We start from the raw sequence: 287,483 nt of genomic DNA on the forward strand, positions 1-287,483 counted from the left end.
TGCCTCAGTCTTATAGAAATATAGAAAGTCATCTTAGAGATAACTCTTATTTAGAGATCATTATATACTTAGATAATAACGAATTTTATTTTATTCTAGAATAGAATATCTGTAATATTCTAGAACATTCTACTCTATTATTCTATATTTCTATAACTTCTTATTCAGCAAGTACAAAATTTGATCACTCAGTTTTAACACCAATGTTGGAAAAAAATAAAAGTGGTTTTAAAAAACAAAAATTAAACTGTCTTTAAAAACCACTTAGCGTAAGAGTGGCTTTTAATATTCAAACAGTTTACAAACAAACAAACAAACAAAAAGTGCCTTGAGTTCCTTCTCCAAGTCCTTCCAAACTATTTTATTTTTCCTGTGTAGTTTATTATATGATGTATTCGGGTGGAGTCAGCCTTGAAATGACATCAGCTCACTCAACAACTGATGCTGAGATTTTGGGCTAGAAGTGAGGATCCAGCATGGCAGGATTCCCTTATGAAGCAGAAATTGTAAACTGACACACACCTCCAGTCTGGGATGGAAAGGCATTTATTTAAAAGGTCCCAGTGAGGTGGCCTCGTGAAAGAGACTAAAGGAGATGACATCTGATTTGATCTAGATAGAAATGTCCTAAAAATCATTCCAAATTAAAAAAAAAAAAAAAGCCAGCTTGAATACTAGATACTTTCCCTAAAACCATTCAGCTTCTTCCTCCAGGGTTACTGCTGCTTTCTACGCAGGGTAAATTGGGCTTTTTTTCTGCAGCCAAGTAAGAAAGAAAAAAAAGAGAAGTATTCACTAAAAGCTCCTTGGGTACCACGTATTGCAGCACACACAAAATGAACAGGACAACTCTGGTCCTCCAGGAAGCTCCCCTAGTCCCTGAAGCCTCATCCAGCCCATTCTGAAGGAGCGACCGGAAGTGGCATTTTCCCCAGGGGCCTCGACGTCCGGACGCTCTCAGTTCTCTGCAAGGTTTACGGCCCGCACTGTCGAAGGCGCAGCGACCCGTCCCCGCGTGAGAACGAACTAGCAGCGCCCACCACGGTCTGCCGCAGCCTCCACGCCGCCCGCGCGCTACAGCGCCTGCGCGAGGAGACTGCCCTCCCACGGTCACGTGATCACTCTCAAGCCCTCTCGAAGCGTAGGCGGCCATCTTTAGTCCTGGCAACGGAGTTGGGGGGCAGGCGTTCTCTCATCCTTCCCCATCGCGGAACATCCGTGACGGCGGGGGCTGTTTCCTTGTTTTACTATCCCTGTTTCGCTTATTTGGACCTCCGAGAGGGCGGGGTGGAGAGGATGATTTAGGCTAGCTGCGGATGGATGGAGGTGGAGGGGGGCGGTGCTTAGTAGCGACGCTCCGCCCTTCGTAGGCCACGCACGGCTCTTGCCCGTTTCCAACATGGCCGCCCGCCGCGCTTGACCCGGGCCCTCAGTGCGCTCGGACACTCGTTCGTAAGCGATGTGGAAGCCGAGCCGGTGACTGACACTGACGCGCACGGACCCAGACCGAGCGACACGCACACGGACACACGGCCGGAGCCCGAGCCCTGGATAACCCGGAAGTGCTTGGGAGCTTTCGGCGCCGCGGCCAAGAGCCCGGGAAGGAGACCACGGCTCCCGCGCCGCCGCCGCCGCCGCCGCCGCCTCCTCGCCGTGAAGGGCCGCGCTCCGGCTGGAGCTTGGCGGCCCTCAGCCGGCAGCGATGGAGGAGAAGAGGCCGGGAGGAGGAGGAGGAGGAGCAGCGGCTGGAGCCGGAGCAGAAGCCGGAGCTGCCGGCGCCGCTCTGGAGCCCGCGGCCGGCCTGCTGGGCACGCTCTACTTGCTGCTCTCGCTCGTCGTGGCCGCGGCGCGGGCCGAGAAGGAAGGTGGGTCGGGTGGCGCCCGGGCTCGCGCTGTCACCTCCCGGCGTGCCTGGGCCGCCCAGGTGCGGTCACGTCGGGAACTCGATTCGCTCTTGGGCTGTCCCCAAGACCGCCGGTCCCCGGGGTCCCTGCCCTGGGCGTCCTGTCAGTCGCGATCGTTTTGGGAAACTTGTTGGTTTCACCGACCACCTGGCCCTACGCCTTACAGGGCTGTATTTTTAGATCTAGTGCTCGCGGGGCATTGGCATCCTCTTTTGGGGGTGCTCCGCTCTCACCCCGACTCTCGGGCTCCCATCAGGGCCTTGGTTCAATGAGAGCTGGCGTGCACATTGTGCTTGCTGCTTTTTTTTTAAATGTCGTCGTGGAAACTCAGCGAGGCCTTTTGCAAAGGCTTTCCCGAGCACCGCTCGCATCACACAACACAACACAACACACGTTCCACTTGCAATTTTTATTTGTTTATTTATTTTTGTCACACACCGTTCTCAATTTGAGGAACCTGGTGTCTTGGGCTTGCTTGCCTTGAGTGTTAAAGTCATGCTTCATGGGAAGGTAGCGCTCGATGTTCGGTTATTTTCTTTTTTTTTTTGCCAGCCTGGGAAAAAGTCAGTTTTACAGGTGTTCTTGAGTGGAAGCTACATGATTATTGGGTGCTTGTTGTTCTAATGCGGCAGGGAGGCGAGGTAGCGGGAGGGAGGTCAGACTTCTTCCAGCCTGCAAACGTTTTAGCATGTTTAACTTAGTGACTTCCCACTATGTTAAAAAGCTCTCGTCGGGTCGTGTGTGGATGCAAACCTTCGTGCCTTTGGCAGGGCTGAATGTTACGTTGTCACCTTGAAGACCAAGATCTGTAATTCTGTCATCATGTCACTACTGTTACATACGTGTCATGGATTAAACTAGAGAATAAAATGAGCGATAACAGAGACATAATGAAGAAATCACTGGAAGTGCAGGCTTTTTCTTTTATTTTTCAAAGCTAGTAAGGCAGAATGCCTCAGTTTAGTTTCTTTTCACACTGAACTGCCGCTGCAAGAAAATAATTTGTTGCCACAGTAACTTTAGGGTTGTTGACCAGCGGCACTTGCCTTTTATTGTTGGTAGCTGGCAGCTGCAAATGCAAATCATACTAGTGTTAAATTGCAATTTGACCGTTTATTTTTTGTCCAAAACATTGCATTCCTTTATGTAGCTATCCGCATAACTACAGTCTGGTTTTACATAGGTAAAGATTATGCAAAAGATTGCCATCTATAGAAGTGGTTAATTGAAAGGCAAAAATAGTTCCAGAATAAAACGTTGCTGTGTTAGAACTCAGGAGATGGCCTGAAGTTGTTCGTTATTGTTTACAGATGTGAGTTTTGAGTGTTCTTATGTGACCTTGGTGGCCCGCACTGGCAACCTAAATTAGTAGGATACTAGGGATGGTTCTTTATGCTTAAGTAGACCTTGGTAGGTATTGTGTCCTTGCTCATCTGTTCCTATGCTTACTTTACTCAGTGCCAAGCCTACTGTTCACACTTAACACTTTTTTGAACAAATAATTTTTCATGGACCAGTAGCTGAGGGAAATGAGATAATGATTGAGTCTAATAAACACTAAGTTTATACTGTCTGCTTATTTTTCCAAAAGTCATTTAATATGCTAATTCTGTGTAAAGTAAGTAAACAAATCCCTTGTTTGAGAAATGGCTACCCAAGAAATATTTGCTAATTTCCCCTTTGTATAGTGCACAGCTTCTAGTGCGCTTCACTAATACTCATAAATTTTAGTGCCAGGTAAGGAGAAAAGCTGCCAGTGTGAATTGGAAAACGAAGTGGTTGAATCACCTACTGGTCAGGGCAGAATTAACGCCTTTTGTGACCCAGGTTACATTTGTATAAACAATTTGTTGGCACAAAACAGCTATTTAAGATTTTTATAGTATTATAAACCAGTGGTACATCAATTAAGGAAAAAAATAAAAGATGGGGCCAGAGAGATAGCATGAAGATAGGGTATTTGCCTTGAATGCAGGACCGTGATTCGAATCCCGGCATCCCATATGGTCCCCCCAGCCTGCCAGGAGCGATTTCTGAGTGTAAAGTCAGGAGTAACCCCTGAGTGATGCCGGTGCGACCTAAAATCCAAAAGAAAGAAAAAAGAAGATATTGATGGTTGTTACACTGGTACAGTGCATTAGACCTGGATACCAATCAAAGATTTTGTACTAATCAAATAATCTTTGATGATAGCTATGTAACTGGCCTATAGTTTGAGCCTTCTTGCTGGTCAAATTCTAGTATTTTTGCCTGAGTAATCAGGAGAATCAAGATTGGGGGGTGGGGCTGTAGCCATATAACAGCAGGTAAAGAAAGTTCTATCCTTGAATGTGGCCAACCATGGTTTAGTCCCCAGTAGCCCATATGGTCTCTTGAGAACCGCCAGATATAACCCCTGAGCACCACCAGGTGTGGACCCCCCCCCATAACCACCAGATGTGATCCCCCATAACAAAAACAAACAAAAGAAATAGATTTTCTTATATGATTTATAATGCCACAAATTTAGTATCTGTGGGGGGTGTCATAAAATATGTTTACCCTAGGTATTCTATTCTTCACTTCCTGCTGCCTCCCCTTCCCTCTCCCACCCCCACCCCCAAGCAAGTCTGGTCAGATTTCTGGTTAGATGAGTAGTTACTTTTGGCTGTTCAGACTCTTAAGAACTTTTTGTGTTTATTTTGGTGGTATAAGCTAGTTTAAATTTTCACATTATTTACCTGCAACTTTAATGATGATTCTCTGGGTGTTCTATATGTTTATATTTTCACTATTATAGCAGAATTTAACTAGAAAGCCTTAGAAAAACATCAAAATTCTTTGCTTCCTGAATAAAATCAATAGAAATAGCTAGATTACCTATACCATTTTCCTGTTCGGACTAGATGTTAATTTTCTTAAGTCAGAAGCGAGAGCTATTCTTTGTTTAAACATCCTCTCTGTACATATATGAATGTACAAGCATATCTACATTTGTGCATATGATTACTCATGTGTATGCACAAACATTTATAAAATCCTGAATGCTTTAACATGTAGTTTAACGTCTATCTCCTCTGTCTATGGTGTATGTTATTAGTAGTTTAGAGATCTACAAACTTTCGAGGATATTTTGTGCTAGTGTTATCAGGATTTCAAAGGAGTTGCCAGAACTAGATATTACTATTATTATTACAGGTAACTCGATTATTGTATATTGGTGTCAAGTGTTTCCTTGAGGCTGACTTAGACACTGAGAATAATAAAAGTAGGTGTATGTGCAGTGAAAGTATATTACAGTTGTAACTAATATATGTGTATATGTATGTTTCTAGAAGTAGTTGGATTTATAATAAGCACATCATGTGCAACAAATGGCTCTTTAAGGGGGTTGGGTGGGGAGCAGGGATACTTGGGACATTGGTGATGGGAATGTTGCACTGGTGATGGGTGGTGTTCTTTACATGACTGAAACCCAAACACAATCATGTATGTAATCAAGGTGTTTAAATAAAAAAATATATTAAAAAAAAAAGAAAAACACGACTTTTTGTTTGTTTTGGGGCCTTAACCAGTAGTGGTTAGAGCTTGCTGTTGATTCTAAGCTCAGGATTCTTGGCAGTTCTTGGGAGAACCATATGCAGTGCTTAGGATTTGGGATCGAAGCAGGGTGGGTCTTGTGCAGGGTAAGTGCTCCATCTCAACTCCGATCATGTATTTATGTAATTTCATCAGAAGCAATTTTTTAGAAAATGTATTTTTTCTTTCTTTATAAATAAAGAACTACATTTTATGTATCTAGTAAATATGTGTTAGATTTTTGGAGTAAGATTTAGTGTTGTCAGTTTAAATTTCAGGATCTCATTTATTAATTAGTTACTAATAGCAAGGCAAAGTTGGACAGTTTTAGGAATTTAAAACTTATTTTTATGCAAATATTTTTTGTTTTTACCTATTTTGTGAGAAGTACAAAAGGTGGCTATAAAATTATTTTATCTACAAAGCATCTGAGAAAAGCACTTAGGAATAAAGTCCAGATGAAAGCCATAAAAAATTAACTTGGTGCTGAGAGGCAGTAGAATGGTAAAATGCTTACCTTTCATACAGCCAGCCCCTGTTGGATCCTTGGCATTACATATAACCCCACATCACTGCTGGGAGTGATCCCCACGCACTGTCAGGTGTGGCTCAAAAGCAAAAATAATAATAAAAATAAATAAAAAACCTGTCTAATTATAGCATTTGTCTTAGGGTGTTAGAAGTGATTAGTATTGGTTTTTCCTAATGAATTTATTTTTAATGGAAAAGTACTTTTTAGAATATTTTCTTACAAACACCAATGCTTTACAAACATGATGCTTAATTCTTTGGGAGTAGAGTGTCTACCCTTTAGGGCCTAGAAAGTAGACAAGTATTACTTCATTAAGCCAATTTTACTACTGAATTTGTATTATTTGCTTTTAGTAGAAACTACTCTGCTGGGAACATTGGTATTTCATTGTTGGAAAAATTGTCTTCACTTTCTCTTGCTAATGACTCTTTTCCTCATGTCATACTCTTTGACATCTATTAAAAAGATCAAGTTGTCTGAATACAAGTAAGGACTTTTAATTTATTTTTGTCTGGAGTAGTAATATACCATATTACTCTTGAATGCTTGATATTTTAGAAATTCTGCCACCGCTAGTGAATTGAGGTTTCTAATTGGCATTGCAAGGCTAAGATGTCATTCTCTGGCCAAATTTTTTCTATCTGCTGTTAGCAGTATGAGGTACTGTTGGTCTTTACTTCTTGGAATATATCTTCCTATATAACTGTGACTCCTTGATTGGTTATCTTGTCCTAGCTGCCTGTCAGATCTCCTCATGATCTTACACATGCATCATATATGCTGTACCACTTGAGCCACATTGCTGACCCCTAGCATTTGATTTTTATTGTTGTTTGCTCTTGTTTTATGTTTGTTGTACTTTTTGTTTTTCAATCCAGGAACTTAAACTCTTACCATATGTAAACAAGGCAATTGCTCTACCACTGACCCACAACCCTGGGTCCACTATCCTTAAGATTATTTTGGTTTTAATTATTAAAAATAATTTTCAGGTATGGTTCATCACTAATATTTTTTTAAATATTGAGGTTTTTTGATTTGCAGGCATTCAGTTTTGATGAAAATTTGCCTAAAGTGGTCTTATCCAACCAACATTCATCAGTAATATTTTATTTTTTATTTTTATTTTTAAATTTTTTAATATTTTTGCTTTTGGGCCACACCCTGTGACGCTTGGGATACTCCTGGCTATGTGCTTAGAAATGGCTCCTGGCTTGGGGGACCATATGGGATGCCAGGGATTGAACTCAGGTCCATTCTGGATTGGCTGTGTGCAAGGCAAAATGCCCTGCTGTACTATTGCTCTGACCCCCAATATTTTCCTTTTTTTTTTTTTTTAAATTGAGGTATTGTGATTTGAAAACATTCAGTTTTGAATGAATATTTGCCTAAAATGATCTTATCCAACCTTTATACCTGAAAGAGTAAAACACTAAACAGGATACAGGGATACAGATATCTTGAAGAATTTTATTTTTATTTTTTTGGTTTTTGGTTTTTGGGCCACACCTGGTGACGCTCAGGGGTTACTCCTGACTATGCGCTCAGAAGTCGCTCCTGGCTTGGGGGACCATATGGGATACCGGGGGATCAAACTGCGGTCCGTCCAAGGCTAGCGCAGGCAAGGCAGGCACCCTACCTCTAGTGCCACCGCCCGGCCCCGGAGAATTCTTTAATAACAGGACATAGAAAGTCAAAACAAGACCACTTTCCCCTTCTTACCTTTGTTATCATGTTTCCTTATAACTTATATCTTATGTATATAAAATATGTACTATACAATCACTTTAAACCATCACTTTTAACTTTTCAGGTCTTAGACTTCATATACCTATAAAACCCCTATTTGTATAGATCATGAAACAGGAACAGAAATTAATATTCTCAAGACAATAATGGTGGTAGATTTTTGAGCTAGAATTCTCATTGAAGCCTCTTATCTCATAGCCATACATTATAATCCTGCATGAGTATTAGGCTATTAATTTTGTGATACTGTATTACTAATTGGAGAAAGAGCTGATCTCCTAGTTCATACAGTATTAGAATATTTACATATTGAAGTGGAATACTTTATTTTTTTTGGGGGGGGTTTGGGTTGCAGCCGGCAGTGTTCAGGGGTTACTCCTGGCACTACGCTCAGAAATTGTTCCTGGCAGGCTCAGGGGGACCATATGGGATGCTGGAAATTGAACCACCGGCCTTCTGCATGCAAGGCAAACGCCCTTCCTCTATGCTATCTCTCCGGTCCCAAATCTTTCGTTTTTCCCCCTGCTTATGCATGCAGTTCATAAAATTAAGTATATTCACTTTGTTAATGCATCTGATCTCCATAATATTTTCATGTTGCAAACCGAAACTCCTTTTTGACACTTCCAAAGAAGCAGCAGCAGGATTTATCTTTTTTTTTTTTTTTTTTTTTTTTGGTTTTTGGGCCACACCCAGCAGTGCTCAGGGGTTACTTCTGGCTGTCTGCTCAGAAATAGTTCCTGGCAGGCACGGGGGACCATATGGGACATCGGGATTCGAACCAACCACCTTTGGTCCTGGATCGGCTGCTTGCAAGGCAAAAGCCGCTGTGCTATCTCTCCGGACTCCAGGATTTATCTTGTTAAAATATTTTGTGGCTGATTTATTTTACTTAGTACAATGCCCTCAAAGTTCAGCATGATATAGAATGTGACAGGATTTCTTCCCTAAAGATTGGAAAATATTCTATGTATATATTGTTTATTTTGTTCATCCATTTATCCATTAATTAATTGATTTACTTCAACTTCTTTACCATTACAATAAAAGTACTCTGAGCATGGGTGTGAACATTTGGACTATGCTTAATTTTGGGGGGGAGAACACATATCCAGAATCAGGATTGCTAGATCATTATAGTAGTTTTTTATTCTCTCTCTCTCTCTCTCTCTCTCTCTCTCTCTCTCTCTCTCTCTCTCTCTCTCTCTCTCTCTCTCTCTCTCTCTCTCGCTCTGTCTCTCTCTTCCTTTCCCTCTCCCTCCCTCTCTTTCTCTTTCTCTTTTTCTCCCTGCCCCCCCCCCCTACATTTTTTTGGGCCATACCATCAGTGTTCAGGGATACTTCTGACTCTGCTCTTGGGTCATTCCTGGCAGTGCTCGGGGGACCATATGGGATGCCAGGGTTTGAATCTGAATTGGCCATATGTAAAGCAAATGCCTTACCCCTGTGCTCCAGTAGTTATATTTTATTTTGTTTGTTTATTTTGTTTTGGGGCCATACCCAGCAGTGCTCAGGGGTTACTCCTGGCTCTGCACTCAGAAATTATTCTTGGCAGGCTAGGAGGAAGCATATGGAATTCCGGGAATCAAACTCGTTTCAGCACTTGCAAGGAAAACACCCTACCCACAGTGCTATTGCTCTAGCCCCAGTAGTTCTATTTTTAATTGGAGCAACAATCACACCATGCAAAAGATTGTCTCTGCATCCTTGCAACATTTGTTATAGCATTTTTACCCCCTTCTTTTGGGCCACATCTAGTGGGGTTTAGGACTTACTCTTGACTATGTGCTCAGCATTACTCATAGTGGGAATTGAGAGACCATATACAGTACTGGAAATCTAATTCAGGTCTGTTGCTGTCCTTTAAAAAAAGGACATATTTAGGGGCTGGAGTGGTGGCACAAGTAGTAAGGCATCTGCCTTGTGCACGCTAGCCTAGGATGGACCAGGGTTCTATTCCCAAGCATCTCTTATGGTCCCCCAAGCCAGGAGTGATTTCTGAGCACATAGGCAGGAGTAACCCCTGAGTGTCAATGGGTGTGGCTGAAAAAAAAAATAAAGGACATATTTAATAGCCACATTTTGTAGTGGTTATTCTAATATTAGGTGATAGTTTGTTTTTGATTTGAATTCCTATAGTACTTATGATATCTAATCTTTGCATGTGATTATAGGATGTTTGTACATCTTTTATTGAAAATTTATAGAAAATATCCAAGGTCTCCTTCAGTAATTTAAAAATATAATGAGTGGTGGCGCAGCAGTAGGGCATATTTGCCTTGCATGTGGCTGACATAATATGGACTGCGGTTCCATCACCCAGGGTCACATATGGTCCCCCAAGCCAGGAGCGATTTCTAAGCGCATAGCCAGGAGTAACCCCTGAGCATCACTGGGTATGGCCCAAAAACAACAAAACAAGACAAGAAGTTATTATGAGCAACTATACTATTAAGCTAGAGAACCTAGGGGGAAAAAATGTATGGATTCTTAGAGTCATGTACTCTCTCAAAGCTGAATGACTAGGAAGTAAAAATCATAAATAGGCCAATCAAAAGTAAGGAAATTGAAGCAGTAATTACGAGTCTCCGTAAGAACAAAAGTCTTAGTCCAGATGGGTTAACTGTTGAATTCTCTCAAAAAAAACTTCAGTGAAGATTTACTGTCTTTACTCCGTAAGCTCTTCTAAAACATTGAAAACAAAGGAATCCTTTCTAATACCTTCTATGAAACTAACATTGCACTACTATTCAAAGCAGACAAAGACATTTCCAGAATACAACATTTCAGAACAAAATCCTCGATGAGCTTTAATAATCATTGACAAAATAAAATCTTAGCTAACTAAATCCAACAACATATTTCAAAAATTGTGCCCACAATTACATGTGGGCCCACAGTAACAGGGCTTTTTTCCCCAGGAGGCCCTGTAGCTGAGTATATGTTCTTAAAATTAGTAATATTTTAGCTTTGAATTTCTGGATAATTTTATTGTATTTGATGCTGTTCCTTAAGGAACATTCCAATTTAACAGACTGACTATATGACAATAAGAGCTTACTAAACCTTCCGCCATTGTATTAATGACTTCATTTGTGATGCAGTATTTTTCAGAAATGAGCTTACTACTGTTCTTTTTCTTTTTCTCTTCTCTTCCATTTTACTTTTTCTTTCAACTTTTTCAATAATTTTGTTTTCAGTTATCTGTAAACAAATGTATTATGATCAACTATGTCAACTATTTGATTCATTTTCTTTAAATAACTTTTAAAAAAACCATATAATTGTATCAGTTGTTGATTCAAAGAAAGCTTTTAACAAGAGACAACATTCATTCATGATAAAAACCCTTAAGAAAATAAAGATGGATAGAAATTTTCTCAAGATAGTAAGGGTCATCTATAACAAACCCACGGGCAGTATCATTCTTAATGGTGAAAAACTGAAACCATTTCCTCTGAGATCAGACACAAGTCAAGGATGTCCACTGTCTCCACTTTTATTCATAATACTATTCAAAGTCCTGACTACAACAATTAGGCAAGAAAAACTAATCAAAGGGATCCTAATTGAAAAAGAGGTCAAATAATCACAATTTGTAGATGACATGATTATATACATAGAAGAGCCTAAAGAGTCCACAAAAAATCTCCTAGAAACAACTGATATACAGCTAAGTAACTGCTGCAGAGCCAACTCACTAAAATGGTTGCATTCAATGTACCAGAAAATGAATCAGAAGAGAAAAAAATCAGTTAGTGTATCCTTTCAAAACACTATCAAAAGCATCATGTATCTAGAAATAAACTGAACAAAAGATGTGTGAGAGCTATGTCATGATAACTTTAAATCACTTAAGAGATGGAAGAAAACTTTAGAGAATGAAAAAATATTTCATATTCTTGGTTTGAAAAATCAATCTTGGTAAAATGACTACCTAAGCTATTATATAGATTCAATACAGTCTTCATTCAAATTCAGATGCTACTTTTCAAGGACCTAGAAAAGTTAGCAATAAATACAGATTGTATGGAATCAAACACAAATAGCAAATATATTGAAAAATAAGAAATGCAGAATTATTATCTAATTTGGAGCTGTATTACAAAACCCCAGTGTTCAAAACTGCATTATACATTGTACTGGAATAAAGATAGGATCTCCTCTGATCAGTGGATCAGAATTAAATATCCAAGGACAAAACCCAATATATATGGGTTGATTTTTGATAAAAGAGCTGAGAACTAGGCTGGAATTTGCCTTGCACGTGGCCAACACAGGATGGACCCAGGTTCAATGCCTGGCATCCCATATAGTCCTTGAACCTCCCAGGAGCGACTTCTGAGCTCAGAGCCAGCCAGGAGTAACCTCTGAGCGCTGGCTGTTGTGACCCCCAAAAACCCAAAAAACAAAAAATAAAAGAGCTGAGAACATAAAATGGAGTAAAGATAGCCCTTCAACAATTGTGCTGGGAAAATAATATGCGTAAGAAAGTACAGCTTGATCCATATTTCACACCTTATACAAAAGTCAATTCAAAGTAGATCGAAGACTTTTGAGTTCTGACCAGAAACTATAAAGTACACTGAGAAAAATATAGGTAGAACAGGCCAAAATTTGGACCTCAAATGCATCTTCAGAAATTTTATATCACTGGAAATAGTGACAAAATAAAAATAAACAAATGAGCCTACATCAAAAGAAACATGGGCTAAAACTAAAAGCTAACTGAATCTGAAAAGATATTTGCATTCAACATATCAGATAAGGCTCAGTATCCTGTAAATATAAAATAATAATGAAGCTTAAAATAAAAATTCAAAAACTTTATCAATAAATGGAGAGAGAAAATGAATGGATGCTTCTCAGAGGAAGAAAAATGGATTGCTAATAGGTGTATGTAAAAATGCTCAGCATCACTTATCAATAGGGAAATCCAAGATAGCAATGAGATACCTCACTCACACCAGTCAGAATGGCTTATCTAAAAAAACAAACAAACAAAAAAAAACAGTAGGAATGGGGCCCAAGGGATGGCATGGAGGTAGGGCGTTTGCCTTTCATGCAGAAGGACGGTGTTCGAATCCCAGCATCCCAAATGGTCCCCCGAGTCTGCTAGGAGCAATTTCTGAGCGTAGAGCCAGGAGTAACCCTGAGCGCTACCAGATGTGAACCCCCACTAAAACAAAACAAACAAACAAACAAAAAAAAACAACAGTAGGAACAGTTTGTACTGACAGGATTGTGATGGACAATATCCTATGGAACATGGTATGGAGAGTCCTCAGTAACCTTAAAACTTACCTGCCATATAACCCAGCAGTTCCATTTTCGGTATCTATCCATAGAACTTAACAATCATTCCAAATGATATATGCACAATTACTCATTGCTGCACTTAGCAGTAGCTAAGATATGGAAACAACTTAGGTGTCTCCCACCACTGATGAATGGATTATGAAGATGTGGTACTATACACAATTGAATATTATGCCACTACAATGAAATAGTGCCATTTACTGCAACCTGGTTGGAACTGAAAGATATGTAGAATGAGATAAATCAGAAGAAGAAAGACAAATATTGCATGATCTCATTTATCTGTTGTATATAGAATAACTGGATGACAAAATGTAGTAAAGGTAGGGGTGCTTAGATCACCCTTGACCCTAGAGTCTAGGTTAGGGAATGAAGGACAGAAGCAGAGAATTCAAGCGGGAAGGGAAAAGATGAGAAAGGGAAGTAATGGAAGAACAGGGATCACGACTTGTTATACTGTATTAGTGATTTGGGAGACTGGCGTATATATATATATATATATATATATATATATATATATATATATATATATATATATAAAATAAAGACTCAATACTGAAAACATGAGATCTAAGATAGAATCACCAAACTTCGTAATGTGCCTATCACGAGGGCAGGTAGGGCATAGTGGAAGGGGACAGTGTAGTACAGGAACTGGCAATGGAAGTTGATACTGGTGGTGGCCTTGGTGTTGAAATATGTGCCTAAAACATAACTCTCAATAATTTGTGAATCACGGTTCTTTGACAAAATAAAAATTAGAAGAAAAGATATCCAAGTCAGTTACCTAGTTTTCAGTTACTTTTGTGAACTGTAGAAATTCTTTATGTATTCAACATATTAGCCTCATATAAATGATTTGCTCATTTTTCTCCTTTTTTTAAACAAAACAAAACAAAACATCATTTGATTCTTTATCCTTTGAGGCACAGAGATTTTTTTAAGTCTTTTGTAGCTTCACTTGTCCATTTTTGTCTGTGCTTTTGTTGTCATATCTAAGAAAACATTGCCAGATCCAATGTTACAAAATGTTCAACCTTTGTTTTTTTTTTGTTTGTTTGTTTTTGTTTTTTGGGTCACATCCGGTGATGCTTCAGGATTACTCCTGGCTCTGTGCTCAGAAATCACTCCTGGCAGACACGGGGGACCATTTGGGATGCTGGGATTCAAACTACTTTCTTTCCTAGACCGACTGCATTCAAGGCAAATGCCCTATTTCTCTATTTCTGTTTCTCTTTATCCTAAAGAGAAACCTGTTGTTTCTCCTTATGCCATTTATACTGTTTTGATGACCACAACTTTATTAATATACTTTAAAATCATGAAGTGTGTTCAGAAGTGTGTTCAGAAAGTCTTTGCTCTTTTGTTTGTTTGTTTTTGGGTTACACCTGCCAGCGCTCAGGAGTTATTCCTGGTCTACGCTCAGAAGTCGCTCCTGGCAGGCTCGGGGGACCATATGGGATGCTGGGATTCGAACTATGTTGGCCGAGTGCAAGGCAAATGCCTTACTGCTGTGCCATTGCTCCAGCTCCCAGAAAGTCTTTGTTCTTTTAAGTTGTTTTGATTATTGGGGTTCTTTGTGATACTATGTAGAATTTAGAAAGAAAAATTGTTATGGATTTGATAGGAATTGTGTTGACCCCTTAGGGTGCTTTGGGTAGTGTTGATATATGAAGTTTCATCTTATTGTCATTGAACACAGAATGTCTTTCTGTTTATTTTTCTCTTAATTTCTATTAGTATTCAGTGGTCAAGTATTTTGCTGTCTTAATTACTAGATAATTAATATTTTGTAAAAAATAATATTCTATATTAATACAATAAAAGCTGATTGATATTTAATATTAATAATTAATATTTATTTTGTATATCAAACCTGCATTTAAAATAATTTTTTCTATATAATTCTGATAGTACATTTTGATCAAAGTATGTCCTCGTTAAAAAAAAAAGTCTCAGAAATGGGGGTCTACTTCAAGTACGACACACGCCTCACATTTCCAGTGCTTTGGATCCCTGCAGCATGCCCTCCAAACACTGCTGACCTAGCTCTGAGTTGTCAGATTTTGCACTTCCAGGAGTGACTCTCCATTCCTCAAGCTACATTGTTGCTGACCCCAGATTATATCACAAAAGATCTTAACAGTTAATTTTTGAGAGGTAGTCTAAGCCACTTTGATACAAATTAATTAGCAGTATTCATGATAGAGCAAAAGATCTTACTTGGATCTTCTTTTACAGGGAAAGATTAAATTGGAAGTAGATTTACTAATGATTTTTATATTTTTTAAATATGCCTTCTAAAACGTAACTATATTTATAAAGAAGTTTGGTATATAGTTAAATTATAATCCCTAAAGTTATTTGGTGGAATAACACCCCAGTGTTTCAGATTGGACCACTTTTTAAAATTGTCCTGTGGATGGGTCAAATGATCTCTGAAATAGTGCTTGATTAGCAAATGGAAAATGGAGTAGTGTTCAGCACTACCAAAAAATAATTTCTCTATGGGAGTCGGAGAGATAGCACAGTGGTAGGGCATTTGCTTTGCATGCAGCCGATCCAGAACCGATATTGGTTCAAATTCCAACATCCCATATGGGCCCCTATGCATGCCAGGAGCGATTTTTGAGCACAGAGCCACGAGTAAGCCCTGAGCTCTGCCGAGTGTGGCCTAAAAACCAAAAAAATGTTTTTTTTCTTCTCCCTTTTTTCTTCTCCCTTTTGGGAAGGGCACATACTAGGCTGTGCTCAGAGCTTACTTTTTGGTAGAACTCAGGGGACTACATAGGATATTGGGGATTGTGCCCAGGTTCTACTTATGTTCACTTATGTGCAAGGCCCTACCCATTGCACATTGCTCCCATTTTTTTCTATTTAAGGCTAGTTATGCTTCAGGATCTCAAAATTATTAATCTAATCACATCTACAAAAATTGTTTTTGTTATATAAGGTAATTTCTTAGATTCTCAGGGAATAAGGGTATGAGCTTCCTGGATATATCCAGACAACATAAGAATATATAAGAACATATGGTAAATTGGACATCATCATAATAAAGTTTTGTGCTTCAAAGAAGCTTTCAAATAGTAAAAGAAGGATTAGCGATTGTAGTACATATGCTTTGCATGTGGGATCTCTGGTTTTAACCCCAGCACATCATGGTCCTCTGAGTACTGTCAGGTATGAACCAAAATCAAATGAGTCTAGATAAAGAGCGCAAAGGTTAAGGGGCATGCCTTACATGTAGTTGACCTCTATTTGATCTCAAATACCACATGGTATTTCAAGTATTGCTAAATGTAGGTCTGGAGAATATAGTGTGCCTCCTGGTGTCTTTGGAGGCCCTTAAGAACTCTGAGCATAGTCTGGGAATTCTTGACACCTCAGAGCCTGAATAGCCCTTCTCCTTAGGCCCTCACATGAATCGCCAGCCAAGTTTTTCTAGCATCACCAGTGAGGCTCTGAGCACTAGTTGGGAGACCTCCAAACCAAATAAGTAAGAAGAACCCACAGAAAAGGAGAAACTGTATGCAAATAATCTATCTGATAAGGGACAGGTACACAGAATATACATAGAACTCTTAAAATACAATAAAAAGACAACTTGATTAAAAAGTGGACAAGGGAGCATCAGGGGTATAGCTTAATAGATCTAGTTCCTAGCCTGTACAAGGTCCTGAGTTCAATACCTGGTACTGTATGTCCCACCCAGCATTGTTGATATATCTTTGTTGGCCCTGAAGCACTCATATTTAAAGCAGTGGTGACCTGAGTGTCCAGGTATCCAGTACAACTGGATATGATCCTAAAAAATAAACAAAAATGGGCAAGGGATCTGATTAACCCTCTTAAAAAAAAAAGTACATGAAAAGTTGTTCAGTCACATCAGTTATCAAAAATACAAATTAAAACCAAATAAAATAACGATATCACACCTACAACTCTAACTGTATTAAAAATAACAAATGTTGGCAAGGATGTATAGAAGTTGAAATGTCATAGTTACTATTGGGAATGTGGGGTGATGAATTTGCTTCCGCAGTCCTCAGAATGCTGAATGCAAAAATAATTGAGCCATTTTTCTGGGCATATACTCTACAAGATGTGAAAATTTGAAACCAAAACCCGTAAGGCATATTCATAGAAAGTGCATTTTTATAATAGCCATAAGTCAATTCAAATATTTTACCAACTGATCATTGGATAAATACAATGCTGTATTATTCATCCACAAGAAAGAAAAAGCTATTGGTGTACCACTAATATAGATGAACCTTGGTGATATTATACTAAGTAAATGAAGTCATTCACAAAACCACATGTAATTACAAAAATACATTGAAGGGGCTGGGGAGATAGTACAGTGCAAATGGTGCTTGCCTTAGAAGCTTCCGGCCTGCCTTTGATTCTGGACACTGTATATGAACCCTAAAGCTACAGAGGACCCTGATTGTACCGCTGAGTAGTAGCCCTGAGTATTCTGGATGTGGCCCTAATACAAAAAAAAAAAAATAACATAACAAATCAGTTAAATGAAATGATTATAATAGTCAACTCCAGGGAGGGAGAGCTAAGATAGAAAAAAAGGAAAGTAAATTGAGAGTGCTTCTGACCCATAACAAATCTACAGGGGGTGAGAGTGGGGAGCAGAATCATAGACTTGTATGTTCAGGTCTTACTGAGAAAGTTCACCAAAAAAACCCCTCAAAGCTACAACAACGAGATTCTCTGCTGTGGAATAAGAGCAGTAGCCAAATTCAGAGCTAACTATTATGGTCCTAGGGTGGAGGAGGATAGAAACTGCTGTGGTGCAGAACACTGTCCTGGGAAAGGTGAGGGGAAGCCAGAAACAGGCACCACAACCTGAAATTATATTCTAAAACTTGAACTAAGAACTAAGTCATACACATTATCCATGGCTGACATTTATACAAATGTATTCTGATAATCCCCCTGGGTGTGCCCTCTCTTCCAGGCCAACAGGAACTCTGATCCCCTTTAGAATCAGAAAACAGCCCACAGGCAAAACTGCCTTTTGAAGCTAAGGGTGGAGCAGTAGTGGGCAGAGTAACTTGTGCTAAAGGCAAAGCAAAAATAGCCAGATCCAAAGCATCTGGCTGAGTGATGAACACTAGGAGTCAGAAAAAAAAGACTTTTGACAGACTAAGAAAATTTGGAACAATGGACCAGGCCTGCTGTGCATCCATCCAGCTCTCCTTTCAACAATTGAGCATTTGGTTAGAGCCTTCTTTGGTTAGAGCCATATACAGGCCTTGAAGTTATGGATTCTCCTGGAAGCTCCCATTTGTACTCCGATGAGTAACCATTTGCTGCCTGATCTTGTGAGACATTGGCACCACAGCCATAATCAGACACTGGCAACTCTAAACTCTGGAACACAATACTGTTCTGTTTATCTTTATCTTTAACTAATATAGTAAACTTATGAATAAAATTTCCAGCAGTGCTCAAAAAACACAGACTTAAAGTATATAGCCTTTGAGTATAATTTGTACACACAAACCATACAGTCCTACTGAGGTTTTTACAAAACTGGACTTATCCTGACTTTTCACATTGCACCGACATAATGAAGATCCTAAAGAACTCACCTGTATTAATAGATTAAAAACAAAAGCGCAGGAAGGATTCCAAATATACCAGAACACTCTAAACCACCTGATGAGGATGTCAGATTGATCATGAATGAAATTCATTGTATGCCAGGGCCCTGGCTTAATCACTTGCTGGAGGGAGTGACACCCCACTCTAGCAAAGATTCGAAAGTAGCCCTGAGCTTTACTGGTTATTGTCCCACCCCAACCCCCCAGTGAAAATGTTGAGAATGTTCATTGAATTGAGAAAAACAATAGAAGGCTCCAATAAAGATGATAAAATATGAGAAAGCCTCTAATCAGATTATTTTATTAATTAAAGAACAGAGCAATAAACATTTAAGAAGCAGAAGAGTCATGGCACTAAATTTAAAAAAACGAAAATGAAAGAAAAAAGAGATCATCAGTAGAATGAAATAAATGAATAAATTAGCGTATTTTAGTATAGGCTACTATCAGAAAAGAACAAAAGGAGAAGAAAAGAATTAAGAATAGAAAGAAATCTATCAGATAGCTCCAAGATTAATAACATTTATATAATAGGGTTCTAGAAGGAGAGAAAAGAAAAATGTGGTGGAATTGTTTAAGTTATAGCCAAGGAACCCTTTCCAGTCTGAGGATTGTATCTCATACTTATCTCCAAGAAGCTCAGAGAACTCCAAACAAAATTCAGTAGAACACCAAGACACATTGTAATTAAAAGTTTTGTCAAGAGCCAAAGATAGAGATACAATTCTAAGAAAAGAAAGAGCAAAGCAGAAGCTTACATATAAAGGAATACCCACAAGACTCACATCAAATGAAACTCCACAGACCAAAAGTAAATGCTGTGATATAGCCAATATGTTGATTGAAATGGGCAATCCAAATAAGCTAGATTATCTATCACTCAAAATTGAAGACTGACACAAAGCCAATATAGAAAAAGCAGCAGCTAAAGAAGTTTATATATATAAAGAAGTATATATATAAAATATATATTATATATATAAAGAAGTTTATATATAACTACCAGCTATGCAGGAAGCATTGAATAGACTTGTATAAAAGGCAAAGAAGCCCTAGTAGTAGAAGCCAAAGAAGCCCTTTTATAAGAAAAATATAAAATGTAGGGAAGTAGAAAAGTAATCTTGGGATTATTATGTAATGAATTTGAAGTTTACTTGTTTTGAAGAGGACATATAAACTTAGAACTTTAAAGGCAACTTCATAGTAATATCAGACAGATATACTTAGAAGTCAAAATTAAGAGACAAATGGAATGAATCTACTATATCAGAGCAGAAGGAAAATAGTAGGCCAAAGAAGAAAGGCAATTGCACAAATATCTAGAATTCCTATAAAAAGAGGCAATACATTTCTCTTCAAGAATTTCACTTAACCAGGTACCAGAGAGATAGCACAGTGTTAGGGCATTTGCCTTGCATGGAGCGGATCCAGTGCAGATGTTAGTTCAAATCCCAGCATCCCATATGGTACCTTGTGCCGGTCTGGAGTGATTTATGATCGCAGAGCCAGGAGTAACCCCTGAGCACCGCCGGGTGTGACCCAAAAAACAAAACCAAAAACAAACAATAATTTCACTTAACTATAATAATGGTCTAAATTCACTAATCGAAAGACACAGATTGGCTAGAAGGATCAGAAAAGTAAATTCTAGCTTTCTGCAACTTCCGTGGGAGTCCCCCGACCCGCGGGGGTGTGGAAATGAAAGTTGCTAGTTATTAGTGGGTTCACTCGAGCAGAACCGACCTGTAAAGAAGAACTAGAGAAATTAGTAAAAGAAGCCTTCAAGACAACACATGCTGTTCAAAAAAGGGAAGTTTATTGTTGGGGGATCAGCTTTTAAGGGCTGAAACACGTCAGGGGTGTTACAAATTTTACACCAATCACAGTTACAAGCATTCATTAGCATAAACTGGGGCAGGTAGTAGGGAGGGGCAAAGAGGTAGACCTGAGCACGTTTTACTAAAAGGCATAAGATTCAAACAGAGTTCTTAATAATGTTTGCTAACACAAAGGCAAACTCTATATTTTTCTTTCTGGCTGGATATATTGGGCTGCTCTGAATTACTTTATTTTTGTCTATTTCCTTTGTTCTCAAGGCATGGGCCTTTTGGTCACGTGGGTGACCAGATTAGGAATTACTGAGGTGTCCTATGTCCCAGGTTTCATCAGCTAGGCTCCCCACAGCTTTCTGTGCTTGAATCATTATAAACACAGGTTCAAGAATAAATGAGTAAATAAACACAGGATCAATGCTTGGCTGGCAAGCACTCATATGAACAAATAGCAGCCTAGAAAAGCCTGGGATAGCCAAACTCATTTTAGACAATATAGGTGTCAAACCAAAGCTAATAATGATGAGACAGAGATGGACTTTATATTATGGCCAAGGACTGATATATCAAGAAGACTTGACACTCAATATAAGCACCAACATATATAAAGCAGTTACTAACAGATTTTAAGATATTGACTGCAATACAGTAATAGTAGATCTTAATACCCCATTCTCACTATTATATTGGTCAGCGAAACAAAAAAGGTCAATTAGTAAAATCTTGAAGAAATGGAAGCACTATACTTAAAGACATGTTATAGGGTTCTCCACACCTCCCCCAACCCCCATAAACTGAGTACACATTTGTCTCCAGTCACATAGAATATTCTCCATAATAGGACACATTCTGGAACACAAAATGTGTGCCCTTAAAATCATACAGATATAAGTGATATCAAATTTTTATAACACTGGGTCAGAGAAAACAAAGAAGAAACTAAGATCCTGGAAGCTAATGAGAATGAAGATACAAGCTACCAGAACATAAATGATGATAGTAAAAGATACAAGAGGAAAGTACTAGCAATTTAGTCTTTTATCAGGAAACAAGAAAAGCTGAAATAAAATAACCTAACCTTTCTATCCTTAGAAATAGGGAAAAGAACAACTAATGGAGCCCAGAGTAAATAGAGGGAGAAAGATAATGAAAATATAAAAAAGTCAGAATGAGAAAAAATATACTGAAGATCAGTGGAATTTAGAATTATTTGCAAAATAAGTCTAAAGCTTAACAAGCCCCTAGCCAAACTCATGAAGGAAAAGAGTGGAAAAAGAAACGGGTGAATTTTCAGGGTATTATATAATAGAATTATATATTTTTTATTTTATTTTATTTATTTTATTTTGGGGGAGCCACTCTTAGTGGTGCTCAGGTCTTACTCCTGGCTTTGTACTCAGGGATAATGCCTGACTGGTTTGAGGGGAACATATAGGGTTCTGGGCTCAAAGCCAAGTTGGTTATGTGCAAGACAAGCTCCATACTTGTAGTACTATTTTTCCAGCGTCATCCTACAATATCTTTTTTTTTTTTTTTTTTTGGTTTTTGGGTCACACCCTGTGACGCTCAGGGGTTACTCCTGGCTATGCGCTCAGAAGTTGCTCCTGGCTTCTTGGGGGACCATATGGGACGCCGGGGGATCGAACCGCGGTCCGTCCTAGGCTAGCGCAGGCAAGGCAGGCACCTTACCTCCAGCGCCACTGCCCGGCCCCTACAATATCTTTTTGAGAGCAGTATTTAGTTGATTAAATTCAGTTTATTGGTATTCTCTTTAGATCAGAATTTTGCTGCCTGATCTTTTTCTAATTCATCATATAAAATACTTTAAAATCTATTTTATAGTTCTTAGTTCTTTTAGTTAGATCTATGATCTACTTTGAATTAATTTTAAATGTATCATAAATATGAATTCCAAGGTCATGTTTTTACATCTGCACATCTAGTTCTTTTGTAAACCCCCCAGATGTTCCAAAATAATCTTGTTATTTTAAAGTCAGCTGATTACAACCTTAATTTCACATGCAATCTTCATACCTTTTGTCTCCTGACCTAACCTAATCACAGGTTCCTGAGATTAGGTCATGAACTTAGGCTGAGTGGGAACATTATCTTAAGTGTCACACATAGATGACTTTCAGTATCTTCCTCCTCTACCATAGAAATTTTTCTTTTTACAGTGATGAAAATTGTCTCTTAAGGATTAGCTTCTTAACCTACACAGACTAAAAAATGCAATGTAATTCTGTATACCAACACTCTTAAAAGCATTAGGTATAGCCTGTTATACATAATATTTATAGGTAGTGTATTTTCATTTCAGATGCATTAAGATACTAATTATTTTTATATTACTTAAAATTGAACATTTTTCAGCCTTTTATATTTGGTAGTCTTTAGAAAATTCTTGAGTTAGTGTGTTGATTTAGTGCCACAAATAAAACTTTAGGCAGGTATCAATCAACCTTATTTTTCTCTCCTTACACTATAAGATTGTGCTTCACCCACTTTATCACAGTTTACTTCTTGTGTTGTAGCTTTTATCACATAGAGCAGCTGGTCACAGTAGTGTGTTCTTTTCCACTTAAGCCTTTAGCAGTGTCATCTCCCACGTCAACAGTTTTAGTGTTCTTTGATAGGCGTCTGTTTTGTACATTCATGATTTTCTCCCTGCCCTTTACTCATGCTTCTTTGTGAAGGGTTATATGGACTTAATTTTGACAAAATAATTTGTGTTGGAGCTCTGAGTAACTGGGTTTCACTCCCCAACCCCGCCACACACCAGGAATTTCATATTCTTTGTATGTATTATTGATGGAAGTCAGCAAGCATCATTTCCTTATAATGCAGATGAACAAAAATAGCCCTAGTTGACGTAGAATGAAAAAGTAGTCCTGGTTGGCATTGACATTAAAGTCCTGGTTATTTGAGGACCCAGAGAGAAAACTCAGTTATCTGGCATGTCTAGCACCTTTGCGAGTCTAGCATGACATTGTGCCCCCAGCATTGCTGGGACTGAGAAGTCTATATTCTTAAGTCTTTGAGTTGAATAATCTGGCTCAGTTAATTGAGTTTCACTAGTTACCTTCCTGAAGTCTTTCAGGAGTTCCATCCCTCTCCCTCCACCCACGTTCCCAAATGTGTTTGGAGCTGCTTATCATGAATGTTGTTGACAAGGTTTCATCTGATGCTGCATATGGTTCCCCTAAGTATAGCCAGGATTGATCCCTGAGCACAGAGACAAGAATAAGTCTTGAGCACAACCCAAGTGTGTCGCCCTCCCAAAAACCTAGTTTTCATCCTTTTCTGTTAATATCTTTGACCTGGTCTCAACAGTTTTCTCCTCTTTCACCCATCAAATTAAACTTCCTGGAAATTCTGTTTCTAGGATCACACCCTGGCACACTCATATTCTTTACTAAGCAGTTTAGTGACAAGAGCCTTAGGACATAATTCAAAGGAATAGCTCCCTTTTTAAAAAGGAGTTATTTATCAGGTCCCGAGAGTTAGCACAGTGGTAGGGCATTTGCCTTGCATGCAACCGATCCAGGACGGATGGTGGTTCAAATCTTGGCATTCTATATGGTCCCCTGTGCCTGCCAGGAGTAACCCCTGAGTGCTGCCCAGTGTGACCCAAAACAACAACAACAAAAAAGGAGTCATTTGGGCCGGAGAGATAGCATGGAGGTAAAGCATTTAACTTTCATGCAGAAGGTCATTGGTTCGAATCCCGGTGTCCCATATGGTCCCCCATGCCTGCCAGGAGCGATTTCTGAGCACGGAGCCAGGAAAAAACCCTGAGCACTGCCGGGTGTGACCCAAAAACCAAAAAAAAAAAAAAAAAAAAAAAAAAAAAAAGGAGTCATTTATCTATTGTACTATCTCTCCAGCCCCAGAAGGAGGTATTTTAATAATACTCAAATTTGACATTTTATTCTATGCTCATTTCATTATAAAAACTTTTTCCACTCATAAATACTCCTGGAAGTTGTCATGATTTATACTTATATTTCATTGTAACATGTTCCTAGAAATATATATATATTTTTTTTTTGGGGGGGGGCACATCTATTTGATGCTCAGGGGTTACTCCTGGCTAAGTGCTCAGAAATTGCCCCTGGCTTGGGGGGACCATATGGGGGCGCCGGGGATCGAACCGCAGTCCTTCCTTGGCTAGCGCTTGCAAGGCAGACACCTTACCTCTAGCGCCATCTCTCCGGCCCCATGTTCCTAGAAATATTTTATACTAGCTATAGCATCACCATTTCTGTAATTCCAAGTCAGTAAGAGAATGGAAGGGAATGTTGCAAGTTCTTAATTTGCATAGATTAACCTGGATCCTGCCTTGAGCAACTAACTACTCAGCATCATCCAAGGTGCTGAGATAAACAGTTTGGCATTAGTTATGGACCAGTAGGCAAACCTGTATTGTATGAGAGACTGCTTTGGAAAAGATATATAAATAAACCAATTTTTGTGTAATGTGTTCGATGTCATTGTAGACTCAGACTATCAGCTCTATTTTTATTTCAACATATTGGAAAGATGATTAAGATGTGTGGATAATGTTGACCAAATGGGTGTGTACCTAATGTCCTATCATTGCAGAATGCATCCTTGAAAGTCTTGTAATAGCAACCTAAATAGAAGAGTGCCAGTGTAGAAAGATACATTCATAGATATCAAAGAAGGCCAGAAACTATCATCAGTTAGATTCTGAAAAGAAAATGGTTTCCAGAATGTGTGAGGTAGAATGTGCATTTGGTTGTCTGTGGACAGAATTATATGAAGAAAGAGCAAACAAGCTGGCAGTAAATAAAGAGTGTATGTGGGGAAGGAGTTAGTAAATTAAATGTGACAAAGCAGCAGTTGATTGACTTCCCCCAACACATACTGCCCACCTCTAGGGGTTGCTATTTAGGTACGGATACACTATGTAAAATAAAAGGATGGCTTCTCTTAGTCTTTGTAGATTTGAAAATAAAAATCTTAAAGGGACTGTAACTCACTACTTTGGATGTGTGAGGCCCTGGGTTTGATTTGCAGAGTGGGCATGGGAGATGAAGGGTGTTGGTGTCTTATATCTACTTGGAAGTCATGATTTATATACATCAAAATCTTCTTTTTAGTGAGCTAAAGTCAGTATATATATCTGTATATATAAAATTTATTCATATCTTTATTCTTTTAGGAAAGCTTAGAAAATTGGTTTGAGTGCTGAGTTGAAGGATATGATGCCTTGATGGCATCCTAGAAGTTTGCTACTGTCAGGTTTCTGTCTTCACCACATGAAAAAAGACAAGTGGAAGCTCTGAGGAGTCACTGTTGTTTATGCAGGCTCCCCTCAGGCACATGCCAACACTGCTTGGCATACTTGCTGCAGATTTATGTTTGTGTCTAGGTATCTTCCTTCCAGAGGTGGGAACTCATTCTTAGAGCTCTGATTATATAGATAGGATTGCCCACTGTTTACTACCTGTGTATGATACTTGACAAGAGGCTCAAGAAATCTTGACTGTTGAAAATTTAAACACAAGTACACAGGCTAGTTTATGTTCATTTCCACCTCTACCTCAGACATCCATTTTAGTTTCTTAAAATAGTAATACTTTAAATATATATTAATATCTAAAACAATAAAGCACCATTATTAAAAACATAAAACACAGACTTTTGGAGATCTTTAGTGATAATTACACTGTTTGGTCCTCAGGCAAGAGGCAATACTAGCAGATTCATTTAATTTTTATTTAGTGGATGCCATTTCTGAGGCTAAATCTAAAATGTTAGATCATTTTGGCCCGTTGAGTGTGGTATGGTGGGCCCGGAGAGATAGCACAGCGGTGTTTGCCTTACAAGCAGCCAATCCAGGACCAAAGGTGGTTGGTTCGAATCTCGGTGTCCCATATGGTCCCCCGTGCCTGCCAGGAGCTATTTCTGAGCAGACAGCCAGGAGTAACCCCTGAGCACCGCTAGATGTGACCCCCCCAAAAAAAATACCCCCCCCCAAAAAAAAGAGTGTGGTATGGTACAGTGAACAGATTTGAAGATACTTCAGTTACAGGTTACAAGTGTTTTCCAGGCAGGACACATCAGTTGCTACGGGCAGGAACATCAAAGTGGAGAAATAATGTTTATGTGATCCAGTTTCTGTCTCTTAGAATCAGTTCTCCATATAAGCAAAATCTTAGCTTTGAAAACAACTTACTCATTGGATCTGTAAGTAAGCAAACACGTTTTGAACTGATGTCACTTAAAATAAGTAACCCCATTTTGGTTCTTAGGTTGGACACAATAGCTTTGTTAAGATGTGTCTTTGTTTTGGAGCCAGAACAATAGTAACAGTGGGTAGGGCATTTGCCTAGCATGTAACCAACCCAGACTTAGTCCCTGCAACCCCTAGTGGTCTCCAAGCCTGTTAGGAGTATTCCCTAAACACAGATCTAAAAGTAAGTCCTAAATCAAAACAAACTAAAAAAAGATGTGTCTGTGTCTCATAGAAGGATTATTTTTTTCTCCCTACCATAATACAACCACTACTACTTAAAATATGGTGTAACACGGGAGCATGATGTTTTGTGTGGGAAGAAAACTTTGTATTGATATACAGAAAAGCACTGAGACCATAGTACTTTCTTGCTCTGTCACCTGCACATTGTGTTTTTTGTTTTTTTTTAATTTTAATTTTTTTTTTTTGGTTTTTGGGCCACACCCGGCAGTGCTCAGGGGTTACTCCTGGCTGTCTGCTCAGAAATAGCTCCTGGCAGGCACGGGGGACCATATGGGACACCGGGATTCGAACCAACCACCTTTGGTTCTGGATCGGCTGCTTGCAAGGCAAACGCCGCTGTGTTATCTCTCCGGGCCCTAATTTTAATATTTTTAAACTTGATTGATTGATTGGTTGGTTGGTTGGTTTTTGGGCCATACCTGGCAGCGCTCAGAGGTCACTCCTTGCTCTGCACTCAGAAATCACCCCTGGCAGGCTGGGGGAACATATGGGATGTCAGGAATCAAACCAGATCAGCCGCATGCAAGGCCAATGCCCTACTGCTGTGCCATCTCTCTGACCCCTAATAGGTACATTGTCAATGGATGTGGTTGGTGTTGGCATTTTGTGCGCAAGAAACTATTTTAATTGTATTGTGTACCATAGAATCTCAATTTTAATATTAAATAAATCTGACTACTGTTATCTTCTCTCAATTACATACATTTTGAAAAGTAACTTGGTGTCAATTTTGGGCTAGTGAGATTTCAACTTTTAATTATGAGTATAATTTATTAATTATAAACCTTTAAAATTCTTCATTTCTATATTCCTTCATACATTATTTTCTTCTTTGTCTCATTTGTCTTTACCCAGGAAATTGAAATAAATGTAACCTTCTTAATTCTTTTATCTGTAGCTATATATGAATAAAGAAAAATTTCAGTATTCTAAGCATGTTTCTTATTAACAGTCAATGCCTATATCCTTTTAAAAATATCTTGATTTAAGCACCATGATTACAAGGCTATTTGTATTTGGGTTTTAGTTATATATATATAAAAAAAAAAAAGAACACCCCCTCCCCTGCACCAGTGCAGTGTTTCCATCACCAATGCTTTCCATCTCCCTCCCCACCCCTTGCCTGTATTCAAGGCAGGCATTCTATTTCTCTCAGTTACTATCACTGTCATGGTAGTTGTCATTGTAGTTATTTCTCTAACTGCACTCACCATTCTTTGTGATAAGCTTCATATCATGGGCCAGTCCTAGCCCTCATCTTTATTGTCTGTGTGTTATTACAATAATGTCTTTTATTTTTCTTAAAACCCATAGATGAGGGGCCCGAGCAGTGGCACAGTCGGTAGGGCGTCTGTCTTGCACACACTAACCTAGGATGGACCACGGTTCAATCCTCCAGCATCACGTATGGTCCTCTAAGCCAGGAGCAATTTCTGAGCGCATAGTCAGGAGTAACCCCTGAACATCACCGGATGTGGCCCCAAAACAAACAAACAAACAAACAAACAAAACCCATAGATGAGTGAGACTGTTCTGGGTCTATCTGCCTCTGATTTATTTCACTCAACATAATAGTTTCCATGTCCGTCCATGTATAAAAAAAGGTCATGACTTCATTTTTTTCTGACAACTGTATAGTATTCCATTGTGTATATGTACCACAGTTTTTTTAGACACTCATCTGTTGTTGGGCAGATTCTAGCTATTGTAAATAGCACTGCAGTGAATAAAGGTTAGCAGAAGGCCTTTTTGTGTTCCTAGGGTATATTCCTAGAAGTGATATAGGTGGATCATATGGGAGCTCAATGGTCAGTTTTTTAGGAATCTCCATATTGTTTTCCATAAAGGCTGAACAGGTGGCATTCCACCAGCAGTGAATGCAAGTTCCTTTCTCCTCACATCCCCGCCAGCACTGATTGTTCTTATTCTTTGTGATGAGTGCCAGTTTCTGTCAATGCCTATATCCTTACTAGTTTCTGGGAACATATTAGTAAATCATGGTCATTATCTTCAATAATTTGTTAGAGAAGTAGGCATACACAAATAATTATGGTTTAGGATTAAAAATATGTATCAAGGTTATATGTGTGACAGAAGGAATTTATATGCATAAAGTTTATGTGCCACAGTAAGTTGATTACATAAACACTACTGGACAGGTTTTTTATTTAAAGAAAAGAACAATAGTCATGAAGGTTTTAGATCTGGTCACCATTTTATGATGAGTCAAACACTGCTCTATAGTTTAATCTGACATCCCTACCACCTCTCTAATAAGAGTACCTTCTTTCTTGCTTGAAGCCGTGAGCAGGTGTGGCTGAATTTGAACTGTGAATAGTTCTGGAAAATAGCTTGGTCAGAAGCTTATGTCTTTCTGATAAGTTAATCACTTTTATGAGGATCCTGACTGGAGACTCTGTGGGTTTGGAGTCCCATCTTTTATTTTATTTTAAATTTTATCTTATTTTTTTATATAGTCACCATGAAATTATAACATTTTCATGATTGTATTTCAGACATACAATGTTTCCACAACAATCTCTTGATCAGTGTCCACTTTGGAGTCCTATCTTAACTCTGTCTTTGAGCAGGCTGTCAAGGCTATCTTTGAGCAGCCCTCCTCATAGGTTAGAGTGAGGACTTTAAAATTTCATTTTTTGCCTACAAGTGCTGGTGTGAGGACTAAATTTGCTCATCTGTAATCACTTTTGGCTTACAGCAAGTCCTGGCTTAGTGCTAGCTTTTGTTTTTATGTATTTATTCAGGTGGAAGAAATGGTTGGTTTTTTTTGTTTTTTTGTTTTGTTTGGTTTGGTTTGGTTTTGGTTTTGGTTTTTGAATCACCCTGGCGGCACTCAGGTTCTTGGCTTTATGCTCAAAAATCGCTCCTGGCAGGTTCGGGGGACCATACGGGATGCCGGGATTTGAACCACTGTCCTTCTGCATGCAAGGCAAATGTCTTACCTCCATGCTATCTCTCCGGCCCCTGAAGAAATGTTTTAAGAAGAGTCTCTTGCAAGTAATTTTGCCCTTTTACATCCTATTATATGACTCCAGAAGAATATCATCTAAGATATCATTAAACTCTTTGTAGGTAGTCTGGGTCAGACTGTAGGTAGTTGTGTCATCTGAGTTAAGCTGTAGGGAACGAGAAGTCAACTCATTCTCTGAGAGTTTGTGTTCTATGTCATGACATAATGTGTTCATTCTATTAGCCCTAGTAATCAGTTTAATATGCCAGGTACTCATGACTAAATGTGTTTCATGGTGATATTTTAAATTATGAATTGGATTTGAAGTCTCACTTATAAAGTTGTAGACCTAGGTTAAATAGCTATAATTGAAAATTGGGGTCAGAGAGATAGCACAGCGGTAGGTCGTTTGCCTTGCACACAGCCCATCTAGGACAGATGGTGATTCGAATCCCTGTATCCCATATGGTCCCTTGTCCCTGCCAGGAGCGATTTCTGAGCACAGAGCCAGGAGTAACCCCTGAGTGCCACCGGGTGTGACTCCCTCCCCCCCCAAAAAAAAGAAATAAAGAAAACAGTAACATTCAATTGTGTCCTCTTTTGGATTTTAGAATTCTATTTAGATCATTCCTCTATGGGCAGACTAAAATTTTTGAATCAGTATGAGATATGAAATATAATGAATTGGTACTCAGTCATATTACTTGTTATGCTGTACACACTCATCATTCCTGATTTCCACAAGATAGTGGCTGATACTAGGTAGTAAGTGGAGGATATTTGGGGATCAAGTATTCTAACCATTATCTTTTATTAAAAGTAAAATGTGTAAGTATTTTATAGACAGGCATTTGGAGCTTAAATGCTATGAGTCAATGCTTTCCCTAACTTTCCCAGTAGTAGTTAATTGTATCTAGGTTGTAATTTTGCCATTGATATTGTCTATTTTAGAGATTAATATCTTCCATTACAAGACTTATTTTAATTAAGCAATAATGGCACATGTAGATTGCCTAGATTAGTGCTCAGTCTGTAGAAACATTTTATTCTGGTTATTTATTTATTTACTTATTTATTTAGGTTTTTGGGTCACACCCGGCAGCGCTCAGGGGTTACTCCTGGCTCTATGCTCAAAAATAGCTCCTGGCAGGCTCGGGGGACCATATAGGATGCTGGAATTCGAACCACCGACCTTCTGCATGAAAGGCAAACGCCTTAACTCCATGCTGTCTCTCCAGCCCCTGGTTATTTTTATTTTAATAATGTTTTTTTGTCTGAAAATTCAAGTGAGTTATTCAGGTAAACAATCTGAGATAAAATTGATATAGTAAGGCATATCTTAATATCTAGTTTTTGTTTTCTTCAGCAAATTATTTGATGTTTTAAAGGGAATTATGTGAAAATTTAGATGTATTTCCCAGCTTTATATCTGTGATTTGGTTTTGGTAGGTATAAATGTACTCTGAGAGGTGTGTCATTTGCATTTGTTTCAATAATAGGAAATCTTGTGAACAAACTTGCAAGGAAATAAAGGTAAAAGATCAGCTCTGAACAAATCCACAGTGAAAATAGAATGCCAAAATACTTCCAATTATCTCTAAGGTCAGTAACTTTTAGAGAAGGAGATAATAGAGTTGTTGGATACATGCCTAGAATGTGCCCAAATGGGGTTTGATTCTATGCACAACATAGTCCCCTGAACAGTATCAAGTGCTGGTCTAGCAGTCCTTTCCTCACTGGGTTGGCCTGGGTGTCCAAGGGCACCCTATATAGGGCCTAAACAGCATCATCACATCCTCATGCCCTTTCATTGAACTCACCATCCATTTGGCAGTATTTTCTTAACTGGAGCCACATGACCTCTTGTGGGCACCCAGTATTTTTCAAGGGCACCACAAGTAAAAATCACAAATGGCAGAATCACAGCATAAGAGCAGGGACAAAATAGTAGAATGGAGGTGGGGAGGGTGCACAGCAAGCAAACAAGTTAAGGTTGAAAATATTTCTGAAGATGGTAGCTCTGTATTTTTTATCTGGAGACTAGGAATTCTATTTGCAGACTATAGTGGTCATTGGTGCCTTGGGATTGCTACCATTTTATTGCCAGATATTTAGGAATGTGCTCTCTTAGTTGCCTTGGAAATGGTTCGAGACCATTACTCTCTCCATTGAACATTACTGTTATTTTTATGTAAGCTGGTGAGTCAGAAAACTGGATTGAGGAAAAATGTTTATATTAAAAAAAGAACTTATTTCTTTAAATTAGTATCTGAACTTCAGTATTATGTCCAGTATTTTAACATAAATTTATCATGATATATTTGCATTTTAGTATAATGTATATTTACTATATAATATATAATTCATATATTTTAATTTTATATATTTGCACCTTTTAATATGTGATGTATCACCAATACTGGCTCTTCAGAGTGAAAATCAAATTATGCTAGGAATCTTAAACTTTTTTAATACATAAATTCTTTAATTGAATCTCCATGAGATGCAAAGTTTCAAAGTGCTTATGATTTTCAGTCATACAATGTACAACACTCTTCAACAGCCACATTTCCCTCCACCAGTGTCCCTGATTTCCCTCATTCTAGTACCATAGTCTTCTGAACATCACCTGCTTGCCATTGTGTGGCAGGCCTTTGTGTGCCTTTTTCCTTTTAGACACTTTGGGTTGCAATATTTTTACTGAAGGGGTATCATGCCTATTCATCTTATTTGAGCACCCAGTTCTTTTCCAGTGATCTTTTCCAACTGTCATTATCATAGTGGTCCCTTATCTGCCCTAACTGCTATTTGTGGTAAGCTTCCAACCATGGACTGATCCTCCTAGCTCTCATCTCTATTGTCTCGGATATTATTACTCTCCATATTCATCTATGTATAAGTAAATTTCACTACTTCGGGGCCAGAGAGATAGCATGGAGGTAAGGTGTTTGCCTTTCATGCAGGAGGTCATCGGTTCGAATCCTGGCGTCCCATATGGTCCCCCGTGCCTGCCAGGAGCAATTTCTGAGCCTGGAGCCAGGAATAACCCCTGAGCACTGCCGGGTGTGACCCAAAAACCACAAAAAAAAAAAAAAATTTCACTACTTCATTTTTCCTAACAGTGGGGTAGTATTCATTGTGTAATATGTACCACAGTTTCTGTAGCCACTCATCTATTCTTGGATACTGGGGTTGTTTCAAGAGTCTGGCTATGTGAATAGTGCTGCAACAAACATAGGAGAGCAGAGGTCTTTTCTATATTTTTTTGGGTTGAGAGTTGGGGCTATGATGTATTTCTAGGAGTGGTATTGCTGAGTTATATGAAAGATCAATTTCTAGTTTGGGGAGGATATCCATATTGTTTTCAAAAAAGGCTGGATCAATCAACATTTCATCATCTCACGTCACAGAGACTGGTACATATCACAAAGAACAAGAACAACCAGTGCTGGCACAGATGTGGGGAGAAAAGGACTCATTCACTACTGGCACCACTCCCATTAAAATGCAGCCAACCTGGCTGGGCACTTAAATGTCACCAACAGTGTGGAGGGCCCCTTTAGCCAAACCCACGGTGCTCCAAGGAGGACTGGTACAGGAACTTAAGCATGTATGGGAGGCATATATCAAGACCCTTTGAACTATTTCCTATGAATATTTTATTACACTTTATGCACTAAGGTAAACTTAAATACTTAGATTAGTTTTATTTGGGTGTTATATAATACTCATTAAAATATATTGCTTGGGGCCGGAGAGATAGCATGGAGGTAAGGCATTTGCCTTGCATGCAAAAGGACAATGGTTTGAATTCTGATATCCCATATGGTCCCCCAGCCTGCCAGGTGCGATTTCTGAGTGCAGAGCCAGGAGTAACCCCTGAGAGCTGCCGGGTGTGACCCCCTCCAAAATATATATATATATTGCTTGTAGAATGCCTATCTAATACAGGTGGGGATGGGGGAGATTGGGGACATTGGTGATGGGAATGTTACACTGGTGAATGGGGTGTTCTTTTTTTATGACTGAAGCTCAACTATAATCATGTTTGTAATCAAGGTGCTTAAATAAAGATAATAGTTAAAAAGAAAAAAACACCCTCAAAAATATATTACTAAATTAAAATAAACATATCTAATGATTGAAAGATAATGCTTTTAGTTTGCTTTTCTTGATGTTTTTGTCTGTTTCTAATACCAGAATAATATTGGCCCTATAAAGTTGAGGTTTTCTTTCTCTAACATTAGGACAAGCTTATCACAGTGTTTCCACCTCAATGTTAAGTGGTATTTCTTCTTCATTTTTTCTTTTAAAAGGAGTTAACGCCTTATTCTACAAATATAATACTGAATAAAGCGTTTATTTTTTTATAAACCCTGTAATAATTTCTGGAGATGCCATTTCTGATTTTTGGAAATGAGTATAAAATCAAGAAGTGAGATCCCATAAGAAGAGAAATATGGACAGCTGAGTGGCTTCATATGTGTTGCTTTGCCTTTAAACAGAAAACCACAACACGTTATCAAGATATATGTGACTTCTCTCAACAGAAAGATAACATTTTTCTAATTAAAAAGAAAGGCATGCGACTACATCTATATAAATATACTATGAATATTATATTTTAGACCAACCAAAATTAATTTTTTGGGGGGCCACACCCATTTGATGCTCAGGGTTTACTCCTGGCTTAGTGCTCAGAAATCGCCCCTGGCTTGGGGGGACCATATGGGATGCCGGGGATCGAACCGTGGTCCTTCCTTGGCTAGCGATTGCAAGGCAGACACCTTACCTCTAGCGCCACCTCTCTGGCCCCCCAAATTAATTTTTATCAGCTTTTATCCTTAGTTTCTAATAATTAGATGTAGTATAACATGATGGTGAAAACTTAGGTATTTATTTTTATATTATAACCGATAGCAGCTACCAAATATGGCATCTTGGCAGTATTTTCCTCATGGTTTACTTTGTTAACTAGAAAGAATTCCTTTTTATTTGTTTATGTATAGGTTTTGTGCGACACATGACAGTACTTATAGACTACTTCTGGTTCTTTCTTGAGTACCATGTGATATTTTCTCCTGCATGCAAGCCATGTGTTCAGCCCATTCTTCTAACTCTAGGAAGCAGCTTCCTCTATATCAGGTGATCTGACAGCTTGTCTAAATTTCACACTAACAGCACAGTAGGAGCACAGCAAACCCAATGGGGAAGACAGATAGACGTTCACTAAGTTCAATGAGCAGAGACCACAGAAGGATCAACCAACATCATCCAGTTCAGTAAATCCATAGACATTGACTTTAATGTGAGAATTATGAGAATGTTTAATGAGTATAAATAAACAATAGCACAGGAATTTAGCAATGCCCACTGGATAAGAAAAATTAGTACATGACTCATGTGTAATATAAGAAAAGATAGTATGGTAATAATATTCAAATATAATAGAGACTAGGGCCAGGAAAACCAGTTCATGGTTGGAAACTTGCCACAAATAGTGGTGGAGTACAGTTAGGGCAGAGAGGAACCCTGTGACAGTGATAGTTGGAAATGATCACTCTGAACATGAATCGGGTGCTGAAAGGAGATAAAGTGATATGTATAATAACTCTTCAATGACTATTACAGATTACAATGTCTAGAAGGAAAGAAGAAAGAAAAATGTCTGCCATAGGGACAAGCATATGGGGGGTGACCCTGTGACAATGTTAGTTGGAAATGATCACTCTGGACAGGAATTGGTGCTAAATGAGATAAAGTGATAATTACAGTGTCTAAAAGGAAAGAAGAAAGAGAAGAAAAATGTCTGCCATAGAGGAGGCAGGGGAGTGGGTGAGGAGAGGGCAAGAGGGAAGTTGGAGACTTTAGGAGTGAGTGAGGTGCACTGGTGAAGGGATGGGTGTTGGACATTGTATGATTTAAAGCTCAATCATGAACAACTTTGTAACTGTATTTCACGGTGACTTGAATTATTTATTTAAAAAAAGAAAATGAGTACAGAACTGAGAAAACTACAAGTAGAAATGAAGAGTGTGTTGGGTGATATGAAAAGCTCAATGGGGGGGGGCTGGCGAGGTGGCGCTAGAGGTAAGGTGTCTGCCTTGCAAGCGCTAGCCAAGGAAGGACTGCGGTTCGATCCCCTGGCATCCCATATGGTCCTTCCAAGCCAGGGGCAATTTCTGAGCGCTTAGCCAGGAATAACCCATGAGCATCAAAACAGGTGTGGCCTGAAAAAAAAAAAAAACAAGAAGAAGCTCATTAGGGGGCCTGGAGCTGTGGTGAAGTGGTAGGGTATTTGCCTTGCATGTGGCTGACTGGACTGCAGTTTGATCTCCTGGCGTCCCATATGATCCCCCAAGCCAAGAGCTATTTCTGAGCACATAGCCAGGAGTAACCCCTGGAGTTACCGAGTGTGGCTCAAAAACCAAACCAAACCAAACAAACAAACAAAAAAACACCAAAAAGCTCATTATATGCCCTGAGCAGCAGATTAATAGCAGTGGAGAAAAAGATCACTGAGCACCAAGATGAGGAAGAGGAAACCACTTGAAACTACAGAAGGTAGAAATACTCTGAAAATAAATGACGGATAGTTCAAGAACAATGTAAGAATCACTGGAGGCCTGAAGAATAGGAAATCATATTTTATTAAAACACAATATTTTAAGAAAGCATAGATAGGAATTTCTTAGAATTGAGGATTACTTGTACCCAGATCCTGTCATGAACTGATTAGGCCTGACACTAAGGAATCTTCTGACGTCCCTTGAAAGGTGAGTGCACAGAGTTGGCTCTGGGAGATAGGTCATAGAGTCAAGTTCGGTTCAGATTCTGTTCTGTTTATTCAGAGCAAAAGATATAATATTTTCATTCAATTTCTTGGCAAGACATAATATGGTGTCTCCATAGGCATCTTCAATTTATGATAATGTCTCAGACTTTCTTTTGGGGTTTTGGGGTGGGGAAGCTCCAAAATGGAGTTTAGGGGACTTGAGGACCATTTGCTAAGACCTGATGATGTGATGTTGCTCAGGATCGGTAAGAAGGTTGTATATCGTGACAGAGTAGGATTTATTCCAGAGATAAAAATAGTGGTACTGGGGTTCTCCAGGCTACATCTTTGGTGCTCAGGGGCCATGCATTGCTTGAGGTCAGGGTATGTTCCTTTGAACCCTGATCTGTACCCTTTGCTCCACTTTTCTTGTTTGTTTCTTGATGACTTAGGAGTATTGGTCAGGTATTTTGTAGAAGATCCCTTGTTTGAGACTTGCCTGATACTTTTCTCATGATGGGAGTGGGGTTATATGAATTTGGGAGAAAAAAGATGGAAATAAGGTGCCATTTTGATTATATCAAGGAACTGTACTCAGCATGACTTTTTTTTGGTCTTTGGGCCACACCCGGTGATGCCCAGGGCTCTGGACTCAGAGATCACTTCTGGCAGTGCTAAGGAGACCATATTGAGTGTCAGGGATTGAAATCTGGTTGACTGAGTGCAAATATCTTACACATTGTATTGTCACTTCCTCCCCACGTCAAAATGACTTTTCAAAATAAATTAATTGTTTTTGGTTTCTGGGCCACACCTGAAAGGGCTTGTGGGTTACTCCTGCCTAAGCACTCATGAATCATTCTTGGCAGTGCTCAGGGGACTGACTGTATGGGATGCCAAGGAATGAAGCCCAGGCCAGCCTCATGCAAGGCAAGTGTCCTACCCACTGTACTATTTCTCTGGTCACTTTAAGTGACTTTTAACTCTGCTCTAGCTGTTGCTTTTGATCATCTGGCTGAAGTAGATTTTTTTTAGGCCCTCCACTATTGGGTCACTTACTTTCCCCCCCTCTTGTCCAAACTTCTTTGGGAGGAAGTGACTGTGTTACCCATGCTTAAAGGGAAAATAATGTTCTACCTTCTAGAAAATAGTTTCTATATAAATTGTTTAGAATTCTGTCTTTTTGTGTTTTGTTTCTTCGCTTCATCATAGATTCATGAATATCATTTTTTACATTGGTTTTTAATTCACAAACTTTATTATTCATGCTCCAGCTTTGGCCATTTGGGAACTCTTTCTGTTAATTTCTCTTTCACAAATTTTCATCCAGGTTTTAAAATGTTTGTTTGTTTTTAATAATTTCTTTTTGATACCAGAGGAAACTTGTTCGGTCTTATATGTTTCTTTGCCCATCCCTTGTTTCAGCTATTTCTCTAAGAAGCTTGGTTTCTTTTGCTGGAGAGTATCACACCTCAACTTCAGGTTGCTCATTCTTTTTACAGCTGGGTATAATTAGTTCTAGACCCTCCCGTCACAGCAAGAAAATATGTGCGCATGTGCATATTCTTTAATATTCTCTCTATAATCATCTGTATTTTTTTTATTTTTTTATTTTTTGGTTTTTGGCCCACACCCGGTATTGCTCAGGGGTTACTGCTGGCTGTCTGCTCAGAAATAGCTCCTGGCAGGCACGGGGGACCATATGGGACACCGGGATTTAAACCAGCCACCTTTGGTCCTGGATAGGCTGCTTGCAAGGCAAATGCCACTGTGCTATCTCTCCGGAATCATCTGTATTTGTAGTAAACTATGCAATATTGAAGTCACCAACTCCAAACTCCAATCCATCACCACATTGATTAGTCTAGCCTTGCTTATTTTTGTGTAAGCTCTTATTTTTAATAAGTTTAGTTTTCACCATCCATTGCATGTACATAATTATCTAGTTGTAGTATTGTGGCATCAGATTTATTATCTGGTTTATTAACTACCAAGGGAAAAAACCTTATCAACTAGAGCTTTATGTGTTGAGCTCTTTTTTTTGCCTTTAGTCTTAATGGATTACACTCATTTCCAATCTCTTAGTTCAGCACCTTTCTATACCCTAACAGGAAGTGGTTTTATATATCTGTAATATAGTTAAATAGTTTGAGTTTTTAATCACTGGGTTACATTGATATAACAGGGTTTATTCACCTAGTGAGGGATATCTTGATTGTGTTTTAGTTTTTGATGATGAGCAAAGCTGTCATGTGAAATTGTTTATAGATTTTTGTTCAATACAACTTCCAATCACTTAGATGAATACTTAAAGAGTACAGTTGTTGGGTTATGGTTAAACAACATTAGCTTTCAAAAACATCTTTTCTGTTCACAATACTCAGTTTCATGAAATGAAGTTAATCTTCTGTTAGCATTTTCCTTGCTCACTCCCCCACCTCTTTTAGACAATGATTCCAGATCATTTTATGGGGTGAAATAACCATCATGAACTTTTTTCTGTTCTTATTGAAAAAATCAGCTACGTTTTAATGAATTTTTCTGTTTTGTACTTTCTAACAATAAATGGCAAATTATTTATATAGACCAAGTTTATTAAAATTATATTCTAATTATGTTGTATTTAAAAGCATTTTGTAATTTTATTACTTGAAAACATTATTTAAAAATGAATTATATTGAGGTGGGAGTGATAGCATAGTGGGTAGGGCATTTTCCTTGCATGTAGCAGACCCTGGTTTGATTTCCAGCATCCCTCTGGTCCCCCTAGCCTGTCAGGACTAACTTCTGAGTGCAGCCAGGAGTAAACCCCTGAGTACCTCTGGGTATGGCCCCAAAACAAAAAATAAAAAAGAATTATATTTAAAGTAGTTTATGTGTAGTAATTTTGAATCATTAATATTTTCTTCTTTAACATTAACCATCTCTGTCACAATATTTTTAAGTATTTAATTGTATAGTTGCTTTAAATAAAAAGTATATTTAAGTCAGATTATATTCCTGACTATTAATGGTATGTGTTTTGTTTCTTTTGCAGCATTTATTCAGTCAGAGAGCATTATAGAAGTACTGCGTTTTGATGATGGAGGTCTGTTACAGGTACTATTATTTTAATTGGACAAATTTTTATTGTGTTTGTTTTAAAATCTAAAATAAAAGGCTTTATAACAGCCTTTAAAAGACATTTTTTTTAAATCTTTGGATTGAGTCACCATGAAATACAGTTACAAAGTTTTTCATCATTGAGTTTCATCCCTTCACCAGTGTACATTTCCCAAGACAATGTCCCCAATTTAACTTACACCCCACTCTTGCCCTCCACCCTGCCACTAGCAAACATTTTTGTTCTCTCTTTTGTTTCTTTCTCTTTCTCTCCCTCTCATCTCTCTCTTCTCTTTTCCCTCTCTCCCTCCTTTATTTCTCCTTCCCTCTTTCTTCCCTCTCCTTTTTAGTTGTGTGGTTTACAGTACATTTACTGAGGAAGTATCATACACATCACTTTACCATCTTTTAGGACTCAGTTCTTGTACAGAATGACCATTTTTAGTTATCATTGTCATAGTGGTCTCTTCTCTAATTGCACTCCCCTAATCTTTGTGGCAAGATTTTAACCATGGAAAAATCATCCTAGCTCTTGTCTCTGTTGTCTTTGGGGATTACTACCATGCTCTCTAAAAAATTTTTTTTAAATAAAGCATATTGGTTTCTATAAAATACTATATAGTTTCTGTGAAATATAGTATTGTGTAATGTTATATAGAAAGGTCAATATAATTCAGTAATAAACTCTTGAGATTTATTCAATTGTATTACTTTTTAAATTAAATATTTATGGAGATATTGGGGTATAGATGCAAGAGTCCAATCAGGAGCAATGGTGAGCCCTGTAAACAAGGTTACTGAAACTGAATTTGGATATTTCACTTTAAAATATTTATATGGAAGGGGACTTCACTACAGAGAGCTTTGTTTCTCAGGTTTGGCATTCTTGCACTAGCTCAGTGCTTCTCACATAATGGGGTGTGCCCCCCAGGGGGGGCTCGAGGCTCCTTAAAGGGGGTCGCATTTGATCTCAGCAAACACTGTTATAACAAGCTAAGCCCCATGTTTATATCTCTGTATGTCTATTTACAGTTGCTGGGAGGGGGCACGAAAACTTTTCTTCTTCCTAGGGGGGTATGACAGAAAATAATTGAGAAGCACTGCACTAGTTATACTAGGCTTTTATTAAAATAGAGGTATATGTAAAGTTTGTGAAATGTAATCTGATTTAAACACTGGTTAACACAGTCGACTTTTTTTCACATAATACATTTTTTTTTTGGTCACACCCAGTGATGCTCAAGGGTTACTCCTGGCTATGCACTCAGAAATCGCTCCTGGCTTAGGGGCCCATATGGGATGCTGGGGATAGAACTCAGGTCTGTCCTGGGTCAGCTGCGTGCAAGGCCTTACCACTGTGCTATCACACTGGCCCCTTCACATAATACATTTTTATAATAGTTTTTTATAATACTGTTGGGTCTTTTTCACAATTACATAGTTTATAATTGCTTCTCCAGGGAACATTTCCAGCCACCAGTGTCACCAGATTCCCTCAATGCCCTTTCCCCTGATTGCCTCTGGGGTAGACATATTTCTTCTCTTCCTTCCCCCCCCCCACATTTAGACATTATAGTTTGCAATATTATTACTGAAGGGGTATTAGGTTTATCTTTTTTTTTTTTTTTTTTTTTTTTTTTTGGTTTTTGGGCCACTCGGCGGTGCTCAGGGGTTACTTCTGGCTGTCTGCTCATAAATAGCTCCTGGCAGGCACGGGGGACCATATGGGACACCGGGATTCAAACCAACCACCTTTGGTCCTGGATCGGCTGCTTGCAAGGCAAACACCGCTGTGCTATCTTTCTAGGCCCAGGTTTATCATTTTATATCCAGTTATTTCCAGAGTGATCATTTTTAAGTTATATGTGTAGGTCCTTTCTTCCTTCATGGTGAATGTTTGCAAAGTTTAAAAATTTTCCATTTAGGGACCGGAGAGATAGCATAGTGATAGGTCATTTGCCTTGCAAGCAGCTGATTGAACAGATGGTGATTTAAATCCCAGCATCCCACATGGTCCCCACTGTCTGCCAGGAGCGACTTCTGAGAGCAGAGCCAGGAGAGCCTCAGAGTCACACCCGAAGAGCCGCAGGGTGTGACGCAAAAATTAAAAAAAAAAAAGTTCTTTTTTTTCATTTAGTAACACTTTTGCTGTGTCCACAAATTCTGATAATTTATATCTTTATTCTCATTTGTTTCCAGAAATCTTTTGATTTCCCCTTTGATTTCCTCTCTGACCCACTGGGGTTGTTCAGTAGTGAGTTGTTTAATTTCTAGATGTTAAACTTATTTCTCTATGTCTTGTTTATAATTCACTTATTTTTTTTCAGTGCATCATGGTCTAAGAAGCTAGTTGATATAATTTCTATCCTCTTGATTTTTATAGAGGTATGTTTTTTTTTATAGAGATATGTTTTATTGCCCAGGATGTATTCTGTTTTGGAGAGTAATGTCCCATGTGCATTGGAGAGTTATTCTCTTTCATCTCTTCTATCAAAGACAGTATATCCTTGTTGAATTTTAACCTGTTTGATCTATCAAGAGGTGACAGATTGGTGTTGACATCTCCCATTATTATTGTGTTGCTGTTGATGTCTTCAAGTCTATTGGCAGCTGTTTTAAGTATTTTGCTGGCCTCTCATTGTGTACCTAAATTTTTAGGAGTGTAATTTCTTTCTGGTGTACAGATCCTTTGATTATTAAGAAATGACCCTCTCAGTTTCTTATTTTTTAAGCAAGAAGTCTGTCATCTGATATTAGTATGGCCAACTCAGCCTTTTTAAGAGAGATGTTTGTTTGAAGGATTGTCATCTAACCTTTGACTTTTGAGTCTAGTCTTATTATACAAATATGTTTCTATTAGGCAGGAAAATGTTAGATTCTATTTTTTTATTTTTATTTTATTTTATTTTATTTTATTTTAGTGAAACCATTGTGATTTACAAAATTCTTTATAGTTGGGTTTCAGACATACAATGAATCAGGGCCAATCCCACCACTGATGTCGATCTCCTTCCACCAATGTGCCCAGAGTGCATCTTATACCACCTCCCCATGCCTCACAGCCTGCAGTGTAAAGACCCATTTTAATTTTATATTGTTAAAGTTTGGATCTCTTGATTTCATTGTTGTTGCCTTTGGTTTGGATATTTATTTTTTAACATCATCAATATATCTGAAACCACTTAGCCCCTGACACCCATCCTTTCATATTTGTGTTTCTTTTCTTGCAGTTCCTTCCTCCCTTCCCTCCCTCCTCCCTCCCACCCTTCCCCCTCCTTCCCTTCCCTTCCCTCTCTTCCTTCCTGCCATCTCTCCCTTCTCTTCTTCCCCCTCCCTCCTTCCCTTCCCTCCTTCCCTCCTCCCTTCCCTGCTTCTCCCCTCCCTCCCTCCTTCTCAACCTCCCTCCCTCCTTTTCAGCCTCCCTCCCTTTCTCCTACTTCCTTCTTGCTATACTTTGGAGCCAGCGGTGTTTGAGACAACTCCCATTTAGGCCTTATATTTCTTCATGCAGTTATTTTAAATATTACATGTCAGTGATATCATTCTGTATTTATCCTTCTTTCTGGCTTACTTCATTTAACATAATATCTTCCAGTTCCATCTGTGTTGCAGTAAACTGCATGATTGCGTCATTCCTTATAGCTATGTAGTATTTTCTTGTATATATGTACCACATCTTTATGATCTATTTGTCTGTTGTTGAACATCTAGGTTAATTCCAAGTCTTAGCTATTGTACTGAGTGCTACAGTGAATAGCAGTGTGCATACATCCTTTTGGATGAATGTTTTTCTGTTTTGGGGATAAATACCTCAAAGTGGAATTGCTGAGTAGTAAGACAGTTCAATTTTGAGTGACTGAGAATCCTCCATACTGTTTTTCATAAGGATTGGACCAGGCATCATTCTGACCAGCAGTGGATGAAAATTTCTTTCTCACCACATCCCTGCCAACAGAGATTATTCCCAGTATTTTTAATATATGCATCCTCACTGGTGTAAGATGGTATCTCATTATTATCTTGATTTGGATTTCCCTAATGATAAGTTATGATGAGCATTTTTTCATGTGTCTGTTGGCCATCTGTTTGTCTTCCTCATAGAAGTGTCTGGTCATTTATTCTCATTTTAATAGGTTTTAGGTTTTGTGAAGTTAACCTTTGTGAGTACTTTGTATATCCTAGACATCAAGCCTTTATCTACTGTGTTGAGTGCAAAAAATTTTCTTCTATTCAGTTAAGTGTCTTATAATTTTAGCCCATATTTCTTTTGCTATGCAGAATTTTTTAGTTTAATGTAGTGCCATTTATTCAGGTTTAAGTCTATAGTCCTTGCCATTGGCATCCTATCATCAAAGACTTCTTTGAGGTTTAAGTCTTGGAGTGTTCTGCCTCTGTTTTTTTCAATGAACTTTATGGGTTCAGGTCTAATCTCAAGGTCATTAAGCCCCTCTGATTTGATTTTTATTTTTTTGGTTTTGGTTTTTGGGCCTCACCCTGTGACACTCAGGGGTTACTCCTGCAGTCTGTCCTAGGTCAGCCACATGCAAGGCAAATACTCTACCACTGCGCCACAGTTCTGCCCCTCTGAATTGATTTTTGTATAAGGTTTGAGATACAAATCAATCTTTAATTCCTTACATGTGGTTATACAATTGTTCCAACACCATTAGTTGAAGAGACTATCTTTATTCCATTTTAAGTTCTTGAACTTGTTTTCAAAGATTAATTGACCATATATACTTGGGGGCTTGTCACTAGTTAGTCTATTCTGACCCATTGGTCTGAAAGTCTGTCTTTGTTCAATATGGTGCTGTTTTGATCACTATGGCTTTGTAGAGCTTCAAGTTAGGTAATAAGATGTTTCCCAGTTCTTGTTTTTCAATATAGATTTGGCTATCCTAGGTCTTTTATAGTTCTACATAAAATTTGTGATTGATTGTTCTAAGTCCTTGAAGAATGTTGTCTGAATTTGGATAGATATTGCATTGAATCTATAGAGTAGTTTAGATAAGATAGCCATTTTGATAATATTGATTCTTTCAATATATGAGCATGGAATGTTTTTCCATTTCTTTAGGTTTTCTTCAATTTCTTAAGTGTTTTGAATTTTTTGTGATATAATCTCTCACCTCTCTTGTTAGGTTGATCCATAGGTACTTGATAATTTTGAACTCTATTTAAAATGGGATAGATTCTTAGATCTTTTTCTCCTCTGTGTCATTATTTGTATAAAAAAATTCAACTGACTTTTTGTGTATTGACTTTGTAGCCAGCTACTTTACTGTATTGGTTTATTGTTTCTAGGAGCTTGTTTGTGAACTATTTAGGGTCCTCAATATCTATCATTAATGTCATCTGAGAATATAGTTTGACTTCCTCTTTTTTAATTTGGATTTCTTTGATTTCTTTGTCTGATTGTTAATGCAAGTATTTCTGATACTATGTTGAGTAAGAGTGGAGACAGTGGAATTCCTTGCCTAGTACCTGATTTTAGTGGAAATGCTTTCAGTTATTCGCCATTAAGAATAATGTTGGGGGCTGGCGAGATAGCACAGCAGTAGGGCATTTGCCTTTCATGCAGCAGATTTGAACAGACGATGGTTCAGATCCCAACATCCCATATGGTGCCGCAAGCCTGCCAAGACCAGCTTCTGAGCACAGGCCCAGGAGTAACTCCTGAGTGCCACTAGGTGTGACCTAAAAACCAAACTCCCCCCAAAAAGAATAATGTTGGCTGTGGGCTTTTTATAGATAGCCATTCCTATCTTGTGGAAAGTTCTTTCCACATCTATTTTGCTGATGGTTTTAATCATGAATGGTATTGGATATTTCAAATGCTTTCTCTGCATCAATTGACATATGATCATAATGATTTTATGATGTTGATTGATTTGTGTATATCGAACCGTCCTTGCAACCATGGGATGAAATCCACTAATCATGATGTATAATCTTTTTGATGCATTGCTGGATTCAGTTTGCTAAGATTTTGTTAAAGATTTTTGCATCAATGCACATCAGTGAGATTGGTCTGTGGTTTTCTTTCCTGACAGTATCTCTATCAGCTTTGGGAATGATTTGTTAGCTTATATTAGGGAGGATTCCCGTGTTTTCAGTATTTTAGATATATCAATGGTAGTAACTCTTCTCTGAATGTTTAGAACTTACCCATAAACTCATCTGATCCTGAACTTTTATTGTTGGAGAGATTCTTAATTACTGTTTCAATTTCCCTATTTGTGATTGGCCTATTTATATTTAGGCTTTCTACTTCCTTCTCATTCATAGATATATAGATTCATAGATTATATGTTTCCAGAAATCTGTCCATTTCTTTTAGGTTCTCTAGCTTAACAGAGTACAGTTGTTCATAATAAGCTTTTATGTTTTCTTGGATTTCTGGGTGTTCTGTAATTTGTAATTCCTCCTCTTTCATTTCTGAACCGATTTATTTGAGCATTTTCTTTTTTTTTCCTTGTGAGTCTTGCCAGTAGTTTGAATATCTTGTTTATTCTTTCAAAAATATAGCTCCTTGTTTCATCTATTCTTTTTATTGCTCTCCTATTTCTATATTTCTATATTCTGCTCTGGTTTTCATTATTTCTTGTGTTTGAGTTCCTTTGTTACTGGTTTTTGCAGATATTTAAGGTGTGCCTTTAGGTTGTTGATTGTCTTTTTCTTCTGTCCTTATGTAAGCCTGTATCACTATGAGTTTTCCCTTAATTACTACTCTTGCTGTGTCCCATAGATTTTGATTGTTTCTTCAATATCATTAGTTTCAAGGAATCTAATTATTCCTTGATTTCCTCTTTGATACAGCTATGGTTGAACAGCATATTGTTTAGTCTGCAGATTATAGAACTTTTCTCCACTTCTTTTTACAATCATTCTTGATCTCTGACATGGTCTGATAGGATGTTGGGTATAATGCTTATGTTTGTGAATTTTTGTAAGCTAGACTTTTGTCCCAAAATGTGATCTATCCTAGAGAATGTTCTGTGTGCACTTAAAAAGAATATATATTCAGCTTTTTTAATACGAAAGGTCCCATGTAGATCCATTAGTTCCAGCTCTTCTAGTTTCTTATTTAGGGCTCTTATGTCCTTGCTAATCTTCTGCCTAGTGGATCTATCCAGTGGCAAAAGTGTATTGAAATCTCCCACTACTATCACATTTCTGTTCATGTTTTTTTCTTTGTTAGTGAGCAAAAGACTTATATGCTTTACTGATGTTGACCAATTAGTACTTTTTGTTCTATTCTCTTGATTAATAAGAAGTGACCATTCTTGTCACTTAAGTATTTTCTTGAGGTTGAATGAAATTTTGTCTGATATACCATACTCTTCGTACCATAAGACACATTCCCCCACCACCAAAAAAAAAAAGATGGGGAGAAATGTCTCTGTGTCTTATGGAGCAAATGCATCCTGGAGATGAAGTCTGAGTGCAGGGAAGGAGAGCAAATACTAACCACTTGACATCTGCAGTGTTACGCCCCTTTATTGCGCAGACATACCACATAGTATGAGCAATCAGGTTAACACACTTTAACCATCACCTAAAGAGCTAAATAGTCTAAGACAATTTGATCACTGCTGTGGCTTTTATTTTTTTTATATTAATAAAAAAGTAAATTTTTTTCTGAACAAAATTTTTTCTGTAAAGAAGAGTTAGGTAAATGTGTTTAACCAGTTGTGTACTGGGATATTATAAATATACTTCAGCCTCACAGGTTGGTTGTTCCCAGCCACTGTCTCCTGACTGATGGTTCTCACATTGTGTTTATTTTCTGCCCTTTATTATACTCAGTTCTATCTCATTAAAAGGGCACTTTCTTGATTTCTGTTTCTAAACCATTAAGTGTTGGTTTTATGTTTTCATCGACAAGGCTTGGGCATTTTGGTGGTCTTGCCATTGTCCTCTGCAGTTTCCCCAATGTTCTTTGCATTTAGTGGGCTGGAGTGATGGAATTTCAGGTTCCCCATTATTTAAGAAAGTAATTGATTGAATTGATTATATGAAAGGTGGCTAGAAGTGTATATCTACCTTACAGATTATTTTTCTAAACATGTGTAGTTATCTAAGTATGATAAGACAAATTTCCAACTAGTTAATTGGTTTGGTCAGCTGGATTTTGAGGCTGTATATTTTGTAAGAGATAGTGTTAGGGCCAGTCTGCCTGGAAAAAATAGTGTCTGTGAGTTTGGCAAGAGGAGGGCAGACAGACTGGATGTCAGGATGGCAGCAGGCTGAGGGAACAGCTTGGGGCAGAGATCGGCAGTGTGTCTGGTTGCCTGTAGGGTCCTGGTTGACATAGTGACCAAAATGTCCTTCCCTCAGATGGGATGGCACACAGACCTGAAGTCTGGAAGGGCCTTGGGCTGAGGGAACAGTTTGGAGGAATAGGTTGGCAGTGGCACCCTGGATTTTGTTTTCTGATCTATTTTGCCACCTTGTGTCTCTTAACTGGTGGATCTAGTACATTGACATTGAGAGAGATAATTATCATGGGAATTTTTTTTTTGGTCATCTTTTTGTAGAATTTTGTTCTGTTTGTGGAATTTGTCTTGTCTTGAAATAAAACCCTTTCATTCTTTTAAGGTCGGTTTTGAGTCTCAAAAGTTCCTGAGCATTTGTTTATCCATGAAACTGTATCCTTCTTTCAAACCTGAATGGAAGTTCGAATGGGTGACGTATTCTTGACAGTGGTCTTTTCATTGATTATTTTCACTATCACTATTCAGACCTGATGGATTGCTTTGGATAAATCTGCTGTATATCTCAAGGATACTTTTTTGTATGTCATCTCCTTTTTTGATCTTGCTGTTGTATTCTATTGTTGAGTCCCGTTTACTCCTTGATTGGTTATTGATGGATCCTCAAAGAGCTCCCAGAATGAGAAATTGATTCCCATTCCCCTATCCCCTGGGAAGGGAAAGAGATCTGGGTAATATTTATCTGTAGCAGATAATCCACACAGACAGGAAGGTAAAAGGGTAAGAAGGTAGGATGCAGAGTCCTTTGTCAGCTTACCACCAGCTCCAATAAAACCTGGAGCCAGGTAGTAACCTGCCCCAAAAGGCCCTTGAACACTTCAATCCCAAACTATTTATTAGGCTCTCAATAGCATCCCCACCTGGAAGGTCGTAGGTGGGACAATAGGCAGAGATAATCTTACGGAAATGCTTCCATGTATAACATTCTATCTCTGGTTTTCATCATTGTGACTAGGATATGCTTTGGGTACTTTTATTTTGATCCCTTTTAGCTGGTACACTTTGGGCATCCAAGGATGTTAGTGTAAGTATTCTTCAGCTCTGAGAACTTCTCAGCAATGATGTTGATTCTTCATAGGGGCTGTCTTCCTGGTTCTCTGGGACCCCAATGATTCTTATGTTTTGTTTTGTTTTGTTTTCTGTTGATTTTAACCCACGGATCTATCTATTGTTTTTATTAACTTATTTTGAGGAATTTTTTCATTGTTTGTTTGTTTTTAGGTTTTCAAAAGGTTTATCTGTTGTTATCTGTTAACTTATTTTGAGGAATTTTTTAATTTTTTATTTGTTTTAAGGCTTTTTTCCAACTTCTTCTCTATGAAGATGTTATATAGCTCATTTTCTAGTTTACTGATTTTGTCCTCAGCTGGTGAGGTCTTCCAGTGAGTTTTTCAGTTGTCATTTCTGGTTGATGTTTTCTTATTTCAAATGTTATATCCTCTTGAGTCTTATTGTCTGTCCATTCTATGATATCTGAGTTTTTTGAACATCCTCAACAGTTTCTTTCTAAAATCCTTGTCAGAAAGGCTGATGTCAGTTGGTTAAACTGGTATAGATTGATTATTGGAAGCATCCAGTATTGAGTGTAGTTAGCCAAGTCTAATACACCTTCTGGGTTTATTCACAGGCTGGGAATTGCTTGGAAAGATATTGGACTTATTTTCAAAACTGTTGTTGATTCTGATTATAGTGGGAGTCTTAATATCCAACAGTATTTTTTAATATACCTTCTTTATTTAAGGGACACACATCACATTGGTGACATTGACATATAATAATAAAATGACATAATAATTTGTTTCCAGATAAGTGAGAGCAAAATTATTTTAAAAATAGAAAGAAAAAAATTAAAAAGAAAAATTAAAAAACAAAAAGCACAGTGACAAGCAAATTTGTGGAAATTATTGTATCTCCGAAGAGATCCTTGATGCATTAGTTGAAGGTTTAGTAAGCTCTTGTTGCTAGCTGACCTTTCTGTTATTTTTCATTTGTTTCTAAACATGAAGTGACCTCAGAAACACATTGGCATCTAAATTGGTATGTTCCTATGGGGATGACAGCATCAAACAAACAAAGTTGTCCAGGAATTCAAAGCTCTGTTACTGACACTATGACTTTTGTGGGGCATGTTTTCACTGCCAGATCATCCAGAAATAGTAGAAACAGGGGATGGGAGAATTCCCACACACTCTCCAAAAAAGCCCTTGGTGATATCAGCCCCAAAACTGGTATAGCTGCAGTTTGGTCAGATTGGTGTGTCTGCCAAGAATTGAAGATGAATGGTGAAGCAGGGCCATAGATAGAGTCGAATTATGTGTGATAGATGCAGCAGGCATGACTGGTAGGGCAAGTGCTTGGCCTGCCCTCTTCTTGTGAGATTGCCAGCTTTCAGCTGTGTGGCCAGTGTACCCAGGATTTTTCATGTCTTTAGAATAAAGAGTGAGTCTATGGAGCAGAACCAGTGTGAACATGGTGACTGTGATTGTGGGTATGGTTACAGCTGGCAAGATTCAGGAAATATTATGTGGGGCAGAGTGCCTGTACTCACTCAAAAAAAAAAATCTCTGGTGATATCAGCCCAAATAATTAGCATACCTGAAGTTTGGTCAGATTGGTGTCTCTGCAAAGAATCGTATAGGAGTGTGAAGTAGGGACATAGTCAAATTGGCAACTATGGGTGATGGATGCAGCAGGCCTGGGTTCAAAGGGTGGGTACTAGGCTCATCCTCTCTTCCTGAAATTGCCAGCTTTTAGCTGCATGACTCATGATCATGATTTTTCAAGACTTGGATTATAACTTTCAAGAAAAGAGTAAGTCTTTGGAGCTGACCCTATGTAAACATGTGACCATTTTTAAAAAATTAGGGGAGGGGGTGGAGTGGCCACACCAGGTGGTGCTCAGGGGTAACTCCCAGATCTTCACTCAGAAAATTACTTCTGGCAGGCTCGGAGGACCATATGAGGTGCTGAGGATCAAACCTGGGTTAGCAACTGCCAGGCAAACACTTTACTACTATAGCTCCAACCCTATATTAAAATATTTTTTAATTAAATCACAGTAAGATACAAAGTTAAAAAGTTATTGATTGGGGGCCTGAGTAATACCACAGTGGCTATGGCATTTGCTTTGCTTCCCACTGACCCTGGTTCAATCCCAGAATCCTGTATGTTCCTCTGAGCATGTCAGAAGTAATTTCTAAGCCAGGAGTAATGCCTGAGTGCCTGAATGCCAGACATTTAAAAAATGTTATTGGTAGTTGAGTTTCAATTGTACAATGATCTAACACTCCTCCCTTTACCAGTGTTCATTTTCTAACACCAAAAGCACTTTTTGTTTGTCTTTTGGGCCATGCTCGGCAGCACTCAGGTTACTTCTGGCTCTGCGTTCAGAAATCACTCTAGGTAGGTTTTGGAAACCATATGGGATACTGGGAATCAAACCTCAGTCAGCTGCATGCAAGGCAAATGCCCTACCCACTGTGCTATTGCTCCAGCCCAGCAATAGCTATTTTTATAGGTACCCAACAGAGTCTCTTAATTTCAGAATATCTGAAACTGCACAGTTAAACGGCTGAATTATCAAAGGCACAGAAGTTTAGTTAAACCATATCAAAGAGAAAATATACATATCAAATCTTTCCATCATTAGATTGTTTTTGTTTTGGAGCCACATCCAGTAGCACTCATGGGTTATTATTGATTCTGCCCTCAAAATCTGCCCTGATAACTCCTCAGAAATCGCCCCTGGCAGCTCTGGGACCATCTGAGATGCTGGGGATTGAAATCCAGGTCCCTGATGAATAGATACATTTCAAGTAAGAGTCCAGAGTTAATTTAAAAAAAAAAAAAAAGGTTAATTTTAACATTTTAAAGCAATTCCTGGTCGGCTAGTCTCTGATGTAAATTAGGGGATTTAGCAAGGAGCTGGGTTTCCCTGTCAAGCTTCCTGTTTCTGAGGTGAGAGGTTTTTGTTTAGGGACTAATAAAGGAAACAAACTATACCTAAAAGGGATGCAAATCTATACCTGGTAAAAACTCTCAACAGCTCAATGCTATATCTTGGCCAAACTTTTTGGATGTTAATTCTGAGTTAGGAAGTCCTCAAAGTTCTTTAGACATGTCCCCAAAGCAGAACATTCCTTTCTGTTAAAAACTGCAAGGGCATTTTAAAGACAAAGAGGAGTAGAAGTTGTTTTTTAAGTGTCTTTTGGAGCTGAGTTTTCGAGATAAAGAAAAATTTAATCAAGGCTATATTTGCCTGTAAAAATTCTTAACGTTTGGAAGTAAAAAGTTCAAATATATACACACTTACTACAGCAGAAGGGAGATTCATATTTAGGCCAAATAAACGTTTGTTATTAAGTATGAGAAATGTTACCTTTCGCTATCAAAAATCTTGTCAGCCAAGACTGAGGGAAGACTTTTCAGTGGGCTTTCTGACGAGATTCTCATTAGATAGTGGGAGGTGATACTCTATCTTAGCCCATTTTTTTTTTTTGTTTGTTGGTTGTTTCTGGGCCACACTTGGCAGTGCTCAATGATTATTCCTGGCTCTGATGGTGCTTGAGGGATTACATGCAATGCCAAAGATTAATGGGGTTACTGAGTGCAAGACAAACTTCCTAGTCTCTGTACTATCATCCAGTCCATTTTTATTTTACTTCAAGCATTTTTGCATCATTTTATTTTTATACTTAAGCTCTGGTTTTCTATGCAGTGTTTTTCTCTATTTTATATACATGAATTTATCTCATTGAACTATTTATGTTTTTCATTTATCCTGTATATTTTAGCTTTCTTTTCATTCTCATTGTTTTCTCCCTCTTAAATTATGGCTTTTATTTTCACATATACATATGTATATATACATATATGTGTTTTGTTTAAACCTTATTTCTATAATTATGTCAGAAATTAAATTTATGTCTTTCTTAATAATTAAGTTTTTTATCTTTATTTAAACACCATGATTACAAACATGACTGTAGTTGGGTTTTGGTCACAAAAAAGAACAACCCCCCCCTTCACCATTGCAACATTCCCACCACCAATTCACCCCATATCCCTCCACCCACACCCCCTGCATTTCTCTCACTTATTAACAATGTCATGGTAGTTGTTAGTGTTCTAATTGCACTCACCTCTCCTTGAGGTGAGCCTCATATCTTAAGCCAGTCTCTAGCCCTCATCTCTGGGCATTGTTACAATAATGTCTTTTATTTTTCAATAATTAAGTTGTTTTGTCATGTACTGAAGCTTTTATTCCTGTTTGTTTTAATTTAGTGGCTTTATTTTTGTTTGTTTTTGGTTTTTGGGCCACACCCAATGTTGTTCCAGTTATTCCTGGCTTTGTGCTCAGAAATTGCTCCTGGCTTGGGAGACCATATGGGACACAAGGGGATCAAACTGTAGTCTGTCCTAAGCTAGCATAGGCAAGGCAAATGCCTTACCCCTTGCACCACTGCTCCGGCCCCTTAATTTAGTGTTTTTTATATATTTCAAAAAAATGCATACTTTCTGTTTTTCTAATCATATTTTCACCTTTTGCTTTGAGTATCTATTTTATCTTTCATAAGACAGCTTCCTCATTTGTAATTCTTCATGAGTAAGCTTTGTTGGACTTACATGTCCTCAGGGATTTCCTCCCTGAAGAAATGATGATGGAATTTCTGAATCCCTTTGCTGTCAACTTCACTTGGTTTTGTGTGGAAGTGTGAATAAATCCTGATGTCCCAATCCCAGGGGAAAAGGGGAAGTGGGTCTGGGACCACTTCCAGATTCACACCAGGCTAGACAGAGAGATGAAACACTTGGTCCAGAGATCTTTCCACCAAGTGGAGAGAGAGGAGAGTGAAGAGGGAGAGGGAGAAGGAGAAGGAGAGGGACAGGGACAGGGACAGGGACAGGGAGAGGGAGAGGGAGAAGGAGAGGGAGAGGGAGAAGGAGAAGGAAAAGCGAGAGAGAAGCCTGCCAGGCCCACAGTTTTTATTGGGTAGAAAATGATTAGGGGAAAGCCTATCCAAAGGTCTTCTTGCCCAGGTGGAGTTCAATATGTAATAAAAGAAGAAGCCATAGTGATTAAGGGTAAAGTCTGATATACCATACTAATTTAGGGTAAAGAAGGATTTCTCCAACAGTTATGCATTTTCTTATACTAGATTATGTACTCAAGTTATGTCCTTTAAGGTGTAAGCGACAACAAAAACTATGCATGTTTACTATATCTAATTTGAAGAGTGACATATTTATACATCTGTGAAATTATCACTAAAGTCAAATATATTCATCGCCCAGATTTATTTAGACCCTTGATTAATCTCTAGACAATCATTTATATGCTTATTTATTTATTTATTTGTTTATTTATTTTTTGTTTGTTTTTTTGGGCCACACCTGTTTGATGCTCAGGGGTTACTCCTGGCTATGCGCTCAGAAGTCGCTCCTGGCTTGGGGGAACCATATGGGACGCCGGGGGATTGAACCGCGGTCCATCCTACGCTAGTGCTTACCTCTAGCGCCACCTTCCCGGCCCCCATTTATATGCTTTTATTCCACTATTAGTTTATATTTTAAATCAATGAGACATAGAGAATGACTTTTTGGGGGGCAGGTTGTTTGGTTTTTGGTTTGGGGGTCACACTCGGCATTGCTCAGGGTTACTCCTGGTTCTTTGTTCAGAAATTACTCCTGGCAGGCTGGGGATAGAACAAAGTCAGCCACATGCTAAGCAAGTGCCCTACCCACTATGTTATCACTCTAGTTCCAAGAATGACTTTTTAAGGGCTCCAGCTCATCCTAATTATTTGAGAATCATCTGTGTTATTACATTATTAATAATTATTCTGTTTTTTTCCTCAAAAGTTGGCTTTATGCTTCCTGAAGTAACATAAACAACATTTTAAACATTGGTACATTTAAAAACAGCATAGATATATTTAATGAACATATAAATATTCCTCCATCATTATTATTGCTGGGTAATCTATAGTCTAGATGTATCATGATTTGTGTATCTATTCACCTGTTAATGGAAAAGATGGTTTATTTATATATTGACCTATTATAAGTAAGGCAATTATAATATAAATATTTACACATTTTCAGGTATAGGTATTTGAATGGATATATATTTTTATTTTTCTTGTTTTTTTATACCTAGGAGTAAAGTGATAAGGTCATATTAACTGTATACTTCAAACACAGAGAAATGTTTGGATTTTGTTGTTGTTGTTTTGCCAATAATTTAATTAGAATGAACAACTAGGTAAGAGAAGCATTGGGTTATAAAATAATAGTTTAAAAAATGCAGACTAAAAGATCTTTAGAATGTTTATGGTCATTGTCTGGTATGAGAAAATATGAAGTATAGAGCTAGGATGCAAAATAGGTGATAAATAGAGTCAAATTCTGATGATACTTAGGCATTATTTTTTGTTTGTCTGGGGGCCACTCCTAGAGGTGTTCTGCTTAGTCCTGGATCTTTTCTCAGGGGTCACTCCTTGAAAGGATCAGGAGATCATCTGGAGTGCTAGAGATCAAACTCAGATCAAATTGGCCATGTTTAAGGTCAGTGCCTTAAGCGCTATCTTATGGCCCCTAGTTATTATTTTAAATTATGTATTAATTTTAATTTCCCTTTGTGCTAGTGGTGCTCTGGAACCGGTAGTGTCATGTCCAATGATACTGAGAGGCCATGAAGGAATTGAGCACAGGGCATTGCACATAAAAGACATTCTCAAAGATCCAAGGTAGTACAAAGGGAGTACTGATCCACACAGTTGATTTGTTGGGGGTAAGGGTTATAAAGGGAGGGCCTTTGGGATACTTGTGGGTGTATTCTTTATGGGTGTGATGTTTTGATTTTAAGTATGAGAAATCTTTAAATCATAGAACATATGTCAATTGAAAAATTAAAATTTATAAAAGGTATACTCTATCATATGCATGCCCCTGGCCTGGAATTTGTTTTTTAATTGAGAGGTTTTATTTATTTTTTTTAAATAAATATGTTTTTATTTTTCTCTCCACCGTTTAAGAAAACCAGACATTAAATTGGAGAACCATCTCCAAGTTTGGAAATGGGCTTTTAACTTCTCTGTTTTATAAAAGAAAACTCTAGGAAATGGAGAACCATTAAATTGGAGAACCATCTCCAAGTTTGGAAATAGGTTTTTAACTTCTCGGTTTTATAATAAAAAACTCTAGGCTGGCATTCCATGAAAAAGTTATCAAGTATTGTTAAACAGCATTATTCAGTAGGCATTTCAGGTATAAGAGCACCGGAGCTAAAATAAATCTGGGACCCAGTGGATCAGAATGAAGGATTTCTCCAGCATAGCTAAGAATACCATCCAACCTCATCACCTTCCTCAGAGTCTTGAAACTGAACAGGGTTTCCACAAACCTTATCCCAGTCACTTAGATCAAAAGACTTCAGGAGGCCAAATACTTAAATCACTTTGTAGTCACAAGGCTTCTTCTATATGTTCCACATTTAATTCTGGTCAACAATGGTTGGTTTCTTTGGAAAGTCAATGAAGAATCTTTAAAAATAACCGAAACAATGAAGAATCAATTCTACAATGAATATAGTGGATGGAGTTGACTAAATGGCCTTCATTCAAATTTGAGCTTTATTACAACTACATCATCTGGCAAACCTTGGATAGTGTTTCTCAAGCAAAGGGGAAAGGGAAGAAGTTTTTTTTTTTTTTTTTTCTGGGGTTTTGTTTTGTCTGCTCAGAAATAGCTCCTGGCAGGCACGGGGGACCATATGGGATACTAGGATTCGAATCAACCACCTTTGGTCCTGGATCGGCTGCTTGCAAGGCAAACACCGCTGTGCTATCTCTCCGGGCCCAAGGGAAGAAATTTTATCAAGAGGGAGCCCTTCTCTTCAAACAATCTCTTTGGCTGAGAAACTGCTACCAAAGGGAATTCACATGACTGGTGTCAACACCAGTGTTTTGAAAATTGCTACATTAAAAGATATTTTTCCCAGTAAGGTCTTCTATAGACCCATTGCCAACATTTTAGGCTTTCTGAGATGGTCTGGGCAAAGTCATTCCCACATTAGACTTAATATTTGATGACAATCTATTTGAATATATTCTCACTTGATATAAGAAACTTCCAGATTATTGTGAAGTATTGCAAACTGTTATAAAATTAGCATTTGTCCAAAACTATACAATGGAACTCGAGTTTATCAAACTTTTGAAAACATTATGAAACATTTGGCTTGGTCTTGGTATTTTAATATTTTCTCTTCCTCCTTTAATGCATGGGGTTAATGCTGGATAATCAAAGACTAAATAATCTAAAATTCTTCAAAATCTTTTAAGTCAATTCCATTTCCTTTCAATTACCTCTTTGAGAAACAAAAGACATATTCTCTATAAACAAGAGAATTTTAAAAACTTTGGCATTGCTGGCTTTGTTTTGGGGCCACACCAGGCAGTATTCAGGAGCTCTGTGCTTATTAGGGCTCTCTATGCTCCTCCTGGAGGGGTTTAATGTACCATTATGATACCTACGGGTTGCCAGGGATCTAACCATGGTTGGCTGTCTTACTTCCAGCCCTAGAATTTGGCATTTCTGGACTAGATTATTTAAAACTCTGTATTCTTTTTTTTTTTTTGGTTTTTGGGCCACACCCAGCGGTGCTCAGGAGTTACTCCTGGCTGTCTGCTCAGAAATAGCTCCTGGCAGGCACGGGGGACCATATGGGACACTGGGATTCAAACCAACCACCTTAGGTCCTGGATCAGCTGCTTGCAAGGCAAACACCACTGTGCTATCTCTCCAGGCCCAAAACTCTGTATTCTTGTTACTATTTTGTTTTTTGGTTTATAGTTTTTGGATCACACCCAGCAACATTCAGGGATTACTCCTGACACTGTGCTCAGAAATCACCCTGGCAGGCACGGGGGACCATATGAGATGCCATGGTTCAAACCACCCTGCACCCTGGGTAGCTGCGTGCAAGGCAAACACCCTACCGCTGTGCTATCTCTTGGCCCCTCTTGTCACTATTCTATGGAACTTACAGTGAAATAAAACTCACTGGCACATTGGAGTAGAATTCCACTAATGCTGTTAACTTGTTGCCCCCCAAAATTACAAAACTGGGGAAGGTTGAGAGACAGTACAGCAGGTAGAGCAGTTGCTTATAGAAGTCCACCAGAAGTAACTCTGAGTAACTTCTGAGCATGTTGGTGTGATCAAAAAAAAACCCAAAAAACCAACAATAATAAAAATGTCTTTGTCATATAGCTTATAATTAAAGTACAAACATTGACCCCACTCATAATTTTATCAGTCTTCCTACCTTTCCCGAGGAAGTAAACCAAGAGTAAAATTAACAAAATCCTACTTCTTGTCCATTCTATCCAATACAAATTGTTTCTTGGCCTCAGAATATTGGACAATGGACTATTTACAAGGCTGTTCAAGTATTATACTGCCAGTTAACAGGTTAACTGGTATTCTAAAGGAAGCCCTTTAAGTTATTTAACAAGTGCAATTTAGGGTTTGATAGCCTTTGTAGAAATTACTTGAGCATTTCTGTGTGCCCTGAAAACATAATGAAATAATGAACTGTGGGCCCGGAGAGATAGCACAGTGGCGAGATGCGGCGTTTGCCTTGCAAGCAACTGATCCAGGACCAAAGGTGGTTGGTTCGAATCCCGGTGTCCCATATGGTCCCCCATGCCTTCCAGGAGCTATTTCTGAGCAGACAGCCAGGAGTAACCCCTGAGCACCGCCGGGTGTCACCCAAAAACCAAAAAAAAAAAAAAAAAAAAGAAAGAAATAATGAACTGTAACTAGTAATGCAACTGATGAGAAAATGCCCACTGTTTCTGTGCTAGGCAGAGTAAAAAAAGGATGAAACTGGCTTAGGTAGTGAGTTGCTGAAAATCAGATCCATCAAAAGAAGGCAAATAGGGCCGGGAGACTGCTCAAAGTGTAGAAGTAAGGTCATCATATTGCATTAGCATTTCTTCAGAACAAAAATATAGGATACTAAGAAATGAAACACTGGCTTGAAATCACTGAATGATAAAGGAATGAGGGGCAGATGTAGGAAGGATGTTAAGTCTTAGAAGAACCAGTGGTACAGGGTGGACTTTCCACACCATAGTTTCTGGCTTGAGGAGAAGACAAATTTAACACTTAGATGAGTGAAACTCCAGTTGAAAATGTGCAATGAAAAACGTGACAGCTTCCTGACCTAGGGAGAAACAGTTAAAGAAAATGAAAATTTATGAGTTAGGTAGTAAGGGTGGTGAGAAGTTAATAACAATTTAATATATGTTACGCCTGACCTCTGAATTACACTAGCAAAGTTCAGAGTCATAGCATCCCACTGAGGTATTTTTTTTAATGACCAGAAATTTGAGAAGTTACCTAAGAGATAGACTTTTTGTCCAACTGAGTTAAAAATCTGTAAGAAATAGGAGTATAGGGCCCGGAGAGATAGCACAGCGGTGTTTACCTTGCAAGCTGCTGATCCAGGACCAAAGGTGGTTGGTTCGAATCCCGGTGTCCCATATGGTCCCCCGTGCCTGCCAGGAGCTATTTCTGAGCAGACAGCCAGGAGTAACCCCTGAGCATCGCCGGGTGTGGCCCAAAAACCAAAAAAAAAAAAAAAAAAAGAAATAGGAGTATAGCTTCAGAACAGGTGGTAGCAGGGAAAAACATATGGCCTAGAGGTGGAGCTGTGTGATATCCCTGATCAAATAGATTCTCACCCCGCACACAAAAGTCAGATTCTACACCCTATGGCATGGCCTCTCAAGCTGGCAGTTTTCTCCTACCCAGATAAAGCTCCCTGTGGCCACACTGGGAGTGGGGAAGACTCTGACAGTGACAGAGGAATGAAGCACCTTGAAAATACAAAAGGAACATGGTAAGGCAATGCAAAAAACCATTATGACTTCTAGGAAAAGATTGCAGTTCTGAGACCAGATCGATATTAACCCCCCTATATAATATGTCTCAAATGGACTTCAGATTGGGAATGCTTAGAATATTCAATGACTTCACAGAACCAATGGAACATACTGCCAGTAAAACACAAGATAATATGAGAGCCGAAATAAGAAAAATATAATCAAATGTCAAAACTGAAAAGCTTGGTAGCTGAAATAAAAAAAAAAAATTCATTAGAAGACCTCAAAAGCAGAATAATAGCTTCTGAAGATGCAGTTAATAAACTCAGAGATGACGTGCTAAGACCCTTCAGGTGAAAAAATAAACTAAAAATAATTGAAAAAGACAAGAACTTTGGGAAGAATGTAAGAGAAACAACATGAGTATCATTGGGGTCCTAGAGAGCCCAGAAGAAAACACCTATGAAGAAGCAACAGTCAAAAGATTATTGCTGAGAAATTCCCTTCCTGGAAATATCCTAAAGGCACCAAGAGCACCACCTTAAGAGACCCAATAGGAACACCCAAAGTGCATTCCAATCAGAATGATGAAAGCCAAGATATAGATAGAATTTAAAAGCAAAAGATTATAAAAGGAAATTATGTACAAATAAACACCATTAATACTGACAACTAGGGCCTAAGTGATAGCACAAACCTGGGTTTGATCCCCATGTCCCATATGGTCCCCCAAGCTAGGACTGATTTCTGAGCGGATAGCCAGGAGTAACCCAGGAGCATCACCGGGTGTGGCCCCAACCCTCCGCCCTCCCCACAAAGAGTTACAACTGAGTTAACAAAGGAAACTGTCCAGGCCTAACTACAGTGTTCTGATGTAGTGAAAAACTCATCAGGAATACTTTACCCAGCAGGAGACTCATCCAAATGTGAAAGAATGATAGACAACATCATGGATAAACAACAGCTCAGATACTTCATATGCTGTAACCACATGTATGAGAAGAACTGTAAGACAACAGGAATCCCACAAACACCACACTTCTATTGAAAGATCAGACAAAACTCCATGACAATAATCTTTCTTAATGTCAATGGACTAAACATACCAATTGTTCAACCAAACAAACTCCTCAAAAAAAATTTGGTGGGACTGGAGAGCAGTAGGGCACTTGCCTTGCACATGGCCCATATGGGTTGGACCCAGGTTTGATCCCCAGTATCCCATATGGTCCCCCGAGCCTGCCAGGAGTGATTTCTGAGTGCAGAACCAGGAGTAGCCCTTGAGCGCCACTGGGTCAGGCCCCCAAAACAAAACAAAAACAACAACAAAAAGATTGGGGTGGCCATATGATGATTAGATGACAGACTTGAACCTCAAAAAGGTTGTAACAGTCAAGAGAGTTATTTCTTAATGTTCAAGGAGCATATACACCACAGAGAACTCACACTCCTAATCATATGCATCTAATAAGGGACCAACAAAATACTGAAAACAATTGCTAATAAACTTGAAGTAAGTTATTAAAAATGCAATAATAGTAGACTTCAACATTGCTATGACACTCTTTTTTTTTTTTTTTTTTTTTTTTTGGTTTTTGTGTCACACCCATCAGCGCTCAGGAGTTATTCCTGGCTCTGTGCTCAGAAATCATCCTTGGCAGGCACAGGGGACCATATGGGATGCCGGGATTCGAACAACCGTCCTGCATGAAAGGCAAACGCCTTACCTCCGTGCTATCTCTTCGGCCCCACTATGACACTCTTAATAGATCAATTAAAGATCAGTAAGGAAATGCTTGTTTTGAAAGAATAAATGGAAACTGTACATGTATATAGGACTTTATATCTAACAGAAGCAAAATGTAATATTTTTCAAGTGCACGAGGGACATTGTCCAGAATAAAGACACAAAATACACTGCTATTCAAACAAAGGAGGATAGCATCTTCCTTCTGAGACCATAATGCAGTGAAAATTAGTTAATCTCAAACAGAAGTGGAGAAACAACATGAAAAACCTGAAAACTAAATTACTCGTTTCTAAATAACCAGTGACTCAGAGAGGAAATTAGAAGATTGCTGGAAGAAAATGAGAATGAGGATATAAACTAACAGAACTTGGGAGATACAGCAAGAGCATGTTAGAGGAAAGTTCATAGCTATGCAAGCATTCATCAGAAAGAAAGCAGGGCCAACACAAATAACTTTACTGCACAGATTAAGAAGCTGGAAAATGACCAACAAAAGCACCACAAAGCAGGAAATAGGAAGGAAATAATAAAACATAGAGCAGAAATTAATGAACTGGAAGCCCCAGAATCCAAAGGAGCAATAAAACTAAGACCTAGTTCTTTGAAAAAATAAACAAGATTATTAAAACACTAGCAAGATTCACAAAGAAAGATAGAGAATAAACTGAATGAGAAGAGACATTACAAAAAGTGAAAGGATCATAGATTATTTTGAGAACCAGTATGACATGAAATGAGAGAAAACTAGAACATATGGATAAATTCTTGAACTTCTGTAACCTCCCAAAACTGAACTAAGTTTATTTTTAATACCTGAACAGATCTATTAGTATTGAAGTAATTGACATGACAATCAAATGACTTCCAAGAATCTAAAGCTCAGCCTTAGATGGATTCACTAGTGAATTCTTTCAAACCCTTAAAGAGAGCCTATTGCTAATTCATTTCAGGTTCCTCCAGGAAATTAGAAAAACATAAAAACTCCCAGTTTCTATAAAGCTTACATCACCCTAATACCAAAAGCAGACAGAGATATCACAAAAAAAGAAAAAGAAAAGAAAAAGAACTATAGGCTGATCCTTGACACAGAATCATTGGAGCAATAGCATAATTTGTTAAGGCATTTGCTGACCTTGGTTCGGTCCCCAGCATCCCATTTGGTCTCTCAAGCACCACCAAGAATGACCCCTGAGCTCAGAGCCAGGTGTGACCCCTGAGCAATGCCAGGCGTGGCCTCCAAATAAATAAATACATGAATAAATATATTATATACCATGACCAAGGAGGATTTGAACACTCAGTTTCATAGCAGTGTGTATTAAGTGTCTGAAAATCTGTTTCACTTTCCCATCTGATTTGCAACTTGACTTGGTGTTCCTGATGAGAGCTTGCCCTCCTTCCATCCGTCCTTCCGTCTGTCTGTCCTCTCTCATCCCCTTCTTCCCTCCCTCCAGCTCTCGTTTCTTTCCTCCTACCTCCTCTCCCTCCCTTACTTCCTATCTTCTCCCTTCCTTTCTTTGTTTTGAGGCACCACCCTGTGTATTTTTTTTCATAGATCCTTTCCAATATTTTCATATTCCTTTATTTAATGTATAAATCCATAGTGTTTAAATCACCATCTTCCTTACCCAGTCAATATAACATGAATTTAATTTACTGTACTTGTCGTAAGCAGTGAACAGTGAGAGGCACAGAGAGCCTCACAAAATGATTGTACAGTAGACTCTTCTTATAGAACTCATTAGCTTGGCAAACTTGAAAAATTCAATCATGTTACTTTGTGTACACTTAAGTTTTAATTTTTTTTCTGTGTATATTTAATTTTTGAAATACAGTGAGTCTTACCTGAATTACGTAGTATGGCAAATGATTTTTATGTTTTGGGGATTAGGTTTAATCTGAAACTCTAAGGGAGTATAAAATCAAAATTGAAGCTACAGTATTCACAATGAATATTCCTTATGTTCATAGTATAAATATTTGCTTTCATTATTTTAACTATTGTTATCTTTTCACAGACTGAGACAACATTTGGACTCAGTTCATATCAACAGAAAAGGTAAAGGAATATCTATATTTTATATATTTGGTTGCTTTTAAGATTGTGGTCTCTGTTGAACACAATATCTGCTTGCTCTTTTCTTTGCTTATTTCCACTCTGGAGAATCTACAGAACACTTCCTTTCTATCTTTCCGTTCACTTCTTTCTAAGTAACTTTCATTCAGTAAAAATTACCTTGTTTCAGGAAGTATGTATACATATATACACATGTATATTTAATAAATATTAACGTACACCTTACTTCTTCTGGGTGGCCCCTGCACCCCTGCATTATTGGTGAAGCGAAAAAGCAGGTTTTTGTCACTTTTTTAATTTTTTTTTTTTGGTGGGGGCCTGCTTTTTGGGTCATACCCGGCAGCACCCAGGTGTTACTCCTGGGTCTGCACTCAGAAATCACACCTGGCAAGCTTGGGGGACCATATGGGACGCTGGTAATTGAACCCAGGTCTGTACTACATGCAAGGCAAACTCCCTACCACTGTGCTATCTTCCTGGCCCAGAAAAGCAGATTTTAAGTTGTATTTTATAATGTATTACAAATATTATGTATGAAATAATAGGTTTATAATATTTTATTTGTTACTTATTTGCCTGCTCTGTGACTCAAGTATTCAGAGGTTCTTCCTGTCAGTACTCAGAAGACCATGTGATGCTGTGGATTGAGCCACCCAAAGCCTTCCACATGCCAATCTTGTTCTCTAGCTTTGAGCAATATTCTGAAAAATTAGGTTTAAATTTGAAATAACATTGTGTGACATTGGGGCCAGAGAGATAGCATGGAGATAAGGCATTTGCCTTGCGTGCAGAAGGACGGTGTTTTGAATCCCAGCATCCCATATGGTCTCCTGAACTTGCCAGGAGCTATTTCTGAATGTAGAGCCAGAGTAACCCCTGAGCACTGCTGGGTGTGACCCAAAAACAAACAAACAAACAAACAAGCAGACATTGTGTGACATTCTAGTATCATACCAAAAGAAATTTTACTAATTAGCTGAAACTCCTGTCTTTGAAAAGGAATCAGCTTTGTAACTCCTTGTTGCTTATTACTGCCTTTTATCACCTGACCATTGCTACCTCACTTATCACTAGGAATCTGCCTTCAGGCCTCTAAAAGAGGACCTCAGAACATTGAATCTAACAAAAAGACCCTTTTGAACACCTGTTTTTTGTTGATATCAGGCTTTACTTCACATATTATGAAAATATGTACATGCACGTGAATTTGAGGATTCCTGTCCCGCATCCAACTACTTTCGTCTTTGATAACTGCAGGCCTCATTTCTTTCTATACCTCGCATCTAAAGAGGGAATAAAGGATATTTGATTTACTAATTGGGTATTCTTGATGCTTAAATTACATTTAGGTATGTCATTAGATTAATGAAATGTAGCTATCTCAATAACAACAATAAAATATTCAGGCTAAGAGTAAAACAATAGAGATCATTCAGGTGTTGAGGTGGGGTGCATTTCTTGCATGTACAAAGACCCAAGTTTAGTTTCCAGCACTAGCACAGCCCTTAAGTACCACTGGGTGACCCTCCCCAAGCAGCAGTGTCAAGTCCTAGCATTAAACCATTGGACCCTATTGTCCAGACATTTCTGGGAGTAGCCCCTAGATATCCTACTTGGAATCCTCCCAAAAGAAATATAAAATAATATTATTTTATTTTTTTTTATAAAATAATTTTAAAGCTTTCTTTAGTAAGCTTTTTTCAAATTCACTGGTTTTGCTTTTCTTTTCTTTTTTATGCTTTTCATTCTGTAAGAATGACCCCACTTCTTCGCCATTACTCTAACCTTCTCTCTCACTATGACCCCTACTGGGGCCTGCTTTTTCTGTAAACCTAACCCACAGAATTTGCCCAACAGCCTATAAAGAGGTGTTCATATCTGATTCCATGGTCATATTGCTTAATGCGTTTTGCATGATTCCATTCTTCCACCCTTTACCTGCAGTGTATTTTTCCAGACTTGTGTGAGTCTAATTTGATACATTAGTTGGACCATCTAACTAAAACTCTGACCAAAGTCAGGAAAAGAGCACATCTCTTACTTTGTTCTTTTTTCTTAGTCCTTTACTTTAGCAGTTTGGAAATTAATTATGGATTAAATATTAGGTTATGTTTACAAAAATTATATTGTTTAACCATGATCAAATTTGGGCTATGTTTATTTTTTATAAAATGAAGTCATCAGTGTATAAATATAGTTTGATCTCATTATCCACTTACCTATTACTTATATCCTTAATAAAATATATATGTAACAATTTCATTATTCTGTCAGGTTCTGTAGATCTAGAACCTAGATCCAGCAGAGACAGCTTGTCTGCTTCATGGTTACCAGGTTACTCATCTTAAGGAGAGTTGAGCTGATAATGAAGCGATCATAGGTGCTGGAAGCATGTTCTATATGTGTGCTGGTGTTAATTATTAGCTGATATATATATTAGGCTGTCACCTAAAAATTCTCCATTTGGATTCCTTTCTCTTTTCTTAAAGGCTTGTTTACTCACAACATGATGACTTGATTCCAAGCATGCTCTATTAACTTCATTAACCTAGACTCCAAAATTATAGTCTTAACTTCTCTCATTTACTTATGGTAAATTTATTTTTATTGAGGCAATACTGGTTTATAAGTGTATAGATATTTATAAGTTTCAGAGGTGCACTATTTTCATACCATACTCATCAAAGTGCCAATATTCCTCTATATGATTGTCCTTAAGACCCTTTCTTTGCATTCCCCTCAATCCCTAATCTTTGTTTTATCGTCAAAGTTATACTGCATGTGAAATCTAAAAAAATGTTAATTAAGTAGCCATGAATTACGGAAGTATTTGAGTGTTCCAACACCAGTCCCTTCATAGTTGTCCTCTTTCCTCTGCCAATGACTCCAATTTCCCTTCCACCGCTCTTTCTACTTCTTTGGCAGGCACTATTTTCTTTTTCTTTTAGACATTATGGTTTATAGTATTGTAACTGATAAGTTATAATGCATAACTCTTTACACCTTTTATCACCTCCTTTTCCTTCAGAATGAACACTTCCTCCACCAATATCTTAGTATTCCCTTCCTTGTCCTATTCCCTGCTCCCCTCCCTCCATCAGTGGCAAACATTCTACTGAAGACTAGTTCACTTTTTTTTTTTTTTTTTTTTGGGGGCCACACCCGGTAACGCTCAGGGGTTACTCCTGGCTATGCGCTCATAAGTCGCTCCTGGCTTGGGGGACCATATGGGACGCCGGGGGATCGAACCGCGGTCCGTTTCCTAGGCTAGCGCAGGTAAGGCAGGCACCTTACCTCCAGCGCCACCGCCCGGCCCCAGTTCACTTTTTTTTTTTTTTTTTTTTTTATTTCATTGCATTTGGGCATTTCTTATTCTCCAGTTATGTTTCTTTATATCTCATATAATATTCTTCAGATTTCATTCACCTAACAGCAAATTGCATTACTTCATCTTTTCTTACAGCTGAGTAGTATTCCATTATGGATATGTACCATAGTTTTTCCCACCCTCTTTTTATTATAACATTGTGATTTACCAGGTTATTTATAATGCAGTTGTTTCATGCATTGAGTGTTTCAAAATGAATCCTACAACGAGTGTCTCCAGTTTCCCACCCACCATCCAAGTCTGCTTCCTTTAAGGGGCACAGACTATTACTTCATAATAGCTTGTTACAACAAGATGGCAAATGGAATTATCAAAAATTAAATTAAAAAGTCAATTTGTGATTGTCATTATATCTCATAATGGTGTTACTAAAAATTTACTGTCTAAAAATTGTCTAGGCTTTTTGTTGCTAGTTGAACTTCTGTGTTACTGTATTTGCTTATGAGTTTGTTTGTACTTCAGTTTCTTTAACCAGTGTGTCTGCTCTTGGATGCTTGGCTTATTTCCAGATTTTCGCTATTGTGAATAGCGTACCAGTGAACATAGGGATGCAAATATTTTTTCTGTATGTTTTTGGGGCCTGGGGAATACACTCTAAGGATAAGAATTGATGGGTTGGGCCCGGAGAGATAGCACAGTGGCGTTTGCCTTGCAAGCAGCCGATCCAGGACCAAAGGTGGTTGGTTCGAATCCCGATGTTCCATATGGTCCCCCGTGCCTGCCAGGAGCTATTTCTGAGCAAACAGCCAGGAGTAACCCCTGAGCACCGCCGGGTGTGGCCCAAAAACCAAAAAAAAAAAAAAAAAAGAATTGATGGGTCATATGAACTACTCCTATCCCTAGTTTGTTGTTGTTTGGTTTTGGGGCCACACCCAGTGGCACTCGGTTACGCCTGGCTCTGTGCTTAGAAATCATTTCTGGCAGGCTTGGGAGACCATATGGGATGCTGGGGATCTAACTTGGGTCAGCTGTGTGCAAGGCAAATGACCTACACACTATGTTATCTTATTCCTACTTTTTTGAGGAGTGTTTTGTTTTCCTGAAAGACTAGATTCATTTGTCCTTTCCGCCGTGCCAATGCTGGTTGGTTTTGTTCTTTGTGATATGTGGCAGTCTTCTAGTGTAATGTTTTACATTTGCCTGACTAAATTAGGAATCACATATGTTGCTGGATTTATTTCCCAAAAGATAACCCTCATGAGAGGAAAAGGAGTAATAGGGAGAAAATACTCAAAGTACAGTTACTTAATAAAGTATCTCAACTATATAAGGAATATATAAAGAACTTACATCACAGGGAAACCAACATTTTACTTTAAAACACTTTGAGAGCCAAAGCAATAAATAGTTTTTTTGTTTTTGTTTTTGGGTCACACCCAGCAGAGCTCAGGGGTTACTCGTGGCTCTATGCTCAGAAGTTGCTCCTGGCAGGCTTGGAGGACCATATGGGATGCCGGGATTTGAACCACTGACCTCTGCATGCAAGCCGTACCTCCATGCTATCTCTCTGGCCCCGCAGTAAATAGTTTTTAATTTTGGTTGTGGCATTTTGTGTTGCTTTCGCATTGTGACCCTTGCAGTGTGGTGGTGTTTTATGTGTTGTGTTATATTCTACCTTACTAGAAAAAATGTGCTTATGTGGAGCAAAACAGGTGGATGTACTCTTCTCCAGGTGTAGTAACCTAGGGTGAAAATTGCTATTGAATAAAAGCAGCCTGCTGCCACCCGTCCTGTCTGTTTTCGTGGCCATAGTTTTTTCTGGGTGCACCTAGAAAGAATGTTAATGCTAAGCCACAACTCCAACTGCTGGTGCCATTTTGGTTTGTGTTGAGTTTTATGGAAGTGTGTGATATGGATCCAGCTTCAATTTCTTATATGTGGTTATCCAATTATTCCAACACTACTTGTTGAAGAAGCTGTCTTTAATTCATTTCCTGTTCTCAGCTTCGTTGTCAAAAACTAGTTGACCATATATTTGGGGGGTTGTCACTGGATATTCTATTCTGACCCATTAGTCTGAATATCTGCCTTTGTTTCAACAAGATGTTTTGATCATTCTGGCTTTGTAGTACAGTTTCAAGTTAGGTAATGAGATGCCAACCAGTTTCTTGTTTTTCAGTATGGTTTTGTCTATCCAGGGTCTTTTATGAAGGGTGAGAAAGACAAATATGAAATAATGGGGGATAGGAGCCAAGGAGATTCAGGTTCATTGGTGGTATTAAGAAAGTAGAAAACTAAATATCCAAGCCACATTTTTTCTCGTCAAGTAGAATATAACACAACACATAAAAATGCCAACACACTGAGAAATGAGTCACAATGAGAAAGCAACACAGAATGCCACAGCATTTAGTGATGTCAACCACCTATATAGCCTCTCTGATAATGTTGAGGATGTTCAAGAACTCAAAAAGACCATGGAATAGACAGCCAGTAAGACTCAAAGGGTATGATATTTGAAATGAGAAAACTTAACAGAAATAACAAATGAAAAACTTGTTTGGCGAAATGAAAAAGCTCACTGGAAGGCCTCACCAACAGAGTAACACCTGCTGAGGACAGAATCAGTGAGCCGAAAGATGAGTTGCATAACAACTCCCTAGAGCAGAAGTTGAAAAAAGCTTTAAATTAAGCAAACAAAAAAATGAGAAAATTCCTCAAAATTAGTTAACAGAAGATGCCTTTGGGATAAATTCAACAGAAAAACGTAAATCATTGGGGTCCCAGAGATCCAAGAAGAAAATCCCTATGAAGAAACAATGTCATTGCTGAGAAGTCCCAGAGCTAAAGAATGGTTGCACTTACATCCTGGATGCCCAAAGAGTACCAACTAAAAGGAATCAAAATAAAAGCACCTCAAGACATATCCTAGTCACAGTTATGAAAACCACAGATAGAGCAAGATCACAGTGGAATTATTACATATAAAGAAGCATCCTTAAGATTTACAGAGCTCCGGAAAGGAGTTTTATGGTTCATTTGGTATATTAACCTTACCTGACAGTTCACCTAGCAACAGAAATCATTACCCATAGGACTATTTTTCATATTGTATCTTCCTCAGTTTGTTTTCAACATTATACATTTGCAGATATAGGGGAATCAATAAACTATAAGAATTAAGTCACTAAAGTGACCATAAGATTTTATACAAAATGAATGACTTATATAAAACAGTAATCAAGCAAATCCTAGTGACATCTCCATCTATAACATCACAAATTTGAATGCCTAAAACAATACTCTTGAACATTTAGTCTTTCCCCATTTCAAGTCTATTCCTTCTTTGTTATGAGTTGTGTTCTATTTTTCTGGCCAGAAATCTTCAGAAATAAGTCATCTTTAATTCTTTTCGATCTCTCTCACACTTTAAAGCAAAGTATCTCCATCTTCCAAAACATTTGTAAAAGAAGCAGATGGAAGGCCAGAGAGATTCCAAAAGGATAAGCACATGCTTTGCATACTGGGGTTCCAGGTTGAATCCCCAGTACTGCATGGTCCCCTGAATACCAGTAGGAGTTATACTGAACACAGCCAGAAATAGCCCCAAATACTCTTTCTTTTTGCAAAGTCACTTCTACCACCCTTTATGTTATTATTCTACATCAGTGTTTCTTGGCCTTTCTCTGATTGTAACTCCCATGCTTATTTTCTTCCTGTGACCCCCATACATGATATTTACCTGTGTCCCATTGGGGTATCCTTATAGCCTCTCATGACTGTTGCAGGACTCCCCTTTCCTGCTTTTGGTCAGCCGCAGTGCAGCCAGAATGAAGTCTTTTAAATTTAGTAGATTTTGTTAATTCCTTGCTGAAAACACTGTCAAGGCTCTTTGTTACCCTTAAAAGTCTCCCATTAGGTAGGGACCAGAGCTAGCATAAGGTGTTTGTCTTGCATGCAGCCAATACAGGACAGACCCCTGTTTGAATCCCAGCATCCCATATGGTCCCCCAAGCCTGCCAGGAGCGACTTCTGAGCACAGAGGCAGGAGTAACTCCTGAGCAATGCCGGGTGTGACCCAAAACAAACAAACAAAAGACCAAGCCATTGGCTCTGATCTTGACTCATGATCTCCCATTGCTTCCTTCCCTGCATTGACTTTGTTTCCTGGTTCTGTAGAGATGTATATATCAACTATGTCCTTCTCTCTCCCTCTCTCCCCCCCTCTCCCTCTCTCCCTCTCTCTCTCTCTCTCTCTCTCTCTCTCTCTCTCTCTCTCTCTCTCTCTCTCTCTCTCTCTCTCTCTCTCTCTCTCTCTCTCCCCCCCTCTCTCTCCCCCCCCTCTCTCTCTCCCCCCCCTCTCCCTCTCTCCCCCCCTCTCCCTCTCTCCCTCTCTCCCTCCTTTCAGGTTTGTCTATTTCAGGGAATCCTTATCTGTTCCTGTCTTTATATATTACCTGTCATTACTGGATAAACCTTCTTTTGCCTCCACTACCAGGACAGAAAGCATCTTCTTTGTTTTGATCCAGGAGCCCCAACCCCACAGATCCCCTGGCATCCTGTCTGTTTAATGTTGAATGAATGAACTGTATACTCTTTACTCATTTTGCTTAGCACTTGAGAATTTTTGCAATTTGGAAAGTAGACTCTCAGGTTTGAGGGAAAAAAAATTTATTCAGTACTTATAGCACTTATAAGCAAAGATAAGTTGATTTAATACTTTATGCTTATGTTTTTTCTCCCTCTATCTGGATTGAGATTTTATTTAAATTTGTGTTTTGTGCTATAAAAATTGCTGAGCTGATGAGTATCTTGTTTTAAAAGGAGCCCAGAGTGTTCTTGTCACACTATACCTAAAAAGTAAAAAAAAAATCAAGAGGTGGTCTCTACCTTTTGCTGCCTGTGCAGAGCTCTTTCTTGTAAAGATGGGTGACTTCTTTGATGCAGTCTTTGGTTTTGTTGTTTAGAGAAATAAAAACAAGTTTGGTAGTTTTGGTTTTTGTTGATTTGAGGGCCACTCTGTCCCTGTTCTTGGATCTTTTCTTGGGTGCAGAGGGAACTAGGAGAACCAAAATAGGGCCCCCTGCAGTTTGGTATTTTCCTTTTTGTTTTTTGTTGTTTTTGTTGTTCAGCATATACGGAAATTATCAAATAGCTTGGAGCAAAACCCCTAATTGTCAGAGCTAAAAACACCTTTATATTTTACTGTTTTTAGCTTCCACTACTCACTCTTTACCCTTTATGAGATTGATTTAAAATTAAATTTCCTTACATATTTTGAATGTCTATCTGTTTATAATATATTTCCTGTAGTTCCTGAATGAAATTCCTGTATCATTTGAAATTATATAGTTACAGTGGTAAAGGACTTAAAAGGAAAATGGAAGAGAGAAAATAAGAAAAATGTCATGGAGGCAAGCAAGGAGGGGAGAGGGAACAAGATAGGAGGGAAACTGGGGATATTATGGGAAATGTACACTGATGAAGAGATGGGTATTGGAGCATTGTATGATGGAAACTCATCCAAAACAACTTTGTAAAACTAAAAAGGAATATAGTGGTGATAGAAGTAGTATTATAAGATGGGTTTTGTTCAATATCATATCTTTAAAAACAAAAAATATCTACTAAGACATGTTAGTTTCTCATTTTTAACTTTATAGTATAAGCAAATTACTTTACGTGTGTCAACACTTTCCTTACTCCCAGACATGCTAGTTAATCTTGTTTTACCCAATGAAATTTTAGTTCTTAGAATTTTTTTCTCCTTTTTTTGGTAAAAATTATTATATTTTACAATTGTCTGAACAGGTACTAAGCTGTTGGTTGCTGGTCGTCATTCTGTTACTGGTTTTGTTAAACTAAGGTGACTTCTATTCTACTTTGATTTTTGATTTGGTGTATTCCTGCTGAAGTGTTAGTGTTGAAAAATTAGAATTGTTGCATGGCTGTGTATGTGGTCAGCAGTCCAGGAATTCCAAGTTCTTTGGTTGACATGGTAGTGGTTGTGGGGTGTATCTGTCACTGTCAGTGCTTTGGAAGTGTGGAAGTATGGAGAGGGAGGGGGTAGCTGCCTGTATCCACTCCAAAGATACTCGAGATCTCAGCTCAAATACTGACATAGCTGGAGTTTTGGTCAGTTATTTGTTTCATCAGTGGGTGCTGAGGCTTAGGCAGAGACTTGAACTGCCTTCTTTCCAAGATTGCCTCCAGTTTTCAGCAGCAAGACCAGTGTACCAATTTTTCATGCTTGGTCTAGGTCTCTTTCAAGAAGAGTCTATGGACTGGTCAGTGATCAGACAGCATAGCAGCTATGGAGTATAATTGTTCTTAGAAATTTATATTTGAGGGGCTAGAGACATAGCCCAGCGAGTGGTAGAGCTTTTGCCTTGTATGCGGCCGACCTGGGAGGGACCCAGTTAATTCCAGCATCCCATATGGTCCTTCCAGGTGTGATTTTTGAGTGTAGAGCCAGGAGTAACCCTTGAGCACTGCTGGGTGTGGCCCAACAACCAATCAATAAATAATGTTTTTTTTAAAAAATTATATTTGAAAATTAATTTTAATTAGTTTCATTGCTACTCTTTAGATGTACTAGTTACAGTGTTTGTGGTTTTTATCGTAGTATGCCAAATATGTTAGCTGTAAATGATATATTTTTCTGTGCATATATAAAAACATTAAGTAAACATATCAAGGTATATTGTGATCAACTGTGTTCACTGGATATATTTCAGTAGTTCAAACATAATGTTTTCACAATTTTATTTTTATAGATAAATTCTTGAATTGAATCACCATGAGATATAGATTTACAAAATTATTCATGATTGAGTTTCAGTCATACAGTGTTCCAATACCCATCCATTCACCAATATACATTTTGCACCACTAGTGTCCTGTTTCCCTCTCACCCTTTCTTCTAACCCTGCTTGCTTCTGTGGCAGACTTTATCTTTTTTTTCTCTCTCCCCTTTTTATTAGACATGTGGTTTGCAATATTTTACTGAAAGGGTATCCTGCATATCACTTTATTTCCTTTTAGCACTTAGTTCTTGTCTAGAGTGAGTGATCATTTTCAAAATTTGGTCTCCTGGCCCCCATCTCTATTGCCTCGGGATAATTATACCAGACTATGTTTTTAATATTCCACAAGTGAGTGCAATTATTTTAAATATAACCCTCTCCCTCTATTTTTGCTGAGCATAATAATTTCCATATCCATCCATGTATAAATGAATTTTATGACTTCATTTTTTCTAATAGCTACTTATTATTTCATTGTGTAGATGTAACACAGTTTCTTTATCCACTCATCTGTTCTCGGGAACTTATTTACAGATTCTGGCTATTATGAGTAGTATGGCAGTGAACATAGGAATACAGATGCCTTTTCTGCATTGGACTTTTTTGTTCATAGTGTATATTCCCAGGAGTGGTATTTCTTGGTCATATGAAAGCTCAGTTTCTAGTTTTTTGAGGAATATCCATTTTTTCCAAAAAGGTTGGACCAGTTGACATTCCCACCAATAGTGAATGAGAGTCCCTTTCTCCCTGTATCAGCACCACCACTTGTTCTTTATGATGTGTGCCAGTCTCTGTTGTGTGATTTGATATATCACTACTGTTTTGATTTATATCTCCTATGATTAATGATGTGGATCATTCATCTATATTTCTCTTTGAAGAAAGTCTGTTCATATTTATTTTTTGGGTAAGATTAGTTTTTCTTTTTCTAGTTAAGCTTTACCAGTGCCTGTATATTTTTGGTATTAACCCCTTCTCAGCTGGGTATTGGGTGAATAGTTTCTTCCATTCTGGTTTTATATTTTTGAAAAGGAAGAATACTCCCATTTATTTCATTCATTTTTAAAAAATGTCTTTTTTAACTTCTAATAAATTTTTACAGTAGAACATAAGATTTATGTTCTTCTTAAAGATAATTGTCTCATGACAAAAATTAAATGATTTTTGTTTGAAAGTATATGTATTGAAGAATCACTTATGTTTTCTTTCTGACTTATAGTATATCTCTGTACCGCGGTAATTGCAGACCTATACGATTTGAACCACCAATGCTGGATTTCCATGAACAGTAAGTTACATTTTTAAACTTTCAAACTTTATTTTCTCATAAAACTGTTAAGTGTTCTTTTATATGAATGTGTCTCACCTTTGCTCCTGTTATCTATGGGAAAGTTAACATGAAGGGGGAAATGATGTTTGAAAGTGGGAAGTCAGTTTTTTAGTAGTCTAACATATTAACTGAAATTTGAAAAATACCCACATAATGGTGTTTGGTGTTGAGTTACTTTTGTTTTTAGAAGCAGGATTTTAGGAGAGCTGGATTGATAGCAGCAGGTAGGGCATTTGCCTTGCACAAAGCCTACCTGGGCTCATCCCCAGCATCTCTTATGGTCCCTCGAGCACTGCCAGGAATGACCCCTGAGCATAGGGCCAGGGCACAGATCACAGTAATCTCTGGTCACTGGTGGGTGTGACCCAAACCAAACCAAACCCCTTTTGAAACTAGAGCAAGAGTACAACATGTGGAGGGTTGATGCTTGACTTGCTCAAGGGCGACTCAGGTTTAATTCCTGACACTGAAATAGTCCTCTAAGCACAAATAGAAGTAAACTTTGAGTACCCTTAGGTGTGACCCAAAACAAACAAAAACAGGAAGCCATCTGATGAGTGAAAACAGTCCTATTTCATTTTCATTATTTTAATTTTTTTCTGTGGATTTAAGGTAAACTTTTTTTTGTTTTGGTTTTTTGGGCTACACCCGGTGACGCTCAGGGGTTACTCCTGGCTATGTGCTCAGAAATCTCTCCTGGCTCAGGGAACCATATAGGATACCAGGGATTGAATCCAGGTCCATCCTGGATCAGCCTCGTGCAAGGCAAATGCCCTACTGCTGTGCTATCACTCTGGCCCCAATTTAAGATAAACTTTGATGAGCTTTCTTTAAAGTACAATCTTTAACCTCTCACCAAATCCAGAAGATGCAGATAAATGCTTATTTATCTCTACAGAGACCCATAACTCAGATACAGAATTACTTCAGAATTACTTCTACTCTGGGTCTCAGGCATCATACATCTCAGATACATGTAAGAGAAAACAAGCTTCCCTCCTTTTTGTTTTCAACTCAATTTAACAGGTGGTAAAGAAGATCACTATTATTTTTAATTGCTTTATTTTAGCATCATGGTTACAAAATTGTTCATTGTTGGATTCAGTCATACAATATACATCATCCTTCACCAGTGCACCCTTCCTGTTCCTGATGTCTCCTGTTTCCCTCCCCATTATGCTGTAGGCCAAGCAAATTGCTCCCCCCTCTCTTTCTCTCTCCCCCTCCTCCTCCCAGTCCCACCCTTTGGACACTATAGAGGGGTGCCTTGCCTCTTAGTTTCTCCACTTTCAGTGCCGAGTTCTTGTCCAGGGTGATCAGTTCTAAGTATCATTATTCCAGTAGACCCTTCTCTACACTAACTGCTCTTTTTTTTTTGGGGGGGGGGGGTCATACCCAGCAGCGCTCAGGGGTTACTCCTGGCTTTACACTCAGAAATCGCTCCTAGCAGGCTCGGGGGACCATATAGGATGCTGAGATTTGAACCACTGTCCTTCTGCATGCAAGGCAAACACCCTACTTTCACACTATCTCTCCAGCCCCACTAACTGCTCTTTGTGACAAGTTTTCTACCCTGTGCTAGACCCCGAAGAGATTATGTTTGCTGTTGTCTTCTTGGCTGCCTCACACAGGAAAGCAGGAAAGCAGGCAGGGAATGATGCAGCAGCCTTTTAAAATGGCTCTCTTTTGCCCAAACACATTGCAGGAATCTGTATCCACCCTTATTGAGTGGAGACAGCTTACTCTGTGCTGGACTCTGAAGAGATTATGTTCACTGTTGTCTTCTTGGCTGCCTCATGCAGGAAAGCAGGCCAGCACTGGTTGTTCTTGTCTTTTTTTGTTTGTTTGTTTTGTTTTTTTGTGATGTGTGCTAGTCTTATGGTATGACATGGTTTTTTTTTTATTTTATTTTTATCTCCTTGATGAATAGTGATATGAAACATTTTTTTATATGCCTTTTGACCATCTATAATTCTTTGGGGGAAATGCCTGTTCATTTCATCTCCCTGTTTTTTTGATGGTATTAAATGTTTTTAAGATCATTTTAGGGAGAACTTACAGGGGAAAAATAAAAAAGATCATTTTAGGGCCAGAGCAATGGGTAGGGCATTTGCCTGCATGTGGCTGACCCATTTTGATCCCCAGCATCCTATATGATCCCTGAGCCTGCCAGGAGTGATTTCTGAGTACAGAGTCAGGAGTAATACCCGAGTGCCACCAGGTGTGCCCCCCCCAAGATCATTTTAAACAGCATAACTTACCACAGGCTGTGTTCTTTACACTGACTGTATAAAAAGAGGAGGTACAGTAAATGCACCCCATATACACCTCAACGAGGCTTTTTGCCTAGTCTGTATTGTGAATTGGGGGCAAAAAAACCCAAAAAAACAGCATAACTACTAAAATAATATTTGTCTGGTAAGTTTGAAGAAAATAAAAGGCAAGCTGAGAGACATGGCTAGTTGTATATAGATGTATTTTGATTTAACAAATTAACATTTTGATTGCATTAATGTCAGAATTGTAGTCCATTTAAAATATGATTAAACATATACTTACCTGGCAGGGGAGATACCATGATCATGAAGGTGGTTTCCCCAGGCCGAGGCTTATCCATTGCACTCCGGATGTGCTGACCCCTGCGATTTCCCCAAATGTGGGAAACTCGACTGCATTATTTGTGGTAGTGGGGGACTGCGTTCGCACTCTCCCTTGGTATTCTTTGTTTAAAAATACATCTTGGGGGCCGGAGAGATAGCATGGAGGTAAGGTGTTTGCCTTTCATACAGAAGGATGGTTGGTTCGAATCCCGGCATCCATATGGTCCCCTTGCCTGCCAAGGGGCGACTTCTGAGCATGGAGCCAGGAGTAACCCCTAAGCGCTGCCGGGTGTGACCCAAAAACCAAAAAAATAAAAAAGAAAAATAAATATGATTAAACATTTATGATCTCAAATATAGACTAAATGTATAAGTTATTTATATTTGTATAAAACCATGAAATAACAGTTAATATGAGATGTCTGATAGCCATTCCTTCTTTTCATATATGTGTTTACAAAGATCATGAATTTTGGGGCTGGGAGTACTGAAACTTGCAATCAGCTTTATATACTTTTAATTGGAATCATTACTTATGAATAGTTGCTATGTAAATAAAATTTATTTTCACCTTTTAGATTTAAGGATCATACTATTCTGACCTATAAAAAGGCTTTCAATGAAATGTTGATACAGATACATAGAGTTCATAATCCATTGACAACTCATCACCCATAGGCTCCTATCAAATGCAAGATAATTAATGAAACAGTGAGTTTTTGCTAATTCTTTTTGAGTATATTCTATGTAGAGTGGTTCAGAATAGAGACACTAGTGACTGAAGTGGTAGGATAGTGTGTAAGGAATTTGCTTTGCATGTAGCATTCACAGATTCAAAATCAGCTCCATGTAAGGTCTCTAAGCCCCCCCCATAAGAAGTGATCCCTGAGCACTGGTAACTGAGTAAAACCTGAACACTGAGGGGGATAGCCCCCAAACAAAACAAAAAACCCAGAATAAAGACTGATAAACTATTCTAAAATGATAGCATGAGAAATGCTTTAAGACAACACATTAAGGAGGAGAAAGAGATTAGGGCAATAAATCAAAACTTTTAGTTTAAAATAGTGTTCTTGGGGCCAAAGCAAAGAGGCAGGGTATTTGCTTTGCACATGGCTATCTGGAATGGACTCGGGTTTGGATACCAGCATCTCCTGAGCCAGGAGCAATGCAGGAGTTAACTCCTGAGTGCCACGTGTGTGGCCCCAAAACAACAAAAACATTCATTAAATTAAAAAATTAATTAAATTAAAAAATAAAATAGTATTCTTTTAATTGCTTGGCAGTAGCCATTCTAGAGTGATTGTGTCAGAAGTTGCATGCTGCTGTTTATTATTTCATTTGTTATTAAGAGATCTTTGACAGTTTTATGGATGGAATTTTTGTTATAAAAAATAACCCTTTTGTATGGAAATGGAAGTTAGGTTGTAAATTTTCTGTCATTCAACACTTTAAATAATGTTACTTCCCCAAATAAAAAAAGAGACAAGGTCAAACATTGTAGACTGGTAGTTTTTACTTGTTTTGGATCATGAATCTCTTTAAGAATGGATAAAAGACATAAATGGACTCTCGGCCTTCCTCTTTATATGTGGGCACACAGAGTTGCACATACATAAAAGTTTTTCATAATGACTGAAGGATGATATAGATGTCCCTCTTAAAGTTCAAATCTGGGTCCTAAAGAGTTAAAAAGAAAAATTCCACAAGAACTGGGATAGACCAAGGGTGGGGCCTCTGCAAGGCATGCATCTGTTCAGGGTTGATCCTCAGCACTACTCCTGAGCATCTCTGGGTATAGCTCTGGAGGCCCCAAGTACTTATATAACTCTCATCAAAATATGAGGAGAAGGGGCTGAGTGGTGGCGTTAGCGGTAAGGTGTCTGACTTGCAAGTGCTAACCTAGGACAGGCCACGGTTGATCCCCTGGCATCCCATATAGTCCCCCAAGCTAGGAGCAATTTCTGAGTGCATAGCCAGTAGTAAACCCTGAGCGTCACCATGCATGGAGAAGATCTGAACAGATAATTCCTCAAAGAAGAAAGACCAAACGACACATGAACAAATGTTCCACATCATTAATTATCAGGGAGATATAAATCAAAACAACAATGAGGTATGTCATACCACAGAGAATGACACACATCACAAAGAACACCAGTGCTGGCATGAATGTGGGGAGAAATGGACTCTCATTTATTGCTGACCAGTGAGAATGCAACCAGTCCAACCTTTATGGAATACAATATAGTCCTTTCTCAAAAGTCTAGAAATTGTGTTCCATATCTAGCGATATCATTCCTATGGATATACCCTAGGAACACAAAAATACAATACAAAAACACTTTATGCACTCCTATGCTCACCACAGAACTATTTACAATAGTTTGAATCTGAAACAACCAAGGTGCCTGAGAAGAAATGAGTGGGTAATGAAACGTGGTAAATCTACACAATGGAATACTATACAGCTGTTAGGAAAAAATGAAGTCGTGATCTTTGTTTATACAAGGATGGATATGGGGAGTATTATGCAGAGTGCAATGAGTAAAAGGAATAGACATAAAATAATCTCATTTGTGTGATATAAGAAAAATAAAAATATACTATGGGTAATAATATCCATTGACTGTAGAGATGTGGGTCAGGAAGACCAGTCCATGGTAGTAAGCTTGCCACAAAGATTAGTAAGTGCAGTTAGAGTAGAGAAGGGTCTGCTCTGACAATGATAGTTGGAACTGATCACTCTGGACAAGAACTGGTTGCTGAAAGAGGATAGAGTGCATGATACCATTTCATTAGCAATAGTGCAAACCACAGTTTCAGAAAAAGAGAGAAAGAACGAGGCAAAATGCCAGCCCCAGAGATAAGTGGGGGGGGTAAGTGGGAGGGACATGAAAAACATTTCTGATATTATTCAGGAAATATTCTGTGAATGAAACCCAACTATGAACAATTCTGTAACCTTGGAGCTTAAATAAAGCAATACAAAAAAAAAAAAAAAAGTTCAAGAAATAATAAAAATGAAAGTCACCATTTATTATTAAGAGGGAAATATATTTATTGAGGTCCTATGCTTTATAAAACTGCTAACGCTAGTTTCATACACACATCATTCCAACACCAGGCCTATCATCAGAGTCCCAAAGTCCCCTCCCATTCTAGGCCCAAGAACTCCAAATTAAATTCATGAACCAACACTCCAGTTTCGACTATCTGTTGTTATGTGTAAAATAACTTTAAAATGGGCTGGACAGTAGTGTTTCATTGTTGAAGATTCCTTTATCTCCAATGTCATGGAGTGTTCTGCCTATGTTTTTTCTTTATATGCATTATGGTTTCAGGTCTGATATCAAGGTCTTTAATTCATTTTCATTTCACTTTTGTGCATAGCATTAAAGAGAAATCTGAATTCTTTTTTTTTTTTTTTTGCATGCAGTTAACCCGTTTTCCCAGCATCACATGCTGAAGAAGCTTTATTTTCTTCATTTTATATTTTTTGCTCCTTCACCAAAAATTAATTGATGTAAACCTGTGGGTTCATATCTGAATATTCAAATCTATACCAATGATTTGAGGGTTTATCTTTATCCAATGCCATACTGCTTTAATGACTACTGCCTTACAGTACAGTTTAAATTTGGGGAAAGTGATGCCTCACACCTTCTTTTCCCCCAAGGATTGCTTTAGTTATTAGTGGGCATTTATTGCTCCATATGAATTTCAGAAGCGTCTGATCAACTTTGAAAAATATTATTGTTATTTTATAGGGATTGCATTAAATCTGTACAGTGCTTTAGGAAGTATTGACATTTTAATGATGTTAATCCTCCCAGTATATGAGCAGGGTACATTTTTCCTTTTCCTTGTATCTTTTTTTTATTTCTTGAAGCAGTGTTTTGTAGTTTTCTTTATGTAGGTCTTTCACCTCTTTAGTTAAATTGACTCCTAGGTACTTGGTTTTCTGAGGTACAATTGTAAATGGGTTTTTTTTTTTTAAGTATCTTTTTCTTCTCTTTCATTATTTCTTCTCTTTATTTTTTTCTTTCATTATTTTTGTATAGAAAAGCCACAGATTTTTGTGTATTAATTTTAACTAACTTTGTAGCCTGCCACTTTACTATACAAATACATTGTTTCTTGAAGCATTTTTTTGTCTTTGGGATTTTCTGGATACAATGTCATGTTGTCTGAAAATTGCGATTTCATGTCCTCCTTTTCTATGTAGATGCCCTTGACTTCTTTTTATTGCCTAATTGTTATGACAAGTACTTCCAGTACTGTAAAGCATAAAAGTGGTGAGAGAGGAAACCTTGCCTAGTGCTAGATCTTAGAGAAAAGATCTTTTAGTTAGCCTTAGAGACAAGGTTTTTAGTTTTTCCCCATTGAGTATAATATTTGCAATGGATTTGTGATAAATGGCTTTGACAATATTGAGGAAACTTCCTTCAGTTCCCATTTTGTTGAAAGTTTTTAACATGAACAGGTACTGGATCTGGTCCATTGCATTCTCAACATCAATTGATATGATTGCATAGATTTTGGGTTTATTTTCATTGATATTTTATTGTATTATGTTGATTTACATGTATATGTTAAACCACCCTTGCATCTCTGGAATAATCCTACTTAATCATGATGTATAATCATCATGGTGAGCTGTTAGATTCTACTTGCTAGTATTTTGTTGAGGATTTTTGTATCTGTGTTCATGAAGGATACCAACCTTTAATTCTCTATTTTTGGTGGTGTCTTTATCTGCTTTTGATATCAGAGTGATATTGGCTTCATAGATACTATTTGAGAGTTTTCCCATTTCTTCAATTTCCTGGAAGAGCTTGAAAAGAATTGGCAATAGATTCTCTTTAAATATTTGAAAAAATTCACTGTGAATTTATCTGGGCCTAGGCTTTTGTTTTGGGAAGCCTTTTGATTACCATTTCAGTTTCCTCAGTTGTGATAGGTCTGTTCATGTATTCCATATCATTTGATTTAACCATAAAGTTTATCGAAGTCTAAATATGTATCCATTTTACCTTGGTTATTCATTTTCCAATTTCTTAAGCCCTGCCACTAAGTTATTTCTGTATACCTTTTCTTCCTGATGAATGCTCATAAAACTATAAATTTCTTCTAAAGATCGCTTTTGCTGTATCCCACAAATTTTGATAATTCATGTCATCATTTTTATTTTTCCCAGGAATTTTTTGATTTTGTCTCTGAGCCACTGGTTGTTCAATAGTGAGCTGTTAAATGTCCAGGTGTTAAAGTTATTTTTTCTTGTCTGTTTATAATTCATTTCTGTTTTTAGTGCATTATGGTCTGAGATATTAGTAGAACCCATTTCTATCCTCTTGAATTTTATGGAGGTATTTTTTTTGGGGGGGGGGTTGGGTCACACCCGGCGGTACTAAGGGGTTACTCCTGGCTGTCTGCTCAGAAATAGCTCCTGGCAGGCACGGGGGACCATATGGGACACCGGGATTCCAACCACCTTTGGTCCTAGATTGGCTGCTTCCAAGGCAAATGCCGCTGTGCTATGTCTCTGGGCCCTGGAGGTATGTTTTATGGCCCAGCATGTGGTCTATCATGGAGAATGCCCCATGTGCATTAGAGAAGAATGTGTATCCCACTTTCTGGATATAATTAGCCATATATGTATTATAGATAGATAGATAGATAGATAGATAGATAGATAGATAGATAGATAGATTAGCCATATATCTATTATAGATAGATAGATAGATAGATGATAGAAGATTAAGCCACTCTTTTTTATTCTGCTTTCTGAACTAATATATCCTCTTTAACTTTTATCCTGATTGACCTATCAAGGGGTGACAGAGTAGTGTTGAAATCTCCCACTGTCGTTGTGTTGCTGGTGATAACTTTCTTCAAACCTACTAGCAATTTTTAAAAGTATTTTTCTGGCCCCTTATTGGGTGTGTATGTTTAGAAGTATAATTTCTTCTTGGTGTACACATGCCTTAAATTGCTCATCTCTTTCACTTTTAATCTTTTTAACCCTAAAGTCTGTCATCTGATATTAGAATGACCACCCCAGCCTTTTTAAGGGTATTGTGTGCTTGAAGGATTGTCCTCCAACCTTTGACTTTGAGTCTATGTTTGCTCTAACTATCCAGATGTGTTTCTTGCAGGCTGCAAAATATTGGGTTCAATTTTCTTGTTAATTTTGTCACTCTGTGCCCCTTAACTGGGCATTTAGTTCATTGATATTGAGAAAGATGATTGTCATATGATTTAGTATCTTTTTGTAAAAGTATGATATCTTTATTTGGTCTGTCTTTCCTTTAAATTCATCTTTTAAGGCTGGTTTTGAATCTGTTACGTTTCTCAGCTGGTGTTTACCCTTAAAGTTGTATCTCCTTCTTTCAAACATAAATGAAAGTCTAGCTGGGTTATGTATTCTTGGCAAAGCAGTTATTTCATTGAGTTTAACCACTATATCCCACCATTGCCTTGGATCTTTGAGGGTTGCTTGTGCTAAATCTATAAATCTTTAGGATGCTTCATTGTATGTAATTTCCTTTTTTGATATGCTGCTTTCAGTATTCTATCTTAATCTGTGGTTTCTTATCATTGTGACTAGGATGTGCCTTGGGTTGCTTTTCTTTGGAATGCTTTTAAATAGTACACTCCAATGGTTTCATGTGCTCTTGAGTTTTGGGAATGTCTCAGCTATGATGTCCTTGACTGTTGATTCTTCATGGAGGATACCCCCCTGGGTCTCTGGGACTCCAATGATTCTTTTTTTTTAATTGAACTTGTCCCAGATTTCTATTGTCTATTTTATTTCCATCTTCTGATTGTTTTAAGACTCTTTTCAGCCTCTTCTGTTGTAGGGAGGTGTCACGCAGCTCATATTCCAGCTCACTGTTTCTTTCAGCAGTTGTTACTCTGCTGGTAAGGTGAGATTTTCATTTTACCTACCATGTCCATGTTTTTCAGCCCTAATAGTTCTGTTTGAAGTTTTCTTATTTCTACTCTCATGTCATCTTTAGTTTTATAGTTCCGTCTATTCTATATTTTCTTTGAGTTCTTTGAACATCCTCCACATTTCTTCTTTAAAATCTTTATCAGGGAGGCTATACAGGTGACTAGTACTTGTTGGCTCTTCAGAGCTACCATCTTCATATCTGCTCATGGTGGTGTTCTACCTTGTTTCCTCATTGTGACCATTGCAATATGGTGTGTTTTACATCTTGTGCTGAGGTTCATTGACTAGAAGAAATACTCAGTCACAGAGCAGAGTAAAATGATCACAGTCTTCTTGTTGCACCTGTCTTGCCAAGTTCAGAGTGGGCAGTAGAGGCATCCTTGCTTTGTGGATAAAATAATATTGTTTATATTGAATAAATTAATTTGGGAACTGTTGTACTGTTATATTTTTCTTAGATAATGCTTTTGTCTTTCACCTTTTCTCTCGAATCTTACCCCACTTTTATTCCTGTGAGTGCCTCTATGCTACTTGTTTTCCTCCAGTACATAATGCTTATTTTGTATTTTCTCTCATGACTTCCTTTTCTCTGTGTCCTCAAACAGTGGTTGGTTCCTTTTCAAACAACTCCATCCTTTTTTTTAGGGGGGTGGGGGTTGAGGTGGTTTTGGGCTCATATTTGGTGATGCTCAAGGTTACTCCTGGCAAGCTCGGGGAACCATATGGGTTGCCGGGGATCAAACCCAGGTCTGTTTTGGGTCAGCTGCAGGCAAGGCAAACAACCTACCACTGTGCTATTTCTCCAGCCCCAAACTTCATTCTTTTTATGGCAGCATCTCTTGCTTGCTTTTGGAATATGCCTATATGCAGTGGTCCTCAAACCACGGCCCACAGGCCACTTATTGCATTTGTTCCCGTTTTGTTTCTTCACTTTAAAATAAGATATATGCAGCATAGAAATTTGTTCATAATTTTTGTTTTTTTATATAGTCCAGCCCTCTAACGGTCTGAGGGACAGTGAACTGCCCCCCCTGTTTAAAAAGTTTGAGGACCACTGGCCTATAGTGTCCCAAGCTGTGTTGCAGATCCCTTATCCTCCATCACTCACCTAGAGTTTCCAACATCACCTTATATTTAGCAGCTCTTGTTGCTCTGTCTCCAGTCACAAAATCCAGAATCTGAAGCCTTCTGAATTCCTTCCAAGGTGTCACTTCTTCACCCTTTGTTTACCTTCCCTATGAATCTTGAAATTTTATCATTCTTTTATGTTTTTCTCCGGCCTTTATTACTCACTCCTCTTCTCTGAACTTAGGCCCTCATTTCTAGATGGACTGTTACTGCCTGCCTGCCATATCTAATTTATAGCATTCTGTTAACAGAGACCTCCTTTACTATTAAAATCTGATGTTATTTTCACAATTCGTTTCTATAAAAGCTTTTAATGGTTTTCAAGTGTCATTTTAGAATAAATGTTTCTTTTTTTTTCTGAATAATTTGAAGGACCTTCTCCAAAGAAATTAGAAATCAAAATAGATTATTCAAAGTTGACACAGGCTTTAACTCTTAAAAGTCCTCAGGCTACACAAAAATGAAAATTTCTTAAATAAAATCCCTTTCACCTTCCTATACACCACTTCATCCTGAACCTATAAAGAACCAATAACTGTTTTCTGAAATAAATGTTCTTTTAAAGTTCTCAGCATTTAATATATAACTCAATGACATACTTTTTTTTAAAAGAGGGGTACACTCTATGATGGTGACCTTTGTGATATGAGTCTAGGGTTTGGTTTTCAGCCCAGTGATTTCAACAGGGTCACACTCTTCTGGGGGCAAGATGGGACCAGTAGTGCTGAAGAAAGAGCTCAGGACCCAGCACTATCTTGTACTTCACTTTCTACACTTTCTCCCTGGCCCAGGGTCTCTTTTTGTTTGTGTGTTTTGGGGCCATACTGACACACAAGGGTTATTCTTTGCTATGCTCTCAGAAATCATGCCTGACTCAGACACCATATGGAAATCCCGGGAATTGAACCCAGATCCGTTCTTGGTCAGTCTTGTGCAAGGTAAAGGCCCTACTGCTGAGCTATTGCTCAGGTCCCCAGGGCCTCTTTTTTGGAAAGAATTTCTTGTTGTCATTTTTATTATAGTAATAAATAGAAATAACAGATGATATATGGTAATAAGTGAATGCATAACCTAAATTCAAGTAGGTTAACATTTTTGTCATATTTCCTATATTATTGGGCCTGAATCATTTTAAAATTGACATAATGACATTCCCATCCTTTATATTCTTGTATTCTCCTACATAAAGGTATTTTTCACGATGGCAGAACTAATATTGATACTGCAAAAAAATCAACAATAATTACAATGTCTTTAGGCAGAACAATAGATGTTTGGGTCTAAGTAGAAATGTAATTCAAATTAGTTGAGGCCAAAAAGAGGTTATATTAGAAAAAAAATATAAAGGAACATAGCATAAACACATCGATATTAGAAATGGATTAGAAAGGAATCTCAACTTTTTTGCTGGGGGCTGATATTCAACAATGTTACCTGATAGTATACTAGGGCTTTTTCCTTCTCTCTGTCTCATTTTGTAATGATATATTCTCTCCCACTTGCAGTATCTTTTATCTACAGCAGATGAACGTATCCATTGACTATTCTTTAGATTTGCACTCGGTTGCTTCCCTCCATCAGGAACTATAGTAGCTGCTTCAGTTTTTGTTCAGTTCTTTTTATAATATCTTTTTTTTTTTTTTTTTTTTTTTTTTTTTTTTTTTGGTTTTTGGGCCACACCCTGTGACGCTCAGGGGTTACTCCTGGCTATGCGCTCAGAAGTTGCTCCTGGCTTCTTAGGGGACCATATGGGACGCCGGGGGATCGAACCGCGGTCCGTCCTAGGCTAGCGCAGGCAAGGCAGGCACCTTACCTCCAGCGCCACTGCCCGGCCCCATCTTTTTATAATATCTTTATTTAAATCATTGTGATTTTCAAAATTATTTTTAGTTGGATTTTAGATATACAGTGGTTTAGCACCACCAGTGGCAACCTCCTTCCACCAATATTCCCAGAGTCCATTTCATGCCACCACTCTCCATCATAAGCCTGCCATCATAACAGGCCCATTTTGAATTTAGGTTGTTAAAGTTTGGGTCTCATGATTTTATCATTGCTAATTCTGTGGCTTGGATATTTAGTTCTATCTTTTCTTTACACCACCTCCCCTGTCATTTCACATTTGTGTTTCTCCTTCACTCAGTTTCTTTCTTTTTCCTCACTATACTCTGGAGCAAGAATGTTCTCAACAACTGGGGCAAGAATGTTCTCAACAAAAACCACTGCATTTCTTCATGGCATTATTTTTTTTTATGCCATTACTCTAAAAACTACATATAAGTTATATCATCCTATATTTATCCTTCTTTATTTAACATAGTATCTTCCATTTCATTCATGTTGCAGCAAACTACCTGATTGCATCATCTCTTACAGCTGTATAGTAGATATGCTCCTGCATCTTCATGATCCACTCATCTGTTGTTGTACATCTAGGTTATAGGGGTGGAAATATTTTTGCTCCATTTTTTAGTGGAACAAAATTGTTTTATTGAGGAAATATAAAAGAGAAGAGAGAAATACGGTAAAGTAACAGGTTGTAACACCCACATGAGGGAAGCTACAGAGGCCTTATCCAAGCACCTTCGGCTTGGGACTTTCCATTTAGGTAGGAACCAAGTCCTTGCTAGAGTGTAGTTAAGGAAGAGGGAGCCCTCTGGTGGACATATTTATTCATAGAATTTTATCAAGTGCTGCTTTAAGTCTTAAAAAAAAAAAAAGAAATCTCAGTAGCATCTAGTCAGGGGTGGCAAACAGGACAGGATTTTTACCCTCACTCAAAATGGCAAAAGGCAATATGTGTTTAATATATTATTGTTAAAATTATATGCTTTTGTGTGAGTGTTTTTCTGTTTTGTCAGGTCACTGCGTGGTGTGGCTCACTGACTCTCACAGTTTAAAATTTTGGGTCTTTGTGTCGAACTTGTTCACCATCCCTGAACATGTTGATCAAATAGAGACAATGAGAGTTGACATTTCTTCCCCTTGTTTTACTGTTTATCAAAGTTTTACTAGTTCAAAGTTTGTGTGGGTAGCACGTGCATTTGAATACCTCCTTGGTCCATGTGATAAGAGTATATCCCTCCTGGTAAAGCAAGTCTTTCCAGCATGCGTAGAAGAAATGAAAATGAACATCACTGAGTGTGACCCATAATGCAAAAATAAAAAGTTAAATTCAGGGCCCGGAGAGATAGCACAGCGGCGTTTGCCTTGCAAGCAGCCAATCCAGAACCAAAGGTGGCTGGTTCGAATCCCGGTGTCCCATATGGTCCCCCGTGCCTGCCAGGAGCTGTTTCTGAGCAGACTGCCAGGAGTAACCCCTGAGCAATGCTGGGTGTGGCCCAAAAAACAAACAAACAAACAAAAAAAGTTAAATTCATTGGAGAAGTTGTTTGTATTTTTTTGGTAACTGACTATACAAAGTACTAGATTTTGATTACTATCTGGCCAGAAGTTAGTGTTTTAATAGACCATTTATTTGGTCTCTAGGGCAGTTGCTCACCATTTCTTCAGCTGATACTTGTCATTACATTGCCATCTTCTATGGCTTAAGAAACAAGTCATAAACAATAATATTGCAGCTTTTTTTTTCCAAGCTCACTAATTCATAACTGCTTCTCCTAGTTCTTTTGAGCCTCAGATCTTCCTAAAGTGTAGACAGTATTTCTGCTTTAGCAACACTAGAGAACAGCTGTATGTTTGCTTCAACCTTGTTTATCTTTAAATAATTCACAATGTCCCATTTGGCCCAACTTCTCTTTAAAACAACTGGTAATGGAAACAGGATAGCACTGCCATTTGAAAAATCTTATTTTAAAAAAAGTTTTAAGTTGATAAAATATTAAAAAAATTAAATTTAAAGCATTGTGATTTACAAAGGTATTCATAGTTAAGATTTACAATGTTTCAACACCAATTTCACCATCAGTGTCAATCTCTTTCCACCAATATTCAAAGTCTATCCCATAACATCATCACCAACCCCACCCCAAGCCCACCCCAGATTGCCATCATGACAGGTACCTTTTTAAGTATGGTTGTTAAAGTTTGGGTCTCATAATATGATGAAAAGAAATAAAATAGAGTTGTCAACACTAGCATACCTGGAGTTTTAGTCAAATTGGGGTTTCAGCAGAGAGCTGTAGAGGAGTGGTGAAGTGGCCATTGGTGAAGCGGTGATTGTGGGTGATGAGTGCAGCAGATGTGACTTCAACAAAATGAAGACTTGACCCTCCTTCTCTTCCGAAGATTGCCAGATTTCAGCCGTTTGGCCAGCGTACCCATAATTTTTCACACTTCGGTTTACATTTCTTTTGAGAACAAAATAAGTCTTGGAATAGACTAAATGCAGATATGGCATTGTGTTTGTGGGCATAATTTTGGACTGAAAACTTTTTGTTTTATTTTGAAACTAGTTGTCTAGCCAAACAGGTATACATGCTGCTTATAACAACAACAACAACAAAAACTCAGGTAAAGGTAGTCCCTTTAAATGTCAGACCTCCAATGTGCATATGTATACATTCTCCCAGTTATATTCAAACACTATAATGAAGATGTTGCTATAACGAATTTCAAATTTAATTAAGCTCTCAAATCAAATCTTATATGTGGGGAGAAAATTTATAAGGATGAATGCATGCTTTGCATGTGAGATACCCAGATTTCACTGTGACACTGCAACCAACCCCTTTCCCCTGAAACACCAAGATCACTGCCTTATGGGGTCCAAAAGCAAAACAGAAAGATGAACATATCAGACCTAATTACCTGGATCCTCAGACAAATGTTGGAGATGCCCAAGTGTATGAGGAATGTGATGAAAAGGATTTTCTTTGTGTTGATTTGGAAAATTAAGTGGAACTTTGGTGCGCATCTGACAAGATGCTGAGAGCAGCCTAAATTTTACCAACAACTTAAATCAGCTTAGAAGGAAGAGGACTTTGAGTTTTGTTGACTGATACTTTGGAAGAATGAAATAGTCATGTAGTGTTTAGACATGTCAAATTGCCATCATAACAGGCACCTTTTTAAGTTCGGTTGTTAAAGTTTGGTCTCATGATATGACCGAAATAAAAATAAAATGGAGTTGTCACACAACTGCATTTTCGCGTTGGTAGTCATGTGGTCCAAGAATTCTAAGTCCTATATGTGCTACTGTGGCTTTCATGGGCATGTTTTCAGCTGCCAGGGTTTCCAGAAATAAAAAAAGCAGAGGGAGGTGCCCAGACTCATAAAATGTCGGACACCTGACTTAAAGATAACAAATCAATAAATGTTACTTTGACCCTCTGATTCTACAGAAGCATAGAAAATTAATTTGAGCATTTACTTAACCATTAGTTTTCTATAGCTTAATGTAACTTTTTTCTTCAGGTGCCCAGTTTTATCTCAGGACTCTGTTCATATCAATCACTGAGGGAACCAAGAGACTCGGGGGCAGGTTGATCTGACTGTGCAGAGAGATGTCTGCTCCCTGTGTAAGTCTGTCTCTCTCTCTCTCTGTCTCTCTCTCTCTCTCTGTCCTCCCCCTCCTTCCTCCCCCTTCTCACCTTCTCCTCTCTCCTCCCCCTACCAGGACTGCAATAGCTGGCTGGTAGTCTTCATTAAGATCTTCCTTCTCTTCTTGTTACTCCAAACTCCTTTAAACAACTTACATAGATGACCCCTGTCTTTTGAGGTAGAGTTTATTTCTATAGGGGGTGACCCAGAATCTTTCTAGGAGAAAGGGCAAAGTCAGCCTGAGAAGTACACATGGTGATCTGATCTGTTTTCTTTCAGACTCCTGCTTGTTTCCTTAATCCCAAAGCCCTCTCCTGCAGAAGGTCATCTTCAGTCTTATCTTAAAGGATTTCCCCTATTACCTGTCCAGTCCTCGCTTCTTTACCTTAACTGAAATTGATGGCACTGAGGTAATAGGAAAAATATTAAAAACATTCAAAGGGAGGTAATGAATGACTTTGTTGGCATTTAACTGGCTTGATTGAATTGTAAAGAGCATTCTTGAAGAAAATACATAATCTGTGAGCCTTCAGAGGAACTTTTGTATTTCTGTGTACTGCCAATTCTACTTACACACGCACACACACACACACACACACACACACACACACACACACACGTATATCTTTGAGGAAGAATGTTATCCTTCTCTCTGCAGCTTCATGTCCATAGTTTGAGACCCCAGCTGGATCTGTACCACTTCCTTAGTTCTTTCCTGGTGTTTAGATCATGACCTAGGATTGATGAACTCATAGGGCTAGCTTCTACAAAAGTCTCCATCTGAGGCAAGTGATATTTCACATACTGAGAGTGGTTTTTTGTTTGCTTTTTCTTTTGGGGGGCACAACTGGAGGTGCTCAGAGGTCAGTTCTAGTAGTAGTTCTAGTAGTGGAGGGGTCATGCAATGGGATTGAACCAGAGTTGACCTTATCTCTTACCTTATCTCTTATGATGTCATTCTGACCCCACTGGGGCTTTTTTATTTGAGAACTTCTGAAGTTATTCCACTTATTGCTTCCTAACCCCAAACATGTTGTTAGGAATGTACATCTATACCTCTGGCTGTTCTTATCTCCCAGTGATAGTTCTGTTTGATGATATTTTTTCTTCAAGGTAGATTTTAAAGCACAAATACATTATTGAGGGATGAGGGAGGTGTTGCCCTTGTAGTGACTAGACTATAAGCCATGGAGTGATTTTGGATCAGGTTTTTGCTTCCTTGAGTTCACTTTTAGCAAGAAGTTACGCCATCATTACACTGCATGAGGTCTCAGAAGAGGGATATAACTGGGTGTAGGTCTTAGAAGCACCAGGAAAAGGAATTTTCATGTTCTCATTATAAAGAAATTCTCAAATGAAGTGAAAAGTAAACCTCAATATGTGTGTTAACATGTTGAGAGAGGACAGTAAAGAGTAATTGGTGTACCTGATCATACTTTTGAAATATGGAAAGATGATTTTATTTTATTCTATAAAAAATAAACTATTTAAAATAATTCAAGATGAAGCTATAGAAGAAAATAATAAATTGGTAGTAAGGACTATATTGATCTCTAGTGAGTAGTGCTCAGGATACCATATAATGGGTCAGGTATAATTTGGGTTGGCTTCATGCAAGGCAAGCACTGTACTATCCTCTGTACTGTTTCTTCAGCCCCCAATGAATCAGATTTTGCTGTTGAGTTAGGTAATGAAGACATATTTAAAAAATCAAATGAAGGCATTTGCCATGTCTGCACCCAGCCAGCTCCATAGATTCATTTTGTTCTTGAAAGAGATGTAAACCAAGTGGTGAAAATTTATGGGTACACAGCTAAAAGCTAGCAATCTTGGAAGGAGAAGATGGAAACAATGCCTGCTGGACCCATCACCCACAGTCACCACTTTGCCAATGTCCCTTTTTCACCATTCCTCTACAGCTATCTGCAGAAATACAATCTGACCAAAGCTCCAGGTATGCCAGGCTGATATCACTGGGACTTTTTGGAGTGAGTCAGGGTACCCTTCCTCTCATACTCCCAGAAGACCTGGCAGCCAAATACATGCCCCACAAAAGGCACAATGAATTACTGGACAGTTCCATTTTTTAAAATTTTTGTTTAATACTGTCATCTCCACAGGAACACACCAATTTAGATGCCAGTGTGTATCTGAAATCACCTAAAATTTAGAAACAAATGAAGTAACAGAATGTGCAACTAGCAACGAGAGCTTACTGAACCTTCTGACAATGACTTCATGACCTCATTGGAGATACAATTATTTTTACAAATTTGCTTGTCACAGAAATTTTTCTTTTTTCTCTTCCTTTTTAAAATAATTTTGCTCCCACTATCTTGAAACATGTTTTATGATCAACTATGTCAGCTATGTGATGCATGCTCTTTAAATAAAGTAAATATTTTTTAAAAATCAAGTGAAATAATCTAGTTAGAAATGAGGTTTAAAAAAAGCTTATTAGGGCCCGGAGAAATAGCACAGTGGCATTTGCCCTGCAAGCAGCCGATCCAGGACCAAAGGTGGTTGGTTCGAATCCCGGTGTCCCATATGGTCCCCCGTGCCTGCCAGGAGCTATTTCTGAGCAGATAGCCAGGAGTAACCCCTGAGCACCGCCGGGTGTGGCCCAAAAACAAAACAAAACAAAAAAAAACAAGACTTAGTTCTCTGATATTCTGATTTAGGTAGCATTTATAAAAATACTTTTTAATTTTTAAGCTAAATTGTTGAAGAATTATATCACAATATATAGTTTTTTTTTTAACAGCTACAATTGAATTTGTGTGTGTGTGTGTGTGTGTGTGTTTGTGTGTGTCACACCTGGTGGCGCTCAGAGGTTACTCATGGCTCTGCACTCAGAAATTGCTCCTCGAAGAGCCGGAGTGGTGGCACTAGAGGTAAGGTGTCTGCTTTGCCACCGCTAGCCTAGGACGGACCACGGTTCGATCCCGTGGTGTCCCATATGGTCCCCCAAGCCAGGAGCGACTTCTGAGCGCATAGCCAGGAGTAACCCCTGAGCATCATCGGGTATGGCCCAAAAACAAAAGCAAAAAAAAAAAAAAAAAGAAATTGCTCCTTAAAGGCTCAGAGGACCATATGGGATGCCGAGATTGGAACCACTGTCCATCCTGAATCTGATGCGTGCAAGGCAAACTCCTACAACTGTGCTATCTCTCCATTCCCTCCAATTGAACTTTTTATTTATAAGCAGGTTGTTGCTGTTACTATGTCGTCAGGGTGTTTATAAGAATCCTCTTTGGGACTTGGTGATGGGAATGTAGCACTGGTAAAGGGCGGTAAAGAACTATGTTTTTTAGAGAATTGCTGGATCTTCCTTTGAAAAAAATTAGATGTCTCCCCAACATTTTAACAAAGTATGATTTCACTCTTGAAATTCTGCTCATCAGTTCTTTATGCTCCTTTTCAAATACAAATCAAAGGACTGATGTAGAAGAACAAAAAGAAAAAAAAAAGTTCCCACATAGAAAACTAAAAAAATAGAATCTATTTAAATGTCCAGATATCACCTCATATATTCCTCTTAGTGTAGCTCAAGTTCAGAGTCTGAGGAGTTCCCTGAGTAAGGCACAAGCACAAAGGTTAAATTTGCTAGCCAATATTCAGATTAGAAGTCCAGCAATTGCTGACAAATTCAAGGAACTGATGGAGAGGAATCAGGGAATTGATTGATCTTTTTCTTCTTGGCCACATTGTAAAGAAATATAACATGGATTAGTAGAAAAGCTAAACAGCTTACCAAATTAAGATAAAGCACAAAGAAAACCTTGCCCAGTTATTCTAGAAATCGCCTTCTCAAGATGTGAGCTGAGAGCTGCTGGTAGAATAAGTCCTATTTCTTTCTACCTCTTTGCTACAGTGAAGTCACACAGCAAATTTGCATGTCAAGAGCCCATTCTCCTAAGCAGATGCTAATACAAATGAAACACACACATACACAAATGAAAAACAAGAGCAACAAAAAAAAAATTTTTTTTTTTTGGTTTTTGGGTCACACCCGGCAGCACTTGGGTTCCTCCTGGCTCCTCACTCAGAAATCACTCCTGGCAGGCTTGGGGGACCATATGGGATGCCGGGATTCGAACCATCGTCCTTCTGCATGCGAGGCAAACCTCCATGCTATCTCTCTGGTCCTCAAGAGCAACAAAATTATCCAAATATACTATATGTATAATTCCCTAAAATCAAACCCAGGGAGACAGATCACAGAAAACATCAGCAGTAGGAGGCCAGTGAGGAACATTTCTTCTCACAATGGTATCTCATTCTCCATGTTCAATGGATGAACTGGCCATACACCCTACATACTTTGGCTTCTCCTCTAAAAATGCTAATAACTGGTTACATACTCTCTTCAAGGATAAACATCCCTACCTTCTAAGAGATTAAGCCCATAGTTATTTTCATAAATAGTCCTGAAGACCTTTTTATTTTTTTTTACAAAGACAGTTCCTGTAAATTTAAGAAGACAGACCTTGGCTCTATTTTCCTTCCATATAGTTAAGGGATCTTAAACTGAGACCAAATTGACCTGAACTTTTTTAAAGAAAAATGTTGGGGAAGGAGAGGAAGATCTAGATGGTACACATACAGATCTGTTTATAAAATGAACGTAGATTCTCACTAGATACATCTATTGGTTTGAAGTCGTAGATATTTGCCAGCCAAAGGAAGCATCATCTCTCCTGCCGTTCCTCACTATATCTGTTTCATCTCCAAGAACTCAGATGAAAAATTAAAGCCTGACTAAGTAATTCTTGAAAAGTGATGATACAAATGATATCTATACAGATTCTGTAATGCCATCTTCAAGTGCCAACTGCTTTCATTTAAAGCCAAACTGTCTCCATTCTATTTAAAATTATTTTTTGAGGCACTGGGGAAAGAAATTTAGTTACTCATTAACGTAAAAAAAATAAGCATAGTCAACATCCTTTCCCATATGACAATGCCACAAAATAATCTTAAGAAAAAACTTTGGAGGGGGGCAGAGCGATAGCACAGTGATAAGCATTTGCCTTGTACACGTCCGATCCAGTTCGGATCTTGGTTTTACCCCTCCGGCATCCCATCTCTCCTGAGCCAGGAGCTATTTCTGAGCACATAGCCAGGAGTAACCCCTGAGCATCACAGGGTGTGGGCCAAAAAGAAAAAAAAAAAAGACTTTTTAAAAATATATTAACACTCCAATCACTTTTTTGTACCATATGAAGATGACTTGTTTCAGATTTCCCTTATTATTCCTCATCTGGTCCTTAAATTTATGATGAGATTTGTTGTTTTCTTTTAGGGTAAAAACCACTATACTTAAAGGAAAGCTATACCAGGCTCTTGCATAAGAGAGTATGAGTACCTGTATGAGTACCATGCAGCCTCACTTCTAATGGTGGGCTACAACATCATCCACAAGACTACATGAAAGAGACACTATTAACTAAGATTCAGTACCGATAGATAAAAGTATCAACTGTAAAAATATGGCAGCATTATTATGTTGCTAGCTCAAATACATGCACTTGACAAATGCCTTTCAGTTCATTTAAGCAACTCACATAGCAAAACCATTTTGACTTCCTCTGGTCACTCTAAAACAGAAGAATGCTTTATTTCACTTGCGTTGCTTAACAATTAGGGAGTGGCATTACCTTGCGATGTATTTCATCATTGTTACCATGACATTATTTTTACATTTAGTGTGTATGAAATATAATGTACACAAAGAAAAATTCATGATAGATGTGTAGTTTTACGCCATCCAGCTAGATATTATTCTTATGTATTTTAATATATATGTATATATGTAAGCATATAAATTATATCATGAGATCATTCTTCCCATCTTATTGAGCTATAATTGACATATAGCATTCTGTAGGTTCAAAGTGCACAAGTGTTTAGTTTGATGTTTCTGTAGTGAAATATATATATTAATACTGTGTACGTAACCAACATAAGTTAACACCTGTATCATATCACATAATTACTCTTTTTATATCGTAAGATCATTTAAATTTGTTCTCCTAGAACCTTTAAGAATATAATGCAGCATTATTAACTATAATCATTATACACTAGATCTTCAGAATTTGTATAAATTTGTACTCTTTTTTTTTTTTTTTTGGTTTTTGGTTTTTGGGCCACACCCGGCAGTGCTCAGGGGTTACTCCTGGCTGTCTGCTCAGAAATAGCTCCTGGCAGGCACGGGGGACCATATGGGACACCGGGATTCGAACCAACCACCTTTGGTTCTGGATCGGCTGCTTGCAAGGCAAACGCCGCTGAGCTATCTCTCTGGGCCCAAAAATTGCCTTTGGCTTGGGGGGACCATATGGGACGCCAGGGGATCGAACTGTGGTCCTTCCTTGGCTAGCGCTTGCAAGGCAGACACCTTACCTCTAGCGCCACCTCGCCAGCCAATTTGTACTCTTTGGCCAATGTTTTCCTTATCTCCCCAGCCACTGATACTACTCTACTCTATGTGTTTGCTTTATTTATATTTGAACATAAAAGTATTTGTCTATTGTTACTTAGCCTGTTGTCCTCAGCTGCATTTGCATATCAGTATTTTTTGCATAGTTTAATAATATTTATTGTGTGGATGTACCACATTTTTTATATCCATTATTAACACCACCTACTTAATGTAGGTGGTGTGCATAACTTGAGTAGTATCATCATTTCTATAAACATGGGAAAAAGTTTTTAATTTATGATTGCTGAATCATTTAATAGTTCCTTTTTTACTTATTTTATTCTCCATGATTTGCAATTTTAAAATACTGTCCATGATAGGGTTTCTTGAATACATCATTCCAACACTAGAGCTCCCCTACCAGAGGATCCATGTCTCTCCATCATTTTTGAGGAAACTCTATAACTTTTTCATATTTACTATATAGTTCATTCTATTGCTTATCTTTCTAAAAGCTATTTTTATCATTTCCCTTTTTTCTCCTTTCCTTTTCTTTTTTTCCTTTCATTCCCTTCCCTCGCTCTTTCTACCTTTTTTCTTCCACCTTCCTTTTTCCCTTCTACTCTTGTTTATAGGGCTCTATGTTATTTCTAAACTCAGCATATCTACTCTTTTATCTACTAACTCTATTTGGGAGTACTGGTAGCACTCTATCACCAAAAACAGTCTTACCACCAGTCAGCCCTACTGTGAAATCTTACAGGTTTTCTGATGGTTTATGAACTACCATGAGAATTTCTTTGGCATATAAACCCAGGAGTGGAATTGCATAAGCCATATGTATGAGTACAAATCATATTTCTGGGTATTACCTCATTATTCTTGTCAGTGACTTGCCATTCTATTCCTGAGATTCATGTCTGAATGTTTCTGTATTTGTAATAATAATTTCAACATAAAAATGAGTAGTGCTATGCTAATAGTAGTAGTAGTACTCAATGCTAGTATGTCGCTGGTATTCATCTTTGTATATACTTACTGGTATTTTTTTTTCTTCTGTCACTTATGCTTTCGCAGTTTTTCTTTTGAGATTCTTTAATTTTATTTTTTGACATTCCTTTCATTGTCTAGGAATAATCCTAAGGTCTAAAATGATATTTAGATATTACATGTATATTTTTTAATGCATCCCTTGTTTTTTTAAAACTTTATTTATTGATTGATTGGTTGTTGGGCCACACCCAGTGGCATGCATGGGTAACTCCTGGCTCTGTATTCAGAAATCAACCCTGGCAGGCTGGGGGACTATATGGGATGCCAAAAATCAAACTGGGTTCATCCCGAGTCAGCCACATGCAATACAAACGTCCTACCACTGTGCTGTCTCTTCGGCCCCACCTTTGTTTTAAAGATGCTATAAATTACTAGCACAATTAAGTGATTAGAGAACACTAAAAATAATTTATATGCATTATTATCAAATGCTGTGGCAAGTAGGAAACCTATACTTATAAAATTAGGTATGTAGTTATAGTCTATGAACTAAAGAGATTTCACTTTTAAGAAACTATCATATGAATGTCAAAGACATTCGGTGTCTCTTTTTATTAATTTTGTTCTTGGGCCACAACCGGTGATGCTCAGGGGGTTTCTCATGGCTATGTGCTCAGAAATCGCTCCTGGCTTGGAGGACCAGATGGGACGCCAGGGATCTACAAGAGGTCTGTCCTAGGTCAGCCATATGCAAGGCAAACGCCCTACTGATGCGCCACTGCTCCAGCCCCAACATTCAGTGTTTCTTACACTGAGTGTGTTTGCTAGTTTTCCTCTGAGAAGAAGCATAATACTTAACTGAAAGTTTCTGGACAGGTTAACTCATGAAATAGATGGTCTGGATTGAAATTTAAGATCTAAGTATAAGTTTGGATAAGTTAATTAACTTTTCTGCCCATCAGCAGAATATCCTAATAATAATAATAATAATATCCTAACTCATAAAGAATAACTGCTCACATAACTTGACCATTCAATTTTTCATTCTAAATAGAAGGGTTTATATCAGTGGTATTAGGGGAGAGGACATGTGTTAGAATTAGTAGGAAGAAAAGGATGAATTACAAAAAGAAATAAAGGTTCTGATCATTTTGTTTGTTGCCTGCTTTCTGTCTAGATTATGTTATCCAAGTGGAGCCTTAATATTTTTAAAATAATTTTTATTTTGACCAAAGTGAATTACAAATCTTACACCGTAATAATTTAGGTACATAGTGACATTGAATCAGGGACATTCCCACCACCAATATTGTCCCCCTCCACCCCTGTTCCCAGCATGCATCCCATATTCCCCTGCCTTTGCCACCCCAGGCCGCTAGTATAAGTTGTCCCCTCTGTGTCTGCTTGTTGTAGATTGGGTATTGATTCTGTTGTCGTTGGCTTTGGATTTAGTGTTTAAGTCTGATCATTTTTATTTCTACTCGATGTTCATATGACTGTTTGGTCTTGGTATCCTCCATTATTTCTCCCTCAATTTGTAAGGCAGAACAAGATGGTTCAAGTTATGTGGTTCTATTTGAAGGAAAGAACAAAAGTGTGTGGGGGGAGGCAAAAATCAAATAAGCAAAAAATGAGAAGAGTCCTTCTAGAGGCTGTAAATATCAATTTAAGAAAAGAAAGGGAAAAGGAAAAAAAAACATAACAATACAAAAAAAAATCAAACAAAAACCCTGAAAAGCATCACAGCAATAAAGACAACAACCAAACAATAACCACAGTCCCAAAATAAAAACAAAACAAAGCACAAAAAAAACAAGTAACACCAACAATAACAAAAAATTAATTTGTACCCTTTTTTTTGCATAGGCACATTAAATATTGGGGAGATTAGAAAGGGAATTCCTTTGGCCTAAGAGATACTGGGTTTCTCCGCTCTTGAAGTATACTGTCATGGGTATAACTACAAGCTCTATACATGCTCTTTTACTCTCCCCTAGGACCTTTTGTGATGTCTGGAAACTTTCTGCTCAGTCATGTATGATAAAATCAGGCCTCTGTAACTAGAGATCTTGGTATTTGCACAGGTCATAGGATGGAGCCTAGGATGGAGTCTTTCTTTACGGTTCTAGAATTTATTTTATTCCAGCAGCTGTTTTAGTGTGTCACTTTATAAATACCATTCAATAAATATTTGTTCAATATTATTTTTTGTAATTTTAAATAACCAATTAAATATTCTTGAGTAAATGTTTGTCTAGATTTTTGGTTATTTTTATTTTAACAACTAGAAATGAACTCAACTAAAATGGTCTTTGAACTATTTTGTGATAAATTTTCTTTTGTTTTATAGGCCAGTTGGAATGCCAAAAATGGAAAAAGTTTACTTACATAATCCTAGTTCTGAAGAAACTATTACTTTAATATCAATATCTGCTACAACGTCACATTTTCATGCATCTTTTTTCCAAAATAGGGTAAGTTTCTTTGCTACAAATTTTTTTCGGTTTGAAATTGAAACATCTAGATTTTTATTGATATTAATTAATTTCACTGTGATTAAGACATGATTTGAATGTTTTTATGCTCTAAGCTTTCAGTTTTTCCTATTTTCAAGATTATCACTTTTGATATTTCAACATGAAACACTTAATCTATCAACTTTGAACTTTTAGCACTCTGAAAATTGTAGCATTTATATATTCAATTATTTTCTTTTGCTTCTTAATCTTAGATAATTGTTTTGTTTAATCTTAGATAATTTTTAATGTTATATTGGTTTTCTGTTGCTGCATAATAAATAATACAAATAGAGCGACTTGAAATACATCACAGACATCAGTCATAAGTTAAATAGATTCTTCGTTTAGAGTAGCATAAGTCTGTAATAATAGTTTTCTGTTGACTGAAGCTTTACTAGAATCTAAGGTGAAATTCATTTCCATGTTTCTTCAAGTTTTTTAAATTCAGTTTCTTGTGATTTCAGAACTAACGGCCTGCATTTAATTGCTGGGTGTTGGTGAGAGAGGGGCTTCTTCCCATTTCTTGAGATAACCACATTTCTTGTCTCTCACTGTCTTGAAGCCAGCAGTAGTCATGTTATGTCTCCCTCATGTTTCAGGAGTCTTCCTTTTCTGCCACCAATGGAGAAAATTCTTTAATCATGTCATTGGATTAGAACTATCTGGGTGTTTCCTTTTTAATAAACTATCAACAGTTTGAGTCAACTGTCTAATAATAGCCTCAGTTGTGTAAGGTTAATAATAATCATCACATGCTGGTATCTCTTTATAGTCACAACCTTACAAATAAGATCAGACCAGTATGTTTTAGGGGCTATTTTATGGCTCTACATACCACAAGTAGTAATCTTATTTGGGGTCTTTGTGGTTCAAACACATTTTAGGATTTTCCTTGTTTCTGTGAAAAACATGTTGGAATTGTATCAAGTAGATGACTTTCGATAATATGAGCACATTAAAAACATGGATTCCTTTTATTAACAGTATTGTAAACCACAGTGTCTAAAAGGAACAAAGGAGAGAGTGGGTAAAAGAAAAATGTCGGGGCCGGGAAGGTGGCGCTACAGGTTAGGTGTCTGCCTTGCAAGCGGATGGACTGCGGTTCGATCCCCCGGTGTCCCATATGGTCCCCCCAAGCCAGGGGTGATTTCTGAGCGCATAGCCAGGAGTAACCCCTGAGCATCAAACGGGTGTGGCCCAAAAACCAAAAAAAAAAAAAAAAAAAGAAAAATGTCTTCCAGATAGACAGCAGAGAGGGTCGGAGAGGGAAACTGGGGACATTGGTGACATGAAATGCGCTTTGGTGAAGGGTTGGACATTGTATGACTGAAATTCAATCATGAACAACTTTGTATCTTATGGTGAGTCAATTTAAAATGTATTAAAAATAAAAAACATGTATGGGGCCGGTGCAGTGGTGCAAGCACACACTAACTAACCAACCAGCTAACGAACTAACTAACTAACTAACGAACCAACCAACCAACCAACCAACCTAGGACGACTGCGGTTTGATCCCTTGCGTCCCAAATGGTCCCCCAATCTAGGAGCCATTTCTGAGCGAATAGCCAGGAGTAACCCCTGAGTGTCACTGGGTGTGGCCCAATAAAACAAACAAAAAAAAAAACCCAAACATTTATTCAGCTTGTTTTTCGATCTGTGTTCTCCTTGAACATTTATCTCTTGCTTATTTTTTATGTCTCTTTGCTTGCATTTGTAAACTCATGTTTTCTCTTGAATAATTATTTCTTTTTTCCTTGCCCTCACTTCATATCTTTCTAAGTAATTTTCATTCAATAAAAACTATTTTACTTCACTTTACAAATCACATACACATTCATCTGAACAGCATGTCCTTCCAATTTATTGTATATCTTTATCAATATTTTATTGTCATTTTACAACTGTTTCATCTGCTTGGTTAAATTACTAACTATATTATTGTTTTTTATGCTGTCGTAATCAAATCTGTTTTACTGTCCACATGTAGAAATACAACTGGTTTGTGCATGTTGATTTCATATCCTTTAAATTTCACTGATTTATTAGTTACAACTCTTTGTTGCATCTTTATAGTTTTTGTGGTATAATAGCATATTGCTTGCAAGTTGCAAGTTTTATGTGTTCCTTTCTGATCCTGATCCTTTAAAAATGTCTTTATTGTCTTAAATTCTCAAACTAGCTGTCCTCAGACTTTGATGAATATAGACGAATGTATTCATCCTGTCTTGTTCCCAACCTTAGAGGAAAAACTTTTTTTGAGTATGTTGAAATTATCATATAATTTTTATTTCATTCTACTAATGTAATATTATTTCTCATTAATATCCTCTGTAAGCTCTTCTTTCCATTTTAACAATAAATTCTAGTTGGCCATGGTATATAATCCTTTTCAGCATTTTGTTGAATTTGGTTTGCTAAATCTTTGAGAAAGATGATCATGTATTTATTTTAATTGATTTGCCATTGGTGAGGAGAGATTCTGTGTTCATAAGTTTTTAGTGCTGATTTAGTCATTTTTTTTAAATACTGTGCTTTACAAAGTTGTTTATAATATAGTTTTATCTCTTTAATGTTCTAATATCAGTTCAACCACCAGTGTGACCTTTCCATCAATGTCCCAATTTTCCACCCTCCTTCTAAACCTGCCTCCTTAGCAGGAACAAACAACTTTTATATTGCTTGTTCCAAAAATATGACAAATAGAATTATCCAAACATAGATCAATAAAAATTAACTTGTGATAATTGTTTTATCTCACAATAGTGATAATAAAGTAATTAAAATCTGAGGATATATCAGCTGGTTGGTGCTAGTTGAGTCTTTTATGTTATTTTCATTTATTGAACTTTGTGGGTTTCCATACAACTTTCCCATCAAAAGTGTGTGCCTGCTGGGCTATCAATACTATAGATGTTACACAGCCACATGTGTTGCCCTATGCTCCAGAAACTGGAACTGTTATATTTTGGTACCTTGATGAGTTCAGTTATGGAGCTGAGCCATTTATATCCTGGAGGATATTGGGTGTGGGTGGAGGCTGCTGGGCATTCCATCAGGGAGGGAAATCTGTCCACCTCCAGTTTGAGAAGTACATATAGTTCTCAGTCCAAGAGATCATCTTTCTGGGACAATTTGGCAACTTAGCAGCTTGATCTGATTCAGTTTTCTTAAGTCAATATTGATGTATCCATATTTTCTGTTTGATCCTTATTTTGTCTTTCTAGTGCATATTTTCCAATGTACTTATATTTTATTCACTGATTTGGTATATCATTTTTCAAACTAGTTTTGTGATCCTATTATGTACTTCACTAATAATTCTATTTCAATTGAAATTATTTCTCTTCATTTCTGAATGAAAGCTTTACTGGGTGAAATATTCTTGCCAAAGCATTTATTTTGTTGCTTTTTTTTTTCACTTTTTCCCACCACTATCTTCAGACCTGAAAGGTTGCTTGTGATAAATCTGCTGTAAATCGTAAGATGCTTCTTTGTATGTAATTTCCTTTTTTTGATCCTTTTGTGGCTTTCACTCTCTCTATTTGTGGTTTTCATAATTGTGACTAGGATGTGCCTTGAGTGCTTTTATTTGGGTCTCTTTTAGCTGGTACTTTTTGGGTGTCCAAGGATGTGGTTGCTTGCACTCTTCAGCTCTGGGAACTTCTCAGCAATGTTTTTGTTTACTGCTGATTTCTCATGAGTGTTTTCTTCCTGGGTCTCTCAGACTCCAGTGATTCTTACGTTGTTTCTATTGAATTTATCCCAAGATTCTATTATGCTTGCTTATTTTGAGGATTGTTTCCTTTGGTGTTTTGTTTTGTTTTGTTTTGTTGTTTTTTGGTTCCAGAGGCTTTTGGGGGTTACTCCTGGCTCAGCTCTCAGAAATCGCTCCTGGTAGGCTCGGGTGACCACATCGGATGCTGGGAATCCAACCAGAGTCTGTCCAGGATTGGCTACATGCAAGGCAAATGCCCTACCACTGTGCTACTGCTCTGGCCCTAATGTTTATTTTAAGGCTCTTTCCCAACCTATCCTGTTATTTCAAGGTATTGTGCAGCTCATCTTCCAGCTAACTGATTCTGTCCTCAGCAGTTATTACTGTGCTAGTGAGACTTTCCAATGAGTTTTTCATTTTGTCTACCAAGGTTTTCAGTCCTGTTATTTCTGTTTTAAGTATTTTTATTTCTACTTTTATAACCTCTTGAGTCTTATTGACTGTTCTTTCCATAGTTTCTTTGGGTTCTTTGAACATCCTCAAACTTTCTAAAGTCTTTATCAGAGATGCTACATTAGGTGGCTGATGTTAAGTCAGGTCTTCAGAACTATCATCTTTATTCATTAAGCATGGTGAAGTTCTGCATTATTTCCCCCATTGTAACTGTTGCCATGTGATGGTGTATTTATGTGTTGTGCTAGGGTTTGTTGACTAAAAGAAATGCACAACTATGCAGCCTGGCATGGGAGGATGGAAAGGAGGGAAATAAGTTATTCCTGGCAGGCTTTTGGGTTGCTGGGGATTAAGGTCAGGTCATCCATGTGCAAGGCAAACACCCTACCCACTGTGCTATTGCTCCAACCCCCCTAATTTTTTTAATTTCTCAAAGAAATATAGATTACTATTAAGGCTTTCTTTCAAAATAAGCATGTCATACTATAAATTTCCTTCCTCATAGTGCTTTATTTACTGCCAACAAATTTATTTTGTTGTGTTGTCATTTTTGATCAAAATATTTTAAAATTTTCCTTATGACTAACCCTCTGGCCAGTAGGTTATTTGTTTATATGTTTAATTTAAAACTATATAGTTATCTATTCAATGTATGGCTGTTAATAATTTTCATCCCGGTTGTGCTTTCTGTTGTTTACAGTTTCCAAATATTCTATTTAGCTACACTGCACCTTTAACAATATGTAAAATGACAGCTGAATTCATCTTGTCCTCTATATTTAGTTCTTTCCTTGGAGTTTATGGTCTTTTCTAGGTTTGATGTGCACAGAGAAAAGCTATGATTTTGTAGATGGTTCTTCGTGTTGATAATAATATAGGAGAATTGCTCTTTATCACTTCCTTAAGGCAAAAATCTAATCTCAATCAGTGTCTTATATTCTTATGTAATTTGGGGGACATTTTTAGATTTCTAGCCATGCAGGCAGAGGTTAATAATGTTAAATATTAAAATGAATTTTGATGTAGTCATAGTAGCAGCTGCAGACTCAAATTTAATTTTGTGGCCTTAATTTGTTGTAATAGAATTTATTTTGCTAACTACAGTGGCATTTTCAGGTTTCAAATGGTAATAATAGTGAGTTTGTATATATGATATCATTCATGCTCTTTCTGAAATTATGTTATTGGCACCATTTTATGTCTGTATGAATGGTGACAGGGGTCAGAAAATTAAGATATAGCTTTTTTTATATCCTGAGAATAGTACAATTACTGCTTAGTACTAGAGTAGCATATCTATTTTTAAAAAGCCAGCTTCAGCTCAGCTGTCACTTGGTTGTTTGATGCTGAAACAATCTAAAATTAGGTACTTCATTACCAGCCCTGTGGTTATTTAATTAATAAATAGACTCTAAGGGAGCCATTTGTTACAATAAGCATTAGACTAGTAATTTGACCAAAAAATCTATGATTTCCAGTATAATTCATCTTTTTTTATTACTTTTTATTGTAAAATAGTTTAAAAGTTAAACTTTCATGAAGGAACAATTGAATCATGGGTGAATCACAGAATTATTCTGTTTTTTTTGTTTTGTTTTGTTTTGGTTTGGTTTGTTTTTTGGTTTTTGGGCCACACCCGGTAATGCTCAGGGGTTACTCCTGGCTATGCGCTCAGAAGTTGCTCCTGGCTTGGGATACCATGTGGGATGCCAGGGATCGAACCGCGGTCCATAAGGCTAGCGCAAGCAAGGCAGGCACCTTACCTCTAGCGCCACCGCCCTGCCCCACAGGATTATTCTAAGGTGTTTGTTTTCAAGGTCTTTGTCAATCTCATTGTCAAATAACCTGATATTTTCTTTATTTATTTACTTATATTTATTGTTTTTTTTCTCTTTTAGAAAATTCTCCCAGGAGGAAATACATCTTTTGATGTAGTTTTTCTTGCAAGAGTAGTAGGAAATGTAGAAAATACTTTATTTATTAACACATCGAATCATGGGGTATTTACCTACCAGGTAAGAACTAAAATTAAAATCTTGCTTTATAAAATATACTGGGAGTTGGAAAATAATATGGCAAGTATGATTCGTAGCACCAAATATTTCCTGAGCATTACTAAGTACCACCATAGAAAATCCACGAGCACCATAGGGCCCAACCAGTGTCATATTCTCAGGCCCTTGCATTGTACAGCTGGTGCAGTTGGCCTAGCATTGCTGGTGGGATCTAATGAAAACCACTTAAGAAACCCCATATACCAAAAAACCTTTTGTAACATATATGTATACACATATTTATCTCTGGTTTACCATATGTCAACCTTTAAACAGTGTCTCTCAAAACTTAAGGAGTAATAGATGTGCAAGTGTTCAGACTTAAGATTTTTTTTTATTTTTTTCAAAACAATTATGATTAACAGAATACTTCATAGTTGAATTTGTGTTATACAATGAAGACTTCTTGTCAGCTACCTATGGCCTATCTTTGTGAATTGCATGGCAAGGCAATGATGTTACAAATCTCCAAATAACCGTTGGTAAAAGTAAAGATCCTTTCTTTGCTGAATTATAATTCACCCATAATTAAATTCACCTATAATCATCATAAATCTATGTTATAGCCAGTTATCCCTTATACTAGAATGTAAATTTCATAAAGAAAATACCTATCTTGTTCACTAAAATGATATTTATGTTTGTACCTAGCGATATCCTAAACACTAAATAAGTGCCATTTGAATGATTGACTCACATGTTTAATAACCCCGTGCCTTTCTACATGGGAATGAGCTGTAGCTAGGCTTGATAATTAAGATATCAGTTGGGTTCTACATTTTCTGATTGAAGTAGAGCTATCTATTGATTTCTATTTCCATTGTTTCCTAATACTATACTTCTTGAAGTACTGCTGTCATTTCAATTTCTAGTATAGAAATCTTTTCCAAATTGATAATAGTTAATCAGATACAAATTAATAGTCAAATTAAGTATAAAACCTAGATGTGGGGGCCGGAGTGGTGGCGCAAGCGGTAGGGCGTTTGTCTTGCACATGCTAACCTAGGACAGACCACAGTTCAATCCCCCAGCGTCCCATATTGTTATTTTAATATATAAATTAAAGGGTCCTACTGTTGGTAGAGAATGGCGAGGCCTTTCTGGGCTCAACCCGGCTCCTGCATCCCCTTTGGCCTGGCGCTTCTGAAGGTTGTGGGGTGATGGTGGAGAAATTTACAAAGGAGTCAGCCAGTTTTATTTCACAATTCCAACCTAACATATACATTTCCTCACATGGCTTCTATGCTAAGCATTTTCCTACCAGCTACTTCTCTACTCCTTCTGCCTCTCTCGGCCTCTTTCTCCTTTCAGCTGCTTTACCAACTGCTTTGCTGACTACTCCCTTTGGTGATGCTACTGCTGCTGCTTCTTTGCTGATGCTTAACTGTTGATTCTGAATCTGATGCTGAATCTCTCTGTTGAACCTCGCTGTTGATTCTCGCTTCTGCCGGTTCTTGATTCTGTCACACTTATCTCTCTACCTCTTCTTCTTAATCTCCCCCCAAGTCAGCCTCCTTTACCCGCCCATTCCAGGTGTAGGGGGCAGTTTTCATCATTCAGGTGGGATTAATATGAAGTTGAGGAGGGGTTCCCACACCATATGGCCCCCCCAAGCCAGGAGCGATTTTTGAGTGCATAGCTAGGAGTAACCCCTGAGCGTCACTGGATGTGGCCCAAAAAGCAAAACAAACAAACAAACAAAAAAAACCTAGATGTGTTCTTTTTCAAGGGAGGTAAGATTCTTCCATTTTAGTACTTTTTACTATCTCAGTGTAAAGTGTTATAATGGCAACTCAAATTGTATTGTTTTTCTCTTGAACAGGTATTTGGTGTTGGAATTCCAAATCCATACCGATTGAGGCCATTTCTTGGGGCCAGAGTCCCTGTGAATAGCAGTTTCTCACCAATAATAAGTATCCACAATCCTCACAGTGAGCCTTTACAGGTAGGTTTTTGATATTGATTTTGAGTGAAGGTCATTGGTAGAAATTGATGTATAGTATACACAGTTTTGGGGCCAGAGTAAATAGTACACTGGTTAGTGGACTTGCCTTGTACATGACCAACCATATTCAATCCCCAGCACCTCAGGTCCTCTGAGCCTGCCAAGAATGATCCCTGAACACAGGGCCAGGAATAAGTTCTGAGCACCATCAGATATGGCCTTAAGTTCCAAAACCAAATAAATAAATATATAGGTTTTATAGATATACTTTATATTGCTTAATCCAGATATACCAAAAAAGAGATTATTCTTTTAATTCAGTTTATATTACATAATATTTGGACTATAACAGTTTAGATAATGAATTTTGGGAAATTTATAAAACATTAGCTCTTTAGTTCATTAAATGCAATTCTTTAACACACACATACACACACACACACACACACACACACACACACTAGTTTATTAAATAATTCTTTAAATATACACATACTTGAAGTTTGCTCTAAAGTGAAGTAAGAAACATCTCAAAATCCTGTGCTCTGGCCCTGCCTCATGATAGGACATGAATTTATCAGTTGTCTGCTGTCCATCTTACCTGAGTTATGATTTACAAGTGATGTTGTAAATATTCAAATTGCCCTTGACAGAAAGGTTTTCTACCCCTGATTTAAAATAAAAGTATTGCTGTTTTTCCTGATTTGTTCTTTTTTTAAATGTAATCCTGAAAAACTTCTGTGATAAAAACATGAAGATTTTCCACCCATTCTCTTACTTCATCCCAAGTATGCATTTAATAAAGTACATTTTTTTCTTTTTTAAGTACATTATTTTTTAGATTGAGGATTATCTGCCTTTAATTACAAGTCTCCTACTGTGTGACCCATTCGTTTTCGTTTTCTAAGTATTTTACCATAGGAATAGAAAGCAGGTGTGCACATAGAGTTATATAAATAATGCTGCATTATGGGTAGTTTGTTTTTGTTTTTGTCTTGTTTTTTGTTTAGTTTTGTTTTGGGTTTTTTGGATTTTTTTATTGTTTTTGTTTTTTATGTTTTTTTCGTTTGAGGCCACACGCAATGCTGCTCACACAGCCAGGGGTTACTCTTGGTTCTGCACTCACCATATAGATGCCAGGGATTGAGCCCAAGTCAGCCACATTCAAGGCATATGGGCAAGTGCCCTCCCTGCTATGCCATTGCTCCAGTCCATCAGAGTAGTTTTTATCTGTAATAAAACTATTTATTATTTATTTAAAAATAAAGAAATCTGTTTCCAAAACCTGGAAAGCCCAGATGTCCATCAGTAGATGAATGGATCAAAAATGTGGTATGTTCATTAAATTGAAAATGAAATGAAGTTTTAGTATGGAACAACATGATGTATCTCAAAATAATTATACCAAGGAAACTAGACTTAAACAAACAATAGCATGTTGTTATGATGTTGTAGAGGCTGAAAGCTTCTCAGTATGACTAAAGGTGGAAAAACAACAAAGGGGCAGATGGATTGTAAAAGGCATGAGGAAGCCTTTAGAGGTAATTGGTAACTTTATGTGTATAGAGAAATTACAGGATTCTTTGAGTTGTATATTTTAAAAATGTACAGCTTAAGTATAAATATGGCATTTATACCTCACTAAAAATTATTGTATTTTTAAATTCTTTTTTTGGGGGGACCACACCCATTTGATGCTCAGGGGTTACTCCTGGCTAAGCGCTCAGAAATTGCCCCTGGCTTGGGGGGACCATTTGGGACGCTGGGGAATCGAACCACGGTCCTACCTTGGCTAGCGCTTGCAAGTCAGACACCTTACCTCTAGCGCCACCTCGCCAACCCCTAAAAAAAATTTTTTTTTTTTTTTGGTTTTTCGGGCCACACCCATTTGATGCTGGGGGATTACTCCTGGCTAAGCGCTCAGAAATCGCCCCTGGCTTGGGGGAACCATATGGGACGCCGGGGAATCGAACCATGGTCCTTCCTTGGCTAGTGCTTGCAAGGCAGACACCTTACCTCTAGCACCACCTTGCAGGCCCCTAAAAATTATTTTTTAAAGCTATCAATGTAAGGTACAAAATACAGAGGTATTATCAGTAATCTGTAATTTTTGGCACCAGCTAAACTAAATATTTTTGTGTTGCATTAATTATAAATATGCAAATTAGGACACATGTGCTCCTTGGGCCCATGAACATGGTACATGCACATGTCACCCACATTTTTTTTTTTTTTTTTTTTGGTTTTCGGTTTTCAGTTTTTGGGTCACACCTGACAGCACTCAAGGGTTACTCCTGGCTCCATGCTCAGAAATCATTCCTGGCAGGCTCAAGGGGGACCATATGGGATGCCAGGATTTGAACCAATGACCTTCTGCATGAAAGGCAAACGCCTTACCTCCATGCTATCTCTCCGGCCCCAACGTCTATTTTTCTTTTTTTTTTTTTGAGGTTTGTACTTTCATGTTTTCATGCTGCGTTGTGTACCAAGGAGGAGCTCTTTTCACCTTTGGAGAAGACCATATTCTCTCTTCAGCACATTACTCTATTTCTTAATCTCTCTCCCCTTTTCAATACTGTCTTCGGTGGTGCAGTGGTAGGGCATTTGCCTTGCATGCAGCTGACCTATTATGGATTGCAGTTTACTCCCCCGGCGTCCCATCTGGTCCCCTAAACCAGGAGCAATTTCTGAGCACATAGCCAGGAGTAACACCTGAGCGTCACTGGGTGTGGCCCATAACCCACCCTGCTAAAAAAAATCCAACCTGTTTTAACTTCTCAAAATATATGCAAATAAGAAGCACTATGAAATATGTAACTTGAATTTCTGAACTTTAATATTTCATAAGTGACTTTCTTTAGAAAAATCAAAGTGCACTGTCAGAAGATTTTAAGAAATCCAGTCTCTGGAACAATTTTACTCTTTATATATTCAATATTTCAGTGTTAAATACCACTGTGGATTAACATACCAAGGATTGGTTCTTGTGAAATGACATGAATGATTTTTGTCCTACATATATATTTGTAAGTCTTGGGTTGGAGAGATAGCATGGAGTTAGGGTATTTGCCTTACATGCAGAAGGACGGTGGTTCGAAGCCCAGCATCCCATATGGTCCCCTGAGCCTGCCAGGAGTGATTTTTGAGCATAAAGCCAGGAGTAACCCCTGAACGCAGCTGGGTGTGACTCAAAAACGTAATAATAATAATAATAATAATAATAATAATAATAATAATAAAATATACTTGTAACTCTTTTCTTTCTTTTGCTTTCCAATACTCAATTTGGCTGTCAAACATTTCATGTGAGAACAAAGCATTTGCAATGAAATGGTGATTAGCAGTAACAGTTCTGTGCTCCATTTTGACAGGTGGTGGAGATGTACTCTAGTGGAGGGGATCTTCACCTTGAACTTCCCACAGGCCAGCAAGGGGGCACCAGAAAACTCTGGGTAAGTGAGAACACTTTTCTCTCATGTATGCTCACATGAAGATAGGTAATTCCTTAAATGTAACAGAAAATATTTATGTCTATCATCTGAAGAAATATAGGTGACCTTTTCTTCATTTTTACCTTAATATTATATTTATGCTAAGTATGTTTGAATATTGGATAATGAAAGAAAATACTGGTGATCTGTTTGAAGTACTGTAAACAGAATGGGTGGGAACTTTAACCTGTGTAATGGCTCCAAAGCTGTATTTCCACCTAGGAAAAGCGGGTCTGGAACAAGGGTAAGAAATCATTCAAAGCTGAGAGTGAAATACATGGCAGAGTAGCAGTCTTTCTCATCAAGTTGACAGGGTGCTGCCTGCCAGACTGCAGATTTTTGATTCTTTGGTTTTTTGATTTTGCTTTTTGGGCCACACCCGGTGATGCGCAGGGGTTACTTCTGGCTGTGCACTCAGAAATCACTCCTGGCTTGGGGCACCATATGGGATGCTGGTGGATCGAACCACGGTCCGTCCTAAGTTAATGTGTGCAAGGCAGATGCCCTACCACTTGCGCCACTGCTCCAGCCCTGGGACTGCAGTTTTTATTGAGTACAGAGACCAACCCCTGGGCAAGGGAGTAAGGACAGAAGGCCAATCCTGAGCCAGTCCTGCCCAGGTTTGCTTGATACATGCTAAGTATTAGGAAGTTCTCTGTTTTGGATAAAATCAAGTTGTTAAACAAACAGATTAAGAAAAAACAGGGATGATCTTTGCTTTTGATGGAACTAAATTATAAGTTATAAACCAACAAACCTGCTCTGTGAAATACAGAGATTTCAACTACTTTTTTCTGAATTATTTCTTAATAAAGTCTCTGAAATCAATCATTTATAATGTGTTTTATATTACGATTTTTTCCTGGGGCCGGAGAGATAGCACAGCGGCATTTACCTTGCAAGCAATGGATCCAGGACCTAAGGTGGTTGGTTCAAATCCCGGTGTCCCATATGGTCCCCCGTGCCTGCCAGGAGCTATTTCTGAGCAGATAGCCAGGAGTAACTCCTGAGTGCCACTGGGTGTGGCCCAAAAACCAGAAAAAAAATATATTTTTTTTAATTTTTAAACCTTATCGGAGGGACCAGAGAGATAGTACAAAGCAGGTAGGATATTTGCCTTACATACACCTACCACAGATTCAGTTCCCGATACCACATATGGTCACTTGAGCCCCACCAGAAGTGATTCCTCAGCACAAATCTAGGAGTAATCCTTAAACACAGCTGGTTGTGGCACAAAAGAAAAAAAAAATGAGAGAGGCTGAAGAGATAGGAAATGTATGTTGGTAGGGCATTTGCTTTGCACATAGCAACCCAGGTTCTATCCCTAGCACACCACATGGTCTCCTGAGCCCTGCCGGGAGTGATCCCTGAGGAAGCCAGAAGTAAACCCTAAGCACTGCCAAGTGTGAACCAAAAACAAACCAAAAGGGGAGGAGGAGGAACCCTATAGCAGTGCTTCATTTTATATATATATATATAGATATATATATATAGATATATATCTAGATATATATAGATATAGATATATATAGATATAGATATATATAGAGATATAGATATATAGATATATAGATATATATATAGATATATTGGGGGGGTTGGGGCCACACCCAGTGACTCTCAGGGGTTACTCCTGGTTATGCACACAGAAATCGCTCTTGGCTCAGGGAGACCATATGGGACTCCGGGGATCGAACCCAGGACCATCCTGGGTCAGCTGCATGCAAGGCAAACGACCTAGTGCTGAGCTATTGCTCCAGCCCCCATTCATTGTATTTTTGTTTTGTTTTTTGTTTTTCGGGCCACACCCGTTTGATGCTCAGGGGTTACTCCTGGCTAAGCACTCAGAAATTGCCCCTGGCTTGGAGGGACCATATGGGATGCTGGGGGGATCGAACCACAGTCCTTCCTTGGCTAGCACTTGCAAGGCAGACACCTTACATCTAGTGCCACCTCACCGGCCCCCATTCATTGAATTTTTAAGGCAGAAAATAGAATGTTGAATCCTGCAGTTAGAGGATTTACTGCTATCATTATTTACTGAGGGAACATAGTGAAATCCTTAAAAACAGTTAAAACTTTTTTATTTTTTAGGTTAAATCTATAATTTTATTGAATGTTTAACAATTACTCATGCCAGTGCTTAAAATACTGCTTTCTTTATACATACATATATATGTATATATAAATAAAGATATATATATCTTTATTTAAACAGCTTGATTACAAATATAATTGTAGTTGGGTTCCAATCATGAAAAAAACACCACCCTTCACCAGTGCAACATTACCATCACCAATGTCACAGATATCCCTCCTGCCCACCCCACTCCCACCTGTACTCTAGACAGGCTTCTACTTCCCTCGTTCATTCACATTGTTATGATAGTTCTCAATGTAGTTATTTCTCTAGCAACACTCATCACTCTTTGTGGTGAGCTTCATATAGTAAGCTGGACCTTTCAGCCCTTCTCTCTTTTGTCTCTAGAATTACTGCAAAAATGCCTTTTATTTTTTTAAAACCCATAGATGAGTGAGACTATTCTGCGTTTTTCTCTCTCCCTCTGACTTATTTCACTCAGCATAAAAGATCCCATGTACATCCATGTATAGGAAAATTTCATGACTTCACCTCTCCTGATGGCTGCGTAATATTCCATTCTGTATATGAACCACAGTTTCTTAAAGACTGGTAGCAAATCTGAACCAATTAATAAATGTAGCAACAACCATCCTTGTGAAGATTTCATGGAAGAGGACTTTTTGTTTTGGTAGCTGTTTCCTATCCTGCTTTAATCAAAAGAAGGAAGATACTTTGAATATAGTTATTGGGGTCAGAGAGATAGTGAAGTGGGGAGGGTACTTGCCTTGGAAACTGCCTATCATTTTCAATCCCTCACATCTCACTGGTCCCCTGAATCATCCCAGGACTGATTCCTGTGCACAGAACCAGAGGTAATACCCCTGAGCACGTCTGGGTATGACTAAAAAATGAAAAAAAGAAAACCCAGAAAAAAATAAAGTTGTTGTACCAAGGTCATACAAACCACAATTCATAATTAGAGAGATACACATATTTTACCATAATATGAATGAGCTTGAAAAAAGATTAACTGCTCAAATAAACACATGTTGCTTTTTGGTGCTGTCTTTTGACCAGTTTTAACCAGGTAAGGAGTATGGAAGAAATATTTTAAGATATTGTCTTGAATATTTACATAAAAATTTGTCCATGACTTGGTCCATCAGAAAACAAGCAAATTAGCAGATAGAAATATAGTAGTGGGAAAAGAGGAAATACATAATTCTTTAGTTACATAATTTCACATATATTTTGTACCTTACAATTAATTAGGTGATTGTTTGAAAAGTCTTTGGGAAAAATCGTGTATAAAGCAATGTTTTAGAGAATTAACTCAAAATCTCTTAAATTTGTAGCATAATTTTGAATGAGTTAAATGTTCTCTGAAAAAATACAATTAGTTTCTAATAAGGAGAATTCAAATTTTAATAGAGAGCTATAATGAATGGTAGCAGAGATGGCACAATGTTTTTATATTCTCAGAGCCTAGAAGAAAAATAATGTGATTCATTTTTACTCGGGCCATGGTGAGAATGGACTTGTCAGTGGTCAGAGCTTATTTCTGGCTAGGTATTGGTGATCACTCCTCATGGTGCTCAGAGCACCATATACTATTTCAGGGATCGAATCAGGGTAAGGCCAAGTACAAGATAAAGTACAAGCTTTAGGCCCCCTCCCTCCCACTGTACTATCTCTCTGGCCCTGTTTTTTCACATTTTGACATCTTCTAGAATTGTACTGTGTATTACAAGTAAATATATGTACTTGACAGAATATTTTTTCTTAATTATATAAGATATTTGGGGCTGGCGAGGTGGCGCAAGCGGTAGGGCATTTGCCTTGCACGTGTTAACCTAGGATGGACTGTAGTTCAATCCCCTGGTGTCCCATATGATACCCCGAGCCAGGAGCAATTTCTGAGCGCATTGCCAGGAGTAAGTAAACCCTGAGCATCACCAGGTATGGCTTATAAAAGCAAAAATTAAAAAAATTATATAAGATAATAATTTATAATTTATCTTTTATTTTTTTAAATAATTTGTTTAAACATTGTGATTACAAATATAATTGTAATTGGGGGTTTCAGTCATAACAAGAACATCCCCAGGGGCCGGAGAGATAGCATGGAGGCAAAGTGTTTGCCTTACATGCAGAAGGTCAGTGGTTCAAATCCCAGCATCCCATATGGTCCCTTGAGCGCTGCCAGGTGTGACCCCCCTCCCAAAAAAAAAAAAAAACAAGAACACCCCCCTTCATTGTGCAACCTTCCCATCACCAATGCCCCCATCTCTCCCCTCCCCTACCCCACCTGTATTCCAGACAGTCTTTCTACATCCCTCACTTACTGACATTGCTATGATAGTTCTCAGCGAAGTTATTTCTCTTAACTGCACTCACCACTCTTTGTGGTGAACATCATATCTTGATCCGGTCCTTCCAGCCCTCATCTCTAGGAATTATTTCAATGTCTTTAATTTTTCTTAAAACCCATAGATGAGTGAGACTATTCTGTGTGTGTGTCTCTCTCTCCCTCTGACTAATTTCACTCAGCATAATAGATTCCATGTCCATCCATGTATAGGAAAATTTCATGACTTCATCTCTCCTGACGACTGCATAATATTTCATTGTGTACTGTATATGTACCACAGTTTCTTAGCCATTCATCTGTTGAAGGGCATCTTGATTGTTTCCAGAGTCTGGCTATTGTAAAAAGTGCTGCATTGAATATATATATGTGAGGAAGGGTTTTTTGTATTGGGTTTTTGTGTTCCTAGGGTATATCCCTAGTAGCAGTACAGCTGAATCAAGTGGGAGCTCAATTTCCAGTTTTTTGAGGAATCTCCATATTGTTTTTCATAGGGCAGTAATGCATCTTTTAGTCATTATCATCTTACTCAACAAACTATGGTCTTACAATATTACAATATTATAACAATATTATATTGTTGTGTGTTAATTTATCAGGAAATTCCTCCTTATGAAACCAAGGGAGTGATGAGAGCAAGTTTTTCATCTAGAGAAGCAGATAATCACACAGCCTTCATAAGAATAAAGACTAATGCTTCAGACAGCACAGAGTTTATCATTCTTCCTGTTGAGGTTGAAGTTACTACAGGTTAGTGGATTGCTGATTGGTATAAATATGTAAAATAAGACAGATAAATGTAAAAATAAATGTAAAATAAGACATATTTGTCTTATTTCAATGCCTCTTCCCAAGCAAAATGAAATATAATTGTTTGCTTTTCTTTTTTCCAAGCTCCTGGAATTTATTCCTCCATAGAAATGTTAGATTTTGGAACACTGCGAACACAAGGTAAAGTGAGAAAGAGATGAGAAAAGAGAAATGAAAGAGAATAAGCATGAATATCTTTATAGTTCATTTTTTTAATCCCAGTATCTAGTGCTGAAATAACTTACTCCTTTGTGATATAGTATTAATATATAATTATATATAATGATAATATGTGTTATTATCATATATAATTATATACAGTGATATAATATTAAATATTTGACATAGTACAGCAGATAGGGCATTTGCCTTACATGCAGCTAACCCAGGTTCAATCCCCAACATTCCACATGGTTCCCTTAAGCCCACCAGAAGTAAACCCTGAGCACTGTCGCCCCCTTCCAACAAAGAAGAGAATTGAGTTTGTCCTAGATGGTTAGAGAAAGAACTTGAATTCTGTTAAGTTAAAATATCTTTTAAGATAAAGTTGTAATGACAATTTCTATGGGCCTTTAATGTAGTAAAAATTGGGTTGTTTGGGACGGGAGTGATAGTGCAGAGTAGTAAGGCATCTGCCTTGCCTGTGCTAGCCTAGGACGGACCGAGGTTCGATCCCCCGGTGTCCCATATGGTCCCCCAAGGCAGGAGCGATTTCTGAGTGCATAGCCAGAAGTAACCCCTGAACGTCACCAGGTATGGCCCAAAAAAATCAAAACAAAAAAATTGGGTTGTTTATTAATAAAGTTCCCTTTTTTGATTAGTTTTTATTTTAATATGAAAACATCAAATTACATATTAAGTTGATTCATTGTGTTTAACTAGAAAACTAAAAGGGTAGTAATAATGTTTATTTCACTACACACTTAAGTTTTGTGATTTCAATTGAATTGTCTAGGAGGGAGCAGTTTCCTGTGAGTCCTGTGAGTGAGTTGATTCTGACCTTTTTTTTTTTTTTATTAATGTGATTATTCTGTTTCACATTCTAGAGTATATTTAAACTGACATCTAACAAAGTAAATAGATTAACTTACTATTAAAAACCCACCTTTTTAAAGAATTTTTTTTTCCCTCAATCTCAACAGATCTACCAAAAGTTTTAAATCTTCATTTATTAAATTCAGGAACAAAAGATGTCCCAATAACTGTAAGTATTTACTCTTTTTTTAAAACTAATTTAAATATCTTTTTTCTAACTTGTAACAAAGAAAAACATTTTAAACTCTTGCTCTTAAAGAATTGTTTTGTGGTAACATGATAACATTTGTTGTGAGAAACCTGTTTACCTTCAGTCCTCCAGATTTTGAGAATGAGAAGGAAAGTATATGATCTTCTTTCTCCATGCTAGTTTGAAACAAATGTCATTAAGTTTCTATTGGATGAAATTGTGTAAGAAGTCAACAGGTTCTGGGGCCGGAGCAATAGCATAGTGGTGGGGCGCTTTGCCTTGAACACAGCCAACCCTGGACAAACTCCAGTTCAATTCTGGGCATCCCAGATGGTCCCTGAGCCTGCCAGGACTGAGTACAGACCTGGGAGCAACCCCTAAGCACTGCTGGGTATGACCCAAAAACAAACAAAGGAACAAGTCAGCAGGTTCTGATAAGTCCTAGGATGACTGTGCCATGAGAAAAAGGAAAAGTTAAAGAATCATCAAAGAGGAGGGACGTGGCTCCAGTGATAAAGCACATACTTGAAAGGGTGAGGCCTGGGTTATATCAGCAGCAGCTTCACATTCCCCACTCCCCAAGCACAGCCAAATGATTCCCCAATAATTAAATTTCAGCAAAATTGATTATTAGACATAAAGATATAGGTAAGAGAAAGAAAAAAAGATTCAAAGGAGTTGAAGCAAAAATGAAACAAATAACAATAGGTGATAGTAAAATGCTGCTAACATTTGTAACAAGTATCCCTTCTGACCCTAATTACAGTTAAAACCCTGCTATGGGTCCAATTAAAACGAGTTCTCTCTCCCCCTCACATACAAAAAAAATCTGTAGCTTCAATGCCTGCAATTGAAATTAGAGTGTCAATTGGTGATTTTATTTTACATTTAAATTTTTTTTAAGTTAGAGATGTTTGAATGTTGCTTTGGCCCATAAAACTTAAGTCTCTTCTTAAGTGAAGTCCCTAAGATGTATACATAGGGAATAATGGGGAAGGGTGCAGAACATTTTTAATATAACCTAAATTGCTGTTGATGTCTGAAACCTAAATTCAGGAAACTCCAATAAAATGAAATATGGGCTCAGGACTTAAAGGAACTTTTATCCATTCTTGGCCAAATCCAGAATTCATCAACAGCTGGTAAAGTAGAAACTCTAAAAAAAACCCACAAACCCTTAATTAGGACTCAAGAGATGGGGAATCTTAGATAGATAACCACAATTTCAGGGGACAAAAGGTAGGCACACCTAACTGTGCTTACTGCTTACTCCTGGTGGGCTCAGAGGACCATACAGGATGCCAAATATCAAACCCAGGTTGGCCACATGCAAGGCAAATGCCCTACCACTGTGCTGTCTCTGTCTTCCTCATAACCACATTTTACTGCAAAGTATACTTACTCGCTCTTAGGGTTATAGTTCAGGCAGTGTCCCAATGCGTGACTCAGTATTCCTTCTTGCTAAGACAAAGAATATGGGAATGTTCAGGGATTGTGGTCTGGTAGAGTGCTTCTGCTACTATATAGTGAAGATGAGAATACCTTAGAGCTCTTGCCACTCCGTGTTAGGAAGGCAGAGAGAGAAAACTCTGTGATTCACATAAATTCCGGGGGACAAGAGGGCAAGGTGTTCAGGAAGAACCTGGTGACTGTTCACAGATAACAAGAAGCAACTCTTTAGACTACGTCACCCTCATACCACTGAAAGAAAAACACCAAAGGAGGAAACAAGTTCTTGTCTGTTTTGTTATATTTCTTCTTTGATAAAGAATCCCTGAGTCTCATGACACTGTTTGTGGGCATCTCTTCTCTCTGCCCTTCCCCCAAAATACACCAAATGCTGATTGATATTGAGGAATTAGATCTTTTTCTTTAATTTTTTATAATTGCTTGATTTAGGCACCATTGTTACAAAATTGTTCCTGATTGAGTTTTAGTCACCACCCTTCACCAATGCACAATTCCCGCTACCAATGCACCATTTTCCCTTCCACCCCACCCCATCTCCCACCTGCCCCCCCCATTGTGGTTTGCACCATCGTTAATGAAGAGGTACCATATCACTATCTCCTTTCAGCACCCAGTTCTTTTTTTTTATGGGGGAAGGATTTGGTTTTTAGGCCACACCTGGCTACACTCAGGGGTTACTCCTGGCTCTGCACTCAGAAATCATTCCTGGCAGGCTCAGGGACCATATGGTATGCCAGGGATCAAACCCTGGTCAGCTGCATGCAAGGCAGCCCAAGTTCTTGTTCAGAGTGATCAGTTCCAGCTGTCATTGTCATAGTGGACCCTCCTCTATCCTAACTGTACTCACCACTGTTTGTGACAAGCTTCCTACTATGGTCTCATCCTCCTAGCCCTCATCTTTTTTGTCTCTGGATATTATTACCATATGATTTATTTTTCTTAAATTCCACAAATGAGTGAGGTTATTCTATCTCTCTCCATCTCTCTCTGTCTCATTTCACTCAGCATAATATGCTCCATACCCACCCATACATACAGCAAATTTTATGACTTCATTCTTTTAACAGCTGCGTAGTATTCCATTGTGTATATGTACCACAGTTTCTTTAGTTACTCATCTGTTCTCAGGCACTTGGTTTGTTTGCAGATTCTGGCTGAGGGATTAGTTTTTTTTTTTTTTTTCACTGTTTTATCTTGATAGATTTTATGAATCTATAGAAAAATTCTCAAAATAATAAATAATAATAATAAAATACTAAAATGTGTGTATAGTAACAGAAATTTACTTGACTTTTCTTTATAACCCTTCAAGAATCTACAAAACCTAGAATTTAATAGTAAAGCAGGCAACCATGATCCCTGCCTCATAAAGCTTTTAAATATAAGACAATTACAGTCATAAGTATAATTAGAACCATGTTCTTTGAAAGAGTTAAATGAATTATAAATGAAATGCGAATGATTATCATTTGAAATTGAGACTCCTGACATTGTTACTCTGCAGTGCAACTTTGGGAATATAGGCTTCCTTAGCTTTTATATCACATTGATGCAAAATGTAAATGATTAAATAAGTGATAGGGGTGCAGCGATAAATAAGGTTGCTTGAAATGTCCTAAGTAGAACATTTTGAATGAAAATTCTTCACAAATTATTAAGAATCATGGATATAAATTTTTCACTGTCAGTGATTTGAGCTTTAGAAAATTTGTGTATCTATTGTTTAAAATACAAAAATTGGGGCCAAGAGAGAGAGTACAAGAGTTAAGAGACTTGTCTTATATGTGGCCATTTTTTAGTTTTGTACTCCACGCTGCTGTTATCCTTAAGCAAAGAACCAGGTGGGATCACTGAGCAAAGAACCAGGTACTGAATGTGCAAATAGCATCATGTTCTTGGGCTTGGGCTTTGAATCAACAGCCTGGCTATTTGCCAAGAGTTTCCTGTGGAGCCCCCTGAGCCTCCAGAGCACTACTGGGGAGGCAAAAAAGAAAAAAAGAAAAAAAAAAAAGAAAAGAAAAGAAAGAAAAAGATAGACAGCTTGAGGAAATAAAGAGACTTGTACTTAAGTAAGTGTTGATAATACTTTGATGACAGTATGTAAACAGCATCACAGCGAAAGTAGAGTTGAGATGGGGGTTAAAATGCTGAGATAATCTAATCCTAGGAGCTGATACTATTAAGGTTTTCTACACAAGCAGAGAAATGGGGTGGGGATGAAGAAACTTTCCTTGCAGGCTGCGAATCTCATTTTAGAGAAGGACCCTCCTCTCCACCAGAGGGTCCTTCAAGCACTACCAGGATTGCCAGCCCCCCACCCTATCCCCAGCACAGAGCCAGGAGTAGCTCCCTCTGCCTCTCTCCCTCAACTCCAATGGGTATGTCCCCCAGCCCCCAGAAAATAAGCAAAAAGATTTCCTATATGGATCCAGATAGATAGCACAGCAGTAGAGCGTTTGCCTTGCATGCAGCCAATCCAGGATGGATAGTGGTTTGAAACTCGGCATCCCAAATGATCCCTCAGGCCAGGAGCGATTTCTGAGCACAGAGCCAGAAGTAACTCCTGAGCACTGCCGGGTGATTTCCTACATAAAAAATTAGAATCAACCTCAGTGTCCTTACTCCAGGTTCCATAAAGACAGGCTAACTGGAGCTGGAGCAAAAGCACAGTGGGTAGGGCATTTGCCTTGCATACGACTGACCCAGGTTCAATCCCCAGCATCCCATATAATCCCCTGAGTGGTGCTCAAATGAGTAACCCCGAAAACCTCTGGGTATGGCCCAATGTCAGAAAAAAAAGGCTGACACCTGTTGACAGATCCATGATGAAAAGGGGAGATTCCATTAGTAGTGATCATGACACATATAATCAACTTTGTCTTAGACATGATTCCAGTGACATCATTCATATCCTTGAATGATACTTAATAACTTTCAAGGGTCTTTAATCAGTTTAAGCAGATTTTCTCTTTATAAATGAAGGCCTATGGAGATATAGGTTAGGGATTAAGGTATACTTGCCTTGCATCCCTCTATCCCTGTTTTCAATCCCTGGCACTACATCTGATCACCTGAGCACTGCCTGGAGTGATTCCTGAGCACAGAGCCATGAACATAGTAAGCCCTAAGCACTGCTGAGTGTGGCCCAAAAGAAACAAGGGCAGGTAGAGGAGGATACTGGTGACTTGTAAAAGATTTTACTGTGTTGATACTAGCATAAAGTGATGCCTGATGAGTGTCACAGAAATGAAAGGTTCTTTTCTGTGGAAACATAAAGCTTTGACAAGCTTTTAAAGTCCCTAAATTAAAGAAGAAAATCCTGAAAATTGTAATACCAAAGTTAGACTGATAAATATCTATATACAATACTATAATTTCACTAATAATCTTGGGCAATAGAAAACAGGCAAATGATTTAAGATACCTGGTTTCCAGTTTTGCCTTAGTTACTGACACCTCACTTAATATTATAAGGTTCTCTCAAGCCAGTTGTTTCTTATGATCATCAATTGAAAAGTAACTGCACCTGTGGTTTTATTTTTTCAAGATTGCTATGGAAGTCGCACCATATCTAAGTCACAGATCATCTAAGTCACGTATTCGTGCAGCCCACTTCACAGCTCAGTCCCACAGTGAGGGCTCCAGTCCTGTCCCTATAGCAGTGTGCCATGCTTGCTCAGCCAAACCGATTCCTAGAAGAATCAAAAAATTTTTAGAAATGATGTCTTCAAAATTATCTTGGCAAGGAGATACCAGATCCCAAATTCATACTCATGCTTTCTCTTTAAATCAGTCAGATGAACTTGGTCACGGAATTATAACTTCATAACTCCTTGCATCTGAATTATTCATCTGGAAAAATGTTTTATTTTTGGTTTTACATACTCATACCCAGTGATAGTGATAGAGTGTATCTTTATATATTTACATTATTCAGTATCATGCTTTTATTTCTCTGGTCATTATGTCTTATAAAGAAAATTGATTTTAAGTTTTACTACTTAATTTGGCCTTTAAATTTTAGAGGAGCCACAAAATAAACCTTTTAATTTTATGTTCTATTTTTCCTAGTGCATTTTCTAGTACAATATAACTGAGTCTTTAGATAAAAATAATGCTATGTGTATTCTCATTGCAGAGTGTTCGCCCAACACCTCAAAATGATGCTATAATGGTACACTTTAAGCCAATTACACTAAAAGCTTCAGAAAGTAAATATACCAAGGTTGCAAGTATTAGTTTTGATGGTAAGTATTCAGCATTTAATTTACAATGACCTTATTTTGATAAACTAGAAGACTTCTGTGGGGACATCTTAATATAGAAATCCAGGCCAATTTACAGCCATATTTTGTACTATTGCTTAAATTGATTTTTCTTATTAAATGATTGTAAGTACTTATTGTATCATAAAACATGATTTCATAAACCTAAAAAGTATTAAATACAGTAAGATTAGAAATAAATTTATATAATATTTTGTCTTTAATCATCTTTTTGTGTCTTTCCATAACATTTTTCTAATTTTTGTAATTGAGTTAGAGAGAGAGCATCATTGAATTTGAGATCACAAATAAAGTTTTCTCTGTAAAATTGTTATATATTAACTCTTATAAACAAGACAGACAGTCCATATAAACTAAAATAATTCCCTTTGTGATAGAATTCTCTAATTAGAGAGCTGTTATATAAATATGTGTATTATGTATTTAGTATGTTTATTATGTTTATTGCTTTTATTATTATTTTATTAGTTTGTTATTTTATTATTTATTTATTAGTTTATTATTATGTTTATTATGTTATTTAAATATGTATATTTATGCACTTAAAATGTTAACCCAGACTTTAAAATATTTGAATAGGATGGTCTACTCAAAGTTGCCCGATTTTCTGTAACATTGAATTTTCTGTCCCCAAAACACTTTACATAAATTAAAATCATTTAAATTTAACTAAATAGTTACATTTAATGTGAACTAAAACTCCAAGTAAGAACTTTTCATAGGGGCTGACACGGTGGCATTAGAGGTAAGGCATCTGCTTTGCAAGCACTAGCCTAGGACAGACCGCAGTTCAATCCCCGGTGTCATATATGGTCCGCCCAAGCCAGGGGTGATATCTGAACGCATAGCCAGGAGTTACCCCTGAGTGTCAAATGGGTGTGCCCCCCCCCAAAAAAAAAAGAGAGAACTTTTCATAGGGGCCTGCCTTTGCAGCTAGGGAATCTAAAGCTTACTTAAACTTCAACTTTATAATAAGGCCTCTGCCTAAAATTCCCCTTTTTTCAGAGGAATTCCTCATCAGGTGAGAACATTGGATTGCTCTGTTATAATAGCTACACATTGCACAGTGTGTATTCAAACTTCTGTGCTTACTCCTGCCGTTCACCTGGCTCTATGGAGTATCCCAAGATAGTTGCACAGACTCCTCAGTGAGGTGCTTTCCTCAGTATTCATTTTATGAGCTTAAGGGAAAGTAGGATTCAATATATGGCAAACTTTCACAATCCTGCTATGAAGAAGAAACAGTCTAGTCAGGAAGATAGTTCAAGTAGTTAAAAAAAAAACACCACATATCAGTTATGTGTAAAGTCCTAAATTTGTTTCCTGACATCGCAGGGTATGGCACACCTGACCATAATGGCCCCAGTATCACCAGAAATGACCCCAATTTTTGAATGTGGATGTAGGAGATATTGGTGCTATAATTATTTTCAGATCTGTGAAAAATTAATCTTCTTAGAACATATAGATCCCATGGTCATGACTGTGAGAATCAGTTAACAGGGACTTTCTCATCCCTTAATTATAGTGGCTTCTATTTGAAGATGGCATGATACTATACTTAGAAAACCCTAAAGATCATATCAATAGACTCAGAGAAAGCATTTGATAAGGTCCAACACCCATTCTTGATAAAAAAAAAAAACTCTCAGCAAGACAGGAATGAAAGAAACCTTTCTCAATCTAGTCAAGACCAATGGCAAATATTATTCTCAGAGGAGAAAAACTGAAAGCCTTTCCTCTAAACTCTGATACAAGACAAGGTTGCCCCTCTCACCACTCCTATTCAACATAGTACTGGAAGTACTTGCTATTAAGCAATTAAGCAAGAAAAAAATATCAAAGGAATCCAGATAGGAAAGAAGAAGTCAAGCTCTCAGTGTTCACAGATGACATACTAAGAAAACTCTGAAGACTATCAAAAAGCTTTTAGAAACAGTAGATGCATACATATAGCAACGCAGCAAGCTATAAAATTAACACACAAAAATCAATGGCCTTTTTATACACCAATAATGATAGGGAAGAAATGGACATTAAGAAAACAACCCTAGGGGCCGGCGAGGTGGCGCTAGAGGTAAGGTGCCTGCCTTGCAAGCGCTAGCCAAGGAAGGACCACAGTTCAATCCCCCAGTGTCCCATATGTCCCCCCCCCCCCAAACCAGAGGCAATTTCTGAGCACTTAGCCAGGAGTAACCCGTGAGCATCAAATGGGTGTGGCCCCAAAAACCAGGAAAAAAAAAAAACCCTATTCACATTAGTGTCACACAAACTCAAATACCTTGGAGTCAACTTGACTAATGATGTGAAGGACCTATACAAAGAAAACTATAAAACTCTGCTTCAAGAAATAAGAGAAGACACACGGAAATTGAAATCCTTATCCTGTTCTTGGATTGGCAGGATTAATATCATTAAAATGGCAATACTCCCCAAAGCTTTGTACAGATTTAATGCAATCCCTCTAAAGATACCCATGACATTTTTCAAAGAAGTGGATCTAACACTTTTGAAATTCATTTGGAACGATAAACACCCTCAAATAGCTAAAGCAATACTTGGGAAAAGGAATATGGGAGGTATTACCTTCCCCAACTTTAAACTGTATTACAAGGCAATAGTTATCAAAACAGCATGGTATTGGAATAGAGACAGACCCTCAGATCAGTGGAATAGGCTTGAGTACTTGGAGATTGTTCCCCAGACATACTGTCACCTAATTTTTGATAAAGGAGCAAGAAATCCTAAATGGAACAGGGAAGGCCTCTTTAATAAGTGCTGTTGGCACAACTGGCTAGCCACTTGTAAAAAAGAGAACTTAGACCTCCAGCTAACATCATGTACAAAGATAAAATCCAAATGGATTAAAGACCTAGATGTCAGACCTGAAACCATAAAGTATTTAGAACTACATGTAGGTGAAACGCTCCATGACATTGAGACTAACGGCATCTTTAAGGAGGAAACAGTACTCTCCAAACGAGTGAAAGCAGAAATAAACAGATGGGACTATATTAAGTTGAGAAGCTTCTGCACCTCAAAGGAAATAGTGCCCAGAATACAAGAGCCACTCACTGAATGGGAGAAACTCTTCACTCAATACCCATCAGATAAGGGTTAATATCCAAAATATACAAGGTACTAACAGAACTTTACAAGAAAAGAATCATCTAACCCCATCAAAAAATGGGGAGAAGAAATGAACAGACACTTTGACAAAAAAAAAAAAAAATATATATATATATACAAATGGCTAAAAGGCACATGAAAAAGTGCTCCACATCAGTAATCATCAGGGAGATGCAACTCAAAACCACTATGAGGTACCATCTCACACCACAGAGATTGGCGCACATCACAAAGAATGAGAACAAGCAGTGTTGCTGGGGATGTGGAGAGAAAGGAACTCTTATTCACTGCTGGTGGGAATGCCATCTAGTCAAACCTCTGTGGAAAGCAATATGGAAATTTCTCCAAAAGCTGGAAGTTGAGCTTCTATATGATCCAGCTATACCATTCCTAGAAATATATCCTAGGAACACAAAAATACAATATAAAAATCCCTTCCTCATACCTATATTCATTGCAGTGTTATTTACAATAGCCAGACTGTGGAAACAGCCTAGATTCCCCTCAATAGGTAATTGGCTAAAGAAAATATGGTACATATATATACAATGGAATATTATGCAGCCGTCAGTAGAGATAAAGTCATGAAATTTTCCTATGCATGGATGTAAATGGAATCTATTATGCTGAGTGAAATAAATCAGAGGGAGAGAGATAAATACAGAATGGTCTCACTCATCTATGGGTTTTGAGAAAAATGAAAAACATTTGTATAATTCTCAGAGACAAAATAGAGGAGGACTAGAGGGTCCAGCTCCCAACTTGAAGCTCACCACAGAGATTATTGGGTCCAGTCACAGAAATAATTACACTGAGAACTATCATAACAAAATGTGACTGAATGAGGGAAGTGGAAAGCCTGTCTAGAGGGAAGGAAGGAAGGAAGGAAGGAAGGAAGGAAGGAAGGAAGGAAGGAAGGAAGGAAGGAAGGAAGGAAGGAAGGAAGGAAGGGAGGGAGGGAGGGAGGGAGGGAGGGAGGGAGGGAGGGAGGGAGGGAGGGAGGGAGGGGGGGAGGGAGGGAGGGAGGGACGGACTACATATGCAGGCAGGGGAGAGAGCCAGAGGGAAACTAGGGTAGAGACAATGGCAGGAAATATGCACTGATGAACAGTGTTATGCATCATATTGCTGAGACTCAATCATTACCTACTTTGTAACTATCTCATATTGAGTCAGTTACATTTTTATTTTTATTTTTAATTTTTGTTCTTGTTTTTGTTTTTGTTTTTGGGCCACACCCAGTGGCGCTCAGGGGTTTACTCCTGGCTGTCTGCTCAGAAATAGCTCCTGGCAGGCACCGGAGACCATATGGGACACCGGGATTTGAACCAACCACCTTAGGTCCTGGATCGGCTGCTTGCAAGGCCAACACCGCTGTGCTATCTCTCCGGGCCCTATGTTCTCAATTTTTAAAAATCTATTTATTTTATTTATGTGATCAGCATTATATTTTTAATATATACTGCCAGTGTTTTAGATAGTTCTGTTTTTTGGGGGGTTTTTTTGGTTTTTGGGCCACACCCGGCGTTGCTCAGAGGTTACTCCTGGCTGTCTGCTCAGAAATAGCTCCTGGCAGGCACGGGGGACCATATGGGACACCGGGATTCGAATCAACCACCTTTGGTCCTGGATCGGCTGCTTGCAAGGCAAACGCCGCTGTGCTATCTCTCCGGGCCCAAGTTTTTATTTCTTTTTAAATAAAAAGAGTGGCCTGTAGTAATTCCTGACCCCTGAGAACATTTGGAGCCCCCTTTTTCCATAAACCCCAGGAATGAGGGAGTACACTTTGGGGACATTGTACATTTTCTCCTGAACATTTATGCTTTTATTGGAAATCCAAGCAAATATTTCCCATTACTAAAATTAAAAAGTACTGTAAATTTTGGTCTGAGATCATCGACTCTAAAATAAATACTTCTTTTAAAAATTGTAAGAAATTAGGTGTCAGAGAGATAATATAACAGGTAGGGCACTTGACTTGCATATAGCCAACCCAGATTTGATCCCTGGCACAGAAATCGTCCTTTGAAAATATAAAGGTTTAACTTCATCTGTGAAGATTGTTTGATGACAGGAAGGATATGTTTTCTTCTTTTCCACAAGTTAGGGTTGATTTATTTGAGTTGGGCCTCCCAGTTTTTGGCTTCTTGTGCCAGGCTGCTTTATTGTTATTGATAGGAAGACCTTGACCATACAAAGAATGTTCTTTCTTGCCCAACACAGCTCAATAGTGCTGAGGATTTTACCTTCAGGGAAACATTTGGCAATATCTATGACTTCTGGTCTTCACAGTAGGGTGGTGCTCCTGGTATCTAGCAAGGAGATGCCTAGAATGGTGCTGACATGATGCATTTAAAAGGATCCCCTAATCCTAGTGAAGAATCTGCTTTAAAATGTTGATATGTGACGAGACTGCTAAGTGAAACCAAAGCTTATGACTTTAAGGGAGCTCAAATACAGTATTTACCCCAGAATTGTGTTTACTTACTATTTCCTTATCTCTTTCTCCCCTTGCATGAATGTTAAAATATTTCCTTTTTGTACAAAGAATGTGAATTTGAATGTGTTAAAAGTTTGTTTATCATTTACCAATTTATTTTCAACTCAGATGTTGTTAACCCAGACCACCTAAAGTCACTCTCGAACTCCTACAAAAACTCCTAGATAGCAAAAGATGACTTTCTTTTTTATTCTTCCTTTCAGCATCAAAGGCAAAAAAACCATCTCAGTTTTCCGGGAAAATAACTGTCAAAGCAAAGGAAAAAAGTTATCCAAAACTCGAAATACCGTATCAAGCAGAAGTTTTAGATGGGTAAGTTTCTCTTTAAATAGTTTAAAATAAACTGTAGCTTTTTACTAATTGTTAGTTAATTCCTCCTAATTAATCTCAATAAAAGTAATAACCACATTCACATGAACTAAATGTGATTATGAGGGTTGTTTTTTTTTTCAGGACAGGGGTTCAGGGCACCTGACCAGTATTCAGAGGTCCCAAGGCTATTTCCAGCAGTTCTCTGCACTAGACCAATACTGATAATATGGTGCTGCTTGTGCCTTGCAGTGCCACCAGATGTTTTCATGGGTCTCCAGCATGACATCTGGCAATTCTTGGAGGACTGTGTGGTGCCAGAATTGAACCAAGGATGGGCCTATGCAAAGAATGTACCTGCATCCATGTACTCTTTGTGGTCCATGTTTTGTTTATTTTTTACTTCTTTGAAGAAAAGGATAAATGAAATGATACAATTTAGGCTTAAATAATAATCATAATGATTCATATAAAGATAAATATGTACTTTAAAAAATTATTTTGTGATTCTCATTACAATGTATTATTTTTAAAGTACATAGCCACTCAAAGTCATTTGTTTTTTTGTTTTGTTTTGTTTTTAAACTTTATTTGTCATTTGATTGATTGATTGGTCTCTAAGCCCCACCTGGCAGTTCTCAGGGGTTCCTCCTGGCTCTTTGCTCAGAAATCGTGCCTGGCAGGCTAGGGGATTATATGGTATGTCAGGAATCGAACCTGGTCCCTCCTGGGTCGGCCGCATGCAAGGCAAATGCCCTACCACTGTGCTATCTCTCTGGCCCCACATTTGTTTTATTTATAAATATGAATACTGTCCTAGAATCACAACTTTTTATAAAGGGCATTAATATATGTAGTTCATTTTTTTAATTTTTCTTTAATAACAGTTTAATATCAAAGCTGGGAAAGACTTTAGCAAAACTTTGCAATTGAATAGTTGTAATTTATTTAATGGTAGCTTAAAGCTTTCTCTAGATTCTTTTTTTTTTTTTTTTTTTTTTTTTTGATTTTTGGGCCACACCCAGTAATGCTCAGGGGTTACTCCTGGCTATGTGCTCAGAAGTTGCTCCTGGCTTGGGGGACCATATGGGACACCGGGGGATCGAACCGCGATCCGTCCAAGGCTAGCGCAGGCAAGGCAGGCACCTTACCTTTAGCGCCACCGCCCGGCCCCCGCTTTCTCTAGATTCTTAATTTTAATTTTTTAGATACACAAAACTCAATAATAGTTCTTTAATTACATTTCCATTTTTTACAAACTAATTTGTTTTGAATTATGTGATCCATCACTTAATAGTTTTTGTGGGTTTTTTTTTTTTGGTTTGGGGACCATGCCCAGCAGTGCTCAGGGGTTACTAGAACTGGGTCACTTGCATGCAAGGCAAATGCCCTACCCATTGTGCTATTGCTCCAGCCCCTGTAATTCTAATTTTAAGCAAAATTCCTTAAAGCTAAAACTAAATTATGACTTACCACAAAATAACTGAATTTTTAATTGACATTTGGAAATTAAAATGATTTATTTTGTTTATATTTTCTTTTTTCAAATAGTTATTTGGGATTTGATCACGCTGCAACACTATTTCACATCCGAGACAGTCCTGCTGATCCTGTGGAAAGGCCAATTTACCTTACTAACACTTTCAGTTTTGCAATTCTCATTCATGATGTGTTACTACCAGAAGAAGCCAAAACAATGTTTAAAGTATGTCTGGGGACCTTAAACTTAATGGTTTTATTGATCTACCAACTAGATGATGCTAATACATTATTTTTTTCTCTCCCGTCATTTCCTAGGTTCACAACTTCAGCAAACCAGTCTTAATTCTTCCAAATGAATCAGGATACATTTTTACTCTATTTTTTATACCATCCACATCATCCATGCACATAGATAACAACATTTTACTTATTACCAATGCTTCTAAATTTCATTTACCAGTGAGGGTATATACAGGCTTTTTAGATGTAAGTACCTTTAAAATTTAAACTCCATTCCTGTCTTTTGTGTTTTGGGGTACTAATTAGGTGATCATGTTGCACTGTTACATTTACCATTTTTTGTGTTCTGTAATTTGGTCTATTTCCTCCAAGTCGATACTTTAAAGATAATTGATATTTTCTTTTCCACCAGCCATCACTTCTTATAATGCAGTGAAATCTTCTAGTATCCATTTAACTCTTTTCCACCTTCTGATCTGTCTTGGTTTGTTTTTAAGATTTTATAGCCATAAAAAGCTAAAAATTAATTGAAGAAAAATAATAATAAAATAATAATACGACAAGAATAAGAAGAGAATTGTGTAGGTCCAAGATTACTAAAACCATAAAGTATCATGACATAGAAAAGGCCAGATTGAAAGGAAAAAAGTGGGTCCAGAAAGATAGTACAGCAAGTAGGGTACTTGCCTTGATGTGCTGACCAACATTTGATCCCCAGCACCTATAATGATCCCAAGCACATCCAGGAGTGAGTGATATCCAGTGCAAAGCCAGAAGTAAGCCCTGAGTACAACCATGTGTGGGCAAAAAACTTAAAAAGAAAATTATGTAAGATAGAATAAGGCAGTTGAAATCGGAGTCATTATAGCACAGAGAAAACAACAAAGATCTTGACAGCACAGAAAATAAACTATGTTGTGGACCAGAGCAATAAAACAGCAGATTTGCCTAACATATCAACTGGGTCCAATGGCATAGTCCCTTTAGTCGGCCATAAGTGATCCATAAATGTAAAGCCAGGTGTAACCCCTGAGCACCACCAGATGTGCCTAAAAACTAAATTAAAATAAAATAAACCAGGGTGAAAGAAAATTGTCCTGAGAATATTCTGAGAAACAAGTTTCATATAATATAGTTTCAAAATATATAGCCCAAAAAGCCTACCATCAGTAATAATTTTAGGGCTAGAGGAATTTTCATATTTCCTTTAATTTAATTTTGGCACATTAACTCTGGCATGCACCACCAGTGGCTAACACTTAGATATGGCTAATTAACACTTATTGCAGCACTGGCATCAGTGCATTAAATGATTACTGGTTTGTTGCTGCATTCAGAAAATCATGGTTGTTTATGGAAACTATAGGCGTGGCCTAATTCTTTGAGCTCCACTGAAGTTCTCCAAGTATTTTGAACTTCTGCTTATCTTTCCTTTCATAGAATAGCTGTTCTGTAAACTTGTTTTCATTTCTTTTTTTTTTTTTTAATTTTTATTGTGACCAAAGTGCATTACAAATCTTTCACCTCATCATTTGTGGTACATAGTGAAAATGAATGAGGGACATTTGTTTTCATTTCTAATAACTCGCTAAAATCATTTAACCATACAAAAATTTAATTACATTTTACATAGGTATATATATTTATACAAAATATAGAAATTCTTGTTTTCTTTTAGTACTCTACCAAGCCTTATTGTACACTTAAATCTAGTTCTTTTATGTCTTTTCAGTATTTTGTATTACCACCCAAAATAGAGGAACGGTTCATAGATTTTGGCATATTAAGTGCAACAGAAGCAAGTAATATTTTATTTGCAATTATAAACAGCAATCCAATTGAGGTAAAAAAAATGTTTTATTCTAAATAACATTTAAAGACTTTATGATAATATTGTAATAATCTCTTTCATAAATTTCTCTTTTTCAAGTTGGCGATAAAAAGTTGGCATATCATAGGAGATGGTTTATCAATAGAGCTTGTAGCTACTGAAAAAGGAAATAGAACTACAATAATTTCAAGTCTTCCAGAATTAGAAAAGTCCTCTTTATCAGACCAGTCATCTGTAAGTAAACTTTTTCTTATTTCCTTAAACTTAGATGAATGTCTAAGACCTAATTAAAAGGCTATTCTTTTTATTTTCTTTTTTTTATAATTTTTATTGAGACCAATGGGAATTACAAGTCTTTCACAATTTCACAGTTCTGTTTTAGGCACATGGTGATAGTGAATTAGGGCCATTCCCACCACCAGTGTTGACCTCCCTCCGCTATTCTTCCTAGCATGCTACCATATCTCCACCATTAGCCCCCTGAACTGCTAGTGTAACAGATCCCTTTTGTGTATAGCTTGTTGTAGTTTGGGTCTCTTAATTCTGTTGTTATTGACTTTTTTGAGTATTTATTTAGGTTTGACCATTTATTTCAACTCAGTGCTCCTGAGACCGCTTGGCCCTTGGATCCCATTCACTTTTTTTTCTCAGTTTGTAGGAAGACATAGAAATATGAGGCAGCTGGAGAGATAGCACAGTGGCTTTTGCCTTGCAAGCAGCCGATCCAGGTGGTTGGTTTGAATCCCGGTGTCCCATATGGTCCCCCGTGCCTGCCAGGAGCTATTTCTGAGCAGGCAGCCAGGAGTAACCCCTGAGCACTGCTGGGTGTGGCCCAAAAACCCAAAAGAAAAAAAAAAAGAAATATGAGGCAGAACAAGATGCTTCATGCTTCATGATTCTGTGGGGGAATCTGTGAGGAGCCCCTGTAAAAGACTTATTTACTGGATCTAATACTTTAAGAAGTCTCAATAATATTGGTGGTTTAGTATTGAAAGTACATTGTAGATAAATACCTCTTAATATGAGAGCACTTGAAATCCAAAAGTTATTAAGATGTTACTTACATAATTTAACTTTTTGTAATATAAAATCCATTATGGACAAGTTCTCATAGGTACTGAACTAACTCTGAATTTATTAAGTACAGAAGATATAGATGGGTACATTGATAGACAATGATTTATAATGCTATATTTTAATTAATACAATTATATATATTTTATGTACTGATAGAAGAGTATCAGTGAGGTAAACATTAATTCCTGTTTGTATCAGCACATTTACTTTCACTGTATACAGATAAATGAATATGAAACAAGAGAAGATAAATATATTGGTCTAAGTCTTCACTGATTTATAGAATCACATGGATGAGGAGAAAATTAATATCTAATTTGTTGGTTAGAGTATAACCAACAGTAGCAGTTTTATAAGAGAAAAAGGAAATGTTCATGTATCTAGATATCTGCTTCCATTTAATATTTTCTTGCAATGCCATAGATAATAAAAAATTTACTTAAACAGTTTGTACTAGGCCAGAGTGATGGGTAAGATGCTTGCTTTGCACACAACCAACCCAGGTTTAATTCCTATATGGTCCCATGATCCTCCGGGAGTGATCTCCAAGAGCAAAGCCAGGAGTAAGCCCTGACTGAGCTCCTGGTATGGTACAAAAGCAAAACAACCTAAAAAAAAATACAGTTTGTACTGGAAAGTTCCCCAAAACAGAATTTTTTGCAGTACATATAACTACTGGAAATTCTCATGGACGTGATTTTAAGAGCTAGAAGCTATAAAAATGAAGATGTAACACCATACTAATTTAAAATAACTGGAAACAGCAGATACATATAATAAATTGTGATTTGTAATGAAATATTAAAACTAAAAATACAGGGCCAGGAGAATAGCACAAAGGACTTCAATTTTTGCTTTATGTGCATGAGTACTGGTTTTTATCCTATCTGGCTGACTGGCTTATTTTTGGTGGATTGTGTGGCCAGGCAAAGCCCAAGTATGGTAACTGAAAGACCCCTCTCTTTGTCCTGGTGTTTCTCTTTCCCTCAGCATGCTGACCTGGGGTGAAAATGCTGCTTTTCATTCATAGAGAGCACTTCACTACTAGTATATCTGCCTTCCTCAGTTTCTTGAGACTGGGTGTCTAGCTTTTAATCCTAGTTTCACATGTTCCCCCAACTACTAGGCATGGTCCCAAAAATTTTAAATTACTTATGATATATATATATAGATACTAGAAAATTATGAAAAGGTAGGACACATCAGACTTTTTGGGAAAAAAATAGAACATTTCTCAAAAAAAATAGTTGAAAATTATGTCTCTGGACAAGAACTGGGAAATGAAAGGAAGTATAGTGATATGCATGATACCCCTCAGTAACAATATTGCAAACCGCAGTACCAAAAGGGAGGTGAGAGGGTGAAAGAAGAAAAGTGTCTGCTATAGAAGTAAGCTGGGGTGAAGGTGGGTATTGGGATAAGTAACTGGGGAAATGGTGGCAGGAAATGAACACTGAAGCAGGGAGGAATATTGGAACATTATATGACTAAAACTGAACTATCAGCAACATTTTTTTTTTCATTTTTTGTTTTTGGGCCACACCCAGCAGAGCTCAGGGCTTACTCCTGTCTCTATGCTCAAGGGTCATTCCTGGCAGTGCTCGGGGAACATATGAGACGCTGGGGATCAAACCCAGGTCAGCTGTATGCAAAGCAAACACCCTACCTGCTCTGGCCCCATATCAGCAACTTTTTAATTCTGTATTTCACAGTGATTTAAATAAAATTTAAAAAATGTGAATGTTAGAGAACATAAAAACCAAAAAAGATCCCTTTTCGTCTCAAAAAAGTATTGGGACATATTACTAAACCCTTTGTATTTAAATTTCTTTAACCTGTATTGAAGTTTATCATTTCAAGCTACACAATTAGATATTTATGAATAATGATAGGCTTATAGTATTTACATTTTAATAATTACATCATCTTAAGTGAGACTCCAAAATTGTCTTTATTTGAAACAAAAACAGGGGACCGAAGAGATAACACAGTGGTAGGGTGTTTGCCTTGAACATGGCCCACCCAGGACAGACCCGGATTTGATTCCCGGCATCCCATCTGGTCCCCTAAGACTGCCAGGAACAATTTCTGAGTGCAGAGCCAGGAGTAACCCCTGAGTGCCACTGGGTGAGGCCCAAAAACCAAAAATAAAATAAAATAAAAAAATAAATAAAACCAGGATAAATTCATGAGAAATAATATTTGTCATAATCAATGTGATTTTTTGCACTTGATCTTAGCCAAAAGGCTAAGAAGTGATCACTGAGATTTTTAATATAAATAGAATGCTAAGAAGGGATAATTATGGGAAAATATGGGCAGGAGAGATACTGCAGTGGGTAGAGTGGTTGCTTTGCACATAATCCACCAGGGCTAATAATATCCCCAGCATCCTATATGATCCCCTGAATACTACTAAAAGTAATTGCTGAGTGCAGAACCTGGAGTAACTCCTGAGCATCATTGAGTATAAATCAAAAGCAAAAACAAGTAATTTTAGAAACCTGTATCATATTCTAGCAGTAAGTAGATTGTATTCGCATATACTAATTAAATGTGAGCAGTCCAGACAGTATGTAGCCTGTTTCACAATTTAGAATTTTAGAATTAGGTTTTATGTAACATAAAACTATAAATATAAAAATGAGTCAGAAAGATGAGATAATTGATACATATCCTCAGTTTAAATAGTAAACTGTAGTGGGCTATCATTTCAAAATAAACTCCACAAAATACTATTTTAAGTATATAATTTGTATGGGTAGTACAGTGGGAAGGCGTTTGCCCTGCATGTGACCAACCTAGTTTTGATCGCCAGCACCCAATAAGGTTCCCCTGAGCCGTTCCAGGAATGATCCCTGATTTATCCTCAGATCACAGAGCCAGGAGGAAACCCTGAGCTTTTCAGATTTGGCCCAAAAACAAAACAAAAATGTATAATGCTTAATTTTTCAGCTTTTTTTCCCCCAAAAACCCAAATTTATGAACTAATTGAGCTTTTAGTTCTTATGAAGTATGCGCCTACCAGCATCTCTCTTCTACTCTTAGACCTGTGTTCACTGATTTGGCTATTTCATAAAAATAAAATTCATAAAAAATGGTGAAAATGTCAAAAAATTGTTAGGTCAAAATGATAAAACATTAGGATTGCACAAAACCAGCACAGAAATATTTCTTTAAAGAATGGGGTCAGAGAGATAGTACAATGATAGCTTTGCATGTAACCATCTCAGGTTCAATCCCTACATCCTATTAGGTCCCCCAGTCCCCTCTAAGAATGATCAAGTAGTGCAAGTCCTGAGCACCGCCAACCATATCCCTCAAAAAAAGATCCCCTTCTACGATTTCAGATGTTTATTAAGTCTCTTTTTCATAATTAATTTTGCCCAGAGTCAACCTTGCTTGTAGTGGGCACAAATTATTAACAAAACAGTTAATTTCAAAATTTACAGCAAAAACTACCGTGATGTACCTATGCCATATTGTGAATGAAGGATGGGGGAAGACTCTGTTTCATTCCTCATTCTCTGACCATGCAGTTATATGGATGGTATGTAAGGAGTCTGTTTTTCTGGGATCTAAATTTCTTGGTTGTCCACAGAATAAATGTAATAAACAGTCAGGGTTATCAGAGTGACAGTATGGCGGGTAAAACACTTGCCTTGCAGATGGCCAACCCAAGTTCAATCTTCAGCATCTCATATGGTTTCCCTGAGCACTGCCAGCCATATGCCCTCCCCCTAAGCACTGCCAGGGGTGATTCCTAAGTCAGAGCCAGAAATAACCCCTGAGTATTACTGAGTATTACCCCCAAACAAAAGGAAATAAAAGTAAATATCCAAGATTAGGTGTTATTTTCCTACAGTTTTATATATGCTAATTTTTTCATACTAGTATAAGTGTGGATTTTAAGTCAGTGTGTAGACTTCAATTTGAATAAGATATTTCAAGTAGGAATGCTAATAAATTGTATATCAAATTCATACAGGTTATATTAGCTTCAGGCTATTTTGCAGTGTTCAGAGTCAAACTTATTGCAAAAAAACTGGAAGGTATTCATGATGGAGCCATCCAAATCACCACAGACTATGAGGTAAGAACTCTGCGGGGACTTTTAGTTTGTTTTGGTTTTTTTTTTGTTTGTTTGTTTTTTTGGTTTTTGGGCCACACCCGTTTGACACTCAGGAGTTACTCCTGGCTATGCGCTCAGAAATCACCCCTGGCTTGGGGGGACCATATGAGACGCCAGGGGATAGAACCGCGGTCCGTCCTATGCTAGCGCTTGCAAGGCAGACACCTCTAGCACCACCTTTTCGGCCCCAGACTCTTAGTTTTATATCTTGTATTCATTGGCTCCTAGTTTTATAAAATAATAATAATAATAATGAAATCTGGCACCAGAAAGATAATACAGTGGTGGGGCGTTTGCCTTAAATGCAGAAGATGATGGTTCAAATCCCAGCATCCTGTATGGTTCCCCTGAACCTGCCAGGAGCGATTTCTGAGCATAAAGCCAGGAGTAACCCCTGAGCGCTGCCGGGTGTGACCCAAAAACCAAAAATAAAAAAAAAATAAAATAAAAATTGAAATCTAACTAAGAAACTTAAGCAGAAAATCTTGCTCACATGTTTTAAACCACTCTGTTAGAAACTTGTTTGCAGATGGTTTTAGCATTGAACAGATCCTAACTAAAATTCCTGAGTTAGATCATCTTGGTTTTTTTTTCTATAATCATAAATATCCACTTTATAAAATGTCTAAAAAGATAAAATCAGAAAAATCAGAACATCTTGATTTGAATTTTCACAATTTTATTTATATGAATAAATGAGCTTTTTCTGATAAATGGGTTTGAATGTTGTAAAATGTCAGTGAAATTTTGAATGGTACTATTTCTGCCAAGTGAATTATTTTAATTCAGTATTTAAAATATCTTTGGGATGCTGAAGATATAACACAGTGGTAGGGCTTTTGCCTTGCAAGCGGCCCACCTGAATGGACCGGGTTTTATTCCTGGCATCCCATATAGTCCTCAGCCTGCCAGGAGTAATTTCTGTCCTTTTCATTTGTTTGGTTTTGGTTTTTGGGTCACACCCGGCAGTGCTCAGGGGATACTCCTAACTCTAAGCTCAGAAACCGCTCCTGGCAGGCTCAGAGAACCATATAGAATGCCAGGGATCGAATTCGGTTCTGTCCTGGGTCATCTGCATGCAAGACAAATGCCCTACCGCTGAGCTATCACTTTGACCCCCAGGAGCTATTTCTGAGTGCAGAGCCAGGAGTAACCCCTGAGACTGCTGGGTGTAGCCCAAAAACAAGTTTTAAAAATTAATTCAATAATAAAATCTCTTTGGGAGCTATTGCATAATATTCTTTTACCTCTTCTGATCACATACATTACCTACATGAAACTATTTCAGAATAAACAAAGCTAATCATTTAGTTAAAAATTATTGGTGGTGGGCCAGAGTGGTAACACAGTGGTAGGGCATTTGCCTTGCACAAAGCTGACCCAGGACAGATGCAGGTTCAATCCCCAGCATCCCATATGGTCTCTCAAGCCAGGAGCAATTTCTGAGCACAGAACCAGGAGTAACTGAGCGCCGCCAGGTGTGGCCCAAAAGAAAAATTATTTGTGGTGATATAGCAGAATTAAGGAATCCATCTTTATTACTTATACTAGAAATAAATTTATTTCATCTTTGGATCAAGTTTTTTCATATGGAAGTAAATATGAATTAGAAAACTATCTTAGAGAAGGATCTGTGTGGCTTAGGAACATAAAAAGATTCAAAATGCAAAAAGACTTCTACATTTTAAATTAGTGTTAATTTATTGCTATTGCAAAATAATAGCTACATAACTAGGAGATGCTGGATTTTCTTAGTGTGGTTTGATTTTTCTTGGGGGGGGTGGGCCACACACAGTGATGTTTAGGGGTTACTCTTGGCTATGTGCTCAGAAATCGCTTCTGGCTTGGGGGACCATATGGGGACACCTGGGGGTTGAACTGCAGTCCATCCTAGGTAAACGCATGAAAGGCAAGCGCCCTACCATTGTGCCACCGCTCCGGCTCCTTTCTTTTTAAAGTAGTAAACTTTAAAATAACCAGTCTGGGGCCGGGCGGTGGCGCTCGAGGTAAGGTGCCTGCCTTACCTGCGCTAGCCTAGGAGACGGACCGCAGTTCGATCCCCCAGCGTCCCATATGGTCCCCCAAGCCAGGAGCAACTTCTGAGCGCATAGCCAGGAGTAACCCCTGAGCGTCACCGGGTGTGGCCCAAAAACCAAAAAAAAAATAAAATAAAATAAAATAACCAGTCTGGGGGCCAGAGCGATAGCACAGCCGTAAGGCGTTCACCTTGCATGCAGCCCGTCTAAGATGGACCTTGGGTCTATCCCTGGCATCCCATGTGGTTCCTCCGAGCCAGGAGCGATTTCTGAGCACGTAGCCCTGAGCGTCACAGGGTATGACCCAAAAAAGCAAAAAATAAAAATAAATAAATAAATAAATAAATAAATAAATAAATAAGATAACCAGTCTGATAGAAAGCCATCTTTAAGAGCTTTCCATTGGTCCATGTTTTTCAATAACAACTGAGAAATACATGGAAATGTATTTGATTGAATTTTATAGAGTATGTTAGATAAAAATGTATGATTTTAAAGTGTTTGTGAATTGTGATTGCTAAAATAATTTTGAATGTGAGTTCTTTTTGAATTTTATAAAGCACTATAGTTATCAAAATCTGTCTCAAATGTAAGCATTTGTTTACATATGATCTGCTTCTTCACTCCACAGATCCTAACAATTCCAGTGAAGGCCGTGATCGCAGTTGGTTCACTGACTTGCTTTCCAAAGCATATGGTTCTTCCACCTGCCTTTCCAGTAAGATAACTAATTTTCACTGTTTTCCATATATATTGCTTTCTTCTATATCCTAAGACTTAAACAGTAAAAGCAGTTATTTATGAATTACTTATTCTAAGATAAAATTCTATACCAGGTTCATTTCTTAAGTTGTTCATACCTTTGTCACCCCTTCCTGTCTCTGGGGCAGACGCAGACATTGTTCTCTTCCCCCCACCACCACCGTGCTTAAAATATTTGAAAGTATTGTTACAGGAGGGTAGCATGCATATCACTTTATCTCCTTTAAGCACCCATTTCTTGTCCAGAGTGATCATTTCTAGCTATTATAGTCATTGTGGCCCCTTCTCTGCCCTAACTGCATGCCCCCGCTATTTGTGGCAAGCTTCCTACCATAGACTGGTCCTCTTGGCCCTCATCTCTACTTACTCTGGATATTATTACCATACTGTCTTTTTTTTATATATATCTCAAAAATGAATGCGATCATTCTGTGTCTACCTCTGACTCATTCCACTCAGCATAATATTCTCCATATCCATCCATGTATAAGTAAATATCATGGCTTTATTTTTCCTAACAGCTGCATAGTATTCCACTATGTAGATAAAGTACAGTTCCTTTATCCACTCATCTTTTCAGGCACTTAGATTGTTTCTAGATTCAAGCTATTATGAATAGTGTTGCGATTAACATAGAAATGCAGAGGACTCTTCTGCATTGTATTTTTGGCCTCCTAGAGTATATTCCTGTGAGTGGCATTGCAGAGTCATATGGAAACTCAATTTCTAGTTTTGTTTTTTTTTTTTGAAATATATCAATATTGTTTTTCAAAATGCTAGACTAGTTGACATTCCCACCAGCAGTGAATAGTATTTTTGTCCCTTTATCCCTGCATCCACATCAGCACTAGTTATTCTTATTGTTTTAATTTGCATCTTTTTGATGAGATAGAACATTTTTTCATGTGCCTTTTGGGCATTGGCATTTCTTCTTTGAGCAAATGTCTGTTGATTCCTTCTCCCATTTTTTGATGGGGTTAGATATTTTCTTCTTGTTCAGTTTTACCAATACCTTATATATCTTAGAGATTAGCCCTTTATCAGATGAGTATTGTGTGAATAGATTCTCCCATTTTTGAGTAACCTTTGTATCCTTAGTCATTTTTTCCTTTGAAGTCCAGAAGCTTCTCAGTTTAAAGTAGTCCCATTTATTTATCTGTTTCCACGTGCTTGGACAGTGGTCAACTGTTTAATTTACATGAGTTAATGTTCTTTCTCTGTATCTGTTTGTAATTCACTTTTTTTTTTCTTTTTTGGGCTATACCCAGTGGCACTCAGGGGTACTACACTCAGAAATCACTCCTGGTAGGCTCAGGGGACCATATGGGGTGCCAGGAATTGAACCCAGGTCCATCCCAGATCAGCCACATGCAAGGCAAATAATTACCAACTACCTCTGTGCTTTTGCTCTGACCGCCATGTAGTTCAATATTAATTTTAGTGCATGATGATCTAAGAAGGTAGTTGATACCATTTCTGTTCTCTTGATTTTATAGTGGTATTTTGTGGCCCAGCATGTGGTCTATCTAGGAAAATGGCCCAGGTATACTGGAAAAGAATGAATATTAACTTTTTAAAACAATTGCTTATAGATTTGAAGAAAGACATTAATAACAACACAATAATAGTGTTGAAATTTCCCAAAGGATATATATAACAGGAAAATATCACAGTCCAAAACATATATGCGCCCATTGAGGGGCCAGCAAATTATTTAAAACAATTGCTTATAGATTTGAAGAAAGACATCAATATTAACACAATAAAAGTGGGAAATTTTAGTGCACATGCACTGAATCAAATAGCCTGTATGACCCAAGTATAAGCCGAGTTCGGGTTTTTCAGCACAAATTGTGCCAAAAAACTTGACTTATATTCAAGTATATATGGTATCAAGTGAAGGATTTTGGGGGGTGGGGGGGCCACACCCGGTGACGCTCAAAGGTTACTCCTAGCTATGCTCTCAGAAACCGCTCCTGACTTGGGGGACCATATGGGATGCCAGGGGATCAAACCCCAGTTCATCCTAGGCTAGCACAGGCAAGGTAGACAGATGCCTTACCGCTTGTGCCACTGCTCTGGTCCTGAAGAATATTTTTAATTTGAAGCTTTTGGTTTTCTAGAATCAGTCAAATTAAAATGTTGTTCCAGGGCCGGAGAGATAGCATGGAGGTAAGGCGTTTGCCTTTCATGCAGGTCATTGGTTCGAATCCCAACATCCCATATGTTCCCCCGAGCCTGCCAGGAGCGATTTCTGAGTGTGGAGCCAGGAGCGCTGCTGGGGTGACCCAAAAACCACACCCGCTGACACTAAGGGGTTACTCCTGGCTATGTTCTCTGAAATTGCTCCTGGCTTGGGGGGCTTTATGGGACTCCAGAGAATCCAACCGAGGTCTGTCCTAGGCTAGCACCAGCAAGGCAGACACCTTACCGCTCCATGCCACTATTCCGGCCCCTAAAAGATGTTGTTCTTAACAAAATCCAATCCAACAAAATACAAATGAAATTATTTTCTTTCTTTAGGGGAAAACAGTTCATCAGAGTTTAAATATTATGAATTCCTTCTCACAAAAGGTAAAGATACAACAAATACGATCTTTGTCAGAAGATTTACGTTTTTACTACAAACGAATACGGGGCAATAAGGAAGACTTGGAACCAGGAAAAAAATCAAAGGTCTAAAATAAATTAAGAATTTCCCTCAATAATTCTTTCTTGTGATCTTCTCTGGATTTGAGGCTCATGGTTCTTTTTGTGCCTCATTATAGATTGCAAACATTTATTTCGATCCTGGACTGCAGTGTGGAGATCATTGCTATGTTGGTTTGCCTTTTTTATCTAAATGTAAGTCACCTTGCTCTTTTCACTCATACCTTTCTTTCTACCCAAAGTGTTCTATAAAGAAAGGCTGCCACTTTTGAAGTCCATTTTGTCTCTGAGTATTAGAGAAATCATTTGAGGGATGACAAGTGCATATAGATGCCATAACATAGGTTTTCTTCTTTTAGCTGAACCCAAAATGCAGCCTGGTATAGCCATGCAGGAAGACATGTGGGATGCTGACTGGGATTTGCATCAAAGCCTGTTCAAAGGATGGATGGGAATAAAGGAAAATTCAGGTCATAGGTGAGTGTTCAATTTGAAATAATCTCTGTTGTCACTGTTCTCTGACTATTATTCTTATATTACATTACTTTACTTCTCTATAGGTAAGAAAATGTATCTGAGCTTCAAAAAATCATTGAGGATTTTTTTTTTTCTTTTGGTTTTTGGGTCACATCTGGCAGCTCTCAGGGGTTACTCCTGGCTCTACACTCAGAAATCGCTCCTGGCAGGCTCTGGGGACCATATGGGATGCCGGGATTCAAACCACTGTCCGTCTATGTCCAAGGCAGATGCCTTACCACTATGCTATCTCTTTGGCCCTATTGAGGAATCTTGAGTTGCTATTTTATTAACAGATTTCTCAGAAGTGTATCTTTCCTCTTTTGTGTTGTAGCAATTTTTAAAAATAATTCCAAAAAAAGAAAACAACTCAAAGTTTTCTGCTTGTAGGCTGATTACAATGTTCTCCTTAGATATGGCCATTTGCATGAAAAAGTATGACTTTGGTAGGTATAAAGGAATTAAAGGAAAAATGATTTTATAACTCCATTAAAGGAGACCTATCTGTTCATTGTGGAGAAAACCATTGCTTTATCATTGTCTCTCAAACTTTTTAAACGGGGCCAGTTCACTGTCCCTCAGACCATTGGAGGGTCTGACTATAGTAAAAACAAAACTTATAAACGAATTCTTATGCACACTGCATATATCTTATTTTGCAATGAAGAAACAAAAGATACAAATACAATATGTGGCCCGCAGGCCATAGTTTGAGGACCACTGGTCTAAGAGCTGAATTGTTAGAAGACATACCTCTAACATGAGCTGTTAGTGGGACATCTGAAGTCCCACTTTAGATGGACTTGCTCACATGTCTTTGGCAGGGAGAAAACATACTCAGGAAAAATCAGGTCTGCACCTAAATTCAAGACATCTATTTTCACAGTATAGAAATTTTGTCTTTATATAGCAAAAGAAAATTTGACTAGAGATCATAATTTTGGGAGCCAGAGAGATAGAACAGAAAGTTAAGGTGCTTGTCTTGATCCCAAGCTCCCTGTAAGGTCCCCAATCACACTAGGACTAATCCCTGAGCACAGAGCCAAGAGTAAGCTCTAAGCACAACTGGATATGGCCCCAAAAACAAAAATAATAATATGAAAATTGACAGAAACTTCTTAAGATATTTTGGTTTATATTTCTACAAAGTTTTTAAACCTAAAAAAGTTAATCAAGGATTCTGTATGTAAATTTTCTGCTGTGAAACAAATTTAAGGCAAAAAAAGCACTAAATTTTTACTTTAACATAAGTGTTTTAGGGTCCGGGAAGGTGGCGCTAGAGGTAAGATGTCTGCCTTGCAAACGCTAGCCAAGGAAGGACCGTGGTTCGATACCCCGGCGTCCCATATGGTCCCCCCAAGCCAGGGGTGATTTCTGAGTGCATAGCCAGGAGTAACCCCTGAGCATCAAACGGGTGTGGCCCAAAAACCAAAAAAAAAACAAAAACAAAAAAAACAAAACAAAAAAAAACCATAAGTGTTTTAAATATGTTTAAAATATGGGGCCGGAGAGATAGCATGGAGGTAAGGCGTTTGCCTTGCATGCAGAAGAACAGTGGTTCAAATCCTGGCATCCCATATGGTCCCCTGAGCCTGCCAGGAGTGATTTCTGAGTGTAGAGCCAGGAGTAACCCCTGAGCGCTGCCAGGTGTGACCCAAAAACAAACAAACAAAATATATATATATTTATATCGTTTCAAATATGAGTTTAAGGGGCCGGAGAGATAGCATGGAGGTAAAGCATTTGCCTCTCATGCAGAAGGTCATCAGTTCGAATCCCGGCACCCCATGTGGTCCCCCGAGCCTGCCAGAGTGATTTCTGAGCATAGAGCCAGGGGTAACCCCTGAGTACTGCCGGATGTGACCCCAAAAAAACAAAAACAAAAAAAAAAAAAATATATATATATGAGTTTAAATAGTTTAAAATATGAACTCTTTAAGAGAACTGTAATTGTCCTCTCCATTTCCATAGTTGATAGGCATCATATATAAGGAGTTTCTAAATTTTAATATCTTTTTTTTTTTTTTTGGTTTTTGGGCCACACCCGTTGACGCTCAGGGGTTACTCCTGGCTATGTGCTCAGAAGTTGCTCCTGGCTTGGGGGACCATATGGGACACCGGGGAATTGAACCGCGGTCCGTCCAAGGCTAGCGCAGGCAAGGCAGGCACCTTACCTCTTGCGCCACCGCCCGGCCCCGGAGTTTCTAAATTTTAATATCTTGTCTTTCTGCCCCAGATTCAGCTGCCAAAGAATCTCTTCACTTCCCACCAATCCAATCTTTGCCTTTCTTCCTCTCTGCTCAGCATTCACTACTAGAACTGGCTTTTCTGTCTATCTTGTGTTACCAGATGTTGGTTGTACAGGGAATGCAGCATTCTTTCTGTCAGTGAGCATGCTGCAGATAATTTCTGTTACAGTTTATTATACTTATATTCTTTTTTTTTTTTTTTTGGTGGTTATTTTCAGTTTGTTTTTTGGTTTTGGGGGTCACACCCAGCAGTGCTCAGGAGTTACTCCTGGCTCTGCGCTCAGAAATCGTTCCTGGCAGGCTTTGGGGACCAAACATGAGATGCCAGGGATTAAACCTGGTTCCTTCCTGGGTTGGTCATGTGCAAGGTAGTTGCCCTATTGTTGTGCTATCGCTCCAGCCCCTACACGTATTCTTTTTGGGGGGTGGGGGGTGGGGGGGTTACACCAGCAGTGCTCAGGTGTTACTCCTGGCTCTATACTCAGAAACCGCTCCTGGCAGGCTCAGTGGACCATATGGGATGCCGGGATTTGAACCACCGTCCTTCTGCATCTAAGGCAAATGCCTTACCGCTGTGCTATCTCTCCGGCCCCCCTACACATATTCTTAACCAATGTTCAAGTATCAAAATGTATTACTTATTAATGTTAAAATGGGCTTAGTTGTTTGCATCCAAAGATCCTTACCCCGTTTGTAATGCCGTTTCCTAATAAATTTGTTCTGAATTGTAAACAGCTGTTTTGTAACACCCAGAAGTACAAACACATTTAAGTGAGGAACTAAATATTGCTGATAACTACATATATTTGTATAAAACTGTGTGTGTGTGTGTGTGTGTGTGTGTCTATGTGTGGTTTTATATCAGTGAGCTAATACATAGATTACCTTGTCTTTATTGCACATCACGATTGGGGTAGAGGACTTGTTTAGGGGGCGCATCAGGATTGGGGTGGAGGGGGTGTTTGGGTTTTTTTTTTTTACTTGTTATTCTGTTTGTTTTGTTTTGGGATCACACCCGGTTGTGATCAGGCTTTATTTCTAGCTCTATGCTAGGGTTACTCCTGGCAGGGCTCAAGGGGACTATATGGGATGCTGGGGATCAAACTTGGAAAGGCCATATGTTGTTTCAATTTAATATATAAAGTCTAAAGTCCTAGTGTTGGGGTAAGGTCTTTCTTGGCATGGCACAGCGCCTGTAGCCCCTTCGGCCAGCAGGTCTGAAGACACAGGATAACGGCATAGAAATTATCATAAGCAGTCAGTTAAAGTTTCATTGGAGTCAGCCAGCTTTATTTCACAGCCCTAACACCATGTGCATTTCCTCACATGGTTTCAATGCTAAGCCTTTCCCAAGCAGCCACTTCTCTGCTCCTTCTCTGGCTCTCTGACTCTGTCTCCATGCGCCAGCTGTCCTCCATGCTTCCTTGCTTCTTTCCTTCCCCCCAGACAGCACTTTTATATTTTTTTATTCCAAACCACACCCCTCTCCGGGTGTGGGTGGGTCTGACCATACAGGTGATATTAACATTTCAATAGAAAGTTTAGGTCATTGGGGAAGGTGTACCTCACAGCCATATGTAGACAGGCAACAGACCCACCACTATACTATCACTCTTGCCTTTAGTTTTGTTTTTATCTCAAGGGGAAATATGACAAGCAGTGCATTATCTTATTAGCATTACTGAAATGTTTTTAACATTCTTTCAGTTTCAACTGACTATACAGGATCCTTTATGATTCCTGTAATAACATTGTATTTGTATATAACTGCCCTTTGTATCTGGTTTTGGTATGACACTATTCATCAGTGCTCAAGATTTACTCCTGACTCTGTGTTTAGGGATTACTCCTGGTGGTCTCAGGGTATGGTAACAGGGATTGGATTAGCAAGTACCCTGTACACTGTACTATTATTCTAACCTACGTGCCTGGCTCTTGGTATTAAATATTTGACAACTCTTTATGCCAAAATAGACACCATTATACATGTAATAATAATAACATCTTAGTAAAAGGCAAATTAACCTTGTGTGCCAGAAAATATGTCTTAAGTAATTGAACTTCTTTTATTCAGAAAACCAAAGTATTTAACTTTTATAGTGACTTACAGTATTTTTTTCTAGATTGAATGCTATGTTTGAAGTAAATACAGATCTTCAAAAAAATATACAATCAAAAATCACTGCTGAGCTGATCTGGCCTTCCATACTCAGTTCACCCCGTCTCTTGAAATTCCCACTCACTAACACAAACTGCTCTTCAGTAAGTATTTAAAGTAGCGTTAGCATCAGTTTATAGAAATTTATATAATAGTATTATAAAGTATCTACTTTTAGTTATGAACATATTATATTTCTGTTATACTACTTTGTTTAAGGAAGAAGAAATTACTTTAGAAAATCCTGCAGATGTTCCTGTGTATGTTCAGTTTGTTCCTCTGGCTTTATATTCCAACCCTTCAGTCTTTGTAGATAAGTTAATATCAAGGTAAGTATTAATTTAGATAATTAAGATATTTTGTAATAGCATCGTTATACTGTTACATTTAAGGCTTTGTTACAGCTTATACTTTAATAGTAATAGTTACAGTAGTAGTTTTGACAGTAATAGTTTGTACAGTAATAGTTTTGACTTTTTTCCACTTAGAGAAACTCTAGGTCTAATTAGAGTGGAGAGAAGGTTCTGGGAAAAGATTGAGACTATGTTAAACATCTTAGAAAAACTTTGAGACTTAGGTAAGAGATCACTATCTGCCAAAGATAATTTGTAAACAAATAAGTGTGAATTGTTATATAGATCCATTAATTATGCTACTGTTGATGAATAAATACACTTAATGTATACTTATATTTTAGGTTTAACTTGAGTAAGGTCGCAAAGGTAGATTTGAGAACACTAGAATTCCAAGTCTTCAGAAACAGTGTAAGTATTCAAACTTCATCCTCTTCCAAAAAAATAAATTATCATCTTCCCTCCCCTCATATTTTGGCAAGCATGAAATGAGGAAAGCTGGTTCTAGCATAATCATAAATTTATTCCTACTAGTGTTATTACCTTGACCAAATAAATAAACTCCTAAATTTTAACTTCTTCCTATAATATGGAGTTATTATATATTTTTTTAAAGTTTGGTAAACTTGATCAAAATTACCTGGAAGCCCTTAAATTTCTTTATTGGTATATTGGAAACTTTTGGATTCATCAATCTTTGCCTAAACTAGACCAGGAAAGAAAGGAAATAGCAAGACTTTTCATATTTCAGATGGTTATGAAAAACTCTCACAGTATTTCATCTGCACCTGGTATTTACCTACATTATGCTATAGGCATTTTTATTTATAATTTCATATAGTCCTTATGCAGTAAAATTGAACAGTCATTAACTAAAAGATTGATACTTTTTTATTAAGAGGAGGGAAGAAAATAACTTCAGGAAAAGGAACTAACTTTTTCAAGTTCTTTTTCTTTAGGGAATAGATTGGTGAAATGGTTGAGTTTTGTGCCATACCTGGCAGTGCTCATAGATTACTCCTGGCTCTGTGCCTAATGATCACTCCTGGTAGTGCTTTATGGACCACATAGAGTGCTGAATCTCAAATCTGGGTGCCTAACCAGATGTGCCTAACTGTTACACTCTTTCTCCAGCCCCATGCCCACATACTTTTTATTTATTTATTTTTATAATATCTTTATTTAAGCACCATGTTTACAAGCATATTTGTAGTTGGATTTCAATCATAAAAAGAACACCCCCTTCACCAGTGCAACCTTCCCACCACCAGTGCCCCCCATCACCCTCCTCTTCCACCCACTTTCTGCCTGTATATGAGACAGGCATTCTTTTTCTCTCACTTATTATCATGATAGCTGTTAGTGTAGTTATTTCTGCAACTGCATTCACCACTCTTAGTGGTGAGCTTCATATAGTGAGCCAGTTCTTCCTGTCTCATCTCTGTTGTCTCTGGGCATTATTACAGTAATGTCTTTTATTTTTCTTAAAACCCATAGATGAGTGAGACTATTCTGTATCTATTTCTCTCCCTCTGACTTATTTCACTATTTATAATAGTTTCCATGTCCATCCATGTATAGGAAAATTTTATGATTTCATCTCCTGATGGTTGCATAATATTCCATTGTGTATATGTACCACAGTTTGTTTAGCCATCTGTTGAAGGGCATCTCCCTTGCCCACGTACTTCCTAGTGATAACTGGCAGGGTCAAATTTGAATCTTGAGTCCCTGATTCTAGAAACAGGGACAGAAACATTGCCTGTGCTATGCTCATTACTGATTAGGAATCACTAATTAACCTATTTAAATATTTTATAGTTATTTGAAATATTGTATACTTCCCTATGGCTTTGTTTTTCCATCTATAACCAAATTAGCTAATCTTTATAGCATAACTGGTATTTGTTTTCCATTTTTTGGTTTTGGAGCCACATATGACTATGTGTGGGAATTACTCCTGACTCTCTACTTATGGATCACTACTGGGGGTGCTCAGGGAACCATATATAGTGCCAGGTGATTAAACTATGGTTGGCTACACGCAAGACAGTACCTTAAACTCTTGTAACCCTCTTAAACTCTTGTAACTCTCTGGCACTAAATAGTTTGTACTTGGGGCTTGTTCTTTGTTTTTGTTTTGGGGGTTTGGGACATACCTGGACATGCTCAGAGCTTATTCTTGGCAGGGATCTAAGGACTATATTTGGTGCTGGCCATCAAACCCAAATCAGCTGCATATAAAGGAAGCTCCTTACTCTGTTATAATTTTCTAGCCCTGTAGAGTACTTTTTCGAAGTCTGTCTTACAAGGCGTTCTTACAAAAGAAAGTAATGCTCAGTGTTACTATTTATTTTTTGTGCTGATAATTAGTAGAACACTAGACCAGTGCTTTTTAATCTTTTTTAGAACTGCAATCTACACACTGTTCAGCAGACCAGCAGTTGAAAACTTAAGTTCTTGACTGACATTTAGATAGTCTGGTGTCAGGGCCGTAGCCAAAGAGACAGCACAGAAGTAGGGCATTTGCCTCGCACGTAGCCATTCCAGGACAGACAGTGGTGTGAATTCGGGCATCCCATATGGTCCCCCGAGCCTGCCAGGAGCAATTTCTGAGCGCAGAGCCAGGAGTAACTCCTGAGCACTGCCAGGTATGACACCCCCCCCCCCCGCCCCCAAAAAATAAATTAGTCAGATGTCCTAGTCTTGTGACTGTCTCTTGGAATCTTTTTGTACTCTGCTTCTCCACTTATAAAATGCCAGCATATTCTCTGGAGTATCTTGTTTACAAATAGCTAAAAGTTTCAATAACTGAAAATCCCTTTCACTCTGCTTTATATGGGTGATATGAAATATAAATGAGAAGCAAATGAGCTATTTTGTCTTATCAAAATTTTCTTTGAGAAATTTAATGGGATGGGGATGGAGTGGTAGCACAGTGGTAGGGCATTTGCTTTGCACGTGGCTGACCCAGGATGGACGCAGGTTCATAATCTCATGAGCACCGCCAGGTGTGGCCCAAAAAACAGAGAAAAAAAAAACAATGTTATGGAAATTTTTATAGGGTCTGCATTAAATCTCTACAATGCTTTGGGAAGTATTGACTTTTTTTTTAACTCTTATTTATTTATTTGGTTTTTGGGTCACACCCGGATGCACTCAGGGGTTAATCCTGGCTCTACACTCAGAAATCGCTCCTGGCTCAGGGGACCACATGGGATGCTGAGATTCAAAGCACCATTTGTCCTGGATCATCTGCATGCAAGGCTAACACCCTATAGCTATGCTATCTCTCCGCCCCTAGTATTACATTTTAATCTGTTATTCCTCCCGATCCATGAGCAGGGTATACATTTTCACTTTCTCATGTTCTTTTTATTTCTTGAAGCAGAGTTTTATAGTTTTTTAAATATAATTCCTTCATCTCTTTAGATAAGTTGATTACAGTCTACTTGATTTTCTGAGGCAAATTGTGAATGGGATTTGTTTTGGGGTTTTTTTTGGGGGGAGGACACTCCCTGTGATACTCAGGGTTTACTCCTGGCTATGTGCTCAGAAATCGCCCCTGGCTTGGGGGACCACATGGGATGCAAGGGGGGGGGGATCAAACCACGGTCCGTCCTCAGTGCATGCAAGGCAAACGCCCTACCGCCTGTGCCACCACTCTGGCCCCAGTAGTGCTCAGGAAACTTTTGAAGAGCAGAAAAGGAGTAACTGCGAGTAGGGTCATCATTAGTACTTTGGGTCATTGGGTATATGTTGTAGTTTGTACTAAAACATTGTTATTTGTCTTAGATCTTGTTTCGTTTCATGTATTTCAAATTGTGACATGCGAAGGTTTGAGCCAGGGATGTGGCTTAGTGGTAGAGCAATACCACTTCTGTGGAGCCAGAAAGAAAACAGGGGTATTCAATCTTATGGAAAAGTTCAAAAACTAGGGAAGTATGTATTTAAGATAACTAGCATATGCATCTCATAAATAGGGCCCTAGGCTCAATCTCAGGCACTACTCACTCTTCTTCCCAAAATTATAAAGTTTTCTATACAAAAACAAATATAAACTACTAACATGAAAACTGGTGAGCTGGGGGGGAAAGCCTCTTTTGAGATTTAATGCAGAAGTGTCATAACGAATGCTCTGATCTGCTTGCCAGCTAATTAGTGTCTAAGTAATGAGAGATATTTAATCAATTTGAGAAACTATATTGGGTAATAGATGGAATAAGGGGAAAAATGTTTTCCTTGATAATATTAATATTTTTGATTTGTTTACCCAATGATTTAAGGCTCATCCACTGCAAAGTTCAACAGGATTTACAGAGGGCCTCTCTCGGCACTTAATCTTAAACCTTATTTTAAAACCTGGAGAAAAGAAATCTGTCAAAGTAAAGTTTACTCCAATACACAACAGAACTGTTTCTTCACTAATTATTATCAGGTATATTCTGTAATTTAAGTGTGGGTTGATGGGGGAGAGAGGGCAACCCACACCTAGCAGCATTCAGGTTGTTCCTGGCTCTACACTCAGAAATTACTCCTGACTGGCTCTAGGGACAGTATGGGTTGTTGGGGATCAAACCTGAGTCAGCCACATGCAAGGCAAATGCCCTCTGTGCTGTGTGTTGACTTCAGTTCCATAGGTTGCTTTTTAAGACTTTTATTAAAGCTTTTTAAAATTTCATTCTGAGTGCACATTGAAATTATAAGTATTTATCCAATACTTATAAACATCGCATCTATAATAAACAACTTTATCAGAATATATTATATGACTGTGGTTATGTTTATATCTTAAAGCCCTACATTGTTTTAATACCTCGTGTGACTCCTGAAATTGAAAAATTCTTGATCATCTCTGAAAATATTTTTAAAATTTTAGAGTAAATTTTTCACTTTTAAAATTAGTGTATTTATTTCTACAGTGTTCTATTAAATAACAGTAAGAATATTGCTTTAAAAGAGTATACAAATTTAATGAATTAATCTGTAATTCTTGGTTTTCCACAGAAATAACTTGACTGTGATGGATGCTGTGATGCTCCAAGGACAAGGAACCACTGAGAATTTAAGAGTGGCAGGCAAGCTTCCGGGCCCAGGAAGTTCTTTACGCTTTAAAATCACAGAAGCATTATTAAAAGATTGTACAGATAGTAAGTATTCCTCATAGTCCTAAAGGACACATTTTAGCATTTTATTTCCAGTAGTAATTAAATTTTGAAAACAAAAGCATGTTTGTTTGATTTTTTTTTTTTTTAGTTTCTTTTTATTTTGCTAACTACGATTACTCTGCAACTGCTGCTGCTGCTGCTACTACTGCTGCTACTACTACTACTACTGCTACTACTTCTATAGTTTAACTTCTAAGTTTGAACTTCGAGACAGGACTTAGAATGAGCCTTTAGCCTAAGTTTCATTTGCCATTGCACTCCTTTTCACTTTGATTTAGTTCCATTTGTTTCTTGTTTTGTTATCTTTTTATTTATTTATTTATTTTTGTTATTGACGACATCCCTGAGATTATTATCCTGGAGGTTTCTTCCTTAATATATTTTATATATTACGATCTAATGCCCAGGCCTTTAATCTGTTTTGAATTAGAGTTTGTATACAACATGTGATCCAGTTTCATTTTTTGCATGTGGCTATCCAGTTTTCTCAACCCCCTTTGTTGAAAAGATTTTCCTTGCTCTACTTCTTGTACCTTGGTCCTCTGTCAACCCATAAACCAGGGATTTTCCTCAATGATCTCACTTCTGTTTCATTGGTTTGCAATTCTATCTGTATTCCAGTAGTCAGTTTTGATACCTATAGCTTCATAGTCAGGAAATGCAGTATACCTTCTATCATCTTTTTTTTTTCTCAGAATTGCTTTGGCTCTTTGGGAGTTTTATGGTTCCATACAAATTTTAGTAGAGTAGACTCTAAATCCTTGGAAATGTCATGAGAATTTTGATGGGTAATGCATTGGATCTGCATAATGCTGTAGGGGATAGTCACTTCGATAACATTAGCTTCTCCAGTCCTTGAATACTTTTCTTTTTTTTTTTTTTTTTTTTTTTGGTGTCAAGTATTACAGATTTCAATGTTAGGTTGATTCCTAAGTATTTTTGACACTATTTTAAATGGGTTTCTCTAATGACTTCTCCTGTCATTATTTGCATATAGAAATGCTTGCAGATTTTTTGTGAGTCGATTTTGTAGCCTGCTAATTTCTAAGACATTTTAGTGGTGTCTTTAGAGTTTTCTATGTATTTAAATAATCACATCCTTAAATAGTGTTAGTCTACCATCTTTTCCAATTTGAATGCCTTTGATTTCTTTCTCTTGGCTATGGTGAAGACTTCAAAATTTATATTGAATAGCAGTGGAGGAAGTGGAAATCTTTAATTCTTTCTGACTTTGAGTATGATGTTGGCTGTGGATTTGTTAATAAGTGGCTGTTACTATTTTTTCCTAATTGAATCACCATAAGATATGCAGTTACAAAATTGTTGATGGTTGAATTTCAGTCATACAATGTTCCTGCTTCCATTCCTTCACCAGTGTACACATCTCATTCTAATTTCCCAACCTACTTACCCAGCCTGCCTTCTATAGCAGATACTTTTCTTCTCTTTTTTTCCTTTAGTCACTGTGATTGCAGTACTGTTACTGAAAGGGTCTCATGAATATCACTTTACCTTCTTTCCACACACAGTTCTTATCTGGAGTGATTATTTCCAATTATCACTGTCACTTTATTATCATTGTCCCTTTTCTTCCTAACTACACTCCTTCCCCTGACCCCCTCCCCCCACTCTTTGCAGCAAGCTTCCTACCATGGACTAGTCCTCCTGACTCTTATTTCTATTACCATATTTTCCAGCGTATAAGACGACTTTTGAAACAAAAAAAGGTCAACAGAAAAATCCGGGGGTCGTCTTATACACCGAGTATATCCTGAAAAATGTTTCAATATGCCGTTAAATGGAAGAGTTTCCAAATCTCTTTCTTGGGGGCTCCCAAACAGTACTCAGGAGATCTGGGGGCCACTCCTGGCAAAACCCAGCTAACCGTGTTTGTGGTTCAGTGGTAGGGTCCTCGGATGGGGTGTTTTTGGTTCATGTAGTGGGGGAGATTAATTGACGCTACCAGGGAATTGCCAGAAAAGGTGCCTATGAAAAGGGATCAATCACTGCAGGCTGCTCGGACCGCCTCTCCAACTCAGCCAATCCAAGAAGGCTTTTTATGCATGCAAATTAGACAATGTTCTGGACCCAAATCTACACTGTAAAAAGCTCAGATTGGCCAGAGTCAGAGAGGAAGTCTATTACAGTATAACCTTTGAATCTTTGCTTGTTGTGATTGGCTCACTGTGGTACATACAGTTGCAGCACAGGAACGTTCTGTCTGATACAGCGAATATAGGCCTAAACCTATGTTTTTAACTGCAAAATTAGGGGGTCGTCTTATACGCCGGAAAGTACGGTACCTTTGGTATTGTTCTCATACTAGGTTTTTATTTTCCTAATATATCCCACAAATTAGTGTAATCATTCTATGTTGGTCCCCTCTCCCTCTAAATCAGCATGATAATTTCCAAGTCTCTTCTCACTCAGCATGATACTCTCCATGTCTGTTCATGTATAAGCAAATTTCATGGCTCATTTTTCCTAATAGCCTCATAGTATTCCATTGTGTAGATCTACCCTGATTTCTTTATTCATTCATCTTTCCTCAGGCACTTGGGTTGCTTCCAGATTCTGGCTATTGTGAAGTGTTACAGATTGCATAGAAATGTAAATACCCTTTTACCATATTGGCCCCCTAGGGTATGTTCCTAGGAGCAATATTTTTGAATTGAAAGGAAGCTCAAATTTTAGGTATTTGAGACCTGTTCCCTTCAAGAAATATTTGTTTTGTTTTGTTTTCAAAATAGGCTGGACCAGTCAACATTCCTCCCATCAATGGATGAGAGTCCCTTTCTCATTGCATCCTCACCAGCACTGGATGTTTTTGTTCTTTTTGATGTGTGCTAGTTCTGTAATGTTGTAATTTGAGATGATATTTCATTGTTATTTTGACTTGTAGCTTCATGATGATTAGTGATATGGAGCATATTTTTTTCCTGGTCATTTGGCCATTTGTAATTTCTTCTTTGAGGAATTTTTTTGTTCTTCTCTGACCATTTTTTGATGGAATTGGATTTTTTTTCTTGTTAAGTTCTACCAGTGCCTTATATATCTTGGATATTAACATCATGTTAGATGGGTTTTGAGTAAATAATCCTTCCCATTCTGTGGGTAGTCTTTGTATATATAGGAAAGCCCTGGATTTTTATATATTTTATCACTTTTCACTTTGCTATAAAAATCTATTATTTCTAGAAGCTTTTTATAGACTCTTTAGGATTTTCTAAATATAGTAGCATGTTATCTGCTAGGGTCCAGTATCGAAGGATAAGACCACTCAAGTGGAATAAAGTTTAATACTTTAATCTGACTGTCCACATTGGCCAGTCAAGGCCTTCTTCCAAAGAAGATTATATAGAAGGGATATAAGGAGATTTCAGCTTTTTGATGATCTTTAAAATGATTGGCTATTGTCGAGGGGTACCTTCCTACTGCTCCCTTGTATGTCCCTGATATGCTACCTGGTATGGCCGGGTAACTTGGGGCAGTGTCTATGGAAATAGTTTGTGAAGACCTACACCAAGTGATTCTTACAAAATGGTGCCTCTCCCTGCTCAGCACCAAGAAGCAGCCTGCCCTGTGGCTTTTATAAAATGTGTTTATATATATATAATGTTATAAAATGTTCAGAATTCAGGTCCCATCATTATCCACAAATATTGAAGCTTGATTTCTTCCTTTTATATCCAGATTCCTTTGATATTTTTTATTTGCTACTTCCAGTACTGTATTAAATATAACTGGTTAGAGTGGGCAACTTTTTCTTCTGCCTAATTAGAGGGAAGGAAGTTCCTTCAGTTCCCATTTTCTTGAGAACTTTTATCATCTTTGGGTATTGGATCCTGTCAAATACTTTCTCTGCATTTATTAACATGATCATATTTTTATTGATATCGTATATTATGTTGATGATTTGTGTATATCAACCCATTCTGCATGCCCAAAATGAATTCTACTTGGTCATGGTGTGTGTGTGTGTGTGTGTGTGTGTGTGTGTGTGTGTGTGTGTGTGTGTGTGTGTATTTGGTTTTTGGGCCACACCCGGCATTGCTCAGAGGTTACTCCTGGCTATCTGCTCAGAAATAGCTCCTGGCAGGCACGGGGGACCATGTGGGACACCGGGATTCGAACCAACCACCTTTCGTCCTGGATCGGCTGCTTGCAAGGCAAATGCCGCTGTGCTAGCTCTCCGGGCCCCACATGGTGTATATTTTTTATGAATTGATGGATTCTATTTACTAAGGTTTGGGGGAGGTTTTTTTGGGGGGGTTTGGTTTTTGGTTTTTGGGCCACACTTGGCAGCACTCAGGGGTTTCTCTTGCTCTGTGCTCAGAATTCACTCTTGGCAGGCTAGGAGGACCATATGGAATGCCAAGGATCCAAATTGGGTCGGCTGCACTGTGCTATCGTTTCAGCCCCTATTTGCTAGTATTTTCAATCTTTGTTCATCAAGTATATAGGCCTGACTTCTTTTTTTTTTTTTTTTTGGTGGGGGTGGGGAGGGTAGTAGTGGTAGTGGTAGTGGTGTCTCTGCTTTCGATGATGTTAGCTTAGTAGACATTGGGAGTGTTTTGTGTTTCTGTCTCCAGTTTCTTGAAAGAGTCTGAAAAGGATTAGCAGTAGGTTTGAAAGAAATCATTAGTGAAAAAGGGGGGGGGGGCGGCGGAGAGATAGCACAGCGGTGTTTGCCTTGCAAGCAGCCGATCCAGGACCTAAGGTGATGGGTTCGAATCCCGGTGTCCCATATGGTCCCCTGTGCCTGCCAGGAGCTATTTCTGAGCAGACAGCTAGGAGTAACCCCTGAGCACCGCCAGGTGTGGCCCAAAAACCACAAAAAAAAAAAAAAAAAAAAAAAGAAAGAAAGAAATAATTAGTGATTCTTATCTGGTACTGGATTTTAGTTTGGAAAAGATTTTTAATTACCTGGATAGAGACAGATCTGCTCAAGTATTCCAGAACATCATGATTCAGCCTTGGGAAGTTATAGGAGTCTAAGAATTTATCTCTTTTTTCTAGGTTCTTTTGTTTCATAGCATAAAGATTATCAGATAATCTCTGATAATCCTTTGCATTTCTGTGATGTCCCATGCATTTCTGATTCAATTTATTAGGGTTTTCTCTCCGCTTTCCCACCCTAGCCCCTTTGTGAGTCTTGCTAGTGGTTTATCCATCTGTTTTATTTTTTTTCTAAGAACTAGCTCTTGATTTTATTGGATTGTTTTTTAGAATTATAATTCATTAATTTCTGCTCTAAGTTGTATTATTTTCTTTGTCCCGCCTGCCGTGAGCTTCTTTTGTTGAACCCTCTAATTTCTCAAGCTGTACAATCAGGTTATATATATATACATATATATATATATATATATATACATATACATATATGGGCCCTTTCATTCTTCCTAATGAATACTTTCAAAACTGTAAATTTTCCTCTTAACACTGTTTTTGCTGTCTCCAAAATGTTTTGGTAGCTCATATCTTCATTCTTGTTTGTTTCCAGAAATCTTTACTTTTTTATTTTCTTTCTGATTCACTGGTGTCTGAGTTGTTTCTCATACTGTATTTATGCTTAACTTCTATTTTCAGTGCATCATGTTCTAAGAAGGTAATTGGTGTGATCTCTATTCTCTTGATTTTGTAGAGGTATGTTTTCTGTCCCAACACATGGTCTAACTTGGAGAATGTTCCATGTACATTGGGAAATAATGTGTATTTGGTCTTTTGAGGATAAAAAGCCCAATATATATCTACTATACCCCCCCTTTTCTTCACTTATAGCAAATATTTCCTAACTGAGCTTTAGTTTAGTAGATCTATCAAGAGCCGAAAGTGGTGTTCAAGTCTCCAACTATTGCTATGTTGCCATCAATGTCTACTCAAGTCTCATAGCAGTTATTTTAAGTATTTTGCTGTTCCCTCATTAGGTGTATATATGTTTAGGAGTGTGAATTCTTCCTAACATTCATATTCCTTGATCATTAAATATTACCTTTACTATTTCATATAACCTAACAGCCTGAAGTCTGCATTGTCTAATATGAGCATGGACATCCCAGCCTTTTAAGGGAATTGTTTGCTTGAAATTTTGCTTTTCAATCTTCGACTTTGAATCTATAAACTACTATTAAATTCTGAACTCTTAACTATTCAGATGTGTTTCTTACAGGCATCAGAATGTTGCATTCCATTGTCTAACCACTCCTGCCACTCAGTGTCTCTTAATTGCATGTGGCCCATTGACATTGAGAGGTTATTGTCATGAAGTTTTGTGCCATGTTTCTGCATGGAGTTTGGCACATTTGTGGAATTTATATTTTCTTTTTCTTTTTCTTTTTTTTTTTTTTCTTTTTATTTTGGTTTTTGATTTTTGGGCCACACTCAGCAGTTCTCAAAGGTTACTCCTGACTCTCTGCTCAGAAATCGCTCTTAGCAGGCTCAGGGGATCATATGGTTTGCTGGGAATTGAGCCAGGGATTGAGTATGCCCTGGGTTGGCAGCATACAATGCAAATACCCTACCACTATACTATCGCTCTGCCCCCTTCTTACCTGAGGATAAAATGGTTCATCTGAGTCACAAACAGGAGTTCGATGTCACTTTGCTTCAGTGTTTTAGGATTGTGGGACATAACTATCTTGAGGAATGTTCCTTTTTCCCCTCTTTTGTTGAGAACTTACCTTTGTTTATATCAGTAGGGTATATTACATTAATTGCTTTGCATATATTGAGCCATCCTTAAATTCCTGGAATGAATTCCCCTTTATAATGGTTTTTGATCCTTTTGATATACTGTTGGATTTGGTACTCTTAAGATTTTCTGGAGGATCTTTGCATTGGATGTTCTCCAGGGATATTGGTCTATAATTTTCCTTTTTAGTAATATCTCTCTGCTTTTAGTATTAGGAATGTTGTTAGAAAGGATTCCTGATTTTTCAATATTTAGAAAAAGCTTAAGGAATATAGGTAGGTAGTAGGTTGGCTAGAACTCACTAGTGTACCCATCTGAACAAACGCTTTTGTTCGTGGGGAGAATTTTTCTTAATATTATTTTTGTTTTCTTGTGATTAGGTCTTAGTGGGTTTTCACTATCCTCATAGTTTGATCTTTGGAGGTTATATCTATGAATTAGTTTGTTCATATCTTCAAGATTCTACAATTCATAGGCATAGAGTTTTTTTAATTTTTTATTTTTAATTATGAGAACAAAGATGCAAAGAAAGAGGACAAGGTAAAGTTACAGTGGAAGGACAATCACCCATAACATAATTCTCAGAAGTCCCCTTGTTGATATCTTAACTTTGAATTTCAGCCAAAGAACATTAAGATAAATAAAACAGAATTTATGTACAATTACTTTGTCCCTCAAGTCCCCAGATAGTAACACATTATAATATTTCTTAACAGCACACAAGGCAATCTAAAGCCATAAAACTTACATAACTCCTTAAACATTAGAGGCATAGTATTTTTTACATTTCCATGTACATGCATATTAGCTTGTTAACCTCAAATTTTAAGTGTTTTTTTTAAGGATTAGAGTCAAAGGAGCACAGTAAAAACGGTGTTAGAGTGGCAATTGTTGTTTGCATAGGCCCACCAAAATATGAGGGGCATGAAAAGGAATAACCTTGGCCTAAATATAAAGAAACCCTACCCCTGAAGTTTCCTGGCATAAGACCAACTCTAGGCTCCAGGTAAGCTAGATCGTCCAATCCAAGACATCGTCTGTAGTGCCAACACACTTTTATTTTTCATACAGTCTCTGTTGTTGGTATCATGTTTCTGTATTAAAGATCCTGGAATCTGCATATCCTACATTGAAGTCAGGGCATGGAGCATCCTCTCGTTTCACCTCACAATTAAAGGGTAATGCAGGAAGCCCTGTCCTGTAAGCAGGTCTTTGTTGTTGTTAAGTCTTCTCAGTGTTATGGGAAGTCTCTTGAGCAGGTCGATGTCTGAGCAGTGGTAGGGTCTTTCGTGGTAGAGGATTGCTTCCAGGTGATGTTATAGACAAGCCTGGATGTTTCATGGATGGCTTCCCTGGTTCAGGGGTGAATGGAAAATGCCCTTTCTTCTGAGGCCTGTGCCAGGTCGTTACAGAGGCATAGAGTTTAAGAATAATGCTTCTATATGTGTATTAGTGAAGAATACCTAAGATTTGAAGGCAGTGTAAGTTTTTAAGGTTATTTGATTTGGATCTTAAATTGCAAGCAACTGTAGTTATTGCAACTATTAGATCAGAGGTCTCAAACTCACGGCCCTCGGGCCCTTTGCGGCCCTTTGTACAACATTTTGTGGCCCTGCCCTAGAGGAATCTTTTTTGTTTTGTTTTGTTTTAGTTGTGTGGGTCACCCCCCCCCCCAATGTTCAAGGCTTACTACTGACTTTGCACTCAAGGATCACCCCGACTTTGCCTCCTGCTGCACCCAGGTAAATTGAGTTTGAGACCCCTGTATTAGATGATTATTCCTTATGAAAAATAAAGTGAAATTCATTTTTGTCACCTAAAATGGTGCTAGAAAATAGACTACTTCCTGATAAAATCTGGGTAATAGCTTTATCTGTCTGTTATAGATCTATTCCTGATTTCACAACTCCTAGAGTTGTGAATTTCATGAAATGAAATTTGTATCAACTAGTGTCTCTGAATTTGTATTTGTATTCCATCTATTAATTACATACCTGACGTTACTATAGAATGTAATAGTTCTTATATAATAAAGTAATCATTTTGACTTTGATCACACATTGTAAGACTTATACTCCTGATCTTTTTCCTTTAGGTTTGAAATTAAGAGACCCCAATTTCACACTGAAAAGAACATTTAAAGTAGAAAATACAGGACAACTTCAGATTCGCATAGAAGCCATTGAAGTCAGTGGATATCCGTGTGAGGGATATGGCTTTAAAGTTGTTAATTGTCAAGAGTTTGTACTAAGCGCCAATGCTTCTAGAGACATTATTATATTGTAAGTGTTTTCTTACAAGATGTAATGAATCACTAGCCTGTCAATTTTTCATTTTAGATGTCTAAACTTTGTATTCAGTCCTTGCTGTTTCATCTTTTCTCTGTTTTCAAAATAATGAAACATTTTTCTCCAAAGTAGATCTAATAATCTAAAACCCTTTTCCCAAATTATTTTCAGAATTATATTGAAGCTTAATATATTTATAGGAAACTTAACTGTAGTTTTCTATTTTATCAACAGACAACACACTTGTCTTATATATTTGCAATTTTTCTGTGTTTGTCTTATATTTTAGTCTGAAGATAGTGTTAACGCCTATGCAGGTAATAGTTACAACATACTAGAATAATCAATTCTTTGTTATGTTATAAAGTTTATGCAATAGAATGTAACCTCTGTCCCAGTTAATTGAATGTTAATTTTATAATTTTCAGTGGATATTTACTTAATACATAACTGCATTGCTCTGTATAAGACTGTACTACTTGATACCTGAAGATACAACATGGAATAAGCCAGCTTTCTTAAAGTATAGGTCATCTGGCTAGGGAGTACATAGTTAACAAAAAAATAAACATAAAATATCTGGAACAGAAAGCAGTCCACAGGAAGTAAAGAAAAGATCCAGGGGTAAGATAATTTTTTAAAAAGGAAAACAGCATTATTGGGAATATTTTTGGACAAGATTTAAATAATAAAGGATAAAAAGAAGCTCAAATACCTCTTTCTGGACTAATAATTATGGGAAGCAGATTACTGCCCTTTTAAATATAATTTTTTTCGGTTACCAACAGAAATAGTTGGGTTGTTTCTTTTTTCCTTATTGTCTCTCACCTTAAAAGTATCAGTCTAAATTTCTGTTACATTTCAAAGTTGTAGCAGGCTGCTTTTATATATAAATTGTTTGCAGTTGCATTCTTAAAACTAAGTCTTACTACCATCATTTTGTTTCAGGTTTACTCCTGATTTCACAGCTTCTAGAATTATTCGTGAACTGAAGTTTATAACAACCAGTGGCTCTGAATTTGTATTTGTGTTGAATGCATCGCTTCCATTTCATATGTTAGCAACCTGTGCAGAAGCCCTACCCAGACCCAACTGGGAGCTGGCTCTGTACGTTATCATCTCAGGAATAATGAGGTACTTGTTTCTTCTTGACACTTGGCACCTTTTCATCTAATAAATGCGCTTTATGTGACTTCAAAATTCAGTCACTCTTCTGAATTTCAAAGAGAGAAACAGACCTCTCTGCTTCTGTCAGGCTCCCATATATCCAGGGGCACAGTGACTGCTGAATTTTTTTGATAATGTATGTAATAAGACTTTTCTACCTTATAAGTTCATTGTACAAATTAAGTACATGTTAATTTAAAGAAATAGAACACTTATAACTGCCAGGTAAATTTTTAGTAAGTCCTCATTTAATGTTATTTCTGAGTTCTTAGAAACTGTTTTTAAGCAAAATAAGATATAGTGAAACCAAGTCTTTATTTTTTTCAGTATGGCCACACTTTTTTCCTTGATATTATAACAATTTACTTCTGACAAAATGACATTATTTCAGAACCTGTTGTGCTTCATTTGGCATGTAGAATTTACTCACCATAATGATATATTTCCTCTTAAGTAATAGCTATTAATGTGGAAGTTATTTGAAATATTTTTAGAGAGATTTTCAAATCCTTAGCACAGTACAGTGTATAGGACGCTTGCCTTACATATATCCAACCCAGATTCAATCCCTTCACCTCATACGAAACTCCAAATCTCATTAGGAGAAATCCATGAACACAGATAAGGAGTAAGCACTGATTACTCTTGGTGTGACCCACACATACACATACACACACACACACACACACACAAATTGATTGTCTGTATTGATAAAATTATTTCTTCGTGTAAGTTAGCATTTTTTAATGTGAGAATTTTTATTCATAATGTTTTTGTTTTGCCTTGTCCATTATCACGGACATTTTTGTTCTTTTGAGAGGAGGGGAGTGTGCCTCTCCTGTGTGCTCAGGAATCCAGAAGCACTCCTAGCAATTCTTGGACAATTGTGAGGGCCTGACAGTGCCAGGAGCCACGTCATACAAGATATCAAACTCAAGGCTTCATACATGCAGCCAGCTCTATGATGATCTCCCAAGCCTATGTATCTTTTTATCCCTTTATGTCATATTTTACTTATTGAGAAATAATTTACAACTTCTGTGTTTCCTGTAGTGCACTATTCCTTTTGGTAATCGGAACAGCTTATTTAGAAGCTCAAGGAATTTGGGAGCCTTTTCGACGGCGATTGTCCTTTGAGGCCTCTAACCCCCCCTTTGATGTGGGAAGACCATTTGATCTCAGGAGAATTGTTGGCATTTCATCTGAAGGAAAGTATGTTCATGTGCTTAAAATAAATTTTCTAGTGTACATAGATTTGGCTAATGTGATTAAAAGAAATTTATTGCTTATTTTCATCTTTGTACTGGGAAAGGGCCAGTATTTTCATTATAACTGCATAATAATACCCTGTGTCTAGCCCCCCAGTTACTCAGAACTCAGAGCAGATGCTATATTTTTATTGTACTAGTCTTGAGTTGAAATATTCTTAGTGAGATCACTGGCTTCATTCTAACATTTTTTTTTTTTTTTTGTGGTTTTTTTGGGTCACACCCGGCAGTGCTCAGGGGTTATTCCTGGCTCCAGGCTCAGAAATTGCTCCTGGCAGGCACGGGGGATCATATGGGACGCCGGGATTCGAACCAATGACCTCCTGCATGAAAGGCATACACCTTACCTCCATGCTATCTCTCCGGCCCCTCATTCTAACATTTTTATTTCTGTCTTAGAGTACTTTGTGTGGTAATTCTACTGATGATAAAAGAATGTTTCTGTCTTGAATTTACTGACCTGCAATTGGTCCTTTTTTTCAGCTTGAATGCACTAAATTGTAACCCTGGTCATAGTCGGGGATTCTGTGGAACAGGCAGCTCATCAGCAAGACCTGGCACTGGGAGCCACAAACAGTATGGCCCATCCGTTCACCCGCACAACAGTCACAGTAGTAGAAACTCAGTTGATGCAGAAAGCGTCAGAATAAAAAACACAAGTACCTCTAGCAGGACGTCTACACAGTGTACTAGTAAATCGAACCCCCTTGCTATAGATTCAAGTGCAGTGGGCCAGAGTCATGCAGCAGGCAGAAAGTCCAAAGGAGCAAAGCAGAATCAGCACAGTAGCCAGCACCACGGCCACAGCCCATTGGAGCAGCACTCACCTTTGCCACCGCCACCACCAGTGCCTCAGCACCAGGAGCCACAGCCAGAGAGGCTGTCACCCACCCCCCTCATACACCCTTCCCACCCAGAATGTGCCAGCAGTACAAGGCACAGCTCAGAGGACTCAGATATTACCAGTCTCATTGAAGCCATGGATAAAGAGTTCGACCATCATGACTCCCCACCCCTAGAAGTGTTTACAGAGCAGCCACCATCACCATTGTCCAAAAGCAAAGGTAATCACCCCTTCCTGCAGAAAAGCACGAATGGCTAAAGAAGAGCCAGTGCATATATGAGAAGCTGGTGCAGTTAGAGTTATTATAAGCCATATCATAATTCAACTAAATTGAGGCATCATTAGTCACAAAAATTAGAAAGTTCTACAGATTACTTGCTTCTCAGTTGCCTTTCACTGTTGAAATATTATGGTGGGGCCGGGCGGTGGCGCTAAAGGTAAGGTGCCTGCCTTGCCTGCGCTAGCCTCGGACGGACCGCGGTTCGATCCCCCGGCGTCCCATATGGTCCCCCAAGCCAGGAGCGACTTCTGAGTGCATAGCCAGGAGTAACCCCTGAGCGTCACAGGGTGTGGCCCAAAAACCAAAAAAAAAAAAAAAAAAAAAGAAATATTATGGTTGTTTGAGATTGGTAGGTTGAGATAGATTGAACTTTTTAAGTATTAAAGTTAATTTTAATAGTGGTGAAATAGAGATCATCTCTCTTTAAATGCAAAAATAAAAATAAGATTCCCCACATAATCTATGGAGTTGGCAAGCTATAGCAAGCAAGTCAAATTTTTCCCTGCTTTTGTAAATAAAGTTTTATTGGAACATAGCCATACACATTCATTTATAACATCTGCAGGGATAATATTGTAATAGTTACTGCTGCAGCACAACTTGAGCAGTTACAGCAGTTACAAGCATGAAACTTACCTAGGACATTATAGAAAGTGCATTCTCCTCAGCTTTAAAACTCAGTATACTGTATTAGGTACCTATTTTTCAATAGCAAATTAACCTGGAAGCTTTAGATCTATAACATCAGCAATTCCTATCTTATGGTTTCACTGGATTAGACTATCTGGGTAGTTTAGCTAGATTCTTCAGCCCTTGTAAGACTGTAGTTAAAGTCTTGGCTTAGCCTTAGACTAATTCATTTTAGGATTTAATTCTTAAGGCCTGTTAGACTGAGTGTCTCAGCTACTTACTATCTCTGGCCAGAAGTCTATCATGGATCTTCTACTTCAGTCATACTTGTCATGGTAATATGCTCTCTTTTCATGACTGGTTCAAGCAGGGCATGGGACATTTGAAAATAGTCTGATTCTGTACTACTTATATTTCTTGTGCCATAAAACATTGTAAAGCACTGAGTAAGGCCCAGTTTTCTAAGGAATAGAGCCAAGTCAGAAGATGGCCACAGTAGTAGATTAGCCAGTTTCCTCAATCAGAATTGTGCTCAACGATGGGGAGGCAGACAGGCAGAGGGTAAACAGCCTGAGAACAATGCATCAGACAGCATGGTGTTAAGTCCGAAGAACATCTCATTCATGTTAAATATGTTCTCCTTAGTGACTCTTGGATACAGCTGCATTACTGAGCCTCAAGTCTCCCTTAATGCCAGGAGATTTTTGTGTATTAAGTTAAAGAGCTTATCTCTGAGAGGATAATCTTTCTTGACTTCTGTTTTCAACCAAGTTCTCTACTGTCCCCTATAGCAGGCAACAGCACAGGATTGGGTGTTTTATGTTTGGGCTGCTAGGACAGCCTCTACCACTCAGCCATAGCTCTGGGCTCAATTCTTAATTACTAAAACTAAATTTCCCCATTATAATTCTAATTTACTATTTCCTCACACTAGTGTGAAAGTATGTGATGAAATGACATTAAAAGTTAGAACTTGGGACTGAAGCAATAGAATAGCGGGTAGGGCATTTGCCTTGCACTTGAACAACCAGGATGAACCTGGGTTCGATCCCTGGCATCCCATATTATTCCCCAAGCATGCCAGGAATGATTTCTGAGTGCAGAGCCAGGAGTGATCATAACCCCTGAGCACTGCTAGGTATGACCCAAAACCCAATAAGTAGTCTCCTTTGTGTTCTTTTAAACCACTTACAAATATAAAAATATATGCCACAAACCAACTACATTATATAGTTTCCTTTGTGGGTTTTTTTTGGGGGGAGGCAGGTTTTGATTTTTTGTTTGTTTGTTTTTTGGTTTGTTTTAGGGCCACACCTGACTGTGTTCAGGGGTTACTTCTGGCTCTGCACTCAGAAATTGCTCCTGGCAGGCTCAGGGGACCATATGAGATGCTGAGAATTGAACCTGGGTCCATCCCAGGTTGGCCATGTGCAAGGCAGCCACCCTACTGCTGTGCAACAACTCTGGTCCCTCCTTTGTGAAATTTTTTTTTTTTTTTTTTTTTTGTTTGTTTTTGGGTCACACCCGGCAGTGCTCAGGGTTACTCCTGGCTCCATGCTCAGAAATTGCTCCTGGCAGGCACGGGGGACCATATGGGACGCTGGGATTCGAACCGATGACCTCTTGCATGAAAGGCAAACGCCTTACCTCCATGCTATCTCTCCAGCCCCTCCTTTGTGAAATTTTGTTTGTTTGTTTGTTTTTGGTTTTGGTTTTTGGGTCACACCCAGCAGCGCTCAGGGGTTAATCCTGGCTCTACGCTCAGAAATTGCTCCTGGCAAGCTCAGGGGACCATGTGGGATGTCAGGATTTGAACCAACATCCTTCTGCATGCAAGGCAAATGCTCTACCTCCTTGCTATCTCTCAGGCCTCTCCTTTGTGTATTTTTAAAAAAGCAGAGAGTACAGTTAGAGTAGAGAAGGGTTTGCTATGAAAGTGATAGTTGAAACTGATTACTCTGGGCAAGAATTGGTGCTGAAAAGGGATAAAGTGACATTTATGGCTCCCCTTTCTTAACAGTACCGTAAACCACATCATCAAAAAAGGAGAGAGAGGGGCCAAAAATGTAGCACAGCAATAGGGTGTTTGCCTTGCACACAGCCAACCCAGGACAGACCCCAGTTTAATTCCCAGCATCCCATATGGTCCCCCACGCCAGGAGCAATTTCGGAGTGCAGAGCCAGGAGTAACCCATGAGCACCAGTTAGATGTGGTCCAAAAACCACAATAGAAATTTTTAAAAAGAGAATTAAAATGCCTTCCCCACAGTTAGGTCGGGGAGGACGGGTGGGAGGGAAGAGGGCATCAGGGAGGTTGAGAGGGAAACTGGGGGCATTGCTGGTGGGAAATATACACTGGTGAAGGTTGCTGTACATTATATGACCGTAACTCAATCATGATTGACTTTATCTGTGAAAAGAATAAACTATTATGAACAACCTTGTAACCATGGTACTTAAATTTTAAAAATAAATCAGGAAAAAAAAGTCAATCCTCTTCCAAAACTATTTTAATGGTTGATGTTTTATTTTCAGAGCTAAAACTGAGAGTTACTCTATTTGATTTTTTTCATTCCCAGGGAAAGGAAAAGCTCTTCAACGCAAGGTGAAAATACCTAAGAAGCAAGAGGAAAGGGAGAAGAAGGGAAGAAGAAAAGCCCCAAAAGATGAGCTGAAGGATTCCTTGGCTGACGATGACAGCTCCTCCACCACCACAGAGACCTCCAACCCCGACACAGAACCTCTCCTCAAGGAGGTAGGCAACAACCTTCAAACACAGACACATCTGAGAGACCCAATTTCCTGAAATAGAAGGGACGTTTTTGTGTAACATTTTTGTACAGATCCTAAAGATTAGTTTCCGTGTGCCTGAACAGATTATTCACAGATCTCAGGGTGAATGTCTTCATTTTCCATGGGGAAGAACATTAGAGAGATGCTACTATAGGAAAATAGCTAGAAATTGGAACTGCCACTTGAAAATTAAAAACTCTTGGTAATAGGAGTCCATGTGGTAAATTTTACTATTAAAGAAGATCAAAGAAATTTTATCATTTTAATTATATTGGACAGCTCCTGTTAACCTCTGTTAATACAACGGCAGGCTTCCCTCATTGGCAGCATCAGTATATGTGTATTCACATAGATAGGGCAGGGACCTAAGGAGGGGTGTAGCCCAGAGAAGAGGAATGTACCCCATTCATTCCTTTGGCAGTCACTGAAACTAGGGACCTAGCTCAGCACACAGTAGACTGAGATCTGCCTCTTCCTCAGGCTTCAGCTCTCAGTGAGTTCCTGAGCTCCTGTGACCCTGAAAAAAGCCTTGTTCCTGGTAGGTGTTAGGTAAAAGCAGGTTGAAGTTACTGTTGGGCTTGTGTCCAGGAGGAAGTGAGAAAAGGATACAGAGTAGGGAAGGTACTGTTTTGGCATTTTTATTGTTAATAAGTATATTTCAGATTTAAAACTATCTATTATAGACTGTATTTTTGCTTTTTTTGGTTTTGGGGTGGGAGTACCATACCAATACATCAGTGCTCAGGGGTTACTCCAGACTCTGCATTCAAGAATTACTCCTGGCAATGCTCAAGGGACTATATTGGATGCCAAGGATTGAATCTGGATCTGCCACATGAAAACAAGCATCCTACCTGCTGTACTATCTCTCTGACCTATTATCCTTTGCAGTTTTAATCTTGTAATCATTTGTTAAAGATATCCAACCATGTAATATGCATATATTAATTTTCTAACTAAAGTGTCTAGATCTGAGAAAAGAGAGAGTACAGCAGGTATAGTGCTTGCCTTGCACAGAATCATTCCATGTTTAATCCCTGGTGCCCTGTATTGTTTCCCCAAACCCCCTTGGAATAATCTTGAGGTGTGACCAAAGAAAACAAAAAGAAAAATCAAAATAAAGTTCCCAAATAATTGGCAAGTGCCTTTGCATCCTTCACATTTTCTCTGCTGTTCTGTCCACTCTCTGTAGTTCACAGCTAGCAGTAAGAGATCTAGCAGTATTGGATCTTTAGATCCATTCTAGCAGTTTCAAGGAAGAATACTGTTATGTATTGTTCTTTCCATGGGATCCCAGCAGCTTCATTCCTATGAACAATGAGAGACATTTCAACATAGGCTTTCTTCACTACTTTCCTTCACTTTCTTTTAAGACTTTCCAGTGTTTTTTTCGGACATCTCCAGCCTTTACTCTGCATTCCTGGCATAATTCTTACCTGTTGTTTTTCTTCTTTCTCAAATCATCTTTGTTTCCTTATAGAAAAAAGCTCATGGCTCACAACCTACATACTTATTACCCACTTCCCTCTGATGCATTGCAATTCCTCAGCACTCTTTCTTTAAAATTTCTGTGCTTTTATTTCTTTGTGACTTGTGTTTGTACTAGTTGTGTTTTTATTGCAGTCTTGACTGAACTCCTTCTGTATATTAAAGGCAAGATTTTTTTTTTATTTTAAAGCTTTTGATTTTTTTCCCTTTTATTTAAACATCATAATTACAAAGTTGCTTATGATTGGGTTTCAGTCTTTTTTTTTTTTTTTTTTTTTTTTTTTTTGGGTTTCAGTCTTACAATGTACACCAACTCTCCTTCACTGGTGAACATTTCCCACCATGAATATCCCCACTTTCCTCCTTTTCACACACACACTCTGTTTTTCCCCGTTGGACATTGATTGCACTGTTGTTAATGAAGGGGTACCACCCTTCACTTTTCCTTCAACACCCAGTTAATTGTCCAGAGTGGTAAGTTCCAACTATCATTGTCTTAGTGGTCCTTTCTCTATCCTAACTGTACTGCTCCAGTATTTCTGGCAAGTTTCCTACCATCCACTCGTCCTCCTGGCCCTCATCTCTATTGTCTCTGGATATTATAACCATATTATCTCTTTATATATATATATATATATATATATATATATATATATATATATATCCCATAAATAAGATTATTCTATATCCTTCTCCCTCCGACTCATTTCACTCAGTATAGAGCCTCCATGTATAAATGAATTTCATAATTTCATTTTCCTAACAGTTGTTTAGTATTTTATTGTGTAGATATACCACAGTTTCTTTAACCACTCATCTGTTCATGGGCACTTGGGTTGTTTCCAGATTCTGGCTATTATAAATAGGCTGCAGTGAGCAGAAGAGTGCAGAGGTCTTTTCTGCATTGTGTTTTTTTTATTCCTAAGGTACATGTATTCCTAGGAGTGGTATTGCTAGATGATATAAAAGCTCAAAGTTCTTTTTTTTTTTTTTTTTTTTTTTTTTTTTGGTTTTTGGGCCACACCCGTTTGAGCTCAGGGGTTACTCCTGGCTATGTGCTCAGAAATCGCCCCTGGCTTGGGGGGACCATATGGGACGCCGGGGGATCGAACCGCGGTCCGTTCCTTGGCTAGCGCTTGTAAGGCAGACACCTTACCTCTAGCGCCCACCTTCCCGGCCCCTAAGGTGTTTCTTCTCTTTTTTTTTTTTTTGGTTTTTGGGCCACACCCGGCATTGCTCAGGGGTTACTCCTGGCTGTCTGCTCAGAAATAGCTCCTGACAGGCACGGGGGATCATATGGGACACCGGGATTCGAACCAACCACGTTTGGTCCTGGATTGGCTGCTTGCAAGGCAAACACCGCTGTGCTATCTCTCCGGGCCCCAAAGTTCTTATTTTTTAAGGAATGTCCATATTGTTTTCTAAAAAGGCTGGACTTGTCAGCATCCTCACCTGTAGTGAATAAGAATCATCCCTTTCTCCCCACATCTGTAATAGCACAAATTGTACTTTATTATTTGGTTTGGTTTTGATTTTGGTTTTGGTTTTTGGGCCACACTGGCAGCGCTTTGACTCTGCATCCAGAAATCATTCCTGGCTGGCTTGGGGACCATATGGGATGCTGGGGATCTAACCCATGGTGGCCACACTTAAGGCAAATCCCTAATGCTGCTATTGCTCCGGCCCACTCTGATTGTTCTTGTTCTTTTTTATGTGCCAGTCTCTGTTATGTGGAGCTTTTTTTATTTTTTCTATCGGGTGGGGGGGGGGTCTCACCTGTATTTCTTCTTTGAGGAAGTTTCTGTTCATCTCCTCTTCCCATTTTTGGGTGGGGTTTAGATGTTTTTTTTTTCTTGCTGAGTTCTACTAGTGCCTTGTATATTAACCCCTTATCAGATGGGTAGTAGGTGAACAGTTTCTCCTCTTCTGTAAGTAGTCTTTTTATTCTAGTCATGTTTCCTTTGAGGTGCAGAAGTTTCTCATTTCAGAGTAGGACCATTTGTTTATCTCTGCTTCCACTTGTTGGCCAGTGGTGTTTCTTCCCTGAAGATGCAAAAGCAAGAATTTTTTGCCCCAATTTCTAAAAATATAGAATTAACCGATTTACTAATTCCACCACCCCAGTCAGTATATAAATTAAAATGCCATTCTTTATAACTCAGATTCACCACAATATAATTGTAATAAATGAAAGGTCGAAAAATTGATAGACTCATGAAGAGAAATGTAAATTGAAATAAAAGAGTTCGGGGCCAGAGAGATAGCATGGAGGTAAAGTGTTAGCCTTTCATGCAGAAGGACGGTGGTTTCAATCCCGGCATCCCATATGGTCCCCTATGCCTGCCAGGGGTGATTTCTGAGCTTAGGGCCAGGAGTAACCCCTGAGCACTGCCGGGTGTGACCCAAAAACCAAAAAAAAAAAAAGAAATAAAAGAGTTCATTATATACAGATGATTTTTACGTTTTGTGTCTGCCTTCAAATAGGAAAGTATCTATCTGTCATTTTCATTCTTGTTAGCAGTGTCTTTTTTTTTTACAGGATACAGAAAAGCAAAAGGGAAAACAAGCCATGCCTGAAAAAAATGAAAATGAAATGTCTCAAACAAAGCAAAAAAGTAAAAAACTGTTAAACAGTAAAAAAGAGATCTCAACAGACATAAAACCCAGGTAAGGAAAGTAAATGAGAACAGAAAAATAAAATATACAAAAAAAGTTACTTAAGGCAAGGTTTTTGGTTGATTGGTATTTTAAGGTTTGTATTTAGTTTTATATATCTTAAGCAAAACCCATGTTCTAATCACAGTCCCCTTTTCCTAATGCATAATATTCACTGCACTTTGTTCAGTGCAGCCACATGTTTCTGATGTCTGACTTTTAAAGGGACTCACTAGCAATTTATTTCAATCATTTAGAAGAAAAGGGTGTGTTTGCATTTTGTCCCAGATAGAACTGTCTCACTTCTTTACAAATAAGACTTTGGTGGTTTAACCACAGATCAGAACTTAGCTTTTCTCAAAAAAAAAAAATCTGGGGCCCGGAGAGATAGCACAGTGGCGTTTGCCTTGCAAGCAGCCGATCCAGGACCAAAGGTGGTTGGTTCGAATCCCAGTGTCCCATATGGTCCCCCGTGCCTGCCAGGAGCTATTTCTGAGCAGACAGCAGACCCCCCTGAGCACCGCCGGGTGTGACCCAAAAACCAAAAAAAAAAAAATCTGAACCTTTTCAAGTAAGTCAGATTTGGGATCTAAATCCTATGCTATAAAACTTAGGAGAACTTATTTTTACCTGAAAAGTACTCAAGGCAGAAGCCCAGAGCAAATAGTACAGTGAGTTGGGTATCTGCCTTGAACACAGGTTCAATCCCCACCATTCAATATGGTCCCCAGAGCATTGGCAGGTCTGACCTCCATAAACTATTCACTCAAGGCAAAGAATACCTATTAGTACCATCAGGAAATAACACCAGTAACTAATTTGGATTTTGAAAAGTTTGTGAAAGACTTTTTAGAGTCCCTTATTCTTCATGAAGGTTTGCTTTCTGGTAAACCAAAAGCTAGAGTTTCAAGAGATAGTTGTATTTTCTAAAAATGTAACTAAGGGATAAATTGTAACCAGAAGACAGTTTAGTTTACTCTAAATTTTCTTGTAAATTATTTTTTATAACTAGAAAAAAGCAAAAACTAATCTCATCTTTCTAATGATTAGGTGGCACGCAAAGGCCTTGCAGCTGGCACGCAGGAAGGTCCGCAATTAAGATATGCGGCGCGTACTACATAGTTTTTAGATACTAAAATCTTGTTATTAATGTTTAATTGACGTGCTGGCATTTTTTAAGAAATTCTTTGGTTTTGTGCGGCAGTTTGGGCACTCGGGCTCCAAAAGGTTAGCCATCACTGTTAATCTAATCATCTTAAGTTCACTACTGATCTTGTGTTTTTCTTAACAAGAAGAAAGGGAGCAATGCTCAGGGGTTACTCTTAGCTTTGCACTCAAGAATTACTCCTGGTGGTGTTTGGGAACCATATGGGTTGCCAAGGATCAAATGTAGATGGACGTGTGCAAGGCAAGCACTATATCTGCTATACTGTCTCTCCAGTCCCAGATAAAAATATTTGAGAGTCAGAGTTCACTAGTGCATCAATCCAATAGAAAATTAGATAGGACTGTTTTTTAAATAACCAGAAGAATAACTTCTCTGAACATACTCATTATTTTCCTCTACATTGAATTAAGACCTTCCAAGCCAGAAACTTCATCTTGGAAACTACAACGGTGCTTTGTAAAGCATTCCTTTATGTTCTTTTCATTCATTTGTTTGTTTTTCGTTTTTGTCTTTTGGGGGCCACACACAGTGGCACATGGGTTATTCCCAGCTCTGCACTTAGAAATTGCTCCTGCAGGCTTGAGAGACCATATGGGATGCTGAGAATTGAACCCAGGTCCATCCCAGATCATCCGCATGCAAGGCAAATGCCCTACCACTACGCTATCAATCCAGCCCCATGTCTCTATGTTCTATATGATTACATGCCTCATGGCACTGACTACCTAGTCAGTTCATTTATCTTGCAGGTTTTTCTCTCCACCCAAAAATCAATATTTTCTTTAGCAGGCTGTCAGGCTGTAAAATAGCCTCCCATTTTACTTTGACTACAGGGAGTTCAGTATCAATTAAATATCTGATTAGTAGTTGTTCATTTGGTTAAACTTACTTCTAAATAGTTTTGTGAGTATGTATACTTTGGAATAAACAAATTAAAGTACACCTAAAAAAATTCATACACTTTTTTTGCTTTTGTGTTTGGACCACATCCGATGATACTCAGGAGTTATTCCTGGCTCTACACTCAGGAATTACGCCTGACACGTTGGGAGATAATCTGGGATGCCAGGAATGAATCCAAGTTGGCCACATGCAAAGCCTACCCATGCTACTGTCCTCCAGAACCAAAATACATATACTTCAATAAAATGAGTTTGTAGATTTTACCTAGCATTGACACTGGCTCAAAAATAAAAAATAAAATCTGTCTCACTCCACTTAATTAAAAGTGCAATGCTGTTTGTACTCTGTAATGAACCATTGGGGTTTGTAAATAATGCAGGAAATAGCCCTGGATTATTTCATAGTTTTCTGTGAGGATAAATATGTCCAGTGATTTGGATATTAGACTTGTTGACATTTGTAAGCCTAAGAACTTTCAAATGCTATATTCAATAATCCACTAGTAGTCAAGATTCTGAGAGAGACTCACAAGCAAAAATGGCTTTGTACTTAAAAGATTTCAAAACTGCAAGTTTGGAGCCAGAGCGGTGACGCCTTGTGCATGCTAGCCTCAGATGTATCTGGTTCAATTCCAGCATCCCATATGGTCCCCTAAGCCAGGAGCAATTTCTGAGCCCATAGCCAGGAATAAGCCCTGAGCGTCACAGGGTGTGGCCAAAAAAAAAAAAAAAATACTGCAAGTTTGTTCTAAAAAGCTTTATACAGATTATCCGAGGTATGATCATATTCTAAGTAGCAGACCTCAGTTGTTTCAGAGAAGTAGAGGTTAGGCAAGAGCTAAGTATTTCCCAAACAGCCATAGGCACTTTTGCAATGTCACCAGTCCTAAGACTGATGCCTTAAGAATTCAAATTAGTAGGGGCCGGAGAGATAGCATGGAGGTAAGGTGTTTGCCTGGCATGCAGAAGGTCGGTGGCATCTGAGCCTGCCAGGAGTGATTTCTGAGCAAGGAGTAAGTAACTCCTGAGCACTGCCAAGTGTGACCCAAAAAAAAAAAAACAAAACAAAAAAAGAATTCAAATTAATAAATCGCTTGATTGAAAATATTATCAGTAACTTCTGCTCCTTCCAAAATAAGGAGATAAATTTGGATTTTTCCATTCATGATTGTTTTGCAGTTCTTTAGAGCTAGCGTATACGTCCCCGTTGGAAAGTAAACAACGTAGAAATCCCCCAACCAAGATTCCTCTTCCAACTGCTTTGACAAGTGGATCCAAATCACGAAATTCCCAGAAAACAAAAGGTATTTTCATTTTGGTCATATAGATGTTTTCGTAATTCTGTATTAGTAGGCTCTTAGCTATGAGCTACCAATGATTTGTTAGTAATTGTCTAAAAAGCATAGGGTCTTTTTTATCCTCATTTTAAGGCAAGTTGAAATAGGCCATAAAGAAAGGCATGATTGCTCACTTATTTTCCTGACTTTTCTTCAGGTACAAAGTTAGTGGATAACAGACTGCCTGCCTTGTCAAAGTTCCTCCCAAATAGTCAAGAACTGGGCAACACCAGTAGCTCTGAGGGTGAAAAAGACTCTCCACCACCAGAGTGGGATTCTGTGCCCGTTCACAAACCTGGGAGCTGTAAGTATGATTTAGAAACTCTTGTATTCCACCGCTCATAACCTACACCCAACCCTGAACATAAGATACAGGGCTGCTGCCATCAGAGAAATCTGCTGTGTGGTTGACTGGAGCTGGCTTGTAGCAGCAAGCAAATGATTATCGTCAAGAGTACAGGGCTGGGCAATAGTACAGTGGGTAGGGTATTTGCCCTGCACTCAATTGATCCAGGTTTGATACCCAACATCCAAGCCTGCTAAGAGTGAGTTCTGAATGCAGAATCAGGGGAAGCCCTGAGTGCCATCAGGTATGGCCCAAAAAACAAAAAAAAGAGTCAAGTACAAGAGAACTCAGTAGATAATTCACAGCAGGGCTTTGTTTCCCCTGAAACAGAACTGATAGACCAGCATTTAGAATTTTGCCAAATGTACAAAATGACATCTGTTTGTATTAAAGGAAAAAATCAGAATTGAGCAACAAGATTGTTCAAAATGAAGAATTTACATAATGAGATGAATGGGTAATTAAGGCCTCAGTAAATTGAGTGATGGAAAAAAACTTAAATGTGGGTGAGGTCTACATTAAACATGCTGCTTTTTGCTTTTTTTGTTGTTTGTTTGTTTGGTTTGGGGCTATACCTGCTGCTGTTCAAAGTTTATTCCTGGCTTTGGGCTCAGAAATCACTCCTGGCAGGTTCAGGAGACCAGATGGAATGTCAGTGATCAAATCCAGGAAAGCGTCCTACCCACTATACTCTCACTCCGCCTTTGTTTTCTATTTTTTTAAAATATAAATACATACTAGAAAGATCAGCTCTCTCTGTTTAGACCTATCATGCACTATCTCCTTGGCTTTTCACTTCTTGATCTTGAGCAAGTGCCACCTCATCATTGGAAACTTCATTTCAGCATTGGGGCGTAATGCTCCCCTAAGAACCAGCTTTACAGGGTTTTCTAGGCAGAGAGAGGAGAGGAGAGGGAGGAGGGATACATAAGTTATACTGGCATTGGTAGCAATATGAGTGCCTGGCTTTGTACAGGCATGAAGGTCTGCCAGCTTCACATGGCCCTAAATCAGGATAGCTGGCCCTTTCAATGACTCTCGGTGGTTTGGAGATCAGTTTTTTAATAGAGGAGAGAAAGTGATTGTATATAATCCCTTGGGAGTTCACTTTAAACTGCAGAAGAGAAAGAATGTGACAGAGGATAGGTCCAGGGAAGAATGGTGTTTAGAGAACACTATTCTGTGGACCTATTTCCTCCCTAGACCCACCAGGAAGGCCTGAAACTGAGGTCTCCAGAGCTTAGTGCCACAGAACAGTTTCCTGTCATAGCTGGAATCCTTCATCATAAGAAAACATGGACTCTCCAAGTCCAGTGACTTCAGGAGGGGGGACTTTTGTTTGGTAAGGAATATTTGTTCCACCAGCCTTTCTAGAAAGTTCTAGGAGGGCTCCTCTACGTATGGCTTCATGAAGCCATACGTAGAATCCAGTGTGTGCTCTATCACGTGATCATTTTTGTTTGTATTTTGGGGGTGTGTGATTTTTTTGTAGGGTTTTTTTTTTTTTTTTTTTTTGGTTTTTGGTTTTTGGTTTTTGGGTCACACCCGGCATTGCTCAGGGGTTACTCCTGGCTCTGGTATAAATCACTCCTGGCAGGCTCGGTGGGACCAAGTGGGATGCAGGGATTTGAACCACTGTCCATTCTGGGTCGGCTGTATGCAAGGCAAACACTCTACCACTGTGTTATCTGTCCAGCCCTTTTTTGTTTGTCTGTTTTGAGGCCAAAACACTTGGTGGCACCCAGGATTATTCCTAGCTCTGTGCTCAGAAATTACTCCCGGCAAGCACTGGGATGCTGGGGATCAAACACAGCTAGGCTATGTGCAAGGCCCTACCCAGTGTGATATGGCTCCAGCTCCTCAAATGACCTTTTAACCCAAGCCCCCTTTCTCATTTCTTCTTTTCCCCTGTCCACCACTTATTTTTTTCTTGCTTAGATCTTTTGTCCTCCAAGCAACACTAATACCAATTATCAGTATTTTGCTTGTTGTTGTTCCGAAAGGGAAACACATTTTCTTTTTTTTTTTTTTTTTTTTTTTTTTACACCCACACCCACACCCTGGGAAACACATTTTCCCATTTGATATGCTTTAGGCAACCACACTTATATAGATCTCTGTATCCCAAGAAGCACCCCTTCATAGTATGGAACCCCAGACCATAGGAAATAGGGATAAAATTCCCTGGAAATAATATTACTGATTTAGCAAGACAATTATATTATAAGGTGTATTAAAAGGGGAAAGTAATAGAAAAATACCAGAGAATACTAGAAATCTGGAGAGGCCCCTTATTTGATTCCCAGTACCTCATCATCACACATACCATCATTATCACCAGGTCTAATGTAATTGGACCCCAGTCCCATTGGGCCTGAGCATACTGCACTGCCAGACACTGAATATCAAACCACCTTACAGATGGCTAAAAAATGCAGGTAGAGAGATAGTACCTGGGGTAAAAACAATAAGGAAAGAATCAAATGAAAGTTCACCAAGCTGTATAGGAATGTGGTGGATACAGCTGAGGGCATTAGGGCTGGTCAGTTGTGCCAGGATGGATAGACAGCCTTTTGGACAGGGGCTCTGGAGACTGTCCTGTCACCAGGGACAAAGGTCTTTCTTTACATTTCTTTGACTTGCAGCAGCCTGAACAGAACAAGGTAAGTACTAGAAACATGCAGACTCATACTTCCTTCTACTAGTTTTCTGTATCGGAAATAAATGTGTTTTTTGTTTTGTTTTGTTTTGTTTTGGTGCACCATTCCTGGAGGTACTGGCAATATCAGGTCGATGCGTGGAATGGATGGAGCAAGCTCCTATTCCAGTTCCTAGTGCCAAAAATTCATTTAATATATTGTCGTCGGATAGACAACGTATCAGATATTAAACTGATAAGAATAGATACTACACTTGATCTTAGCCAAAAGGCCGAGAGGCGATGGAAATAAATCTTTTTACCCTGGAATTGCTCTGCTAACTTTCTGTAAACAGTGTGTAAACATTACCCTAAAGGACAGCATGCATCTGGACAGGGCCTGTCAGGATATGGGATAGTTTACCTCGGTAGAGCAGGGAGGCAGGGGTATTTCTCCGATTTTCCCAGCCCTGCAGGTTGTGGAAAAACCTCCCAGCTGAAGTGGGAGAAGGAAGGAAGACTCACTGTTCTCAGGGCAGAGGAGATAGGGGCCACACTGATGATTTCTATAAAATCATGATTTGGAGATGCAGCTTCATCTTTGGCTTAAGAACCTTTGACTTGAACAGAATACACTTGAAACTTTTTAATTTGGGTTTTGGTGGAGGTCTAGGGGCCACATCCAGCTGTGTCCAGGTCCTACTCATGTCTCCGTTCAGGGATTACTCCTGATGGAACTTGGGACCGTATATGGTGTGGTACTTGAGTTCTACATGTATAGGCTAGAACATCAAAAGCATTTAATTGAAAAAGAAAATATTCCTTTAATAAGATCTTTTCTTTTTCATTTCCAGCTACTGACAGTCTCTATAAACTTTCTCTGCAAACCCTCAGTGCAGACATTTTCTTAAAACAATGCCAGACCTCACCAACACCTGCCTCCCCATCTCCTCCGGCTGCCCCTTGCCTGTTTTCGTCCAGGACCAGCTATAGCAGCATTGTCAACAGCAGCTGCAGCAGGTAACATCCTGTTCATGACAGTTGTTGATCCAGAAATCTGCTGTTCACCCACGAGGCCTCTCAAATCTTCTGTGTGGTGGTTCTGCCTCTGTTGGGCCAGCCTCCTCCTGCAGCCAAACCCCAAAAGTACCCCATTCCCACACATGCTGTGATGTGAAATGCATCATTTCTTAGATTCTTTTTTCTTTTAGTTCAAAACAGTCATACTAGACATTAAATGAAAATCTACTGAAGATATCTGGGGATGAAGAAATGGCTTATAGGACTTTTATTTTTACCTTATGACATTTAACAACTCAGTGACTCAGTGAGAGACTTAGGAGCCAAACTGTTAGAGAGCAGGAGAAGCCACAGTGGGTCCCTGGTATTGGGACTTCCTCCCCAGAGTGCTGGTGAAATTTGACCCTTCTCTCTCCTAAGCACAGAGCTATGCTTCAGTCAGGCTATCTTGGTGAAAGTAAGAGGTCCCTGTTCTTGCTCACTGGCTCAGCACCACAAAGCCCTCTCCGCTGCATCTTCCTAGCAAGCTGCAAGAATTCCTGTCTCTGTCCCTCTCTTTTAATCCCAACAACCCAGCCAGTTTGCAGGATCCACAGAGATGAGGGAATGTCTGGCTTGAGGCCTCTTTTTTCAGCAAGCTCGCCTCCATTCCAGGTGTGGAAGAGATACTATATGTTCAGCCCACTTCAGGCTGCCCTGCCTGCTACCTCTCTCCACCCTACTTGCTCAATATAGTCTAGTTGCTGCCCATTTTTTACTATGACATTATTCTTCATTTCATCATCTCAGTAGACAGTCTCAGGTTTGAGAGCATTTATATAGGCTGGGTTAGGCTGTTTCCCTGAACACGAAGCCTGGGCTCATGTGTATTAACAGCATTTTCTGGGCTCAGTCCCAGAGAGTCCTGCACAGGAGCAGTGCTGACTGAATGACTTCTTTTTCTTCTTTCAAGTGATCCTAAGGCAAAACCGTCAAGTGGAAGCAAACATAAATTGACAAAAGCAGCCTCGCTCCCTGGCAAGAATGGCAACCCTACTTTTGCTGCAGTCACAGCTGGATATGACAAGAGTCCAGGTGAGGGGCTAGAGCAATAGCAAAGTGGGTAGGACTTTTGCCTTGCACACGACTGACCCATGTTTCATCCCTGGTATCTCATACGGTCCCTAAGCCCACCAGAGCAGAGCCAGGAATCCCTGAACACTGCTGGGTGTGGCCAGCCAAAAAAAAGAATCCAAGTGAGTGTCATCTGTTCAAAGACCTAAAATAGGCCTGGAACCATGGTTATTGTGTGGCTCGTGTCTTTATTCCTGTGGTGCTTTTCTAGTTTTTTGTTTGATTTTTTTGTTTTATTTTTGATATTATTGTTATGTTTCTTCCTTTTTTTCTTCTCTTAAGTTGATATTTATAGCCTCTAGAAGAACTCCCATTTTTTGCTTGTTTGCTTTTTGCCCCATTTTATTTTATTTTTTTCCTTTCCTTCAAACAGAACCACATAATTTGAACCATCTTGTTTTGCCTCACAAATTGAGAGGGAAATAATGGAGGGTACAAAGACCAGACAGTCGTATGAACATTAAGTAGAAATAAAAATATGATCAGACTTAAACATCATATCCAAAGCCAACGACAACAGAATCAACACCCAATCTACAACATGTTAGACACAGGGGACCCCTTATACTAGTAACCCCGAGTGGTAAAGGAGGGGGATATGGGATGCATGCTGGGAACAGGTGGAGGGAGGACAACATTGGAGGTGGGAATGCTCCTGATTCAGTGTCACTATATACCTAAAATATTACTGTGAAAATTTTGTAATCCACTTTGGTCAAAATAAAAATTAAAAAAAAAAAAAAAAGATAGGGCTGGAGAAGTAGCACAGCAGTAGGACATTTGCCTTGCACACTGCCAACCAGGCTTGTTTTTCGGCATCCTATATGGTCCCCCGAGTCTGCCTGAATTCGATTTCTGAACGCAGAACCAGGAGTAACACCTGAGCACCCGCCAGGTGTGGTCCAAAATGAAAACAAAGACCTAAAATACTTGCATGTTGGGCTGAGACAAATGATTTTGACTTGATTTGCCTTTGACTGATTCCAAGTCCATCATTACAGGTGGAAATGGCTTTGCTAATAAAGCTTCTTCAAACAAAAGTGATTTTCCCAGCAGCCTTGGCATTTCAAGCACTCCTGTTGACAGCGACGGCTCAGACAGGTACTCTTGATATACCACTCTTGATTGGAAAAAACTTCTGAGGTTAGATCTTCTTGTGTTTCTAGGCACAGGTAGGCATTTGTCAGCACCTCTAAAACTCATTCTATTGGACGAAAGCACAAAGGGAAGGAGGCACATGTGATATGTTCACACAAAAAAACACAGATGCCACACTTGAAATTCATTTTCATTCTGATTTAAGAAGTGGTATCTAATCATTAGAACAAGAGGGCTGGAATGACAGTACAGTGGGTAAGGTACTTACCTTGTATGCAGCCACCCAGTTTTGATCTTCAACACTCACTGAGCATAGCAGATGTGGCCCAAAAACATTAAAAATAAGAAGATTGTATTCACAACAAATATTGTACACCTTACTGTGAGTTACTGGACATGCCCCTTTCTTGGCCCAGAGCCTTGCAGGCATGCAGTGGCAAGTGTGCTGTTCAGACTCCCAGCGAGAGGATACAGACTTTTGCTAAGACTGCCCAATTTTACCTGCCTTGCACTAAAAAGAATTGAATCCTAGATTCAAATAAATATTTTAATTTAAAACAATTGACAGTTGTTTTAATCTAAAACATTACTTAAAACAAATAGAAATAATGTTTCCTCCGCACAACATTTGCTTTGAACCAGACTCTCAGCTCGTGATAGAATAGTAGAAATCCTCTGTGTCCTGGTCCTTTGTGGTATGAAAGCTGTTTTTTCAGTTCTGCCTTCTGTCTCTGCTTTTAATATTTGAGTACCCCCCAGTAGAAGCAGCAGCTTCTATTTCTGAAGTTCTATGAAATGAACCCGTTCCTCTAACCATCATCCATTTTTGTGTTTCTTTTCCTCTTGTAACATTTAGCTCCGGTTTATGGAGTCCCATCAGCAACCCCAGCAGCCCTGACTTCACACCCCTCAATTCCTTCTCGGCCTTTGGAAATTCTTTTAACCTAACTGGTGGTGAGTGTTTAACACTAGAACTCTAATGAATAAACCTGTAGACAAGGAAGGAAATTTATCTTATGTATGGAGAAACATGCTGAAATAGAAAGGAAAGCACAGTTGCCATCTAATAGACATGATATATATGGGCTGAGTTTAAGGAAGTGGTTTTGCTGGTATTGCTTTCCTGGATGCATGTCCCAGCGGCCTTGCCTATTGACCACCTGTGTCCAGAGCCTACTAAGTCAGACTGTGGGAAAGCAAGTGAGTAAGAGGCTCTTGGAAAGGTGCCTTCCATCACTTCCCATACCACCAGTACCAGCAGAACAGCCTAAAGCTATGTTAGGTCTCTGCTCCCCCACACTTATTTTAGATCTTTGAGAAGGGGTGCTGTGTCTGAACTGTGACTCCTGTATGTGCAGGGATCCTTGTTTGTTTGGTTTTTTTTTTTTTCTCTCTAGAATTAGAGGCAACATTATGAGTTTTGCTTTTGCTAATGATGCTGGGGCAGAAGGTTACATTTTATGTCCTCCAATGGTAGTATGTACAGTATTCACATTGTGTATTTAAGTTGTAGGGACATCAACCTGTCCCTAAGTCCTCTGATACATGATGGGAGTTGACAGAATGTAGGAACAGTAGTAAACAGGGAACAGTAGTAAACACCGTGCCACGAGTTAATGCAACATCTTATCCTAGATGAGTTTGGCAAATGGAATACAGATTTGATTATTGCTTTTCTGTTTTTAGAAGTTTTCAGTAAACTTGGGTTACCGCGATCATGCAATCAGGCATCACAAAGAAGCTGGAATGAGTTCAGCAGCAGCCCTTCATACCTTTGGGACTCTCCAGGGACAGACCCCAGCCCTTCCTGGCCTGCCACTTCCAGTTCCCCAACCCACACAGCCACAGTGAGTACTCTTCATCACTGCCATTGCTACCCCATGGATGGTACTGACAATGGTCTGAATGATAAACAGCCCCTTGGAAGGGTGGGTCAGTGTAAAATCACCCCTCGTGCCATATCTCCAACCCCAGGTGAACAAGTCTGAATCAGGATTGGGCATAAAATAATCCAAACCAGGGCCGGAGAGATAGCATGGAGGTAGTGCATTTGCCTTGCATGCAGGATGGTGTTTCAGCATCCCTTATCGTCCCCCAAGACTGCCAGAAGCAATTTCTGAGCATAGAGCCAAAAGTAACCCCTAAGCACTTCCGGATGTGACCATAAATACATACATACATACATTCATACATACATACATACATACATACATACATACATACATACATACATAATCCAAACCAGGCTGAGGGTGAAACATGTATAGTCTGGCCATCTTCTATCTTGTATCTCCCACAGGCTGCCTGCCAAAACTATTTTATTGAGTATAGAAACCACCCCCAGGTGGGGCAGTAAGTACATAGATAACTCAGGATATCCTGAACCTGTCCTGCCCAGGTTTACATATAAGACAACCTTTGTTTTGGGTGAAACCAAGTCATAAACAAACAGATGCAAAGAAACCAGGGATGATCTTTGTTTTAGGTAAAACAAGGTGTAACCTAACAGGTCAGTGCTTCATCTCTGTGTATTCCTGTTAGTCAAAGTGACTCATGGATAGTTTAGAGCTGGTTGTCCAGGACTTGTGTATAAAACAAGTGGACAGCTATAGAATTGATCTCTAAATTCACCTAGCAGATGGATAAGGGTCAAGGGTCATTTCAGCCTCTTGATCTATTATGTAGTCCACAAGTGCAGCTGTAATCCTAGGTTCTGTCTTATCCAAATTCAGACTGAGTGCTTGCTCATCACCATTTATACAATGCAGCAAGTTGCTGGTTGATTGAAGCACTTAGGTCTTAAATTGGACTTTTATTATATATTTGTTAAGAGAAGAAAAAGCAAAGAGGGTTGAGGCCAGAGTGATAGTACAGTGAATAGGCATTTGCCTCCTATACATCCAACCCTGGTTTAATTGCTGGCATTCCATGTGGTTCCTGAGCACCACCAAGTGTGACTCAATAAAGCCCCTCCCCCCCAAAAAATGCAAAGATGGTATTACCATAAAATTGCCTCTTTTTTGGGGGGGTCACACCCAATTGATGCTCAGGGATTACTCCTGGCTAAGCACTCAGAAATTGCCCCTGGCTTGGGGGGACCATATGGGATGCCGGGGGATCGAACCGTGGTCCTTCCTTGGCTAGGGCTTGCAAGGCAGACAGACACCTTACCGCCAGCGCCACCTCACCAGCCCCAAAATTGCCTCTTTTGAGGTCATTATTTAAGTGTTCATTTACAGCATTAAAATTCAGCTTCTAGGCTGGAACGATAGTATAGCAGGAAAGGCACTGACCTGCAACCAACCTCAAATCAATCCCTGACATCTCTAAGCACCACCAGAAGGGATTCTTGAGTGCAGGTCAGGAGAAAGCCCTGATCACTTAGATTGTGGCCCCAAATCCAAAAGTAAGTAAAATTAAAATTCAATCTCTATAAGCTACAGTGCAACCACCAAAAGTATAGTTTCTGTCTACTATTGACCTTCTTAACCCTTCTGGTACCCCTTGAAGCTCTCTTTCTTTCTCATAGCTACCAATCATTTCTCTTTATCAAGGTATTTTTGTTTCATGCCATTCTTTTGTTATTTTCCACATATTATTAAAATCATACAGTATTATGTTTGACTTATTTCACTTAGCATAATTCCCCAAGTTTTATTCATGCTTTGAAAATCGAGTATTTTCTTTTTGGTTTTGTTTGTTTGGGGCCACATCCAATGGTGACTAGGGCTTACTCCTGGTTCTGTGCTCAGAAATTATTTCTGGCAGGTTTGAGGATTCCGAGGATCTAACCTGAGTTGGCCGGCCATGTGCAAAGCAAATGCCCTACCCCTTGTGTTATCATTCTGGCCCAAAAGGAAAATAGAAGTATTTCTTTTATTTGTTTTTATTGTGGGGCCACACCCATCTGTACTCCTGGTGGTACTCAGTTTTTATGGGACCATATGTGTTGTATCAAATAATTAAGGATGGTGCTGGATGGCGATGGATGGTGAAGGATCTTTCTTTCTGCCACCCCAGGCCACGTGGCTCTGCAACCCCATCCAGCCGGCGGGTCTGGGGTTCAGGAAAGCAACGGGTATAGAACTCACTCACAGGCAGGCATCAGGCAGCATTAACTTTATTTATGCCCTATTCACCACATGTGTGTGGCCTACTCATAACCTTTCAAGCACTAGTTATTCTTGGCCCTGCATCTAAACTCCTTTCAGCCATCTTCCCTTTGGGCTCCATGCTGGTCAAAGACCAGAACACAGAGATCCAAAAGCCAGAGCGCCCAGCAGCGCCCAGCAGCACAGAAAGGGCCCGAATCCCCTCGGTCCAAGGCTTATCTAACTTTTCCAAGACCCCTCCCAGGAATGGGCGGGGTCTTGCAGGTAAGGTAACACCTAATATTCAGTTCCCAAGACCCCTCCCAGAAATGGGTGGGTCTCAGGTATCTACACCTAAATCCAGGGTCTCAGATAGGTACACCTACATTCGCCAGTTGTAGTAACAAATAATTAACGATGGGGCTGGATGGCGATGGATGGTGATGGATTTCTCTCTGCCATCCCAGGCCACGTGGCTCCGCAACCCCATCCAGCCGGCGGGTCCCAGGCCCAGGTGAAAGGCGAAATCACTTACAGGCAGGCATTAGGAAGCATCATCTTTATTCATGCCCTAACCACCACAGGTGTGTGGCCTGTCTCCTAACCTTTCAAGCATTCGGCCATTCTTAGCCCTGCATCTTATAATTCAGCCATCTTCCTTTGGCCTCCATCCTGGTCAAAAACCAAAAGAGGCAAAGAACCTAAAGCCCGCGAGCGCAGCAGGGCAGAGACAGCCCCTAATCTCCTGGCTCCAGGGTTTATCTCCCTATTTCAAGACCCCTCCCAGGAATGGGCGGGGTCTAGCAGGTAAGGTCACACCTAATATTCAGTTCCCAAGACCCCTCCCAGAAATGGGTCGGTCTCAGGTATCTACACCTAAATCCAGGGTCTCAGATAGGTACACCTACACATATGCAAATATATGCCAGGGATCAAACTAGAATAGGCATATAATACCACCCTTATATATGCAAATCACTGTTGACTAAAATCTCATTAAGCAACATACAACTGCATGTACCACATTTTTATCTATTTGTCTGTCAGGGGAATATTGTTTTTATATCTAAACTATATTTAAAATATTTTGCAACATAGTGGTATATGTGTGCTTGAACTAGTGTGTTTTTAGCCTTTGTATAAATATCCAATGTTTAATAGTAGCATCTTTCCCCCTTACACACACACACACACACACACACACACACACACAGATACTCAGAGGTTGCTCTTAGCTCTGCACTCAGGAACACTCTCTCCTCTCCTCCCCTCCCCTCTCTTCCCCTCTCCTCCCCTCTCCTCTCCCTTCTCCTCTCCTCTCCTCCCCTCCCCTCTCCTCCCCTCTCCTCCCCTCCCCTCCCCTCTCCTCCCCTCCCTTCCCGTCTCCTCCCCTCTCCTCCCCTCCCTTCCCCTCTCCTCCCCTCTCCTCCCCTCCCCTCCCCTCCCCTCTCCTCTCTTCTCCCCTCTCTTCTCCTCCCCTCTCCTCCCCTCTCCTCCCCTTCCTTCCCGTCTCCTCCCCTCTCCTCCCCTCCCCTCCCCTCTCCTCTCTTCTCCTCCCCTCTCCTCCCCTCTCCTCCCCTCCCTTCCCGTCTCCTCTCCTCCCCTCCCCTCCCCTCTCCTCTCTTCCCCTCCCCTCCCCTCCCCTCCCCTCCCCTCTCCTCTCCTCTCCTCTCCTCTCCCCCAGAATTGCAGCGTTTGGGGTGGGGTAAATAGTATAAGATAGTGATCAGGTTTTATTCTTTTATGTGGCTATGCAGCTTTTTAATTTTGGGGTGGGGTACACCAGGGCCATACTTCGTTTTTGTTCAAGAGATCATCCAGTGCCAGGGACCTAATCTGGAGCTCTGTACTTGTGCACCATTCCTTTGATGCTTCCCCAGGCATAAAGGCTATCCAGTTTTCCACACCATTTATTAAACTATCCTTACTCCTGGCTCTTTAGTCAAAATTTAGGGAGTAATCAGTATGGGATTATTTCTGGGCTCTCAGTTTTCATCTGCTGATCCATGTGTCTGTTTTGATTATAAAAGCTTGATAGTTCATATTGAAATCAAGGAGCTTGATAACTAATCTTCTTTTTTTCTTTTTTTTTTTTTTGGTTTTTGGGTCACACCCGGCATTGCTCAGGGGTTACTCCTGACTGTCTGCTCAGAAATAGCTCCTGGCAGGCACGGGGGACCATATGGGACACCGGGATTCGAACCAACCACCTTTGGTCCTGGATCAATCATTTGCAAGGCAAACGCCGCTGTGCTATCTCTCCGGGCCCTAATCTTCTATTTTTATTAAGAGTACATTAGCTGTTTGGAATCCTTTGAGGATTTATACACATTTCAGAATTATAATCTTTTTCTTTTTTTTTTTTTTGGTTTTTGGGCCACACCCGATAACGCTCAGGGGTTACTCCTGGCTATGTGCTCAGAAGTTGCTCCTGGCTTGGGGGACCATATGGGACACCGGGGGATCGAACCGCGGTCCGTCCAAGGCTAGCGCAGGCAAGGCAGGCACCTTACCTTTAGCGCCACCGCCCGGCCCCTATAATCTTTTTCTATGAAAAATGACATTGGAATTTAGAGGAGATTGCATTCAATGTATAGATTACTTTGGTTGTGAAAATTCTAACTATATTTGTTCCTCCTAATCATCAGCACAAAGCTTCATGTTTTCTTTTATTTATATTCTGTTTAGTTCTTTCTTTGAGAGTCTTTTTATTTTCATTATACAGGACTTTTATAGTCTTACTTGAATATACTTGTAAGCATTGTATTCTTTTTGATGCCATTGTGAATGAGATTTCTTTTTTCTTGTTTCCTTTTTGTTCTGTTTTGTTTGGTTTTGTTTGTCTTTTGAGTCACGCCCAACTGTGCTCAGGGCATATTCTTCTCTTCTGGAAATCACTTCCATGTGGTCAGGAATATGTGGTGCAACTTAACTAGTGTATAGGAGTGACACCAATTTTTATATATTTGAAAAGTTTCATTTAAAATTCTTTAGGATTTTCTTTTTTTATTTTTATTTTATTGAAACCATTGTGATTTACAAAGTCCTTCATAGTTGGAATTTAGATATACAGTGAATCAGAGCCATACCCACCACCAATGTCGACCTCCCGTCACAAATGCATCCTATGCCACTGCCCTTTGCCCTGTGGCCTGCCAGAATGACAGGCCCATTTTAAGTTTAGATTGTTATAGTTTGGGTCTCTTGATTCTATTTTTGTTGACTCTGGCTTGAATATTTAGTTCTTTTTTTTTTTTTTCCCTCCTCCACGGCACAGTGATCACTTGGCCCCTGGCTCCCAGCCCCATCCTTTTGTTTTTATTTTTCTTCGCAACTTTATAGGAAAATGAAGAAATATGAGGTAAAACACAGTTATTTATGTCCCAAGGTTCTATAAATAAGGCAAGAGCCCCTATCTAAAATATTTTTTAAGGGACGGAGTGGCAGATTTTTTGCATAGGTGCAAAAAAGTTGGGGAAAATAAAGAGGAAAAAAACTTTGACCTAAAAAACAGGGCTAGGGCCCGGAGAGATAGCACAGTGGCATTTGCCTTGCAAGCAGCTGATCCTGGATCAAAGGTTGTTGGTTCGAATCCCGATGTCCCATATGGTCCCCTGTGCCTGCCAGGAGCTATTTCTGAGCAGACAGCCAGGAGTAATCCCTGAGCACCGCCAGGTGTGGCCCAAAAAAAAAAAAAAAAAAAAAAAAAAACAGGGCTAGAATTTTCCTTATATAATTTTTTTGTTTGTTTGTTTTGTTTTGTTTTTGGGTCACACCCAGCAGCGCTCAGGGGTTACTCCTGGCTCTATGCTCAGAAATCGCTCCTGGCAGGCTCGGGAACCATATGGGATGCCAGGATTTGAACCACCGTCCTCCTGCATGCAAGGCAAAAGCCTTATCTCCGTGCTTTTTATATAATTTTTATATAAATATATAATCTCCAGCCTTTTATATAATTTTTAACATAGTACCTCAGTGACAGTTTACTCTTTCCCTTCTGATTAGAACTCTTTTATTCCTTTTTTGGTTTGGTTTGGTTTGGTTTTTTGTTTTGTTTTGTTTTTGGTTCACATCCAGCAGTGCTCAGGGGTTACTCTTGGCTCTGCGCTCAAACCCAGGTCCATGCTGGGTCAGTCTTGTGCAAAGCAAACACCTTACCACTGTGCTATCACTTCACCCCCTCCCCCAATTACTATGGCTAGGTCTTTTTGTCTTGTTCCTAATCTTGAAAGCTTTCATTCTTTCAGTATTGTCTTTGATATTATATGAAGTTATCAATCATGTCTTTTGTTCTGTTGAAGTAACTCCTTTATGTACACATTTTAGCTATAGGGTTTTCTGCACAGTGCTCAGGTTACTCAGGGCTACTCCCCACAATCCTGGGCCCAGCTGTGCTCTAGGCCCTCTAGGGCTGCCTACCTAGTGGTGTTTTGGAAGCCATACAGTACTTGGAACAAAAGTGGGAGTTCTTGTGAATGAGCTCTTTAACTTATCACCCGAGCCTTACACCTCCTTTTTTGAGGGTGTTTGCTTCTAATAGATACTGGATTTTTCTTTTCTTAATAAACTTTATTTATTGATTAATTGATTGGTTGGTAGTTGGGCCACACCTATGGTGCTCAGGGATTATTCCAGGCTCTGCACTCAGAAATCGCCCTTTCTGGGGGGCCACATGGGTGCCAAGAATTGAACCAGGTCCCTCCCAGGTCGGCTGCATACAAGGCAAACGCCCTACCACTGTGCCATCTATCTGGCCCTTACTGGATTTTTCTTATCTTTTCTGCACAAGTCTACATGATTACGGTATGTAATCCTTATAGTGTATTGTTGAATTTTTTATGTTCATACTTTGTTGAAGATTTTATTTTTTTATTTAAATAAGCACCATAGTTTACAAAATTACTGATAATTGAATTTTAGGCATAAAATACTTTGATACCAGTCCCATCACCACAGCTTCAGACCTCCCCACCCATGCCAAAATGGTAGGCACATTAAAGTTCAGTTGTTGGTTTCAGTTTAGATCTCATATTTTCAGTGTTGCTGAGTCTTTGCTTTGGATATATACCACTCCCACATCCCTAGTATAACCAAAGCCAAACCCATTTCCCAATTACTCCCCTTTCTCTTCTTCTTCCTGCCTTCTTTCCTTCACTGCCCTTCTTCTACTTAAGATCTGGGGTCAGAGATAATCTAGGCATTCCCCCCACTTTGCTACCTTACATTTCCTCATCCAGTTATTTTATATACCACAGATAAGTGAGATCATCCTGTGTTTTTTTTCCTTTTCTGGCTCATTTTACTCTACATGATTATCTTCCAGTTCCTGCCATATACAGAAAATGGCATTTTATTGTTCCTTGTAATAACATAATATTTCATTATGTATATGTACCACATCTTCATAATCCAGTCATCTGTGGTTGGACACCTACGTTGATTCTATATACTAGCTGTTGTACTCATTGCAAAAATGCATAATGATGGTGTTTTGATTGAAAGTCCTGTGGCAAATACCCAAAAATGAAATTATTAGGTCACATGGCAGTTCAATACTAAGTTTACTGAAGATTCTCCATACTGTTTTCCATTGGGATTGAACAGACAACAATCTCAGCAGCAGTGGATGAGAGTTCGTTTTTCACACATCCCTGCCAGCACAAATTGTCCCTATAGTTTTTGATATGTACCATTCTCACTGGTGTGAAATGATATCTCATTGTTATTTTGATTTGGATTTCCCTAATGATAAGTGACGCTGCTGACGTGCCTATTGGCAATCTATTTTGTGCAATAGTATAATGTTAGCTTCATAGAAGGTGTTCCAAAGGATTGCTAGTGTCTTTGATGTTTTGGAAGAGCACAGTAAGTAAAGGCAGTAAATTTTCTCTGGAGATTAGATAGAATTTACCAGTGAACCTATCTGGACCAGGAATTTTTTTCTTGTGGAAGACTCATAATTCCTGTTTCGATTTCCTTACCTGCGGTCCTAGTTAGGCTTTCTACTTCTACCTCATTCAGCTTTTGGAAATAATATAACTATTAAGAACTGTCCATTTCTTCTAGGTCCTCCAGCTTAAGATCATAAAATTATTCATAGCAACTTCATTATATTTTGAATCACTAAAGGATCCATTGTAATTTCTTCCCTTTCATCTCTGATCAGGTTTATTTGAACAATTTCCCTTTTTTTCCTCATGAGTCTAGCCTAAGGTTTATCTCTCTGATTTATTCTTTCAAAAACCCAAATACTGGTTTCATTGATTCTTTGAATTGCCTTCTTGGTTTCTATGTTGTTGATTTCTGCTCTCATTTTTATTTTCCTCCTCCTGCTAGCTTTTGAATTTGTTTGCTGTTCCTTCTCTAGATTTTTGAGACTTGTACTTTGGTTGTTGATGTGGGCTTTTCCTCCTTTCTTAATTTAGGCCTGCAGTGCTATGGATTTCCCAATAATTTCAGTACATGTGTGCCTGTACTCCCTGAGTGCAGCACATGGTACCTGAGCATGTTACTTACCCACATCCCTCCTCTTGAGATGTGTGATATGTGCTTTCATACTTCACTACTTTAACTTTGGAACATGTACCTTAACTCTCCTTGAAAGAAGTCCACGCTCTCTCTTGAGTACATTACTCTCTTCATCCCTTCCTTTGGGTTTCCAAATAAACCTGTTTTTACTTCACACACACACATACACATGCACATACACACATACACACAAGGCTAACAATTTTAAAAGCATCTTAAGCAGGGTCCTGACTTTGCAAAGCACCTGCTTTGCCATGTGAGAGCCTCTGTTCAATTCGCAAGCACGGGTTTTATGGAATCTTAACTGTTGCAGAACACAGTTTGCATTTCAGTTGGCTATAATAGTGCATTTTGCTACAGCTTTTATTACAAAAACCAGACCATCTGACTGGTTTACAGCTCTTCTTTTAGAATAAGAACCATCTGTGCAGACTTTAGTATGGGTTGATGTATGAAACAGTTGGTATTCTTTATTTGACAAGAAATATAGCTCTTTAAGGACTCAGCCCTCTTTTGTAGCATCACCTTCTCACTATCCCATCCCGTCTGTGCTAATGATGTACTTTGTATGATTCTTCATAGTCCATCCTCGGCAACACCAGTGGACTATGGTCCACCACTCCCTTCAGCAGCTCCATCTGGTCCAGCAACCTCAGCAGCACTCTTCCTTTCACCACTCCAGCAAACACACTGACAGGAATCGGCCTCATGGGTACTGAAAACACTTCTGAGCCTCACGCTCCATCTGCCTCTGGTCCCACTGATGATCTGGGGCAGCCCTACAACCCTTGGCGGATTTGGAGCCCCACCATTGGAAGAAGAAGTTCTGACCCCTGGTCTAACTCACACTTCCCCCATGAGAATTGAAATTAGGGGGAAGAAAGTGGGGGACCTCTTGTCTAGATGATTCAGATATCTCTCAAAGGTTCTTGTTGCTGTAGTTTCTCACTCTCCACCCTCCTCATCTTTGCAAAACAGATTCAAGCAGGGCAGGCTTGTACCACTTGCTTCTTTCAAATCTTGCAATTATGATAATGAGATTTGCTGTTGTGCTTTTAAGAGAAAATTCTGAACACGGCCACAAACTCTTAAAAAGACCTGTACATCTTACAACCATAATTGTTACCAAGTTTCTACCACCGGTGTATCTGTATGACAACAAATTTGACATTATAGCTAAGGGAAAAAACAGTTCATTCAAAAGTCCTGGCATGTGACAATTTTATTAAATTACCAAGTTTGGTTTTTAATAATTTTGCAATATTACACACCAAGATCTAATTTTAAAAATATAAGAGGACTTTATGCTGAAAAAAAAAGAGTATTTTTTTAAAATATGGCTGTCTTGGTTTAAAAGCAGATTACAGAAATGTAAATCAACTTTAAGAACAGTGAATGAATTAAAAACATTCTGTTGAGACCATATGCATTTTCTGTGCTGTTTGTACTTGAGGTATGTAAAATTTGTATACCTGAATTTATTTTAAAGATACACTGAAATGCACATAGCCAAGTCTTGGAATACAAGATTGAATGTGTATTTCTTTAAAATGCAACTTTGTGTTGTACTTTGGAATAAATGATGCTTTTTTCAAAAGCCTTGAATTGTTGTGTCTTGCTTTTTATATGCAAAATTTATTTATTTGGGTTCTCTTAGCTTTTCAAAGTAAGCTACTGCCTTTTTCTATAGTATTAACAGATAAAATTAGTATTAGTATTATTGTGTATTTCCACTACTTTCCTTTTTTTGTTTGTTTTGGGACCACACGCAGCTTAGGAGTAACTTTCTGACTACACTCAGGAATCACTCCTGGGGGCCTCCAGGAACCATATGGGATGCTAGAAACTGAATACAGGTTCACCACATGCAAGGCAAATGCCCTGCCTGGTGTACTATTTCTTCAGTCCTACTTTTCCTTTTATTTTATTTATTTATTTATTTATTTATTTTTGGGTTTTGGGTCGCACCCGGCAATGTTCAGGGGTTACTCCTGGCTCAATGCTCAGAAATCGCTCCTGGCAGGCTCAGGGGACCATATGGAATGCTGGGATTCGAACCACCGTCCTTCTGATTGCAAGGCAAACGCCTTACCTCCATGTTATCGCTCCGGCCCCCCTACTTTTCCTTTTAAATGTGTTGATCCTTTTCCAATTTTAAGACTTCCATATGTCCTCTAAATGATGCTTGTAGAAATTGATGCAGGAATGGTGATGGTGGAGAGTGGAGATTAAAGAGGAAGCCTCAGTTTCCCTTTGTTGGTTGTTGTGAGTCATCCCATTTTTTACTGCCCCCATCCTATCATTGGAATGTTCCTGAGAATTCCTGGACTCTATCTCATAAACATGGAATTAACAATTCCCCAAGACCATAGAATTCTGCCTCAGAGCTTAAGCTGTCTAAGAGACTAAGATTGTATTAGGCATTGCCAGACCACTCTGTAGGATCCTAACATTCTTACCCATTGATATGGAATGCAAAGGGCCTTTAAGGCCTTTACAAATACTCAGTTTTCTTATAAAAAATACCCACAAAACAGGCTATATTTAACTTAGTTCTGTGCTAAGTTCCTCTCCACATGGGGAGTTCTTTCTTTCTCCTCTTTGTTTTCCATTAAACTTATTTACATTCTAACTCAAAAGTCTGAACATGTTTATTCCTCAATATTTTTATTCTTTTTTTTTTCTTGTAACATAATCTTTAGAGTTTTTATTCTTTTTTTTTTTTTAATTTATTTTTTTGGTTTTTGGGTCACACCCAGCAGTGCTCAGGAGTTACTCCTGACTCTATGCTCAGAAATCACCCCCGACAGGCTCGGGGGACCATTTGGAACACCAGGATTTGAACCACTGTTCTTCTGCATGCAAGGCAAAATGCCTTACTGCCGTGCCATCTCTCCAGCCCCTAGAATTTTTATTCTTTTTTTTTGGGGGGGGGGGAGGGTCGGCCACACCCGTTTGATGCTCAGAGGTTACTCCTGGCTAAGCGCTCAGAAATTGCCCCTGGCTTGGGGGGACCATGTGGGACACCAGGGGATCGAACCCCGGTGCTTTCCTTGGCTAGTGCTTGCAAGGCAGTTAGCCTTACCTCTAGCACCACCTCACCGGCCCCAGAGTTTTTATTCTTGAAAATAATAAGGAACCTGGAATTATGGACCAACACAGTCACTGCTCCTGTATAATTGGGGACTCAAAACTTAGGCTTCCTTTTTCAAAACTACTCAGACACCAGGCAAGTCCGTCATGCCATGAAGCATTGATCTGATTTAATCTTCACCTGCTCCATCTTAGTTTTCTCATTCTCTTAGAGAACTTATACCCTTTGCTGGTAGCCAGGAAACACCAAACATAAATTGTAATGTTTGAGGTCAGTTACATAATGAAGAATCCAGCCATCTCCATGATGAATAGTACCTAATGGTTTTCAATTCAGACTTTCCTCTGCTTTATACCAAAACACAGAACAAACTGCATCTCCTTTCCCATATGTATTTTCCTTTTAACTTAGGCTTATGGCAAACCTGTGTACAGCCTCACAAGCTGGGTGCACTTGTAAAATCAGGACACATTTAAGGGTTGGGATTCACTTTCTGTCCCAATGTCAAAATTAAGATGACCGCTGAACATGACCTCTGAGCACTGGCCCAAAACCAAAATGATTACTTTTTCAGAAGCCACAGAAAATCTCCTTGCTTTTCCATAGTGCTGAGCTGTTACATACCCATCCTTGAAAAGCTAGTTTTAGAGGGTCAGGCCTAGAGAATGAGGCATTTGGCTGGGAAAGGGCTCAATCACAGAAAGGAAGAGGGAACAATTCAGGAAAACCATGTGAGGTTCCAGCTCCATTGAACCTGACCTACTAGGTTCTGTGTTCCCACAGCCCAATCTTCCATGTGGGGATATGGAGGCAATGAGCCTCAGTCAAAACAGATGGCATGGGGCAGGAGCGATACACAGTGGGTAGGGTGTTTGCCTTGCACATGGCCGACCCAGGTTCAATCCTCAGCATCCCATGTGGTCCCCTGAGCCTGCCAGGAGTGATTTCTGAGCACGGAGCCAGGAGTCACCCCGAGTACCACTGGGTATGACCAAAAACAAACAAACAAAAAAATAGATGACATGTTTTTTGAGTCAAACTCATCTGGCTCTTGGCACACCAGGTGTTCTCAGTAGATGAAGGAGGAGGATGAAGCAACAAAATGGGGAGCAGGACAGCAGCATCCTCTGAAGAGACTGGAAAATACACCAATGTCCTTTCTGGAGGTGGAGGGAGTTGGAACATGGGAAATGGGGGAAAGGCTGGTGTTGCTTAAAATCTCTCCATCTGCTGAGGAAATGGCACCAGAAGGAAGAGCTGCTAGGCCCCACACAATCCACTGAAATGGGGACGGAGTTCCACCAGATAATCAGTCCCTTGGCCCCCACATTCACTTGCCTTAGTTCCCCTCACTCTACCATAGCCTCTCACAAGAAGATGTTGCCAAGGTAGAAAAATAGAAAATACAAGTCGCCAGATTTGGGAATGTGAGGTCAGGCTTTCAGGCATTCATATAAATCCTTTCCACTGGCCAACCTGCTCTCCTGGACCTACCGTGGCCTCGACTCCTGAAAAGATGAGAGACGACCCAAACTGAGAGAAGCTGAGTTTATTCCAGCATTGTAGATTGATGCCAAGGTTCCTGAGAGTCTTCCCTGCCAGGCCAAGGCAGAAGGGGCCTTCAGGTAAGCAAAGCCCCTCAACCCAGGGTCCTCTTATAATTACCAGCTGAGGCCCTGGCAGGTTCTGCCCTCAGCTCAGACACAGAAAGCAGGGCGCAGGGGTGCCAGGCCAGTGTGGTCTTCAGCTGCAGGAACGAGTTGAGCCTGCCCTGCCACACCAGAAGCCCTGGGGCAAGGGCAGACAACACAGGAGATGGTGAGAGCAGAGGGGCCCAGGACAGGACAGGCTGGAAGTCAGGTGGCGGCTGCTGCCTCAGCTCCCTTCCGGTCTCCACCAGGACCCTCGGCCTTGCTCGCCAGACTGTAATAGTAGTTGCGCATGCGCTGCTCCACAGTCTGGAAGTCTGGGCGATCCTCCCACCTGTGGGTTGCACGAAGGACATCAAGGCCGCACCCCAGAACGGTGGTTGTGTGTATAGTTAAGAAGGCCATCAAGGCTGGGGGAAGGGAGCACTGAGACTCAGAGCTGCTGATGGACACAATCAGCTGCTGCAGAAGTAGGGAACTGAGTTCATATAAATGGGGGGTGAGGGGCAAATGGGCACTACTTTGCATCAAGAGTTGGGCTGCCAGTGCCAGGGATGTTGGGCCAGGGTCGTGTGCAAGCTGAGGCCTCTTGCTGCTACAACTGGCTCCCGCAGTGGAGCAGAAGGTTGGCACACAGAGGGGTTCAGCCAGGGCAGCTTTAGGGTCTGTATGTGGACTATTCAAGACTGAGATGTTAGCCACAAGCTTCCCTGAGTATTTGGTGTTGGAGAGCTGTTTCCTGTTGGAGCCAGGTCAATATGCACTTTTCACAAACCAGGGTCTGTGTATTGCATTGCCTGCATGTCTACCAAGATGCTGAGGTAGGAAAAAATACCAGCTGACTGCTCAGTAAAGGAAAACAGCATGTTTGGTATGTGTTGCCAGGTGTCTGAGGCAAGTTTAGATATTGATGCTGTTAGGAATTGGGATGTTTGAGGGCTGACTTCAGCCACTCAGTAGTGGAGGGCTTCAACATATATCAGTGGGTGTCCATCTGAGTAGGGGCTACAGTGGGTCAGTGGGAGGGAGACTGGGACTGTGGGAGTTGTCCACATGGAGGTTTTGGGGTGCCAGACTGGAGATGTGTCCTGAGTCAGTGCAGGAAGCACCCAGCCCAGAAGCAAGAAGACAAAGGTGCCACAAAGGGATACGCCAGGGTTCAGATGACCTTAGAGAGTTCTGTGCTACTGACAGGCCTTCCATGCTGGGGGTGTCATTCCAGGGGCTCCTCTTGCCCACTCTACTCACTTGTAGATCCAGCAGTCACTCATGAGTTTGTACACTTCGGGGGGGCAGTCTGGCGGGCACTCCATCCTCTTTCCCTGTTCGATGAAGGCCATGACTTCTGGCCCCTTCATCTTCTGCTCAGGCCAGAAGCAAAGGTATGTGGATCTCCAGACCCCTCCACCTGGCCTGTCCCATCTCACCTCTTACCACTTCACCACATCCCACCTTACCTCTTGCCACTTCATCTCTTCCCACTTCACCTCACCCAGCCTCACCACCTATCCCCACTTTGCCTCATTTCCACCTCTTCATCCTTCCCTCCCCACCAACCTTGTAGGGCTTCTGGCCATAGGAGAAAGCCTCCCACATGGTGACACCGTAGCTCCATACATCACTGCGGCTGGAGAACTTTCGGAAGTTGATGCATTCAGGTGCATACCACTTGAGTGGCCATTTACCAGCTGAGCGGGCCTAAGGAGGAGAAGAGGCTGCAGCCGGAACAAGATGGAGCCCTCTACCTCTGGGCATCCTGGGGACTGGTACTTACAGTGTAGTAACTGTCATCAGCACCCAGTGCCTTGGAGAGACCAAAGTCACTGATCTTGGCATAGTGCCGGTTCACAAGCAAGACATTGCGTGCTGCCAGGTCTCGGTGCACGAAGTTCTTCTCCTCCAGGTACTTCATCCCCATGGACACCTGGTGCAGCAGTTCTGCCACATTGCTGACTGGGATTTCTTCCCTATGGTGTGAGGATCTTCAGTCAGCTGCTCAGCCCAAGCCAGGTTCCCCCACCCATTGCTCAAGAGCTTCTAGTAAGTCAGGAAGACCTGCTGCCTGCACCCAGGAAGAGCAGTATGGAAACTTCTCAGAGCTTTAAAATAAAGCTCTCACATGACTCAGTGATTCCACTGAGTTAGTTAAAGCACTAACTCTAAAATAATGGTCAATAGAACTGACTTTTCTAGGAAGAGGGCAATGTGGGAGTACACTGAAAGTGATAGAGGGCATGTTGTAGCATAGCTTGCATAAAACCCTATCATGAACAGTACTATAAATTAAAAAACCAGGGGCCAGTAAGATAATAAAGTGGGTAAAGCTCTTGCCTTGACCTCTGCCAATCAGAGTTTAATCCCTGGTATATATAGATAGTCCTTTGAGCACTGCCAGGAATGATTCCATAGTGCTGAGTCAGGAATAAGCCCTGAGTACAGCAGGCATGCTCCCTTCCAAAAAAAAAAATGTTTTATATCATAGAGGCTGGAGCAATTGTACAGTGGGTAGGGAGCTTGCCTTGCATGCAGCCCACTTGGGTTCAATCCCCAGGGACCCAAATGGCCCTCCAAGGCACATAAGGAGTGATTTCTGAGTACAGAGACAGTAGTAAGCTCTGAATACTGCAATGTAGCTCACAAACAAAAAAAATATTTTTTTGGTTTTGGCCACACCTGGTGACACTTAGTGGTTACTCCTGGCTATGCACTTAGAAATCGCCCCTGGCTTGGTGGACCATATGGGATGCTGAGGGATTGAACCACGGTCCATCCTAGGTTAGTGCGTGCAATGCAAACGCCCTACTGCCTGCACCACTGTTCTGGCCCACAAACCAAAAATATTAATAAAATTAATTTTAGACATTTCTTTTTTGGGGGGCACGCCCGATGATGCTTGGGTTACTCCTGGCTATGTGCTCAAAATCGCTCCTGGCTCAGGGGACCATACGGGATACCAGGGATCGAACCCAAGTCTGCCCTGGATCAGCTGTATGTAACGCAAACGCCCTACCGCTGTGCTATTTCTTCAGCCCCAAATTTTAAACATTTCAAAAATTATATATTATCTTTGGTAATAATATGTACAGCTACTTTTTGAGTGTGTTAATATTAAATATAAAGTAGTAGTTACCCCTCAAGAAAAGATATTTGTACTTTTATGTTCACTGCAACATTCATTATTCACAAGTCAAGATCTGGAATGAACCCAACTATCCAAGAACAGATGGCTGAAAAAGAGCTTGTGGTACATACGCACAATGGAATACTACTCAGTTATAAGAAAAGATGAACTCTTCCCTTTTGTTACAACAGAGATGGAATGTGCAAATAAGCCAAAAGGAGAAAGATGGACTGGGAAAATGTCACTTGTTTGGGGTATAAGGAAGCAAAGCAAGGGAACAATGTCCAATGAAAACAAATCAAGAGAGGCTAAGAACTAGGAACCATAGAACTAAGGTTCCTTGAGTGTTGAAAAAGGGACAGGAAGAGTCTGTCACTGTGGGGGAGGATTATTAACACTTGGTTGATGGATGTGGTGTGGTAAATTGTGCCCCTAAAACAAAATATTGGGGGCCAGAGAGAAAGTACAAGTAGATAAGGCATACGTCTTGCACACAACAAACCCAGGTTAAATCCCTAGCATCCCATATGGTCCTTCAAGCACTGCAAGGACTAATCCCTGAGTGCAGAGTCAGGAGTAACCTCTGAAAACTACCAGGTATGGGAAAAAAACCCAAAAACATAATATTAACACTTACATAAATTAATTTTATTTTTTTGTTTTTGGATCACACCCAGCAACGCTAAGGGGTTACTCCTGCCTCTGCACTCAGCAATCACCCCTGGCAGCCACAGGGAACCATATGGGATGCCAGGATTTGAACCATCGTCTGTCCTGAATTGGCTGCAAACACCCTACCACTGTGCTATCTCTCCAGCCACCATGTAAATTAATTTTATCTTAGTAAACTGATATTTAAAATGAACAGGGTCAGAGAATTCTGAGAGCACAGGCTTTGTTCAGGCCCCAATACTGCATGGTTGGTCTTCATGAACCATCAGGAGCAACCCCCAAGCTACAAGCCTGGTGTAGTACTATTGGGTATGATACAAATTGGTCTCCCAAAAAAATATCACCCAAGTCTGATTCCCAAATGTACATATTTTCACAGGTCCTTTGCATGTGTACAGGAAGGAGATGGATGTAGGGGCAGTCTCTGACTATCTGAAGAGTAATAGCAAAGCTAAGTTCCTTCTTGTTCACAAACACACACTCAGAATTGGTTCCTCTCCCCCAACTTCTCTTTCTCACAATCACCCATCCCATCAACATCAAATAAACCTGGGCAGTTTTGCCTTTAGAACCCTCAAATTTCTCTGCCTTTGCTGTGCCTCCAGCACAGCCACCATCCTTGCTGACCTGAGCCAGCCCCATCTCCTCTGCCCCAGCCACCAGGCTATATCTCTCACACACCACAACTAGTTCACAACTAGTCCCTCTGCTCCCAGTCTCCAAGGACCCCACCTCACTAGAGTACAAGACTAGATGCTCCCCAGAAGCCCCTGCTCTCTGCCTATACCAACACCTCCTCTCCCCACCCTTGCTCTGAAGCCTAGGGCCATAGGGGAGCCTTCTTTAAAACTGTTCCTTAGTCTTTGGGCTGTGCCCAGGGATCACTCCTGGTGAGGCTCAAGGTACCAATCTGGTGCCAGGGATTAAGCATGGGTCAGCCATGTGCAAAGCAAGTGCCCCACGCACTGTACTGTTGCTTCAGCCCTTTAATGTGCTTCTTATATATCATTAGAGACTCTCTTCAACCAGAACCCTGGGAAGAGTACTGTCTCTTTTGAGTACCACCCAAAGATGACTCAAACTTGCTGGGTCTGTACCTGTCACAGAAAACCTGCAGGAGCCGGAACAGAAGTACAAGCAGTGAGGCATCTGCCTTGCGCTTACTAGCCTAAGACAGACTGTGGTTCGATCCCCTGGTGTCCCATATGGTCCCCCAGCCAGGAGCAATTCTGAGCGCATAGCCAGGAGTAACCCTGGAGCATCACCGGGTGTGACCCAAAAACAAAAAACAAACAAACAAAAAAAGCCTGCCCCATTCATCTGAGCAGCTGACAGATTGAGAGCACTCAACACCCACTATGAATCCCCATGCACCAGCCTGAGTAGAGGGTGGTATGCCCCCAGAAAAGGCGGAAAGGGCATCTGAGTGGGGAGGAGCTAGGGATCAGAGAAGACACAAAGGGATCAGGTATTGGCAAGCAGTGCCTGGAAAAGGCCAGAGTAAATATTTGACCTTTTGCAAACCCCACAAGTTCTCTATGTCATTGTTTTGTTTTTGTCCCTTTTAACAATGTTTTAAAAATGCAATACCTGAGCCAGACAGATAGACAGCTGTAGGGCAGGGCATTTGCCTTGCATGCAGCCGAACCAGGACAGAGAGTGGTTCGAATACCAGCATCCCATATGGTCCCCAGAAACAGGAGCGATTTTTGAGCACAGAGCCAGGAATAACCCCTGAGCAACACCGGGTGACCCAAAAACCAAAATAAAATAAAATTTAAATAAAATAAAAATGCAATACCCAGTGTTAGAAAAACAAGACTTGGACTACAGTTCCCTGGCCCCTTGGACAGTCAGAGATGGTTGGCAAGTTCCCTGGGGTATAAATTTGGCATCTGATGCTTCTAAAGATCTTGCCAATTGGTGTTCTAAGCACCTATCAATAACAACTCACTGAGTACTCAGGGTCCTGGAAGCAGATACAAAGGAGGGAAACAGACACGTTAGAGAGTCGGCCTGGGGTCCCACCAGTTGGTGGCAGAGTTGTGACTCAAGCCTAAAGTTCTGCTCTCTGCACTGTTGATGCCTTGTGGCTTTGACTAGACATCAGGGTGTGCGTGGGGGATGGACTTGAGTGCTGCACTGCCTGCCCCCCACCCCTACCCCTTACAGAGACTCACCTCTTCCCCAGGAGAAACTTATGCAAGGGCCCAGCACTTGCCATCTCCATGACCAGCATGAGTGCCTCAGCCTGGCACACACCGATGAGACGCACGATATAAGGATTGTCCAGCTGGTGCATGATCTGTGCCTCGCGCATCATCTCATCCTTGTTCGCCTTCTCTGTGCCGTGCTTCAGCACCTTGATGGCCACGTCGATCTGCTTTCTGTCCCATGGATACCGCAGGGGAAGGAGCATGCGTGAGGGTAGGCACCCTCCTCATCTCCCTTATTACCCACTCCTCTGTCCCCTAAGATTTCAGGAGTTCACTACTCATCTCTATGCAGAGCCTGCTCCTCAGTCCCTGGAATCAGAGTGTCTCTGGTAAAGACACTCCCTCCTCCAAACTGCCCCCCACTGAGAAGAAAAAGCTCCAGACTCCATGGAACCCTGTAACAGTTGAGGTGGGGTGGCAGGGAGTCCCCGCCCCCCCCCCCCCGAGTTCTGCTGGGCTTCACTGCAGCTGTACTCCACTCAGGCACTGCCCACACTCTATCCTGGGGAGCCCTCCCACACGTAATTGCCTGTCCCAGGGTCTGATTCCCTGGGCAACCTGATTCCTGATTCCAGGCTGTTGAGGGTCCCCACCCCAGCCAGCCTTCAACACACACACACACACACACAGCTCTGCCACCTACTTGCGCATGCGGTAAACACCCTGACGCACTGAACCGAAGTTGCCGCTGCCGAGTTCAATGTCAGCCATGAGGAGGTTCTCACGCTTCAGGAAGAGCTTCTTGTTCTTGAGCTCTTCAGGGTCACTGTAGGGGCTCTCATACACGCTTGTATCCATGGGCATCGGCCTCGGTTTCTCTGGGGACACTGGGCGTGCTGGGCACGTGTGCATCCACACACACAGCGTCCACTCAGGTCAGGAAGAGGGACAGGGACGGGGACAGGGAAGACATACTCTGCTCCCACAGGGACACGCCCCCCATTCCCACTAGGACACATATGTGCCCTCCTAGTTCCATTGAGGTCATACCCAGGCAGTGTTAAAGGTGTCCTGACTGCATCTGACTGTACACATGCAAGCAGTAGTTCATGCACGTGCCTCCTGTACACTGCCACCACAGTGTATAAACACTGACAATCGTGCTGTGCCCTGCTGTGTCTGTGTGGCCAGCAGCAGCCCTGTACCTGAGGCCTCATTGCATGGGCAGATGTGGAGGTCCCTCATGCTATTGGTTGCCGGTTTGCACCCACACAAAATGTGGGCACTTACAGCTGGCATTTTTGGAACCGGCCTCTGGAGCTAATCTGCTCATCTAGATTCAAATCCTAACTCCAGGGCCCGGAGAGATAGCACAGGGGCGTTTGTCTTGCAAGCAGCCGATCCAGAACCAAAGGTGGTTGGTTCGAATCCTGGTGTCCCATATGGTCCCCCGTGCCTGCCAGGAGCTATTTCTGAGCAGACAGCCAGGAGTAATCCCTGAGCACCGCCGGGTGTGGCCCAAAAATATAAACAAACAAACAAAAAAAAAAACCCAAATCCCAACTCCAGCATTGTTGAGGGGTACCTTCGAAAGGCTCTTGTGCGTTCTTTCTCATCACTAAAACATGACTGGGGATGGGGAGAGATCTCAATGGGCTAAGTGAATGAGGGACATAGGGTTGGCCCCTGGCATCACATGGGCCTCCAAGAACATTCAGAATGATCTCAGAGCACAGAGCTGGGAATAGTCACTAGGCGTTGCTGGTGTGCCCTCATTCAGGAAGAATTATTACTGCGACTACTGTATAGGATGCACTGGAAGGAGTCAGTGGATTCACAGGCATGCATGTGAGCCTGGAGAGTGGTAGGCACAAGACAGGGACTGGTAAACATGTGCCAAGTCTGACAGGCTGAGGACCTGCAGGTTGGCTTGCACTGTGGACACACACACAGGGAGGGCATGACGGGTATGCAGGTGGGCTATGTGCTTCCCAGGCCACAGACCAAACCTAGCTGAAGACCACACATCCTACATGGAACCAGCCCCCCAACCTGTCCCTCTGCTGACTCACCTGGCTCAGGGGTATATCCGTCCGAGTTGAGTGTGTCAACCCGCCTCTGAGGTCAAAGGTCACAGGTCAGTTATCAGGACCTGGGCTGGGTGCACCCAACTCCCTCCCCCACACAAAACCCGTGGACTCCCAGAGATGGTGCTGGGGGTGTGAGCGGTCCTCTTCTGTTCAGCCCCACCCTCCATCCAGTTCCACCATCCGAGCCAACTCACATGGGTGAATGTGGAGGGGTGGGCTGGGAGCACGGGAGCAGCAGCCCCTGGAGAATTAGAAGGTTCAGTGAAGAGTCTAAGTAAGGTCTGTACCTCCCACTTTGCACTACCACTCACCTGAGTTGGCGCAGGCGCTGGCATTGGGGCATGGCTCCCGCAGACAAAAGATGAGCCCATCAGCCTTCAGCTTCAGGTACTCCACCAGCTGTGGCAGGAGGGCAGCACAGGGTCAGGGCCACTCCTCCCCTGAACACCCTTTTCTGTCTCCCCTCATCAGAGAAGTGGAAAACGTACCTGCCAGAGTGTGTCAAACTTAGTGCCCTCAGGGATGCAGTATTTGCCTGCCTTGTCATGGCTGATGAGGTAGTGGTACACAGTCTTCCCATAGATAAGGGACAAGGCGTATGTGCCCTGTTCCTTCCGGGGCCTCAGCCTGTGGGGAGGGAAGCGGTGTCACCCCAAGAATGACCTGATCTTCCCACAGGGCTCATTTCTCACACACTCACAGCCTAAGAGCTCTGTGCCCCATAATCTCATGGAGATGCAGCAGGAAAAGAAGAAGCCAAGGTCAGACCTCTCTCTACACCCAGTCCTAAATGGAAGCATCTCTGGGCAGGGGGCACCCAGCTGCCAGGGTCTCTCCTGGATGTCATTTGTCTCTACTTTCATGATGCTCATACTCAGCCTCCCCTGGCCTGCCCTGGGCCATCCAGAAGAAATACAGGGCCAGCTACTGGGAACACATGGTCCTAAATGAATCCTTGGTAACCTATGACTAGACACTTGGCCTTGTACAGAGGGGGACACTTGGAGACCACAGAACAACATCGGGATTTCTATGAGGAACACAGTGCCACTCACGGGACTCCTGCCTGCACAGGTAGAGAGAAACCCATACTTGGGCATGTTTTTCTATAAGAAAAGCTGTTGAAGTGCTCCTCCAGGATTCAGAACACCTATAAGACCCATTAATCACCTCTGTACAGCCTTGCAGAGCTGCCTCCCTCAACCTCCAAGACAGTGTGCCGAAGAACGTAAACCAGCCTTCCCATAGGACAGAGTGAAGATGTGCCCTCCAAGAAGAAAATACCTCTCCTCCCAATATACATGAGTACACAGAATCAAGCAAACACACACACACACACACACACACACACACACCCTAAGTTTAAGCCAAATGTTTCTACCCACCAGCCCAGGGAAAACCTGTCAAGCAGTTGTGTTTTGAGACACTAGACTAGCACTAGATTCTGTTTTTTGGTTAAGTGTAGATTCCAGCTTAGGTGAGAACTATGAGGGAGTAGAGACCAAAAAGCACAGAGCTACACCGGCCAGTGCAGCAGCAGTACAAGGGAGACTCTGAGTTCCACAAGCGGACCCCGTCTGAAGGATTCAGTTCAGCACCTCCAGTACTCTGCCTATGGACACTCATTCACGAGACAAGTGAATGTGGGCCACATGCAGTGCTTCTCTGAGGACAGGGCGCAGGAGTGAACAAGATAGAGTCTAGCACTTGCCAATTAGGTCAGGAAATGACCCCAAATTGCATGACAAACTATGTGTGGGATGAAGAGTAGCTTTGCATGTATGTTCCCTCTGGACAGCAAGTGTCCTGGAGAAGAATGCAGTATAGGCTAATGAACTCCTACCATAATGTGTGGAGATAGATGCTAACCTTCTGAGAGCCCCGGGAAGAAGCCCACATGAAGTCTCTGTCTGTGATTGCCTGGGTGAGTTCTGCTAATATGTGGATTTCAGTTCTTCCTCAAAGCGGCCCAAAGAGACAAGACAGGAGAACCAGCAGGGGGTTTTCAGTAGCTTTGGAGAGTTCCCAGAACAAGCATACAGACAGCCACAGAGTTTAGTGGTGGCTAAGACCAGAGTGACAGGAACTGCCACACATACCTGAAAGCGTTTTTAGATTATCCCAGCTAATTGCTTTGCACACGTTGATTTACCTAATCTTTAAAGCAGAACTTAGTTTGATACTATAGTCTTTGTAGCTAGAGGGAGCTATGCCACACTTCCCCAGTGCTCCTGCCATATTCAGAGCAAAAGTCCACAACACCCCCCTGCCCTCACCTCTTCTGCCACTGGCTTTCATGCACACAGCTCCAAGCACTCAAGCCTCAGTCTCTTGAACAGGCCCGGAACCTGCCCCCCAGTTTCTGTATTTATGTCTCCGTTGTCCAGGGTCATCCACATAGCTTATTTCTCATCTTTAGTCCTTTACTCAAAATCCTGCACAGCCCAGCCATGATTCCCCACTCCCCAATCTAAACTGGCAACCCCTCCTTCCCTCCATACACCATTCTGACACATGACTTACTCTATTCAGCGATTTATCTTTTCTATCTACCTGTTTCCCTGCCACATCCTCGCTGTAGCCGAGGCAGGGCCGTAGTAGGGATCTGTGGTCATACTCCTGACACCATGGCAAGGAAGACACAGAAGCAAAATCCACCTCTGGCCCACAGAGGATATGAAGTCCAGCCCAGCAATTCAACTCTGCCTCACAACACACTGGCCCTCTCATGCATGATCCACACACACACATACAAAGCCTTTGAGGGGTACCTAAGCAATAAGTCAGGTGTGCACCCCACCTCCAGGACCACCCCAAAGCCCCAGATCCTCCCCCCCTACACCAAGCCCCACCTACAGGAACTTGCCGTCGGTCTGCGAGCCTGAGTAGAGTTTCCTCTCGGCCTCCTCGCGTGTCAAGTTGCTGTGGTACCAAGGCATCCGCTCATGGGCAGTGGTAGCGATGAGCTTCTCCACTTGTGGGGCCTGGCTGATGATTGCCTGCTCCAGAGCATCACCCTAGAAGGGGTGGGGGGGGGGCATCAGTCTAGAGCACTTGCATCCTCCAGGTCTCCCAATTCACTCCCCTCCCAGGTCTACCTAAACCCTGCACCAATCCACCCAGGGTCCTCCAAACAAACTCCCAAACCATGCCAAGTGCACGTGCAATTGGAAGAATTGAAGGGACCGAGAGCTTGGCGAAGCTCAGCCGTGCAAGACTACACCCCACAGTCTCCTGTTGAGGCCTGCCACGACAGACCAACCCTCTGCCACTCTGCACCCTGCCAGCTGGCTCCTCTACCTTCCCGCAGGCCCCATCTCAGAGAGAGGACTCGCTTCTCAGCAAGTGCACCTTCCAAAAGCAGCCGCTAGGGGGCGCTGCCCCGCGCACGCGTCCACACACGCGCGCGCCTCGCGCTCACCTCCAGCTTCCACGTCTGGCGCACGTAGTCGCGCACCATGGCGTCGCGCAGGCTGTCGAAGACCCCGGGCTGCGGCTCGAGCCCGGGCGGCCTGTTGCACGGCTTGCGCAGGTTGCACGGCAGCCCGTCCGGGTCGCGCGAATAGAACTCGCAGAGCTCGGCCGGGCCGCAGTGCGCCTTGCCGCCGGCGATGGCGTAGGTGCCGTTGAGCTGCCGCTCGATGGGGAAGTGGTGGAAGCGCACGTCGTGCACCAGCGACAGCACGTAGCCGCCCAGCGAGCGCAGGCACTGGCGCAGCAGGAACAGCCCGTCCGCCATGCCGGCCAGCTTGAGGTGGTCCTCGGCCTCGGCGCGGGAGATGCTGCCGTAGAAGAAGGGCAGGTGCGCGGCTGGGTCTGGCATCGCCTCCCTCCCCGGACGCCCGTCGCTGCCCTGCGTGGTCAGAGAAGACGGAGGAAGGCCTCCTCAGGACATGGTCTCTCCGCGCAGGAGGCCTCGTGCTCTGGGCTTGGAGCTCGAAGCCAGGCGCCTGGATGTGGCACCCAACAAGGGCAGTGCAGATGGCAGAGGACTTCTGTGGCAGAAGAATTAAATGGCAGACTACAAAATTAACATGCAAAAATTAATGGCTTGGAGCCGGCGAGGTGGCGCTAGAGGTAAGGTGTCTGCCTTGCCAGCGCTAGCCTAGGGCGGACCTCGGTTCTATCTCCTGGCATCCCATGTGGTCCCCCAAGCCAGGAGCGACTTCTGAGCGCATAGCCAGGAGGAACCCCTGAGCGTTACCGGGTGTGGCCCCAAAACCAAAATATTAATGGCCTTTTTATTTTTAATTTTATTTTGGGTCACACCCCATAATATTCAGGGATTACTCCTGGCTATGCGCTCAGAAATCACTTCTGGCTTGGAGGACCATTTGGGATGTCGGAGGATTGAACCATGGTCCATCCTGGGTCAGATGCATCCAAGGCAAATGCCCTACCACTGTGCTATCACTCTGGCCCCAAGGGCCTTCTTATATACCAAATATAAATATATTTATGCCTGGAGAGACCCGGTCTGCTGGGTTAAGATCCTCCTAGGGCTCAGGCCCACATCCACCTAACTTCACATAAGCCCTGTGTGGGATGCCCAGGCATCCTGTCCACCCACACATCTGTACAGGGAACCACCTCTTCATTTCCTAAATACGGGTGGCATGTTGGCTGTGGTTCAGATTGATGCTGAGACAGTCAGACAACTGCATGCAGAGACAGTGGAACAGGAGGAAATGCACTCAGGAAGACACTCAGGAAGAGAATGAATGGTCCAAGGGTCCACAGAGGGCTTTCAGGCAAAAGTGCACCAACCTCACAGTTGGAAGCAGCAGATTTGTGCCCTGCTCTGCCCACCGGTTCCCAGCCTGATTCCCTAGCTCTGCTGAGGAGCTGCAGAGGCCAACGCTGAGTGACTTATACAACTAAAAAAGAAACATGCAGGGCTAGAGAGAGAGCATGGAGGTAAGGTGTTTGCCTTGCATGCTGAAAGATGGTGGTTCAAATCCCGGCATCCCATATGGTCCTCTGAGCCTGCCAGGAGCAATTTCTGAGCATAGAGCCAGGAGTATCACCTAAGCGCTACCAAGTGTGACCCAAAAACCAAAAAAAGGAAAGGAAAGGAAAGAAAAGAAAAGAAAGAAAAGAAAAGAAAAGAAAAGAAAAGAAAAGAAAAGAAAAGAAAAGAGAAAAGAAAGAAAGAAACAGGGCCCGGAGAGATAGCACAGGGGCGTTTGCCTTGCAAGCAGCCGATCTAGGACCAAAGGTGGTTGGTTCGAATCCTGGTGTCCCATATGGTCCCCCATGCCTGACAGGAGCTATTTCTGAGCAGACAGCCAGGAGTAACCCCTGAGCACCGCCGGGTGTGGCCCAAAAACAAAAACAAAAAACAAAAAAAGAAAGAAAGAAACATGCAAGGTTCGTAACTGTGAGGAAACATGGTTCCATCTTTTCAAAAAAAATTGCCTCGGCCAACACAGGAAGGACCAAGTTTCGATCCCCTGCATCCCACTCAGGAAGGAGGGAGGGAGGGAGGAAGGACACAGCTTATAAAATTCGAAAATGATCAACAAAATGAACAAAAAATAGGTAAGCAGAAGGAAATAACAAAGCTTAGAGCAGAAATCAATGAAGTGGAAATCCAAAAAACAATCAGAAAGATCAACGAAAGCAGAATTTGGTTCTTTGAAAAAAATTGACAAGATTGATAAACCACTAGCAAAACTTAGGAATAAAAGGAGAGAGAAATATAATAAACCATATTAGAAATTAAAAGGGGGAGATTACTACAAATAATCAGAGACTACTTAGAAACTCTATGCCAGGGGTGGCGAACAAGTTCAACACAAAGAGCCAAAATTTTAAACTGTGAGAGTCAGAGAGCCACACCACACAGTGACCTGCCAAAACAGACAAACACTCACACAAAAGCATATAATTTTAACAATAATATATTAAACACATATTGCATTTTGCCATTTTGAGTGAGGGTAAAAATCCTGTTCGCCACCCCTACTATGCCATGAAACATGAGAACCTAGAAAAAATGGATAAATTCTTGGACTCTTATAATCTTCCATGGTTAAACCAGAATGATCTAGCATAGCTAAATAGATCCATCACTACTGAGGAAATTAAAATGGTCATCAAAAGGCTTACTCCCAAAAAAAAAAAAAAAAATCCCAGGCCCAACCTTTCCAGAGGGATTACTACCAATCCTTTCAGGCTCTTTCATGAAATTGAAGAAACAGGAACACTCCCAGAGTTTTTATGAAGCTGACATCACCCTGTATCAAAACCTGACAGATGCTGCAAAAAAAGAAAACTACAGACCAATATCCCTGATGAACACAGTTGCAAAGATCCACAACAAAATCCTGGCAAATAGGATAGAATACCTCATCAAGAGAGTTATACTCGGGTCCAGAGAGATAGCACAGTGGTGTTTGCCTTGCAAGCAGCCGATCCAGGACCAAAAGTGGTTGGTTCAAATCCCAGTGTCCCATATGGTCCCCTGTGCCTGCCAGGAGCTATTTCTGAGCAGACAGCAAGGAGTAACCCCTGAGCACCGCCGGGTGTAGCCCAAAAACCAAAAAAAAAAAAAAAAAAAAAAAAAAAAAGAGGGTTATACTCTATGACCAAGTAGGTTTCATTCCAGGAATGCAAGGATGGTTTAACATGCTCAAATCAATCAACATAATATGCCATATCAACAAAAAGAAAAATTAAAGCCATTTGTCATACCAATAGATGCAGACAAAGCAGCATTCGACAAGGTCCAACACCCATTCATTCAAGGTCCCATTCAAGGTCCAACACCGCCCTCCCTCTGCCCATCGTGCCCCGACTCCCCGCTGCCAGCCGCGCGGCCCATGTGGGCCCGGGGCTCCTGTGGTCTTCCCCGCCGCCGTCGCTGCTTCTGCGACTCGGAACCGCCTCTGGCTGAACCATGAGCCTGGGCGGCGGCGGCGGCTGCAGCGCTCTGCGCCCGCAGCGGTGCGTGAGGCTTTCGGCGGTCCCGGGCGCCGACCCGCAGCGCTGCAATGAGCTGCTGCTGCTGCTGGCGGAGCGGGAGGGCCCGGCGCGGAGGGGCGCCCCTGGGGCGGAGGAAGAGCCGCCGCGCCCGGCGCCCCAGCATCATGTCCTCTATTTCCCCGGGGATGTGCAGAATTACCATGAAACTATGACACGACATCCTGAGAATTACCAGTGGGCAGACTGGAGCCTAGAAAATGTTGCCACCATGTTGGCCCATCGTTTCCCCAATAGCTACATCTGGGTGATCAAGTCTTCTCGAATGCATTTGCACAAATTCACCTGCTATGACAATTTTGTGAAAAGCAATATGTTTGGTGCACCTGAACACAACAACAACTTTGGAGCCTTGAAACACCTTTATATGTTAGTAGTTAATGCTTTTAATTTAAGTCAAAACAGTTTTCTACCAAAGAATACAAGAGATTTGAGCAAGGACTCCAGAGTTTCAAATTGTAGATCCAGCTCTTCTCCTCCCTCTAATGGTTGTCAGAAAGGAAATGAGAACATCTGTGAACATTTTGACGAGCCTGTCATGAGTTTTCATCCACCCTCACTAAACGGTGCCTCTTTTACTTTGGTTGGATTCAGTAAAGGTTGTGTTGTTTTGAATCAGTTGCTTTTTGAATGGGAGGAAGCCAAGAAAGACAAAGAGATGGACACTTTCATCAAAAGCATCAGAACAATATATTGGCTAGATGGGGGCCATTCTGGAGGAAGCAACACATGGATCACTGACCCAGAAATCTTGAAAGAGTTTGCTCAAACAGGAATTGTTGTTCACACGCACGTAACACCTTACCAAGTACGAGACCCAATGAGATCATGGATTGGGAAGGAGCACAAGAAATTTGTGCAGATCCTTGGAGACTTGGGTATGCAAGTGACGAGCCAACTTCATTTTGTAAATGAAAATCCTTCCATAGAGAATCACTTCAGGATTCATGAAGTATTTTGAGACCATAAGATTAAAAATGTGCCTGTTCTGCAGAAGAGTTGAAGTACTATCAATTCTGATAAGATCTTCGCAGAGGTATTGTATCAGGAGGAAGCAGACATTCCAAACATATGATTGTAATGGGCAGTGGTATTCCATATGAATGTGAAGTTTTTTCAGAGGTGGCTTGTGATAATCTCACAAGGAGATAAAAGATCCTAAAGGTTATAGCCTCATGAAAGGTAAAATTACTTAGTTACAAACAGTTAATTTTCTGAGTAATGTTTCAGTCTCATTTTGGTTAACACTGTAATTATAATTAGCTCTTTTGGCAGTTAAAATTTGAGTGGAAACATTTTCTCTTCAGAGTCACAGGCAAAGGCATTGATGTTTTCTGTCATTTTAGAATAACTAAATGCTGTCTCTTAAATTTTGTAAGCTCATGTCATGGGCTCATTTTTCAATGTGCCACCAAGTGTTTTTCTTGAGTCAAAATATATTTGTTTTGAAATACATTAGTGTAAAGCTGATTTTTTTTTAAAAACATTACACTGTGGCTTAATTTTTGACAACTTTTGGATAAGATATGCTAGAGTTCCTTTAACTTTCGCCAAAAACAATTCTTCTGGAAATCTGTGTTGCATAATTTTTAAACAAGTTGAAAAAAAGTTGAACATAATTGTGTTTTGTGTAGAAATATATACTATAGAGTTGATTTTTTTTTCCTCTATTGCAATCTTGCAAGAGACTAACAAGTAAAATATCTAATACTGTTAGTGCTTTACTAAAAGGAGACAAATTCTATAGATCTTTATATTACTCCAGAAGCATGATTTTTGTCTGGCAAAAGAAAGCAATTCTCTTTGGCAAAGATGCTAAATTATATTGCTATATGAAAAGTTAAAAGGGAAAGTCTGAAGGCACAGTGATTTTGTTTTGGATCAGAAACGGAATTTGTTTAACACTGCTACATAATTTGTATGAGGTTTCATTCTGCCCAGTTTTCTTGACCCATATACATACATTTAGGGAAGTCAAGATCCATTGTCAAACTACACTGAAACATAATTTCAATTACAAAAAAAGGGGAGTTATGGCTTTTATGACTCATAATTAGAAAATAATTGAAGGGACGTTACTGGCCGGTTTAGGTCACCAAAACTTAGTATTTTGTAACCCAAATGATCTAAAATCTTTAAAAAGACAATGTTTATATGTCTGAATATCCTTAATTCTGTTGACTACTGAATAGTGTAGTCAATGATTTGTGGATGAGTTTTCAGGACAAAGTTATTTAATATTATTTCAGTTTCTTTAAAATACCTGTCATTTTTTTTGAAACCCAAAATTCCCATTATGGAAACAAATCAGCCTAATTCTAGCATTTGATTTATATATTTCTCATAAAGCACTGACTGGAAGACTTTTTCTAATTCTTGGTTACATTCTTGTGTAGCAAATGCAGAATACTCTTGAGAAGTTATTTTACAGAGTAAGCTAAAATGGCAAATGTAAGACGTTCAGGGTCAAAACCTGAAATTTGGGTCTTTAGCTCTTCAGTCACGTGAATGTGCCAAAACTTTACTTCCATTAAATAACTCACTGGGTTCTTGGTACTGCCGTTGCATCAAAATGAGGCATTTAAGTTGATCCATCTTCATATAATCTTAACACTCACATGGTTAAAACTGTTGTATATGTTATATTCTTCTGGATTGTGGTATAAAATAGTCAACTAAATAGTCATACAACTGTGAAGGTTATTCTCACCAGAATATGAATGTGCAACTGTATTAAAATTAACTCACAGAAAAAAAAAAAACTCTCAACAAGATGGAAATAGAAGGAACTTTTCTCAATGTAGTCAAGGCTATCTACCACAAGCCAATGGCAAATATTATTCTCAAAAGCCTTTCCTCTAAAATCTGGTACAAGACAAGGCTACCCCCGCACCACTCCTATTCAACATAGCACAAGAAATACTTGCCATAGCAATTAGATATCAAGGACATCCGGGGGCCGGGCGGTGGCGCAAGAGGTAAGGTGCCTGCCTTGCCTGCGCTAGCCTTGGACGGACCGACCGCGGTTCGATCCCCCGGTGTCCCATATGGTCCCCCAAGCCAGGAGCAACTTCTGAGCGCATAGCCAGGAGTAACCCCTGAGCGTCAACGGGTGTGGCCCAAAAACCAAAAAAAAAAAAAAAAAAAAAAAAAAAAAGATATCAAGGACATCCATATAGGAAAGGAAGAAATCAAGCTCTCACTGTTTGCAGATAACCTGATACTATATTTAGAAAACCCTAAAGACTCTACCAAAAAGCTTCTAGAAACAATAAATGGCAGGCTACAAAATTAACATGAAAAAAAAATCAATGGCCATTTTATAATTTTATTTTGGGTCACACCCAGTGATGTTCAGGGATTACTCCTGACTATGCATTCAGAAATTGCTCCTGGCTTGGGGGACCATTTGGGATGCTGGGGGAATTGAACTGTAGTCCGTCCTGGGTCATGTGAGTGAAAGTCAAATGCCCTACCACTGTGCCATCACCCTGGCCCCAATGGCCTTCTTATATACCAATAATTATAGAGAAGAAATGGAAATTTAAAAAATATCATTCACATTAGTGTCACACAATCTCAAATATCCTTGAGTCAACTAAAGAGGTGAAGAACCTATACAAAAAAAAATACAAAACTCTGCTTCAGGAAATAAAAGAGGACATTAGGAGATGGAAACACATACCCTGTTCATGGATTGGGAGGATTAACATCATTAAAATGGCAATATTCCCCAAAGCATTGTAAAGATTTAATGCAATCCCTCTAAAGCTGGGGTCTCAAACTCAATTTACCTGTGGGCCGCAGGAGGCAAAGTCAGGGTGATCCTTGAGTGCAAAGTCAGTAGTAAGCATTGAACATTGGGGGGGTGTGACTCAAACAACTAAAACAAAACAAAACAAAGATTCCTCTAGGGCAGGGCCACAAAATGTTGTACGGAGGGCTGTTTGCGGCCCGCGGGCCCCGAGTTTGAGACCCCTGCTCTAAGGACACCTATGATATTCTTCAAAAAAATGGATCAAACACTCCTGAATTTCATTTGGAACAATAAACACCCACAAATAACTAGAGAAATCCTTGGGAAAAGTAATATGTGAGGCATCCCTTTCCACAACTTTAAATTATACTACAAAGCAATAGTCATATGTGAGGCATCCCTCTCCACAACTTTAAATTGTACTACAAAGCAGTAGTCATTAAAACAGCATGGTATTGAAATAAATACAACCCCTCAGATCAGTGGAATACACTTGAGTATTCAGGAAATGTTCCCCAGACATACAATCAACTAATCTGTGATAAAGAGGCAAGAAATGCAAATGTAAAAGGGAAAGCCTCTTCAGCAAATGGTATTGGGACAATTAGCCAGCCACATGCCAAAAAAACAAACTCAGACCTCCAATTTACACCATGCACAAAGGACAAATCCAAATGGATTAAAGACCTTGATATCAGACCCTAAACCATATATTATATAGAACAACCTGTAGGTAAAATATTCCATGTCAATGAGACTAAATGCATTTTCAAGGAGGAAGCAACACTGTCCAAACAAGTAAAAGCGGAGATAAACAGATGGAACTATATTAAGCTGAGAAGTTTCTGCACCTCAAAGGAAATAGTGACTAGGATACCAAAGCCACCCACAGAATGGGAAAAACTATTCACACAATACCCATCAGATAAGAGGCTAATATCTAAGATATACAACATAATGACAGAACATAAGAAAATACATCTAATCCCATAAAAAGGAGGGGAGAAGAAATGAACAGACACTTCTTAAAGAAGAAATACAAATGGCCAAAAGGCACATGAAGAAAATGCACCACATCACTAATCATCAGGAAGACGCAAATCCAAACAAAAATGAAGTACCATCTCACACACAGTGAATGGCACTTATCACAAAGAACAAGAACAATCAGTGCTAGCGGGGATGTGGGGAGAAATGAACTCTCATTCACTGCTGGTGGGAATGCCGTCTAGGCCACATTGGTAAACAATATGGAGATTCCTCAAAAACCTGGAAATTGAGCTCCCATATGATCCAGCTATACCACTCCTAGGGATATACCCTAGGAACACAAAAATACAATAAAGAATGCACACCTATATTCATCGCAGCACTATTTACAATAGTCAAACTCTGGAAATAACCAAGATGCCCTCCAACAGATGAATGGCTAAAGAAACTGTGGTATATACACACAATGTAATACTGTGTCGCCATCAGGAAAAATGAAGTCATGAAATTTTCCTATGCACAGATGGACATGGAAACTATTATGCTGAGTGAAATAAGTCAGAGGGAGAGACATAGACACAGAATAGTCTCATTCATCTATGGGTTTTAAGAAAAATAAAAGACATTATTGTAATAATGCCCAGAGACAATAGAGATGAGAGAGGACTGGCTCATGATATGAAGCTCACCACAAAGAGTGGTGAGTGCAGTTAGAGAAATAACTAGACTGACAACTATCATGACAATGTCAATGAGTGAGAGAAGTAGAATTCCTGTCTTGAATACAGACAGGGGATGGGGGAGGAAAGAAATGGGGAATACTGGTGATGGGAATGTTGCACTGGTGAAGGGAGGTGTTCTTTTTATGACTGAAACCCAACAACCATGTTTGTAATCATGGTGCTCAAATAAAGATATTATTTTTAAAAAAGAAAGAAATTCTCTCTGATGGAATAGTTTCACTGGATGAGCACGTTCTATGCATGCAGGAGATCCAGGTCCAGTCCCCACACCACTCCTCTCCCCCCACCCCAGGATGCAACACCCCAATAAAGAACAGGAAGTATCCCCAGAGCATCCGGGGTGAAACCCAAAAACCGAAAAGGAAAAAGAGAAAAATAAATTTCCCTTTGTCCTCTCCCCACTGCTTTTATGGACAATTTTATAAATAGTGCTAAATAATCTGAACATCTATAATAGGTGATCAGCTAAAAGCACAACTATAGTCATTAAGCCAACTGAAGTGACTGGGAAGTGTGACCCTTAGCCTGAGGAGGATTGAAGTGGTAAGTGGGAATCTGGTGAAAGGGACATTCTCAGATATTGGTTGCCCTCAGCTTTTTGGGGTTTAGAGGTAATATCTACTAGTTAAATAAGATTATATGTGTTAAATGGGATTACAAGATTATGTGTGTTACAGTCAGAATTTCTCACATCTCAGTATGTTCAACAAAGGTTATTTAATTGCTTTTGGGCCCTTCAGTAAATATAAAATGTCGAGCCATAGTTCCTAGAACTATGAAAAAAATATTTTGTCATTGTTTGGGTACTGATACCATAATTTACTTTGAAAGGCAACCAAAAAAAAAAATAACACTGATTTTGAAATAATCTTAGTTGGTAATGGCTACAAAAGGGTAGATAGAGAAGTAAACATTTATGAGGTTCTATCAAGACCATGCAAACACTGAAATCAGCACACACTTAGCCAGTGTGACTAACAGGAATCCAGGGTCAGATTGCTTCAAGCATCTAGACTCAATATCTCCATCAACTGAGAGGGCATAATTTTACTTCATGTGGACTTCTGTTTACAGGCACCTTTTCTAACACACATTGTTGATTCAGTAACATTGAATTCAGCTAACAGCACTAAAATCTCAAGCTATTCTAAAATGTATTTTTGTGAGGCATATCATAGCCACCCAACACATTGCATCAGAGGTCATCTAAACCCTCTTCTTCAACATCTGATATACAGAATTTCCCTCAATCATGTAGCCGTTGTATGTTTGGGTGTTACATTGGTAAGAGGCTAACAGGATGCTTCACTGTTTCTTGATTCTGTCACCCCATAACTGGTCTGCTAAATATTCCCATTTTCCCTTGTCTGCAGTTGTAAAAATATTGAAGAAGACTGATTTAAATAGTCTAATTACTGGCAAAAATACAGAAATAGTCTCCTAAGAGGTTATTAGAAGGACTCCTATTTAGATTTGATGCTGAAAGTAAGAGCAGAATTCAGCTTTGTTTAGCCTCCACAGAGAAGTAGGCTCAGATTTGCTTCTCTGTCTGTGTCCTTGAATGACTATAAGAATGCCTTCTTTTATTTATAATTTATAGTTTGTTTGTTTTTGTGCCATGGGGAATCGAACTGAGGTCCATCCCAGACAGCTGCCTTGCTGCTTGCACCACCACTCGGGCCCAAGAATGCCTTCTTAATTTGGGCTACAAAAATTTGGGGAGGAAGGTTAACTGGCAAATATAGACTCCATGAATGGGATCAGAGAGAAAGTACAGCTAGTACCTTGCATGGGTTAGCTCCCGGGCAGCCCACAAGCACTGCCAGGAGTGATTCCTGAATCAGGAATAACCCCTGAACATTGCCAAATATGGCCCTAAAACAACAACAAAATTAACTCAAGTAGAAAGCCTGTCTAGAGTGCAGGCCAGTGTGGGGTGGGGAGGAAGGACACTTGGGATATTGGTGATGGGAATGTTGCACTGGTGAAGGGTTTATATATATATTAAAAAATTAAAAGAAAATAAAAGAAAATATGCCTCCCAATGCTTACCACAGGCTGTGTTCTTTACACTGACTGTATAGAAAAAGGAGGTACAGTAAATGCTCCCCACATACACCTCAAACCAGGCCCTTTGCCTGTTCTGTATTGTGAATGGGGGGGACAAAAATTAATTCATGAATAATGAAGATTGAGTGCATGTAATAAAGTGAATATAGTAAAACATAAATTGTAAGGATCTGGGGGATGTTGTGAGCATATAACACATTCTTCCTTGGGAGGGGGTGGTTGTTGTTTTGTTTTGTTTTGTAGCCATGTGTCATTGTGTTCAAGGATTATTCCTTCCTCTACACTCTGGAACCATTCCTGGTAGGTGTGGGGGTCCATATGGGATGCCAGGGATTGAACTCAAGTTGGCTGTGTGCAAGGTAAGGGCCCTACCATCTGTGCTATTGCTCTAACTGCACATTTTTCCTATTTTATGTCTATTAGCAATATTTTATACTGTTTGATAAAAATTGTGTATGTTTTGTTTGTATCTCCTCTAAGGTGGGCCTAGCAAGGCCATGGAATACATACTATTTGGGAAGGGTCTTTGAATAACTTTATTTGTTCAGCAAATGTAAGCAGGTAAGAGGTGGAGTACAGACAAGTCGTTTCTCTTTAGCCAAGGGGGGCTGGGACAGAGCTTGTTGGGATGACACCTGGGCCTAAGAGAACAAGGTAGTTCAGGAGGAGGTGAGGTCTGATAATCTCCGCACTTGTCTCTAGTGCTAATGCCAAGACTGTGGAGGGAGGAGTAGGTCCAAGGGGCAGCTAGAGATTCCAATAGTTCCTAGAAGGTGAGACTCAGGGACTGTCTATGTTATGGTTCTAGGCAAGTGTTTAGGAGTCTCGGAGGTTCTTCTTGAATATATGGAAGCTCATGTCACAGAGAACCCTCATGGGCCTGGAACATTGCTGGGCTAGCCCTGAGGTCTGAACAGTTCTTCAGCCTTAAGTCTTTGCACAGAACCAGTCTTGTAAGCCAAATAATGGCCGCTGCGTATTTAGGAGCCATCACCACCACCAGAAAAAAAAAAAAAACTGCAAACTACACTTTAAAAAAATAGCTGCAGTGTCCCCCAATGCTGTCCCTTGGACATTGTCTGATCCCCTACTGCCTGAGATTCAGACTCTCAGATCTTTGCTGGATTCTCCTGCTCTCCCTTTTTTCCCATCCTGCTGGCTAAATGTAGCCACACTCACTAGTCTGGAGCTCTCCTGAGGCTCCATGTGCTAGCTGGTATCACCTTCTTGGATTCATCTGACCTGAGCTGCAGCAATTCTGGTCCTTCCTCAAGTCTGATTGGTACTTGTTACCCTGCAGTGCTCCCACACCATCCTCCAGGATTCCCCTCTCCTACCCCCCTTGCCACCCACTCCATCCAGCCCTGCCTCTCACCGGGAGGGGATCAGAACCCAGGAGGAAGTGGGACTTGTCTGAGCGCAGAGCTGCAGGGCAGGAAGCTGTGGTAGGAAACTGCCAGTGACTGGGTTTGAAAGCTTCTCTTACAGCAGCCACAGGTGCAGCCTGGGTAACCAGGGAGGTGCCGGTGTAGATGTGGGGAGACTGGCCTGCGGACCCCATTGGAACCAAAAGTCACAACTAGCCACCATGCTCAGAGGCCTTAGAGGCCCAGAGGCCATGAAGTATTTTCTGTGCCTTCTAGCCTCTCACCCAACTTCCTGCCTCTCCTAATGGCGGCAGCATCAGCTGGGGCAAACTGGGCACTGGAATGAAGGCTGTGGGGGACGGGGGTGAGGAGGGGCTAACCATGCTGTACCCATGGTCTTCCCATGGAACCACCCTGTGCCTGCTTCTGCCTAGGTATCCAACCCTGCCCTTGAAATTGTGAGCTCCTTGTGAGTTTAGAATTCCAATGTGACTTTTCCATGTGGCTCTGCAAGCATTAGCCCCATCTCATATCAGGGCCCTAGAAGAAACCAGGCTGTGGTCTGAAAGTAGTTACTTCCTTCAGAGTTCTCTTTAAATGTAAGTGTGTGGGTGTACTGGTGTGTGTGTGTGTGTGTATGTGTGTGTGTGCGCGCGCGCGTGTGTGTGTACAGGGTGGAGTGTTAGTGCTAAAATCCAGGCTTCACATGTGAGGCGTGTGCTTTGCTGCTGAGCCACAACCCATCTGTGACTATTTGAGGAAAAGGGCTCAACTATATCTGTTCATACAGAGCTGATATCTAAACATACCTCAAAGGAAAATAGGCCAAGTGAGCCAGTAGATTCTCAAAAACTATGCAAAGTACCTCAGTGGCTGCCAGTGCCCCGGAGGACCACTGTTCCACAGAACATATTCTCAGTATCAAAGATCCATAAAAGTTCAGAGGAGAGACGGAAGCATCAGGCAGAGAGCAAAGTAGCTTAGTAAGCTGGCCTTGACAGTGTAGAAGCAGGACTGGAAGCCCCCATCAATAGCACCCTAAAACATACACAGTCCTTTGCTCCAGATGTTGAGAACCTCCAAACCACCATTTCTGCCCTTGGTGTCAGATACCTGGGCCTCCAACAAAAGCAACATGGGTGTTTGTCAGCCAACACAAGTCACAGTAGATTCAGTTGGCATTATGTCATGCACATAACAGCTTCTTTCTCCTGGCTTGAGGCACCAGATCCAAAGCACAGAATCACAGATCTCCCTACTTGACAGAGTATGGACCTGGGCTGTGAAAAGTTCACCAAACCCACATGGAAAATGGAGCCTGCAAAGGTTTGGAGAGCATGAGATTATATAAGAGACTCTATAGTGAAGGCTCTGGCATTTCTTAGCACGTCCTTCTGGGCTTCCACCTGCCCAAACTCTTACAGGTTCACTTCCTAATTTAGTTTCCAAGACTTCTGGGGCCTTCTGTTCCCTCTAGGAATCTGATGGGTGTCAGGTGATTGTGTCAGCCATACACAACAACGTATTTGCAACTTTTGCCACAGACCCACCATTGGGCCCCACATCTGCACTGCCACACACACTCAGAGACACATGGTCACCTACATGGTGACAGCACAGAATGGCTGCCACAGTCACCATGGTCAAGACTTCATTTTGCTCACAAAAGCACTACCTGCTCTGTCTAGTGCTCATCTCAGTCATAGCTCATGAGGTGAATGTAGGATCCAGATGTGGCCTGCAGTGTCTATCAGAGCTGAACCAGGCTCTAAGTCTGCAGCTACCTGCTCACACAGGTGAGTCCGTCAGGGGCTGAAATTCAAGCTTGGAGATGAGTCCTCAAAACTTCCTCTTCCCCAAAGACCCATAGACTTCACCTTCTCCACATATCTCCAGCTGACTCAAATGTCCCTGCTCTTGGACAATCAGGGTCCTAAATGTGGATCTCCAGGGAACACCCCATGTGCTGACTTACTAAAAGACCCTCAGTGAGGAGGTACAGCCCAATTTCCCCTCCCTGATCAGTCAGACTAATTTTGCACCAGGAAGAGCCTGAGAGGAGGAAAAGGCGAGAGATAGAATCTGACAGAGATGTGGCATAGGTTCTGGTACAGGAGGAAGCAAATTGGCTCTGGCCAAAATACACATGGTGTGGCCAGCATGGAGAGGTCTATTGTACCCAGGAAACTCCGGGATCCTAAAACCCAGCATTTGAGACCACCCTGGCCTGTAATAATAATCAGGCTCATGACCATGTAGGGCCTCACATGGGGTGTGGAGGGTCTGTGGGTTTGGTACGTGCAGTATAGAGGAGGGGTGACTTCCCCCACGGTCCTGTACAGTTCAACTAAGTGGCTGAGCTGGGACTTAGTCTAGACCAGGGGTCCTCAAACTTTTTAAACAGGGGGCCAGTTCACTGTCCTTCAGACTATTGGAGGGCCAGATTATAGTAAAAACAAAAATTATGAACAAATTTCTATGCACACTGCATATATCTTATTTAGAAGTGAAGAAACAAAATGGGAATAAATACAATATGTGGCCCAGGACTGTAGTTTGAAGACCCTGGTCTAGACTATCTGGATCCAGAGCAGTCATTCAGGCCATCTACCCTTGGGGTCCCTGCCAGGACTACAGGGAAAGGCTTCAGGGCAGAAGAACTAAGGAAAAAACAGTCCACACACACACCACCCTAATCTCTCAGCAAGTGTGCTTGCTGCACTCAAGATGAGAATTGTTCCCAACACAAACACGTTCTCCCACCAAGACTTTTTCTCATGTTCCACCTTCCTAACAGTGGCCAAAGACCTACTAGGTATCAAGATTTGCATCTACATTTAACAGGTGCAAACTGAGACCTGGAGGTGCCACAAACTTGCCAAGAACACACAATAGTTTGTTAGGATTTGTGCAATTCACTTCTTTACCTCTTGCCACCACTCCCCTTTAACCTGAGATCTCCTACAAATGCCTGCCCTCGGTGATATTTTGTTGTTCAGGTTCACCCTCCTGTTGTTCCTGTTCACAGCTCTTGGATTCAGATTTGGTGACCAGAGATATGTTTGCTTATTCTGGCATTTTCTGTACTTCCTAGAGCCCAGTACATGATCCTATGAGATCCAACAGGAGGCAGGGAGAGAGCAGGCACCTCTCTATTTTCGATACAACCATTAAGCTCACCTGCTTCCTTCTCTTATAGACAAAAGCTTCCCACCCCTTCTTCTTTTCAGTGTACTTCTGAATCTGTCAATATTGGTCCAGGGTTGCTCCCTCCAAACTAATTTCCAGACATGGGGCCAACCAGCCTCCTGCAAGCTCCCCTCACTATCCACCCTGCACAGCTACTTCTCCATGACAGTTTGGGGCCAGAGAGGTCAGAGCAATAGTAAAGGGCTTAAGGCACTTGCCTTTTTTTGGAGTCGATACCAAGATTCTAGGTTCCATATGGTCTTCTGAGTACTGCTGAGGACAACCCCTGAGCACAGAGGTGGAGAAACCCCATGCTCCATTGAGTGTGACTCCCCCAAGCACTTGAGATCCAAGAGACCAACAGTGTCCCCGAGACCTTTGCCAGCTACTTCCCTACCCCCATGCCACTCACACCTTGCCCAGGGGCATTCAATAGAGAAAATTGCATTGGGGCTCTGCTTATGGTGACACTTGGCCACCAAGGGGCTAGGGGAAGCCACTCACCTGGGTATTCAGTGGCAGCTAGTGGCACAAAGGCTGGAACTAGGAGTGGGGCCTTCAAGCCGGAGCGTTCTTGGCAGCAGATTTCTCTGAAACTCAACTTATTTCCTTGCTGTGAAGACAGGAAAGGAGGCTGTGTTTGAAGTTGACGTCAAAGTCACAAAGTGCTTTGACCAAGGAAATTGTAGGCCCCACTGAGAGCATTTCCGGGGTCCGGCCTGCTCATCATAGGGCTGGAGAAAAGGAGACCTGCTTCAGGGGAAGGGTTGTTTTACAAGAATGCCAATTCCAGTAACAACCCCAAGCCCTCAAACCCCAAAACTGAAGATATGTGAGACGGACTGTGGAGGGGGTTCCCCAAGGTTCATTGAAAACTGACTTTCCCTCTCCCCACCTCCCCCTGCCATTGAACCGCTCCTCGGAGTGACTTTGTGATTCCATGGGAGGTCAGAGCTGGAGAGGAGAGAGACAGAATCTTATTTCTGTGGGCAGGTTCACAGACCCAAGGAGATGAGAGAGAAGAATGGGGTGTGGTACTGTGCATTCCAAGGCACAGGGAAGGAACTTCACCAGACATGGAGAAGGGTCGCTGCCCACCTGGCCTAGCCCTGTGCCTCCATGGAGGCTCCCTCCACCCTCTTTCCTTCATCTCTCTCACACAGTACTCTCACCACCACCTAGAGGGGGACACATTTCACTGCCTTCTGCCCCAGTCTCCACTGCACACTACTTTCTTTTCTTTGTTTGTTTTGGTTTTTGGTTTTTGGGGTCAAACCCAGCAGCGCTCAGGGGTTACTCCTAGCTCTTCACGCAGAAATCGCTCCTGCCAGGCTCGGGGGACCATATGGGATGCCGGGAATCGAACTGGGGTCCTTCCTGTGTTGGCTATGTACAAGGCAACCGCCCTACCGCTGTACTATCACTTTGGCCCATCCACTGCTCTTTCAATTCAGAGCCCCATTGGGTCTGGGACTCTCCTGGATCACCTCCTAACTCTTAGACACTTGGGGGTTGATTTCTTTCTCTTGCAAGTGTAGGTCATTTGGGTATAGTACTTTCAAAGTTTATTGTATTTATAAAGACACTCACTGAACCTCACCATTAAAATGTACAGGACCCTCTCCCACTATCCTGCATCTAGTCCAGTTCAATCTTCAAACCCCCAATGATTACCACCCCCCAGTATTGTTTGATCAGTTCTGTAATCCAAGGACAAATTTGTTTCATTCAATATTATCTGTTCCCTGCTTTGTTTCTTGGTCTAACAATGAGTTAGCTCATCTGGTACCCATACTTCTATGGGATTGCTTTCTTTAACATTGCCCTCTGGGGCCTCAGGACTTGTGGGACTCTCCTCAGGCCACAAATTAATGAACCATCCAGTACATGTGCTTCTCCCTCTGATTCGTTCCACTTAATTTGATATGCCCTCCAATTCCACATGCATTACAACAAACTGGAAGAACTCATCTTATAGCTATTCAATTGTATATATAAACTACAGCTTCTTTATTCACTCATCTGCCCTTGAACAGTTGGGTTGTTTCCTTATCCTGGCTATTGTACTAAGTGCTACAGTAAGCATGGGTGTAAATATGCTTTTTTGAACTGCTATTTTTATTTTGGAGAGATGATGACAAGAAGTAGAATTTCTGGGTCATATGAAAGCTCTTCTTATCTGATAGATCTTTATAACCATTTTCATAGAGATTGAACCAGACAGCATTCCCACTAGCAGTGTTAACAGAAGTGACACCAGATGTGATATCAATTCTTTATCACTGTTGACAATGGTTGCTTCCAAGTCTTTTTGATATTTGACATTCTCACAGATGTAAGATAATTTTCACTGTTGTTTTGATTTGCATTTTTCTAATAATCAGAAACAACAAACATGAAGCCGGAGTGATAGCACAGCAGTAAGGCATTTACCTTACATGCAGCAGACCCGGGATGGACCCAGGTTCCATCCCCGGCATTCCGTATAGTCCCCCGAGCCTTCTAGGAGTGATTTCTTAACGTGGAGCCAGGAGAAATCCCTGAGCACTGCCAAGTGCAGCCCAAAAACCAAAAACATGTAACTAAATAAACAACAAACATTTTTTAAAAGTTCACTGGCCATCCATATGTCCTTTTCAGAAAAGTGTCTGTTTATTCCTCCTCCCAATATTTTGATTGAGTTATTAGATACTTTTGTAGCTGAGTATCATGAGTGGTTTATGTATCTTGGATATTAGCCCTTTATCATATATATATTATTAAAATATTTCTATTCAGTAGAGTGATTTTTTATTTTAGTTTGAATTTCTTTTGTCATGAGAGAATTTGATGGGTCCTATTTGTGCATTTTAATTTTTGTTAGATTTCCAAATGGAGTCAATCACTGAAAGTACTTCTGAGCTCCATATATTTGCGATTTCTGTATATTTTACCTAAATGCATTTTATGAATTCAAATACGAACTAAATATTTTAATCCACTTTGAGTTAAACTTCTGTGCTTGACATGAGATAATGATTCAGTTTCTTTGTTCTTGAGGCCAAATAGATAGTACATTGGGATGGGTAGAGTGGCAACCTGGGTTTGATTCCTGGTATCCCATATAATCTGAGCAGTGTCAGGAGTAATTCCTGAGTGCAGAGCCAGGACTAAGACTTGAATATTGCCAGATGTAGCTCTAAAACAAAACAAAACAAAACAAAGAAAAGTTTCTTCTTTTTCTTTTCTTTCTTTCTTTTTTTTTTGCATACGACTATCCAGTTTTCCCAATAGAATTTGCAGAAGAGGTTTCCCTAGCACCCCATATGGTCCCTTGCGGACTGACTGCCAGGAATGATCCCTGAGTGATCCCAGAGAGCCAAGAATAAGTCCTGATGGATATGGCCAATAAATAAAAGTTAAAAAAAGAAAGAAGTCATTTATGCATGAGCAAGTGAAGAAAAACTCAATAAAATTTATAGTGTTGATAATAGAGTACCTCTGGTGTGAACCCCTAAAGCAAACAACAAAAAGTTTATAGTGTAAAAGTTCCTTTCACTCAGCTACAATTACCAATATTCCCTTTCCTATTAAATAGTGTTTGAAGGTGCTTTACTCTTCAGAGACACTGGGACATATAATAAACTGAACAGTGTCTGACTTTTTCTTATTTTAGATAATATCCTTATTTAAGCATCATGATTACAAACAATTTTGTAGTTGGGTTTCATTTATATAAAAAAAAAGAACACACCCCCACTTCCCCAGTACAACAGTCCCATCACCAATGCCCCCCCATCTTCCTCCTCCCCATCCCCTGCTTATATTCAAGATAGGCATTCTACCTCTCTCACTCACTACCATTGTCATGATAGTTATTTGTGTAATTATATCTGTAACTGCTCTCACCACACTTTGTGGTAAGTTTCATATCATGGCTGGTCCTTCCAGCCCTCATCTATATTGTCTCTGAGTGTTATTACAATACATGTATTTTATTTTTCTTAAATCCCATAGATGAGTGAGACTATCTGTGTCTATCTCTCTCCCTCTGACTTATTTCACTCAGCATAATAGTTTCCATGTCCTTCCATGTATAGGAAAATTTCATGACTTCATTTTTTATAATGGCAACATAGTATTCCATTGTGTGTATGTATCACAGTTTCTTTGCCATTCCTCTGTTGAAGGGCATCTTCTGTTGTTTCCAGATTCTGACTATTGTAAATAGCAAGCACTGCAATGAATATAGGGAAGAGGAAGGCAATTTTGTATTGTGTTTTTGTGTTCCTAGGGTATGTCCTTAGAAGTGGTATAGCTGGTTCAGATGGAAGCTCAATTTCCAGTTTTTTGAGGAATCTTCATATTGTTTTCCATAAAGGCTGAACTAGACTGTATTTCCACCAGCAGTGAATGAGAGTTCCTTTCTCCACACATCCCCACTAGGACTGATTGTTCTTGTTTTCTGTGATGTGTTCTTTGTGATCTGTGGCATGAGATCATTGCTATTTTGATTTGCATCTTTCTGATTAGTGATGTGGACCATTTTTTTTCATGTGCCTTTGGCCATTTGTATTTCTTCTCTGAGGAAGGGTCTGTCATTTCTTCTCCCCATTTTTTGATAGGATTAGATGTTGGTTTTTTTTTCTTAAATTCTGTCAGTACCTTGTATATTATAGATATTAGCCCCATATCTGATGGGTATTGGGTGAATAGTTTCTCCCATTCTGTGGGTGCCACATCTGGCAGCACTCAGGAGTTACTCCTGGCTCTGTGCTCAGATATCGCTCCTGGCAGGCTCAGGGGACCATTCGGGATGCCAGGAATTGAACCCAGGTCCGTCCTGAGTAGACCGCATGCAAGGCAAGCACCCTACTGCTGTGCTATCTCTCAGGTCCCTATAGTCTCATTTATTTTTAAATCTCTGCTTCCACTTATTTGGAAAGTGCTGTTTCCTCCTTGAATGTCATAGAGTGTTTTACCTACGTGTTCTTCTATTTTACCTATGGTTTTGGATCTAATATCAAGGTCTTTAATCCATAAGACCGACTCTGGGCTCCAGGCATACCAGTCTGTCCAACTCCAGGCATACCAGTCTGTCCATCCTCTGAGTCACTCTCCATGGTCCTGGTGAAACTTTTTCGCACTTTAGCTGTTGTTGATGTCAGGTTCCTGCATCTAAAGATTCTGGATTCTGTGCATTTCCTTCATCGAAGTGAGGCTGATGTGTAGCATCTCATAGTCCCGCCTCACCACTAGATGTGGAGAGACCTGCACTGCAAGCAGGTCATCACCAAGTCATCTGGGTGTTGAGAGCACTCCCTGGAGCAAGTCAATGCCAGAGCAGTGGTAGGGTCTTCTGATAGAGGTTTGCATCCTGGTAATGTTATAGACAATTGTGGTTGTTTTCATAGATGGTATCCATTGTTCACTTGTGTATGGGCAATGCCCAATGCCCATTCTTCTGAGGCAGTTTCTCACAGTCGGGACCCAACTGGGCAGGCGTAGATTTTCCCAGCCTGATGTCACAAACAGGGGACCTGCCTTCTGCGAAGTACTGCTTATAGCCGGTTTTCACATTTGGAAGCAGTTCCTTGTTGTTCTGGCCCCTGAATGAGCCTCTGGGAGAGCAAATTTTCTGGGCCCTTTTAGACCCACTCCCAAGAGGTTCAGGAGACAGGACAGGAGACAAACACACACAGGCAGCACTCACAGTTTCTCCCTCTTTTATTTCTTGAAGCAGTGTTTTGTTTGTATAGGTACTTCACTTCTTTAGTTGACTCCAAGGTATTTGAGTTTGTGTGACACTAATGTGGATGGGATTGGTGTGTGTGTGTGTGTGTGTGTGTTTGTTTGTTTGTTTGGGGGTTTTTTTGTTTGTTTGTTTCCGGGACACACTCAGCGGTGCTCAGGTGTTACTCCTGGTTCTGTGCTCAGAAATCGATCCTGGCCGGCTTGGTGACCATATGGGGTGCCAGGGATCAAACCCAGGCCCATTCTGATTGACTGCATGCAAGGCAAATGCCCTACCACTGTGCTATTGCCAGCCACTGGGATTGTTTTTAAATGTCCATTTCTTCTCTATCATTATTTGTGTATAAAAAGGTCATTGATTTTTGCATGTTAATTTTGTAGCCTGCCACTTTGCCATATGAATCTATTGTTTCTAGAAGCTTTTTGGTAGACTCTTTAGGGTTTTCTAAATACTGCAAACAGTGAGAGCTTGACTTCTTCCTTTCCTATATGGATGCCTTTTGTATCTTTTCCTTGCCTAATTGCTATGGCAAATACTTCCAGTACTATGTTGAATAGGAGTGGTGAGAGGGGGCAGCCTTGTTTTGTACCAGATTTTAGAGAAAAGGCTTTTAGTTTATCCCCATTGAGAATAATATTTGCCATTGGCTTGTGGTAGATGGCCTTGACTATATTGAGAAAAGTTCCTTCCATTCCCATCTCGTTGAGAGTTTTTATTATGAATGGGTGTTGGACCGTGTCTAATGCTTTTTCTGCATCTATTGATATGATCATATGGCTTTTATTTTTCCTTTTGTTGATGGTGTATTATGTTGATTGATTTGCATATGTTAAACCATCCTTGCATTCCTGGAATGAAACCTACTTGGTCATGACGTATGATCTTAATGAGTCGTTGGATCTATTTGCTAGGATTTTGTTGAGGATCTTTGTGTTTGTGTTTATCAAAGGTCTGTAGTTTTTTGTTTGTTTGTTTTGTTGTTTGCAGCATCTGTCAGGTTTTGGTATCAGGGTGATGTCAGCTTCATAAAAACTGTTTGGGAGTGTTTCTGTTTCTTCAATTTCCTGAAAGAACCTAAAAAGGATTGGAAAGGTTTGAAAGAATTTGCTAGTGATTCCATCTGGGCCTGGGCTTTTGTTTTTGGGAGGACTTTTGATGACCATTTTAATTTCCTCAATAGTGATGGATCTTTTCTCAATAGTGATGGATCTGTCTGGCTTTTTTTACCTTGACGAGTCACATGTCTTTATGTACCCCCTATATCAGATTATGTCAAAGTCACCGAATGGTAGCAGCAGCAGCATTTTTATAAAAGCTTAGAAACCAGATACAAATGAATACTTGTGCCTCAGGTATGCAAATAGAAGCAAAACTAGTGGTGGTGTCAGAGGTCAAGGGACTGTGGGAGCGAATTTCAGGACAGTGATCACCTTGAAAAGGGTTAGGACAATTACGAAAGGGGCTGATTATTGGTTGGGGATTACAGGTCAGGGAGAGATCCGTCATGCTTCCTTAAACGTAGTTACTTTTTTAACTTGGGATGCCTGCACTTTTCTGTGTGCAGTAATTAATGTCACAATCTAGTGATAAGCTAAATGAAAAGACAAATAACTGGAGACCCGTTTGGCAATGAATTTCGGACCCCAAACTGCACAACGACTGAGCCCAGCCGGTGAGGGCATGTCCGAAGGCCAAGCCCTATGTTATTCCATAATTTAGGTCAGTAACCTAAATGTAAGGCTCCTACGTGGCTCAGACTGTAGCGGCAACAACAATACTGTAACAGTCGGTTAAAAAAAAAAAAAAACTGTTGCCAAGATTTAGCTAAAGTGTTTAAACTGTCATGATTACAAAGACGATCCTCCTCAGTACTCAAGAAACCAATGCTCTGATTACAGTTCGACACTTGCCTCCTCGAGGTCTGGTGCTTTCAGCCAAGCAGTGTGATCCGAGGCTCAAGAACTGGAGGAAAGGATAGACCTGAAGGAGAGATAGCACAGTGTTGTTTATGTAAACATTTTAGGGGATTAATATGTTACTGACCCTATCCTGATCGGTGATTGTGCCCTACCCTAGGGTGTGACCTGGCATTCTGCCCCCATCCTAGGGTAGTACCTGATTCTGCTTCCACCATTGGGTGGTATCTGATCCCACCATTGGGTGGTACCTGATTCTGGGGGATAAAAACAAGGGTCTGTGGAAGGCGAGGGGCTTTTGGCTGGAACTTATGCTGAGTCTTTGGACTTCAGTCTTGTCCACCGAATAAAGCTAATATTTCCACAAGCCTGACTGTCTGCGAGCTGTTTACCCGCCGCTTCACCTCAGAACCGCCGGCTGAACAGGGTGGCAGATGCGTGCTCCAAGCTGGAGGGGAAAGACCTCATCCTCCATCCCTCCATCAGTCAACCTCTTCAGGGGCTGACTTGCAACAGCACAGCAGTAGGGCATTTGCCTTGCACACAGCTGACCCAGGGCAGACGGTGGTTCGAATCCCGGCATCCCAGATGGTCCTCCGTGTCTGCCAGGAGCGATGTCTGAACGCAGAGCCAGGAGTAACCCCCTGAGCGCCGCCGGGTGTGACCCAAAAACCAAACAAACAAACAACAAAACTGGAGGAAGAAGTAATCCCTCCAGGACCGCGGAGGACCGCCGAATTCGGGGCTCGCCCTCGTCCACTCACGTCCCCTTTAAGATGGGAGTCATGACATCATCCGCACACGGTGCAGCCTACCTTGGAGCACCCCGGCAGTTCTTCGCCAGGACTTCTCCCACCGGTGGGCACGCACCGGAGGCCCCGCCCCGTGCCCGCCGCCGTCCGGGGAGCTCGCGCAATCGGCGCCCTTGGGAGGTGCGACGGGCCCCGGGCACGCTCCGCCGGGCCAGACCCTCCGGGCCAGCCGAGCCTGCGCCCTCCGGGTGGGAGGGGCGCGGCGCGGCGCAGCATCGCCTGGAACGGTCTGTCCTTAGTCCCCCTGCCCGCAGTCCGCGGGTCCCCCCTGCAGCCCGCCTGCTGGGCAGGGCCGACTTGGGCCGGCCATGGAGTCCTACGACATCATCGCCAACCAGCCCGTGGTTATCGACAACGTAAGGCCCGGCCGCAGGAGGCGGGGGTGGGGAGAAGGGCCGCCTGTGTTGGGGCGGGAACCCCCGCCTGTCTTGACTTGTGCATCGGGGCTCTGCACGCTCTCCCTTCCCCGCTCACCCGCAGGGACTTGCAAGCCCACCTGAGCGGAACCCCTGTCCGAGCACCCCAGCTGTCCTCCCACTGCCTCCCAGCTGAAGGATACTGGAAGGGTGGAGAGCATCCTTGGCCACCCTGGGTCAGCGTCTCGGTGGGACTGGAGGGACCGCCAGGCTTCAGCCCCTGGGGTGCGCTCCTCACCCTTCTCGGAAAGAGGGGGCAGGTGACCATCTCCAGAATCTTAATCTTTCCGCCTCTGCCTGTCCTTGTGGAGGTGGAGTGGCACCTGGAGGCCTTTGCAGACTACTGACCTCGTCGCGGTGGTTCGATAATGACCTTTACAACTAAAATCCCAGAGAAGACGAATTCTTCCACTGCATTCTTTTCCTGGGATTGGGCATTCTAATACATATTAATCACCGACCACCTACCCTTCCAATAGCTTTCTCCCTGGCTCCTTAAGTTCTCCCAGTGTTGGAGTGCAGAGGACAGGGTTGGGGGCCACAGACAGGTTGGGATAATTGGCAGCTTGGGATAAAAGATGCCTGGCTCCGCTGGCCTTGCCCTTCAGCAATGAGTGAGCACAGCATTCTCTCAGCTCCTGGCGAGGGGTTTCTGGATGTCCTTAAAGAAATGAAGTAAGGGTGGAAGCTGGGCTCTGCCTTGGACATGTGAGTCCTGGACTCTTGATGACTCACTTTTCTTTTTCGGGTCTGTCTCCCTTGCTTAGTGATCCCATAGTGTCCCCATTAGCTCTTGTTTTGGACTGAGCTCCTTGAATCACATCAGGGGGTTGTTTACTGAAAAGTCCAGTCCACTTGGGGCGCTGACCTGCAGCTACAGGGAAGTAGCTGGATGAGCAAATAATTATTTTCCTGGTGGGCAGACAATTCATTTTGGCTCATTGACAGGTGATGAGTTCAGAATCAGTAGGCTTGCACCCTCTGTAGTGAGCTCTCCCTAGGGAGTTTCTAGGAGGCATGAGTGGAGCTCACACTGTGGGTCCCTTCTGCACAGGAAGTGAGCTTTAGGGTTTGCCAAGCTGCCCAGCAGACATTCTGTCTAGATCCTGCTTGGTTGTGGGGGAGGCCTCTTTCCCCTAGATGCCTGTGACACCCCATCTCTCCAGCCTTCCTGTTCCAGACATCAGATTTTGGAAAGGAGGTGCAAAAATTGTTGTCTCCACCACCACCACCACCACCACCACCACCACCACCACTACCCCCATGAATCACTCATGTGCTTGTAACCAGTCCTGCTCTCTGCTGCAGGAACATGTTTTCTCTTGCAGGGTTCTGGGGTTATTAAGGCTGGCTTTGCAGGAGACCAGATTCCCAAATATTGTTTTCCAAACTAGTAAGTATTGCCCAGGCAGCAACCCGTTTTATTTGCTTAGGTAGAGAGTTTGGGGCGCCAGGGTCAGACAAGAGCTCTGTGTCTCTGCTCTTTGAGGACATTTGTTGCCTCCAGCTGTGAAGAACCAGTATGTGGAGGACACAGTTGGATGCTCGAAAGCACAGGCTCCTTTAGAGCCTAGAGATGGGGCCCTCCTTGAGAGGGGAGACAGGATAGCAGTCAGTGCTCCTGGGAATGGGTGTGGTGGCAGCAGAGATGACAAGAATAGTCTCCCAGAACAGAGAAGAGGGGAGGCAGGACACGTTTGCTTCAAGTCATGTCTATTTTCAGATTCTAGAAAGTTTCCTTAAGACCAGCAGCATCCCTGCCTGATTGATGCTTTGGTTGCAGAGGTGTGTGTGAGACACATCCCCTCTAACCTGAGGGAAGCATCTCACTTGGAGGGTGGAGGGGGAACTTAGGTCCTCTGCGTGGCAGCTGTGGCACAAACCCTAGTCCTGTTCCAAAGACAGCTAGCCCAGGCACTTCACACCTCTCAAGTGACCTGCCTGGAGTTCACTTACAGGTGGGGAGGCACTGCTGTTAGGCAGAGCACTGGTCCAGTTCTGGACTGATTGTGTCTTCGGGGAGCTCACCCTGCTGCTGGCTATCCTGAGGGGGAAGGGCAAAAGCAGTCTTGGCCTGACATCTTGAAGCATCCTGGGGGAGGGAGGGTTGCCCCCTTGGAATCTAGCATATAGGTTGAGTCCAGAGTGGCAGCTGCGAGGGCAGGGATGGAAGGGAAGAGACACCCTTTCTTCCCACGCAGCATGTGCTGACCTTTGTCCCCACTCCTCACCAACTTGTCCTTTTCTCAGTGTGGGACGCCCAAAACACATGCGGGTGATGGCTGGAGCCCTGGAGGGGGACCTTTTCATCGGACCTAAAGCAGAGGTAATAATGGGGAATCAGAGCTGGCCCTCCTGAAGGGTCCCTGGAATTCTGTTTTCTGGGACTGTCAGCTGGTGTCTTGGGCATCTCAGGGTTCCGACCCTGAGGCACTTTGCTCAAAGATGGAGTGCTGGTATTAGCAGAGAAAACACAGATGCTGTCTGGAAGCGCCCAAAGGAAAAGCTCTGTACAGAGTGGTGTTAGAGGCATGGGAGCTAGATTAGTGGTAAAGCTCTTTCCCCAATTGGAAGAGGCCCAGGTAGTTCCTTCTCCCTCCCAAAGCTGAGTAGGCCAAGACTCTGTCTCCAGTGAGGCCCTGGGTCTGGCTCCAGCACCATGCACACATGCAAAGGTGATGAGATTTGAGCCACCTGGGCTTGATGATGGATCCATGGTTATGGGTTTTGGAGATCACATTGGGACTAACAGTTTGACTCAAATAGCAGATGAGGCCTTGGAACAGGTGGTGAGGGATGAGTGGGAGAATGGCGAGTAAGGGAATGTGAGCACCTGGGTTTCTGCATGCTACTAAATCGAAGCAGGGGCTCAGAAGTGGAGCTAGGGGAAACAGGGTCTGGCGAAACCTCAAGTGGGTGAGAGAAGCCTAGTAGTATTTGTGGAATGGGGTAAGTTGGAAGTAGGCAGGCAGATCTGCAGAGGGACTGAGCACTGGCTAGAGAGCTGGACTGCAAGGAGGCTCTGGTGTTGCCCTGGAAGGGAGGAAACCAGGTGGTGAAAGGAGAAGCAGGGACGCCCAGTAGCAGGCCCCAGAGGAGGAAGCAGGTCTGTGCTGGGAGAGTACAGGGTCACACTTCTGCTCCCCTAATTAATGTTGTTGGAAGGGCCCATTTTGAGTCAGAAAGGGTGGGTGCTGGGCTAGAGGCCTGTCACCCTGATGTCCTTTCCTAGGAGCACCGAGGTTTGCTGGCCATCCGCTACCCCATGGAGCATGGCGTGGTGCGTGACTGGAATGACATGGAGCGCATCTGGCAGTACGTGTACTCCAAGGACCAGCTACAGACCTTCTCTGAGGAGGTGTGATTCTCAGCCCACTCCCCATCTGCTTCCTTCCTGCTTGTGTTAGGTGGGGCTTGCTACCTCTGCATCCAGTGTCTTGGAGAACTGGCCCGTTGGGCCCCTTGGGCAGCAGGATAAACAACAGCCATTTCCAGTGTTCACAGCAGATTGCTCTCTGGAAAGATCCTTTAAAAGCCCACCATGTTGTTTGGGTACATCCCCACAACTCTGCTCTTTCTTGTAGCATCCTGTTCTTCTCACGGAAGCACCACTCAACCCCAGTAAGAACCGGGAGAAGGCAGCTGAGGTGTTCTTTGAAACCTTCAATGTACCAGCCCTGTTCATCTCCATGCAGGCGGTGCTCAGCCTGTAAGTGGTCCTTAGGTCCATCTCCACAAAACTGCCCTGCTTAGTGTGACCTATGACGCAACCCTTCCACATATCCCCAGATGCTCCTTCAGGTGTCCTTGTGTCCCCTTTCCCAAATAGATCATACTAATTTCCCAGGGTCCCTTCCAGGGCTGAGGGGTCCCCATATTCCAGAGGCTGAGGTGAAGAGATGTTAACCTGTGGTAGGTACGCAACAGGACGCACGACAGGGGTTGTTCTAGACTCCGGGGATGGGGTCACGCATGCCGTCCCCATCTACGAGGGCTTTGCCATGCCACACTCCATCATGCGGGTGGACATTGCTGGCCGTGATGTCTCCCGATACCTCCGGCTGCTACTGCGCAAGGAAGGTGCTGATTTTCATACCTCGGCCGAGTTCGAAGTCGTCCGGACCATCAAAGAGGTGATGAGGGCGGGCGAGCAAGGAGGGGACCAGGAGGGGGGGTGGGCAGTGGGTGGTGGGGTGGAGGCCTGGGCTGAGGTGTTCCTGCCACAGCCTCCTAAGATAGTGCCTCCCCACCCCCAGCGAGCTTGCTACCTGTCCATCAACCCACAAAAGGATGAGGCCCTGGAGACGGAGAAGGTGCAGTACACACTGCCCGATGGCAGCATGCTCGATGTAAGTCCGGCCCAGCACCGAGGGGCACCAGTAGCTCAGCCCGAGTCTCAAAGGACTGACCACCTCACTCTCCTGTCCTGAAGGTGGGGCCAGCGCGCTTTCGGGCACCTGAGCTGTTGTTCCAGCCAGATCTGGTTGGGGATGAGAGTGAGGGGTTGCACGAGGTGTTAGCCTTCGCCATCCACAAGTCCGACATGGACCTGCGCCGGACGCTGTTTGCCAACATCGTGCTTTCCGGTGGCTCCACACTCTTCAAAGGTGCCCACGGAGGGGGCGGGTATCACCATAAAGGCCAAAGCTGGGCCCTCAGCCAGCATCTGTTCCTTGGAGCATGCTCGCACTTTCCCCAAGCCTTCAGCTTTCTTTCCTCAGTGTAAGCAAGTAATCTTTTTAGGTGAGGTCTGAGATGTATTCTCCCAGCCCCATGATCATCCAGTACATCTGCAGATCCATTCCCCAGCCCCTAAGGCTCAGGCTATGGTGTGGGCCATGGTGCCATATGGCCATCTTTCCTGTGAGTAGGCCAACTCCTCTCCTGTTGGAGAAAAGAGGTAGGGGAGTTGCTCTCACACAGCTGTATCCCCACCAAATGTCCATGAATCCTGTTATAGAAGATCTGGGTCTTGGGGCTGGAGCAATAGCACAGCAGTAGGGCGTTTGCCTTGCACACAGCCAACACAGGATGGACCCCAGTTCAATTCCCAGCATCCCATATGGTTCTGAGCCTGCCAGGAGTGATTTCTGAGCGCAGAGCCAGAAGTAATCCCTGAGCACCACCGGTTATGACCAAAAAAACCCCAAAATGAACAAACAAAAAAAACAAAAAGAAAAGAAAAATAGAAGTTCTGGGTCTTAGTGGGGGCATATCAGCTTCTTAGTTGAAACTGCCTGAGTTTCCCCTCCCAGATGGCTGTCCTGCTTCCATCCTGCCTTATTCCCAGCTGTTGCCAAGTCCCTTCTAGCCAGCACTGTGTGTGATCTTTGCCCACAGGGTAGACCCAGCCCCCATGGACTATGTTATTTTTTTGTTGTTCTCTTACGAACTGGTTTTTTAATTGATTGATTGATTGATTGGTTTTTGAGCCACACCTGGAGGTGCTAAGGGGCCACTCCTGGGTCTGCTCTTAGAAATCACCCCTGGCAAGCTGGGGGACCATATAGGATGCTGGGAATCGAACTGGGTCCCTCCCGGGTTGGCAAGGCAAACACCCCACCACTGTACTATCTCTCTGGCCCCGTTAACTTTTTCTTCCTGATGGCCTCTACCTTTGGTGTCGAGAACACAGAATGCTAGATACAGCTGTGTGGCAGTGTGAGGCCATCTGTCTTGGGCTCCCAGGATGCTTGGGTCTTCTACCTACAGGCAGGGTGCTAGATCTTTTCTATCCATGGGAGGTGGGGAACCAGCTGCCATGGGAGAGCATCCAAGAGTAGACATGGGGAGCTAGTGTCAGGAAGGTCAGAGGTGGACCCCAAGTCTAGTCAGCTTTGCATTCACAGGCTTTGGTGACCGATTGCTAAGTGAAGTGAAGAAGCTTGCCCCGAAGGACGTCAAAATCAAGGTAAGGCTATGGGAGTCCTCTTGGGACTAGGGTGCTGGGCAGCTCTGATGCAGCAAGGAAGAAGCTAGTGCTACCTCTAGCTTTCTGGCCTGGGCTGGCAGAAGCTATAGATGGGCATAGCTTACCCAGACATCTTTACTTCCTGCAGATCTCAGCACCCCAGGAGAGACTATACTCTACATGGATTGGGTGAGGCACGGCAGCGGGCTGGCAGTCACTTTACACTGGACACTTCTCTGAGGGATCCCCGCAGGCACTGAGAGAGCCTGCTCACACTGTTTGTCCTTCCTCACAGCGGTTCCATCCTGGCCTCACTAGACACGTTCAAGAAGATGTGGGTTTCCAAAAAGGAGTATGAAGAGGATGGTTCCCGGGCTATTCATCGGAAAACCTTCTAGTGCCCAAGGAGGAGGGTGTGGCAGGTGGGAAAATGGGAGGTTGGGGAACCTGACCGGAGCCTGTGCTATGGGCTTTGTGCTGGCTGGTGTCCCCTGCATGTCCCAAGTCCCCGGCAGGGTGTGCCTGTGCTTCCCACTGCTCCCTGCTGTCCCACAGTAACCTCAGCTGTGTGGACAAGAGTCTTAACTGGAGTGAAGAACTTAAGGCACCAGTTTGGCAGTGTCCCATGTGGCAGAGCCACTGAGGTCTGTGGTTCCTTGCTCGGCTCCTCAGGGTTGTTTCTCTGAGCACCAAAGCCAGACAAGTAGGTACCCCCACCTCCTCTGGCAGGATCCCTCTGAAGGCTGGAGTGCAAGTGTGCTGGCTAAGGGGTGCCACTGCTTTGTGTGCCACCTCCTCCTGACCCAGCAGGGATGCCCAAAGCCATACCTCTGGACCACTGACGCTTTCACAGGGCATTTATGCCTTGGTGTTGACAGAGTATTGGGAAGTCCCTGATTGGACCCCGACCATGCAGTCAGGGCAGAGGATATCAGGACCCCAGCAACCACTGTGGCCTGTGGTCCCCATCAGTGTGGCTGTGGGCTTACTGTTCCCTGCCCTGGAGTCTTCTCTGAACCCTCTTACCTGCAGGGATTTAGGCAGGAAAGGGTTCATGGGCTTTGAGGCTGGGTGGAGCCATTTCATTAGGAGCTGGGCTTAGGTGTGGGACAGGGGAGAGGGGGCACATTTTCTCCTACCCCCCAAGAAAGAGTGGCCAGGACCTCCCCACCTCCCTCTCCCAAAAATGTACAATAATTTAACACAGCTGCCTGAAAAAGCAAATGTTTTTGTAAATCAATTTAGTAAGTAATAATTATGGACAAGGCGCTGTCTGTGACTCTGTTTTCTGTTGTCTGCACATTGGTCCTAGGGGAGTTGGGTGGGAGGGCGCAGCCCAGTCTGCACCAGAGCTCCCAGAGGGTGCCAGTGGTTGGCAGGGCAACATGACCCCAAGGCCCAGGAGGCTGGGCTTAGCCTATTGCACAATTCTCCAGCTTCGGTCTCTGCCTGCTATTGTGCACCAGAAGAAGCAGAGAGGCTCCAAGCAGGTCTGAGTCTGTCATCACCTCTGCAGCACAGATGCAGAGTGGGGTTGTGCTGGAGAGAAAGATGGAGGATGCTTGATAATGAGCAATCCCTGAAGGAAGAAACCAAGCAGCAGGATAGAAGCTGTGGAGGCAGAGGGCGCTATTCCCAATGAGTGTGGAGAGGGCTTGCCTTCCTTTGGCATTGAACACTACAGTATGTCTGAAAAGATGCATGTGTTTGGTGTTAGGAGAGAATTCAAGAGTGGAGCACTTTGCATATGCAAAACCCTAAAGTTAACTCCTGGCATGGAACCCCCCACACACACAACCAGCACTATCAGGTATGCCCCTGATCTACCACATATATTATCTGAGCAAGCCCTGTATATGGCCCCAAAACATAGTAAAACCAGCTTGAAAGATGAATGGGCAACACTTCTTGTCAGAAAAAAAAATACATTCAAAGCTAGGGATATGTCAAAAGGCCAGGGGAACCAACTTGAAAAAAGTTCCCATTACCATATTAAATACCAATTATTTATTTTAAAAATAGGGGAGGGAATTGAATGGAGGAGGCCATTGGGACAAAGGTGGAGGGGTGGAGGGAAGCAGAACTTCTAGTGAAGGATGGCAAATCCAGGTTCAATACCTGGCACCCCATATGATCTAAATGCTAACAGAAGTGATCTCTTGGTGCAGAGTCAGGATTATCCTGAGTACATCCAGGTGTTGCTCAAAAGCCAATTCAAAAAAACAAGTTAGAATAGTTCTGAATTCTAATTCACTGAATCTAAAAGAAACCATAACTGTTAAGTTGAATGAGAAGCAATATAATATCTGAAAGTGTTGGAGCCAGCCAGGGAGATAGATTAATGGACTGGACTTCCGCAGATGATCCCCAGCACCACATGATTCTTCCTAAGCAGCCCCAGGAGCAAGCATCAAGCACAGAATGATGAGTAGCTTCTCACCATTCACTGGGTATGGACCAAAACCAAAAAAATTAGTGACTGCAAGGAATGCTTAATCAAGTTACCCCAGTGACCTTTCTGACCCTGAGTGAATCTTTAATCTTTTAGTGGGGAGGGCAGACAGCTCCCAAATCCAACCATGAGGAATCAAACAAACTCAAGTTGGAGAGGTGTCATGGAAAGACTGAGGGATTGTTCCAGTGAGAGATTAATGAATCTGACAACTAAAGGCACCAAGACTCTGAGCTTGCTCTTTCACTTGAAAGAAATAGTAAAATGAGAATAGTGCTTAGTAGATGGTACAGGTGTATAATCTGTTTTGTAATCTGATTTTGATGGTCACGTTATCAATATGAGAGATAATGTTGTAGTTAAAAATATATACTGAGAGGGGCCGGAGAAATAGCATGGAGGTAAGGTGTTTGCCTTTTCTGCAGAAGGTCAGTGGTTTGGATCCCGGCATCCCATATGGTCCCCTAGAGCCTGCCAGGAGCGATTTCTGAGCATAGAGCCAGGAATAACCCCTGAGCACTGCGGGGTGTGACCCCCCAAAACCCAAATATATATATATACATATATATTTATATTTATATATATATATGTATACACACACACACAAATATGACAAGAGCAGCTATTTCACTCAAATGAGGACAGAATGGAAGTCCTCAAAAATTTTATTTATTGGTTTTCGGGCCACACCTGGCAGTGCTCAGACTTACTCCTGGCTCTAGTGCTCTGGGATCAATCCTTGATGGGCTCGGGATTATATGTGGTTCCAGGGATCAACCTCAGTCTGTCACATGTAAGGTAACCACCTCTCCTGCTACACTACTTATTTCTGTAGCCATGATAGTTTTTTGGTATAAGGATAGTTTAATAAGTATCATTGGAGTGTATCCTATTTTCTCCCCTCAATTTAAGTAGGATCCAATTTATTTTTATTCTTTTTGTTTTAGGGCATGTCCAGTGGTGCTCAGGGGTTACTCCTAGCTCTGTGCTCAAATCAGGGGTCATTATTGGCAGTGTTCAGGGGACCTATGCAATGCCAGGGATCAAACCAGTATTGGTCACATAGAAGACAAATCACTCCTGCCCTAATCCAATTTTTAAAAAATACCCAGATTTGCTGGAGATAGAGCAGGGCCATCCCAACAATGCTTGGTTCAGTAGCTTGGGATTGAGGGTATCAAATTCAAGGTCTTGTCCATGTTAGGCATGTGTTCTAATATGTTAGCATATTAATGGGGTTCTGGACAACTCTACGATTCAACTTCTTTTCTTTTTTTAATTTCTGGTCCACATCTGGCAGTGTTTGGGGCTTACTCCTGGCTCTATTCAGGAATCATTCTTGGCAAGTCTTGGGTGACCATATGGAGTGCTGGAGAATAAACTTTGGTCATCCTTGTGCAAGGCAATGTACTATATGCACTATCCACTTGCAGGATCCAATTTCTAAATTATTAAATGATCAGAGTTTGATGGATCCCATTGGTGGTCACTGTACTTGGGGAACAGTGAAGTTCGTTTTGTTTTGTTTTGTTTTTGGGTTACACCCGGCAGCGCTTAGGGGTCATTCCTGGTCCCACGATCAGAAATTGCTCCTGGCAGGTTCAGAGGACCACATGGGATGCCAGGATTCGAACCACCATCCTTCTGCATGCAAGGCAAATGCCTTACCTCCATGCTATCTTTCCAGACACAACAGTGAAGATTTAGGATGGGATTTCATTCTCCCTCTCCACTTAGGACTCTCGTTACAAAAGAAATAAGGGCCAGAGCAATAGCACAGCAGGTAGGGTGTTTCCTTTTCATGATCTTGACTCAGGTTCAATCTCCAGTGTCCTACAATATACCAAGCCTGCCAAGAGTGATGATTTCTGAGTGCAAAACCAGGAGTAGCCCCTGAGTGCCACTTAGTGTGGCCCAAAAATAAAACAAAAAACTAAGAGGTAACTCCTGTGTTTGTGTGTTTTTCTGAGAATCAAACCCAAGAACTCACAAGACAAGCACGCTACAACTCTACAACTTAGCTACATATCCAGCCTCTACCTGAATGATTTTAGTCTCAGGGTGGTTTCCACCCTGAGACTGCATTATGATCTGGGCATGTACAGCAAAACAAAACAAAAGTAACTCTCATATAAATCTAATGTGCAGCTAAATTTGATAAGGGACTCAAGGCAAGAATTGGATTTATGTATTGCTACCATTAAAAAAAAATCACACTTAGTAGACTACAGCAACCACAATCTTGCACCTTACAGTTCTAGAGATGATTGTAATGGGTCTCACTGAGCTGAAATCATGGTGGCAGCACTGCCATTTATGAAAGCTCAAGAAAAGCATTTCCTTTTACTCCCTGCCTTGGTCTATGATCCTCTTTAATCATCAAACACTGCGCCTCTCCCACCATTCTCTGCCACATCTCCCTCAGTCTTCTTTCTTCCCACTAAGGATAGTCTCCTTACTTTAAGAGCAGCAAGTTAGGAACTTTAATTCTTTCTGTAATTTTTAAATTTGGGGGGGGTCACAACCGGCAGTGCTCAGGGGTTACTCTTCGCTCTGCGCTCAGAAATTGCTCCTGGCAGGCTCGGGGGACCATATGGGATGCCGGAATTCGAACCACCGTCCTTCTGCATGCAAGGCAAATGCCCTACCTCTCTGGACCTTTTCTGTAATTTTTTTAAGGAATCAGTATCTTTGTTTTGGGAGCATACATTTTGTTGATCAGAGGCTACTGAAGGCTCTATGCTCAGGGTCACTTTTGATGGTTTTTAGAGGACTATGCAGCACCAGGAATTGAACTCAAAGTAATCTCTCTGGCCCTCTTTCTGCAATATTCATAATAATTTATTCTGTGATCTAACATATTCACAGATTCTGGAATTGGAACATATATTTCACTGGGGAAACTTTATCTACCACAGTCTGGAAAGGTACTAAAGACTTTCTTCAGCAGAGAACTGGCTAAAAATTAAAGACAGGACTTCAAGCCTGCGTTCCCTCTTGAACATATACTTGCTTGCTTATTTGTCTCTGTTTACTTTTTCTACTCTGGAGAAGTCTTTGTTCTCTCTTAAATGTACTTTCTTTCTCTCCCCTTACATCTTTCTAAGTTTAATTCAATTAAAAACTATCATGTGGGCCCGGAGAGATAGCACAGCGGCGTTTGCCTTGCAAGTAGCCCATCCAGGACCAAAGGTGGTTGGTTCGAATCCCGGTGTCACATATGGTCCCCCGTGCCTGCCAGGAGCTATTTCTGAGCAGACAGCCAGGAGTAACCCCTGAGCACAGCCGGGTGTGATCCAAAAACCAAAAAAAAAAACCAAAACCTATCATGCTTCCCTACCCATTACCCCAAGGATAAAAAAAGAAACCTGTTAAGACAGGGAGAAAAGCAAGGTGATTTTTTTTTTTGGTCACCCCCGGCAGCGCTCAGGGGTTCCTCCTGGCTCTATGCTCAGAAATCGCTCCTGGCAGGCCCGGGGGACCATATGGGATGCCAGGATTCAAACCACCGTCCTTCTACATGCAAGGCAAATGCCCTACCTCCATGCTATCTCTTCGGCCCCAAGCAAGGTGGATTTTTAAGTGAGGGAAAACAGAACATATTAATAATGTAGTTTATTATTATTGGCAACTAATGATTAATGATGTGATTAAAAACTCATCACAAAACTTTTATGTGGTATTTTGCTTTATTTTGGGTATTTGGACCATATACATTGCTATTTGTTTTACTCTAGTTCGATAATCAGGGATAATTCCTGGTGATATAATGGCCACATGCAGGACAACTGCCTTAACTCTCATACTGTCTCTTAGCCCATATGTAGCGATTTGATTGGAAAAGGGTAGTGAGTAAGGGAAGTAGAAAGCAGTCTGCTGATAAGTTACCGGAAGGAAACTGGAAGAGCACTTGATGGGGAAGGATCCAGGTTAGGTGTATCGGGGGTCTCAAACTCAATTTACCTGGGGGCCGCAGGAGGCAAAGTCGGGGTGATCCTTGAGTGCAAAGTCAGTAGTAAGCCTTGAACATTGGGGGATGTGACCCAAACAACTAAAACAAAACAAAACAAAGATTCCTCTAGGGCAGAGCCGCAAACAGCCCGAGGGCTGCGAGTTTGAGACCCCTGTTGTAGATGATGACTAGGTGCTCCACTTCCCATAGGGAAGGGCCCAGAAAAGCACATAAATGCTAGGGGATTTCCTGAATAAGAGAGAATGATTGGGCTGCAGTGATAGTAGAGAGGGTAGGATGTTTGCCTTGCAAGTGGGCACCCATGCACATTACCCCAAGGATTAAAAAAAAAAACTGTTAAGACAGGGAGAAAAGCAATGTGGATTTTCTTTGGGGGGGGGGGTGTCACATGTTCAATCATAAGCATCCTATATGGTCCCATGAGCCAAGAGTCAGAAATAACTCCGGAGCACCACTGTATGTACCCACACCCCCCAAAAAGGTGACAGAAAGGAAAACAAGCAGTGGCTTTGACTACTTATATAAAGAGGTAGGACAAAGGGGGGGAAAAGTTTTTCCCTGACTCTCCAAGAATGTTTAACAGAAAGATCTAATTTGTACCTGTTTTGTGGATGGTAACTAAAGTCACATTTGTAGCTAATCCCAATACCAAATGGGAAGATATTATATCCATTTATTGGTAAGAAAAGTTTTAAGGATCCAGGGAAATATTTCAGCATTAGAGTAGAAATAACTTGTTCATGTGAGGCCCAGACTTTGATCTTCAGTGCCATAAAAAAAAAAAAAAAAATACTGGGGACAAGTATACAAGTATGAGAATGGATTTACTATTGAGTTACAGTGGTAGTTCCCTCAAGAATTGGCTTTTTGGGACCAATGACAATACAACTGGTAGGGCATTTGCTTTGCATATGGCCTACCCGCATTTGATCCCCTCACTATCACCGGCATCCCATATTGTCCACTGAGCCTGCCAGGAGGAATTCCTGAGTTCAGAGCCAGAAGTGACCCCTGAGCACCACAGGGTGTAGCACCAAAATTAAAAAACAAAAGAACTGGGGCAGGAGCAGTGGCGCCTTGCCCGAGCGAGCCTAGGATGAACCGCAGTTTGATCCCCTAGCGTCCATTAGTCCCCCAAGCCAGGAGCGATTTCTGAGCACATAGCCAGGAGTAACTCTTGAGCGTCATCGGGTGTGGTCCAAATAAATAAATAAATAAATAAATAAATAAATAAACAAACAAACCTGGTTTATTCTGGGATGGAAGAGACAGTTTAATAGATTAAGAACAAGCTTTGACTGCAAATATGCCCCCCCTCCAATTAAGAAAATCGGCTTATGGTATAGGGTTTTTCTCCCCTGGACTTCAGTCTTTCCCTGGGCACCGGTCTAGGTGGACTCTATAGGGGTCAACAGGCTTTCCCCCTATCTCTCCCTACACTAATGGGAATGCACTCTGGGAGGAGGGAAGGCTATTCTAGCACTGGTTTATATTAGGACAGTCAGTGGAAACTTTTTCTCTTTGTTCATATTGATAGTATTGTGTGCATATATTCTATATATCCATAATACCCATCTTGTATTGGGACCTTGATACTGCCCTACAAAGCTCATTTTTAATAATTTACTGCCTCAGTCCCAACCCTTACTTCCCCCCATCCTCCCATGTAGGTGCAGCTAATGACATGAAGCTCACCACATAGAATGATAAGTGCAGTTAGAGAAATAACTACACTGAAAACTATAACAATGTGAATGAATGAGGGAAAAAGAAAGCCTGTCTCGAGTACAAGTGTGGCTGGGGTGGGGAATAGGTAGATCTGGGAAATTGGTGGTGGGAATCCTGCACTGGTGAAGGGGGGGTGTTCTTTACATGACTGTAATCATACAAGTACAATTATATTTGTAATCACGGTGTAACAATTAACATTCAAAAAAAAAAAGAAAAAAAAAAAGAAAATCGACTTAATCCAGAAGTTTAATAAAATGAGAATAAACTTTGCAAGCAATTCTATCTGCCCCCAGAATAAATAATTAGCTTAACCCAGAAACTTAATCCAAGGTACCAGTTATTAAGTGGTTAAATTGTTTTGTTGGGGCCAGAGAGATAGCACAGAGGGAGGGCATTTGCCTTGCATGCCTTGCATGAGGTCAAACCCAGTAGGAACCCGGTTCAACTCCCAGCATCCCTTATGGTCTCCCAGCCTGCCAGGGGTGATTTCTGAGTGCAGAGCCAGGAGTGACCCCAAATGCCGCTGAGCATGGCCCCAAACCAATCTATCAATCAATAAAGTTAAAAAATATAAACTGTTTTGTTCTTCCCTGCTCTTAAATTCAAAGTCCGGAAGAAGGGGGCAGAGCAATAATATAGTGGGTAGAATGTTTGCTTTGTATATAGCCAACCCAGATTCAAACCTTGTCACCCCTTATAATTTCCTAAGCCTACCTAAGAATCCGTGAACACAGTTATGGTTCAAAAACAAAACATTATCAAAATTTCCTAATTTTCAAGAAAACCAGTAAAGTTCAAATGCATAAAAGTAGAATGACTCAAGTTACAAATGGTCACAAATAGGCCAAACTTGTACCACTTTAAAGTACCAATTACACTAATATATGTATATAATAAGTCTCCAAATAGAAAATATCTATAGCAGGGGCCGGAGAGATAGTACAGAGGTGTTTGCCTTGCAAGCAGCCGATCCCAGGACCTAAGGTGGTTGGTTCGAATCCCAGCGTCCCATATGGTCCCCCGTGCCTGCCAGGAGCTATTTTTGAGCAGATAGCCAGGAGTAACCCCTGAGCACCACCGGATGTGGTCCAAAAACCAAAAAAAGAAAAGAAAAGAAAATATCTATAGCAAAGATTATGATTTTTCGATAGTTACTTTGAATCGGATCCAAACCAGACTCATAAATTTGTTTGTGGTCGCTGTTGACCTTAGAGCTACTTAACTCTAAAAACAGCAGGTTTTTTAATAACTTCTTACAAGTTACTAAAGTAACTGGATCATTGGCTCCTGAAATCATGCCATATTCTGAAATTTGCTGATTGTATCCCCATAAAATATGCTTTGAACCTGAGTCCCTCACAGCTTCAAAACTCCAAATACTCCATGTTATGGCAAAACTATGAAGATATACCTGCATCAGACAGGCTCTTTCTATACATATGCTATATAACAACACAACTTTTTTGTGTTTGCTTTTTCATGGAGCTGTATTCAACCATGCTATGGGATCATAAGGAAACGATGTTTTGCTGGGGAACAAACATGGGGTTTTGAACATACCAGGCATGTACTGTACCTTTGAGTTATCATCTCAGCACCTACTTTTTGGTACATGTAACCTACACTCAGGAAACACCCCTGTAATAAAGCTAAAGGTTAGAGCCAATATTCAAGTTCAGTCAGGTTGATTTTTTAGCCCTGTTTTTCCCTCTGTCAAGTGGTCCTAGTCATTGCCCTCCATCTCAATTGCAAGCAGTATTGACAACTTTTGAAGGGGGGGGTCCCCCACACCTGGTGATGATCAGAGGTTACTCCTGGCAGGGCTCAGGGATCAGATGGGAAGACAGGGACAGAACCTGGGTCAGCCACATACAAGGCAAATGCCTAACCATTGTATTAATTCTCTGGCCCCCAGACAGCTATTCTTTTTTTTCTCTTTGGTTTTAGGGTCATACCCAACAGTGTTCAGGGGTTACTCCTGGCTCTATGCTCAGAAATCGCTCCTGGTAGGCTTGGGGGACCATATGGGATGCAAGGCAAACACCTTACCTTCATGCTATCTCTCCAACCCTTCCCAGGCAGACACTATTCTTAAAATTAGAATTATCTATACCTCTTTGTAAGGAAGGAGAGAAATAAGAACAGCCACCTATGGGAGAAGGAGCCAACACAATGGCTAGTATTTATTGGAGAAAAACTTCACAACCCATTTCAAGGGAGTTAGCAGAGATTCAGTGGGACAACTGGTGGGGCACCAGCTTGTAATGGGTTCCACAGCTGGGGCACCTCTGGGCCTCGCCTTTGTGCAGCCAAAACCAGATAACAGTGCTATTGTCCTCTTCACCTAGAAGAAAAAAGGTGGTTGAAGCCTCAAAGACTTTCAGTTATTGTTGACATCTGAAGAAATCAATTCAAGCTTTCCTCCACATGTTCATATAAAGAAACAGATGCTGAGTTTACCTATGGGTAACTCAACCTCCTAAGTTCTTCCAGTTCTCTTGTTTCTGTAAACAACCAAAGGAAGGCTTGTGCTATATTTACTTCCAGTACCTAAATATGGTGTCTGGTAAGAAAATAGTAAACACTTTCTAGATGAAAATTGTTTTATGCTGTATCTCCAGCGAACCAAGATTAGCCATACTTTATAAGATGTTACAGTAAGGACTAACAACAGAATTAGGTATGAGAGGCAAACAGTATACACCTCATTTACCCAAACATCATCTTCACACACCTTAGCCATGTAGACAAAGAATTTGAAGCAATTTATAGATTTGTAAGCTTATATGATAGGATATATTATTAAGCAAATTAATACAAAAACAAGACTGAGATAGGTACTTACAGATACAGCCTACTATTCGCTTGTTGGAGATGGAAGGGACTAAATTAGGGTCTTCCTTGGTGCCGGAAGCCGCTTTGGGAGCAAGTAGATTGTATGGGTCCTGACAAAGAAAATAAAATCATTATAGGAAACATTCTATTCTACAAGGTCTCAGGGATACAAATCCCACAAATCAGTCTCCTGCGTCACATTTCCCAGCGATCGCTCTTAGCCAGTCCTCATTCCTGAGTCCCCAGGACCCCCCCAATGTTCTCACCAGTCCCTTCCTCGCGGCCATCATGATCTCCCGCTCCAGCCCGGTGGCTTGCTCATCGTCAGTAGGAATGCCACCTAAAGGAAGAGCCGTAGTGTTAGTCAGATAAAGGGAGAAAAGCAAGAAGACATTTCTGCTCACAAGGACTACCAAGGACTACCCAGCCCCGCTGTCCCCGTTGATCCCTACGATCCATGAAAGTGGTGGCACAGAGGGCCTCGTCCTTCTCCCATCACCATTTATCGACATTTTGTCCTAAAAAGCAAGCCAATCAAAGTGCTAGTGGGTGCACCTGACTCGGGATGAGAGTGGGTCTGCTCTGCGCTTTAGCACCCTCCCCCATTCTACTGCAGCCACAGTCCAAGGTCACACTGGGGCTCCCTTTAGGGCTCTTTTTATTTTTTATTTTTTGGTTTTGGGGTCACACCCCGCAGCGCTCAGGGGTTCCTCCTGGCTCTTCTATGCTCAGAAATGGCTCCTGGCAGGCTCGGGGGACCAGATGGGGGGATGCCGGGTTTCGAACCACCGTCCTTCTGCATGCGAAGCAAATGCTTTATCTCCATGCTGTCCCTCCGGCCCCAACCGCTTAGGGCTCCTGGGCGGCGGGGTCAGACGCTCCCAGACAGGCCCCAGGAGCCTCCAGGGTCGGCCCCACTTTGGCTTCCCGTATGCCATTCGGGAAGTCCAAGGTCACCCGACCCTGGGGCACCTAACGGGACAAATACCTGCCGAGGCCATGGAGCGCACCGCGGCGACTCCATTGGGACTGCGAGTCCTCAGGGCCTGCGCGAAGAGGGCGCCAGCTCCACGAAGTAACCTTGAAGCCATCACGCCCGCGATCACAGCAGCACTTCCGGGAACAGGCTTGGGGTGGGCGGGACTTCCGGGGGAGAGCGTCATCTTCTTCGCCGCTGGGCATCAACTTTTGGGTTCTTCCGGTTCCGGTGCCCGCCCCCGCGAGGTTCCGGAAGTGTCAACACTGCGCATGCGCGGCTTCACCTCACTTTCTCCTCATCTCAACATTTTTTTTGGAGATGTCGTAGTCTCCAAGATAAGCTTTCGGGGAGCTTTTTTGAGATTTTATGAATGGGATTCGTTTTGCGTCCAGGGCGTTTAGCATTCCTCATCCATAGAAGGAGGAAACTCAGAGTTCTGGGCTTCTTGTTTGCTAGTTGTTCTTAGTAAACGTAGAGGCAGCCCATGGACTTCCTTAGCCCCAGACCTGTCAGGAGGAATGCTGTATCCCCAGATGATCCAAATCCAAATTCGGAAGAGTTCTACTTCTTTAATTCCCGGTGCCCGCTCACCTAGTGAGCGCCAGCGTGTGAACCTGGCTGGAGGCCTGGCCAAGCTTGGGGTATTTGGGTGACCGTGGCCGGGCAGCCTGGGGAGAATGGGGTGGAGTGGAGTGGTGGGTTTCTTCTTATCAGCACTAAGACCCTTGGTGATTGTGGGAGAGGTCAACCAATGAAGAGGTTAAGGGAGTGGGTTAAAGAGGTTAATTGGTCAAGAAAGAGGTTAAGGGAAGGGGAAGAAAATGGGGGAAAGACTAGATTATGAAAAGGATACTCTATGAAGAGTTCTCCGTCTAAAAAAAATATCAAAAGCCTCTCAGAGTCCTGTGGAAACCTGTCAGCAGGGTGTGCATGTGAAAAAAGACAGGGGAAAGGACAGGAGGAGAGTGGGAGGGAAGTAGGGCATTGGTGGCAGGAAATATGCACTGGTCAAAGGATGGGTGTATGATTGATACTTAGTCATCAACAACTTTGTAACTATCTGATAGAGATTCAAATAATTTATTTATTTATTTATTTATTTATTTGGTTTTTGGGCCACATCCGGCGGTGCTCAGGGGTTACTCCTGGCTGTGTGCTCAGAAATAGCTCCTGGCAGGCACGGGGGACCATATGGGACACCGGGATTTGAACCAACCACCCTTGGTCCTGAATTGGCTGCTTGCAAGGCAAACGCCGCTGTGCTATCTCTCCGGGCTCAAATAATTTTTTTTAAGAAAGGCAAACACAGCCTTCCAGTGGTGTCTAGGATTTTGTTTATATTGTAATGTTGGCTCTAGCTGCCCAATATGTCAGGTGTTTTTCTACCTTATAGAAAATCCCTGTAGATTCTGGCAACAGGGTCTTTTTGTTGCGCAGAAAAGCCATTTTGATCCCAGCTCAGTGCATCCCCAGAGAAAGGAAAGCACCAGGACAAGAGGAAGGGTCTTTTAGCCTCCTTAGCTGGGCTTAGTCCAGTCACACAGTACCAAGATACTGAGGTAGAGACAGACAGGCAGTGGGGTCCTCTTTGTGATTCAGCCATTTTTACCCCCAAGTCATTCCACCCCAAGAAAAGCACAGCTGCAGAGCCAAGCAGGGGGCAGTGCATTTTTTACAATGACCGATATTACAACATAAAAAACACCCTACAGTGCAAAGGTCACAACAAGAAAGCAACACAGAATCCTACATTGCTTAGTGAATGAAGACCCAATTAGTATCAGCGACCTATAAATTATAGCCTTTCTGATAAGACATGAAATATTGAGGATGTTCAAGGAACTCAAGAAGCCATGGAACAGACTGTCAAAAAGATTCAAGAGGTTATGAGAGTAGAAATGAAAAACTTTCAAACTGAAAAACTTGGTAGGCGAAATAAAAAATTTAATGAAGGTCTCACCAGCAGAGTAACAGCTGCTGAGGACAAAATCAGTGAGCTGGAAGAATAGCTGTATAGCACCTCCAGACAACAGCAGAGTCATAAACAAACAAGATGAAAAACAAAAAAACTTCAAAATGAACAGCCAACAAAAGAACTTTGAGATAAAAAAAAAAAAAAAAAAAAAAAAAAAAAACTAAAGATCACTGGGGTCCCAGAGGATCAGGAAGAAATGCCCCATGAAGAAGTCACAGTCAAACATGTAGCTGAGAAGATCCCAGAGATAAAGAGTGCATGTACCCAGTGCCTGGATGCCTGAAGAGTATCAGCTAAAAGACAAGTGCAGACACACCACACACACACACACACACACACACACACACACACACACACACACGTGTATTGTCTTCCCAGGAGCCCTGGCAGCTGAGTACATGCCCCTAAAATTTATAATCTGAATAATAGTGTCAGAGCCAAGCTGCTAGAGATGGGACCATGTTGCTGGTGTCCACGGGGCCTTGCAGGCAAGACTATGACAAATATCACAATCTTATTTATAGAGAAGCCCAGGAGCCTATGACAAATCCCTAGATTAGGAGAGATAAAGAGGGAGAGAGAGCTGGGTTTGGGACATGGGTCATATTGAGGGCTAAGTAAGGTTAAAAGATACAGCAAAAAGCAGATAAAGGTCTGTCCAAATCAGGGAGAAAAGTCCTAGTCAGAAGAGTTCAATCCACTAGCACCTTTAACTGTCTCTTCAAACTGCCAATTAACTCTCCACCCAGTCTTCCAGGGGAGTGGGGGGTAGGGGGTGGAAAGTGTTCTAGCCAGCCAATCACGATTAAGATCTTATTTAAAGGGACAGACCCCTTTTATGGCTGGCTGGTGCTGGAATGTAGGACTAGATAATAGTACTTTGAATTACTAGACAACTTCATTTGTTTAATGTTGTTATTCCTTTAGGAACACACCAATTAACAGAATGGAAAGCTAACAAGAGATTACTAAACCTTCTGCCATTGTATTAATGACTTCATTGGAGATACAATAATTTTTATAAATGTATTTATTACTGTACATTTTTCTTTTCTTTTTTTTTTTGGGGGGGGGGTCACACCCGGCGTTGCTCAGGGGTTACTCCTGGCTGTCTGCTCAGAAATAGCTCCTGGCAGGCACGGGGGACCATGTGGGACACCGGGATTAGAACCAATCACCTTTGATCCTGGATTGGCTGCTTGCAAGGCAAAAGCCCCTGTGCTATCTCTCCGGGCCACATTTTTCTTTTTCTTTTTAAACTTTATTCTCTTATTTATTTTTGTAAATAACTTTGCTTTCACTTATCTGGAAACAAATGTATTATGTTTGAATATGTCTGTTATGTGATGCATTTTCTTTAAATCAAAATGTTAATGTTAAAAAAGAACAATACGGGGCTGGGAAGGTGGCGCTAGAGGGAAGGTGTCTGCCTTGCAAGTGCTAGCATAGGACGGACCGCGGTTCGATCTCCCAGCGTCCCATATGGTCCCCCCAAGCCAGGGGCGATTTCTGAGCGCATAGCCAGGAGTAACCCCTGAGCATCAAACAGGTGTGGCCCAAAAACCCAAAAAAAAAAAAAAAAAAAAAAGAACAATCCAGATAAAAGAGACCCAAAGAAAAGCACCACAAGGCATATCCTAGTCACAATAATGAAAATCATAGATAAAGATAGACTACTTAAAGCAGCAAGATCAAAAAAGGTAATTATGGGGACTGGAGAGATAGCACAGTGGTAAGACATTTGCCTTGCATGCAGAAGGACCGTGGTTCGAATCTGGCATCCCATATGGTTTCCAGAGCCTGCCGGGGTGATTTCTGAGCATAGAGCCAGCAGTAATCCCTGAGCGCTGCTGGGTATGACCCAAAAAAAAAAAAAAAAAAAAAAAAAAAAAAAAAAGGTAATTACATACTAAGGAGCATCCTTAAGATTTGCAAAGGAAATCTTTAGCCCAAAGGTAGTGGTGGGATACAGTGATAAAACTCAAGAAAAATAGGCCCCCCATGGGCCAGCGGCCTTTTTGTCCGGCCTAGGGTCAGGGGGGTCCGGACTTGGGTCACCCGACCCCCCTCTCCCCCATTCCTCCGGATCTCCAGGTGGGTTTCTGGGAGGAGCTGACGGGGCACCCTGGGTTTTCCCCACTCCCAGGCCGGGCCGGGACACTGGCCTAGGGTGGGGCTCCAGTCCCTGAGCTTCGGGCTTGGGAGGGTTTCTCTCCCTTTCCGGAGCAGGATTTTCAGCCGGCCCGGACGGGCAGCTGGCAGGCCCCCATGGGCCAGCGGCCTTTTTGTCCGGCCTAGGGTCAGGGGGGCCCGGACTTGGGTCACCCGACCCCCCTCTCCCCCATTCCTCCGGATCTCCAGGTGGGTTTCTGGGAGGAGCTGACGGGGCACCCTGGGTTTTCCCCACTCCCAGGCCGGGCCGGGACACTGGCCTAGGGTGGGGCTTAGGGGGTTGAGTTTGATCTGGTGGGTGGCAGATAGCTGCTCATCTATACTCAGTCTGTCACTGGTAATTTCATACCAGTCTACATTTTGCAAACCGCGCGGGGGCGCTTCCAACCATCACTACCCCAGATTTACCCTTCTTAACTTCAGTAACACATAGTTCTAATCTCTGACCTAAGACATACAGTATATCTAACAAATCACAGAACTATTTAGAAGGACACAAATTGAACACATATATCTTTTGAATTTTTAATGGGTATTTTCTTTAACTGATGTAACTCTCTATATATTCTTCTACCATGATGTTTCTATTCACTTTTCATCTTGTCTATTCTTTGTAAGCTGTACAGTAAGGATTGTTGGTGGAACTGTCCCTCAGTTTGATGCCTATGATTGAACTATGTCATGGAAATTGCTGGTCTTGTTCTTATTGCCTCCAGATGCACCAATAACGCCCCATGGCATTGATCCTTGTTTGCATAGACACATTAAAATGGGAAAACACCATACATACAGATAAGTTCTTATCTAATAAATCTCAGTACAATGTACCTTACACCCTGAACATTGATATAATGACCTGGCACAGGCATCAGAAGAATGGGCATCCTCCATTCACGCCGGAACCAGGCAAGCTATCTACGAAAACATCCAAGGTCTTTTACAGCAACAGCTGGAAGCAGTCTTCTACCAGGAAAGACACTATCAAGGGTCTGACATCGACCCCCTAAAAAGAGACTTCCGTTTACACTGAGAAGACTTGACAACATCAATGACCTGCTCTATAGGACATGGTTCTCTCTAGTGCCCCTTAAGTGTGAGGTGAAACGAGAGGAAGCTATGCACCATCCTGACTGCAATATGGGATATGCAGACTCCAGGATCTTTAATACAGAAGCATGATACCAACAACAGAGACTATGTGAGGAATGGAGGTGTATCGCCACTACAGACGATGACTCGAATTGGACAAACTAATTCGCCTGGAGCCTAGAGTCAGTCCTGTGCCAGGAAACTTCAGGGTTAGGGTCTCCTTGTATTTAGACCATAATTTGTCTTTCCATGTCCCTTATGTTTTGATGGGCCTATGCAAACAAATGCCACATTAATACCATTTTTTACTATGTTCCCTTGACTTTAATTCTTAAGAAAAACAAGCCACTAAAACTTTCGAGGTTAACTTAAACTAGTTTGTATGTACATGGAACTAGAGAAATGTACTTTGCCCTCAATGTGTAAGGAGCTACATAAGTATAATGTCTTTAGATTATATTGTGTGCTGCTAAGAAATAGTATGTACTACAACTGGGGATTTGAGGGACAAGGAATTGTATTGTACATGGGTTCAGTTTTGTTTTTATTAATGCTCTTTGTCTGAAAGTTCAAGGCTGGGATATCGATGGGACTACCGAGAATTCTGTTTATGGGTGATTGGGCTTCCACTGTAACTTTAACCTGTCCTCTTCTTTACATCTTTGTTGTCATAATTAAAATAAAAAAAGAAATTAAAAAAAAAACTCAAGAAAAATGAACTCCTCACCTAGAATACTTCACACAGACAAACTCATTTAAGTTTAAGGAACAATACACAGCTTCACAGATAAACTACAACTCAGGAACTTTCCACTAAAAACCAACTTTAAAAGAAGAACCGAGGGACCCTAGTGATAATACAGTAGAATATTTGCCTTGTGCATGGCTGACCTGCTTTTGATCCCTGGCATCCCACAGAGAACTCTGAGCCCACTAGGAGTGATTCCTAGTGAAGAGCTAGAAGTGACCCCTGAAATTACATCAACTTTTTTCTCAGACCATGATGCACTGAAAATAGAAGTGCATTACAAACATAAATAACTTTAATACCTGGAAATTAAACAGTTTTCTACTAAATAACCATTGAGTCAAAGAGAAAAATAAAAGGATTCTTGGAAACAAATGAGAATGAGGTCACAAATTATCAGAAATTGTGGGACACAGTATAAGTGATATCAAGTGGAAAATGTATAGCTTTGGCAAACATTCATCAGGAAGAAAAGGCCTACATAAATAACAACATAGCTTAAGACATTGGAAAATAACCAAGAAAAGGAACAAGGCAGGAGGAAGTAAATAATAAAACTTAGAACAGAATTTAATGAACTGGACACTCAAAAATAACAATCTAAACAATCTAAAAGATCAATGAAAGCAAGAGTTGGTTCTTTGAGGAAACAAAGGTAGATAAACCATTAGCAAGACTCAGAGAGAAAGCTCTAATAAACCAAATCAAATTGAAAGGGAGCAAGAGAGATAGCACAGCAGTATGGCACTTGCCTTACACACAGCTGATCTGGGACAGACTTGAGTTTGATCCCTGGCATCCCATATGGTCCCCTGAGCCTGCAAGGAGTGATTTCTGAGTTCAGAGCCAGGAATAATCCCTGAACACTGCTGGGTGTCGCCCAACTGCCCTCCCCCAAAAAAATAATTGAAAGGGAAAATGTCACACAAATACTACAAAAGCTCAAAGGGTAATCAGAGATAGCTTTGAGAATCCTTATGCCGCAAAATGAGAGAACCTAGAAGAAATGTATAAATTCTTTTTTTTGTTTTGTTTTTGGGCCACACCTGGTAACGCTCAGGGGTTACTCCTGGCTATGCGCTCAGAACCCTGGCTATGCGCTCAAAAGTTGCTCCTGGCTTGGGGAACCATATGGGACACTGGGGTATCCAACCGCGGTCCGACCGTCCAAGGCTAGCGCAGGCAAGGCAGGCACCTTACCTCTAGCGCCACTGCCCGGCCCCTAAATTCTTGAACTCCTATTACCTCCCAAGGTTGAACCAAGATGTTGTGGAACACCTGAACAGACCTATCACTATCCAGCAAGTTGAAATGGTAAACAAAAGGTTTCCCAAAAACAAAAGCCCAGGCCCAGATGGATTCACTAGTGAATTCTTTCAAACCTTTAAAGAAGACTTACTGCTAATCCTTTTCAGACTCTTCCAGGAAAATAAAGAAACAGAAACACTCCTGCACAGTTTATATGAAGTTAATACCACTCTGGTACCAAAAGCAGACAGAGACACCACAAAACAAAAAACAAGAGAATTGCAGGCTGATATCCTTGATGAACACTGGTACTTGTAAAATAATTCCCCACATTATAAGATCACTCCATGCACTGCACTTTCATCCCCAGGAGGAGAGGTCCAAAGAAGGGCAGTGGCAAATAATTAATCAACCAAGCCAGTCAAGAGAGAATCATGGAGTCAGTTTGCTTCTCACCTCCTATTATCTCTGCCTGAGTATGCCAAAACCAAAACTGCTCTTTCTATACTCAATAGAAAAAAGTTATAAGCCTTTCCTCAAAGTTCTGGCACAAGATAAGGTTGCACGCTTTAACTACATCTATTCAATATAGTTTTGAAAGTGCTTGCCATAGCAATTATGCATGACCACATGGGATGCCGGGAATCGAACCGGGATCTGTCCCGGGATCTATTTAGGGTTGGCCGCACCTGCTGTCGCTCATGCCCTTCCTACTAGTTTTTGAATGACCATATGTGGTGTCAAGAAACCAATGAATTGGGTCTGACAGAATATCATTAACACCTTAATCCCTGTACTAACTCTCCAATAACTCCAACACTGTGTTATCCTATGGGTTGGGGTGTCCAGGTGGTATTTCTCTATGTGGTCCCTTAAATTTTCCTGTCTCACAAACCCTTCCAGGCTTCTCTGTGTTGAGTTGTGAAGTATAGGGCTGCCTGCATTAGTCTTAAGATCTCGCCCCTGCCCCTTTTTATAAATTGTAGATAGTAGTGTTTAGTAGTGTTCCTGTCTCTGTGCTGGAATCACTCCTGGTGGTGCTTGGGGCAGGGACATATGGGGTGCCAGGGTTTGAAACCCAGTTAGCTGTATGCAAGGCAAGTGACCTATGTATTATCTTCCCAGTCTACAAAGTCCCTTTTTTTGTTTGTTTGTTTTTGGGGGACCACACCCAGTGACACTCAGGGGGTTACTCCTGGCTATGCACTCAGAAATCACTCCTGGCTTGGGGGACCATATGGGATGCTGGGAGATTGAACTGCGGTCCGTCCTAGGTTAGCAAGTGCAAAACAAACACCCTACTGCTTGTGCCACTGCCTTGGCCCCTTTCTTTAGATATATGAGATAAAGCTTTTATTTGTGTGTGTGGGTAATTTAGGAACATTTAAGGCATTATGATCAGATCAAATGGAGTGGTGGATGCATACAGTAAATAAAATTTACGGGGATCACAAGTTTCCCAAGTCTTGACAGCATGTTAGAAATCCAGAGCCTATATGCTGGGAAATAGCACAGCGGCGTTTGCCTTGCAAGCAGCCGATACAGGACAAAAGGTGGTTGGTTCAAATCCCAGTGTCCCATATAGTCAGTCCCCCGTGCCTGCCCGGAGGTATTTCTGAGCAGACAGCCAGGAGTAACCCCTGAGCACCGCCGGGTGTGCCCCAAAAACAAAAACAAAACAAAAACAAAAAAAAGGTGCATACTATATGTTTATAATGATTCTACTCCAAGGGCTTCCATTGTTGGTCTTATATAACTCCTTGGGTACTTAGATGTCTCATAAAGTGTGATTGATAACCAAATAGCACTGTTGGTTCCTTTCTAGGGGAATCCTTCAGACTATAAGAGTTTTTGAGTTTCCAGTGGTCCTGCTCAGTTCATATAAAGAGAGGCACCAGTCTTACTTTATTTAATTAATTAGTTTATTTATTTATTTATTTTTGTTTTGGGGCCACACCCAGCAGCATCCGGGTTACTCCTGGCTCTGCACTCAGAAATAGCTCCCATGGCGGCATAGGAGACTGTATAGGATGCTGGGAATCAAACTCAGGTCAGTCCTGGGTCAGCTGCATGCAAGGCAAATGCCCTACTGCTGTGCTCTCTCTCCAGTTCCACCTGTCTTGTTTTATTTTATTTCATTTTATTTATTTATTTATTTATTTATTTATGTTGTCCACCAGTCTTATTTTAAAAATGGAATCCAAGCCAAAGTCAACATTAATGGAATCAAGGGACCTAAACTTTAACAATCTAAACTTAAAGGGGCCTGTTATACTGGCAGGCCAGGGGACAAAGAATTGAGGTATAGGATGCATTCTGGGTTCATTGGTGGAGGGAGGGAGGTTGACACTGGTGGTGGGAAGGGCCCTGGCTCATTGTATATCTGAAATTCAACTATGAAGGACTCTGTAGATCACAATGGTTTCAATAAAATAAAATTTAGAGACAAAAGTAAAAAGGAGGGGCCAGTGAGGTGGCGCTAGAGGTAAGGTGTCTGCCTTGCAAGTGCTAGCCAAGGAAGGACCGCGGTTTGATCCCCCAGCGTCCCATATGGTCCCCCCAAGCCAGAGGCAATTTCTGAGCGCTTAGCCAGGAGTAACCCCTGAGCATCAAACGGGTAATCAAAAAGTAAAAAGGAAATCTATGAAAGATGTAAGATTCAAAAATTAATAATATAATTTCATGGCAATTCTGTTGTTTCCACAAATTTACATGTGAAATTTTTCTAAATAGCAAGTGTTTGGTTATAGAATCCTCTCTGAACTATACTTGGACTGGTTACTAATTACATGAGGAAGAATTAAAGATATATTGGTCCTAAATCATAAATTATATGAAAACACGGAACCTTTCACAACAGTGAACCCAGAGACATCTTCAATAATTTAATGCCATTAGCGAAGCAAATAGAAATAACAATAAACATATGGCACTGTTGTATATGAAAACATTTCCATAGGATTATTCTTTGCCTGTTGTCCCACCTTGACCTTCCAGGTGGGGGCGCTGTTGAGAGCGGAATAAATAGTTTGGGAGCGAGGTGTTCCGGATCTTTTGGGAGAGTTTGCTGGGTGGCTCCAGGTGTTTTTTGGAGCTAGCAGCAGGCTGACAAAGGACTTTCTTCACCCAACCTTTTACCCCTTATCCCTCCTGTCTGTGTGGATTATTTGCTGCGGATAAATATTACCAAGATCTCCCCCCAAAAAGGGGACAAGAGAATGGGAATCAATTTCTCATTCTGGGAGCTCTTTGAGGATACACAAATAACCAACAAAGAAGTAAACGGGGTCCCACAGGTGGGACAACATGGCACTACATCAAATTAAGAATTTTCAAAAAAAAAAAAAAGAATTTTCAGGGGTTGGGGAGATAGTATAGTGGGTGAGGCTCTATCCTTACATGCCACTGATCTGGGTTTGGTTCCTATATGGTCTCCTGAGTATTGTAAGGAGTGGGTTTTGAATACAAAGCCAAGTGTAAACTCTGAGCACCGTCAGGTATACTCCTTCTTCCAAAAGGAAGATTCTGCATGGCAATAGAAATGACCAGAATAAAAGATATTACACATAGGGGCCAGAGAGCGAGCACAGCAAATAGACTGCTTGTCTTGCACACAAACAATCCAGGTTCCATTCCTGAAATCTCATATGATCCCCCTGAACATCTTAGAATTATCCCTGAGCATAGAGTCAGGAGTAAGGCCAGAGAACTTCTGGATGTGGCCCACAAACCACAATAAAGGAAGGAAGGAAGGAAGGAAGGAAGGAAGGAAGGAAGGAAGGAAGGAAGGAAGGAAGGAAGGAAGGAAGGAAGGAAGGAAGGAAGGAAGGAAGGAAGGAAGGAAGGAAGGAAGGAAGGAAGGAAGGAAGGAAGGAAGGAAGGAAGGAAGGAAGGAAGGAAGGAAGGAAGGAAGGGAGGAAGAAGGAAGGAAGGAAGAAGGAAGGAAGGAAGGAAGGAAGGAGAGAGAAAGAAAGAAAGAAAGAAAGAGAGAGAAAGAGAGAGGGAAAGAAAGGAAAGAAAAAAGAAAGAAAGAGAGAGAGAGAGAGAGAGAGAGAGAGAGATACTTCATGGACTGGAAGAAAATTTTGGCCATCACTCACATGACAAAGGGTTAATATCCAAGATATTTAAAGCCCTGTAAAATTTAACAAAAAATAAAACAACCAACCTTATCAAAAAGTGGAGAGAAATGGTGAAGAGACACTTCCTTAAAGAAGGCATACAGATGGCCAATGATATATAAAAAAAAAGCTCCACATCACTAATCAGGGAAATGAAAATCAAAACAATGAGATATACTTCATACCAGTAAGATTGTCATACATAAAAAAAGAGAAAATAGTGGAAGTAGTAGAAAATAATTCCCCATTTACTGCTCCTGGGAATAACAACTGAGTCAACATTTTGGGAAAACAATATTGAAACTTCTCAGAATATTAAGTCTTGAGTTTGACATGACACAGAAATTCCATTTCTTAGTATCTACTTCAAGGCCCCAAAATTATTCTGAACAGATATTCCTACTCTTATGTTCACTTTTAATAATAGTCAAAATCTGGAAACAAATAAAGTATTCAAGAAAAGATGAGTGGATAAAGAAACTATGGTACATATGCACAATAGAATACTACTATAAGAGAAGATGAGATCATGCAAATTGCCACTAGGAGAATATCGTGCTGAATGAAGTTAGAAGGAGAGGGACAGACATAGAATGATCTCTCTCATGTATGGGATATAAAGAAACATTGTAAGGGTGTACAAATGGTTTTGGGTGTGGCCCAAAAACCAAAAAAAAAAGAAAGAAAGAAAGAAAGAAAGAAGAAGAAAGAAGAAAGAAAGAAAGAAAGAAAGAAAGAAAGAAAGAAAGAAAGAAAGAAAGAAAGAAAGAAAGAAAGAAAGAAAGAAAGAAAGAAAGAAAGAAGAAAGAAAGAAGAAAGAAAGAAAGAAAGAAAGAAAGAAAGAAAGAAAGAAAGAAAGAAAGAAAGAAAGAAAGAAAGAAAGAAAGAAAGAAAGAAAGAAAGAAAGAAAGAAAGAAAGAAAGAAAGAAAGAAAGAAAGAAAGAAAGAAAGAAAGAAAGAAAGAAAGAAAGAAAGAAAGAAAGAAAGATCTGGTTTGATTTTTATGTTCCTTCCTTTGTCTTTGAGGTCTTTTTTTCTCCTTCATTGCTTTAAAGAGTTTATCTTTCTCTTTGTTTTAGCCAATTGGATTACTATATGTCTTGGTGTTGCTCTCTTAGGGTCTATTTTATTGGGAACTCTTTTCATTTCCTGGATTTGTACAGGTGTCTCTTTCCAGAGGGTGGGAAATTTTTCTGCTATTATTTCCCTCACTACTTGTTCTTCCCCTATTCCCTTTTCTTCCCCTTCTGGTATCCCTACAATTCATAAATTGTTTCTTTTGTCTTTGTTCATTAAGTAACTCACATAATTTTCCAATGTTTTATCTTTCATTTCGTTGTTGACTTCTTTGCTGTTGCTGGCTTGTATTTTGTCCTCAGGTTCATTCATGTGATTCTCTATGTGTGTAATTCTGCTAGTGTGGCTTGCTAGTATGTTTTTTAGTTTCCTCAGTTCCATATTTACAGACTCTCTTGTTTTCTGATTTGGATAAACTGTTCATCTATGGATTTTTTTTTTTTTTCTTTTCTTTTTTTTTTTTTTTTTTTGTGTGGTTTTTGGGTCACACCCAGCAGTGCTCAGGGGCCACTCCTGGCTCCATGCTCAGAAATTGCTCCCGGCAGGCACGGGGGACCATATGGGACGCCGGGATTTGAACCGATGACCTTCTGCATGAAAGGCAAACGCCTTACCTCCATGCTATCTCTCCGGCCCCCATCTATGGATTTCTTAAGTTCTTTAGTTTTTGATTCTTTGAATTCCATTGCTAGAACATTAATGCTGATTTTAGATCCTTATCTATAAAGTTCGTACATTTTGGAGGACTTAGGAATCTATTAGAATTTCTCTCTCTATCCTCAGCTACTGGTGTCTTCCTTAGTGTTTACCCATTGTTCTTTGCATAGGGTAGGTAGGGTACTGGATTTTAAGACTTTTTTTTTAAGTGGTCTGTTTGGTTACGTAGGAGGTGGTTGGCGGTAGATCTATTTTAGGGCTTATTTTCTCCGGGCGCACGCATTTACCCAACTATGGTAGGGGTGTTAGAGTCTAGTTAGTATGGTTTAGGGGCTACATATTTTCAGAGAGAAAAAAGTTGGGCCTGCTCTGCCTAGGACTGTCTGGTATAGTCTTAAGTGTCAGCGGGGTTGTAGGGCAGCGGGGTTATGACCAGGGTGTGTATGTACAGCCCCACAGTGGCAGAGGTACAGTGATGGAGTCTTCCGAGTGCTCCTTCTTGTGCGTTCCCTGGAAAGGTCAGGTTTCTCCTGTACCCTGGTTCCCGCACTTACTCTGTTCCCAGAGCTGTAGGGCCTGAGTTAGGAGATGGCATCCCCACTTGCTTCCTCCCTGCCTTCCCGAGCAAGTTTGGTTTTACTCTGTTCCCTGGTTTCTATATTCAATCTCTTCTGTTTTGTTTTGGTTTGGTATGGTTTTGCTTGTTTGTTTGTTTTGTTTTGGGCCCCACCCGGTGGAGCTCAGGGATTACTCCTGGCTCTGTGCTCAGAAATCACTCCTGACTCAGTGGACCTTATGAAATGCCAGGGATCGAATCCATGTCTGGTCCTGGGTCAGCTGCATGCAAAGCAAAGGCCGTACCGCTGTGCTACTACTCCAGCCCCTAGGCTTACTTTTGACTCTGGGCTTCGGGAACTATAAGTGGTACTGTTGATCAGATTAGAGTTGTATATTTTCAAGGCAAGTTCCTTAATCCCTGTACTACCTAGCCCAACAGAAAGAAAATAAAATTTTTATCGAGACCATTGTGAATTACAAATCTTTCTCAATTGTATTTTAGGTGTTTAGTGACAGTGTATTATGGCCCGCATGCATTTCAAACCTCCATCTCTAGCCCCCTGGACTACTAGTGTAACAGATCCATTTTGCGTTTAGCTTGTTATAGTTTGGATCTCTTGATTCTATTGTTGTTGACTTTGACTTGGGTATTTATTTAGATCTAATCTCTTCCCCCCCACCCACTGAGATCACTTGGGCTCTGGGCCCCATCATTTTTTTTTTCTTTTCTCAATTTGTAAAAACACAGAACAAAGTGATTCAAATTCTATGGTTCTCTGGAAAAGTGGGAGCCCCTATCTAGAATATAAGTAAAATTAAATGAAGAGAAGAATAAAAGAGGGGGAGTGAAGGGGCAGGTGTGGCTTATTGTTGTTGTTGTTATTGCATAGACACATCAAATGTTGGGAAAATTAGAAAGAAAATTCCATTGGCCTAAGATATACAGGGGTGTCTCCACCCATGAAGCATACTGTCTAAAGACCAACTGTAGGCTCTGGGTATATTGGTTGTCCAACCCAATGTCTCTCTTTATGTTTATGGTCGCAGAAAAAAATTCTGCTCAGTCACAGTTGACAAAGTAGTCTTCTGTAGTTAGAGATCTTGGGTTTTGTACCGGTCCTAGGATGAAGCCTAGAATAAGATCTTTGTGGTCCCAGGAAAAGTTCTGCTTAGTTGCAGTGGTTGTAGACCATCTTTTGTAACTCGAGATATTGGTTCTTGCAACAGATCCTAGGGCAGAGCATCTTCTGATTTCATCTCACCATTGGATGGTGTGGTAGGGCAATCTGCCCTTAGGTCAAGTTGTTGCTGTTTTCTCATCATCAGAGTGTCTTATGTGCCTACCCTGGAGCAGCCAACAGAAAAAATTTTAAATGTAACAACAGCTCACAGCCATAGAATGGATTTGGAGTGTTTGGGTCCTCTGTCTCTTCTGGTGGGATTCCTTCCACAACTTCAGATGTTTCATGGATCCATATATTAATTACTGATACCCTGACAGCTGTAGGAGTAAAGAGAACTGAAATGGGCCTTTTCATACTGGGGTTAGTTGGGACCTCAGAGTCCCATCCTTCCAGACTTTTATGAATGATAAAAGGAGAAGTGGGAGTGATTCTAGCCTAACTGCCTTTTGAACTTGGCCCCAAAAGAACATTGAGAGAGGACAGAAATTCTGGTCTAGCAAAAGGCCATAAGAATGGTCTGCAGGGGTCGGAGAGATAGCATGGAGGTAAGGCATTTGCCTTGCATGCAGAAGGATGGTGATTCGAATTTCGCATCCCATATGGTCCCCTGAGCCAGTCAGAAGTGGTTTCTGAGCATAGAACGAGGAGTAACCACTGAGTGCTGCCTGGTGTGACCCAAAACCAAAAAAAAAAAAAAAAAAAAAAAAAGAATGTTCTGCAATACAGAGAATTGGGTGTATCTTAGTGGGTTTTGGGGGGGGCTATGAACGGATTGAGGGATGTTATGGGCAAGTAGAGAAAGCCAGGAATGACCTTTACGGGTTCAATTTGTCCAATATTCATTTAAGTGTCTGGTTACAACTTTCAGCTTTTTCTGAGGACTATGATCACCATGTAATTCCCAGGCAATTTTCTGTAAGATTTGAGATTCCTGACATACTTAGGGGCTCTCTCTGCTCAGAAGTCAGTCCTGGGAGTGCCAGGAACTGAACCTGGATTGGCTGCATTCAAGATAAATACATAAAGTACTTTAGTATCTCTTCAGCCCCTACTTAACTTTTTTGATTTGCATGTTTTGGTGCCACAACAAAAATAAACAAGGTCTTATCCCAGCTCTGTATCAGGAATCACTTCTGGTCCAGGGGGATCATGTCCAGGGGGTTGAAACCAGATTACTGCACGCAAGGCAAGCTTCTTATCTACTGTACTCTCTCTCTTTCTCTCTCTCTCTCATCCCTACTAATTTTTTGATGGGGGGGATGAAGTTTTGGGCCATACTCAGTGGTGTACCAGAGTTGCTCTTGGCTCTGCACTCAGGAATAATTTTGGCAGACTAGGAGAACTGTATGGGAAGATGGTGATTGAACCTGGGTTGGCTGCTTGCAAGGCAAGTATCCTACCAGCTATCTCTCCAACCCCTGACCCCTACTTCTTTTTTTAAATATCTTTATTTAAACACCTTGATTACAAATATGATTGTAGTTTGGTATGGTCCCTACTTCTTTAAAGAAAATGTCAGTCAGTCATCTCTGTGGCCTTTTCTGTCCTAGTGGGGAGGTGCCTCTACTTCTATCAGTACAAGAAGATATTTTGTCCCCATGGAAGATGGGCAGTTGGGTAAAGGCTGTGTACCAGTCTCGCCCCCAGAATACATGTTGTGCCATTGCATAGGTTGTGTCAATGTATTTGGCCATGATCCCTAAGAGTTATATGTATGCATATGGTACACCTGAGGCACCCATTCTCAGTAATGGCTCATAGACCTTTCTCAGGAAGGTCTGTGCATGTGTGTGACAGAGCATCTTGGACAAGATAGCAGAAATTATGGAGACCAATTGATCAAAGGGGGTCTGGGGAAAGTATAATAATTTCAGGATGATCTTTTATTACCCTCAGTGTAGCTTCTGGTGAGAGTCCATTTCTCCTCTCTCGAAGGATAATGATGGGGGTGAGAGTAGGGGAAGTAGGAGTTAACCAGGTAATGGGGAATTCAAGTAACCATGAGGGGTTGACTAGAAATCCCCCTTTCCCTCTAGCAATCTTTTGAAGCTCAGCATTTGCCTTCAGCCACATGTCAGTTCTCTTCTGATGGCCTGTACAATGAAAGCCTGCTATTTAATTAGGAAGAGAAAATGCTTTTAAATAGCTTGAAGATTTGAAGACCATAGTTAACCAGGGGAGTTTTTGTCTTGTTTGGCTTGAGTGAAGCAGGATAGCTTTTTTTACTGAAACTTATTTAGAACAATTTAGAGCAGAGAGAAAAAGAGAAATATGTGTTTAAGAGAAACACTTCTCCAGAGAGGAAATAAGCAAGCAAAGAAGCAGAGATAAGTGAGATACGTGTTCAAGGGAGAACATAGGTTTGAAGAGGGAGCCAACAGGGTTTGGGGTTTGTTTTTTGTTTTATTTTGTTGCTTGCAGTGCAAGTGTCCTAATCACTGCACTATAAGTCAGCTCCATCACATTTTTAGTAGCTAAATATTTACTTTCCTTCCAGATAATTGCATGGGTGTAAAGGACTATAAAAATAATTTTTGGGGGCCAGAGAGATAGCATGGAGGTAAGGCGTTTGCCTTTCATGCAGGAGGTCATCGGTTTGAATCCCGGCGCCCCATATGGTCCCCTGTGCCTGCCAGGAGCAATTTCTGAGCCTGGAGCCAGAAATAACCCCTGAGCACAGCCAGGTGTGACCCCCCCCCCAAAAAATAATTTTTGTTGTTGTTTTTCTCTTTGTTTGGGGGGGACTCACCCATCAGTGCTCAGGGATTACTTCTGTTTCTGAATTGGCATCACTCCTAGTGGGGCTTAGGACCATATGGAGTGCCAAGGACTGAACCTGGTGTACAAGGCAAATGCCCTACCTTCTGTACTATCTCTCCATTCCCATGGAAAAAAGCTTAGTGCAGAGTCTAAATCTGGGCAAGGCCTGCTGACCCTGGGCCAGTTCCCAGACTACTCAAAATTACAAGAACCACTAATTGAGCAAAAGTCCTTGGGGAGAAAATCCTAACCTCAATAACATTTTGACAGAGAGAGTTGAATACCCAGCAAGCCTTATCCCCTGCAACATATAGCTGTTACCATTTGAGAAGAAAATTATAGCTGGATTAATCAGAGGTGAATTTTGGAGATCAGACCTGGCATAGGTGTATTTAATAATTTCAAAAAATATGAGAAATTTGGGCCCTAATGATAACACAGAGGCAGGACTTTTGCCTTGCATGCAGCTGACCCTGGATGGAACTGTTTTTGATCCGCAAATGGTTCCCGAGCCTGCCAGGAGTGATTTCTGAGCTCAGAGCCAGGAGCAACCCTTGAGCTCTGCCAGGTGTGATGAAAAAGAGAGAGAAAGAGAGAATTTTTATTTTTATTATTTTATTTATTTTTTATTTATTGTATTTACTTATTAGTTAATTTATTAGTTATAAATTTATTATTTATTTATTTATTTATTTATTTTTGTTTGTTTTTGGGCCACACCCGGTGACGCTCAGGGGTTACTCCTGGCTATGTGCTCAGAAGTCGCTCCTGGCTTGGGGGACCATATGGGACGCCGGGGGATCGAACCGCGGTCCGTCCTAGGCTAGCGCAGGCAAGGCAGGCACCTTACCTCCAGCGCCACCGCCCGGCCCCTATTATTTATTTTTATTGTTCACTTCTGGCATTCTCTTTTGGATCTGCTCATAATACCTAATGTTTTAGCAACTTTCGTTCAGTAAGCCAATATGATCTTTTTAGTTCTAATAGGGTTGATGCTTGATAGAATGTTAGAACCTTTAAGGTCAGACCCATGGTAAAATTATGTGGGTATTTTTTTTTTTTTTTTTTTTGGTTTTTGGGCCACACCCGGTGACGCTCAGGGGTTACTCCTGGCTATGCGCTCAGAAGTTGCTCCTGGCTTGGGGGACCATATGGGACGCCGGGGGATCGAACCACGGTCTGTCCTAGGCTAGCGCAGGCAAGGCAGGCACCTTACCTCTAGCGCCACCACCCGGCCCCATTATGTGGGTATTTTGAAGTTAGATGAAGTCTCCTCCCCACCCCAATTTTTGGGCCGCACCCAGTGATGCTCAGGGGTTACTCCTCTCAGTGTTCAGAGGACCATATGGGATGCCAGGGATCAAACCTGGGTTTACTGTGTGCAAGGCAAAGGCCTTACCCGTCGATCTATCACTCTAGCCCCTTACAGATCTCTTTTTTACTAATAGGGCTGTGGATGTCATCTATCTGAAGCATCCAGGTCAAAGCCATGGCACTGAATCCAATTGCTCAGACAATAAGTAGCAAGCTTGTAGTTGAATTCAGCCTCTGAGATCCATGAGTAATTGCCGGCTTTTCTATTACATAGCATTGAAGAGTGTTATTTTCACGGGGCAGTTTTAGGGTTGGTGCCTAGAGGAGTTTAGTGTTCAGTGTCTGGAACACCCATTTTTGTTCTTTTTAACAATCCAGAAAGTCCTTACTTGTGATTACCTTTATGGCCTAATATATAGGCATAATCATTAACTCATAATCAACCATCCATCGAAGGATGTTTCTGGGTGAAAGCAGTGGGCAATTGTGTTATTGCTCAGACATATTTCGGGGACAGATGGAGTTTGTCTGAGTTAGTCTAAGCTGAGCCTTTTGCTTGACTAATTGTGCCTTAGCTCTGGTCATTTTGTAATACTGCATTTCCAGGAAATTCAGCGCTGTCTACATGTTGAAAGATTACATTCCTGTTTAAAGAGATAGATCATCTATTAACTACAGAAGTTTGTTTCTTGAAATAATGGTTCTCCAAACTTTGGAGGAGAGCCTGCCCAAAGAAGTGGGCCTATTGAGGCTCTAGATTAGAAGATAATATAATGGCTATTGTGTTTGCCTGCACGCAGCAGACTTGGGTTCAATCACTGGTATTCCATGTGCTACCCCAAGTCCTGCTAGGAGTCATTCTTGAGTGCAGAGCCAAGAGAAATCCCTGAGCACTGTGGGGGGCATGACCCCAAAACAAACTAAAGAAGTAGGACTGACTCTGAACCTCTGAGTTTTAGGAACTTTTGTACAAGTTAGTTGTTGTGTTTTTTCTTTTTATCCACTCAAATTCAAAAACTACCAAACTTAGAATACATGAACATTCAAAAGAAAGCACCTTTCGGGTCCGGAGAGATAGCACAGCGGTGTTTGCCTTGCAAGCAGCTGATCCAGGACCTAAGGTGGTTGTTTCGAATCCCGGTGTCCCATATGGTCCCCCGTGCCTGCCAGGAGCTATTTTTGCGCAGACAGCCAGGAGTAACCCCTGAGCACCGCCGGGTGTGGTCCCCCCCACCAAAAAAAAAGAAAGCACCTTTCATGTCTAAGACAGAAAACATTGAGTATTTGCTGGTATGCTCCCCAGAATTGTATATGGACTGGGATAAATGGCTATATGGTCACCACTGCTTCATTTATTTATTTTGTTTTGGGGCCACAGTCAACAATACTCAGCACTTAACTCCTGGCTCTGTGCTTGGGGATCAAACATGAGTTGGCCATGTGCAAGGCCAGTGACCTGCTGTTCTATTATCTCTGTAGCCCCTTCCCCCCTCCCCCAACTGCTTCACTTATTGCTCAGAGGTTTTGCATTATCCTGTATTCTGTAGTACTTTTCTTAATGGAAAAATGGCAGTGTTGCAAGGAGAATTACAGGAAATATGAAGACCATGTTTTAAAATTTTTATCACTGAGGGTTGGAGAGATAGTTGAGAGGATAAGGGGCTTGCTTTTGCATGCATTTAATCCCATTTTGATCTCCAGAACTACATATAGTCCTTTGAGCACCACCGGGAATGATCACTGAAACAGATATAGTCAAAACAAAAGGAGGGGTCAGAGTGGTGGTGCAGCGATAGGGCATTTGCTTTGCACGCAGCTGGCTGTGTGTAAGAATTGGCTGCGTGTAAGACAAGCATTTAAACCCTGTACTATCTCTATGACCCCAACATTTTGTTTCCAAATATTTACTGTGTTTACCATGATGCTGATAGCTTCTGCTTCTCTTTCTGTTTCAGTCCTTGCGCAGTTTGATGGATGTAAAGTTTATAACACTGGCAACTGTTTGATTTTTCTTAGTGTATAAAACTCATCTAGTTTCATCTTTCAAGTTGAAAGCTGATTTCTTGATGACCAGAGTGTCTGATTTCACTAGCATTCCTAAGTTCTTAAATATTTGTTTGAAACATGTTATTAGGTGTACGTATCCTGCAAAAGAAGTATTCATACAACAGGACAGTGTACTATTCTGAGTTAATCTAGGATCTTTCTGCATCAAGATTCAAAGGATTCTAATTTTCATCATTATTCAGCCTCAGGGCTATATTTAAAAAAAAGAAAAGAAAAGAAATAGTTTCCTTTAGAGAAATAGGGGAGAGAGCATGAGAGTAAGACACAAGGTATTAGGAAAAAAATAGGAGGAGACTATGATATAGGACTTTTAGGAAAATTAAAAAAAATATATATATATATTTATCTCTTGTAACTGGGAAAAGAAAAGACTACAAAAGAGATTAGAGTGGGCCATAACTTCTTTAAGATAATGGGATAGTTGGGGAGAGAGGCAACATCAGAGGCTTCAGGATTGGATTTACTGAGTAACTATCCAGGTGGAGAAATATGTCACTGATGGAGGCCAGAGGTCCTGGGCTGGACTAAAGTGGGTGGAGTGTGATTGAGCCAGGGGGCCAACCTCAGTTGTGTGGATTAATTCAGTGAAATACAAATTTTAGCTGCATAGCAAAGAAATAAAAACATTGCACAAATATAGAATGATGAACATTTATTTATTTGATTTGGGGACCACAGGTGGCTATGCTTAAAAGGTGTTCTTGACTCAGAGTTTGGAGATTATTTTGGAAGTACTGGATGAAACATGTGGTGCTGGGGATCAAACTTTGGTCTCCAAATGTAGAGTTGCATTCCAGCCATTGAGTTACCTCTCTGTCCAAGAATGATAACCATTTAAAAGACTGACATTATCAAGACTTGTCAGGAGTCAGAATTACTGGTAGGACAATATATTCACTCTTCAATTTTGATCTTTTTTGGAAAGGGCTGACTCCATGTGGTGTTTGGGGGTCAAGTCACTCCCAGCAGTGCAGTGCCAGGAATCAAACTGGGGTCAGTCATGTCAAGGCAGTGCTTCAACTCCTGTATTGTCTCTCTGGCAACACCCTGACACTTTGGTTTTGTTTTGGGGCCACACTTGGTAGTGCTCAAGGCTAACTCCTGGCTCTATGCTCAGCAACTGGGGGGTTCAGGGGACCATATAGGGTGCTGGGGATTGAACCTGGGTTAGTTGCATGCAAGGCAAGCACTCTATCCACTGCCTCTCTATACCCATCCTACCACTTTGGAACTAATTTTTTGGGGTGTTTTTTTTGTTTGTTTGTTTGTTTTTGGGTCACACCCAGCAGCACTCAGGAGTTACTCCTGGCTCTATGCTCAGAAATTGCCCTTGGCAGGCACAGGGGACCATATGGATTCAAACCACCGTCCTTATGCATGAAAGACAAATGCCCTACCTCCATGCTATCTCTCCGGCCCCATGTTTTTGGTTTTTGGGTCATGCCCGGCAGCACTCAGGGATTACTACTGGCTCTGTGCTCAGAAATTGCTCCTGGCAGGCTTGGGGGACCATATGGGATGCTGGGATTCTAACCACCATCCTTCTGCATACAAGGCAAATGCCCTACCTCCATGCTATCTTTTTGGCCTTTGGAACTATTTTACCCACCATAGGTGGTTGTATCTACTCCTGCTGACACCTAAGTGCATTTCCAGTAAAATGTGAGATTGTATATTTGCAAGAATGTATATAAAAAATCAAACATAATTGAGAAGCACTACTGACAATAACAAATAACTAGAAACAACTAGTGTCCATCAGTAGTAGAAGAGGTAAGTTAAAATTCATAGCATGGGGTCAGAAGGATAGTATTGTGGGTAGGGCATTTGTTTTACACATGACAAACCTAGGTTTGATCCCCAGTATCCCATATGGTTCCTCAAGCCCACCAAGAGTGATTCCTGAGTGCAGAGTCAGGAATAGCTAATGAGCACTGTTGGATGTGGCCCCCAAACTCTTGCCCCTGGGGGAAAAAAGATTCATAGCATGTAATACTGTACTATGCTGGACTGGAGAGGTAATAATAATGTGTAAAGATGTTTCCCATTAGGCTCAATCCCTGCTGCAACACTGAGCCTCTCCAGGAATGATCCCTGAGCACAGAGCCACAGTGAGCTTTGAACACTGCCAGTTTTGCCAAAACCAAACCAAAGTAACAACAACAACAAAATACTGTGTAGCTTCTAAACTAACCTTTTAAGCGGTCACCTTCATCTGCCCTGCATCTGATTCTGTCCCTGATCTCCCTCTGCTGCTCCCAGCTGAGGCTTCTCTTGCTGAACCCCTTCCTGAATCTTTCACGGAATCTCTCAATTCCTTTTTTCACCCCTCAGGCAACCCCTTTGTTAAGTTGACCCCACTGATCCCAGAAGTGGGCTGATCTGACCATCAGGCAAGACTAGCATTTAGCCTAGGGAGAGGTGACAACAGACAAAACAGGAAAAAGGAATCTGGTGTTGGTGCTTATCTTTAGGGATCTTTAGGCAGGATTTCTCTGTTGACAGGTATGGAACATAAAAACCCTGGGATGCTTATCCAGCTTCAGTTTAGGCTTTGCTTTGTGAAAATTCATTAACTGCATTATTCCCTTGGTATACACTTCTGTGCGAAGTTAATAGATTTGTTTTATTTTTTGTTGTTTGGGGCTACACAATGCTCAGAGCTTACTCCTAGCTCTGTGCTCAGGATCACTCCTACTGGTGCTCAGGGAACCATATAAACTTCTGGAAATCAGATGCTGGGCCTACTACATCAAAGGCAAGTGCCTTAACACCTTGTGCTATCTCTCCAGCCTAGAGTTGATTTGATTTGCACCTGGCATGGTGCTGTTTGGTACACTTCCTTCTTTCCTTCCGGACTTTTTTTTTTTTTTTACAACAACTGTCTATGCTCAGGGCTTATTTAATTTTATGCTCAGGGGCAATTTCTGGCAGTTTTAGGAGGACTATATGAGGTGTCAGGGATGGAACTTGTGTTACAGCTGAAGTGCCTACTATCTCTCCTGCTTGTATGTTGAAGCGCTAACGCTCAACCCTACTAGTTGGATGTGGGACCTTGGGGAATGGATGATGAGCTCTCAAGTAGGTCATGATGGTGGGGGCCCCAAGATAGGATTAGTGGGGTTTTTTTGGTGTGTTTGTTGGGGTGGGGAGAAGGTTTAGATCATGCCCAGCAGTGTATTGGGAATCATATATGGAATCAAACTGGGTCAACTTCATTCAAGGCAAATGCCTTAATCTCTGTAATTATTTCTTTGGTTCTGAATTAGTGGTTTCTTTTTGTTTGTTTTTGTTTGTTTGTTTTGTGGCCACACCCAGTGCTGCTCAGGGATTACTCCTGTCTCTGTGCTCAAAAGTGCTCCTGACAGACTCGGGGGACCACATGTAATGCTGGGATTCAAACCAGGATCTGTCCTGTGTTGGCCACGTGCAAGACAAACACCTTACCACTATGCTATAGATTCGGTTCCTGACCTATGTTTTCTTATCTCAGGGGGTGATGGGATTTTAAAATCACAGAAGTGCTTTTCAAGTCTCTGTGGAGAAGGAAGCCTGAAGCAGAGAAGACCCTGAGGGTCTACCAGTGGGAAAGCCACAAAGGCAGAGTCACTAAAGCAAAATTCCCATTTTGGCTCTCAACTAGCGGTGTGATCTTGATCTCTCACTTGTAACCTAGAGGGTTACAGTTACAGTTGTTAAGTAAGAATAAAGTCCTTAGAACAGTACCTGGCATAGAAATGGCTTGTAATGCTATATATGGACAAAGTGAATGAGAGCTACAAATGGTCTATTACTAAAAAAGATGTGACTGCTTCCCAGACAAATGACAAGCCTATCTACTGTAAAGGAAAAGTTTCCCCTGAGTTTCCTGACTGCCCTGATCATCTACCCCCCTTCTCTTTTCTGGGAACTTGTAGACCCAGCTACAGTTTAACTTTCTTTCTGTTCCTACATGGACCTGTTGTGTTAACCCTGTAAGCTTGCACCTACACCTTGCAAAAATGTGATTGAGCAAATGCCAGGTGTCATGTACTTCCTAAAGCAAATCAATCTACTGTACCTTTCTATTGTTTGAAATGCTATATACAGCTTGTAAGCTCATGGCTCGGGGCTGGCAGTTTCTGGCTTATGCTGGATTCTAGCGCAGTCCCTGCATATGCTTGTAAGAAAATAAACCCCCTGCTTTTGCATGAGACTGTGGTCTTGGTGTCTTTGAATGGTGCATCATTCTCCTGGACTTAACACTACAACATGCCTGAAAGTCTATTTTCTCATGTCCTGGACTTCAGCAGTGAACACTACCACCAAAATCCTTGCTCCAATGAAGCTTCCATTTTAGACAATGTAACACAGAGACCCCTGGATCCTAGAATCCAGATTGCAAGGGCAGTAGTCACATACATGACAATTTAACTCATTCTATATGTCATTTAAAAATACATTTTTCTACAAATGGAGAAAAAAAATTTTTTTTTTTTGGTTTTTGGGCCACACCAGGTGACGCTCAGGGGTTACTCCTGGCTATGTGCTCAGAAGTCGCTCCTGGCTTGGGGGACCATATGGGACACCGGGGGATCGAACCGCGGTCCGTCCAAGGCTAGCGCAGGCAAGGCAGGCACCTTACCTCTAGCGCCACCGCCCTGCCCCTGAATGGAGAAATTTAAAACTTATTTACACTGGATTTTTATGATCAATGTTAATAATAGAAATTCAAACCCTGGTATCTAAGACAAGAGTTACAACATATGGGGTTGGTTGTGGTCTGTTTTGTGTGATTTATAAGCTAAGAATACTTTTTACTTTTTTTTTTTGGTTTTGGGGCCACACCCAGTGATGCTCTGGGGGTACTCCTGGCTATGCGCTCAGAAATTGCTCCTGGTTTGGGGGCTATATGGTTCACCAGGGTCAAACCAAAGTCATCCTGGATCATCCATGTGAAGGCAAACTCTATATCACTGCGCTATCGCTCTGGCCTCTAAATTTCACATTTTAAAGTGGTTTTAAAAATACACAAAGGGGGCTGGAGAGATAGCATGGAGGTAAAGCATTTGCCTTGCATGCAGAAGGTCAGTGGTTTGAATCCCAGTATACCATATGGTCCCCTGAGCCTGCCAGGAGCGATTTCTGAGCATAGAGCCAAGAGTAACCCCTGAGCGCTGCCAGGTGTGACCCGAAAACCAAAAAAATTAAATAAATAAAAAGAAAAATACACAAAGGAGGGGCCGGAGCAGTGGCGCAACCGGTAGGGCGTTTGCCTTGCACTCATAACCTAGGAGGGACCTCGGTTCGATCCCCAGGTGTCCCAGATGGTACCCCCAAGCCAGGAATGACTTTTGAGCGCATAGCTAGGAGTAACCCCTGAGCGTCAATGGGTGTGGCCCAAAAAGCAAAGCAAAACAAAAATACACAAAAGAGGGGCCACAGTGATAGCACAGTGGTAGGGCAATTGCCTTGCACATGGCCAACCTGGGATGGACCCGGGTTCGATTCCCAGCATCTCATATGGTCCCCTGAGCCTGCCAGGAGTGATTTCTGAGCGTAGAGCCTGAAATAACCCCTGAGCAGCCAGGTGTGGCCCTAAAACAAACGAACAAAACCCAACCTCCCCCCAAAAAAAACAACCCATAAAAGAGTCTATATAATGTAGATGGTTGTGGCATATATTTTTATATTTGTAAGTACTTTTAAAAGTGCACAAATAGACTATATAATAGAGATGGTTCATATGGTCCCTTGCCAGGCTTAGGGGACCATATGGGATGCTGAAGATCAAACCTGGATCTGTCCCAGGTCAGCCATATGCAAGGTCAATGCCCTACTGCTGTTCTATCACTCCGACCCCTGAATTGGTGTTTTACGAAAAGAGGTAAGCATAATTTGTAAGTTATTTCTGCAGTTCTCCCTCTGAGTAGTAGTTTCATGAGTACTATGGGAAGCCCCATAAGTTAGAAGAAGACAACCTAAACTGATACCTCCATTGGCAGAACCTAGGTCTCAGACTTGCTACCTCTGTAACTATGAAGGAGAAATATGTTGTCTCAACCAGTGAGTTAGCCAACTGTTCTGGGGCAGAACCAGGTAGATCACCTAGTCTCCTGTGGTAATTCTCAGCATGGATCATAGCATAGAAAAAGGTGGGAAATTACTGGTCTGAACCAGGTTTCTCAACTTTCCTTCACTTTTACCATGGCCCCCTTTCCATCTTAATTATTCCCTGTGGCCCCATTCTATCAGTTTGATCTTTTGGAATATCCTGGGGGTGTACAGGGGCCTCCTGCCTCCATTGAAAAGTGCTGGTCTAAGCTGCCCAGCCTACAGTGTTTGATTATGATAACCATCCAGGGAGAAGGCCCATATAATTGTACAATAGTAACAAGCACCTATTTTTCTTGGATGTACTGAGCTGGCACCTGAGTGGGCTAAAGACAGAACAGTGTTTCTGCATCCGAGTAATTCCAGAAGAGAATGAATTTGCCCACATGACCTTATAGCATGCTGGAGTTTGAAGAGCAGGGACTTAGAGGTACTGTAGTTTTCCCAGCAGTGACGCATTTGCTCCTCTAATAAACCCTCAAGTGCTCCCCTGCCTTTGGTGCTCCATCTGGAGCCATGAACTACTGAACTCAGAAACCAGAGCATGCTGTGGTTTATGATCGTGAGGAACAGCCAAGACTGGAGCAGAAAAGCCATCTGCTCAGGAGTGCAACAAAGGCTGGTTTTGTGTTTCCTAAACTTAGTGGGCTTGGCATTATAGGGCAGACACAGAAAGTACTTGTGCCCAGAAAAGAAACCCATTTTAAAAGTCCCTACTGCCTTCCACTGGGTTTAGATCTTTGCTACACAGAGTTACTCTCCTGGGAGTAACAGCTGTTTTTGATTCTTTTTATCTTTTATTTATCATCTCTCTGGACTTTGAATCACAAAAATATTTGCTTAGTTTAGGTTGATTTGGCAAATGTTCCATACTCAATTAGTGCTTTAAGAATCATAAATAAAAGTTTTGTTGTTGTTCTTTAACCATCTTCTTGTGCCCTAAAGAGCCAGTATGCTCAGGACAGTCCTTCTAAATGAGACTGAGATTGCTATGTGTGTCTCCAGATTCCTCTGAATAAAAGGTTTTTTTTTTTGTTTGTCTTTTATATAAATTTTTGGTTTATGGGTCACACTCTGCAGCACTCCGGGGTTACTCCTGGCTCTGTGCTCAGAAATCACCCCTGACTGACTTGGGGGACTGTATGGGATGCTGCTAATCAAACCACTGTCCCTCCCAGGTTGGCTGCATGCAAGGCAAATGCCCTAGCGCTGTGCTATCTCTCCAACCCCAAAAGTTTTTTTTTTTTTTAAAACATCTTGAAACAGGGATGAGGCTCAAGAGGTAGAGCCTGAGTTGATGGTCACACAACCATCCCAGGTGTGTATATATATATATATATAGCACCCCCCTTCACCTGTGCAACCTTCCCACCACCAATGACCCGCATCTTCCTTCTCCCCCACCCCCTTTTCTGTATTCAAACTAGGCATTCTATTTCTTTCACTCACTCACTCACTACCATTATCATGATAGTTGTTAGTGTAGTTATTTCTCTAACTGCACTCACCACTCTCTATGGTGAGCTTCATATTGTGAGCCAGTCCTTCCAGCCCTCATCTCTATTGTCCCTGGGTATGTCTTTTATTTTTCTTTAATCCTATAGATGAGTGGGATTATTCTGTGTCTGTCTCTCTCCCTCTGACTTATTTTACTCAGCATAATAGTTTACATGTCCATCTATATAGAGGAAAATTTTATGGCTCTATTTTTCCTGAAGGCTGCATAGTGTTCCAAACTGTGCATTCCACAGTTTCTTTAGCCATTTTTCTGTTGTTGGGCATCTGGGTTATTTCCAAATTCTGGCTATTGTAAATAGTGCTGCAATGAATATAGGTGTGCAGAAAGCATTTTTATATTGTGCTTTTGTGTTCCCAGGGTATATCCCTAGGAGTGGTATAGCTGGATCGAATGGGAGCTCAATTTCCAGTTTTTTTGAGGAATCTCCATATTATTTTCCATAAAGGCTGGACTAGACTGTATTCACACCAGCAGTGAATGAGAGTTCCTTGCTCCCCATGTCCCTGACACCACTGATTGTTCTTGTATTTTGTGATGTGTGCCAATCTCTGTGGTGTGAGATGGTACCTCATTGTTTTGATTTGCATCTTTCTGATGATTAGTGAATTTTTCAAGTGCCTTTTGGCCATTATATTTCTTCTTTGAGAAAGTGTCTCTTCATTTCTTCTCCCCATTTTTTGATGGGGTTAGATTTTTTTCTTGTTAAGTTCTGTCAGTAGCTTGTATACCTAAGATATTAGCTCCTTTATAACCTGATGGGTATTGGGTGAATAGTTTCTCCCATTGTGTGGGTGGCTTTTGTATCTCTGTCATTATTTCCTAAAAAGAAAACTTTACTGGTCTTTGACTTTTGTAAGATTTTTCCAGTTTACCACTGACCTACTTTGCAGTTTGTTGAAGTGCATCCATAAGAAAACTGGAGGTGTAATTCCCATGCTGACACCTTCTCTCCACCTGTTTTCAGCCCCTGTAATTCCTATCAAAGCCTGGGTCTTATCTTCGTTTAGGAAGGTTGTTAACAATTTTTTGTTAATGTCTGTTGGTTGTGCTAATGTCTGGGTCATCCTTGATGATTGCTGCAGATGTGTTAGCATCCCTAAGCAAAACCTTAGTGGGTTAGATAATTCTCACTAGGAATAAGCGTGTACACGATGCAGACGAATATGAAATATAAAAATGAAATAAATGAGACCACACAAAATAAATTGTATGGGGACCCACGTCCAAGGGATAAGAGACACATTTACTGTTCAGCCGATGACAATTTTAAGCACAAACTCTGGTATGCAAGGTGTTTTCATGGAAAACAAAGAGCAGAGGATCTTCCCAATGAGACCAGGCTCTAGAATTTACATATCAAATAACTATTCGATGTAGGTGAGAAAGAGCCCTGCTAGAGGGCTGTGAAACAAGAGCTAGAGATGTTTTTGGTTTAGCAAAAAGCAGGTTTTTCAAGAAACCAGGAGGAGAGAGACAGAGATATTTATGATGTTTATGTAGTTGCCGGAAAATAGATTTTTTGGGGGACAGAAATAATTGTTTACCATCATAGAGCTAGACTCAGAAAAACAAGCTGCTGGCACCAGGTTATACTAGAAATACGAGTCACAAATAAACTAGCTAGCAGGGAACTTTTGGTGGGCTTTGGTACTGACATTTCTTTGTCTGTAGGAAAACTGAGGCCGGATTTCTATAGTGACCAAATAAAGAGAAAATGTTATGTCACAGCCATGTTGGAATTACAGCCAATAATCCACGTAAAGAGTCAAATGATTGACTTCTCTGAACGGGCCTTTTGGCAAATAATTCTTTGGGAGGAAGGCACTGCACCCGGAAGGCAAAAAGCCACGTCTGGTGCATGCTTTCATTAAGTGGGGGGTAACAGATGATCATGCAATATCATGGTCATATTGACTGCAAGACACTTCCAAGTCAGGATTATAGAAACCCCTCCACCGACAACCACAATACTCAGAGCTGACACTGCCAAATGCACTACCATGGGTTTAATTGGTTTATTTATGTAAATATATATGCAGATCAAAACCACGAAAGAAAATTTCTCCACTGAGCTTTATTCCTGGGCCCTGTGTATTATATTTTTTGTTTTTGTGTGCTCAGGGCTTACTCCTGGCTCTTGTGTTCAGGGGTCACTCTTGGCTTTGTGCTCAGGAGTTACTCCTGACGGAACTCAGGGGACCGTACAGGGTGCCAGGGCTCAAACCCAGGTCAAATATGTTCAAGATAAATGCCTTAAGCCCTATATTATCTCTCCAGTCCATTTAATTTCTTTCTTTGGGGGAGGGGTGTTGGTTCACACCCATTGTCACTCAGGGCTTACTCCTGGCTGGCTCTGTGCTCAGAAATCACTCCTGGCAGGCTCGGGGGACTATATGGAATGCTGGAAATTGAACGTGGGTTTGTCCTGGGTTGGCTGCATGCAAGGCAAATGCCCTACTGCTGTGCTATCTGTCTCTGGCCCCTTAACTTATTTTTATTTTTGGGGGGGCCATGTTTGGTGGCTACTCCTAGTACAGTTCTCAGGGGTCAGTCACAGCAGTGTTCAGGGAACTCTACAATGCTGAGCATTGAACCCAGGCCTCCTGCATGCAAAAGCTGTATTTCAGTTTACTGAGCCTTTTCCCTGACCTCTGGACTGAATTTTGAACCCATAAAGTTCATATATAGAAATTTTGCCAATCCCTTTATGCTTGGTTTCTGACTTCAGGAAGTGTGAGGGGAAACATGTTGGTTAAGGCTCTCTGTTCCCATAACCTAAGCTGCTGCATCCCTGCGCTGATGTAACTTTTCTCTAATGCCTGCTGTGCCCCTGTACTGTGGTCTGATGGACACCTCTCCTCCGTGTTGAATACCTTTCCCCAGGCTCTGATCCCTGTTTCTGCAGGGCCAAAAGGATGTTGGCATGTCCTAGTTAAAATGTCACCAAGAAGAGAAAAAAAAATGTTATTAGGAACTCTGATGAGACTTGTATTTCTGTTTCTATAGGGAAGTGTAAAGATCCTTAGTGCATGCCAGGGGCTTACTCTGGAAGGGAGAGATGACAGAGCTTAGAAATTGCTTTTGGGGGCCGGAGAGATAGCATGGAGGTAAGGCATTTACCTTTCATGCAGAAGGTCTTCAGTTTGAATCCCAGCATCCCATATGGTCCCCTGTGCATGCCAGGAGCAATTTCTGAGCACGGAGCCAGGAAAAACCCCTGAGCACTGCCGGGTGTGACCCAAAAACCACAAAAAAAAAAAAAAAAAAAAGAAATTGCTTTTGGTGGGCTGGAGTGATAGTACAGTAGTAGGGCATTTGCCTTGCATATGGCAGGCCCGGGACAGATCCGGGTTGGCTCCCAAACATCCCATATGGTCCTGAGAACCAGTCCAGAGCAATTTCTTAGTTCAGAGCCAGGATTACCCCTGAGCGCCACCAGGCCCAAAAACCAAAAAAATTATTATTTTTTTTTTTTGCTTTTGGTAATGCTTAGAGGATTCTGCATAGCAGATTAAATCCAGGGCTCCAGTACATGTACTCTGTAGCCCTTTGAGCCATCTCATTGGCCACTTTGTTGTTGTTTTTTAACTTTATTTTTTTTATTTTTTATTTAAACACCTTGGTTACAAACATGATTGTGGTTGGGTTTCAGTCATATCAGATGGCACCCCCCCCCCCATCACCAGTGCAACATTCCCATCACCAATGACCCAAATATCCCTCCTCCCCTCACCGCCCCTACCTGTATTCTAGACAGGCTTTCCACTTTCCTCATATATTTTCATTGTTAGAATAGTTTGCAATGTGGTTATTTATCTAACTAAACTCATCACTCTTTGTTGTGAGATTCATGAGGTCGGCTGTAACGTCTAGCCCTCCTCTTTTTTGTCTCGAAAAATTGTTGAGAAATGTCTCATTTTTCTTTTTCTTTTTTTTTTTTTTTTTGGTTTTTG

At 40.6% G+C, this 287,483-nt stretch overlaps 5 protein-coding genes and 4 non-coding genes across 9 annotated transcripts; 6 read left to right on the plus strand and 3 right to left on the minus strand.

Annotated features, from left to right (window-relative positions):
• Window positions 1–1,518: 1,518 nt before the first annotated feature.
• Window positions 1,519–197,447, plus strand: TMEM131 (transmembrane protein 131). Its single transcript, XM_049784899.1, has 41 exons — window positions 1,519–1,865; window positions 39,813–39,874; window positions 63,816–63,856; window positions 75,228–75,296; window positions 101,297–101,420; window positions 107,535–107,651; window positions 109,513–109,635; window positions 113,007–113,087; window positions 118,180–118,330; window positions 118,475–118,531; window positions 119,533–119,594; window positions 125,224–125,332; window positions 131,204–131,312; window positions 132,861–133,014; window positions 133,107–133,277; window positions 134,764–134,874; window positions 134,962–135,096; window positions 139,928–140,032; window positions 142,739–142,825; window positions 145,393–145,545; window positions 145,638–145,713; window positions 145,878–145,995; window positions 150,407–150,545; window positions 150,661–150,770; window positions 151,139–151,205; window positions 155,081–155,232; window positions 155,802–155,944; window positions 164,749–164,935; window positions 165,890–166,075; window positions 167,162–167,320; window positions 167,860–168,440; window positions 171,710–171,885; window positions 175,951–176,078; window positions 179,316–179,440; window positions 179,631–179,777; window positions 183,312–183,477; window positions 184,430–184,551; window positions 185,592–185,691; window positions 186,545–186,642; window positions 187,375–187,535; window positions 196,890–197,447. The coding sequence occupies exons 1-41, from the start codon at window positions 1,703–1,705 to the stop codon at window positions 197,172–197,174; spliced, it is 5,610 nt and encodes a 1,869-aa protein (XP_049640856.1). The 5' UTR covers window positions 1,519–1,702; the 3' UTR covers window positions 197,175–197,447.
• On the plus strand, window positions 77,585–77,715 carry LOC126024872 (small nucleolar RNA SNORA51). Its single transcript, XR_007500968.1, has one exon. It is a non-coding gene; the product is annotated as a small nucleolar RNA SNORA51 (small nucleolar RNA).
• LOC126025292 (U1 spliceosomal RNA) lies at window positions 77,890–78,053 on the plus strand. The gene has a single exon (XR_007501318.1). It is a non-coding gene; the product is annotated as a U1 spliceosomal RNA (small nuclear RNA).
• Window positions 182,571–182,762, minus strand: LOC126024965 (U2 spliceosomal RNA). Its single transcript, XR_007501031.1, has one exon. It is a non-coding gene; the product is annotated as a U2 spliceosomal RNA (small nuclear RNA).
• Window positions 197,448–201,257: 3,810 nt separating the features above from the next.
• On the minus strand, window positions 201,258–212,912 carry LOC126024149 (tyrosine-protein kinase ZAP-70). The gene is made up of 12 exons (XM_049784590.1): window positions 212,511–212,912; window positions 211,946–212,106; window positions 209,578–209,716; window positions 209,401–209,488; window positions 209,284–209,330; window positions 209,072–209,117; window positions 207,703–207,886; window positions 207,024–207,230; window positions 202,825–203,017; window positions 202,608–202,748; window positions 202,299–202,411; window positions 201,258–201,384 (listed from the first exon to the last, which is right to left on the minus strand). The coding sequence occupies exons 1-12, from the start codon at window positions 212,910–212,912 to the stop codon at window positions 201,258–201,260; spliced, it is 1,848 nt and encodes a 615-aa protein (XP_049640547.1).
• A 3,078-nt stretch (window positions 212,913–215,990) lies between these two features.
• On the plus strand, window positions 215,991–217,528 carry LOC126024150 (mitochondrial protein C2orf69-like). Its single transcript, XM_049784591.1, has one exon. The coding sequence runs from the start codon at window positions 215,991–215,993 to the stop codon at window positions 217,032–217,034; it is 1,044 nt and encodes a 347-aa protein (XP_049640548.1). The 3' UTR covers window positions 217,035–217,528.
• Window positions 217,529–223,598: 6,070 nt separating this feature from the next.
• On the plus strand, window positions 223,599–223,732 carry LOC126024808 (small nucleolar RNA SNORA51). Its single transcript, XR_007500908.1, has one exon. It is a non-coding gene; the product is annotated as a small nucleolar RNA SNORA51 (small nucleolar RNA).
• A 12,967-nt stretch (window positions 223,733–236,699) lies between these two features.
• Window positions 236,700–244,245, plus strand: ACTR1B (actin related protein 1B). The gene is made up of 12 exons (XM_049784902.1): window positions 236,700–236,771; window positions 236,906–237,007; window positions 238,396–238,460; window positions 239,318–239,393; window positions 240,300–240,425; window positions 240,652–240,776; window positions 240,984–241,200; window positions 241,324–241,416; window positions 241,500–241,674; window positions 242,917–242,978; window positions 243,127–243,167; window positions 243,274–244,245. Exons 2-12 carry the CDS (start codon window positions 236,960–236,962, stop codon window positions 243,374–243,376), a joined length of 1,131 nt encoding a protein of 376 aa, XP_049640859.1. The 5' UTR covers window positions 236,700–236,771; window positions 236,906–236,959; the 3' UTR covers window positions 243,377–244,245.
• Window positions 244,246–253,284: 9,039 nt separating this feature from the next.
• On the minus strand, window positions 253,285–255,114 carry LOC126024439 (cytochrome c oxidase subunit 5B, mitochondrial). Its single transcript, XM_049784857.1, has 4 exons — window positions 254,958–255,114; window positions 254,236–254,309; window positions 253,980–254,079; window positions 253,285–253,478 (listed from the first exon to the last, which is right to left on the minus strand). Exons 1-4 carry the CDS (start codon window positions 255,058–255,060, stop codon window positions 253,366–253,368), a joined length of 390 nt encoding a protein of 129 aa, XP_049640814.1. The 5' UTR covers window positions 255,061–255,114; the 3' UTR covers window positions 253,285–253,365.
• Window positions 255,115–287,483: the final 32,369 nt, after the last annotated feature.

The sequence above is a fragment of the Suncus etruscus genome, chromosome 12 (assembly GCF_024139225.1).
Source record: "Suncus etruscus isolate mSunEtr1 chromosome 12, mSunEtr1.pri.cur, whole genome shotgun sequence".
NCBI lineage: Eukaryota > Metazoa > Chordata > Mammalia > Eulipotyphla > Soricidae > Suncus > Suncus etruscus.

What these genes read in the sequence shown, in the direction of transcription:
- TMEM131 (XM_049784899.1), top strand. Translation starts at nt 1,703, where the DNA reads ATGGAGGAGAAGAGGCCGGGAGGAGGAGGAGGAGGAGCAGCGGCTGGA. An exon ending in GGCGCGGGCCGAGAAGGAAG is followed by an intron (nt 1,866 to 39,812) that starts GTGGGTCGGGTG and finishes TTTCTTTTGCAG; the next exon opens with CATTTATTCAGTCAGAGAGC. An exon ending in GGGGCACCAGAAAACTCTGG is followed by an intron (nt 113,088 to 118,179) that starts GTAAGTGAGAAC and finishes TTAATTTATCAG; the next exon opens with GAAATTCCTCCTTATGAAAC.
- LOC126024149 (XM_049784590.1), bottom strand. Translation starts at nt 212,912, where the DNA reads ATGCCAGACCCAGCCGCGCACCTGCCCTTCTTCTACGGCAGCATCTCC. An exon ending in ACCCCTCCACATTCACCCAT is followed by an intron (nt 209,118 to 209,283) that starts GTGAGTTGGCTC and finishes CTTTGACCTCAG; the next exon opens with AGGCGGGTTGACACACTCAA. An exon ending in CTGATGACAGTTACTACACT is followed by an intron (nt 202,749 to 202,824) that starts GTAAGTACCAGT and finishes TCTCCTCCTTAG; the next exon opens with GCCCGCTCAGCTGGTAAATG.
- LOC126024150 (XM_049784591.1), top strand. Translation starts at nt 215,991, where the DNA reads ATGAGCCTGGGCGGCGGCGGCGGCTGCAGCGCTCTGCGCCCGCAGCGG.
- ACTR1B (XM_049784902.1), top strand. Translation starts at nt 236,960, where the DNA reads ATGGAGTCCTACGACATCATCGCCAACCAGCCCGTGGTTATCGACAAC. An exon ending in TCGTCCGGACCATCAAAGAG is followed by an intron (nt 241,201 to 241,323) that starts GTGATGAGGGCG and finishes CCCCACCCCCAG; the next exon opens with CGAGCTTGCTACCTGTCCAT. An exon ending in CTATACTCTACATGGATTGG is followed by an intron (nt 243,168 to 243,273) that starts GTGAGGCACGGC and finishes CCTTCCTCACAG; the next exon opens with CGGTTCCATCCTGGCCTCAC.
- LOC126024439 (XM_049784857.1), bottom strand. Translation starts at nt 255,060, where the DNA reads ATGGCTTCAAGGTTACTTCGTGGAGCTGGCGCCCTCTTCGCGCAGGCC. An exon ending in GCGCTCCATGGCCTCGGCAG is followed by an intron (nt 254,310 to 254,957) that starts GTATTTGTCCCG and finishes CTCTTCCTTTAG; the next exon opens with GTGGCATTCCTACTGACGAT. An exon ending in GCGAATAGTAGGCTGTATCT is followed by an intron (nt 253,479 to 253,979) that starts GTAAGTACCTAT and finishes TTTTTCTTCTAG; the next exon opens with GTGAAGAGGACAATAGCACT.